Source organism: Carassius gibelio, chromosome A5 (assembly GCF_023724105.1).
Source record: "Carassius gibelio isolate Cgi1373 ecotype wild population from Czech Republic chromosome A5, carGib1.2-hapl.c, whole genome shotgun sequence".
Lineage (NCBI taxonomy): Eukaryota > Metazoa > Chordata > Actinopteri > Cypriniformes > Cyprinidae > Carassius > Carassius gibelio.
Genome location: NC_068375.1, coordinates 29,605,462 through 29,866,217, shown reverse-complemented (window position 1 = coordinate 29,866,217; position 260,756 = coordinate 29,605,462). Strand labels below are relative to the sequence as shown.

Below are 260,756 nucleotides of genomic sequence, written 5' to 3'. Positions count from 1 at the left end.
AGCAGAAGGACGGTGGGTACGAGTGGCAGCGAGAACAGATAAACACTCACCTTGCTTATGTGCTAATTGTTGTGCCTCCTTCTGTTAGCGTCCCCTTCCTTTTGTTTCTCTGCTGTCAACTCTAATCAACCATTAGATCTTCAGCAGATGGAAGAGACGAAGTGGGAGCGACAGAGAGAGACCGTGGGAATAGCTGCTCAGTTTTAGCAACGCTGCCCTCTATCTGACAATGAGAATGAGTTGGTCTTTCATAGCACCTCAAAACCTGATAGAATTAGAGAGAAGTATATATAGTTGATTGTTGTTATAATTATTGTTTTGGGTTCTCTCCCTGCTAGCTTGTGGTTTGGACTACGGTAGAACAGAAAGGCAATTATTTATTCCCATGGTGCACTGTGATTTCCATAAACACAAGCATGCAAGCATATTGGGTTCCTGCAGATCATATTTTACACTATTAATACGCCATCTGCTCCTGCTAACACACACACACATACTCACAGTCAGCAGAAGAGCTGAGAATGCACACTGAAATACAAATGATCACAGGGAGACCAAAATATGCAGATAAACTGACACAAAAACAAAATTTTGCACACTCACTTAAACAATTCAGTCCAAAAGAAAAAAGAATTAAGACAGGCATATGAGATTTTAAAGTTGGCATGAAAAGTCACCTTGTCTGTTTTATAAAGGCATTTTTGATCTTATTGTGAATGATTCATCTATGCATGTTTCATTTTTAAAATTGTGACTTCTTTCTGGTATTTTATATGCCGACTTCTCCAGTCATTTATTCAGCTTAAACTGCACCCGTTTTTTGCACTTAGCTTTAAGATTGCATTCAGATCTTCACCCAATCAATAATCCGTGGCTTGTTAAAAAAGACTGTCACTATATCTGTTAAATTGTGACTTTAAAGATTATTAATCTAAGTGAGTTGTCACTTTTAACCCCTTTAACTGTCATATTATGATATATTTTTGGCTGAAATTAGAAAAATATATGCAATAAGAAAAATTGGGAATTGGTTGGATAGCTATTTAAATAGCTGTTCAACTAACAGTTATGTACACAGAAAAGAAGGACATTCAAAGGGAAGAGAAACTTATTAAATTGTGATTACAAAGACAAACGATGCTTTTCTTTGGAATAATATAAACCAGTGAATCATTCACAATTAGACTAGGAATGTGTATTAGGAAAATAAATAGTCAATTTTGACTTCATGTTGACTTTAAAGTCTCTGGAAGGTTTTAGGGGGTTATCGGGGGTCCATCTCTCGTTTTCTGCTAGGGATAAAAATTAGAAGCAGGTCGTAAAATCCACACAACAATTGAACTGAGGTCTTGCTATTTATTTCTCAGGTCAGTCCAGAGTCTCTGTTGGATTAGAGTGGAGGTCAATGACAGGTCGGGAGATAACTGCAGGCTCACCGAGGAAACTGCTTTAATGAGAACAGCTGATCAGCTGCCATGGATTAGCATTCCTGCCGTACTGTGGGGGGCTCTGATGATGGAGGGGATTATACTAATGACTAACGCATTTAAAATGTCTATCAGTTTGTCAGCAGTGACTTCAGGAATTACCTGATTGGGGTCGAGCTGTTATAGTTTTAGGTGACTGAGGGTTTTGTATGGAGATGAAAGGCAGAGAGTAGAAAACAGGTTAGATCACCAACCTCCATGAGCCAGAAACTAGAGGAGAAAACCAGGCACTGGGAAAAAGAGAGATAGAGAGAGAGAGAGAGAGAAGGAGGAGGGGTGTTCTGGCTGGGTTGACAGCAGCCCATTCATCCTCCATGCTAGAGGAGACAAAGTGCTGGCTGGCTCAGGACAGGCCCCATAAATCACCTTCCATAAGACACACTACCTACTGCTTATTACATTCAGCATGACAAAGCCTCTCTCCCTTCCCCTTTTTCTGTTTTCTCCTCTCCACTCATTCTCTCTATTCATTCTGCCTTCTCTCCTTTTCTCTGTGCTTGTTTCCTTTTTCTATCTTCCTGTCTTTCCTGTCTCTTTAAGCTGCTCTCAAAAAAAAAAAAAAACCTTAATGAAATTAATTGTATTTAAAAATAGATATATTTTAAAGCATGTATAATCACATTAAATTAAGACTCATATCATAAACCTAATAAAAGCTTACTTATTTTACATGCTCCAACCCACCTTATTGGGGCAACATGTTGAGATCACATGACTTCTCAGTTTATACAACCCTTAGTGTTATGGGACACTTTTACTGGCATGTCTTTGAGAATGAATTAGAAAAACACCAAAAAAGTGTCATAAACTTTTTCGTCTGCTCTGTTTTGTGTCTTCTGAAGCCATAAAATAGCTTTATGTGATGAACAAACCCAATTTTAAGTCATTATTCGCTGAAAATTATACTGTCTTCAAAAAAAATGACACCTGTAGATGGAAAGTGTCAGGTTTAATAAAAATGTGCTGTGTCATGGGATGCAGCGAATCTGAATATGCAGAAGTGTAGTGAGATATAAATCATATCTAAAAGAAAGCTACACTGGAGGTACAGTATGTGAATAATGGCAACATTTTGGTTTATTTCTCAAAGTTATCATATGGCTTTAGAAGACTTGGAATATAGTTCATAAGTTCTTTTTATGATGCTTCAATAGTATTTATTTATTTGTTTGTTATAATTATTATTATTATTTGGAGGTTAAAAGCTTCATACTCAGTTTATTGTGATTGCATGTAAAAGAGAGACCAACCCAGTTTTCAGAATTTCTACTTTTATGTTCTACAGAAGTAAAATGTGATTCAGATTTGACATTAGGGTGAGTAAATGACAGAATTTTCTGGACTTTAATATCAATCATGTAAGGGCTGATAGATCACTAGTTTAAATGTGCACAGATAAATTGCCTCCATGCTTACAATATTAAGATGGAATTTCAAAATATGTCCATAGGCACTGTGCACAGGAAACATAACTTTCCAGTGCTATTTTAATGTATCATGGCCTTTACAATGACTTAACCCTGGTGAGATTTTATAAGATATTGGGAAAAGACTTTGGCCTCCATTTTTGTCTACGGTTCAAAAGAAGCCCGAACCCCTCATCAATCTCTGCCTCTACATTATAGAAACAATATTTTCATTTCCCTCTCCTTTCCATTCTGCTTGGGCATATGTGTTTTTGTGTGCTGCTTTAATGGAGGATGCATTACAGCAGGGTAATGATCTGTGTGTGTGTGTGTGTGTATTGATCAGAGTGTGATTTATTTCAGCTGTCTCGTGATTATCGGGTCGTTCATCATGCCTGAATTACCCTATCAATACTGCTGCCTACATAGACCACGAGAGGCTGCGGAGAGAGAGAGAGAGAAAGATTTGTTTTTACGAGGACAGGAGTGGAGGGAATGCATAAGGAAAGAGGAGACGGGCAGAAAAACATGGAAATATTTCCTCCCATTTGATCCTACATTTCGTAAACAACTGCCTTTTCAGCAGTTCTTTAATATGTTGAAACACCACTAAATTATTAAAATGGAAGACCAATCGGTTGAGCTCACTTTCTGATTAAAAAACTTGTGAATAAACTCAACTGACAAGGTCTTCCTGAATGGGTTCAGCTACAGCCTGCATAAGTAAGATTTCATTTACACATAAACTTAGGATCAGTTTAATGACAGACAACTGAGACTGAGAGAGAACAAGGTTTAAATATAATAATCCCTCACTATGAAAGCCAAAGGCCTTTTGGGAACTTCCTTTTTAGTAAAGAAGTGGTCCCGTAAGTAGCATTCTCTAGTCTTATGGTGAAGGAAATAATGAAAGCATGATGAGAGTCTGGAGAGATTTTTAAAATGTCTTGAGATGTGGACACATAAACACACATGCAAAGTTTAATGTTTGTGTTCGCCGCAACATCATGAGAACAAGGGCATTTTTTAGTGACCATACTGGTTTGACTACTTTGAAAAACACTTCATTTACAGCACTTTTGGCAGCTTAATTATTATTCTTTATGGTCTCTACCATAATTGCTGCCACAGATTGTCCCCTTAAGTCTTTCACTGTCACCTCCTTGTCTGCATCGAGGGATGTCTGCTTTTGCTATCTTTTTACATGGCCAACAGCACCATTTTTACAGCCTAAAGGACTATTTTGAAAGCCAGTGAACATGATTAGATGCTAACTATATGGCCCAAAGCATGTTAGCATCTTAGCAGCTAACCTCGAAACTATAACACACCACAGGCATTGGCTTTGGCGGTTAGCATGGGTGTGTCCTTAGCTCATCTGTGGCTCATTCTAGAGCTCTGGGGCTTAACATAATTGAAAAAGAGTCTGGATGACGACACTTTTGGAAGTCTGTGATGTGTAATTATTATTATTTATTTTTTTATGTATGTATTTAGACATACTGAAACAATACACTAAAATTAATAAGGGATCAGTGAGTTTTTTTATTTTTATAAAAACATATTTTTTGGCATATGACAATCTGTAGAGAGAGTCCAAAAGTACTTCCAAAAGACCTCAAACCTTTGAAAAGTTGTGCTTATATATCCACTTTTTTAGTCATATGGATTACTGCACTTTTATATAAATAAAAAAATAAAAAAATACAGGTTGAGACAAAGCAGTAACACCATATTCATCCCTGCTTTATCTCTCTAAACCCAGTAAAGTCACAATCCCAAGATATCAACTTTATGAACTCCATTTTAAGACAGGTACTCACTTTCCAATACCTTTTCATATAGTCATGCTCAATTCATTCATTCAGCCAGCTTGGAATTTTTCCAGATTGAAGCAGGACTTAAACTAATATGGGTGCTTTACATTCGGGCCTCAGAGTCTCCCCCTCTCTTTCTCTCATGCTGTTGGGAGAGATTATGCTTCTGAAAGATGAGAAACACTGTAGACAGTGTGGATGGGATAATCAATCAGCCGGTGCAGGAGAATGTGAAAGCACAGAAGCTGAGGCAAGGAGAGGGCAGCAAAATAAAATACATATACACGGTTATGAGTGCAGGCTGCATCTGCACCAGGGAATTGGAGCCATAAATCAAAAAGGCTGTCAGGGGACAGAGAGTGAGAGAGAGAAAGGCAAAGGTAGTGTGTGTGTGTGTGTGTGTGTGTGTGACACTGTCACTGACTCCTCTGCTCCCTCCTTCACTGGAATGCAATTTCCTGGAATGTCAGGCGGAGAGATGGGGAGCAGATAACGTGCCATGAGCGTGTCTGTCCTCCACCCCGTCCACAGCGGCAACACAGCTCAACCCAAATCTCATTACAGAGACATGATAGAATTTGCTCAGTGTGTAACCTCATTATTCTCACTCACAGATAAGGCCTGTAATTGGCCAGATCTACAGAATGGAGGAGAAAGAAGGACTGGCAAGGCAGGTGTGTGTGTGTGTGTGTAACTGGCCAGGACTACGCCGTGATAGACAAGAAGTGACCGACATTGCAAGATGTTTGTAAGACTGAAAGCACGTGAGAAAAGAGGAACTGTGGGAGCAGGAGATCATTGCTGTGGAAGTGGGGTTCATTGCATCATGTGGAATTAAACAGTGGTCAGACCTGTATACAGTTAGAGAGTGTGGGTGAGAGCCCTCTGGGCAAACACTGTTACGGTTTTGTTTGATTGAGTCTTGCCAAAAAAATCACAGATGATTTGAGGAATCCATATGGAAAATGCCTGAAATTGCATTATGTTTACTTTCAAGACGATTTCTGGAGAGACGTTGGATGGAAATTGGTTCAGCTCTTTGCAATTTTACTCCTATTTTGATATGGGAGAAGCACAACTTTTGTCTTAATTGTGTCAGAGAAAGATAATTGTAGTCTTTGAACTACGCAAGCATGAAATAAAGTAACTACTTGATGTTATTATTATTATTTATTATTATTATTTTTATCATTGTAGTTAATCTTGAATACCACAAATATTTCACTCTTTGACCAAATAGCAAAGAGTACAATTTTTACTTATTTATATTTTTTATCAAATAAAATGATTTTATTCTTTTATTTAATTAAAAATGTCCAGAGTAGTTCCAAGTTAACGATTTTTCTGTTTCTCTGACAAAGCTAAGACAAAACCACGAATGCACTTCTCCTAGATCAAAATAGCACAGGTAATAATATATATATATAAAAAAATAGACATAATAAAAGTTGATCTTTATGCATTTCAAAAGTTTGTAAAATATTTAAGCAATATGAAATTTTGACAGAAAAAAAATGTATTCTAATGAAATGTACTAACATTTTCCATTGCATTTGACTATATCTGTGCTCTGTAGTTATTCATAGTAGTTCAACGTGTGTGCTCAGGCTGCATACTTGCTCAAAACCACAAAAGACGGATCTGAAAGCCATAAAACCTCTGAATCCCATGTTTCTCCATCAGTGCAATTTGTCAAACAGTACATTGAGCTAGAAATCACCCAAATGAGAGAATAATAACTGTAATGTGGCAGAGACCGCTGTAACTAAATATTGTGTGTGTCTGTGTATGTTATCTGTCCCAAGGACCACCCATCAATTCGTCCACCCCAACGCCACACACACGCAAGTCTTGAGGTCACTGCAGCTTTCACTCTCACACACGGTAAGCGTACACTATCCACCGCATACCCTGCGCTGGTTCAGACGTACCGTTCCAAACCTAACATGGAAAATCACACTGTGGCTGCTGCACTGATTCAGAACGGACAAGTGTGCTTATTCTGCAGGCCTGTTTCATGTCCAATCAAGCCCACCGCAGAGAGTGTGACCAAAACATAAACATTTATTCTGTATTTAGCTCTCTTTCTGACTTATTATTTCTCATTAAGAATCACTGCATCAGACCACTGCTCAAAACCAAAACAAACAGGCTCTTTTGGGTCTTGACTCTAGATTCTCTTGAAAAGAGTTATTTTAATACGTATTAATTTCTAAGACAGTAGATTTCAGTAAGATTTTGAAATAAATTTGTACTTTTATTCATCAAGGATGCATTAAATTAATGAAACGTGACAGTGAAGACATAATTTTCTTTTTGTTCTTTTTATTCCTCACAGAATCCTGAAAAAAATGAATTGTGGTTTCCATAAAAATATTAAGCGGTTTTCAACATTGATAATAATAAGAAATGTTTCTTGAGGGACAAATCAGCAAATTAGAATGGATTTGTGAAGGATCATGTGACACTGAAGACTGGAGTAATGACCTTCACATGAATAAATTACATTTTACAATGTTTTATAAGAGGAAACAGTTATTCTAAATGGAAGTAACTATTCAAAATATCTTTGATTAAATAAATGCAGTTTCACAAACATAATAAATCTTACAGACCCCAAACTTTTGAGCAGTAGTGAATGTTCTGGGGTCCAAAAGAACACGGACAAGAAACATTGAACCTTTTTTATTTATTTATTTATTTTTATACAGATAAAAAATCACATAGGTTTGAAACAACATGAGAATTAATAGAATAATAGGTTAAGGTGTTCGTTGCTGAATATAAAAACCTCTTATTTCATCTTTCCTCCCTTCCTTAACACATCTCTTACATTCACATTCTGTTTTCCTTTGTATTTTAAGACCCTCCATCTGCTTTATTTCCTTTGTGCAGATGCACAGTCATCCCCAGTCTGGATTCAGATCCCCACTATTACACGGAAAAACCCCAGACCTGATCTCAGATCAGTGGCAGCATTTGCTCTCTGAACCACGATCAGTGCCGGAGTCTGGAGTGTGACATATTCATCTGCTGACAGGGGGGTGGAGGTGGGACGCTTTGACTACACTGGGACCTGCCAGGGCTGTCAGTACATACTGAATGGCTTTTCCCACTCACACACACACACATGCACAGGCAGCTGGTTGTCTCTCCTCCGAGGAGGCCGACATAATAACACAGAGAGAGAGTTCAGATCAAAACAGGAAAACAAAGTGAGAGGAAGACACAAACTGTAGATTTGTGAGTAAAAAAGAGCAAGAGACAGAGGGCGTATCGTTATCCCCCTTTTTTCCCCTCTCAGTGAAGGCATGTTGACATGTCGTGAAGTCAGTTCCTGCTGCGAGACGGCTCTGTGTGTGTGAAGTCAAACAGCTAGAGCGGCCCATTAGTGTCACACACACACACCTAGAAAAACACACACGGCTATCATATAAGGGGGATTATGAGTGTGAAAAGGGCAAGCAGGCCTTCTCAGAGAACAGGAAGGCGTCCCAACCTGACTGTGTGTGTGTGTGTGTGTGTGGCATCTCCTCCTCCCCTTTCAAGTGTGACAGTGATTAATGATTCTCAGCTGTCAGGTACATTACTCACATGACCTCTCCTTTTCGCTGACACATTTTCTTTCTGTCTCTCTATACCAGAGACACCACAGACAAACAGAAAGACTGGAGAATAAAAAAAAAAGAGTGGACAACATGTGTCTCCCTATGGACAGTAAGTAGGAGTGCTTTCAGCACGTGGGACAAAACCACTAATAAGGGGACAAATATTTTCACATATGCATCAGTGTGTCCTCGTGTCTTTGTCAGCTTGAAGAAACCAAGGCGTTACTCCATCTCCCTCCCTCCCTCGCTCCCTGGATGATGGATGGAGAGGAATGAAAAGTTTCCTCTTCTGGATCAGGCCGTCGTCAGCAAGCAGGCATCTGCTTTCCATCTCCGCCTTCCACCCAGCCGCAGATCCTCGAGCAGAAACGTTCCTTAACCCCGACATAGACTGTTACCGAAGGAACTGATCATAGATCAGCTCCGTCAGGCAACGACAATCCCAATCCGTCTCTCGAGGGTCAGAGAGGAGGTGTCACGGAGAGGAGAATGGGCTGGCAGAGGAGGAAAGCCTGACGAGGACAGAAAGAACAGAAAGTTCTTTAGCTCTGCAAATCAGCCAAGTTTCTGATTTATTCAACTGGCTTTTTCTTCAGATAACAAAAAGACTGTACTCAGAGCAGGTTTGTCTTCTGAGGCATAGATATATAGTAGGACTTTCAGAAGTTAGCTTGCCTCTCTTCAATGTAGAATACAAAAGAGATGATTCTCTGTGGGGGGAATAATGAAAATGGGGAATAGGAATAAAGAGCTTCAAACTTCAGTGTAATTACCCATGAGGCTCCTCCCAGCTCTCTCTCTCTTTCTCTCTCTCTGCTGGGCTGTCACAGAGTTATGGCAGGAGTGGAAAGTATGTGAATTTAAACAAACCATTTTAATCGCAGCAGCGCAAGCCTTTCTGTCACATTTGATTTATTACCAACAACAGATTAATGCGGGAGAGGTGAGGAGGTCAGCGGCTACAGAAAAGAAAGAAGAGAGAGAGAGAAAGAGATTTTTCAGGCCACACAACAAAACTGTCAGGAATGTGTAAACACGCTGTTCGTTTCCTTACAGCTGCTCCCACTTCTCAATCTTTCGTATTAGTTAGGAGGGAGAGAAAAAAGGTGTAGAAAATCTTAAAGAATTTTATTAAGCGTTTTAAGCATATTTTGCTTCATGTGATGGAGGGTTTCAGTAACTCTCTACACCTTTTAATCAATGAAAATTAAAATAGAAATTATTGGAAATAGAGACGTGGGATGCCAGAAGAATTTCCACAGCACTATTATGCAGTTGAGTTGTGATTGACAGGACTAGATGAGTATTCTCTTCCCAAAATTAATTTAGAACTTCATTATGTACAGAAAGAATGGCTGTGTCTCAATTTATATACCATCTGTCCTAAATAGTATATGACAAGTGGGAGTTCCCCAGCACTGCACATTTTGAATGTGTCCTTTATTTAACGCACCTAATTTATCAGCTCACTAGCAGAGACTCCAAGACCTAAGTCGGTGTGTCAGATAAGGGAGACCAAAATGTGCAGTGCTGGGCTCCTTCAGGACCACGGCTGAGAACCAATGATATGTCAGATTACAATAAGTCATTTTATATTTAAAATAAGATATTGTACGGCAGAGGAAGAGGACTTTTTATCTGTTCTCTATCAACATTTCTAGTTCTTCAGTTCTAAAACTGACACAGTAGTTCTTTAAAACAAGATTATTTCCTTTTTTGTGTATTTTTCCATTTATTTCCTTATTTTATTATTATTTAATTAAATAATTATTATTATTTTTTTTTTCCTGTGGTGAAAAAGCTACATTTTCAGCTGCTACTCCAGCTTTCAGTGTCACATGACCCTTAATAAATCATTTTAATATTCTGATTTGCAAGAAACATTATTATAAGTGCTGAAAACAGTTGTGCAGCTTAATATTTTTGTGGAAACCCTGATACATTTTTTTCATGATTCTATGTGAAGGAGTGGATGCCGAGTTGCCATATCCTTCATACCAGAGATGGGACCAAGTCCCCATGTCTGCTTCATACTGATATTATATTATATTATTACATGATTTCTTGTTTGACTATTAATCAAGTTATAGCAAGAGTGAAATGTGTAACCTTATGTGTGCTGTATTTCTTTTCCTCAAGATTAATGTCCACATATTATGTGTGTGTATCCAACCGTAATGATAAGACACTTGCCAGTGCTAGAAAGCCTTGAATTTTAGATAAGTTCTCTGTGTATGTGTGTTAGTATCTGTCTGTACAGGGAGAAGCTCAGACAGTCCCAGGACAAACAATCAACTGCCAGTGTCCAGCGTATCAGATCTACGTCTTTGGAGAGTTTTATCTAGGTTTTGGAACCAATCAGAATTTTGTTGACTCATGTATTGACGCAATTAGTATCCTCTGTCAGGGTATAACTGTGCTTGATTTTGTATTGTACGGGGGGCGGCCTGCGAACTCCTTCGAGAGTGTTGAAGCTGACTTCTGCTGATGAAATTGCAAACTATTTTCTTCAAGTAAAATTATTATTATTAATTGAACTCATCTCTGAGTCCTGGTCTTCATTGCGACATATCTGGTCCTTGGGTTTTAACTGTAAATTCCCCTTACAGTTAATGGTGGAGGATGCGGGCAATAGTTCTTTGTTGACATCCCTGATCAATCATCAAACCAAGGTAGGAAAGATTTTAGATTTAATATTATTGGTTAGGAACTGTCTGTAAGTGGAGGGGGTCGAGAGAAGGAGGAACGATAGACTCACTCAGACGTGAGGGGGTAGACACCAGCTCCAGGGTGGAGTAGGTAAATTGGTGTCACAATATACCTGTAAATAAGTAACCTTGTGAGTATAAGGGGTACAAGTACACATCGGTAGGTCTTGATATAAGATATTTAGAGATGTGTACAGTTACAGAGGGAACAGGTGCACACCTATAGGTCTTAGAGAGAGACGTAAAAATTTGTTTCTAGGTGTGCACAGTCCAGGGGGGGACAAAAACGCATTCTTAACAGGCATGTGAACCAGTAAAGGGCAGTGCTGGGTCAAGCACCGAGGGACAAGGGACACATAGAGCCGTAAATAGGCAGTGCTGGGTCAAGCACAGAAAGCCGAAAAGCACGAGAGGCCATAAAGGGCAGTGCATTTACGGCCAGGGTAAGCCAAAGTAGGGGTATGGGAAATCCCGAGAAGAATGTAAGACGCTAGACGGGGGTTCTAGTCGTATCTCGCTCTTCCAACTCTTGATCACCCACCATTACAGACAGGGGCGCCCCGAGCTTAGAAATAGGCCAGGTCAGTGGTTAGGGAAAAGAGTATACAAAATTAGTGTTTAAAAATAAATAGTGATAATTCATATGTGCACCTATAAAAATATAGGGATATATGCAAAGGGAAAGTATTGATTGATCTGGGATGCCTCAGGAACAACCCCAAAAGAGCTAAAATGTAGTTTTCATGACCCTGATTGGATTGGACCAGTATATGGAAATTCTGGAATATACTTTGCAATTTCATCACGCAGAAGTCAAGTGCTGTTGGTAAGATCGCCGCCTCAATATGTTTTTGGTTTATGATAGAAATATGACTGACAAATTAGGTAACCTGGTCAGCCCTGATAGAAATAATGAAACAGAAGAGAGCAAATGCTGTAAACAGTTTGGCTCTGAAGCTCTGACTTTAAAAAAATATATATATTCTCTGAATTAATTTAAAGAATGATCAGTCTGAGCTTTAATTCTGATTGTAATGTTAAAACAAAAACTTGATTGGCTTTAAACTTAGAAAGAACCTGAGAAATAAACATTTATAAATGTATGTGCCGATTTGTTAAAAATAATCCCAGAAGTAACTGAGTGATGTCTTAATCTGATTCTCTGTGCATAGAAGGTTTAAATGACAAAGAATGATATCATAAGACCTGTTCCAGTTCCTATATAATTGTTGAAAGTCCTGACAAGGAATACTGAACAGAATTCTGGGTTAGTGAAAAAAAAAAAACTGTAGGCACACAAATTGGCAGTGGCATTTTGGAAAAACTTAGAAGCTTATGTTTTGTTAAAAAAGATAAAATTACTTTGACTACAATGAAGCCGTTGTTTTATCTCATGCTGGCCCCCACCATGACTCTGGCTTAAGCTTTAAAAGTACCAGAGACATGTTCTGAGTAAAAAAAAAAAAAATGTAATTCCTATATTTACTAATGTTTGGCCAAAAGAGTAATTTTATTGTTGGATTGCAAAATTGTAGTCACGCAGCATCATAAAAAAAAGAAAAAAGAAGAGAAAAGAAAATTATTTTTTGTTTATGAGATGATAAAGTTGTAAACAAGTAACATAAACGGGGGTTTCAAAGTAACTTTGAAGACAGCATGCTAGCAAGACCCAAAGTAATATACCTGGGTCAGATAACCTCTGACAGATTTAAAACCAATGTTGAAATTCAGAAGCCATGGCCAGAATTAAGTGAATGAATAAATACAAGTTGATGTAAAAGTAATGACAATGACTGCAAAGAACTTTGAGAAACATTTGAGTTGCGAAAATAAAGTAAAAATACAAATATAAAGATGTTTATTTTTAAAATGCATATAATTTCTGACAAGTTTTGTAAAATGATAGTATGATGAAATTAGGTTAAAATGAATGAAAATGCATTGTTACGAGTCCTGAATCCCTCAGAGTTCTCTCTCTCTCTCATTCAAAGTAAGCTAAAATGCCATTATCTGAGCCTGTGTTTAAGTGATAAGATATTTATAGTACAGCACAGTGTTTCAGTCAAATCATAGGCACTGAGATGCTAAAGGACATGATAAAAAGAGTTCAGATTTAATGCATTAAGAGGGCAATTGGTAGTTAAATGTTCAACTGCCCAATGCATGTAAGAAATAAGAGATTATTAAAATAATGAATAACAATTTAGGAGCAATTGTTGAAGAGACATGAGGTCTTTAAAATCATAATACAGACCCTGAGCTATAGATGTAAATAATTTTGAATAGTTAAACAGTTGTATTGCTATTTGTTCTATGACCAGTAACTTATCTGTCTTATTTTTAGTCTTCACCATCATACAGGGCCTGATGGCTCCAGCTACAGAAGCAACAGAAAATTACAATGAATGGACGGGTGTGAAAAATAAATTCACTGAGTAATCTCAGCATGATAGTTTGGAGGTATCCAATTGAGTTTAGCGATTAAATATTAGTTTGATTAACCTTTTTCAATGTTTTAACACTAGTAGGTGCTGTCAATGGCTCTCATGGTTCTTGAGTGCACCTTTCCTAAGCTGCAGGAAATACTGGATTCTGGAAGAAGACTGTCGAGGATGTTGCAACGGGAAAAAGTGGTTACCAGTGTGCATGAGGTGATTTCTCAATGACGGGTAAGATCCTCTTCTGGCCAATAGGGGACAACCTAAGGCAGGGGGTCACCGCCACTGGGCACCTGCCCTGAAGGGAGGTGTTATATGTGAGATGGTAGTGGAGTTGAGCAGATGCTTGATAGGCCTAGAGCATCATTAAGAGGGGAACTGTATGAAGTACAGCAATCTGCCTCAAAATGTGAGCTCCTCCAGACCTGATCACCAGCAACCGCATTCCTTGACTGATTGTTGTGACAAGCGTCCACAACTTGATGCAACTATGCCAGTGGATCAAACCCTGAGGAAAAGAGGCTTATTTATAAAGAGTTAATGGCAATGGGCTGTCAAGAACCATCTGAGACCATGTGATGACAGTCATTATTTTGAGACAAAATTTCTTATGAGGCTAAAATTATATTGAACTAATATGTCTATATCATAGTCTTTACTCATGCAGGTCATTAGGCATGGCATAAGATGATTACAAGATATGGTGGTGGCTAAAAATGAAGACTGCTTCTGCTTAATCAAGAGATGGTTTAGATAACAAAGGTTAAGGGAATTAAACATGTAAGGTAAAAATAATTTTAAAGAAATTTTCCTAGCATTATGTATTTTAAACAGTTTAAACTGAGATTTGAGATATAGAAACTTTGACATTTTTAACCTATTTGAATGATTTAGGATTATATGTTGTAATGAATTTGATATTATAGTCTAAGTTAAAGTTTGGCAAAAATTGTCAAAATAAATAAATAATATTTTGCACAGTAAGAGAGAGAGAGAGTGCTTGAGTGGAGGCAGGGATGGTGCTCTTCTTCTTTTATTGGCCTGCTAAGTCAGAGTAACCAAGACAGAGCAATGATTTGAAGACCAAAACAACCAAGCTGATTTTACTCTAAATAAAAATCATTAATGAACAGGCAAACTTTGAGATTAGATAAGAGACTAGGTTCAAACTAGGTAAAATGCACAGACAATGTTTAAGTTTAAATCCGTCTGATTTAATTGCAAAAGCAAACCTTAAATATGAGCTGTTAAAATATTAATGTGTTAAGTATGTGCATGCACAAGGATGGCTACTATAAATTTTTGGGGGACAATTCTGTTCCTGTTTTGTTTCAATTGAGTTACTAACCTCTGGAAAGAGTGTTTTATCATTACAGATGTGTTGAGTGAAATTACTTTACAGAAGTCGATAATTCTGAGTGAAACTAATGAAAAGACAATGCCGAACATGGGACAAGCTTTAAGAGGATTGGTTATCCAGCTCTGTCTGCTACTGGTAATAATGACTTATTTGGTCTTTTATAATACTGATTTAAATCACTCTCTGGATTAATATGTTAAAGAGTGTTTATATGATTGGATTTGTGAAATTTAAGTTTGCCGTCCAAAATGGGTTTAAAATCCATGCCTAAATTTAAATGAGGGTCTAAATTTTAACAAGTTAACACTTTGTTGTTTGAATGGTGAAGGTAAATATTTTAGACTTGACGGCAGAAAAACAGTGACAGATTGGCCAAGTCACTAACCAAATTATCCAGAGAGCACCCTCACATAAAGAAGCCTGGTGGGAAAACAAAGGAGTGAATCCTGCTTGTGTAATATAGTGCAAAAGCTTTATGTAGTGGTTTATGTAGAACAGAGATAAGTTGAACAAAAACGTGTGGATAGCCCCTTAATGGAGCAAATCCATAACAAGAGGTTTGAATTAATTGAAATAGCACAGCAAAAAAAAAAAAATTATAATAATAAATTTTGTTTAAACAACACAATTGTAATAGGCTCTATGGAGCTGCTTATGAACACTTGTCAAGTCAAATTAATATTGTGAACACTGACAGGTCTTTTTGATAATGTATACTGTTTCAATACAGATTTACAGAAACTGAGGATGTCTCTTTAATAAATATTTGGCTGTTTAGAACTAAGTAATAGTATTGTTCATTTAGTAATAATATTGGGAAATCTGTCTGCTCTTTTTCAGTTTCTAATAATTTTGAGTAAATTAATATCACTGCCAAATGACAAACATGAACGAGGGTTTATAAGACATTGATCAAGTAGCTGACCTGTAAGCATTTATCACTGACAAAACAGTGAGAACTAAATTGACTTTATACTAAGTATTGAGGATTTGCTTCTGAATGTGTCGCTAATATAGTCTGAGTAATATGGTATGATAATTGACAAGATTTGCATTTAAAAAAAAAGGTAATAATAAGGCAATGAGTATGGTTAACAGTAATGTCATGGTATAAAATAAATACATGCATGACAATAAGTGGATAGGTTAGTTGTATTTTAAAAGTTAGACACTTCGATACTTAAAATGTAATTTTAACCAAATGTGTTAACAATGACAAGGTTAATGGTTCATGTATGTTTAAACAGCATGTGAACTATGATGACTGCAAATGGATTTGTGGTGAAAGTAAAGCTTAATAAAAGGGATATTAAGTAATAAACTAGGAACTGCTCTAGGTTTTCGAGGAAATAATGATTATGATTATTTTTATTTTTAAAGATGGCTCAATATTGATCTTACTTATTTTTGGTTTGTTTATTTTTGTGTTTTTAACACCAAGTTTGGAATGAAAGGGTAAAATGGATATTCAATCACTATAATTGTACCATTGATCGGGAAAATGATAGATTTTCATAAAATAAGAGTATCTTTACTGGGATTTAGGTTATAAGCAATGTCTGTATTTGGTATCTGTGAGGTGACTGAGGGTCTGACATATGTCAGGAATGCAATAACAGTGGTTATTCATTTAGCCCGGCTTCCAGAGAATAATATATATACGTTTATTGTAATGAGTTTATTTTACTATATGACCAAATTAACTAAAATTCATCATAGTTGTATAAGACATTTTTAAATTGGTTATAGTGTATGCGTTTTTCTTTAATGATTTGTTAAATCTGGTTAATGAATATGCAAATTTAGTCTTAAGGCTGTTGGATAAATGTTTGGTTTTAGAGGGTAAGTGTGAAGTAGCTGTAGTAGGAAGAGAGGTATTTACAAAGATATGTTGATGAAAGTGAGGACACTTTTCCAGGTAGAGGGACACACAGAATGATTCACTGGAAAAGACATTATGTGAAGAAAGACTAGTGCAAGTGCCGATATTGTGGGATTAAGTAAGTAGATTAATGTATATGGGAAATAAGAATGTATATGGGAAGTATTTTGTACAAAATAATGTGTTTATTACTAGAAATGTCAGCCAGTACCAGAGATTTTAAGTATGCACATGTTTAAGTTGACCAACAGTCTGCATTCTTAGCATGCATCACAACGACACCTGACCTCATTTATTAGACCAGATGTGGGGTATTAGACCCCACATTGATCTAAAACGGGGGACTGAAGGAGTGGATGCCGAGTTGCCATATCCTTCATACCAGAGATGGGACCAAGTCCCCATGTCTGCTTCATACTGATATTATATTATATTATTACATGATTTCTTGTTTGACTATTAATCAAGTTATAGCAAGAGTGAAATGTGTAACCTTATGTGTGCTGTATTTCTTTTCCTCAAGATTAATGTCCACATATTATGTGTGTGTATCCAACCGTAATGATAAGACACTTGCCAGTGCTAGAAAGCCTTGAATTTTAGATAAGTTCTCTGTGTATGTGTGTTAGTATCTGTCTGTACAGGGAGAAGCTCAGACAGTCCCAGGACAAACAATCAACTGCCAGTGTCCAGCGTATCAGATCTACGTCTTTGGAGAGTTTTATCTAGGTTTTGGAACCAATCAGAATTTTGTTGACTCATGTATTGACGCAATTAGTATCCTCTGTCAGGGTATAACTGTGCTTGATTTTGTATTGTACGGGGGGCGGCCTGCGAACTCCTTCGAGAGTGTTGAAGCTGACTTCTGCTGATGAAATTGCAAACTATTTTCTTCAAGTAAAATTATTATTATTAATTGAACTCATCTCTGAGTCCTGGTCTTCATTGCGACATATCTGGTCCTTGGGTTTTAACTGTAAATTCCCCTACATATGATATGGACAATTCAAAAGAATAGCATATATTTGCATATATTGCATGTTTTTTTTTTATATATATAATTGTTTTATTAGTATTGTTTCAAAAAGCATGTGCTTTACTGAAAAAAAAGCAGAGTTCATGAGGAATGTCACAAATTAACATATTTGATTAGTGACATATAAATAATGCATAATGCATAACATTTTTTTTGTTTATTCCTTGTTTAAATATATATATATATATATATATATATATATATATATATATATATATATATATATATATATATATATATAATATAGACTTTTTGATCGTACTCTATGTACTTTCCCATGACCAGTGAAGTGTATACTTACTGTGCAAGTTGAAATATGTGAATAGTGGCTTGGGCAATGCATTGAACATTATCTTACACACATATGGAAGTTGATCTGTCATATATTAATGTTTTTTGGTTCACGTGCTGTAAGAAATAAGCTGCCAGCCATGGAGAGATTGTGTGTGTTTAAGAGCTTGTGTATGTCTGAATTTTCCACCAGGACAGTTAAGTTCTTAGCAGTTTACTCAGACGCACAGATCACCTGACAGCAGGAACCGATGTCTCTGCTCTCACATGCACTGTAATCCAAAATGTCACAAACACACACACACACACGCACACATGCACTTTATCCCAGACCAGTCATTTCATCCACAGATATAAAACAGACTTCCTCCCTTTTCATAACACTCAGTGGAAAATGTGTGCCGTATTATCGCTTTGTTTGCAGACAGACATGCAGAGATGACAGGAGACAGGTGAGATCAGGATGACAGCTATGGCATGTGTCACGGCAGGTGAGCTACAGGTGGGCGTGAGCTGCCAGTCAACATCAGTTAGACTAGTGGCATCTAAACCATGCATAAACATCCACTTACACCACACACGTGCGTGCAGAAACAGCTCTATTTTGACAGAACATTGTCTCAGCATCTGCACAAACTTTTTTTTATTCAGAGTAGAGTATGTAAATAAACTGTGCAAGCCATAATTCGAGTTAATAAAACACAACAATTGCAATATAAACACAGAGCCCTTGTGTTGATCTGATATCAGCATGTTTACACAGGCAGGCATTTACATTAAGAGTCCAGCTGAGCTAGAATAGGAGTGTTAATGTGCATGTGTGTGCTTCACTATAACCTGACAAATGCAGACATATTGTAGCCATCAGAAGTGGTGTAGGAGGTCGGTGGTCCAGGGGGAGATCATCCATCATTTCCATCCTCATGGCTGTCTAACAGCATCTGACAGCCTGCTATGTCTCTATTATCCCTCCTCTCATCCCCCTCCGCTCTATTCTTCCACACTTCTCTTATTCCTTTTGTCTCTCGCTCTCATTCTGGCCCTTCGTTGACACACATGCTCAAGTTTGATACAATATGGTATTCAAAGAACATCTGGTTTTCCATTTACAAAAAAAGTTAATTGATAACATTTTGTTAAATTATTCATTGTTACTTTATGTAAAATCATATCTCTTTAATATCGTGAAATTAAATGGAGAGCAAATGGAGACTTCGACATGGGACTTCAGCTTCTCAATTTTTTTTTTTTTTTTTTTTGAGAGAAACTCTAGCTTTTTTTTAAATGAAAAGCTCCACATTTCTGCTTTGAAATCCTCCAATACTTGCCCCACTTACTTCCATGGTGTATGCCTCACTCCTTTAAGTCAAATCAAGTCAAGTTACCTTTATTTATATAGTGCTTTATATAAAACATTGTTTCAAAGCAGCATAATAATAAACAGGAAAATAACAGAATCACTGATGCAAAACTTTATCAAATATGAAAATTTCATTGTAAAGCAACATAAATAAATAATTTAATCTCAAAAAGGATGTTTATTTGATCAAAAATGCAGTAAAAAAACATTATTAACAATTTAAAATAAAGATTTTATTTTAAGATGAATTTTTGGCATTTCTCTTCAGTATCACATGATCCTTCAGAAATCATTCTGATATGCTGATTTTATGCATTTCTTATTATCATCAAATAGAAAGTTCAAAAGAACAGCATTTATTTGAAATGCATTTTATTTAACAATGGGAAAGTCTTTGTTGTCACTTTTGATTAATTATATGCATCCTTTGCTGAATAAAAGTATTTATTTAAAAAAAAAAAATTAATAAAACATCTTGCTGACCCCAACTTTTTGAGCAGTAATGTATGAAAAATCAAACTTTTAAGCAATTAAATGTTACGCTGGGTAATTTCTCCACTAGCAGAAGCATGCATTTCTGTCCTCCTACAGGGCAGTTCTTTGTTGCTATTTCTAAAACACAGGCAAAAAAATATATAAATAATTGACCTTGTAAGCTGCATTTGTTTAGAGGCGGTTTAGGATTTCATAGTCAGATATGCAAGAAATCCTTCCATCTACAAACTCACAATTTGTGTGTGTGTGTGCATGGTGTGGCATATCAATAACAGTGTGACAAGCATCTCTTTCTCTCTCAGTGTTTCACCATTTAGCTGTATATCCATCACTCTCAATCAATAGTCTTGTGGTTCAGTGAGCTGGTGAGGCAGTCACCTGACTGACAGAATCAATCGCGGTCTCTCCACAACAATGAGCTCAACCCGCATGCCAAATTCCACTTCAAACAGAAAACCAGTGAGAGGAGCGCTAGAATTCTTCTCTCTGTGGGACACATGACTCAGAGAAAAGTGAACTGGAAGACTGGAAGGAAGGAGGGTGTGAGATGCTTTGTTCAAGATTTTGCCATATTATACCCCTGGAACTGTCCCATGTTGGCATGTAGAAAGCAAACGAAATAACTCGCCCACTTAAAATTCTTTTCCACACTCTCTCGTGGTGAAATGTCAGGACCGTTTTGCCTTTAAGAAGTTTTACACAAGCAGCGCAATGGCACCTAATGGGCGAGTTTGATTGACAGGCCATTGTCATTTCTGGACAGGAATCCCCATTATCCCTCAGGCCTTCTAACACCGCTATAGGGATTAGTGTGCATTCATTACTGATCAGGGTTTGATGAATTACTTTCAGTTCCTCTGCACCTTACAACAAAAGCTGTCAGACAACTATTCAGCTCTCTAGACAAGCGGCTCAAAATCTACTGATACTTTTCCATTATCTCGTTCTCCTCCAAAGCCGGAGAGACACATACGAAGGGGCAGTGAGTCAATATTCCAGCCTCAGTGTCTTGTTAAGAGTGACAGTTTATGAATATGTATAAACATGTATAAAGGATAAAGATCTCTCTTTCCTTTCTCCTTCTCTGTCGCGCTCTCTTTCTCAGCTGTTCAAATATTGGCGCGCTATTTATACTAGTGTAGTGGAAATATTTACCTTGGGCTGCTGGAGTAAAATGATATGAATGGGCATCATTTCAGCTTGTCAAATTAGGCTGTGTGTGTTACCTTCCCATGTGTGTGTGTTTGTAGGCCTTTTGTAATTGGAGAGCTGGCAGTCCTGTCTGTCTACCGCTGGGCTGTCATGTGTGTCCCATCTTTGCAGAGATGCCACCAAAGCTAAATTTAATACATGGCTTTTATGTCAGTGTCCTGTTAGCCACGGGTTGTTTTTTTATTTTTTTATTTTTTTGGTAATACTTAATCTCATAATTGAAAGGTTGAAGAATATAGCTTTTTCCTATTTTAAGTCAATATAGGTCCTTGTCACAGTTATGTACAAATTATATCGATGCAAAACCAATTTAGAATGAACAGCACCAACTGGAATCACTACAGTTGAAACTGCATATCTCATTTGGTACAGACTGATTAAACATCATACACAATTTAAAATTTAATTAAGAGATTTCTATGGTGCAAAAAAACTGTTGTTCTTAATGATAATGGCAGCCTAAAATCAATATTTTCTCTTTTTACCGATAGAGTCCCCCCTGGTGAAGTGGCAGACAAAGAGTGAGCGAGGAAAGAGAGACAGAGATGGAAAGCAAGCAAGCATGCATTGATCTTCTGCTGGGAGAGATTGATAGAGCAATAAGGAGCTGGGGCAAGGAAGGAGGGATGGAGAGGGAGAGAGATGGAATGAGGATAAAGGAGAGGGACAGAGACAGAGTATATGTGTGAGGGGGAGAGAGGCTAAATGAAAGTGTGTGAAGACCATCTCAGGCCAATCAACTCATATGGGCTGTATTATAACCGGGGATAAGATGATGGATGGGGTGACAGTGAAAGAGAGGGACAGAGAAGACGAGAGCGAAGGGATGAAAGAACAGGTGATTCATTCTCGTCAAGAAACAAGGACTGAAGGCCCTAAGGGAAAAAAAGGTTGATGATCTCATCATATATAGAAATATGGAAGGATAGACAGATATATGAAAGGATGGATACAGATAGACAGACAGACATTTTATATTTAAATACAATATTTTTTCTTTAATATATACATGCATGTGTGTGTGTGTGTTTATACAGTATATACATAATAAATATCCACAGTACACATACAGTACACACAATTGTTTGACAGCCCTAAAGAGTGTTCCATCTCATCTATAGGATACTTCCTAGTTAGGGAGTAAAGGCAGCTCACTAGGATTTTAAATGTAAATGTAGTTTATTACTGCTTACTGCATGTGCACTCCTTCAGTTCTGTTGGCACAGGCTTTTTTTTTTTTTTTTTTCAAAAAGGCCCTGTCCCCTCTAGTTGTTATGGTTATTATATCCCTGACTAATTCACAGATAACGTCATAAGCATATCATCACCAGAATATACAGCCACATATAGATTACCTATGCATATGACTGATGACATGCATTCACACGCATACATGTCTAAAAGCTGCATCTCATGTTCAGTTTAATAAAGACATCTCCTTTCACACTGTTTCACTCTCTTGTCTTCCTGCTGTCCCCCTGCTTGTCCCCTTGGGTCAGGTGTAATTTATATTGAGCGATGTGTGTGTGTGGATGGACAGGGTCATTAAATAGAGGGCTCTAGAATGACACATGATGCATAGCAGTGCTGGAACCGTTATGCTGTGAGGTGTCTGAAACACTGTGTGTGTGTGTGTGTGTGTGTGTGTGTCCCATCACTCAGGTGCAGCCCTAATGGAAGGCCTGTGTCCGACAGGTGCTGACAGATCACCCATCCCATAATGCCGAGCTGCAACAGTCATTAGATAGCTCTGCTAATGTCTGACCTCTTTCACTGTTCTTCTCTTCTGCAGAAAGAGGGAGAGAGAGAGAAAAGGTGAGAGAGTGGAGAAGGATATGATGATGAAAGTAGAAAAACAAAACTTCAATTTCTTTTCCCGTCTAGATTAGACGTAAATCCAGATTACGTAAGTGTGGACAGTTTTAGTGGGATATTGAAGTCATATAATTATCCTGCACATAAAGGAGCACTAGATACTCCAATACTAAGTGACATCATCATGTTCCCATTACATAAAAAAGAACACACACACACACACACCTGAAAAAGAGAAACTGAACCCACATGTGTTTCAGGTCGTTGTTGGAGAGGAACATGGCTGCCATCACTTCCCATTAGGCTGTAGGCAGATGAAATGCTGAGAGACATTAAGGTAATGTTACAGCCCAATAAAGTATTTAAATACCCCCAGAGGCTCTCTCTCTTGGGGACTGAAGAACGAGTGGATAGAGTGAAAGAGAAGAATAGTCATGCTACAGGACCTTGGTTATCTCCATTTCTGTTTTATATGGTCATTCAGTTGTTCTCAATGTACAATAGTAGTATCTTAAAAAAAAATGTTGTATGATGTTGATCATCTCATCTTAAAGGGACAGTACCCCTTTGTGATTCTAAGTCTGAGTGTTGCTCAGATGTTCAGACATCCCAAGTCTCCCGGAAGTTCCGGGAGTCTCCCGCATATTGAAAGCGGCTCCCTGAGACCCGCAAATGAGTTAAAATCTCCCGGAATCTAGACCGAGCGAGCAAAAGCGCGCATGTGAAACAGATACTGTTTTTCAAACCGTATAGCGCGCGCACGGCAGAGAGGGAGAGGGAGAGGGAGCGAGAGACCTTGCGTGTGTATGCTAATGTGCGTGTTTGCGAAGCACATGTCAGACAGAGAGCATCCTGATTGGCCTGTTTCTGCAAATCAACCAATCAATTGTCAGTGTGTGCGGGCTTTTATCTCTTCTCCCGAACAAAATTAATCAGTTATGTCTATCTAGAAACAGGAGCACCATGGCAGAGGGAAAGTGCCACAAAAAAAAAAAAAAAAAGTATAAGACACATTTTACGGCAGACTACACGAAAGTGTACCCCTGTCTTATAGATGTAAAACATAATGACAGTCTTGCTCAACCATTGCCCATGGCAGGTTAAATTGCAAAAGGCATGTTGAGGTGAGTTGACAAGTTTCATTTCATCTGCATATTATTCAGGCTAGTTGCCAAGGCTACATGAAAACAACAAACTCTTTAGACCTGTTTAAAGTTGCAATGGAAAATAAATAAAAGCAGTTTACATAAATTGTATAAGCAGATTATATAAATAGTAAAAGTAATCTACATATTTAAATGTAATTAACAAATAATTACATAGGCCTTTAGCTTATAGAAATAATATTTTATGCTATATCTTTTAGGGACCACAACATGTTAGGGAGGCTAAGCGCAGGGAAGTTCTCCCATTCAGATTGACTGAGAAGTCTCACTGAGAAGGTGACTACAGCTGAGATGTATTTCCTTCCTTTTTGGGGGGGGGGGGGGGGGGGTCTTCGGGATACCTCCCTGAAATGACTTTTTGCAGGTTGGGATGTCTGGATGTTCCACTTTGGCTTCATTCGGAATTTTGTTCAAACAGACATATTAACAGCTAACATAGTGTGTAAAATGTAAATTACTCAAGATTATCTACTTGAATTAACTGTTCAAAAACTGTACAAAAGCAATATCACACACTCGCAGTCAGAATATCAACACAGCTGTTATCTATTACCTGTGGCTTACTCACTTTTTTAAGGATTTGGAACAGTGAGTAAATTACAACAGCATTTTCATTGTTGGCTGAACTATTCATTTTAGTCTGACATACTTATGATGCTAATTTATAATGCTTTTGACAAGCCTGCTATTGACAAGCAGGACATCCAAGACATAGAATAGAACCTTAAACTTGAAAATTCCAGGCACAGCCACATTAAAATGACGTGAGCACAACGATAATGATCGCAGATCCATTAGGAATGTGGTCAGACTGTCCAGGAAATAGTCTGGCTGTATTGATTTTTCACAAGCCTTTTATTGCATTGCAGCAAATAGCTAATAGCCCCCGATCTTGCTCTTTGGTGAATTATTAAACAGAGTGTTTTGTTATGTGTCAGTAACAAAGTCATTGTAGATTTATTGTAGCTGATATCCGATGCTCCCGAGGAGTCACACACCAGCAGTTCTCTGATCCACTGTCAGCGGCGATCAAGCAGAATGGAAATCAATGGTCTATAAACCTTATGGACCAACATAAAGCTAATGCGATGTGGCGAAATCTGTGTGAAGAAATCTATGCCATTTACTAGGTGTAATGGGCTAAAGACAGACGAGCCATTTCAGTCACAGGTGGAACAGAATAATCTCACATAATTTCCTATGGTGAGAAATTCAACTAAAACAGAGAGAGAGAAAAAGGATATTAAAACTAGAGAGATTACTGTAGAAACAATGACTTAGAAAGTGATAAAGCACTTGGCAATGACCTAATGTGAACAGAAGAAACAGAGAGAGAGAGGGAGAGAGGGAGGGATGATAAAAGCAGAGAGAGAGAGCGAGAGAAGTAGAGGAGTTAGTTAAGATTCAGGAGGGCTGCAGTAGGCCTATCATTACCATACATCAAGACAATAAATGAGGCTTTCAGCGGGCCGTAATAAGAGTTTGATAAATCATCAGGCGAGAATTAACTAGACGTCAAAACAATGTGCAGGGCCTGATGGATGGGAAGGGTGGGGGCCAGGACACACATTAGTCAGACTGGCCACTGACACACACTCACACACACGCTGAGGGTGGGGGCCTGCACGCACATTAGTCAGTCACTGGCACACACACACACACACACACACACACTGGAAAGGGGAGGAGAGGGAGAGAGCCAACAAGGTCACAAGAAAGTGTGTGTGTAGAAGAAGGTCAGAGGGGAGATTTTGATCAAAGAGAGAGTTGTGTGTGTTCGGTTACATGCAGTAAAGATGGAATGGAAGAGGTGTAAGATGAATACATGACATAAGGTTAAATGAATAGTTCATATTCTGTCACTATTAACTCACTTTCATGTCATTTCAAGCCAGTGTGGTTTTAATTTTATTATGGAACACAAAAGGAAAACTTTTTGAAGCATTTACATACCAAGCCAGTCAGGCAAAAAAAAAAAAAAAAAAAAAAAGATGCATGATTCAAAAATGTTGCTCAAGTTTTATAACACCAGGATTGATGTTATTGAAGGTTTCTGCATGTTTTAATTTACATTTGCTACATGAAACGATGTATCTGAATCCGTGCTATTTTAGTATAGTATTTATATGATTTAGCATTTATACATATACAGTATATATATTTATATATATATATATAAGTTTGAGTTTGTTTTAATAATTTAGTGCCATATATATATATATTGATATATATTGATATATATCAATTACTGAAAATTATTGTTAATTGTTTTAGTTTTAGATAATTATAACAATACTACTCTAAATGTAGCACAAAAGTTGTATGGACTACTTCCATGGTCCTTTTTGTTGCTACTTTTTTGAGTTAAAAAAAAAAAAAAAAAAAAGGAAATCCATCAGCATTTGTGATGAGAAAAAACCCTCAGATTTAAATGTACCAACATGTTCAGATAGTTTACTTTTTTCACTGGAATGTTGTGCCAGTTTTACTTTTATTAGTTACTTTTTGTAACTTAACAGCACTGCAAATTGTCTTTGTACATAAAAAAAAAAACCTCTGATACAAAGTATGAGGAATACAAACTCATACAATATTGGAACAAAATGAACAGGAGTAAATAATTACACAATTGTTATTTTTGGTAGAACTACTGTATCTTTTTAACAAAGAGTAGCCCTGAAGACAAACGACGAACCTGAATAAAGAGCTTAAGAAAAAAGAAAAAGTGAAAGAAAGAGATAATCTCAGAACTCTTGGTTAAAGTAGATCCAAACAAAACAAAGAAAAGCAAACAGTTTGAACATATGAACACTGTGTCTAATCTTGTAGTAATCTAGACTATATTCCATTTTCAACTCTGAGAAAGCCAAACAAACACATCCATCCTGTCCATAAGCAGCTCAAACTGAAAGAGAAAAAGTGAAAAGGTGAAAATAAAGCGAAAACAGGAGGCTAAAGATAAATGAAGGGAAAGAGGGAAAGAGATACCCCTGCAGGCCGGTGTGTGTTCTTATGATGAGCAGTGTGAGGCATTAGGGCCCTGGTGTCACAGTCAGCGCTGAGTGCCCGCGTCTTATCCTCCTCTCTCTCCAGCCCACCGCAGGGAGATTTAATTGCGTGCCGTTGACCTTTCCATGGTCGCCTTGACAACCCTGTGGGCAGCGGGGAGAGGTGACGGCTGCCCGATTACTTCTGACAAGGCCAGCAGGCACTAACGATGACGAGGAAGATGAGGACGAAGAGTGGATAATTAGAGCTCATAGTCAGCATTGGCTAGTCGCTACTGCCAAGCTCCAAGGACTCCTATGTCAAGTCTAGTCAGCCTTCAGGAACTTGAGTGAATGTGTGTGTGTGTGTATGAACCTGTCAGGCCAGGGAGCAGAGGGCTAAGCTAAAGCGACAGTTCGATTGAACAGCACGAGGCACAATTACTACGTAACACTCAGAGGATAATAATGTTCCGCAGTAACACACACACACTCACACTGCTTTCCAGTTAACCTGATGTAATATCTCTCTCGGGGCCGCTGAACGTGATTTGTCCTACAGAGTCATGGGTTGAGGCAATTTTGGCAAGTGCATTTTCGGAAGGACATCCCTAGCAATGAGACCTAGCCCCGACTTACATCACAGTGTAAGTTACACAGTGTTAACAGACAAAGTACACGTGCTAACACTAAAAGAAGCAATGAACATTAAGTGTAGAGAATGCCTTTCTTCAATCTTCATGAGACCTTCAGGCTCACCGAGGAGGACATTTGAAAATGGCTGCTGTATGTGATTGCGTGGGAAAGAGTGATGGCAAGAGAACTAATAGAAGCCATCTGTCCCAGTAATGAACACACTCATCTAAACGAGCTGTTTTTAATTAAGGCCCACTGCATTAGCCGTGATATGTTGCTTATCAGCTGTCTCCGTCATTATGCAAATATAATAAAGATCATCAAGCAGCATAGATATTAATAACTGAAGTGGCTGCCAAGTTTTGTTTAATGGATCTAGCAGAGCTTTTGTATCGCCCCACCACACGCTTGTGTCAGGGTGGTTTATGTTAAAGGGAGATTTGAGGGCAACTTTTGGACCAAGATCCAGGGGTGTACATATCAACAGGTTTTATCAAGCTTTATTTAACTGCATTTATAAACCAGTCACTGTTGTTTTAGATACAAGATGCTAACATGCTAATGCACACCAGGACAACTGGAAAAGCTATGCTAGTTCACAAGCTGCACCAGACCAGCACAAACTAGCAATTTTTTGAAAGCAGGGAAGATTTTCCAAAACCTCTGTGCACTTGGCAGATGTTTTACCCAAACTGACCTCAAGCTGTACATTTTATTTGTGTGTTGGCTTTGCTAACATCATGATAACGTCATACACATACTTTCAAACTTTACAGTGCTTCATTAAAAACTCCTGCAGTCACAAAAAGGCAAATTTTCTGTTCATATAACCAGTCAATTGACTGCAGGATGTATATTAATCCACTTAAATTCATTTCTGTAGGGGTCTGTTTATGTCCAGAGCGATCTGAGGAGAGAGAGACAGAGGGAATGATTTGAAAGCCAGAGAAAGTCCAGAGCTGGAACGAAAACCTGCCCTCAAGCTCAAAATCCGACTTAACACTGCTGAAAGTCCTGACAGCGCTGCGTAACTCAATATGCTACCATGAGTAAATGGAAAGGACATGGAAATGCAATAGAATAACCACAATACTTCCCAGGGAAAACGACGATTAATCCAGGTCTTTCTCTTTTTTTTCCTTCACACTAACCCTCTTTACTTATTTTATACTGTATATATTATTTATTTATTTTTATTTTTTGGGGGGTGCAGCACACCCTGCTTTGCTTCAAAGACAGTGTCAGTGTGAGTGTGAGTATGTGTGTGTGTGTGTGAGGTGGTGGGGGGGGGTGCAGTGGGTGCCCCTTGCTGACCCCGTGGTCATTAATCTCTCTCCTTGTCAGGGTAATGGATGATGATGGACAAGCCAGTGTTTGCTACGTATCACTGCACACATACTCTAAAAAACACTCTTGGTGCCCCACTGACAGATCCACGCACACACATACACACACACACCCCCTCAGTCATTCAGTAGTTGACAGTGTCTAAAGCAATCAGTCAGTGGGTTGATGCTAAATCTGCACTCTGTGTGTGTGTAATGTTGAAGTGTGGTGTAGAGGTGAAGTGTTAGCAGTGAGCCCCTTCTGTGATACAGCATGGCCATTGTATATAGCTCAGCTAACTCACTGTGGCATACTGTATAGGCAAACACTAATGCCTGGGCCTCAGCCACTCCCTCTGGTGGCGGAGTGAGGAACTTCAGGCAATGTTGTTCATTCATTCTATACCTCTGTGTGAGAACCTTAGTAAAAATGCCCCATTGTGCATTTGATAACGAAAAGATACTTTGAAACTTACTTAAATTACAGTCAAGCTACACTTCAAAATAGTATAAACTGTGAACAAAAAGTAGATAAACTACATTTAAAGGGTTCAAGTGGTCATGAACTGAGTAGTCTAAATTCCCTTAATCTGTTGTCATTTAATAGGTCATAGTACTATGAAAACATCCTGTAAGTTTTAGAACTCAAATATTTTTTGTTAGTCTAAAAACAGCTTATATGGAGGCCAATCTGCCAAAAAAGACAGATTGTAGAATGTGCCACTTTATGACATAATAGTGCGGCTAAACCCCGCCTCCACAGAAGAAGATTAACACCTGCTTCTACGTCACTGCTTGTTTAACTCCGCGCACCAATTTGCACATGTAGTCATGTAGTGGTTAAATACAGAGAGAGCCAAACACAGGCAGGTAAACAATTAAATATTTAGAATACAATAAATTTCAATATTAAACATATATGTGTGTGTGTGTGTGTGTGTGTGTGTGTATGTATGTATGTATGTATGTATATATGTGTGTGTGTGTGTGTGTATGTGTGAGTATATGTGTGTGTGCATATGTTATAATAGTAATATAATAATAATTATTATTTATTTAACATTAAATAATAATTAAAAATAATATTAATAATAAAAAAAAATCTGATTCACTAGAATACATGAGACTTTCCAAGAGCTTCGTTTGAAAGAGTAGACACTTTAAAATAGTGTGCTTGATTATCATTTCAATTTGATTAGCTGTAAGACTGCATGCAATACAACTTGACATTAAAAACTGTGGAGTAGCATTTTGTCATGCAATTTTATTGGGAAAAAAAGCAGTCTGTGCCCACAAAACTTGTCCAATGTGTCTGAGGTGTCACAGGGAGGTCAGAAGCACAACACTCTCACTCAAAGCCTGCTTCCCTCTATTTTTCACTCCCTCCCTTCCTCCCGCCCTCCTTCCTCTCCCTCTCTCTCTTTCTGTCCAGCCAGCACTGTTCCAGCACATTTCAAAGCAATTACTCTATGTTGATTTAGCTGTCATTGGGGGCATGTGTTTCAACATGATTTATAGACTCGCTCTCCGTGCCAGTCGACTTGCCATAAATTGCACAATATTCAGAAAGGGCTCATTTGCTTAGCGTTACATTAGTGGGGCCGATGATTGCTACACAAAGTCATGTAAATGAGTTCTGAGAGGCCCCATCACTCATGATGTCATGTAGCCAATCCTATTATTATTTATTAGCATAATTGCCCTCTGTTTCCCCAGGCCATGTAGCACTCTTGATATATGCCATGACAGCTCCACTCACTGTGACAAGAAGAGATAGATAGAAAAAGAGAGGGGGACAAATCTGCAGCCCTGAACATTATCACGTGCCTGAATGCGTTTCATACAACCTTGGTGTGAATATTATCAGAATGGCATACTATCATAGTGGGTTTGCTATTTCTGCAGTATATTGTGTGGATACTGTGTGTGTGGTATGTGCATTATGTACTAGATATGCCAAAATGTGCAGTATGCAACAGATTAATAATTTTAGAGTAATAAGTCCCATGCACTTACTTAGTAAAGGGATGGATGAACCAGAAGTATTGGCTGTGATTTCTTTTTTTGACTCATTATTTGTGTAGACTGCCAAATTATAAGTCAGTTTTTTACATGGTTTATTTTCCGAATGATAACTGGACACCACTAATTAAATTCTGAATTCAGAACAGCATACTAGGGAATATGGCAGAAATAGTGTGAGCAATTCAAAAAAGTAGTTGGTACACCATCAAAGAAAAATGTTATTTAAAGTAAACTTTTACACATACTCAGTAAACAGTAATCTAGTGTGCAATTCTAAACATTCTCAATGTCTTTTTCTCATTTTGTTGATAACAGAAATAGAGAAATAATGGAGGGGAATGAGATCAGGAGACACAGGCTCATTCTGAACTCTTGTTTCTTACATGAACACCATGGCTCAGTGTGTACTAATCGCTAGGCCGCATCTCCAACTACAGTTTTGTGTGTGTGTGATTTTTTTTCCCCCCTTGGGCTTCTATATGAGACCAAAGAATTCTCACACTAAACACTGATCTGTTGTTTCCAGCAGAGATAGACGGTTTCTTTCAGCAAATGGAGCAATAGCGGTGTATATCTGTGCGATGTTCATCTGTGAGATAATCTGCGCAATGCACCTCACACTTCACATGTGCACACTCGCACAACAAACACACACATGGCATATCACTCACAGGCACTAACAGTTTGGTATGGAGGCCGTGTTTATCTGTGAGAGGAAGGAGCCAGAGTCTGGCTGTTATCAGCTGGCATACAGCAGGAGTACAACTGATACCATCACTGCTTTCTCAGACAGTCCAAATACACATTTACTGTCATTGTCTTGTGTGTTTATAAACACTCAGACTCAAAGTGGTGGAAGTTTCACCCTTGCAGCTCAGAGTGGAAACATTGCGATTTAAAATTGCAGGTTTCTTGTAGACATGATTGAACACTAGAACTGTTCATTTTCATTTACACTTCTTTCAAAAACATACTAATTTATTTATTTTTTTACCAATCCACTGATTCATTTATACTCTGTTTATTCATTTTAAAAGTGTTGCACTTGTCCACTATTAAGCTGTTGATGAGCAGCCATTTAAATGGAAAACCCCCTTCACGACTCCCTCAGGGCCCTGTCAATGCTGATTTTACAAGCATCTGAATAAATGATTGATTCTTTTTGTTAAAGACTTTGTCTAGTCTTTCAGAGTGCAAACCATCTACAGTCTCTTCTACATTTTACTGGTTTTCACGCAGCTGGACTTACAACTAGCTTTCATCTGACCGCAACAATATTCCCTTGTCCTACAAGCATCTGATATTAAATTATTTTTAGTCTGATATAAAATTCTTTTTAATGTTGATTTAAAAAATTCAGACATACGATCAATATGAGACAATTAAAGTCCCCTTTAAACAATCCCACCCAGATCAACACCTATGTCTGATAAATACTATGAGTAAACCAGCATTTTTGAAATTCAGTCCTGTCATCAAAGCACTAACACTTTTAGTTTCCCTATCGTAGACAGAGTTGGACATGCCATAATGTTGCTGGTAGCCAGTGCAGTTGTCAAACAAGTCAGCCTGATGTATATAAGCCATAACAAAACTCTATGAGGTCTTTTATGTGTAACCTCCCCGTGTTTACCTTCCCTCGGCTGGATTGGGTGATCGGCACTGGGCTCTTTTCCTTTCCGCCGTCAACTCATGACCTCAAATAATCGCTTTTACGTTAAGGTTTTACGTTAGAGCCCTATTGGGGAAAGGTTATCAGCACTGAGCAGTGGAGACAAGAATGTTAGTGAGAGTTTGGGAGAGATAAACATGGAGAGCTGGGAGAACAAGGTTAGTTATATTTTACTGCAAACTGTTAAACAATCCTGAGAACAAAATATTTCCCTTAAAGGGACAGATAACACAAAATGAACATTCTCTCATCATTTACTCACCCTTATGTTGTTCCAAACCTGCATGACTTTCCTTATTTCTTCCTAGAAACACAAAAGGAAGTTTAGATGAATATTCACTTTGCTCTTACATTCTCCATAAAGCATATAAGTTGTCTTTATAACATTATGCTATATGCCAAGTCTACAAATAATATGATAGCAGCATTGTATGAGAAACAGAAAGAAGTACTGTTTAAAAAATTAGGGTTGGTTAGAAGGTTTTTTTTTTTGTCTCGTATGCTCACCAAGATGGCATTTATTTGAAATAAAGTAAAACAGTAATGTTCTGAAATATTATTGCATAATATATATTACATATACCCTTATTTATTCTGTCACAACCAAGCTGAATTTTCAGCAGCCATTCTGGGCAGACCTTTCTGAATAATCCAAGTTCAATTAAGTTTAATATTTTTGTAGAAACCATAATACATTTCTCAAAATTCTTTTATGAATATTTATTTTTGTGCAAATGTCTTTAATTCAACATATGATGCACTGCTGAAAAAAAAGTATGTTTTAAAAGAAAAAAAAAAACTTTTTAAATAAAATACTGACAGCCTGAGAGCTAAAACAGAGTTAAAGATTTTCAGTAAATAATGACTCAGATATTATTCTTTTTCTCACACAAAGCTATGTCTTCAGGATACTTGAAATAACAGAGAATTGTATGAAATAAATTTATGCTGTTTTTATGGCATTTTTAAAGCTTGACTGCTGTGGTCTCCATTAACTCAAACTGGGGAAAAAAAAAAACAGTTAATAATCCTAACATTGTCTTTTGTGCTCTACTCAGACAAAAAAACGATACAGATTTGGAACAACATAAGAGTGAGTAAATGATTGCAGAAGTTTCATTTTTGGGTGAACTATCGCCTGAAAGAACAGAAACTGTACAGAACAAACTGCAGGAGCGCACAAACTTGACACTGACTGTACCATCAGCTGCATAAATTCGGGAACAGGCGATTCTATGGGATACGGAGCATGACAAATCACGTCTGACTCACACTGTCAGCATATCAATTTCATGGTTCCATTATCACCTCTGTGACATCACAACACGCCTCATTTTGGTCTAGTTCATCACATCAAAGAACAAGGACACATTCCTTTTGCCTCCCTCGTTTTCTTCCGCCCATATCTCTCGCTCTGCTGTTTTTTTGTTGCCTGTTTTCTGCTCAGCCCCCTCTTCCCAGCATCGCTCCCAGAGGAGGTTTTGTTTTTTAAGGGATGAATTATTGAGTTAAACAGGGCCGATTAATCAGGGTCTAATGGGGCTACAGGGAGGAGCAGGCGGACCATGCATCACTGCAAGAGATGAGCCCTGTCACAGCACACATCCAGCACTCCTCAATCACCCCCACATTAACACCAGAGAGAGAGAGAGAAGAGGGATGGGACGAGGAGAGATTAAAAGCGAGAGAGAGAGAGAGAGAGAGATTAAGGGAGGGAGTGAGAGGGGAGACAGTGGGGAGAGATAAATTGTGATGTAGGATGAAAGTGTGTTGGGGGGTTATGAAGGATCGAGGCAGAGAAACAGGGATGAGAGACTGAGGAAAGGGAAGAAAGATTGATAGTGAAGAAAAGAATAAGGAGAGAAAGACAGATATGGGTGGAGACATGGGCTCATGGTAAGTGAACCAGAGTCGGTTAATTCAGAAAGTATGGAAGAGAGAGGGAGAGAGCGAGATAAAAGGCAGTCTCTGGCAGCTGCTGGGGCGCTGAGCAATATGTTTGATCTCTTCTGGTGGTAAATGTACACAAGCTGCCCACAATCGCACACACACACTGAAACACAGACACTGAAGACATATTATGTCTCGCACATTAGATCACACACATTAACTCATCACATCACAACATACCACATGTGTGATGTTATACACATCCAGCTGTGCATTATACCTTTATCTCCTCTTTTATATCCTTTTTTTTGGTTTTAGCCTCTTACTGTTAAGAACTATGACTTTCCATGTAATAAAATGTATCTGGTGTGTTTAAAAAAAAAAAAAAAAAACACGCAAAATAATTTTCTATATCAGACATGATTGACAGAGTTGTTGACATGTACACAAAAAAAATGGTGTAGGATGTACTTTAACCCTTTAATTGTCACACCCCATTTTTGTTTATAGCCTGTATTCAAAAGAGTTCATGAATTCTAATAATTTTTGTTTGCATAGTACACTTTCATGTACTAAGGTTGGACTCTTTTTAAAGAAGATAATCACCAAATTATTGTAGAAGTTTTATTTCAAAAGTAAGAGGAGTGTAAACTTACTGTAAAGAAAATGCACTGTACTGTTTTTTTATTGTATATAAAATATTGTTCATAACTGTTCATAATTGTTCTATAAAATTAAAGCCTTATGTCTGATTAGGTTATGTTCTAAATTTGAATTTGATATTTAAAAAAAATTGATGTTCCTGTGAGATTTTATTTAAGGCGTTTTTTACCACAAACAACCACCAAGTGACAGTATTTATTTTTTTAAAACTTTTTTTAAGTTTGTATTCTAAAAAACTATAATACATTTTGTAATATGACATTCGACCCCATCTGCTAAGGGGAACGAGACCGCCAAAAGATTTAAAGTACCATTTCCATGGTAACACAATGTCCAATATCAAAATAGTTTTCATAGGATGTATTTTGAGATTTTAAGCTTTTGAATAATATAATATTTGAGTGCCAGTTAAAGGGTTAAAACAATTTTCACTCCAAAATTGCTTATAAATCCCACAAATAATTACTACGAGATGCCATATAACAAAGCGTTACAAGTCAAATCTTAAAGTAGAATGACTGAAATAGATTTTTCTATATTATTTCCTAAAAAAAAAACATTTCTTCCTACCCTTTTAGGTATTTCTTACTGAAATATCCCACCTTTGATAGACCTCCATATCTTAGCAGTTTAGCACAGTAACAGAACATTGTTAAGATCTAGAGGAGACGTCTGTGAGATCACTGAGCCCTTTTCACACTCAGAAGCAGGAATAAACAGAGTCTCCATTTGTTCTCCATTTAAACTAATTGCAGACTAGGACAAACTACATTTATTTGTATAGCGCTTTTCAAAATACACATTGTTTCAAAGCAGCTTTATACAAAATCACAAAGTTGAATGAATGTTTATAACATTTTTATATCGTCATGCCTTATAATCACATTCAGCAGCTGGGCAATAATGTAGTTTACATTTTGCAATGATATAAGCAATCAAGCAGTTGAGATTTACTATATAGTTTACAGTATACATATGTGAGTATACTGTGTTTATGCAGATAAAGTTGGACATACTTATATATCCAGAGCTCGCCAACAATATAAAAAGATCTAAATTGAGATTTCGCTTTCCTCTGGCTAAGTGTGTTAAATAAACCCCCTAATAAATCCTGTCATGACATAACACAGAGCTCTACAGTACTCTCACAGTACTGGGTTTGTAAGTTCGGCACTGAATGATGCCATTGTAGGGCAGGAAAGGGCGTTATGACAGATATTAATAAGTTTGTGAGTGGTCAGTCTGCGCTGAAGTCTCAGATGGTGGTGTCTGAGTTCTCTTGGAGACAGCTGTCAATCACCGTGATCAGCCCACTCCATGTATTCGGCTGTGCGCCAGAGTCCTAATCCCTAACCAGACTCGGCCTGTCACAGAGGTAAAGATAAGTTTGACATGCTGCCAGTATGAAAGAGAGTCTTCCTCTCCTTCTCTCTCCGTCTCTCCCTCTTTAAGGGCCTTGAAACCAAAATTGTCAATCAGAAAGTGTCTTCAGCTCAGAAAAAAACCCTCTCCCACTCAGAAGTTCAAAGAAGGAAATCATACAGGCTTTACTGAGACGTTAATAGCTGAGACACTGCAGCTTTCTCTGAAGACATTCAGGCACAGTTTAAAAGCCGTGCCAACAAGTGAGGACTCATCTTAGAGTGTCAGACAGACAATCTTACGGTCTGTGGCTCTTTATTAGTTAAAGAGAATACCCTTGTGTCGCAGTCGGCACTGTTATGGCCACAGGCTACAGCCTAATCTCAGCCCTCCGCCAACAAAAAGAGACAGATTTTTCATGGTATGCAGTGGAGTGATCTCTGGTGATGACTCTTTCACTCACTCTCTCCCTCTGTCTATCACTTCTTTCTCATCTTCGCCTCCCTCTCTTTGTGTCTGTCAGGCTGCTGTGGGTGAAGGAGTGTTTGTGATGGGTGATGTCTGTGTTCACTGTGCTTCTCTCTCTCTCTCTCTCTCTCTCTCTCTCTTTCAGCATACCTCTTTATTCTGATATCATCTCGTTCTCACTCTGCGGTTGCAGAGGTTAGGGAATATGTGTGTTTGAATAAAATACAAACACACGCACCGATCCTTCAAGGGTTCTCTCTTGATTCTCTCTCTCTCTGTCATCACACACACACATGTAAGTGTTACAGAGGATGTCTCATAGACATGATAGATTTTGTATGAAGAAAATAATGTTTATTTTACCTTACCCCGAAACATAGCCTTTCCAGAAACTTGTTGACAGTATTAGATTTAGTCCAAAACCATGATTTGATTCAGGTAAAACATGATTAATGAGTCCTTCAAATAGTGAAAACCACTTCAAAAGTCAGTTTTCGACATGTTTCACTAAGTCATTTGAAAAAATTTGGCTTTCACAGATATAGCCAAACCTGTACAAACACAAGCAACCCCTACTCACACCTGCACTTTCGCCTGCTTGAAGTGTTACTTCTTTCTTTCATTTTGTCTTTCATCCAGTTTCTCTCTAAATATATCAGTCAGGTGTTTTAGCGGTGGACAGAGTTGTTGATTGAGCAGCCTTCTTGCAGACCACAGGCCGAGAAACAAACACACACTGACGGAACTCACTGACACTACCTCTTTAACTAATCATAGACCAGCCTGCCCTCCCTAACCTAACCATGCACTCCTAAACAAATACTATGACACCTAAGTTGAACCATGTTAGCCATACTCACAACACTGTCCAGAGAACTCCATTTGATATTTGCGTGCTGACTGAGAGACGGCTTGTTTGTGTGAGCGTGTACACAGAGACGATCTATGACAGCCCACATAGCAAACGGACTTGGCCCAAATGTGGCCTCAAGCTGGCACTGCTGACCTCCTGTCCGCAATGGCATGTACCCTTTCAGCCAGAGCTGGGCCATGTGTGGCAATGACGGCACGGCGTGGATCTGGCAAACAATATGAGGGCCAATTGTTGGTGGGAGGAGTGTGGCCCAGATCAGTTCAGTGATATGTGGCCCAAATCAGGCTATGATCTGGCAGCATATTATCCCATATAGCAAATGTCTTCTGGCCCATGAAATGTAATTTATTCCTGTAATGAAGCTGTTAATATGCTTAATATTTTTGTGGAAAAAAATATTTCTAATTCTTTTTACATTAGAATTCTTAGATGAAAAGAAAGTTCAAAACAACAGTATTTATTTAAAATAGAAATATTTTGTAACATTATGAATGTCTGATCAATTTAAAGTGTTTTTGCTGAATAAAAGTCAAAATATCTTACTAAATAAAAATATAAATATTTTACTGAATAATAAATATGTATTAACCCCTTAACTGTCACTCAAATTTTTGAACATTGACTTTGTAGTGCACAATCCAAACTTAAATTTGTATAATTCATGAACGAAAATATTTTGTAACATGATATTGATGTACCATTTTCATGGTAATGCAATGTCTGATTTTAAAATGGGTTTTAAAGGATGAATTTTGAGATTTTAAGTTTTCAGTCGATATATAATTTCTGATGATTTCTAAAATGTGATAGAGAAAAAGGCAACTAAGAAGTCTTTTTTTTAAAACAAAGGTCAAACCTCCAGTTATAATTTAGATTTTTGAGGGCGCACTCTTGTCATACATTAATCGATTACTTTTCCTACATAATTTTTAACAAAAAGTATTGGTAAAATATATATTTGGGAGTCTTAGACCTTTCCAACGATATATAGTTTGTCAAGATTAGATTAAATTTAATTGTAATATAGTGAAGTAAATATAGGCGTCCCACAGGGTGGACGGGTGACAGTAAACAGTTTAAGTATGATATAATCGTACTGACCCCAAATATTTTAACAGTAATGGACATTAAAAGTATCAAACTCTAAAATGAATGTGGATTATACACTTCAGATTATTTGGTCTTGGGTGCAGTGGATAAAACTGTTTATGATGATGTCTATGGGACAAATGTGATATTAATAGGATCTTTTTTTCTTAAGAAAAAATCTGAGCCTTTCATCTTAATTTGCTCTCCATTTAATCACATTGCTGTCTTAAGAGAAACAACAAGTGATCTCATTTGTAATTTTTTTCTCCTACAGTATCAATCCCATCATCCCCTTTCCTTCGTTTTTCTCACCCACACATATGCAGATTCTCAACACAAATTAACTTCCTTGCCTACTTCTCCTTAAACCCACTTTTACACCATCTCCATCTGCCATCATACGACCCTCTGGCACATAAGTATCCTCACTCCATCAAACATATGAACATACACACAACAACACGACTGATTGCTCGGATAACAGTTTGATTGACTGTAGGGTGCTGTGGCATCCAGTTGGTCATGTGATCCGCACTGGGCACCAGCCCACACGCTAATTCAGCACATGCCTGTTTTTCCCTACCCTCTTTCCACTCTTAACCATGTCTTATTCATTTCAGTGGTCTGTCGACTAAAATAGTGAATGTGATTTTGGTCAGAGCACAAGGGTAAAGATGTTTTCAAAGAAAGCACAAGCTGTGTGAGACTGTGAGAACAGTGTGTATGTGTCTATGTGTGGGCTCTCAGCAGGATGTAGGCACCCCTCCCAGTCCTCCTGGCAGTCAGTGTGTGTAAGTGTGTGTCTGCATGTGTGTGTGTGTAATGTCAAGTGACATGTGTAAGCGGGTGCTGTCATACCCAGGAACGTCAGTCTGAGTGGCAGTCTCTCTGAGAAACAAGGACAGCCGCACGGCCACGGAAAGAAACACTCCCACACAATCGCTTACTTCCTGGAGACATCCTTAGATGATTACAAACTCGTGTTAAATGTAAAGGGGAGGTTGTGCGCTCAGTAAAGTTGAATTGTGGGAGAAATATCGAGACACATAGGCAGGGGCGATTCTAGGATTTTTTCAACTGGGGGGCACAAGAGGGGCCACGATTAATACAGAGGGGCCAATCTTGTGTTGTTTGAACTGTATATCCAAATCATTTCAAGAGTTCAGTAACCTTTAAAATCAGTAATAAACAGTGATACCCTATTATATTTTAATAGCAGGTATTCACTGCTCTAAATTAAAAAAAAAAATCAAATACAATTTGTATTAACTTTTCACTTTACAAAAGTGAAAGAAAAACTGTAATAAATAAAATAATCCAATGTAGGAATAGTGTACAACTCACAAATAATAATAATATAATTTATTTATAATAGCCTTATATAATATATATATATAATAGCCTTATTTATATAAATGCAGAATAACATTAATAATTCATAGAAATAAATACACAATTAATTAATTAATATAACTAATATAAATTTAATATAATTTCATTATATGTTTTTGTTTATTATCCACATCCCATTCAATTTGCATAGCAGCAGTTGCAGTAAATTTGCATTGATGAATAAACAAAATCAACTTATGTCAAGGCTAATTAATCTTGAGCATATTGATTTAAAAATATCATATATCCATACTTTGTTGGAAAGCTACTTGTTCAAAAAGGTAGCTTTAATTTAACATGTAAAATATGTGGATCCTATAAAACAGTTTAGAATAGCTTAATTAGTCCAGTGTTATTTTAGTATTAGTTATTTATTTTGCTATTTAATCATGCATTAAATAATTATGTATGATTTTTTTGAGTATGTTTCTGGGTGTCATCAAATGACGTTTTGTCAATAACTTCTGTGAAGGGAGGGAGAGAGCTAGAGAGAGAGCTTTCCAGGGTGCAGACAGCAATCGCGGAGCACCATGGTGATTTAGAACGCCAACTGAATTTATTAGGAATCTACAGACGCAAATAAACTAAAGGTGTAGAAAAATAAAGACCTATATGTGTATTTTGGACTTTTTTTCACCACAAGTCTGAAAGAAGACATTTTACTGAAGACAAACAGCCCCAAATCTCAAAATTGACCAGTAAAAAAAACGATGTTTTTGCATGTGTCTCACCCATTATAGACCCATATAGAAAAAAAGTCTCAAGTGTGGAGCGTTAGATAAACATTACACGATTTGTTTTGTCACCTCACTTGAATGAAAAAAGTCGCTAATCGACTGCATGATTCAATAATGACTTTATTAGAATTGCTATTATAGTTTTTTTTAAAAACCATTGCTTTAAATTGCGTTGTTGCCTATATCGGCGCGTTCGGCCGAAAAAAAAAAAAGTAAATCGTAACGCAGTAAACCTCTTTTACATTCAGCATCAGAGGAGCATAGTAAATATAATGATTCGCATCTTGGTCTGCTCTAGGAGATAACATCGTCATCGAACCTGGTCTGTCTAACACCGAAAGACATTAACGTTAGTACCAAACACTTCTTGCACTGCAACAACTCGCTAATTGAAAAACATAAGCTATTTAAAATAGGTGCTTTTTTCGTTGGAAAAGAGCAGCTCGCTATTCTTGGTCCTCGTTGAGAAACATCGCGACGCAATCATGAGTTATTTACTAAACTGAAAGATTATAATTTGAATTTGTGAGTGACAGACAAGTAGAAGGGTGGGGGCACACTGGGGGGCCAATCAGTTTTCAGGAGGGGCCAGTGCCCCCATGGCCCCTCCCCTGGCTACGCCACTGCACATAGGCCATGTCAGAAACAAAAAATGCTGTCTTTAGGAAGGTATAGGCAAAACTGCAAGTTTGTTTATGAATCCTTTGCTACCTCTGATATCCTATAGGGAGAATGCCTAAAAATTCTAATATATATTAATTTATTAATTTTTTCTTCTACATATACTTAATTTACATTTTTTCATTTTATTCTTAGGTATATGGTACATGTTGAACATCACCTGACCAAACCGGAAACAGGTCTTATCTATTTTTATTTTATGTTATTATATATATATATATATATATATATATATATATATATATATATATATATATATATATATATATATATATTAATCTGGACGTAGTTATGCTCATCTTTGAAGGCATATTGAGTAAAACATCCATATTTAACAAAGCACACATAAAAGACCTGTTTTACTTAATGGGGAAGTTTGTTGCGTGTAGCCCCTATTACTAAAAGTTTTTGTTTTCTCCCCAACCTGTGATTGCAATTTTGCCAAGAAATATGCATTGTAGTCATATACTTTCTTGGTTATCATATTAGGTACCTTCATACAAAAAAAGCTGTCTGTTGAAGAGCTATTTCACCCAAATATGAAAATTCTGTCATTTACTCACCCTCATTTACTTTCTTTCTTCTGCTGAACACAAGAGAATATCAAGTCAAGTCTGCTTTATTGTCAATTCTTCCACACGTACAGTACATACATACAGAGAATTGAAATTGTGTTACTCTCAGACCCCCGGTGCATACAGATAACAGTAGAACCTAAAAATCTAGATCAAATATAAAATATAAGATACAACTATGGGGAGTGGGGCTCTGGCTCTCCTCAGTTTGCGGAGGAAGTAGAGATGCTGTCAAAATATATTTTGAAGAATTGGTAACTAAACGGTTGCTGGTAGCCATTGACTTCTATAGTATGGAAAAAAATATTCTGCAGAAGAAAGAAACTCATACAGGTTTGGAACAGCTTGCAGGGTGGGTGAGTAAGTAAATTATGACAGAATTGTTTTATTTTTGGGTGAAATACCCCTTTAAGTAAATGAGTGACTGATACCGAGGGTGCAAGGCAGCCGTCTTCAGGTTCGGACAGAGCCATAAGCTTCATCCAGCATTTTGGCACAACTCCTGCCACCACTTCTCTTCTATCATTCTCTCTCTGGTTCTTTACAGCCATAAAACTGTCAGCAGTCCCTCTCTTGTGGTGTTGGAGGGGAGAGCTCAAGCACAAATACCTGTCAAAGAAGATGTGTTTATTTGGCTCCATTTGCACATCTCATTTTCTACCGCAAAAGAAAAAAGTAAGGTACTTAAACAGAGCAGAACCTGCCTGGAAAGACATCTAGACTCTCAAATTTTGTCTTCCTCTTTCTGACAAGGTGAGGATGACATAATGCACATTTTGATTCGTTTGTTGAGGGGAAAAATAAGAAATAGAACAAGAGAGATTTAGCAGGACAAACTCATCTGTGGGAATTCTGGGATAGCCCCAGGCAGCCTTTGACCTACATAGGTGGACTCTGACGGAGAGTGTATGAGGACAGGTGTGTGTGAGTTATATAGGACAGGCTCAAAGGCAGACAGAATCTGTCCCCTCTCTCTCTTTCATTTCTCTGTAGTGCTGACAGGTGACTGACTGCTTGACACACCTGTCAGAGCTTAGCCTCCCTCGTGCTGACAGATACAGACATCTCTCTCTCTCCCTCTCTTCTGCTGTCTCCTCTTCCTGATCCCTGTCTCCTGCTCTTGAGCAATGGGACTAAGTGAACGTCCATATATTAAAAGGTAAAGAAAACCAGAAGCTAAACTAGATTCATCTCTGAGGTACTTAAGAGGAAACTCAGAAGTAAAGTACTTAAAGTACTAAAATTACTATCAAAAAACATTTTTATTAAACAAAATCTAATAAAACTATTTTAAAAACAAAATAACTGAAAATGAAAATAAAATGAGCTTGAATTTTAAAATTAAATAAACACTGAAATTATAAAAATAAAAGTCTGCAAAACTATAAGCACATTACATGCTTTAAATTCAGTTTGTTTTTGTTAACTGTACTCTACATTATACACATCATTCGAAACTAACGGCTCTTTTGTTTTATTTGGGCAACACTGCCATGTATATATATGATTATACACTGAATATGTATACAAGCCAAATCAGAAAGTCATCTATTTCTAAAGCACTTTCTACAATATAGATTGTTTCACAGAAGCTTCACAATAGTATCAGATTTAAATTCTGCTGTAAAGCAGCTCTACCCAGTCAATAGCGTCATTATACAGCTCAAGTCAGTTCAGTTTTGATTCATTTCAGCTGCGTGTAAAACTGTGAAAAAAAACGATGAACTGTGAAAAATTAATTGGTTGTACATACATACTGTATATACAGTGTGTATGTGGATATGCAAGTAACTCCTGTCCATTGCACACAGAACAGACAAAAGACACACGAGAGTAGTGTTTTACATTTTTTCACATCTGTGTGTAGTGTATGTGGCTAATTATTTTATGTTTGTGTGTAGTTACTACACAAAAATACGTTTTAGAAGAGTTTTGAATGTAGTGTTTGCTTTTAGTGTGAGTGTGTCTTGTGGTTTTAATATGGTTTTAATGGAGCCATAGTTAATAAATAAATTATATATACTGTATACATTTTATTAATTATTAAATTACAAACTATAAAATAACACTGAATGCTTTGATTCAGAATCATGATATTCAAATATTTACAGCATTTTCTCATGCCAGGCCTTAGATTTTAAGTCTATTTGTCCTCATAGATGCTAATACAGCAATTCTGATGCAAATTTAATTTAATTTAAATGTTATATTTAACATAAAGAAAAAGACAGTGCTGGGCTGAGATAGTAAAGATTTGTTTTAACCTGATGCTGACCGTGTGTCTGTTACAGAGTGTGTGTGTGTGTTTGTGTGTGTTTCACAGGCATCCTGCAGATGGAAAGTGTGTGTTCTACAGACAGGGCCATATGGTCTGATAAAACTGTCTTCTCTGAAGACTACTAATGAATCCTTATGCTGCACAATAAATATTACATGTATAAAACAGATATGATGATGAACAGTAAAAAATTAATCCGTGAACTGAACATGAGAGAGGTGGAAATTATGGGTTGAAGCTTTGAGTTCTGTGAAAGGTTAGAGAGAAGGGTCCGAGGAAAGTGCTTTTGGTATTCTTTGACTGACAGGCTCTTAAAAATGGCCTTAATAGTGCAATAGCATTTGACAGTAAACACGGCACATGCCGCAAATGGCCTTCAATAGTCAATACAACCTAAAGTCCAGTGTAATGCCTTGTTTCACCAGCAGAGCCCTCCAAAACGCAGGCATCAGATGATAGACTGATATTAAAGGAAAATATTGCAAAATAACATATGAAAAGGTATAGCATCATCTTTTATTTTGTATTTTTTTTATAAAAAATATTTTTATAAAATTTTTATAAAAGTGCAAAGTAGAGCAACTTTTTCTCAATAGTCAATGTGACATCCATTTTTTTTTCAGAATTCTGAATGGTAATCATTGGAGAGAAATACATTTGGGAAACAGATGGTGTAATTATGTCATCTACCAGCAGGCAACCACTCCATCTAGTTCTAAAAGATTCTGCCGGCTGCATTTTGAAAGTGAGCTTTGTTGATCATTAACAAACGTTTGCATGAGGTAACCTGTTCAATCCACATCTGTCTGCTGTGATATGTACAGTACTATTTGAGCGTAAATTATAAAAAAAGATTGTAAATACGGTCGTATAAATGCTGACTGTGTGACTCTAATGAGAGGAGCTATTTTCAAGTATCAAAGAGTTCACACTTTTTCTCTCTCTGGTTCTGGTTAGACAGTGTGCCTTAATTATAAATTAATTGTATCATTAGGAGTAAGTTGCTGCTGGCGGCTGCATTGAGTCTGTCAAGGTTAATTGCTGTAACATGTTTATTTTGTGTCAGCCTCTGCTGTGAGCTGTCACACACACGTGCACATACAGTCTTCAAACACACGGCTACATGGAGAAGAACTGCCTGGACTGCAGTTACACACACAATGGCCTCTTCATCTCTCTCTCTCTCTCTTTAATCTGCTTATTTCTGTGTACATATGGAGTGTTGGAAGAATGGTTCTTACACAAAGCTAAGACCATACAGTATGTCATGCATAAATGCATGAACAATGTGTTTGTTCGAAAGGGCAGATAAGAAGATTTTATTTATATGGATTTTTAATAATTAACTATCTCTTATCAAAATCAAAACATGTCGTTTCATTCAGTTTTATGTTTTACAAGATGTTATTTAAATGAGCTTTCTTGCCTGTGTGTCTGTATGTGTACACAGTCGTATTGCATTTGTAAACATGAATTAATAAATGTTCAAATATGTAATAGTTTACATATTTAATTGCTGTAATTATTTTTGTAATTATTATTATCTGTAATAATAAATGTCTATATAATTGACATGTGTTTGAGAAGATCATCTTTTGCTATGCAGGGATGATTCATGCTCCTAACTTTGGAATAAAATGAAAAATAATGTTTTATTTTGTGTGTGTGAAGCACAAATCACACACACAGACACATTCTTTCTGAATCCAGCAATTAAGATGCGTTGTACACAGAATTCAGCTCATTTACCTGGATAGTACAAGAGATCAGTCAAGATCTCTCATACAATTTTTCTCACTTTTGACTGGTATGATGTATTGAGCGTTTTAGAGCTGACGTTAGAGAGTGAGCGAGAGAAAGAAGATGGAGCAAGTCATGGACAGATTTGATTTATGTCAGTTCTGATCTGCTCAGTAACTCATCTGCTGACATTTTTTTTCTTCTCTCTCGCTGTCTGTTTTTAGCAGTGCTGTTGAGAGAGGAGCTGCCCTCATTTATCAGACTGTCAATCCAGCCCTCGGTTCCACACCACTGCTCTGACACACTGACTAATGATGGCTTGCACTAAAGACACCTTGTTCTTAGCAACACACACACACACAAACGTTCTCTCTTAGTCATTTACTGGTCCCATCTCTTTAACTTATCAAACATGTACATGATATTAAAATCTTATTACATTCTTTCTGACCTCAAACTATTCAAAATTATTGGAGAAAGACAGGGCCTTCTGTAGAACAAACCGACTTGCGATGGAGGCTGTGAACACATAATGAACTTCTATTGCACAGTCAACATAATTGAGGAAATACTGATTGTGGGTTTTTTTCCTTCCCATGATGCTATTGCCCATTGATTGTGTTTTCATGCTGAAGAATTCAAGAATATTTTGGATGACACCCTCAGACTGTGTGAGATTTCCATCTAGTGGCCATTTTTTTTTTTTGGTCTAAACGCTTGTGCATAAAAAAATGGATGTACTTACACTGTTATAAAAAGGGAGGGAGGTTTTAAAAAATGACTATATTATGGAAATTACATTCTTTAAACTGCAAATTAATGTTCTGCTAATTAAATGATCTTTAGGTGAATTATAAGTAGCTTGTGTCTAAATTATTGCACTCTTGGGCCACAGTTTTACATTTAGATGACTGTTAAAAATGACCCAGTTTACATTAATTCTGTAGTTTATTCTATAGTTGGGTTCCTGTACACTGCAAACTTCATACTCAATGTCCTCTAACATTTATTGTATGATTTTATAAGGGTAGTTGGTTATACTACAGCATGGTGTTAATGCACACGTCTTTCTTTTCATCTGATGCTTTGTAGACAGATTTCACTTTCATTTGACACCATGTAAAATATTTTCAAATATCTTAGCATGAGCTAGCGTCACTAAGAAGGTACTGAATTGCCGGTGCATGCGCTCTATAATCATTTCTAAAAATCTTATCTTTAATAGTTAAATAAACTTTTGTATGTTCACTCTTACTCTACATTGCAGAAGAATCAAGTCCATGACACACTGAGAAACTGAGTCAACAGTTCTCCTACTTCCTGAGCTTCAACAGGAAAACGAGGTAAGTTCTATTTCTACAAGTCTAAAAATTGCCATTTTGTGTGGCCTTAATTGAGAGCAAAGTGTCAACCAAAGCACTTCAGGTTTTTTTAACAGTGGATTATTATATATTAAACATGAATTTGAATCTTATAAGTTAAATAAAGGAGAATAATTTTAACAAGGAGAAATGTAATATTTTAAAATGTCAAAAAGGAATATAAATTAATGTCATTGGGATATCAAATGTTGTATAATCATTGGTCTTGTGACTTCAAATCCCCACCCCACTTAACCTCACCTCATTTCCCAGTTACACAAAAGCATCATGAATTACTTAATTGAACACTCAAGACAACTGAAAGTAGTTTAGAATGGTTATTATTAAGTGTTTTTACACATGGAATATATAACTGGAACAACATTAGATGGAAGCATTTAATCGGGGTGTTTCAAAATAACAGTAAACATCTCTAACTTTTTACAAATTAAAAAAAAAAATAAAAAAAATCCCAGTTAGAAAAATTCATTAAATATCTGATGATAAATTTACATGACATAGAAGAAAAAAGGAGAGAGAGAGAGAGAAAAAAAGTTGCTCATTACTTTCAATTTGATCTACTTTATCACGACTCAGTGTTGGGGCTCAGTAAGTAAAAAGAAAGAGAATGATGGTTAAAAAAAAAAAAAAAAAAAAACACCAGAGGTGTAAAGAATCTGGCCTTGTGAGCAATTTGAGAGCGTGTGGCTAAAACCCAGGAGTATCTCGTATTTCTTTACCATTCCATATTACACCAACCGCTGACATTACAATCAGCATCTCAATACAGCAAGGTAGAAGCATGCAAGATCTTGCTTAGTTTTTGTCATTGTCTTGTAAATTCAACAGTGACTTTTGAGAAAGTAGTATGGGAGGAACACTGTAAAAATCGCATCACAGGAACTCGTAATGAACACGTTTTTATGGGTTTTACAAGAGACCGTAACAAGAACAGAGCTCAGAATAATCATGCATCGTTACATTACAGATGTTAAACAAACCCTGAATTTACAAGATTTAAAGAAATAATTCACAACCTCATTTTACACAGAATTACAAAAATCTTTACAAAGAGGCTGCAGCACTGCCATTAACGCGGATTAGCCACTGTGCTGTCACGCCCTCAAATGATCTGAGAAAACATGATTTTGTAAAAAACATGAAGTGAAAAAAAAAAAAAAATTGGTTTTAAAAATTGAGCTAAAAAGAAAATTGAGCCAAAAATTCCATATTACAAAATTAAGTCTAACATTTAAATTAAACAAAAAAGGAAGCATGTTTTCTGCACCTCTGTGTTAATACAACTTGTTAAAAGCTTTAGTAATTGTCCAAAACTTCAAGAAGTTCCTGAAACCTCAAGGCCACAGAATAATCTCCTCTATAAATGCAGAATACCTTTATCACTAGACGTCATGAGATAAAATATTTTATATTCGATTAAGATATTCGATCACGCATCTCATATATTTTTTTACTTTCTTGTAAAAAAAAAAAAAAAAAAAAAGCAAAAAAAAAAAAGCATAGTCATACCGACAAAACAAAAATGAAAGATGTGAACAAATCCGTTTTAGAGACAAGAACTCTATACAAAGAGTGCAGTATATTAGACCTCAAACTTTCTACACCATTCGAGGTGTGAGCTAAATTGAGCCTGCAAATTCAACACATTGAAAAGACAATCCATCTGTTGCAAAACTAGACAATTAAAGTCCCCGAAATGCAGTAGGTTTTAAAAGAAAATCTGAAAACAAAAAAAATCCTGGGGCCTAAAAACAGCAAAAAAAGAAAAAGACAGGATTCCTTCCAAGTTAATGGTCTGCGTATAATGTACAGTGGGCTGAATGCAGCCCTTTCAACAACCCCTGAACTGGTGTAATGGTGAGTCCCATTGGGCAGATTCCACACTGAAGTGGGGTTTAATGATTGGACTGAGGGATTAGTCAGCCACATCTGTACTTATTTATATCCCTGCTGATTCCAGGCCTGCCCATAGACGCCGTAAGTGGGCATCTGCCAGCCGTTGGGCACATACTGACCCATCTGCTGACCATTGCCATATGACTGACCCCACTGTCCGTAAGGCTGGGCCGCATAGGTGGGTTTATTCTATTGTGGAAAAGGAGAAACAGTAAGACATGAGTGTGCAATAGAGCAGAGGAAAGGTTTCTGAGAGTTCAAGAACAAGGTGAAGGGTTACCTGGGGCATTTGCATCTGTTGCATGGATCTTACATCAGCCGTTTCTTTGCCCCAGTAGCACTTTACAATGTGGCCCTCAATGCAGGTCCCATTTACAGACACTATGGCATGGGCAGCACCCTCATGAGAGTCAAACCTAAAAAACAAATGTGCTTAATTTACAAGTATAAGCAAATGATTTAAAGTCATAGAGAAGCAGTATGACATACCTCACAAATGAGTAGCCTTTCTCCGGGAAAACCCTGATCTCCATTATCTGCCCGAATGGAGAGAAAGTCTGTCTCATCAGCTGATCTACAGGGAATCAGAAAACACATTTAAAATATGAATCGTTCAAAACACATTTCATCTAGCTCTGCTTGAAAGCCTTTTAATTGGATTTGACATTTATTCATTTACTGACAGGAAGCAAATCCGTTTTAAACACCGACTAGGTCTTAAAACGCCTACAATATTTAAAGAATTACATTATTTAGACAAACCTGAAAGGCCAGAAGCAATGCCACCACAATAGACGGTGCAGTTACTAGGACTCGACTGGTTCAGAACCTCCTCATAGGACAAGTGTTTGCTGCTGGCTGCTATAGATCAAAGAGAGAGAACCTTTTAGAGTAGTAGAACACAAATAGATGACATGAATAAAAAGAAATTACCCATAATAGGTGGTTCACATAATAATAATAATAATAATAATAAAAAACCTGACTACCTAAGACATGAAATGAGAGACCAAAGGAACAGTCAGATTATACTGTTTAAACTGACTTGCCTTCATTGTTTGACTTAGGAGCTGATGGCTTCCTTGTGGCCCAGTTTGTTCTGATCTGTCTGCCTCCCAGCCACTGACCATTCATTTGCTGAATAGCATTTTCTGCATCCTGTCAGTGGCATCAAAACCAAACAATAACAAAACATCAATAACAAAAGCCATAGACAGAAAAAAAAATAAATAAATTACATTCATGTTATCCTGCTCAAACAAAGTATAAGTTTGCAATCATGGCACTTAACACCAAACACTTACCCATTTATTAATAAATGAGATGAAACCATATCCTTTAGATTTTCCCGTGGCCAGATCCTTCACCACACGGGCATCACTGCACCAAACACATCAACTCAGTAAGAATCCGAATTAAGACAATCTTGCTCAGATTTGGCTTGAATCACATTTGGATTACAGGCGCATCTCAATAAATTAGAATGTTGTGGCAAAGTACCTGTATTGCTGAATACATTTAATTGTGATGATTTTGGCTCACATTTAACAAAAACCCACCAATTCACTGTCTCAACAAATTAGAATACTGAATTTTGGCCTTCTGGAAAGTATGTTCATTTACTGTGCATGTACTCAATACTTGGTAGGGAATCCTTTTGCTTTAATTACTGCCTTAATTCAGCGTGGCATGAATGTGATGGCACTGCTGAGGTGGTATTGAAGCCCAGTTTTCTTTGACAGTGGCCTTCAGCTCATTTGCATTTTTTGGTCTCTTGTTTCTCATCTTCCTCTTGACAATACTCCATAGATTCTCTCTCAGGTCCGGTGAAATTGCTGGCCAGTCAAGCACACAAACAACATGGTCATTGAACTAACTTTTGGTGTTTTTGGCAGTGTGAAAAGGTGTCAAACCCTGCTGGAAAATGAAATCAGCATCTTCAAAAATCTGGTCAGCAGAAGGAAGCATGAAGTGCTCCAAAGTTTCTTGGTAAATAGGTGCAGTGACTTTGGTTTCAAAAAACACAATGGATAAACACCAGCAGATGACATTGCACCCCAAATCATCAAAGACTGTGGAAACTTAACACTGGACTTCAAGTAACTTGGGCTATGAGCTTATCCACCCTTCCTCCAGACTCTAGGACCTTGGCTGCCAAATGAAATACAAAACTTGCTCTCATCTGAAAAGAGGACTTTGGACCACTGGGCAACCGTCCAGTTCTTCTCCTTAGTCCAGGTAAAATGCCTCACACGTTTGCCTTTACCCCAGCCTCAGTCCATTCCTTGTGAAGTTCACTCAAATTCTTGAATCGATTTTGCTTGACAATCCTAATAAGGCTGCAGTTCTCTCAGCTGGTTGTGAATCTTTTTCTTCCACACTTTTTCCTGCCACTCTTGGATGCTTGGATACAGCACTCTGTGAACAGCCAGCTTCTTTGGCAATGAATGTTTTTGGCTTACCCTCCTTGTGAAGGGTGTCAATGATCATCTTCTGTACATCTGTCAGATCAGCAGTCTTCCCCATGATTGTGTAGCCTAGTGAACCAAACTGAGAGACCATTTTGAAGGCTCAGGAAACTTTTGCAGGTGTTTTGAGTTGATTAGCATGTCACCATATTCTAATTTGTTGAGTTGCCACGCCAAACTGAGGCAGTAATTAAAGCAAAAGGAACCCCTACAAAGTACTGAGTATATCTACAGTAAATGAACATACTTTCCAGAAGGCCAACAATTCACTACATTTTTGTTAAATGTGAGCCAAAATCATAATTTAAAGAACCAAAGACTTAAACTACTTCAGTCTGTGTGCATTGAATTTATTTAACACACGAGTTACACAATTTGAGTTGAATTACTGAAATAAAGGAACTTTTCCACTAATTTCTAATTTATTGAGATGCACCTGTACACAATATTCTACTTACGATATTTTTCCAAACGGAGCAAAGGCTGCTCTGACATCATCTGTTGAGATTTCTGGGCTCAGGTCACCGACAAACACGTGGAAATGATCTATAATAATGGTATGACGAGAAATTGTTAGATATTTAATAAACCATCAAGCAAAAGATAACTTTTTTTTCTCTTTACAGTTTGACCACACATGCATCCATTAGCAACATTCAAGAGGTCACTTACTGCTTGTGTCTTTCTTCTGACTGCCCGGCATTGAGGCCCAGTTAACTTTCATATCCTGTGAAGGAAAGCAAAGCAGAGACTGGCAGTTTAAGACAAGCACCAGCATAAAACATCATCTTCATTTTACTTAACCGCATAATATGGCGAGTCTCCAAACGCAGAAGAAATAATCTGACAACAAAATAAAACCCTGGTGATCACTCAGGTTCAAAGAAAAAGGGACTATTAAAAAACTCTGGAATTATTTTCTACATAGTAAAGAGTCTAAATAGCAGACTTACAAAGAAGTGACATTATCAACTTGTATTACTCCTCAAATGGTCCTTCATTACCTGTTGAGGATAAAATATTTGCACTGAATATATTTTTGCCAAGGCTTTGCTAAATTTGAAGCCTGGTACTGGTGTAGACGATGATAAAACAAGACTAGATGTTGACATACATGGGGGCATTCATTTTGTACCCAAAAGATGATTCAAAAAGAAAAGCAACAACACATGCTTTGTGGAATTTGAAAAATTACAAATTAGGCACTTCAATAGATCAATAAAGGATTCTGTTGTACTGCAATGACTTTCTGGATAAATATTTTCTCATTTGATAATGCTTGAAACTACCAATACAACTGTAATATTTTCAGCTATATTTAAATATTACTATGTTAAAGCCATAAGCTAACACTGTTTTTACTTATGACTTGTTTACTTTGCATTGTCAGATTGCAGCTTCTTACTTTTTTCCAATATGTAAAAGCATCAACATGCCAAAGATAAGACAATGTTTTATCAAAATAAAATTATATCTTTAAACAGCATAAATAGACTAAATACTTGGTCGACATACATTAACTTGAATGTTGTAAATGGTTGATGGAATGAAGGGATTTAAAAAAGATTTGATGCACAGGTTAAAAGCAACTTACCTGTAAACACTATAAATGCACAAACTAAAGATATTCAGCATGATATCGCATTAACAAAGCTCTGACCTGACACATAAGGGGTGTAACAATTTCCATATCCATACAAACCATATCCAATCTACTTTTGAGGGTGCGTCTGCAGTATTTTACCTTTCCTAAGATCTTCCTGCCGTTCATGGCAGCCAAAGCTGCAGCCGCATGTCTGTTCTCATAGAACTCCACAAAGCAGTACGGGTCATTTCCTGCCGTCTGAAAAACACAAAATGAACTGGGTCAGAGTCAAACAATGATCTTGGTTATTTACAGGTGTCCAGGGTTCCCGCTTTAGTTGATCAATTAATTTTTCCATGCCCTTTCAAAGTCCTTTATGATTAGTGAACAAGTTTTTTTTATTTGTGCAATCATTAAGATCATAGACCATTTTGTTAACTGAAATGACAATTTGTTCAAACTGCACATTACAAATTTCAAGAACATTTTACTCTACACAAGAGCAAATACACCTGAACAGGGATGGAAATATTAACTACAGAAATGTATATGGCGTTTTGAGATTCTACTAAGTTCAATGGCTTTTCCAGGACTGAAAAACACAGCTTAAAAAATTATTTCCAGTTTTTCCATCACATAAAAATCCCTGGATTTCAGATGATCTTTGGTCAACTCACATCAATTATCATTTTACAGTTCTTGCAGGGGCCGATCTGGGAGAACACTTGCAGGATGAGGGCCTCCGTGACGTCCCTGGAGAGGTTCCCGACATACCTAAACACACAGAAGAGCACAGCACACTGAGAAACACCGTCTATGCGTCGCGTTTTTCCTCCATCTCTCAAGCCAGCCTCACATTCCGCGGGGTTTCTTTTCTGCCACGTTTTCAGCGCACGAGAGCGAACAGCTAACATGATCCAAAGCCTCTATATATGAGAGAATCCACACATAGTAAACAAGCTGTCTGATTAATGATTTTACACCGGAGTTAAGTGTAATAAAAGGGATATGATAACATTTAAGCATGTTTTTCTTTTTTTTTAGTTAGCTCATTGGGTAACGGAAACTTAGCTCTACAAACGGAACTTGTGTGCTGGCAAAAGCCCCTTCTGCGCCGTAATTGGTCATAATGTGGACAGATTAGTTCATCCATTTGTACATAACCGGATAAATTAACATATGATTAAGGGAATAACTGTATTCTCCACCGCTAAGTTACCTCTGCTAGGCTCGGTTTGGTGTTTGTGTAGCCGGTTTGTGCTGTAGGGACTGAAAACATGGACGCCCATATAAGACTTCATTTATAACATAAAGAGAGGTTAACGGACTTAATGGACTCTCGAGCTGATTATCTAAAGTTTGGCGTGCTGCGCTCGCGACCTATGGACCGCTTAACTAAACGTGTTTAGAGTTTGGCTTCGTGAAGTGGCCGACTAAACTACAGCAGCACTTACAGTGTCTTGGGCTGGTCCTCGTCCATCATCATCATCATGGTGGTGGTGAGAAAAAGGTTGACGCTTTGATTAAAAACTGCTCTGTTTTAACGTTCGAGTTGATGATGCTTCAGTGATTTTAAGTTGTTAGTTAACGCGAATTTACTGGAATAACTTCCTCTGACGTTACTCGTGAAGCGTCATCACACGACGTTGCAAGCGCTCTTCTTTAGCTCCTGTTGTTCCTGAAGAACGAAACCGATTACTGCCCCCTGTCGTCTTCTTTTTTGTGTGTATCTGTTTTTAAGAGAGGGGGTCCAGCGAAAAATCGGCAGCTGTCAGCAGGAAGTGGCTGTCACTGGCAGCAGGAAGTGGCTGCCAATAAAACCGGATGGCAGCTGTCGCTAATACCCGGAAATTGGAGGAGGCTGCCAGCCGCAACAAGACAAATAAATAATTATATACACTTACGATTATGTTTAATACTTTTTAAAATAAGTATAAATGTCAGTATTGTATATTATTTGATTTAAAATATTGATCAAATATAAACAAAGAAATAAGATCATTTTGCTAAACGTTAATTTCCAGCTGAACGTTTATGCATGCATCATTGTTTGTGTGAAATAAAACAATTTATATTTATTTATATACGAGAGTGGCACTTACTGGGTGTATGTTGTATATTTATTATAGGCTATATACACAAATTACTGAAAAGAGAGAAATCTCAGAGACCTTTATTTAAAATCATAATTTGCGGTTATATTTGTAGTATTTCAAGAAACAACTATATATATATAGTATAAAGTAGCTGTTAAATTTGTAACTGGGTTAGTAAGTTGTCAAAGTCAGTGCTTTACAATGTAAACAGTACAAAATATATCCAGTAAGCAAGCAGACTAAAATATCAATCAGAATCACTAACAACAATCCAGAGGTATTTTCAAGACTCTTAGATCAGAACGGTTGAGGTATACGGAGTTACTTCTCCAGCATCTTGCACCAATCACTGTAAAACCCAGGGTGGATGTGCATCTCCCCTCATTTTCCTCTTGCAACATGGTCAAGTCAAGCATCGTTTATTTATATAGTGCTTTAAATAATACAGATCAAAGCAAAGCAACTTTACAGTATTAAATAGAAAAATAGTGTGTCAGTCAATAATGCAGAAGGACATTAGTAAACTCAGTTTGTAGTCAGTTTAAAAGACAGTTTATCATTCAATTCAGTGATGTCATCCTTCAGCTCGGTTCAGTTTAAATAGTATCTGTGGAATCATTTGCAATCATGTCAATGATATCACTGTAAATGAAGTGACCACAACGAAGCAAGCCAGAGGCGACAAGGAACCAAAACTCCACCGGTGACAAAATGGAGAAAAAACAAGGTCTTTACAGGGGATCTGTATCTGGGGCTCTAGTTGTCCTGGTCTCCGCTGTCTTTCAGGGCAGTAGAGGTCCTTTCTAGGTGCGATCCACCATCTGGTCTGGATACGTACTCTATCCGGGTGACAGCAGTGACCTTCGAATAAGAAAGAAACAGATTAATATAATTGAAGATGTTAATATCTATACGATGTTTGATAGGGAGCCAGTACAGGGTTTACAGAACTGGGCTAATCCGGTCATACTTCCTAAACTCTAGCTGCTGCATTTTATTATTCATAAGAAAATGGTGACTTTAATACCTAAATTGCTTTATTAACAGTAGACATGCATGCACAGCCATATTAATGATTATTCCCATTGCATCTTGTCATGTACAGAGCAGTGATTACATTTTCATGCATAACTTGCAAACCTGGTAAGCAGTTGTTGTAAACCTCGTCGCAGTGTCTGCAGGGTGTACATTTTGTTGAATTCCTGACATGGCTCAGACTTGTTCTCCATTTTGTTCCACCTGTATATTGAGATTAGGAGCATGAAAACAGCATTATTACAAAGATAAACATTCAGACATGGCAACTGAGAAATGTAATGTTATGGCACCTTTTTAAACCTCTAATCAAATATGTAAAAGAAGATACTCAGTCAAGCCAGCTGGATTGTGCCCTCTTTCGAAAGGAGTCTGTATACAGTACAACAGACTTCTGAATTTGGAACAAACCAAAGACAGACTTAATAATGTAGCATCACCCCTCCTCCAGGATCACGTAAAGAAGAATTTCCAACAGGACAGCATCTGGCAACTATTGGGTATTACAAAAAAAAAAAAAGGTGTCAGTGCCATGGTTTTGTCTCAAGATGCACATCAGTAATGTTTTTTGTTTTTTTTTCTAAATGCATGTTTACAAAAGCTACTTCAATGTTCTAAATTTAACTACAGCCTAATCCTGGCTTAATCCAAGCCCTGTCTGTGAAACTAGACCTAAAAGTTATAAGGAATTATGAACTGGTCCATTATATTTTGTATAGATAATAAAAAATAAAAAAAATTGTTTTGCATTCACATGCTTACAACTTCAACTGGTACACAGAACAGTTCTGCACATGCATAGTATTAGAGAAAACACACCTCAATAGTGCAAAAAAAAAAAAAAAAACTCTTAAGTTAATGTATTTCACACTATCTCCTGAAAGACTTAACATGCAAAAATATAAGATAGTGATAGTGTTGCACATTTATCTTCTATCATTCCAGTCAAACAACATTCTTTTATATTATTCAATAGACTGTTAACACGCTAACAAACGTTAATATTTAATGGTACCTCAAACGTAATTTTAAGTTAATGGTAGGCCCCTAACGAGGTACACAAACAACGTTGCTACCACTAATTAGATTTCATTGAACAATTAAACCAAAGTAGGCACCAAGTCTACCAAGTCGTTCACCAAGATAACAATTAAAATCAAACTTACAACGCAAAAAAACATTAATTACTCCGATGACCAATTTCTGAACTTACCATTTGATCAATCGCAACCATTACTGAAGCGTTTGGGTGCAGTTATATCTGATTGGTTGCGCCCACGTTGGTCGATACTGATTGGCTCCCACCGAATGGCAGGTCCCGCCTACCATCCGGCTGTCAGTTACTGCCTTCCGGCTGTCAATGGCAGCCACTTCCTGCTGCCAGCTGCCGATTTTTTATCTGAACCCCTGCTGGTTTTTAACCAGTCTGCCCTCATCCCCCCATGGTCATACGCTGACCCCGATGACAGCACGACCGACTCATTTAGGCGAATCGGTTCTTTCGTTTCAGTGATTCTTTTACATTATGTCTTTTCACACGCCTGCTCCCCTAAATCATGTTAACTGCTCTTAACATTTCAATAAAGCCAATATGAGGGCATTTATTATTATTTAATATGCCCCAGTTTATTTTATTTAAGCCATGACTCTTCTTACAAAAATCATTAAAGCCATTCTGTGTGAAACAGGCGAGGGTTACGGCTGTCTGTAACCGGTTATGGTTACATAAGAGAAAAATGCTTTATAGAATATAAAACAAGAGGAGACTAGACATCACCAGATTGAATCTGGGTAACATGAAAGTGTTCTGCACTTGGTTTTCAGTAACTGTGTGCCTTAATCTGATTGTGTATCTCTCTGTTCACATAAAACCAAACTGCTTTTATTTTGTCTAACCTTGAGGAGGCTAGACATGATCATAGGTAATTGGGTACCATTCTGTATAAAATAGAGTAGGATAACATATTTTGGTAACCTTTTAGGCAGGAATTACTGTCTCTGTGTCTCTGAAGCTTATAGCCAGTATGTTAAAACAAACTAGTCTGACCCTCCCAACAGTTAGCAAAGTGAGCCTCTTGCTTTTCTGATTCAAGTTAGACAAATGTTTATGTGATATATATATATATATATATATATATATATATATATATATATATATATATATATATATATATATATATATATATATATCGCGAGAGCGGTTCAAAAGCATGATATGCTGTCTGCTCTCCAGTCACTCTCGCGGTACTTTGATGTCATGCAGCGCCCATGCATCTCGAAGGCCCTTTTCCAAATCTCACCCTAAACCCTCGCGGTTTTCCTCCGAGAAACTTACAAAGTTTCTGATGTAGACTAATGTCGCTTTGACTGTTGAGTAGAGGTCTGCTGTGGAACCCGCTCCAATGCCTATAATGCACTTAGTATTATACACTTGTAACAGCCGTACCCACTTTCTTTAACAACTGTTAACCATGACATAAACATTCATACAAAGTACATGCCTGTTGCTTTCACTGTTTACTGCTACACATCAGAAGCGAGATTATTTGATCTTGGCTACTAATTATGCTGTGTTGGATGTTATTTCACTAAGCCATTCAACAAATAAATTGTTCAATTCTTTCACATCTGAAGCAAATTTCAGTAAAAACGGATTCATGTTGGTCCAATCACACGTAACGTAGACACCGGTTGAGAGGCGTGTTCATCCAACAGATCCCCTGATGCTGTTCTGCGGTGAAGATGGCGGAGAGAGGAGACGGCCATCTGAAACCAATAAACGGAAAACACTTTTGATTGTATGCCGTCTTTCGTACAGCGTTTGTGTAGTTAGGTGAGTAAAATAAAATAATTTTCAGAAAGCACGCTGATAAATACTCCTGTCGACATTTAGCTGATTCACGCGTGGTTCGGTTGAGAAGGTTTGGTTGCCGCACACGGCTTCTTATTTTGGCTAGCACGGGCGAACTAATCGAGGCATAGATCAGTTTTTGCTAAACCAAACAAAATGCGCGCACATAATTTGATTAAAAACCAGTAATGAGACGCAAAATTGCACTTTTTTTTAACATCTGCGTGATGAGATGTAACCATACTGACTTATGTTTCTCCTAGCCGACCAATTAGCAAAGGCCTTCAGAGCTTATGGTCCATAATAAAATCCTACAAATACAGTGTTTATTTGCTGACCTGTTTATTTAGCAACGGCAACTCATTTTTAATTTCGACATGCAAATAAACAGTTCATCAGTTGTGTTGATACTGTTTTCTGTGGCATACATTTGTGAGTTAATAAAAGCTGAATCTGAGAAGTTTTACCATTTTAGATCCAGTTCAGTAGTGCTCTTTGTATGATTTTCCTTTTTCTCTCTCTTTCAGTGCTGATCTGGCCTCCCAGGATGGACAGTGCTTAGATGTGGGCAACGTTTAAGCTGAATGCATTGTGATTTCCAATAATTGAGACAGTGATTTCTAAAAAGCTGTCTTCATTAATGAAAAGAACAATGTAGTCAGCTTAGCATATTCAACCGTGTACATGAATATTGTTGAATAGGAGTCTTAAACTGTGTAATATTCATGCATGTGTTAGAGCTGCAATTTTTTAGCTAAATTAGGCAGACCCCTTCCCACTTGCATTCTCGCATAGTTTTTAATAGAGCTCTTTTAAAAAAATTAAGCATGGATGTCAATGAGATTTTACCTCCCCTCCCATTGGAGCCACCAGACGCAGTATTGGCGGGGAATGATTACATTAAAGCACCTCCACCACCTCCCCTGCAAACGTCCAGTGACGCAGAGGAAATGGACGTTAGCTCTGGTGGTGATGGACACCAACACACCCCAGCAGTGGACAGGGACAAACCGCTCCTCCTCAACAAGCGCACATTGTCCATTACTAGTCACCTGTCAGGTAGTCCTGACCCCATGGACACGTGCCCTAGAACCGCTCGCCATGCTCCCCCAGTTACAAAATTCTTACCTGATCTCAAACTCCTCAAAGACGTAAAGATCAGCGTCAGTTTCTCAGAGAGCAGTAAGAGCAAAGACAGGAAGGTGTTGTACACTGGTTTGGGGCAGGATAGAGATGAAGATCAGAGCCTAGAGGGCCTGAATGGTGAATTGCATGATTCTTTAGAGCAGAGGAGTGTGCCGGGATGCTCGATCATGAGCACTGGTTCCTTAAGGTTAGCTAGAAACGGCGAAGAGCTGGAGACAGAGCAGGAGAACAAGGTTGAGTTTGCCGTGTTGGATGACCTAGAAGACTTCAGCGAGAACTTTCTGGAAGCTGAAGAAGGAGAACCGAGTGGTTTCAGGTCTCAGATGATAGTTCAGCAGGAGCAAGCGCATGAGGAGGATCTGAATTACTCCTACGAGGTAAAATGCATGGTCTTGTTATGCCGCCTTTGATTTTAGTCATTTTCTTTGTTTGAATTGTAATATTACATTGTAATGTAGGCTAATTAAAGCCACCTAAACCTATAAATGACATGATACAAAACATCTCCTGAAATGTGCATCTACCACAAATAGAGTTTGTGTCCTTTATTCATCAGGAAGGATCCTGGAGTGTAACAAGGTGGTCTATTCGAAAGAAGATTTGAATTACAGCTCACAAAATGGGCTTGATTCAAATCTTGACATACATTTAGATGATGAAGTGTCAGTGGCAGCCACTTACTAACCCATCTACTCTTCCAGGAGGACTTTGACAATGATGTAGATGCCCTGCTGGAGGAAGGCATGCCTATGCCCAAGAAGAGGCGTCTGGCTGAAGACAAGTACACTGGAGACAGTGATCACCATTCAGATGGGGAGGCCGGAGTTCAGCCCATGATGACCAAAATTAAGACGGTTCTTAAGAGTGAGCCTCAGAAACTCTTGGTTTACTCCTAGAAAGTTTAATTTGAAGTTATAATGACTGTTGCTACACTGTTAAAATGTTAAGATTTAAAGATTAAGATGTCCAGAAATTACAAAACTACTCAAAGACGATGGGTGTTTTCAAATCAGTTATAGTTTTCTTTACAGGTTTGTAAAAAATGTTGTACTCTTCATGGCTTGGTCAAGAATATTGTAAATATGAATATTAAAAAAGTGAGATTTAAAATTAAAGTTATTATTTTTAATATGCCGATTTGGTGCTCACAAAAAAATTGTCAGAGTTGAACAGTTTTGTGCTGCTTAATATTTCTGTGGAAACGGATAATTTTTGTTTCCTCCCAGGGTGCTTTATTGAATAGAAAGTTAAAAGGTCCAGTACTGATTTGAAATAGAACTCTTGGAACAATGTGAAAGTCTTACCTGTCATTTTTGATTAATTTAATGTGTCCTTGATGGATACGTGATCATTTGAACAGTGTATATTCTGTATTAGACCAAGTAATTTGTGGGGATTTTTATTTTGCTTCATTTTGGTGTTTTTGGAATTTATTTGTTTCAGGTTTTCCGATTATAACTTTTTTCATTTTCGTTTTGTTAACAGTAATACTACATCAAACCATTTTTTTTTTTTATATAGGTCGTGGGCGTCCACCAACTGAGCCATTACCCGATGGGTGGATCATGACATTTCATAACTCTGGCATTCCAGTCTACCTCCACCGGGAAACCAGAGTTGTAACCTGGTCTAGACCTTACTTCCTTGGAACAGGAAGCATTAGGGTAATTGGTTTGACTCCTCTAAGATATGGGACTTTTATGATATTTGTCATATAGTATCATTTCTGCTTAAAAGTTGAATGCTTTGCATTCTCATTTACCTCATCCCTGTGTTCTACTAATTTTCCCCCTAGAAACATGACCCACCAACCAGTAGCATTCCCTGCTTACACTATAAGAAAATGAAGGATCAAGAAGAAAGGGAACAGAATGGAGAGGTGACTCCAACTGCAGAGGTGTCTCCTGTGAAAGCTGGAGATGAAGGCATAACATTGGAGAGAGCTGATGAGCCTGACTCTACTGCCACAGAAGAGCCGACAGGCAGAACAACATCAGAAGATCCAGAGCTTGACCTCATGGAGCCAGGAGGATCTTCAGAGGTGAAGGACAGCCAAGCCAATGACACTGCACAGGGAGCGCTGGGCCAGGTCAAAGCCAAGGTGGAGGTCTGCAAAGATGAGTCCATTGGTAAGAGGCTGAGGCTTCACTCTCTTGAGCATAACTGTTTAAAGTCCTCATGGTTTTTAAACCCTCTCTTCTTGTGACTTGTATCCCAGACATTGAGGAGTTTAGAAGCTACTTGGAGAAGTGCTTTGATTTTGAGCAAGTGACGGTGAAGAAGTTCCGCACATGGGCTGAGCGTAGACAGTTCAACAGGGACATGAAGAGGAAGCAGGCCGAGTCTGAGAGGCCCATTCTACCAGCCAATCAGAAGCTCATCACACTCTCTGTACAAGACGCCCCAACAAAGAAGGGTACTTGTCTGTGTCATTACACTTATGAATTTAGTACACAACAAAACGTGGTGATTTAACAAGACTGACTGTATTTATATTTCAGAGTTTGTCATCAACCCCAACGGGAAGTCAGAAGTGTGCATTTTACATGAGTATATGCAAAGAGTACTCAAAGTGCGTCCAGTTTACAACTTTTTTGAATGTGGTAAGTAGCATAATACGTATGACTAAAATTACAATTGAGAAACAGTTTGAAGCTCTGAAAAAATAGCCAATAATAAGCAAAAATTATTTTGTGCCAAGTTTGCATATGTGCAGTAGCATTTACAATTATGCTAATGAGCTCGCTTGGTGGAAAACTGGGTTGAGATTTTTATCGAGGTTTTTAAAATGTGTTAATGCTGTATGTGTTATAATTTTTTTTATAAATGTATAGAGGTCTTAATTTTTGTTTTCTTTTTGCCTAGAAAACCCAAGTGAACCCTTCGGAGCCTCAGTCATTATAGATGGTGTTACATATGGCACAGGAACAGCAAGTAGTAAAAAACTTGCCAAGAATAAAGCTGGTACCTTTTCTCCCATATATTATGATCTGTAACATTAGCAATGAGTAAATTACTCCAAAAATTTGTTTTACTGAAGAATATATGTATTTATATTGTCATTCTCTTTGTGACAGCTCGAGCAACACTGGAGATCCTCATTCCTGACTTCGTGAAGCAAACGTCTGAGGAGAAGCCTGTAGAGGGGGATGAACTGGAGGTATTGTTCTTCTGAGTAAAATGACCAATTTGATCTTTAGTCAGAGTTTCGTTCTTTGTGGTATTTATGAATGTTTATTTTCCCACAGTATTTTAATCATATCAGTATTGAAGATTCAAGGGTGTATGAGCTGACCAACAAAGCAGGTTTACTCTCACCATATCAGATCCTTCATGAGTGCCTTAAGAGGTATGTTATGGTATAGGTGGTGGCATTTGATTACACAGACAATTCAATATTACAGGAAACGCATCTGTCGTCATGATGTCGTCATGCCTGATTGAAAAGCAGCTGAAGATCTGTTGTTGTCTGTTTTATAGAAACCATGGCATGGGTGACACCAGCATCAAGTTTGAAGTTATTCCGGGAAAGAACCAAAAGAGTGAATATGTCATGACATGCGGGAAACACACTGTACGCGGCTGGTGTGAGTATCTGTGCTTGAAGTTTTATTTAGAGCACTAGAATCACACACAATAAACCTAATACTGTTGCTCTTGATGACTGCAGGTAAAAATAAGAGGGTTGGAAAGCAGCTGGCTTCACAGAAAATTCTCCAGATGCTTCATCCTCACGTCAAGAACTGGGGCTCACTGCTGCGTATGTACGGCAGAGAAAGCAACAAGATGGTTAAGAAGGTCAGCACTGTTCTGTCAAAACCCACTCTGCATTTTAATATATTTAAATATGAGGGGAATATTTTCTGTGGTTGAGAAAATCTGTAATGTTGAATTCTTGTTGTCTTCAGGAGAACTCTGATAAGAGCGTAATTGAGCTTCAGCAGTACGCCAAAAAGAACAAGCCAAATCTTCACATCCTCAACAAACTACGAGAAGAGATGATGAAGCTGGCTGGAGAAAGGGTACAGCTACAAATTTATGACCCCTTCCAGCCAAATCTTGCACTATAGATAAAGAGTTTCTATAGATTAAAGACATCCCATTTGGATGAGCTGATCCCTTCCAGTCATTTTAAAATAAATTTAGTAAATTGACAGCTTTCTAGTGCATACTCATTTGTGTTTTTATATTTATTCTAGGAGGAGGCAAGAAAGAAGCCGAAGATGACTATAATGGAGTCTGCTCAACCTGGCAGTGAACCACTGTGTACTGTTGACGTCTAGCAAACCCTTGTTCAGCATGTTGTGATGGCACATAGCACTGACCCATGGTAATAGTTCTATAACAAAAGGTCATCCTACCATTACTGACTTATGCATTACTTTGGAGTGCAAAATGGCAATACTAGTTACATTTGTATTATCAGATTTATGAGCTCTATTCCCAGTCCAGTTATTGCCCATAATGTATGGGTTCGGTAATAGTCATACATGCACTAAGGGAAGGTAGAATAAGCATTAAATACCTCCAGATGCACTTCTGCTCCTGAAAGTGCACCAATATTGACGGCTGTTCACAAATAATATGCCTACTTTAAGGTAACTCGTACAAATGAAGTATGTTAAATATTACAGAAGCTTTTAAGTTTGTGGCTTTTAGATGTTAATAAAAATGTTGCTTTTTCCCTTGTTAAACTGCACATTCATTTCATATTTACTGTTGAACTACAGATTGCACATGACTGACTGTATCTCAGTACTCATAACTGATGCGTTTGGACAGATACCCCTGTTATTTTACAAGGAATTGTTCCTTTATGTCAGCTTCTGTGGCATGAAGAGTTGTTCATTCACAGGCACGTGAACTTTTTTTTTTTTTTATCTGGGGAAAAATTGGGAAATTGGGTTCCTAGTGGCTTAAAGTGTGTGTGGGTTTTCTTCAGAGGCCATGTCTAGTTCATATTGGCATGTGAAGCATTTAAATGTTGCATTTCATGTGCACACTTCCCTTCCAACTGCTGTTAAGAAATGCACTAATGTTGGAACTATTTGCTTGTGTGAAATGAACAACCTTTTTGAGTTTTTATTTTAAATAAGGAGTGATGCATACCAATTGTTATCTTTACCCGTTGCTCTACTTATTCAGAAAGCACTGCAGAGAAAACACAAGCACAAGTGTTTGAGGTACTGTAGTTAGTTGAGGAACAAGACATCAGGGAGACAGGATGCTTTAGTTATCATCTTTGATGTTATTACATTTACATGCTCAGATATAATCTAGCTCTTGCATTAGAGACTGGTTGGCAGTCTTCAGTAGAAAAAATGGTATATGTTGCCTTAGTTTCTTCTCCTTTTATTGATGGTACCTTGTTTCTAAAGGGAAACGCCTCACTTGAGTCTGCATTTGTAATGCCGTGTTACGTATTTGCTGTGGAGTCATGCTGGCTTTCTTGCTTTGATATTTTAGGGGGAAAAAAAGCATTCTACGCATGTGCTTTTGTTGTTTGTCTTAAATTCTTCGGTATGGTTTTGTGATCATTTGTGGTGGTGGGTGATTGTGCGCTCATTTTATTCAGCTCTTATGTTGGTGTTAAATAGTTTGAACCATATTCAATATTTCACAAGGCAGTCTACCTTAAAACAAAGGCGGTAACTCCGAACCTTGAAAATCAGATCATGTCATTATATTCAATAGCTGGAAGAACAGTGTGAACCAAAGCTTTAAGTCTTATGCATTTTATAGAATATTGCTGTATAGCTATTCATTAAATATATAAACCTGTATACATCTAACAAAATATTAAATAAAAATGCAATAACTGCTGGATAAAAATATGGTCCCTGTTTAAAGAAAACCACCACTTCCCCTGAAACTGTCAGAGGAGAAAAAAAATATTCTAGCCTTAAGATATGACAGGAAGGGTCGGGTCAGGTTTTCTTGGGACAGCGACTAAAAACTGCAGTGCACTGTCATTGAATCTAGTATTTTAGTTTGTATGCTTCTGAATGTTAACTGCGTTTGTGAAGGCACTTTCCTGTTTTCCATGAGCACAAGGCTGCTGCCATACTAAGAGTGCTTAGAATATGCTTTCCCAGTAAACGTCTGGAGTGTACGAGTTGTCCTGTCAGTCTTGCCAAGTGTGTATTAGTTGTCTGAAGAAATGCGTGCTTTTTAGTTGCCATCATTGAAGGGATCATGTTGGATGAATTAGCTGCAAGTAATGCTGCCTAAAAAAAAGTCTTTTAATGTGACACAATCGCAGATACAGTACACATTGACTTGTTTATGCAAATAAATTGATGACCAGAAACCTATGTCTTGTGCTGTTTTTACTGGGTTGGTTTAATGCAAAAAAGAGGGGGGAAATGAAGCATATACAAAAAAACACTGTAATGGTTTCAGCACTTAATCAAGTCAGTTGAAATCTAAAAGCATTACCAGCACTACCATCAAAGTGTTTAAATGGAAGTGAAACAGCCACACTGGCCTGGTAGATGGTAAAGATAACATAGCATCAGGTGTCTGTGGTCTAAATGGCAGTGTTGGAGCTGTAGTCCACTCTTTCAAACAGCAGGATGGTTTCACAGTGCATGGTCTGGGGGAAGAGGTCAACAGCCATAGCTCTCATTGGTCGGAAGGGAGCTCCTCGCACACGGTTCGAAGGAGCTCTGCAGAGACTTCAAGACATAAACATAAGTTTTAGAATAACTGATACAAATGGAGGTAGGGTCTTAATGTGCTAAATGGGAATATTATATTTTCAGAGGAAAGTCAACATTGTACCAGGAGAAAAAGTTTGTCTTAATCTTTTCTCAATTTAATAAGCCTCTGATTTCTCTTTTGGGTAATGTCACAAATCTCTCATGTTTCAACCTTTTCACTCAAACGACTTCCCATTCTGATATGCAATACCCATCAAAATGCAATAATTTCAGTTCACAATAGATTGGCTGTCCCTATCTTGAAATTGATGTAAAATCAATTCACTTTAAGCAGAAAATAATGAACTTACTCAATAAAATTGTTCATAGCTGCTTTGGCATTGCAGGCGACGTAGACGAGTCTCTTAAGATGCTCTGCTCTTCTGATTGCTAGAATAACTTTGGAATCTAGTAAAAGTGAGAATATTTGGACAGAGAACTTAAAAACACCATGTCTGCAAGATAAAGGTTTAAAATACAAAGAGTACTGTACATACGTAGCCCTGCTCTTGGAGGGTCAACGATTGCAGTGACGCTGGGGGATACGACAGCATTAAGAACAGTGGGGAACACGTCTTCAGCCTTTCCACAGTGGAATTCCACATTGGTCAAGCCTTAAAATATACATTTGAAGTCTGAGTAGATCATGGGAGATGAAGAGAGTAAAACAGGACAGTGATAATGTCACTCTGGCCTACCATTTGCTTCAGTGTTAGCCTTAGCATCTTCCACTGCTTCCTGGCACAACTCTATGCCAATCACCTTCTTCACTCTCTGTTAACACACATAAGTGTTTTGTTTTGTTTTAGAAGGCTAACTGTTATTCTGTTCACAAATATTTTTGTTTATTTTTTAGAAGCAAACGCAGCACCTTTGCCAGTGAGATGCCGATAGTCCCCGTTCCACAGCACACATCCAGCACGGTGCTGTCCTGGTCCAGCTGAGCCCATTCACCCACAGCAGAGTACAGAACCTCAGCAGCAGGGGTGTTTGTCTGGAAGTATCAAAAATCAAACCAGAATATTAGACATTTTTAATAGCACTAATGCAGGACATTTAAGCTGAAAATCAGTATTAATGTCTTGTACTGAATATTCTGAATCGCCTGCATGATGGCATAAAGGAATGAGCCGCCTGATGCCTTTTAACTATCATAGTGTTTATTCTCAGGAAATGATATGATGACAGTCAAATGGTCAGGAGGTTCACCTGGAAAAATGAGTGTGGAGAGATGCGGAATTTCAGTCCGAGAAGCTCTTCGTGAATCCATTCTTCTCCAGTCACATGTTCACATGGCAGGTCCTCTGTACCTGCTGATGTCCTGGGTTGATGAAAATGAATAAATGAGTGTAAAGTCATCTAAATTCATCTTATTTTGATTTTTGAGGGTCTTACCTTTGTCCCATTCTCACAAAGTACAAAGAAGTGATGCCAATTTCCTTTCCTTCTCCTTCGGTAAAATACTGATGCAGGTTTCGTTTCAGGTCACTTATTTCTTCTTCTTGGAGTTTCTAGGTTGTTTAAAAAAAGTCATATTTCAAAAGTGAAAGTGATGTGACATACAGCCAAGTATGGTGACACATACTCGGAATTCATGCTCTGCATTTGACCCATCCAAAGTGCACACACACACAGCAGTGAACACACACACACACACACACACACCGTGAACACACACCCGGAGCAGTGGGCAGCCATTTTTGACACCCGGGGAGCAGTTGGGGGTTCGGTGCCTTGCTCAAGGGCACCTCGACCTGAGACTCGAACCCACAACCCTAGGGTTAGAGTCAAACCCTCTAACCACTAGGCCAAAATTTCCCCTTTCAAACAGCAGTCACAATAGTTCCAGTGTTTGTAATAACCAACATCTGAAGAGGACACAAAAATAACCATTGAATAAATCTCTTATTACCTGTGGATTGAAGAAAACAATGGCCATGGTTTGCTTTATCCTGGTTGTTCGTACTGTTAGCTGCCGCCAATGACCATCATAAGTCTCTGGACTGTATACGGCATACGGGGTTGTCCTGTTTATAATATCAACACACAAAACACTTCAAAATAGAAATAATTACATAAACAATGGCTGATGGGTAGTGCAAAATTATATTTTGCCTCTGGAATTAAAAAAAAAACCCTTCAAAACATGTGCATGGATTTGCATGTGTATTAGGTATAATCAGCAGTAATTAAAATAAATGATAATTCACCTGATGAACTGCTGGAAACCCTGCACAACCCTCTTGGCCTCTGAAGACACATGGGTGGTTTCTGATGGACTCACTACTGCACAGGATCCTCCTTTATACTTACCCAAACGAAAGCCCACAGTCTTATCCTCTCCATCTGCTCCCACTCCAATCACAAACTCACACTTATTCCTGTACTCTGTCTGTAAGCATAGGACAAACCACACTTAATCTTATTTCTGCAACCACAAATTCTATTAAGCGGAAGATTTCATATGCAATTATGCATCCATTTAATCCCTGAAATGTTCATTTGACCCTTTTGAAAGCCATCAAAAAATGTAAATAAAATTTGCGTAATGAATGCACTGGCAATACCACAATACTTTATAATATTTTTTGGTTAGTTACTTAAATTTTGACTGTGATTAGAATAATTTATGTGAGCAGTGAGCATAAAGATGATTTACCTGCACAGGTGATGGTCGTATGGCTTCGAGTGGGCAGCACATTTTGTTGAATTTTTCTTTTTGAACAAATAGCCAGGGAAGCATGGCTTTGTTGTTGTTGCCAATTTCTCTGAGAACAGAACAAATATCAAGGAGGCGAGTTATATTGAAGGAGACTACTGTTTACTGACCAACTCTTGTTATACTACCAGAAGCTCATGTATGAACTACAGTGACGATAGAAAATCACATCTTGTTGCTTTGCAGCCTGAAATGAAGATGGACACCGTTTTTGTTTTATTCAGCTGTATTTACTCCATACAACTTATGGCATCCAAGTGAAAGATACAACACCAACATTTCAGAAAAAAAAAAAAAAAAAATCACATTGTGTTGAAAAAAGGATCACCCCCTCCTAAAAATGTCTTGTATAATAAATCATGTGTAGCTAATCACCTTCTCTATGGCACACAAAGCCAACTGACTTTCAACTCTGACCAGCTTTGGCCATTTTGATTAGCTCAGCATGAAAAGAGCTTTCCTGGAGCATTTTTCAGTCCTTGCTAGTGCAAAACAAAGCAAACAATAAACTATGGTTCGCAAGACACAGCAAAAAGATCTCTGGGATAAAGTTGTGGACAGACACAAGTCAGAAGAAGGATACAAAATAATTCAAAAGCTCAATTATCAATGACTAGACGCAGTGAAGTCTGTTATTAAGAGGTGGAAGGTATTTGGTAGAACACAGACCCTCCCTGGATCAGGACGTCGCTACAAACTGGATGAAAGAGAAAATGAGGAAACTGATCAGAGTGGTGACCAAGAGGCCTACAACAACGCTGAAGCAGTGTCAGGAATTTATGACAAAGAGCGTGTGCATCTGACAACATCACTCCACAATGAGGCTTGTGTGGGAGGGTTGCAAGAAAAAAGGCACTCCTCAAGAAAAGCCACATGCAGACAGGCTAAGCTTAGCTGCAAATCCAAAACACACCTTGGAGATTCTGAGGCAGATGACACTAAAATTGTTGTTATTTAGCCTCAACACCAAACCATATGTCTGGTGGAAATCCAGTTCAGCTCAATATCCAAATAACAGCATTCCTCCAGTAAAGCATGGAGGTGGAAATATTCTGTGATGGGGTGTTTCTCTGGGGCAGGGACTGGAGCAATGCCAGGATAGAAGGAAAAATGGATGAGGCAAAATACTGCCGAATTCTTGCAAACTTCTGCCCAAAGTTGTCAATGGGAAGAAGGTTTACTTTCCAACATGACAATGACCCAAAGCACACAACAAAACTGAGCACACAGTGGTTGAAGGAGAAAAGGCTGAATGTCCTAGCATGGCCTATCAGAGCCAGATTTAAACCCCACTGAAAATCTGTGGAATGACTTGAAGACTGCGTCCACAAACGCTTACTATCAAATTGAACTGAACTTCAGCAGGTCTGCAAAGAAGAGTGGGCAAATATTTCAACATCTAGATGTGTAAAGTTAGTGGAGACACATCCCAACAGACTAAAGGCTGTAATTAAAGCAAATGATGGTTCAGCAAAATACTGACACAAGGGGGTGATCCTGCTTTTTTTTCTGACATGTTGGCGTTATATCTTTCACTTGGATGTTTTAAGCTGCACAGAGTAAATACAGCTGGATAAAACAAAAAAGGAGTCTGTCTTCATTTCAGGCTGCAAAGCAACAATATGTGAATATTTTAAATGGGGTGATTCTTTTCTATACCCACTGTATATGGTTGACAATGTCACATAATGTATCTATTTTTTTTTTACTATTTTACAGAAATTTAGAAGCTATTCATGCATATGCATGTCTCCAGACCCATTAGGAAATACCTGGTCAGTTTCTGAAGAACGCCTTCAACTTCTTTCTCTTTCCTTTTCAGCTGTTCTTCATAAGGTACGTTCCACAAGGGTGTCACAGCATTGGCAATCTGGATATTGAGAGGCTCTTCTTCATTCTCCTCTACCTCCTGGCTACCCGCAGCACGCTTTGTACCAGGCTGTCCACCTTCCACTTCCTCCTCTAGTTTCCTCTTCTTGAGGATGGGATCAGCTTTGGGTTTGGCCAGCCGTACACTCAGCACTTTACTCTTCCATTGCATGCCGTGCACTGCTTTCATGGCCTTGTCCCTTTCCTCCTGGTTCTTGAAAGTGACAAAGGCAAATGTCTGTTTGTTAAACAGCTTGATTTTGTGAGGATTGATCCCATGTTTGTTGAGAAACTTCTTCAGGTCATTAAAACCAATGTACTTGGGCAGGTTTTGAATCTCAACTTTAAAGATCTCTGAGGTGAAGAGATCTTCTTTGATGTAACGATACACACCACCTGCTGCACCCTCTCCTTCTTCTTCTGCTGCTGCTGGTGGATTCTCTTGGTTTTTCTCTTCTATTAGGTCATCTGGTTCCTTCTCTGTGCTGGATAATGAGCCAGCTGGATCAGTCTGGTCAACAGCAACATCTGTCATATTGCTCTGCATCAAAGGCCAAAGGAACATATTATTAAACATAAAAATATTGTTTCCATTTTGTATTCGGTTAGGTGATCTTAATTTTCAATCAGTTAAATCTGTTTCAGCAGCGTTCTGCAATGTTCCATACTGTATTTTATTTAAAACTACAACCATTATAGATTTATGACCTCATTAACTGTGAGATTCCATGAACTATTGTACTTTAATAATTAATTTCTCACACAGCAGGACCATTAAAAAACAAATGGAATAGTGACCAGATACAGCATCTAAGATCACTAATACATATGGATGTACATTTACGTTAGAAAAGTGAATTGACATGTTTATATCAAATAATGGACATTACAAGGCTCAAATAAAAATAAGAAAATACAATTTTTAGGGCAATTAAATCCCAAACGAATTGATATTCCTTAGAACGTCTGAACAAACCTGCAGTGTGAAATCTCTTTGTTCTTCACTATGAAACATTAAGGAGCTCTAAAAGCACTGTGCAGTTATGCATACATGCAAGCTGCCATCTTTAGAAACACGTGTCAACAGCAGCGCATTGTGGGAACACCGATTAAGGTCTAGTCCTCTGTTTAGTAAAATATAGTTGTGAGACTAATTTTTTTTAAATCTACGAATTAAATTTACACCTCAAATAGTAATTAACTGCACTGCATTTAAACGTTTAATTTTATTTAATTGTAGTGCAGCGTTTAATTTTATGTAGCACACAAGAGTGGGGACTTTTATTTTGAAGAGCTGGTGACTGTCCGAAGGACCAATAAGTTTTGGCTGCTGGAAAGGTTTGTGTTAGGACGAGAGAGAGAGAGACAGAGAGAGGGAGAGGGAGAAAGCAAGAGACAGAAAGCAAGAGACGAACAAGTCCTGTTAAATATTATACAAATGTCTGTGAAATTATCACTGGGGTATTAACTCACAGATAGTAGATTATTGAATGAGAGGCCAAGCACTAACGTTAATGTTAGCAGTATAAGTTAGCTCGCTGCTCTCTGGATCGAAGACAGCGCAAATTATTAAGACTTGGTTTTGTAGGACTTGAAACGAACTTTAACCAGGGATGGACAACCCAACAGTAACGTGAACTTACCGTAGATTTGGATGTGATTAGAATAACTACTAAAAGCGGTGATTTCAGTGGTCAGATGTGGCTGCTGGGACTGGAGACGGGAGACGTGTCAAGGATAAAGCGACCGAGGCTGAAGTTAAGTTATACCTCAGCGGTGACATCCATCCATTCAGCCCGATCCGCCCCACAGGTGGAGTCTATCCAGCCACTATCCCGGACCTGTAGGATTTTATTTACCCTAAACTTCACTTCCCGGTGAATTTAACATTTCTTAACCGCCTCTGGTGTTTTGTCAACATGGGTTCGTTATTTCGGAGTGAGGAGATGTGCCTGGCCCAGCTCTTTCTGCAGTCCGGGTCCGCTTATGACTGCACCAATGAGCTCGGCGAACTCGGGCTAGTGGAGTTCAGAGACGTAAGTCGGTGAACGTGTTGCTTATTTTTATTTCTTGTTTGAAAAATCGACTTGGCTTGTGCTGGACTGACAGCCTCACACCCGTTGGCTATCGGTGTGACATGAATGATTTTTGGCCCATGGGGCTCTATGGCCAAAAAAGCAAACAAACAAACAAACAAAAATAAGCTGTTGAGCTATACTCGGCGCACCAGATTTTCATAAACCACCCATATGATGCCCTAAAGCAAGTGTACACATCTTTTAATCAATAGACTGCATTCTGCATTGGAATTGACGTCATTATTTTTTTGGAATAACATAAGTCTTTGGTGCATCTCTTTAAGATACCCACATCAACTGGTGGTGTTTTTCAAAAATGCATTAATGTTTATCACTTTTCAAACCCAAAGAGATATTCTTTATCAAAGTTAAGACTCTGCCCCCCCCCCCCCCCCCCCCAATGGCCCATTCAAACACGCCCTCACGTGTCTACATCACTATGTAGAATAATGCCGTGTGTTTCTAGGTAAAAGCAAAAGCACTTTATTTGGCTTTCTGAAAGTAGATTCATTTAGGAATCTTTAAGATTAATTACAACAGAGCGAGCTTTATCACTGTGCCTGTAACGCGACTCTGTTCCTCTTTCGGGCTTGAACTGATGTTAAAACTAAGGACATTATGTGTCTTTACATTAATTTTGATGGATGAATCTCGCAAATATTTCTGACGATTGCTTGCGGTGTTCGGTCAATCACAATGCACTGGGTCGGTTGGCCAATCAGAGCAGACTGCGGTAGGAGGGACCTTGTAGAAAACAGTGTGTTTAAAGAGAGACGGGGTATCGAGAACCTACAATAATGTTCAGTATTTGAAAAATATATATTTTTTTTTTAACATAACAGCATGTCAGCATATTATGTTACACCGAATACACAAAATAATGATCTTTAAAAAAGCATCATATGACCGCTTTAAGTCATTAATAAACATAGCTTTTTACAAAGTTTAACTGTAAAAGCTGGAAATGTCATGAAACATTCATATTTCAGTTTCTTCTTTTTTTTCTTATTCTTTCTAAATGATTATTATTAACTTATATTTGAATTACATCTTTTCTTATAAAAGTTAGAGTATTTCATGTATTAGTATATAATGTTTGAAATATTCTATTTATCCTGGATCTGTTTTGAGTATTTATGTATTTTCTTTCTTTTTGTGCTTTTCAGCTTAACCCAAGTGTGAACTCTTTTCAGCGAAGGTTTGTCAGTGAAATCAAGAGATGTGAAGAGATGGAGAGGATTCTGGGTAAAAACTTTGAAGTTAAATTCTTCATCTAATAAAGGCAAAATAAAAAAAATTGATAAAGCTAAGAAAGAATCTCAATACTTTCTGAACACAAAACATGTTCATGATGGTTATAACCATAATGAAGTAGTAGTATTACTAGTAGGAAATGTGTAAAGCAAAACAAAATAAATCTTTTTTTTTTCTTTAAGATATTTATTTAAATATGACGAGTCATCATATTTTTAAGCCTTTTGCCTGTTACTGGTATATGTCACTGGGTAACATATTTGCATAATCCCTGCCTGCCCGCGAAATACAAACAGTGTGTGTGAGTGTTGTGTGCTTGTCATTTTACAGAGGACGACTTCATTAATCTTGTTTTAGGATTTTAAAAACCATATTAGTCTTTCTGAAGTCGTTCTGATAACAGACATTATAATCATAGTGAAATTGCTGTTTACTTTGCTGCACCAGCAGTTAATACAGGAGAGGTTAGGTTAGGCTGGTCCGCCTGTGAGATCGTTCTGCGTTCTGATTAAAACTTAAGGCAGAGCATCTTTTGTCTTTTGAAGTAGACATATTTTGGTTTAGAAACTGTGTTGTTTCATCAGTAAGTCATGTTAGCACTCAGCTAACGTACCAGCCATTATTGTTTTAAATGTTCACAGTTAAGCAGCTAAACTTTGACTGTGGGCACGATTTGCTTGCATAAGTGTTTTTGTATTTTATGTCATTATTATAAGAATGGATTGGAGCACTATATTGTTGTTTTATGTAAAGTTGCTTTGTCAGTGGTAGCGCTGGCTAACTGGCACAAGGTCTCCTCTCTGTGCCAATCACAACAGGCTTGGCCAGCTGACCAATCAGAGCAGAGTAGGCTTATGGAAGGGAGGGGTTTGACTCTAATATTAAATGTATATTCTGAGAAAATTACAACGTTTTCTGACTAGATGCATTTAAACCTGTTGTATGGGACTCCAGCACAATATAAGGACACTTTAAAATACCATATGACCTGCTCTTTAATGCCTGAAAATCCCCCCAAAGTAAATTAACCGAATTAACTCAAAGTGGACTTGTATAACAGGATATCTTCTGAGGGAAATTAAAAAAGAAGACATCCCTCTGCCAGAAGAGGATGTGAACCCAGCTGCACCATTGCCCAAACATGTGATGGTCATAATGGTGAGTTCAGCACTGTTTGTTTTTCATTAGCTCTTGAGATTAGTTGATCTTTCAGATGCATTAAATGTATTTTCTGGTCTGCATTCTCACTGCTAGTTGCCTAGTTTCTGCTTCTGCTTTATTTTTATTGTTTTCTTTCTTTTATGGTTGCTTAAGGCATAGGCGCCATTCAAGATAAAAATGTTTTGTTAAATAATTAAAATCTTAGCTGAGGTTCCCACCTTATTCCTTGCAAGCCTATTGTGTTTTGGCACTTCTGTTTTGGGGAACTTCTATTCCAGAAGACTGAAACGAATCATTTCAAATCACAAGCTTACCCTACAAATAAAGCTTATCCATCTGTTCCACTGAATGAGCTGTTGATTTTGCTACATGTTTTATTTTCATACATCATGAGAATATGGTGTTTTAACGTGACATGAAAAATGTGTGTGTGTGTGTGTGTGTGTGTGTGTGTATATATACATACACACACACACACACACAGTGGGTATGGAAAGTATTCAGACCCCCTTATATTTTTTACTCTTTGTTATATTGCAGCCATTTGCAAAAAAAATTTAAGTTAATTTTTTTCCTCATTAATGTACACACAGCACCCCATATTGACACAAAAACACAGAATTGTTGACATTTTTGCACATCAAAAACTGAAATAAAAAAGTAACCAAGTTTAAAAGTGTTCCATTGATTTACACTAAAAGAGTGTTTGCCATTCAAAATTAGATTTACAGCAGTGATGTCATTCAAATATTTGCTTACTGAATTGTGATTGGTCTTTTCTTAAATCTTTTTTGGATATCCATCAGTTGGTCATGCCTTTATTTAATAATTTTATCGTATCTATTGGATGTCATTTAAATCCCACTCTTTCAGGAACACTGCACTGCTTACAACATTGATATGACTGCTGAAATTTGGTTATTACTGATTCCTGTAAGTTTTGTTTAGGAGCAACTTCAGAGACTGGAACTGGAGCTGAGTGAGGTCACCAGGAACAAGGAGAAACTTCAGAAGAACCTTCTAGAACTGACTGAGTACACACACATGCTGCACATCACACGCAAATTTGTGCACCACATTGCAGAGGTAGGTCATGTGATTCCCTCTCATAGGTTTGGAACTTTTGTTGGTTCTTGTTTAAGCAAAAAAAAAAAAAATGAAATGTTCGACCTCTCTGGTGTAACTGAAAGGAATTCATCTCCAGAGAGGAGGACTGTGGGAATCACGCAGGTGATTTTCGCTTTGAGAGCAGCCAGCTGTGGCTTTACAAATAGGTTTAACTCTTGACCTCTTCTTGATCACCAAGGGGATGTGTGTGTACATGTGTGAATCTAATCTCATATTGTGTTTTTGCTTGTGTATGAGCAGAAAGAGCCATCGCGGGTCCAGTATGAAGAGTTCCCCTTCCTAGAGAAAGAACCCATGATGGACTACACCAGCATGCAAAGGCTTGGAGCCAAGCTTGGGTGAGCAGTGCTTAAAAACATAAAGCTGAAAGTATACTGCCCTTGCCCAAGTCCTGCTTTGGCTCACCAACAGTTAATGTGATGAAATTTTCATCATAAGCGCAGGTTGCAGATGTGGTTTTACTGATGGAAATACCTGTGGTAATGTCAGTTTTTGAATTCATGTTACTGTTGTCGTAAAGTAAAGCCCACATTCCTCTGTCCCTTCTGTACAGGTTCATTTCTGGGCTGATCCAGAGTGTTAAAATCGAGGCATTTGAGCGAATGCTCTGGAGAGTGTGTAAGGGTTACACAATCCTCAACTACTCTGAGGTAGACGGGCTTCTGGAGGACCCTGATACGGTGAGACTAGTTGGCATCTCCACCATGGTTTGATTTAATAAGATGTTTTTGGTTAGAAAATGTATAGTCAAATCTTATTTTCTACCTATTTGTTTCTTTTTCTGTGGTCAGTTTGAGCCGCGCTTTTACTCTAATGCTGAATGCTTGATATAATTTAAATTAGTAAATAATAATACAAATGAGTAATATTTAAGTCTTTTTTGAGATGGTCTAGTTGGTTTGTTCTCTGTGTGGTTTGTCAGGGGGAGCCAACCAGGAGTGTGGTGTTCCTCATCTCTTACTGGGGAGAGCAGATTGGACAGAAAGTTAAGAAGATTTGTGACTGGTAACTTAGCTCTTAAATCAACTTCCTACATTCTACTTGAGGTGATTCTGTTAATCTGTCTGGTTTGAATAACTTTGTGTTGCACTACTGCAAATCTGTGACAGTTAACCACCAATGTGTTAAATGACTGCACCGCAGAGACCGGCAGCTCCAGGAGCTGCTCCACTTTCATAAAGATTATAAATAGCTTGTTCAGTATTACATGTAGGAGATTCTTCATGCTTTCATTTCTTAACTTTGTTTTATTTCTTTCAGAGTGTTTTTGTTGTTAAGATAAGAAGTACTGTAGTTTTAGTTTTAAGTAAGGCTGATTTTGTTTCCATAGCTACCACTGTCACCTGTACCCGTACCCCAACAGTAATGAGGAGAGGAACGATGTGGTGGAGGGGCTCCGCACACGCATTCAGGACTTGCACATGGTGAGTCCAGGTGACCTCGGTTTCACCGTTGTCCAAGGGGGTCTGGCTACAGACTTGGACTTGCATTCTCAGACACTTGCACTTCCGCTAGTGACGTCACTTGCAGTCTTTATTTTTTATTTTGTTGAATTCATTTCTTTTTGTTTGAATTTCCCAACAGTAGCCAGGTGGCGAAGACAAGAAAAAAGAAACATAATTACAATGTCATTTGCACTTGTTACCTGCACTCTCCACTACCTGCGACACTTGCAATCGACACAAATCGTGCGTGTTGCCAATGGAGACAAGACGCTGTGGTGGTGATTAAACGATTAAACCATATTTAGTACTATAACGTACAGGGTCCTGCAAGAAAAAGACAAGACGGGCAATCCGTGGCCAAAACACCAGAATATGAACGTCAACAAAAAAATTCAGTGGACAATTGAGGTTGTCTCTAAAGAAACTTTGATGCACAAAATGTTCAAGCATCCCGTACAACCACAGTTTTGTCTTGTGTCCTGGGAAGGCTAGAAGTCAGACCTTAAACTGAAATCTACACCCTAGAAGCTGTAACCTGACAACGTTAAATTCAGTGGTATTGTGATAAGGATTTTATTGCTGCTTTTCAATAAAAGCTTAACAAAATAATATATTGTTCCAATAGTACTTGTGTAAAGTACTACTCGCACTTTCACAGGAATTCTAGAAATGTAATGTGTGAAGGTTTGTGGAGTTTTGCATCATGCACAGTTATTAATGACAGGCTTGTATTGTGGAAGGGTTTGATTGCACTCTCTGTCTTCAGAGGTGGAGAGATCTAAAGATACTTCAACTAAAAGAGCAGAATTATTATGTAATAGAATTTACATTAGAATTATTTGGATTTACGTCACTAATCTTTCCTTACCAGTTCAAGAACATCCATGCAGTAGATGAATGTAGGGGGCAGGTTAGGTTTGAGGGCATTTATGTTACGTGACTGCTCTGTAAAAGAGAAATAAAATTGTGTTAGTGGTCCGGCTCAGCACATGATGTTCATGGACAAGCTTCTCACAGAATAAGGCACCAGGGAATCCTGTGTTCAATTCTCTCAACACTCACTGTTCCTCTCAAGACCTATGAAAATAGACAGGCTCAATCATGAAAAGCAAATTGGGATGTTTCTGTGCTTAGAATATTTTACTGCACGCTCATCTGAGAACACAGTTCAGAAACCAGGGCTACAAAATACCATGTGTGTTTGAAATACACATTTATCCTGATTATTAAGTGCCCCATACAGGCTAAAATATATTTTTTCTGCTGTAATAATGACAAAACCGCTTGTTTTCTAAATCTTATCAACACAGACTGAGAGATATATTACATACATTTTGTGATTCCAGAAATTTCGAGAACAAACAAGTTGTTGAGGGGACAAAATTTAAGAAAAGAAATCTACTAGTTTACTTATTTTTAGCATTTTAATTCAGATTATTACAGATCATTAGAGTAATATATAATTTCATAATAATAAGTAAACAAATATATGAAAATAAAAGTAAATGCAACCATTTCATTCATTTTAAGTCATACTGCTGGCCCTTTTGAAGTTTGCTAAGGACCTCTGGTTAAAACACCATGTTATGTTTAAAACCTAAAATGTCTTAGGCAAAATGTTTTAGCTTGACATAATTTTGATGGTTTCTTTTTAGATTCTTCAGCGTACTGAGGATTACCTGAGGCAGGTGTTGATCAAGGCCTCAGAGTCTGTGTACATTTGGGTGATCCAAGTTAAGAAAATGAAGGCCATATATCACATCTTCAACCTCTGCAGTTTTGATGTCACAAACAAGTGCCTCATAGCTGAGGTGTGGTGTCCCGTAAATGATCTGCCCGCACTTCGGCGAGCTCTAGAGGATGGATCGGTGAGTACTTAACATCATTTCAAAGGTGCACTAATTCAGATGCATCTGATTAATAATTGTGCACGTATCTCTTAAATCTGTTGTTGTGCTCCTTCAGAGGAAGAGTGGAGCCGCAGTTCCCTCATTTGTCAATCGAATTCCAAGCAACGACACTCCACCAACCCTCATACGCACCACTAAGTTTACCTCAGGCTTTCAGAATATAGTGGACGCATACGGCGTAAGCAGCTACAGAGAGGTCAACCCAGGTGAGAGGATAGAAATGAAAAAACACTCAATTTTAAAGTTAAATTGTCTTCATGTTAGCAGGTTTAACATGCCCTCAGTGCTTCATACATATGCTTAGATGTCTAAGCTTTCTTCGTCATCACACCTTCCCACAGCTCCATATACAATCATTACCTTTCCCTTCCTGTTTGCGGTGATGTTTGGAGACCTCGGGCATGGCATCATCATGGCGTTGTTTGCTCTGTGGATGGTTCTCTACGAGAATGACCGCAAACTAAAGAAAACCAGAAATGAGGTATGTGCAGCTTGCTGTTATGACAGCGTTAACTTACTTCTGGCATTCTTTTAGAAATGGATGTTAAAAGACATTGTTTGATCAGACATTATTTAGTTTACTGTTTGTTTATTCAATTTTGTTATAGATGGATTATCATTTGGTTCATTTTTTGTTTTTAGGTCTGGAACATTTTTTTCGAGGGCCGTTACATCATCCTGTTGATGGGTATATTTTCAGTCTACACTGGATTAATATACAACGACTGCTTCTCCAAGTCAATCAACCTGTTTGGCTCGGGGTGGAACGTCCGTGCCATGTATGATCATGGAGGCTGGAAGTGAGTGTTCAAAGCACAAAATATTGTGTACTGCATCCTTAAAATACAATAATAAAAAAATACAGTACACAGTGTGCAACATTTGTTTTAAAATGTAGTATAAAAAAAATATTTTATCTGTCTTTCTTATAAATGTTTTAAAATATGGGCACAGCCTACCAAATTTCTTTGATCAGCTACTTGTACAGCCAGCTGCTGCTTGTATATCCTTACTGTTTAATCCAAATTCACAGCCAAGTAAAGTAAATTCTAACAATTGGGAGCTTAATAACACTATGTTTGAAGAGGTTTGTTAGACCGTATAGACATTTATAATGTTGCAGAAGATTTCCATTTCAAAGTAATTCTGTTCTTATTAACTTTCTATTCATTAAAGTATCCTGGAAAAATGTATGTACACGTGACACTGAAGACTGAATACTGAGCTTTTTCATCACAGGAATAAATTACATATTAGGATTTATTAGAATATAAAACGGCTATTTTAAATTATAAAATATAAAAGTTTTTTTAATGTATTTTGATCAAATAAATGCAGCCTTGGTGAGCTGGTGTGTAATCCCTGCAGTCAGTCAGCTGATTAAGTCAATAAATGGTTGAAAAAAAGTTGAAATCAGCTTTGAAATTTTAAATGTCCAAAAGTTTTCCAAAATGTTGACTGCAAAATTAATCTTTTTTATTACCTTACTGTAGGAAACAACAGGCACAGAGAATCCTCCTGTGCTGTATGTGGCTCTGATCTGATGTTCATTTTCTCTTTCTCCCAAGTGCACACATGGTCAGATCAAATAGCTTCCTTGCACTGGATCCAAATGTCAGAGGAGTCTTTAAGGGGCCATATCCTCTGGGCATTGACCCGGTAGGTCTGGGACTTTTATTTTATTGCTGTGTTATAACATGAAACTAATTACTTTACTATCACATCACGTAACTGTGGGTGGAAATCTTGGGTAAAAGGTTACATAGTTGAATATATAATTATTTTAAAATCTGTTCTGTAGATCTGGAACCTGGCTTCAAACCGTCTCACCTTCCTGAACTCCTATAAGATGAAGATGTCTGTGATCGTAGGAATAATCCACATGACTTTTGGAGTCGTCCTTGGTGTTTTCAATCACCTGTGAGACATTTCAAAAGATCTTTTTGATAGACGTTTCCAATGTTATGACTTTGGTCTTTCTAATATTTCATATGTTCATGTGTTCAGGCACTTCAGACGGACATTCAATCTGTACCTGATATTTATCCCGGAGCTGCTCTTCCTGTTGTGCCTCTTTGGCTATCTGGCCTTCATGATCGTTTATAAGTGGCTGTTTTTCACAGTCAGAGACTCTCAGACAGCTCCCAGCATTCTCATCCACTTCATCAACATGTTCCTGATGCAGGGGGACTCCAGTCAACCCCTCTACCCAGGACAGGTGGGACTCAAAGAACCATAGGTGCATCCATTCCACTTTACTTGCACATCTGTTTTTCTTGACATTTATTTTCCTTCTTTCCCATAGGCTGGGTTTCAGGTGTTCCTGGTGGTTGTGGCTGTGCTCTCTGTGCCTGTGTTATTATTGGGCAAACCTCTCTACCTCTACTGGCAACACAAGGGCAGAGACCGGCTGAGCATGTACAGGGTGAGGATCCTCTTTTTGTTTATGCGTGTGCTCCAGTTAGCTGAAGGCTTCTGGCTGATTTTTAAGTCTTTCTCTCTCTGTAGGGTTATCAGCGTGTACGGCGGAGCAGTGAAGAAAAGCTCTCTCTCATGCATGCTCATGATGTGGAGGAGGGCACCAGTGTGGACAGCCACTCCTCCAGCTCTGACAGCCAATCAGAGGAGGTGAGACCTTCAGAACCAGTTCTGTGCATCATTTGGTGTGAATAAACTACTTTCCCCATGAGCCTAACAGAGTTTCCTCTGTTCCACAGTTGGATTTTGCAGATATCTTCCTCCATCAGTCCATCCACACTATAGAGTACTGCCTGGGCTGCATCTCTAATACTGCATCTTACCTCCGCCTGTGGGCTCTCAGCCTGGCACATGCCCGTGAGTAACATACCCTTCAATGTAGTGATGGGCATAATAAAATAATAATACAAAACACACAGAAACCAAAGGTCTTCATTACAACCTGCCAAAATAAAAGTAAAATTTAAGAAATGATGACAGAGATAATATTACTATTGAACAATAGAATGCACTTTTTAAAGTAATAATTATAATGAAAACATAATTTTTTAAGGAATATCACAGTATTTTTCATCTATGAAAAAAAATATTTTCATTTAAAAATATTAGATTGTTTTATAAATTGATTTGATTACCAAAAGTATTTGGTAGTAAATTTGTATATGACATCACAATGTTTTTTTTTTATATTCTATGTACTCCTGACAGTAAAATAAACGAACTATTACATAAACTATATATAAGCTTACATAAACCATAAACTCAAGGCATGCGAAGAAAAAGTAAAGTGATATACCCTGAAACCGCCAAATTATTAAAAATAGGGTAATACACTTTTTTTTGTAATACTGCCCAGTACCATTTGAATAACAGTTCAGTCTATTTATTAAAATAACCTAACTGAAATATAATGTTACAGAAAATGTAATGATAAAAATGCAAACTAAAATGATTTTGAATGAAATGAAATTTTTGGTTAATATATTTCATATTTCTTTTAATGTGTGTTAACAAAAGAGTTTAACCCAGGCAGCTTTATAATTATTACAGCAGAAATACTGGGTGAAATGTTTAGCCTATACAGGGCCTTTAGATTATTGTTTTGGAAAATTAGAGGCCATTAAGTTAAACAAGTTGAGAACCACTGGTCTGTGTACTGTTCAAGAATACAAGTTATTAAACCAATACATACTGAAGTCCAGATTGCTCATAAAATGGTTAGAATGTAGTCCATTTAAAATAAATGAAAAGGAATGTTTTGTTGTGGTCCAGAGCTCTCTGAGGTGTTGTGGGAAATGGTGATGCATGTTGGTCTGCGTGTGGACACCAGTGTGGGCATTGTGTTCCTGGTGCCTGTTTTTGGTCTGTTTGCTGTCCTCACTGTGTCCATCCTGCTGGTCATGGAGGGACTTTCAGCCTTCCTTCATGCTCTCAGACTCCACTGGTCAGTACAATGCATCAAATACTGTATACACCACCATCACAAAACAGTGTACTATTGTAGTCCCTCATGCTCAGGAGCAATTTGGACATCCATATTTAGTCATCAGATCAAAGTTTGTAGCTGCAATCACATTATTACTTTATATTGAATGATTCAATGTGAAATGATCTTTCTCTCCTCAGGGTGGAGTTTCAGAATAAGTTCTACAGCGGTGCCGGTGTCAAGTTTGTACCGTTTGCCTTCTCTCTCTTGCACACAAGCTTTGAAAATGAGGGGCTGTTATGAGCTGCAGGATGCTAAAGACCAGACCAGAGCAGATCTGTGAGCTTCATTTGAACAGATTTACATACAGAGGTGTTGCACTACATGCCAAAGTGCTCCAGCCAAATACTCTTTGGGGATTATATGGAGATACCAGATCAGCATTGACATACTGAGCCACATCAGATGCTTGATCATTTTTGGACATGCGACCATAGCATAAACCCACTGAGATAAAGCAACAGCTCCAGACTGTAAATAGGACTCTTAAGTGCTTTTTTTTTATCTGTTGAATGTATTAACTCTTCACAGGAGTGCTGGTTGTGATGGACGTATCTTTTTTTTTCTACCATGTTGGCTGTTGGCTATGAATAGATCGATTCTCCATAGCAGAACATATTCTATGAGTGACTTTAAGGTTTAACTTTCATGTCAATTTGCTGTAGAGCAAGAATTTTTAACTGTTTGTGTAGATTCCAGCATTTTCATCCTCCACAGTGTTGAAACATGATTGTGGCTCAGGTAGGTCATTCATGGTGTTGAATCGTACTGTGCTTAGATAACAACAGATTTGGGCACAGTATTTGTCAGATGTTGGCAACAAGATGCTTAGAAAGGGCAACAATGACTTGTGTAAATTCTTAATGCTGATTAGCCCAGATCTCATTTCTGTTGGGTTGTAAAGATAGAGCTTCACGAGGCCTTTGTTTCAAATCCTGCTGCAGCTGATCATCTTTGTGTTTGAAAAATCTCAAGAACCCCTGCTTGCCCACAGGAAGCTCAGATATTTCTAAGTGCCTAACATGCTGAATGTATTCTGATGGGTGGGTGGTGGATTGATTTTTTCAGATGAAGTCATTCAGAACTTAATTAATTTGTTGAAATACGTTGCATTGTTTTTCTGTTCAGGGCAAAGCTTAAAGGCTGAGAGTTGTAAAACTCTCAATATGAAATTAATTTTCATTGTATTGTAAATTGTGATGTTTTTAGTGATTTTTAACTCCCAGATCTGTTCAGTTACTCTGTTATGCCTCTCCAGAATGAGATTGTGTTTTGTTAAGGTAATTTACATTCCACATTTTGCATATGATCTCTATATTATCATTTCACAATAAAATCAAACCTGTGAAGCTGGGGTTATAAAACATGAATAAAATGATTCTTGCTATCATTGCTATTTTTTATCTAAAGCTTTAAGATGTAAATCTTTCAATTTCAGAAAAGAAACAACTTTTATTTAATCCTAATTGAATTCAATATTTAATGTAGCACTTTTGTTTTTACCACCTCAGATCCTGAATCGTTAAAACCATTAAAAAAATGTAAGTTTTTATTTGTTTTTGTTTTTTTATAAATAATCTCAAGGAAAATGACGTTTACATGTATAGGTGGGGAAAGTGTGAACAAACGAACCATAAAATGTTGCATTGCACTTCATTCGCTGTTTTAGAGCTGGCATGGAAACAAACTAAGGATTTGCTTGCATTAACAAACTGTTTAAAAGTAGTAATACATCTCTGTGTTCAGAGGACAGAAAATCATACAGAACAACCTTGCTGGTGATGAAAAATAGTTCTTGTGGGCACATTACTTTCCAACACACTGCCTTCAGTCATTCTGCATGATTACAAAACATTCCCAACGACTGTATATAGACAAAAAGTGTCTGCCAGTATCCAAGTCCATGAGTTTTAATCAGAAATATTAACATTTATAATCATACATTGACAGCTTGTCAAAAATGAAACTTTGACTAGCTTGGTCATTTTAAATGAAAAGGTCCATTTACAAGTTAACATCTTGGTTAAAATTCAGGTTTATACCAAAACAGCATTTATTAGGATGTCATGGCATCATTACTTTAGTTTCCTTAATAATAGTAATAATTATGGTTATCACAAAATACATATGGTGATGTGAGTGCCAAATTAGATCTCCAGCCTAATTCAACATTTTTAACAGCAATCAGAAATAAAGTGAGAACTGATCTCCAGAGATGTCAGGTCTCAACCCACTGGACTTTCTCTAAACTAAATAAAGACTGTTGATATGTTTCTGTGAACGTGACTGAAGTTATACAACTTTGCAACAGGCTACAGTTTTAAAGTGCTCAGCAAAACACTGGAGGTTATAAATCAAGTATCACTCCTGAGTACTTGATTTATAACCTCCAGAATAAATTAAAAATCTGTTTCTGTTACAGGGCACTGAAATACCAGTTTTAAAAAGTACTACAATGTACTTCTCTATCGCCACATTGTAATGTAAAATATCTCCCTCATTAGGAACACTTGGGTGTTTTGATCCACTGTCTACTGCTATTAAATATAAGCAAATTATAAACACACATTATAAACTGTCAGCAAGCTGTTTTCTTGTGTTTTCAGTAGCACACTTTATATTGGGAGTGGATGATTGTTTGCCGTGTCCTCTGAGAGAGTCAAGCGGGAAACTTGTTTACTTTTATTGGTTGATCATTCATTAATTCATTACGTATCCTGATTGTACAAAAAAAATATTTGTTTACTTGCATTGATATGCATTTAACTGTGGCAGTCACAGTAACATGATATTGACCACTGGGGACTTCAGGCCAAGGCAGGAAGCAGCTCATTAATGTGCATGACAATTCATGGATTTAAAACACATTTGTGTAAGAATACCTACACTGTCAAATAAAACAGACACAAGGGTTCTTTTAATGCTAGCCTGAAGCTCATTGGCTAACTGAAGACAGGAGATTAATCCCAACTGTCATTAGTTATTTAAAGTGGGCGGAGCCAGGGAGAAAGTCTTCAGCTGTGTGTCCAATAAAAGAACCTAATTCTTTGGGATATACAAGTACAAGAACTTCCTTTGCCCAAATATGGTATTGTTGTTGATATGAAACTAAATGTAGCACACAAGCTGAACAACCTGATAATTCACAGAAATGTTGCAGCTGCATTGTGTTGAGCCGAGTCTGCTTCATATGTGTTTGTTCATGTGCTGTCCAAGCCAGCATGGGACGGGGAGGAGCGTCTTTGATATGATCTCTTTATAAACAAGACTCAGTTCAGTGTACTTCACTGTAAGAGATGCCGGGAAGAGAGGAAAGTGCATTTCTGATGGAGTTGTACTGAATAAAAAGAACCTGATTTGCTTTAGAAGATAAACTGGGGCGGCACTTGGCTAGAAGAGTTCAACTGCGCATTTCTCATCTTTGAGGTGAACATTTTACTGTTCTCCCATTTTAGTAGTCTGTTTAAGAGACAGGCAAAGATATATTTCATTGGGCTGCGAACACACAAACACACACGCTCTCTAAGAGTTCAAAAAGCACAGGTGTTCATAACCTGTCTCCACTACTTCAGCAGTCCCAAGGCCCTGATTAGTCCATGTAGAGGGTTATTCCTCTTTTGTCTATCTGCAGAGTTAGTCAATGGTTTTGTGTGTTCAGAAGATATCAGGACACGTACTCCATTCTTGTCTTTCTTTGGCCTCCCAATAACCCCCCTTATAAACGTAGATAGTCTCTCCCGTCATTTCATCTGTCCTCTGGTGAAACCACAGCGGCCTGTAACCCTCAAAGCCCTGTCCTGTAACACAAACCAACAATAAAATCACCGGGAGAACAGTCTAAGATCGGTCTATTGGGATTGTTCAAACCAAACTGTGACACAGAAGTTTTGGAATTTATATTTTCATGGTTTCCATTCACAAAAAAACTATACCAACCAAATGTCACAGAAGACCATCTTGTGTGACCTCGGACTTCCCCTCACCTTCCTCTATGTTTTTGGAGGCCTCAGCTTCTCTCCTCCTCCTTGTGGCTCTCTGTTTTTCCTCCAGCCTTTGTTTCTCTGCGTTGGCCTCGTCCCAGCGTCCCGCTTCCATCAGCCGCTGGTCTGGCCTCAGCCTGCTGTCCGTCCAACACACACCTTCCTCTTCCTCATTCAGGGTCAAAGCCAGAGAGGAGAAATAGTACATGTTCTCAGCATTCTCTCTGGAGAGATAGAGAAGAAGAGAATGAGGAAAAAAGCAAAGATAATCAGAGATTCTAACATTATAATTTGTTTTGCAAGGTCAACTTTAGTTAATTAAGTTGGTAAGTAGGAAGTTAGTTCTGTATTTAGACAGTTTTGGTCTGGTGGATATGTTGTTTGAATTGTAAGTAGTTTGGCAGGTGAGTAGTGAATATATACCAACATAACTCCCCAATTACCTGCCTACCAAACTTAACTACCCTCCCCTAGCAACACCATACCATTTTGGATGCTTTTAGATCCAAAGTGCTTGGCTTGGTGTCATTAGACCAGAGTATGGATTCTCTGTTTTGTAACTATGGGCCTTGTTATAGGATAAATGAGTTTACTGTGCTTTGGCTACAGTAGGAAGTTACATTTCACTTCTGTTCACCACATTTTACTTTGTGAGATAAAAGAGTCCCCCTGTTCATAGCTTTTGCCAACTCTGAGACCACTTCAAGGGAAATTGTACTCATTAACGCTGAATACTGTAGTTCTGTAGATGGTTTGGCAGTCTAAGTTGTTAAGTAGCTACCAATGCCAACTGCAAAATGAGTACTGAAGTTTGGTAGGTATTTAGTCTGGTTTGTAGGTAGACAGGTAACTCTGCCTATAGGGATTTAGTCTGGCAGGAAGTTTTGGTAATTTGTTTATTTGATACGTAGGGTCAGTTCGTCTGTAGTTAATATGGCATGTGGTTTGGTTGGTCAGTAGGCTGGTGGTAAGTTGATTTGATTTGGTAGGTAGGGTGGTAGTTATGTCAGTTGTTAGTTCACTTATATGGAGGTAGGCCTGTACTTTATTGATTTTTATGTGGGAAATTGAGTTGCATTCAAAGTTAGACATTAATACCAGACGTCAGTGGTGTGTCTTACGGTAGAGGGTATTTCTTCCACAGCAGTTTGGGTGTGAGCGTCTGATAGACAGTCTTCTGTTTGCCCTCAGAGCTGCTGCTTCCTCTGCTACTCTGCACAATCTTGGCGCTCTCCATCTTATCGTCCCATGTACCTGACAGGATGTAGTGGGCCTGGCCATCACCGTCCTTCACCACCCCTGCGACCTTACAGTGGAAGAACAAGGAGAACAAGGGTAACAAGCTCTGGGGTTGAACTACAGAAGCATGAAGAGACACAAAGAGGGCAGAGTAGGATAGAAAGATGGTTTAGCCATGACAAACATCCATAAAGGGGTCTTATCTGCTGTCAGTACATCTCACACACAAATCAGAGTGGGAAAGACAGGAATAAGGACAGGGACAATTTAAATCCAAAACAAACCTTTCGTGGGACTTCCCTTGAAAAGTAGCTGTACGGTGAGAACTTGAGCTGACAGGTCTCTTTAGTCCTGTGGTTGACTATATCAATATCTCCTGACTGAAACCAAGAAAATGGAAGATTCATTTATTTCCTCATTTTTTTTTTAAAGTTAAAACTTACTGCTAATACTTTTGACTGAATTGCAAAATAGTTTTTTCTCTTTTTCAGTCTTTTTTTTTTTTTTTTTTAGAAGAGGACATCAAAATTGTGTAAAACTAGGTCCTACAAACAATTTATTCTACATGCATGAACCTACAAGCCTTGATGTTTCTAGGCTTTGAATATTCGATAAACTACTAAAAAGAAAAATCTGGTAATCATAGAAAGAAGTTCAACCTGATCGATCCACAGTTTGCCCACAATGATGTTGTGCACGGTGGAGGTGACTTTTCGCCACACATAGTGGTTTCCACTTGCATGAAACTGTAGGTGGATCGCACCTGGTTAGACAGAAAGACATCTTTCTAATGATATGGCATACAAATAATGTCAAGTCAAGAGAGAAACAGAATTAATTCTCTGTGTGACAATAAAATAACTTTTAACAATGTTTATGGATTTTGTGCTACTTATGAATAAATCTTTTGTATATATGCGTACATTTGTTTGTATGAAGAACAGTGAAATAGTGAGACAGTCAAGAGAGGAGAGGAGATTCACCTAGAGGCATGATGGAGAGGTATTTGCCACGGAACTTGCTAGCGATGGTAATTTCCTGCCACAGGGTCCAGCCTCGCTGTGACATCACATGATGAGCAGCTGCCGGTGGATGATGACTGACCTGAGAAATACAGGCAAAAAATATCAGCCGAGCGCTGAATATAAAATCCACCACTAGGAGATGCTCTCTCTTTATTCATTCAGACGTTCTACACAGTCACAGTCACCTTCAACCATCATTACTCTCCATCCACTGAACCTTGCTCGCTAACAGACAGCTTTCCTCATATATTACAGACCTTTTGACTCTTAACACTGACCTGTTCACAGAGGGAACGGTAGCCGAATTCTTCCAGGCGGTCCAGTTCATAGGTCTCTCCCAGGAGAGGGTTGAAGGGCTTGGCTGTCCGGTGCACTGTGGTGGAGTATGAGGAGACGGAGAAGGCTGCGACCAGACACATCTGCTCCAGAGAGTTCTCACAACGCGCCGCCTTATCCAGCAGCTCGTGGTACTCCAAATCCTCCGTCAAGCGCTGCAGCATGGACAGGGGCTCGTTAAAGTTCACCTGGATACACAGAGAGAGGAAGAGACCATGGCTGTATCCTAATTCTTCTACTACAGATAATAGTGGTGCTGCGAAATATTTTTCTAAGAACTGTGATGCATTTGTTCAAAAGACCAGCATTTATTTAAAATAGTAATCTTTGTCTTTACTGTCATTTTTGATCAATTTACTGCATCCTTGCTGAATAAAAATATTATTTTAATAAAATTCCCACTGACCCCAAACTTTTAAATGGCAACATACATGCAAATAATATATAATCTGGGAATTTTTTTTTCTTACTGTTCTCAAAGAAAGCAATGCACTGATTCTAATCTTGCATTTAGGACCATTTTCACCATATCTGATATCACTTACAGGCATTGGGATCTTAGAGAGCTCTTTGCCAATGCAGTTCTTCATGATGCTCCACAGATTGAGCGAATAGTTGGGCTTCTCCGGTATCTGGGTCCGCCTCTTCCTGTGAGGCTGCAGGTCTTTCCCTGAAAAATCATTACTGCTCACAGAACACTAAAAAAGACAGAGATGAGAGTGTTTATATTTAAGAAAAAAAAACATATTAATTTTATGAAATGTGTTGTGCTGAAAGCCATTATTTGAGGGGCCTGAGTGCTCTTGAGGAACGTAACACAAACATTGACAGCTGCCTGAGGCTCCATCTGTCTCAGAACATGAGTCACCGAGAGAGGTAGTAAATATCATGTTAATTAAGAGTTGGTTAATTGAGATGAACAACAGCTGTGAGAGTCTGATGAACACATTGCCCAAGAAAACATTCAGTCACACAAGTCTACTGGATCTTTATGCCACATGAAATACTGTGGGGTCCTAAAGTCTGGCCACTAATGAAAATGCTTATATTTCACATCAGTTTAATTAAAAAAATTCTTCATTACAAATATGAAGTGCATTTCAGGTCCTTGTAACAATTGAATTTTAGTATTTCACAAATGCCTTGGCATTTGGTTTGTCGCTCTTTTAAATTAGATACTGAATCTGAGATTTTCACTGTTGTCTTTTGGATCCTATAGTGCATATAAACCTTTGTTTTCAGCCCTTGTTTCATGTCACACTCACATTGTCTTCCTGGTTCCAGTCACTGGGCTGTCCTCCGCTAGCACCACTGAGATTACTTTGAGAACGCCTGCACAGACAAGAAAGAGAGCGACAGTAAGAGGATGAGATGTGGGCAAATAATGGAATAAAGGTTTCAGGAGCTGCTAATGCATCATAGAGTCAACCAGTGAACAAAAGCCTCTTACTGGGACCAGATCATGTTTTTGCTCCCACCCATTCCTACATAATTTACTTACCATTTTCTTGTATTTGGTTTCTCTTGTCCTATTGCATTTGCAATAAATAGATAAATAAATAAATAGCAAGCATTATCCTATATTTATTCACACTGTTAATGAATAAATAGTGAATGCTTCAATATACTGTATTCATAAAAAACATATATAACAAATATCAAACAAAAGCATAGTAGTTTTTTCAGGGCTATTCAATCTAAATAATTATGTCAACATACGGTTGAGTTCAAATATTTAAATGCAACCAAAAAAATGTATGGTTAATTTTTTTTTTAATGGAAGTATTAAACTGTTATTTATCAAAGTTAGTGGAAAGTGACTTGAGAAATGTGTTTTGAATTAATTATTAATAAAATGGCCTCAACCACTATTTTGTGAACTCCCCTAAAAAAGGAAAATTCTGTCAATTTATTTTTCCCTAATGTTGTTGAAAAACCTGTATGACTTTCATTTTTGGGTTAAACGGGGATGGAGCTGACCTGTGTTGAGAGGGGTCTGTGGCAGTCACTGTTATAAATGCAGGTGAGTCTTCCATGGCATCAAAATACTCTGTATCCTCATCTTCACTCGCTTCCTCTTTCCTGGGCCTTGCACTCACTCCTGAACACACATAAGTAGTCAAATACAGGCACAACAGTACCATTACATCAGTCACAGTGGTTTTCCATGGTCATGTCTCATAACTGAGCTCATTCAGTTCTGGAATATTCATTTATGAATGATCACGATGCTGTAGGGGTGGTGGGGCTCCAGTGTCTCACCCGTGGTGGTGGTGGGTATTTCGGGCGTGTTGACAGCATGCGCGGGGACCTCTCTCCAGGCTCGTTCCAGGCTGTTGTGCTGCTTGGCTAGCTGCTCGATGGTCTCCTCTAGGTGGGTGCGCTGCTCTCGCTCATGCTGAAGTACTCTCTGCCACCTGCGGCTGTGGCTCTCTGCCAGATTCAAGAAATCTCGGCATGCCTGCGCAGCAAGATACAAAACAGGAACTAAACATCAACACAGATACAGAAGCTTAAAGATTCAAATCAAAGTGCTATGTAGACCAGGGGGCTTGATTCGGCTCCTAAAGTTCAATCTCTGTGCAGAGTTTTGATACAACCCAAATAGCTGAAACAATAAAGCATGGTGTTAGGTCATGGGTTTGACTCCCCAGGAGAGTGCATGATCTAACATCATATACCTTGAATGCAATTTATAAAATGGATAGTTACGGTTCTTGATACTGACTGGTTGTGCCATGTTCGAAGCTGTTGTAAATGACACTTCAAACATACAGTGTTACAGTGCTTGGCAACCACTTTGTTGGAACCACAACTGTTTCTGAGGAACTACATTGTTTGGTGGAAGAATACTGTTTTTATTTATATCATTACACTTTATTTGCTCGGTTTTTTATTCTGTGAAACCTTACTACGTATATGGAATAACCGTTTTATAAAAGCAATAAGCCCAGTTTACAGTGAATTTATAACCGCTAAGGGTGCTGGAATTTTAAGAAAAAATGCAAGCATTTTTTTTTTTTTTTTTGGTTAACTCAAACAGAAACTGCTGAAGTTTGGACTTTTTTTCTTCAGAAAGTTATACGTGGATGTTCTACACATCCAAGTAAAATTTTGTCTATTTCTAACATTCCCTAAGCAATTAACTGCCATTTATTACAATATTATTCTAGCCATTTTTCAGTGAAAAACATAAGCCTATCTATTTTATTTACTGATAATACAGACCTAAAATATCCTAAAAAGAGTATACTGGGTACAACTAAACAAATAGTCCTAATGATCTTCACAAACTAAGAAAAATTTACATAATATTATACCCAAATGGATCAATCCCTTGTTTCTCTAACTATCTCCATCACTATTATCCTGGTTCCCAATTCTCCAGGGATCTTATCAGTCCTCCTGCCCTAGGCACCAAGCACGAATTCACCTGTTTCCTCATTACTGCTCTGGTCCCCACAGAAAGAAATGATGAAAATACCTTCCTCTCTCTGGCTTCTTCTTTATCTTCCTTTCTTTTAGCTTTCTCTCCTGACTGACTTTTGTTTATTGTTCTCATTGAAATGTCTGTGAAATGCCACACAACATCTAAGAAATTATATTTGACACATCTATGACAGAAATGTTGGAAAGATGTGACGAAATTGATCATGGGTCATAGCTCTGATGGTAACACAAAGCAGAAGTGAAAAAGTAAATCTGATGGCCAGTGCACGCTCAGAAACACGCAAACATCCAGACCGTCTATAAGCTGAGTCATGCTTTTTTTAGTCCAGTCTCAGACTTGAAGTATTGAGTAATACAAGCATCTAATAGAGGTTACTCTTGGCCAATAACACAGGCATAAAACAGTCACATGCTTGCATCCACAGGAAAATGTCATTCTTCAGACGTTGCTCTTTCAAACCTCTTTTCAAACATATTTGAATTCACAATTATGGTTCTGATGTTAATTAGTTTTTTTGTTGTTGTTGTTTTTTCAGCAGAACTAAATGTCTCCATTTGCTCTGTATTCAATGTTGTTATTGAGAAATACGTGTGATTTAAAGAGGTTTTCCCTTTCTATAGTCAAGTAACATTTATTTATATAAAGCTTTATACAATACAGATCATTTTGAAGCAGCTTTCCAGTAATAAACAGAAGAAACAGCCTCAGTGCTGCAAAATCATTCAATTAGGGACAAATAAATTCAGTTCTAATGCAGAAGACAATACAGTGTTATTATTCATCTCAATTCAATAATTCAGTGTCCTCATTCGAAAAGTTTTATATTAGCACTGAAACATTAAAACCTAGCCTTCTTTCCTCCTACATATAGTGCAATGTATGACAAATAGCATGTTTCTTTCTCATTATTAATAATAATAACCCACACCACATGTTTCACTAAAAATAACCGCTGTAATATAACTCCATATCTGTGAGAGCATTTCTCTTCAGAGCTCATCAATCACATTAATAACTGAGACTACAGTACAGTCACAAAATCATTACGGCAGCTTGCCTTCCCAACCAATAATATCTTTAACAGTGTCTCTGCCACTGGGGGTCAGTGAGATCTCTTGACTGTACACTCTTCTTCATCTCTCTCTTGATCAATGATTCTTTGTCTATCTCCCTTGTCTCCTGTGGAGGCACAATGACACGACTAATCTGACTGACCCCAGTCTACTGGATTTATCAGAAACCACACAGTCAAAGATAACTGAGCTCAATTTCTAACAAAAAAAGGCATCAGTGTCCAAAATTCCCTCATGCCAATGGCAGATAAATTGAAAAAAGTTATAAGTTCCTGAAATAATGCCAAAGTCATAGGTCCAGTTCCGAGGGAATGAAAATACATATAGCTTGAATGCAGTTGCTAAGAGCATGCCAAATTTTAGTTTCTTTTATTTTCATTTGGTTGCATTAATGCATGAATTTATGTGTGAAAAAACAAACAAACAAACAAACAAAACTAAAAATATTTTAGGCCTCAGAGAAAAATGTCTGCTAGAAGATGCATGACATCTATTTTATTCAGTAGACATTTGTTTGTATATCTTCATCTATATTTTTTGTAAACATCTATATATCACATCATTTACATCAGCGAGCATCAGAATACCATTCTTAGATTTTGACATAAACTAGGTATTATGTTACAGCCCATAATCAATTTTAATAACAAGTTGAGTTCATTTTTACTCACATTTGGCACTCTGTAGGTGCTAATTTTGGACCCTATACAGAACATAGTTTAAATGCAATAGTATAGGTCTCTCCACCATTGGCATCCCACTTCCACACAATCTGTACCTTTAAAGTCCACAAACAAAGCAACAAAGCAGCACTTACCTGACTGCTTTCAGCACTAACTGTCCAGAGCTCTGCTGTTAGAGAGGATCCTAACAGTGTGACTGTGGCTTTCTTGCACATTCATGATACAGCTCCACACCTTAAACATAAGCAACACTTCCACTTTTTTTTTGCTGAGTGAGGTCCTGGGCCCCAGACTGCTCGTGAATTCAGGAAGAGTTTAGAGAAGAGAGATGTATGTGTGTTGTACATCCACATATATCTGAGATTGCCATTTAAAATAGCTGAGTGTGAGGGAGTGCCATTTTATTAATTGTGTAAAATTTATAGACGGTTCACTGAAGGCTGAGCTCCAGGGGCTTTTTCGAACGACCCAGGCCCAACGTGGCCTCGTCCTCTTGGCTGAATTTAGTGAAATTCAATGAAATTCCCTATAATATTTAAATATTTCAAGAATCTAGATAGGTTTTAACTTATATATTGACTTTTTTTTTTTGTTTAACTATTCACAAAAACATTATCTTATACACAGCAGCTCAAAAAGTATTTGGACACTTAAGTAACACTTAAAAGTGTCTGAATGTCATTACAATACAATAGATCAAATATTAAACCAAGTGTCACCAGCAAACAAATTATGCTAGATCTTTTCTCTAAACTAAGCCCTTTCAGAAAGATTAGACCTGTTTGATATTTTGTTATATAATGCAAAGAGATTCAGATTTTTTTTTTTTTATGTGGCTTAAGTGACTTTTTAGAGCCATTGTTCATCCAGATTCAGACAGCTGCATTCTCTCAGTTTCAGTGAATACAAGTAAAGTTTTTGCATTAGAAATGTATTTTAAATGTTGCAAATATAATAGCAAGCAATCAGATAGTGTCCCATTATCCCTGTATTCACCCTAATCACTTCAGTGCACTTGACTGTATTCACACTATCCTGATATATACTCCTGTTTGATAGCCTGGGGTCAGTATAAAAAACAACAACAACAACAACAACAACAAAAAAGTCATTTTTATTTGCATTAAAGTGATCAAATGTGACAGTAAAAATGTTATCAAATATTATATCCTGTGCTTTACCATCACAGAAATAAAATACATAAACATTAAAATTTTTTTTTTTACATAAAAGCAGAAAACAGTTATTTTAAACTGCAATAGTACTTCAGAAAATTATTGTCTTTACTGTCCATCTCATCTCTTTTCTTGTTTCAAATTTAGAAGCATATTATTAAATATAACATCATCTGTTTATCCATCAGACCATGCACACAGATCAGAATGGTTTTCCACATCTCATCAGCCTGTCCAAGTGCTTTAATGAGCTAAACCTCACAGTGCTGTTCAGCACTTTTCATTATGCATGTGTATTTCTATCCAGCATGCAGATCTGGTGGGTTTTCCATCACTCAAAGACTCAGGTCCTGACTACAGTCTGCAGTGCTAATGATTTAAGTTAATTTCAAGAAGTGAGGAAAAAGATGGAAACGTTACCAGCCATTAGCCAACTACTGGATTCTTATATGGGTCTTACATTTTTTTTTTTATCAAAAAATGTATAGAAATTATCAATGAACACAAATATAAAGACTGTTAATTAGGTGTACATGTTCAGATAGTTTGCTCTAGATCAGTGGTTTCCACACTTTTCAGCAGTGCAGCCACTTCTTATCTATGGCATTTGTGAAGCAATTCATCACCTTATCTCACCTAATAATGGAAATAATCACATTTTTAACATGAACTAAATGCGCGTGGAAATTTCCAATCTCACGTTGTTTATCAATAAATATTAAGACACATTTTACTTAAAAATTATAACTATTTAAGTGTGTTTCAAAAATGTGGTTGCACATTTTACATGTTGGTTTTAATGCCAATTTTTGTCGAAGAGGTCATTGCTTTGCCTAATGTCTGTCTAATGTTCTTGCCTCAACACGCAATAATCAGTTGTGAATGTACAGTTATTTTATGCGTGACTGGAACGATAAGAAAAGGACTAGATGAAGACAAGCAATCATAATTATGATGCAGTTAATGCATATTTGTTCACAATCTTTTTGTGATATCCACACAAATCTAAATAAACAGCATGAAACTACATTCACCTAAGCCTGGCACAGAGAGATGAATTGAGTTTGTCAGAGTTTAAATGGAACACACAGGACAAAATCACCTCTAATATTGATTTTTCTGACTGTGAGTAGTGATACCTATCCAACATTTGATTTAGGAAATCAACTGAGAGCTATTCCTAGACCTGTATTGATCACATCAGTGGAGACATCACTACTTTCATTGATTATATTAGACAAAAAAAGAAAAACTATCTTTGATCCAGGTATCTGCAACTTTGACTTTGACTTTACAGCCATACTGAACATAACATTTGAAAACAGAGACAGATTAGGATTTTCTCTGGAAAAGATTCAAAGTAAAGCTGCTGTTGTTTCAGAAATGGGTCTGTTTCATGAAGTATGGTTGGTTCAGAGAGCTAAACCTGGATTAGATTTCACATTGTCCATTTTGATAAATGAACTACAGTTCCTCCCATTATTTCTAAACATTACTCTTTTATATTGACCGCAGCACTAAGGACAGAGGAAAACACTGCCTAGATGATTAAAGACAATAAATACAACCAGTCCTAAATTTGAACAAAGTCAGACAATGCTCGGACTCATTGTTTCAAAAAAAAAACCAATTCCTGGTGCTCAAGAAATATTTCTTATTATTGTCAAATTATTATTCTCAAATTCAAAAGAACACCATTTGTTTGAAATATAAATATTTTGGAGCAATGTGAGTCTTAACTGTCACTTTTGATCAATTTAATGCATCCCAGCTGATTAAGATATTAGTTAGTATAGTATTAGAAATCTTTCTGACCCCAAACTTTTAAATGGTAGTAGAAATAAGATTAAGTGAAAACTAAAAAAAGTGAATAAAATAGCCATTTTATAACAAATGAAACCAGACCCAACTGAAATTGTGATAAAGTTTAATTCTACTTACATTGATCATAGCATTGGAGGTGATGCGAAAGAGGGTGGCTCTCTCATTGACAGCCTTGATTTTCTCTCCTCCCTCTAGAGGCACACGTAAGGTCTCGAGCTCACTCAGAGACCTCTGCAGCGCCGCTCCGTGCTTGGCTATCAGGTCATTGCATGTGCTCAAGTCATCCAACTTACTGGCCAGAGTCTTGAGAGTGCCCTGGATCTCACTGTGGTCTGACTGAGACGTGGGCTCCTCGTCCGCAGAGTCATCTACACAGAGAGAGACAGAATAGTGATTATAAGAGTACATTTCGTTATTGGTTGAACTATTGCTTAAAGAAAAAAAAATTATCCCAAGAACACCATGTTCGCACATTGTGTTTTCCAGCTGTTCACATTAACAAGTCAAGAGACCACAGCTTCTCCTAACTTCCCTCATTAATTAATGCTGATTTTACAGGTGGCTGTAATGGCAGGCACCCAAACAATATTACCATGGTCACTTATGCAAACAGAGCACAAACATCCAAATCAACACACACATACACTCTAGATGGAGGACTGCTTTAGGAGATAGTGACTACACACAAAATAAGAAACCTGAAAGTCTCAGATATAAATGTGCTTACAAATGGGCTCAACAGGCTAATATGTAGGGTTAGCACCCTGTAACCCTTGAAAATGTAACCCTTTTTTAACACACAATGTATGGGAATATCGATACTGAAACTATATATGCACTAAATTGATTGGTGAAGTTGATCTGAATCAAGCAAATTTAACTGAAATATTTTATCTCCATAAATTGAATTGTCTTGTGTGAAAAAAAATAGGTAGGCTACAAGTATTTTGTTCCTAAACCCCCCAAAACATGCTAGAATTTGTAAACTTCTGGTTCCATTGTCCTGAATCAATGGGTTTTTGTTTAAGTAAGTTTTCTATGACAAAAAATACATCAGTTATATCCCACCCAAGATTTTTTTTTCTTATGTGTCTTGAAAAAGACAATTGTTGCCAAGTGGATAAATGGGACTACAGAGTTTGTCAGGGGCATTAAACAGAATCACTCTGAACAGATAAACTTATCTACTCACTAGTCCACTTTCCAAACTTTCCAAATTGTAGATGTTAAATACAGATTATTGTTTCTAATCTCTAATCTCCCCACATTCCACATTCATTTCAGTAGCTGCCAGTTTAAAAAAAGAACAAGAAAAGCTTAAATAAAGTCCCTGAGCATGCCTTTACTAGTCACCAGAATCAATTGTGATGTCTAGGCTATAAACATTTGCTACTGGAAAGGACGTGCTAAAACTAAATCATAAATAATATGGATGCCTAAATGTGTTCATTTTGCATGGTTCCACAGCTGCCTTCACTAAAGTCCATTGGCATGTGTGGACACGTTCACACACACAATGGCTCCCTTCCAATGACATAAGTGGCATAAATCTAGAGCAAATAGAGAAATCATGCACATTAGAACAAAGCTGTGAGTTGAGGCCATGAAAGGGTCATGCAACATAGATGCAATAAGACCACATCACACAAATACAATGAATATAGAAAACACGTTCACAAGGAAAACACTGTCGCTCATCTCTGACAAAAGAAAAATGTATGGACATGGCAACCTCATTCACAATAGCCGAGCAGGGCAAGGATGAGATTTATTTGAATGGGTTTGTTCCTCCACAGCAGAACAGCCGTCAGCAAACTGTTCAGATTAATTTTTTTCTTGCTGAGCAGAATTTTTTCTCTTATTTGGTGGACATTTCCACCACCTGACCAAAAACATTCTTTATACTAGACCAGTACAGCACACACACAAAAAAAAGATTTATCTTTCAACTTTAATGAGCTACTTATATTTGATTTGACAATTGATGTAAATAAATAATGCACATTTTAGGTTACCTGAGAAAACACATTTACAGTGCTGAAATTATATAAAAAATAATGAAAATATAATACTAAATATAACACTAGTAAAACTAATCCAACATGTCAATTTCTACTTAGATAAGGGCACACCCATATGTACTTTGCCATAACAGACAAACAATTGATCTGTTTGTCTAAAAGAGGTTACAGAGGTAACAGGGCACCTTAAGGCATATACAGGACACAGAAGATGAGCCCTCCCATTGGAATTAGAGTGAGATGAGGGCAGTTGAAAAGCAGCGAGATTAATAGACTGATTCACAAATTTTGGTAACAAAACTTTAGGAAGAAAAGCAGGATTAGGTCGAAGAATGACCCCTGACTCCTCTGGTAACCAGTGTAAACATGACTCATTCACTGAGAAGGCATGAAACTGTTCCTGTTAGCGAAGCATCGGCTTTGATCACTTCCTGACGAGAACACACAACTCCTTGTGGCACCCCAGCCCTCAGAAATGTTAACCTTTTCCAGGGTTTCAATGTCCAGAAAACAAGCTGAAGAAAGCCCAACCATGTGATGACGATGTCTCACAGAGTCTAGTCCTAGAATGTGGCTCTATCTCTGGAGCGGTCTGAGGTGAAGCAACCCAATGGGATCACAGATGTAGCAGCAGCTAACATCCCCATTAGTTGCAGAAGGACACTGTAAAGAATTTTTGACTCCAGTCAGAAATGGGTCAGTAAGTGATGAATGCTGTCTGTCCGAGCATGTGACAGTGATTGTGAGAGAGTCGAGAGTCATGCTGATGAACGTTATCCGACTGTACTGGAACCAAATGACTCTGTATCATTCAAAGTAAGACCCAGTCTCTGAATTATGTCCCAACAAAATCCTGGTGTTCTGTAAAGCATGTTGCCATGTTGGGGCACAAAGCAACCAATCGTCTAAAAAAGTGAAGGATCCTTATGCCCTTGGGCTGCACTCATGCATCTTGCAAATACACAAGGGGCCAGAGAGAGACAGAATGGTAGAACTCGCCACACTCACAAACCAGTCTTCTTCCATCACAGACCAAAGAATGTTGACTGTTTTTGTATGAAGAGGAAGAGACTTAAGGAACCCATTTAAGTGGCGCAGATCCAGAATTGGCGGAAAACCTCCGTCCATCTTCGGACTGAAGGGAGGAACTTTTTCTATGGCTCCTCCCTTCAACAGTGAACACATTTTTAGTGACATGGCCATAGAACTGGTCGATCTTTGACAACTGTCGATAGGATTCTTGTAACATGTCAGAAAAGTGTCGGAACTGCAAAGTGTATTCCCTGCTCACAGTTGCCAGAAACCAGGGGTTGGACACTGACATTCTCCATTAATCTAGATGTTGCACTGAGAAACAACTGACTACTGGCCTAATAACTTCATGGGTTTTGGTTTCTGCCTTTAGGACCTCCGTCACTGATTGTGATGTTGTACAGAGCAAAGTCCCTGGGCCTCTTCAGCCACTCATTATCGTTGTGGTATCTGAGATAGAGAAGTATTGTTGCTGTGCATTCGTTGTTCTGCAATTGAACAGCGTGGATGAGTGGGAGCTGGTGCCATCCTAAAGAAAGGGGGTGCACGTGGGGCCTGAGTCAGCTGTCTAGTGGCTTTGGACAACTTCATTCTCTTCTCACACATTGGGGACATTGGGGCCAAAAAGATGTCCCGGCACAATTGGCTATTGCAAAGTACCTTGAAGCACAGGGTATCGCCTACACTAAAATCAAATTTATAATACGCACTTAAGTAATGAAGAAAAATAAATCTGATATATTTCTTTCCTGATGACAAAGCAGAGTGTGCACAGCTTGGGAGGGCAAATCCAAACAACTTGGTTGGCTGCACAGCGCACCACGTATACGAACAACAACCTATCACTAGTGAGAAGTGAAAAGAGGCTGGGCACCAAGCTACTGCAGTTTATATCCTTTTGGTTCGATCTTTGTCATAACGTGACCTTGTTGACATTTTTTCTCGACCTGTCTAGCTGATGCTGCAAATATCCACTAGTGCTTAGTACTGCCTCTGGTGGTCAGGAGAAATGTAAATGAGTTTTGTTACCATACTGTGCTCATCATCTGCTATTTCCACCGCTTAATCAAGCCACTGTTCCTTAAAGCATGATTTCACGTCATTATGTTTACGTTGGCTCCTGTGTTGAGCTATTTTGTCCACAACCATTAAAGTATTTGATTTCTTTAGCAACTGATCTGGTGCACATCATTCTCTTTCTATGAAACCTGTAAACCACATTCACCGGTTCTAACACAACAGTGTCACCCAACTCTATAGCAGTTTGCCTGAGCATTGCAATTATTTAGCATTTACTAGAATTCAAATTGCTTTCCCAACTAATTTTTGTGTCTGCGTTGTTGCGGCGTAAGAAGAGTGTGCACATACACAGTTTAGAGGGAACTCTGTCAGAGACTTAACACAATAACCTTCTCATGACTCAACAATAACATGCCTAGAGTGTGTCTCTTTAGGGCATTTCCGTTAGAAAGAGGTTTAGTTACACACCAACTAAATGAGAGTCTTTTATGACCTACCAGATTAAAACAATAATTATTATGCATTAAAAAGGTCTCTCCTGCTTCTGTGTTCATTGTTGTGCTGGCGGGTGCCGTATCAGCCACTGGTCTTGAGACAGTAACTGACTGTTTTAATCTAAATGGCAACAGAATGACATCTTGAGGCTCTAACACTAGCATGGGAAAAACACTCAATCAAATCGCCCATTTCTAGATCTTCTTCTTTTCTTTCTTTTTGTTAGCCACTATCACAGACACACACACACTTGCTGATTCTGCACATACATCACATATTTGTGAGGTTTGTGACTGCTGACAGAGGAATCTGTGAGTATGTTCCTAATAGCATATTACCATACTAAGTACTTTTCGTGCAGTGTATAGGCCTATATTGTGCACAGTATGCAAATTTGATTGTGTGTGAGAGGAATATCTGGATCATGGAACTACATTTGGCAAAACGTGCAGTGTCCCATAATGCAATGCAGTGAACTTGAAACATGAAATTTATATATAATTTATATATCAATCAAAAATATGATTCTTTGTATTCAAAACGTTTTTGTACTTTTTATAAACATATATAAATTGAGAATATCTATAAATACATATGTACATAAAATGTCCCATTAACGTTTGTTATTGTTGCATATTATTTCACATACTAATTATATTTGTTATATAACGCACAATATGCAGCACAATCGTGTTTCATTCAAAATATAAAATCTCTTTCCTTTTCTCTGTTTGGTTTAATCTGGAGCACACACACAGCCAGGAAAAAAAAAAAACACATAGCTTTACATTAAAAGCAGTTTTCACCCAGTTACCTTTCAGATTTATAAAGGTTTGAGGGTAATGTGCAGCTGGCATAGGGTAAATCTACTGCGTCCTGGAGATTACAGCTCATTTCCACAGCAGCTTCTCAGTCTGGGAATCCTCGACAGAAGGACATGGTGGCTTCCTATTTTATAACACTTACAGGCCTTAACCTGAATAAAAGTACTACTAAACAGTAAATGCAAGCACATACAAATCTTTCTGGCACCATCTGTCTTATTTACAATCTAAAATCATCTTAACATCAGAATATAGAATTACTATCACATGAAATGGAACTATGAAACAGAAATGGTAGTAGCATTCTGTTTCTGTAAATACCACTGCAGAAGTTTGCACTTCATATTTTCTCCAACCAACATTTTGATCATTACATTTTCCCAGAGTTCAGCTGTACACCTGAAATAGTAACATTAAACGAAGTATGATGTACGGAATATGTCAATAAGCACAACTTATCAGCCTGCAATGATTTGGTAATAAATCTAAAAAAGGAAGTGCTTCTGAATTAATAAATGTATAAGCTGGTTACATACCTCCAAATTTACTGTAATAATGTCACTGCCAGCAATACTTCATATTCACATAGAATTTAAAAACTGTTTTCAAGTTTTACTCAAGTTTTAATCAAAAGATAAAAAGATGGGATAAACTCTACTGTAAAGTTTCACTGTTATGTTGCAAACATAAGATGCCTAAAATCAGGAGAGTCTCCAAGCAAAGTTCATCCTGCAATTCATTTTTGTTTGTTTGTTGGCATTTTTGTATTTATTTCATAAGACTTCACAGTGTAAAATAGTTTACTGTTATATAATATATTTTCACTATAGAAAATGCTAGCCTCTCCAATATTTGAAAATTCTATTTTAAGTCGGTTACTTTGCCTTGTGCATGTCAAAGAAGAATTTCCTAATCACCAAACCCTTTTAGAAAGAACATCAAGTTCACAGCTTGTATGATTTGGCATTCATTACATTTATTTATATAGGCTCTATGGACACAATCTCACTAACTTTTGTCTATTTGAGTGTTAAAAGCTGCAGAAGGCAAAAGAACATCAACACCTGAACAGTCAGATCAGGTGGATGTGCTGCATATGAATATGCATATGAAAGTTTATCAGACAAATAAACTAACGTAAATCACCTTATTAAATTTAAATAACATCATATCCAAATCTATGAACTATGCCTCTCTACTGAAAATGAGCATAAAAATGACCAAAGCGAGTGTTAATTAAAACTGTTACAAGGTAATAAACAAAGACTAAGGCAATGGCATAGGTATAGGTATAATGGCATAAAGTATAATACTATGAGCCAATAACAAGTAGTAAGTGTATTTTTGGTGTATGCAAAAATGTATTCAAAATAAAAAATAATTGCAAAGTGCATAAAACTCAACCTATAATGTGAATAATTGGACAGAATAGAAACAATAGCCATGTAAGAACATTCAAAAACAGGGTTTTTGGAAATTTGGTTGCTGTAAATAAATTATAGCAGTGAAATGGATTTTTATTGATTGTGGGTAGAAGCTGACCCATAGCCATTTTGTCTGTGCTCGGCCACTCGTGTTTCTCAGTTTGTAAAGGAGAAAACAAGCAATGAATGGGATGCCTGGGGTCTTTAAATAATGACCTGGCCTTCTTAAGTCATCTATATGCATATATGTCACTGATGCTGGGTGCTCATGTCTAATGATGGACTGTGTGGTCTTCACCACCTTTTGCTGTTCCTCATTTTAAAATACAGTTTCTGTACCAGGCAAGTGATGCCGTTGTTAGGATACTCACAGTCATGCATCTGGAGAGTTTGTCAGAATCAGTGGTGACGTGCCAATCTTTGCTACATTCACTCATATTTTTCAGGGAGGCATACTGCAGTTCTTAGGTGGGTTTGTTTGTTTGATAAACTCTTGAGTGGTTGGAAAATATTGAACACTGAGTTCTGCTCATTGCATTGCTACATATATATAACTCTATTGCTTTGGATAAATCATCTGCTAAATGTATAAATGCACATTTAAATGTACTGAGAAAAACAAGTGCTGACGTGCTTTCTTCCTTGCTGCTGTTCTGCTAGCAAACTCAGCATTCCTCAGGTGGCATCAGATCCAATAAGGATAAAGAGAGAGTGACACTAGACTGTCTCAGCCATATCAAGATCGGTAAACCTGATTAAGGACTCTGAATGATCACTGAAATTTCTACTTTCAGTCACTAAACAGTTTTAATTACTGATCAGGTGCTTAATAAAACTGTACTTTTGAAATAAAATAAAAAATATATTATTATTATTATATATGAGAGCAGAATGGAAATCTTTCAGATCTTCTTATTACGTCACTCAGAACGACTGAGAATAGAGTTGATGAACTGATTCCAAAGCCTGGTATTGACTCTCATGGATTAACGGATGCAATAGATTATATAAGGCCTGGCACCACTGCTGGGGATCAACATTTTACTGCTGGAAACATTAGTTTCCCAGTAAGAGTGAGCAGTCATATAATGACAAGACAACAATTAACAAAATCACAGCTATTATCAATGTAAAATACTACGATGTGTAAACTGAGTATTAAAGGGTTAGTTCACCCAAAAATGAAAATTCTGTCATTAATTACTCACACTCATGTCATTCCAAACCCGTAAGACCTCCGTTCATCTTAGGAACACAAATTAAGATATTTTTGTTGCATTCTAACAGTTCAATAGGCAGCAAGGGTCCTTACACGATCAATAATCCATGTGACATCAGGGGTTCAACCGTAATATTACGAAGCTATGAGAATAATTATTTTCCACAAATATTATTATTTTAAGTTGTAAGTTGTAATAATATTGCATAATATTACAGTTTTTTCTGTATTTTTGATCAAATAAATGCAGGCTTGATGAACACAAGAAACTTCTTTCAAAAACATTAAAAATAGTAATGTTTCCAAACTTTTGGTCTGTACTGTATAATATACACACAGCAGACTTGCCTCTGTTCCTTGACAGTTTCCTAGCATCCCTCCACCACCCTACCACCCCACTCCAAACTCCTTTATTTGATCTATTTGTAAAGCACTTTATACATACAGATTGTACTAATGCTAACTATTCCTATCTCAAACCAGGGGTACTATGGGTTCAGGCCAAAATTCTGAGCTCGGAGCCCTCCCCTCAGACAGCATACCAAATAAGCTTAAACTTTACTCTGTTTATTATATGTACGTGTGAACTTGTTTTGTTGTCTTAAGAGGGTAAATATACATACTTTCATGTAGGCCATTGTATGAGTGGAGGAAATATATCCTTCATTTCAATGTCACTCTGACCCACAAGTCCCTCACACACACAAAATATAGAGCACAATAAATCTGTTAATGATGCAATAAGACCAGAAATGTCCAAAGAGTGAGAGAAATGTACAATTCTATACATTTTCACCACTAAAACCAGGAAATATGGCTCTGATACTGTTTTTTTTCATATCACACTCATGTCACACTTCCTCATTGAACAAAAAAAAACTGCTAAACTGTCAATTTAAAGTGAAGGTTCACTAAAGTTCAATAGTACAAATTTTTGTCTTTTGCTGAAGACAAAATAATACTTAGGCCAAGAGAGCTCAATGTGCTGCAAATTAGTAAACATCAGTTTGGCAACACGCTGCAAATACTAACAACACAACCAAATACAGAAACACACTGCATGTTCTCAAAACGCAACCAAATACTGAAACACACTGCAAGTTCTCAAAACGCAGCCAAATACAGAAACACACTGCAAGTTCTCAAAACGCAACCAAATACAGAAACGCACTGCATATTCTCAAAACGCAACCAAATACAGAAACACACTGCAAGTTCTCAAAACGCAACCAAATACAGAAACACACTGCATGTTCTCAAAACGCAACCAAATACTGAAACACACTGCATGTTCTCAAAACGCAACCAAATACAGAAACACACTGCATGTTCTCAAAACGCAACCAAATACTGAAACACACTGCAAGTTCTCAAAACGCAACCAAATACAGAAACACACTGCATGTTCTCAAAACGCAACCAAATACTGAAACACACTGCAAGTTCTCGAAACGCAACCAAATACTGAAACACACTGCAAGTTCTCAAAATGCAACCAAATACAGAAACGCACTGCATATTCTCAAAACGCAACCAAATACAGAAACACACTGCAAGTTCTCAAAACGCAACCAAATACAGAAACACACTGCATGTTCTCAAAACGCAACCAAATACAGAAACGCACTGCATGTTCTCAAAACGCAACCAAATACTGAAACACACTGCAAGTTCTCGAAACGCAACCAAATACTGAAACACACTGCAAGTTCTCAAAACGCAACCAAATACTGAAACACACTGCAAGTTCTCAAAACGCAACCAAATACAGAAACACACTGCAAGTTCTCAAAACGCAACCAAATACTGAAACACACTGCAAGTTCTCGAAACGCAACCAAATACTGAAACACACTGCAAGTTCTCAAAACGCAACCAAATACAGAAACACACTGCAAGTTCTCGAAACGCAACCAAATACTGAAACACACTGCAAGTTCTCAAAACGCAACCAAATACTGAAACACACTGCAAGTTCTCAAAACGCAACCAAATACAGAAACGCACTGCATATTCTCAAAACGCAACCAAATACAGAAACACACTGCATGTTCTCAAAACGCAACCAAATACAGAAACACACTGCATGTTCTCAAAACGCAACCAAATACTGAAACACACTGCAAGTTCTCAAAACGCAACCAAATACAGAAACACACTGCATGTTCTCAAAACGCAACCAAATACTGAAACACACTGCAAGTTCTCGAAACGCAACCAAATACTGAAACACACTGCAAGTTCTCAAAACGCAACCAAATACAGAAACGCACTGCATATTCTCAAAACGCAACCAAATACAGAAACACACTGCAAGTTCTCAAAACGCAACCAAATACAGAAACACACTGCATGTTCTCAAAACGCAACCAAATACAGAAACGCACTGCATATTCTCAAAACGCAACCAAATACTGAAACACACTGCAAGTTCTCGAAACGCAACCAAATACAGAAACACACTGCAAGTTCTCGAAACGCAACCAAATACAGAAACACACTGCAAGTTCTCAAAACGCAACCAAATACAGAAACACACTGCAAGTTCTCGAAACGCAACCAAATACAGAAACACACTGCAAGTTCTCGAAACGCAACCAAATACTGAAACACACTGCAAGTTCTCAAAACGCAACCAAATACTGAAACACACTGCAAGTTCTCAAAACGCAACCAAATACAGAAACACACTGCAAGTTCTCAAAACACAACCAAATACAGAAACACACTGCATGTTCTCGAAACGCAGCCAAATACAGAAACACACTGCAAGTTCTCGAAACGCAACCAAATACAGAAACACACTGCAAGTTCTCGAAACGCAACCAAATACAGAAATGCGCTGCAAGTTCTCAAAACACAACCAAATATAGAAACGCACTGTAAATACAGATACAGGCTGCAAATACACAAAACATATGAGGCATGACAGCATCTTTTTTTTTTTAAACGTGCAAGTCTCTTCTATCAATGTTAACTTTATTTCAAAAACTCCCAGCAAATTCACAAAGACAATTAGCCGTGTTGGCCCACAAGTTAACTTCATGACTGAATAGCTGTCCTGTACTAAAGAAGTCACAATACTGACAGCAACATTTAAATCCATGCACAAATTCAATTCAGAGAGTGATTCAGAGAAAGAGAGAAAGTCAAGCTCAACAGCAAAGTCAAGAACAAGGACGATACAGTTTGCTTGGACATGTCAATCAACCTCTGGACATGAAAATGAAGCTGGCAGAGGAAGAACTGACCCCACACTTCCTTGCAAAAATCTAAAATCACAGACACTGATTAAAGCAGAACATAGAGTTTTATGAGTCATACCATACCTCTGAGGCAGGTGAGGTTCAGGAGATGACAGAACAAAGAGGAGCGAGTCGGGGCCCGTACGAGAGCAAGAGGAGCAGGAGCATGAGATACAGACGAGCAAGTGTCATCTATTCCTCCAGCCGGAGCACACTGACCATGGCCGAAGCGGCTCAGACAGCCCGAGCTGCAAGAGGAGCGCACCATTCCCGGCTCCCAGCATGCTCCACTCTTCATTCCACCACACCACAGGCCTGCTGCTCCTCTTTCCCTCCTCTCCACTCCACTCCACTCCTCACAAGCTCGCATACACTTACGAAACCAGCCACTGCACAGGAAGTATGCCGGACCCATATATCAGCTGGCTGAGTGCAGGGGGAAGCAGTCACACTGCTGAGTCTTCTTATCCGGCATCGGACGCATCCTCACCATCATGTTGCAAAAGAGCAAACCCTTCTCTCTAGAGCCAGCACAATTATAGACCTTAATGGCCTTGATGTCACATCCTTGCTATCCCGCCTCGCTTCACCTCACGTACGCACACACTCCAATAGTGCAGCATATTGGCATTCCTCTCCTTGTGCACAGCTTAATACAGTGTAGAGTAGGACAGAGCGAGGGGAAGGAGGGAGGGATACAGTAGTCTGCAGAACACACATACACTCACACCTCTTGAAATGGCTATCCTGAGTTTAGTGATGAGAATTAGATGCCTTATGGATTGATTTTTAGTAAAAACTAATTTCAGCCTTCTCTTTTGTTCTTTTTTTTTGTTTTTGTTTTTTTACATAAAAATCACATTAGACTAGCTCTTGGAAACCTAGTTTATTTTATTTTGCTACCTAGTTTATTTATTTTGCTACTTTTTGAATGAATTACATTTTAGCATTTTCATACACTATAAGAATATGATAATTAAATTCTTAAAACTATAATAACATAAACAAAGACTGAAAAAATACTAGTGTTCATAGTGTAAAAATATAGAGTAAATAATATATGCAATTTTTACACAAATTATGACCAACCTTATGATATGAAGTCATTTCCACCAGATCAGACAATTCTATTTCCAATAAATGCTGTTTTTTTTTAACTTCTATTCATCAGATGCTATTCGATAATTATTTGATTAATTAATTAACAGAGTAAATGATAATATCCCCCACTTTTTTCACCACTGTTTTGGCTCTCTTTAACCTTATCTTTGATTACTATTTTGACTGTTTAGAATTTGTTTTTAAGTAGTACTAATGTCCAGATGGAAATTTAAATCTATTCCAGAAAGTATTGTCTGGATCTCTGATGGGAAGGAAATATGGAGACTGCATTCTTTCTGCACTCAGAAACACACACACTCAGTCCAGAAAACACTCTGTTCAGATCCAGCAGTGCTCTGTGTCCGCTGCAATGCTCTGAATGTTTAAAACAGGGCAAGGTCACTGATGTGCTGTAACAACCACACACCATTAGAATCACCTGACACTACGCAATACACCATTACTTCTGCTGCACCACAAGGTCATCTTCAGTAATGTGTGTGGGAAAACACATAGAATCACATGCAACACATATCAGAGTACACGCTAGATACATACTAACACACACAGTAACACACACACAATAACCTAAACCTAGGTAATTATAATTTAAAAACTGTCACATGTGAAAGTATTTGCGCCTGTCCTTTTTTTTTTTTTTTTTTTGACATTTTTATATACAGGGCATCAGGAGTGTTTACACACAGATTACCTGCTAGCAGAACACAACAGTGGTGAGAGAACATGTCTCAGATCCCACCAGCATTATTGTCACACCTCTTTAGGTGACAGAGTCGTCTCTCCTCTGAGTTCCTCTTACCCTTTGGCCCTGGAGACCCTGGCAGTAACCCAGCTGGCTTTTAATGGAGCACCACTGACCTCGCTAGTACACGTAGAGCCAAATGATCCAGAATACATTAGAATGCATTACTGGTACAATAACACTCGGACGCCTCTGATGTGCTGGATTATTATGATAATCGTTAAACCAAATGACAGAAAAACAGTGTGAGTCTAAATATACGAAGACTGAGTGATGTTTATGAGTTACAATGGTCCAGAGACGATAATCAGATGCAGATGATATCTTACCTAAAAGAGCCACGAGACAGCAATCCAATTACTGAAGCCCAGATCAGACTCAACTGATTATTTACAACCACTTTAAATAGAAATAAACATGTTGCTCTCTCTCTCTCTCTCTCACACACACACACACACATGCACAAACACACACACGCACGCGCGCGCGCACGCACGCACACACACACACACACACACACGCAAACACACACACACACACACACACATTCAGCTGAGGCTTTGCTGCTTTTAGTCCATGTCTGTTTGGAGGCTACTTTTTACTTACCTCATTTACTTACCTTCATGTTCCTTCATGTTACCTTACCTTCCAAATCTATGACTTATTTTATTTCGGTGAACACAAAAAGCAGATATATATATATATATATATGATAATAAATGAAATTGAAATGGATCTGTGAAACTTGCATTATATAAATGTATACAAATTATAATAGTAGTCCATTGCAAGTTGTGCATCATATTCCATGTCTCCTCAAGTCATATGGTAGATTTGTGTGGGGAACAGACCGAAACTGAATTTTTTTTTATTCACCACCATCTAAAATGGACTACAAAAGTTGCATCACTCCAGTTTTGTTATTATTAACTAAAATGTTTAAAAAACATTTTCTGTAATTGAAATAAAGCTGAAATAAAATATAAATATTAGATGAAAAAAAATGAAAGGTTGCCTTAGCAACAAACTGAAAATAACCAGGTTTTAATTTCCATAAGGTTTGAACATCAGTGATGAAGTTCTAAAATTACTGAAACTAAAACTGAGATAAAAAGAAGCTAAATAAAAAATAAATAAATGACAAAAACACATAACCAAATCACTCAAATTTAAATGAAAACTCACAAATATAAAAAAAAAAATGATTGCAAAATATTAATAATTACTTTAAAAGTATAAAAATAACAGAAATATAACACCATCAAATGGTATCAGTACCATTTGACATCTTTAACCACCAGCAAAAGCCATTGATTCTCACGTCTTCTGATCAAATGTCATTAACATTAATGATTTTCAACAAATTTTACTTGGTTCATCACATATCATAAACAAGACATAGAAGCCATTTTGCTATCATTTTGATATCGTCGTAATCATTCATTGTCATCTTCTCTGACAAAAGAGCCATACTTTAAACAAAACCACTAGGGGAAAAAAGATATTTAATTTATTCAGAAATGCTGCTGGTTTAGATCTGACGTACAGACCGCTATTCAAGCCGCTGTCTGCAGCGTGAGACAGAACCACAGGTGCACATGTATGAGCATAGCTGGATCCTGCTGTAATCAAGAGTGGATGTGGCCTACCGCAGAGACACAATTTCATATCGTAGCCCTTTCCTTCTGAAAACATTTAATATGCCATATGCTCTGCTCCTCTCTCTGTTCTTCCACATATTCCACCCACCGCTAATGTCCACATCCAAACGCAGTGTTTTCATAAAGAAAGGGTGAGATTTCACTGTTCACACTTGTTTACTAGGCACAACAGATCAGCTGAATTGAGTATTTCGCTGTTTGGGTTGAGCTCGGTCTAGTGGGAAGAGGTGGCTAGACAACAGAGCCATACTTGTGGGCCGTGATGTTACAGATCTATCCACCTCTCCGCCTGAGTGTTTCCTACACATACAGACTCTCTCCCAGCAGCTTCATCTCCATCTCTGTCTCACTTTCCCCCTCTGCACCTGCTACAGTATATTTCACACCGGGGAGTATTCAAGAGAGAAATCGCTTCTATACATAGAGCTAAATAGTTGGCGTGAGACGCCCCAGTTTCAGTGCATTTGTGCGTCAGTGTAAATGTGAGCAAAACAGAGTGGGCAGGGATTTTTGGGAAATTCTTGATGTCTAGACTGGACTGTTCTAGATGTAGGAGGTCTAGTGCTTTCAGGGTAGTCTGAAAAGGGCAAAGGCTACGATATGAAGAGATGATAGATCACAGAGGACATCTGTGCCACCTGCTCAACCATGTGGCAAGAGCAGAGGAAAAAAATAAGCACTAACTTAATAGCAAGGGAGTGGAACGGATTAAAAAGCTCTGCAATGAAACAATGTCACGGACCATACAATAAAGCAATGCATGGATAAGATTGATACAGATTTGAGAGACATCAGGGAACATAAGAGAAGGCAACATGCTAGTGTTTCCTAAAGTTTACCATTTAAAATAGATGGTTTATATTTTAATATATATTAAAATATAGTTTATTTATGTGATGGCAAATCTGAATTTTCACCAGTCATTACTTCAGTCTTCAATGTCACGTGATCCTTCAGAAAATCATTCTTATTTGCGGATTTGCTGTTCAAGAAACATTTTTAAAACAGCATCTGTTTGTCAGTAGATAACAGTGACAATTTGGCTAACATTTTATATTGTGATTTTAAAGATAAAGGGCTCTGAGATGAAGAAGTTGAGTGGGCAATCATGCTGAATATTGCTGCCCTGTCTCTTCTATGTCCAGAGAGAAGAATAATACTTCATGTAATGACCTTTAATGTTTTTAATGACTAGTAAGGGCAGAAGTCATAATGTAAAAATTCTCAAACTGCTTACTGTAGCCATTTCTTTAGCAAATTTGAAGAGGGATTGTCAAGATTTTAAAGGTGCTGACAGGAAAGATAATCACAGATTTTGAGAGGCTATGATGAAAGCAGTTTTTAGAGTTATTTATTTACTATAATATTTATTCACATTTTGAATTTTGAATGAGCCTTTATTTTTACATTTTATAGTTTCCATTTTTATTTTCATTATATATATATATATATATATATATATATATATATATATAATTGTTAACAATAACAACACTGGATGAAAAGACAAAGGGAATAAAACAGTTATAAAACACCAATCACAAAAGCCATTGAAAGCGAGAGAAAGCAGAAAAAATAAGATGAGAGGAGGACAATGAGAGACAGAGTGACAAAGGCAAGAGAAATAAAGAAATAAAAGCAAGAAGTCCACAAAAGAAAGTGTGGTAATCCCATCTGAGACTGTAGTCTGGGAGGGAATGACTGGACAGCTGGACAGATAAACAGCACGAGGATTCACATCATACACTGTAACATCACCAAAGCATGTCTCTTCATCCATTTCCCTTCTTTCTTCTCCTTTCTTATAATCAATTACAACTGTTGTAGAAACCAGGCTGAGTGTGTTTCCAAGCATACAGAGTCTCTGAACTGTACAGTTAGTCTCCCTGTGGGCTTACACACACACACACACACACACACACACACACACACAAAGACGCACACACGAAGCAAAAGGCAAAGACTAATAAACAACCACAATGTAGATCAAATTATGTACTTGAAAAAAATGGAGATTAGAGCCCACATACATGTTTCCAGTTTCTTTCTTATACACACACAAACAAACAAACCACTTTCGAATCACAATGTAATGCCCAAAGGACAGAAATTTAAAAAGAAAGGAACATAGGATAGAGGGAGGAGAGATGGATGGAGGTATGAGGAAAAGAGAGATACACCATCTGTCAGTGTGAGTAAATCAGGTCAGGCTGGAGTGTGTGAGATTATAAAACACACATACACAGACATGGCACAGCGGTGAGACATGCACCACACAAATAACAAACACACACACACACACACACACACACACACCTGTCCATTTACAAACAATGTCCATAGAAATGAAACTTGCCGTTAACAACTCAAAGTCTACTGAACCGTAGCAGAAAAATTCTTCACATATCTTAGAAGGCATCTAATTAAATATATCAGATATATCAGATATATCCAACATACATTGGGTATGACAAACTATCTAGGAAAAACCGACTAATGTAATTCACAACACAATCCTGAGCTTCTATCAGCTGGACCGGACACATGCTATGATATTACTTACACACAGGAGAGAGCCCTCCTCCTCCTTCTCCTCTCTGCTGGCATAGAGATTCACTCCTCAGTTAAGAAACCAGCCAGAGCCAAACGAAAGAACGAGAGAGAGAGAGAGAGAGTAAGGGAGCGTGACTATGAGCTCACCCTCATAAAAAAAGAAGTGGTCACTTGTGTCGGTTCTCTGCTCGGGGTCTATACTCAGAGAAAATGAATGAGCTTACAGAGAAAGAGGAGAGGTAGAATGACTGGGAGGGGGAGAGATAGCAGCCAGTAAGATAGGTGGGAAAATAAGAGCAAGGAAAGAAAGAGAGAGAGAGAGAACATCAGGGAACTGTCGCCAATTAATCGCTGACACTTTGCTCAAAGAACAGACTTCAGCACCATGGACAGAGGAATGGAGAGCGATAATGAGAATGTGAGAAATTAATATGAAGGTCTAAATGAGAATGTGCTGTCCACATGTTAGGCGTGGCGTGTTGCTGTGGGTTTGAAATGATGACAGGGATGTGTTCTTGCCTTGTGATGTGCCCGCTGAGGAATGCTGGGTAATAAGTGTACATACCAGAACTGATCATTCAGCTCCACTCACCCTGACGTGTGACAGATAGGAAGCTGAAAAACCATATCCATGTCTATAAACCTTCATTAGACTCTAAATAAGCTCAATGTTATGCTGTTAAACAGCTCATACTGAAAATAGAAGGAGAGCACAAGGAAGAAATGAAAACGGAGGATGTCTGAAAACAGAAGTGAATTAAAGGTCAATGAGCATTTTGTCCCAAAAGTGATTTGAGAACTAACCAATGTAAGCAGTTTGCCCTTACAAATCCAAATAAAGTGAACCCAGATTATTAGTTGAAAAATAACCCTTCAACCTTAATTTTCCCACATTTTCTGATCTTGAAAAACTCACCACAAAGCCAGGGTGTTGCTATGTGGTTGCTAAAGTGGTGAGTGGTTTACAAACCTGATGTAGATCAGTCTCTTTTCAGCACTGCACTCATAATCTTCCGTCTTCCGGTTTCAATTTTAACAGTGTGAAGGTAAAGTCATATGGGGGAATGTGCTGATCGTTTCTTATTGGTGCTATATGGTGTTATAGGTGGTTAACAGCATGTTGCCATGCAGTAACAAATTGTTTTGGGTGGTTGTTACTGGCCCAAGTAAAAAACAAAAAACAAAAAAAACACTTGAATAACCGCTAGTTGGTCAGACTAGTTCTTAAGACACAGTCTTAAAATAGTGACTACCAGCCCTTGGTATCTAGATAGGACTATGGTTTACAAAAAGAAAAAAAATTTGGCATCATTATTTATATCCATAGCAGGGTGGAGGAGCTATGTGCATGAGAAACCCGCTATGTGAGCAATAATAATAGGTATGCTTGCCCACTAAAGACCCATTAACTTAAATATCTAATATAGGGGTGGGCAATTCCAGTCCTAGAGGATTTTTCAAGAGTGTTTGATGAAGGACAAAGCTAAACTCTAATAGCTATTGTGGTCAAACACTTGTGGTCGGGTATGACCTGCCACCTGCTGGCTTTTTCATGATATTACACTATATACGAAATGTTTACATGAAGCAGGTGACAAACAGGTTTAGTGGGTGATGATTTATTATTCTGGCATATGCTTATATCTGAAGAAACGTACCAAGCCTTCAATCTATACATTTGTCATATGTGTTCCCTCCCTTGGGATTAAATCCCATGACCTTGGCATTGGCGAATTAGTATTTCAGTCTATGCAGGATCGCATCACCATGACTCCCCCTCCCACCACCCTGACAACCAGACACTGGATCAGCCGCTGTCAGAGTGACTCAGACTATGTGTGAAAACAAACAGAGTGAGCTGGGTCTGCTGGGACTCTAAGGCAGAGAGAGAGAGAGAGAGAGAGAGAGTGACAGACAGGTGGGGAATGCAGATAAAAATACTGGTGCAAAAATAGATACTGTTCTGAGTGGGGCTTTTAGAGCTCATGGTGTTGATCTAAAAGCTTGATATCAATTATGTGAGTCTGACCCACTTCTCTGTGTCTCTCACTTCCTTCAGGAGATCACTCTCTGACATCATCATATACCAGCACAGCTCAGGCTGACAAAGGCAACCACATTTTCCACTGAAAATCTTGTCTAGACCAAATCACACTTGAGACCCTTTGGTTCCTGTTTAGTAGTATCTAACTGAATCTTAATCTTAATTTTCACATGAGCAGTTTAGAAGGTTATCAATATGTGTGATATAATATAATAAATACAAAAACATGTGTCAACTTTGATTAACATTGACAATTCAACATTGATTAAAATAAGAAATATGTCTTAAGTGCCAAATCAGCATACAATAATGATTTCTGAAGGATCATGTGACACAGAAGATTAAAGTAATGACTGCTGAAAATTCAGCTTTGCCATTACTGTTGAAAATTACATTTTATTCCTCTATTATAAATATATTACAATAAAAATTGTTTCTTTAAATTGTAATAATATTTAGCAATTTTACTGTTTTTATTTAAGTTCTTAACAAATAAATGACAGACCCCAAACTTCTGAATGGTAGAATAACTACTTTAGTTTTCTAATATATTATGGAATTATGTTAGCTGTATGATCTATTGTAAGGGTCAATTAATTGTGAGGGCTGCCATCATACTTCTCAATGTAAATTCATTTCATTAGCTGGTGAAAGCTTGGGAGGTTTCAGAGTGATTTTACTGGACATTAATATTTAATGTTCTGAACATGATTCGTTACTGGCCATTTATGCTAATACATGGCACAGAGATAATGGGAATGAATCATTCCAGTTTAAGAGAGTTCAGGTGGACTGTCCACAAACACACACACAACATCAGCGTTCTGTCTGCCATTCAACTCCACAGAGGAATAAATCTGTCATTTATATGGACACACATAACCACTCGCATAGAGAGAACACAGAATGCAACAGCTCCACAAAAATAGAAAGCTTGGGTTTGTTTGAGTGTGAGAGGAAAGAGTGGGCAGCATCTGGAATGGAATGAAGAGAGGGGGCTGGAGCACGGCCAGGGTTTCACATGGACCAGAGTCTCACATACAAGATACATTAGAGGGAGAAATAAAAAAGAGCTCTGTAGTCATTTGAGTGCTGGCTAGGTTCTCACGAGAACTGAAATCACGTGCCAAAATGAGCACAGCTGCCCCCTTGTGGTGAACCTATTAACAGCAGAAACTTTTTTACCCCATTTTATCCCACTTATAGGATGATGAATACAAATTTTAGCTATATATCTGTGTAAAAAAAAAAAATCTTAGAAATTTGAAAAACAAAATAAAACTTTTTAAAACATAAAATATGTATTATAAAATATTTATATTTTTTTTTAACTGTCAGTTATCAATTTATAAACAGGCGAAGTACAATGGCATGTACAACACACAAACAACTGAATAAATAACTGAACAAAAAGTTAATAAATTCAACACTCATTCATGTTCATAAAATACAGCAAAACATTCTTTCAGTGTCTAAGTACATGCATGATTAAGGTCTGGTGGTATGAGTACATAAAACACAAGTTTTACCCAAAAGCAGAAGCCATCTGCTTCAGGAGCTCACAGAGCAATGACAGCTGTGTGTGTGTGTGTGTGTGTGTGTGTGTGTCACAGGAGATGAGCGCCTCGGCTCTCAAATATAGGACAGTACTGTAACATGGTGAACGTGCTGACCCACTCTGACCCCCCGAGTACTGCCAAAGAACTAACAGACAGCACACTGAGTGATTCATATAGCTTTCGATGACAACATTTAGAGCTTAGACTTAAGAGTTTAATTAAAGTATTAGGGAGCCCTGGAACAAGACTGATTATTTTCTTTGCAGATTTTTAATTAAAAGGAAGTGACCATGTATCTTTAAACACTTGCAGCAACAGCTTTACTGAGTTAATGACCAATTTCAGTTTGAAAGTAGTAAATAGCTGGAGTCTTGCAGTCCATGTAAACAAGTCCTCTAGAGGCCAGAACTGGAATCCCAAAATTTGAATAGCACTTTTACATAAACATAAGCAATAAAATCTTGCTACTTGCAGTCCTGAAACCCAGAGGTACCGTCTCATCAAGCCTGTTTCAGCATTCAGTTAATGAGAAGCATGAATAGATCTACAGTATACTGAGATTCAGGCCAAAGACTAATATCATCCATTTGACAGCACTGGACAGAGAGATTTGACCTCTCAGAAGTAATGCAGTGACCCACCGCAGTTACCGCAAACTAAAAACAAATGTCTGAGCATGTGCGGTCCAAATGAAATAATTCCAGGGCTCAACAACAAGGACCGCCTGAAAAGCCTGAGAAAGTTTCACACCAGACCTGAAATTTTATTCAAATGTCAATATTTGGGAACATTGTTAATTTCAAACATTGAACATTATTAAATTCTGATAATTTAAATACATTATCAGGATAATGTTATCCAGGTAAAGCTTAAATCTTTTTTATTCTATTGTTATGTTTTGTTTTGGAATTTAGAATCGGCTGAAAATGGCAAATCATTGTGCGCCATTGTTTCTTAAGACAACGTGCATCCATGAGTTAAGATCTGTCATGGATGCATTATAGCTGGTTATTACCACTTCTAATTGCTTAATTTCATTACATTTATTTTATTTCTTTTTTAAATAAAAATATTCCTACACTTTTTTTGTGGTGGGGCCAGTGAAAATCTAATGACAGGGCAAGTACAAATTTGATCTACTGACTGTACCAACAGGAAGAAGAAAAACAAATCTTATTGCAGAGCCCTGCATTTTCCTGCAAACTCTGAACCACACACCAACCCTGCAAACAAGAAACCCAGTCACCTTACCAGACTGATAACTATGGGGCCTTTGTCTAAAAGCACAGACATTTTCCATTCAAAACCTTGTTGTCAGTTCTAAGCAGAGAGAAAACACAGATCCAAATGAACATTTCTGTAGCATTTCAGTTACAAAGTAACACTTTCATGAGTGTCATGAGTGTTAGATGAGTGTCCTCATTTGCAACAAAAGGAACTTTAAAATGACCTATTGTTGCCAGAAAACTTCACATAAGTCTTTATTGAAGCGGACTGACGTGATATGTTAATTGCAGATGAATCAGTGTGCCAATTAATTTCATGAACAATACATTTAAAAGTCCAAAATAAAGTTTTGTCAAATCAGTGTTGCAATGATCCATTTCAGCTTAAAAGCGCAAACTCAAAAAATAAAAATAAAATAAATCTATGTTCATCAGTCTTCCCGCTCTTACCGGACTGATTGTTCATCATTCGGATAGCTTTGGCCTTGGCCAGCTCCAGTGCTGTGACCCATCTCTGCCTCTCCACCTCTGTGCTGGCTTTCAGATGGTAAGTGCGCCCCCCACTGCTCAGGACAATATTGCAGGCGTCTTCGGTGTCGATGTGTGCTGTGGCCAGGTTGATGGTGCCGCGGCACGTATGGGCCATCTCTGCCTGCGTCCTGTCAAGAGTGATGAAGACAGAAGGAGCAACCAAAACATGGAGACCAGGAAATGAGTGGGAGGAGTTAGTACATGATAATAAAAAGACATGCAAGAGAAAGAAAACAAAAATCACAGAAAGACAGACACAGGGAACAATGAGAAGAAGAGAGAGAAAGATAAGGTGATTATTAATTTTGTTAAATCACTAATTCAAATGTTCAGTTTGTCAAACCTTGACGAAAGATACCACAATGGTTAACTTTTCAGTATGACATAAGTATATACACATGATGTAAGATAGCTGTACGTCTTATCTAGAGAGAATGATGTGTGAGAGAAGGAAACACTGAGCACCTGTGAGCGTTACATTACTACACACAGATGCATACTGAGTGGGCAGAGAATGGAGGTTAACATGGCTACTGTGTGTCAGCTGGCCAAAACAACAAAACTCAAACAAATCAGCCAGTGTCACAGCCAGAGAGAGAGAGAACAGAGCATGATGTAGATCCTGACAGATCGTTTTAGAAGAGGCCTTACAGTACCCACTATCAAACAGCCAAGAAACTACTGAAGAAACTTCTGCCTATCCTTATGGAAACCTGACATTTCTCAAATAAACAAAAGAGAAATATGCAGAACAATGAATGCAAAACTAGCTGTGTTTAATTATCTCTACAAGAACCATTTTCTACAACACCCCTGAACTCATAAAGGTTTCATAAGGATCTTGTTTACTGACAAACTGATGGATCACTGGAGAAGATCAATGAGCCTACAGCATGCCATTATAAGATTGTCAGCACAGAACAAAATGTCATTCTTGTTTTTAATTCAATGAACTAGAGTAAAAAGGTAGTTTACAAATAAGATTCAGTCCATTTAAACTGACAAAAAAAATTTAAAGTACAAATATTCCTCTCTATAATAATGTCTTGATTAAAATGATCGCTTAAATACTGCATGTTTAATAATGAATTCATATTAATATAAAACAAAATTAGAAATCACATCAAAAACCTAGAGAAGAGATTGTAGAAGTATATAAACAGAGAAAGAATGATAGAATGATAGTCAAAATTATGCATAGAACGATAAATATAATAAATAAATAGAGCAATAGTTAGAGCGACAGACAGACAGAGAGATAGTAGGATAGCAGAGTCTGTAGCTCTAATGATAACAAGCCTTGAGCAGGGGCCTAACAAAAGCCTCGATCCTCACAAAACACAGCCCAAGAAAAACAGGGATAAGGAATAAAGACAGATTCCTCACTCAGCTGCTTATGAAACACTGATTCAAACTCTGTCATGCCAATGAGGTCTTGCTGACTCAACAAGAAAAAAGGAAAAAGAGTTTCAATGAAAATGTTAAAGTGATGGAAACGGGACAGTAAAAGGCATGAAGTGGCAGAGAGAAGCCAGAAAGTTGGGACACACAGAGAGCCAGAACCTTGTTTCTGTGCGTTTCTGCTATGGTTACCCAGTATATGTTGCACATTTCTAATGAAATGTCAAAGCTCTGACCTCTCAGAGAATCAGTGAGAAGCATTCCACTCATTCAGAGCCGGTCAGACATCTCTGACACAGATAACACTGTGTTTATGGGAATTAAATGGTCTCTATTTAAAGAGCCACACAGATGGGAAATCAAAAATTACCTGTATTACAGTGTATGATGTAGCTGTCCATCAGTGCAAACAATGTGCAAAGTAATTAAACCAAAAAGTACACGATTTATAAAGTTATTGGCTTCTAAAGTAAGGAGCCGACTCTGAATCGCTGAAACGAGTCATTATAGATTTCAAATCTTTTGCCCATCTCTATGTACGTCACTAGGAACACTTTGCATAATAATCTCCGCCTACCGTCTTGGGAGAAACGAATCTCTGACCTAACCCCCCACACCCCCACCCCCCCACTCAGACACTCTGGTTGGTGTGATAGCATCATGTCGAGGAGACAGTGTGTTTTTAATTGTAAAGGCAAGTTTGTTTTATTTTCACTGCCAAAGAATGAAGATCAGAAGAACCAATGGCTAAAATTCATTTTTACCACAATACCAGAGCAGTACAACAAATCCCTTTTGTTGTGTTCACAACATTTCACTGATGACTGCTTTTCTAATCTCGGTGAGTACAAGGTGGGATTTTCAAAGCGTTTGGCCATAAAAGAGGGTTCATTACAAACTTTATTTAGACCAACGAGCATCTCCGAATCACAACGCGAAGTATGATTATGAAGTTATGTGTCTGTTTTCTCCCGAGCGTCTTATCCGTATGTGTGCTGTCTGCAGCCTGTCTGCGCTGATCGTCATGTACAAACACGTCATTCAAATGAAGTGTAACTCCGTGAATACTCAACGAAGAGACATGAGAGAGATATCTATAGAAAGCTTGAAATGTCTACTTTAAAACGAAACAAGTGCTGCCGAAAACAGATATTCTGTGATAAAGTAATCCATATGAAAACAACGCGATGTCTGTTTTTCATGTCTCCCTTCGTTATATCTAATGTGACCACGCCCCCGTGCTGAACGCGCTATTCAGATTCAAACTGAAGCGCGCAGCTTGAATACACCCACACAGAAGAAAAAGCAGCGAGACTGTTCAAGTGTTTTATTTTACTGTTTGCTTCGCGATGAGATTCTTTGATGTGAAATGTGTGTGTGTGTGTGTGTTATATGGTGGAATGCTAGAAATCAATAAAATGTTAAAAATACAATCATTTCTTTCTTTCTGAACTTTTCTCATGAGCTGCACGCAAAAGAAAACATACAGCACAACCATGTTCGTCTATTTCACTAATTATTCATATAAGGTCATTATTTATAGTGAATCAAAAACATGATCAGTATTTCTCAAACCAGTTAAGCGCAAATTCACCCAGACGATTCCAAAGATTTCATTGCATTGGTATTTTCAAGCAAATATGCAATTAGCCTACACAATGCTGCAACAAATACTAACCTTTAACCTGTACCTTAACCTTAGTGTTTGGTAGCACATCTTCATAGATGGCATTACTGTTGTGACACATGAGATCTACCTTTCTGTACTTTGAACTGAATCTATTAAGTTTGAACTTTTCTTAGTTTGTGTGAGTTGAACAATGAAATTGGCTGTGGGATGGGATTTGTGCTTAAGTGGTTTGGAAAGAAACGAAAAATCGCATACAGTACATTACCAGTGCAAACCAGTTCAAGAGCAAATTACTGAGTGGCACTTTTAAGGAAAAACTCAAAAACACTCACAAGTTACCAGTTTAAATAAGTCTTTCACTGAATGAGTCTGACTGAATCAGTCTAGAGTGGTTACTGAGGTAACATCTGACTAGTGTTGAGGGTAATGCATTATGTAATGCATTAAGTAATGCAAGTTATTTGTGAAATGGTCTTTATAGCTACTAAAAATATAACTTTAGGGTTTTATGTTATTAAAATACTTAAGCAACCCCAGCTCAGGTGAAAAAAACGAATGCAAAACTAACATCATAAATTGCTTTCAATAAAAAGTAACGAAGTAATGCAATTAGTTACTTTTAAATGGGAGTAACACAATATTGTAATGCAATACTTTTAAAATTTACTTTCCCCAAAACTGCATATGACCCATTTAAACATGAGTCATCACGCCAGTGACGTCAATCTTAAAATAAAGCAAGTTTTGTGTGCTTAAAGCTTGTGAAATTTAAATCTGTATGACTACCAACTGGTTGTTCATATGAATGCAAAAACACAGTTGCTGTGTTTTGTGTTATATTATTGTCTGCAAAGTGCATGTTTAAAAACCACAATTATACATCTTCTTTTAAAAAATGAATGCAGTATATTTTAGGGCAGTTCATGGTAATACCAATTTGATTCTAAGAACATTTCTGTCAATGTTTGCAACTAGCAAGTTGTTTCCATGTAGAATAATCATTTTAGTAAAGCAGCCTACTTTGAAACTGAAAAATCTGTGTGAGAAAGGGGATTTAAAACATATCCGCGCATAATAGGAAACCTGAATAAGAAAAACTTATTTCTCTCTTTCCAGATACAGGACACTACTGTCTCTCTACCATGTGTGTGAGTGTCTGTCTGTGTTGACAGTGTAGTCCAACGTCTGCTGGCTACATTTATCAGGCTTTCTGGGGGATGATGGTCTGACATTCAAGCAAACCAAGTAATTGGCTGAATCCAAACTCAGGTGACCGAGTCACTAGGGGGAGGGAGATGTGCACATTCAGCCCAGAGACAAACCACATCACAATAACAAAAACACTAGACTGAGTTTAGATTGTAAACTCAAACCCTACAAAAGCGAGAGAGGACGGGAGAGAGAGAGAGAGAGAGAGAAAGTTGGGGGTAGGAGGTGTGGAGGGGTAAAAATCTTTAAAAAAAAAGCTTCACCCACCCTGAAGGGGACAGACTGGATACAAATGGTTCAAAGTGGGTTAGAACTGAGAACACAAAGCCATGGTAATGAACTACCATGTGGAGAAAAAAAGGGAGAGAGAGAGAGAGAGATGTCATTAAAACCTGCGGATAGAGAGATGTAGGGAAAGAGACAGAGAGAAGACTGAGAAAAAGTTATGGGAAAGTGATGCAATGACAAAAAGAAATCAGATGAGAGATGAGATGAATGAAAGAAAAATAGAAATTGAATATTCTGAGTGGTTTCTTGAGCATTGCTAGGGTTGCATGCCCCATCCTCAATTCAATGTACAGTACTGTTCAAAAGTTTTGTTTTTGCTGATTTTTTAGCAGTTGTTTACTCCTGTCTTCAGCGTCACATGATCCTGTGGAAATAATTCTAGTTTGCTGCAGAAAGATTTCTTATTTGATTATCAATGTGAAAACAGCTCAATGTTGAAAACAGTCATTCTATGAGAAATATAAAGTTCAAAAGAACAACATTTAACTTTATAAATGTTTGACTGTCACTTTTGATCAATTTGATGCATACTTACACAAAATAATTTTATTTTAAACTAATTTTACTGACCATATTCTGAGTGGCCGAAAGAGCAGCAGCTCCTACCTTTCAAGCTGTAACTTGGCTCGCTAAAGTGTCATATTTACTTGAGAGGAACACATTAGCACTATCACTTATCACTTAGAAAAGAAAATTCTTTATATCGCTACATACTATATACTACTATCCCTCTGTGTAAGTTTTTGTTGTTGTTTTCCCATTCTTAACACTATTGCGGCACACTCCCAATCTCATACTAAGCCCTGGAGACGAGCAAGAGAGGGGTTGCTCTGCAGTGCTCATAAAACATGCCTACTGTTGCAAAAACCAAGAGGGAAACAGACTCAGCAATGACTGATGATTACTCAAACTGTGAAATGTATTCAGAGTTCAGAAAGGATTGTAGGAAGTGTGCAAGTGTCAGCGAACACATCATGCAAAGAGTCTGAATGACATTCCCAAACACCCTTCTCTCAGTTAACCTCCCATGAACCCTCGAGGGACACAACCTCCTCTCAGATCATGTGACCGCATTCTTCTCAGCAGAATGGAATGTAATCACTCGTTGCTAAAGAAAGTAAAGCGTTGTCTGGGAATTAGAAATGCCCTAAAAACAGAACATTTGGCTAATATGCTAATATGAAATATAATGGGCAATTTGATTACTGATTCATTTTCATCTCATGGCCTACTCATGGTTTTTATCTCATGGCTTAAGTCAGTATAATATTGTTTTGCCAGTTTTTAAAGTTGGAATATAATGGCAAATCGCCCTAATTTACCATCTACCGGTAGTCTTTTTTTTAACAATTAATTCATATGTATCTTTTTAAAATTGTTATTATATAATCAAAATCTCATAACTCACACGTCTGACTTCTCCCTGGTGATCTATGCTGGACTTCTCCAATCATTTAGTCGACTAAAACCTGGCCGGTTTCTCAAAATTGACAGGAAGACAAGTTCACTTTAGAATCTGCCTCTGTTCAGTCAACAACCGAGTCGATTGAGTCCCATTCCAAATTTATTACTTTCTTTTTACTTGGCTGTACATCACAATATGGACATTTTTCCTTTTTTTGATAATCACTCAGATGTATGTCATGGAAGATATGGAAGAAACTATATGTCGCTACTTCCGATACATTGCAAATTTAAAGAAGAAAAAAAATCATATCCAGGCAGGTTTACTAGCTTTCCCTCTTTTACTAATACATTCTTCATTAGCTAACTAAAACAGATTACCATTGCAACTGATTGCAATAAGGGCATTAGACATTACAGACAGGAGAAAAGTTTGTTAAATAATCCAATAGGCCTATGCATAGAGGGAACCAGGCAGAGAGGATGTGTTTAAGAAGAAAAACACAGAAGGGGTAGATATGTGACTCATCCCTAGCTGGAAGAGGAGGGGGATGTGCTGTGACCAAGTGCAATTTACACAGGCCATTACACTTTAACATGTTTTAGTGCTGCAGATGACAGAACTGTGTGCGGTGATGGTGGTGGGAGTTATATTACTCTCTGTAAAACTAACACATCAGCAGAACACACATCCACGGTGTGTCCTATGAAGCCTCCTTCAGAGTGAACTGACAGCAATACAGGGAACTGAGTTCTTGAGAAGTGCACATTGATTAGTGATTGAAGAGATATTGATTAATGTGTCTCTTAGTAATAAAGTCTATATGACAGAAAGATCAGTTCGATCCAGCCCAGAGAGATGAAGAGGTGTGTATGTGAGTACAGAGTGATCAGCAGCATCATCTCAACCCAAGACCCAGGGACTTGTGTGTCAGAAACAGACTCATACACACATCAGCTCAGAGATCCTCTCTAAGAGAGATGGAAGGAGAAGTACAGGAAGCCGAGGCAAAACAGACTGAATGTTATTTGGATTGTGATAAAATAATTTCTGATATAACATTACTGTTTTACTTTTAATTAAAGTACAAATATGAACTAGCAACTGACCTGCTTAAGGAAAAAAGCATGAGCCTTGTCACAGAAGTAGAAAATCTCCTCTTTATTGAGCATAGTACAGCAGGGCATTAGCTCCCAGTATTTTCTCATCTCCCACTCAGCTTATTTTAACAACCTGCTTCTTCACTAATTGAACCACATGCAGGAAATTATATGAAGACTAATGATGCACTGAAAAAAACATTCTTGGCCAAAACCAAAAAAAGAAAACACACCAAAAATGCTAATAATAAAAGTACACTTTGTTTGGAATAAATAAAATAAGACAAAACATAATAATAATAATAATAATAATACTTGTATTCAGGAAGGGTGAATTAAATTGATCAAAAGTGTTACAGATTTATATTTTAAATAAATAATTAATAAATTATTATTTTAAATAAATTATGTTTTTAAACTTTCTATTAATCAAAGAATCCTAAAAACATTTATAACAGTTTCCATAAAGACATTATTATTGAGAAGAAGAAATGTTTCTTAATTAGAATGATTTCTGAAGGATAATGAGGCATTGAAGACTGGAGGAATCGTCGCTGAAAATTCAGCTTTGCAATCACATCAAGTTACATTTTAAAACATATTAAAATAAAAAACTGTTATTTTTCATAGCAATAATGACACAACATTCTGGTTTTACAGTATTTATGATTAAATAAATGTAGCCTTAGTAGGAGACTTCTTTCGAAAACATTTTACACATCCCACCGACCCCACATTTTATAATGGTATAGTGTACATAAATTAAACATAGGTACAAATATTGATACAGGGAACAGAAGGATTGACATGAAAAACTTTAGAATTGTGCAATATCAATATAAGATTGTATTCACTCAACTGCACAAAGTTTTAGTATGTTTTTATTTTTATAAAATGCCTGCTTGGTGACCGTTAGACTGATATCAACTGAAAATATGAAGCTGATACAGAGGCCACCAGAGAGTATGAGCCAGCTGATCTCTGTATTAAAGTGCTGAGGATGTTGTAATTGAGCATATTTAGCAGCATGAAGCATATTTGCTTAAAAGATTCCAATCTTTCCATTCACTCGACTCACTCGAATGCACTCGCCACTAATGGACTAATACAAATGTAGGCATAAAATATGCACTCTAAATACAGTAAATATAGAAAAGAATCACCCCCTGTAAAACATTCACATTTTGTTGCTTTGCAGCCTGAAATGAAGATGGACACTGTTTTTGTTTTATCCAGCTGTATTTACTCAATTTATAAGTGCAACCTATATGCAGTCACAACTAAGCTTTGCCAAAAAGCACCTTGGAGATTTTGAGGCAGTAAAATTTTATTATTTGGCCTCAACAACAAACCATATTATCTGGCGGAAATCCAGTTCAGCTCACCATCCAAATAACAGCATTCCTCCAGCAAAGCATGGAGATGTAAATATCCTGTGATGGAGTGTTTCTCTGCAGCAGGGACTGGAGCACTGTCAGGATAGAAGGAAAGATGTGTAGGGCAAAATACGTTCAAATTATTGAGGACAAATCTGCTGCCCTCAGCTAGAAATGTATCAATGTGAAGGAGGTTTACTTTCCAACATGACAATGACCCAAAGCACACAACAAAACTGAGCACACAGTGGTTGAAGGAGAAAAAGGTGAATGTCCTTGCATGGCCTGTCAGAGCCAGATTTAAACCCCACTGAAAATCTGTGGAATGACAAACGCTCACTATCAAATTGAACTGAACTTCAGCAGGTCTGCAAAGAAGAGTGGGCAAATATTTCAACATCTAGATGTGTAAAGTTAGTAGAGACACATCCCAACAGACTAAAGGCTGTAATTAAAGCAAATGGTGGTTCAGCAAAATACTGACACAAGGGGGTGATCCTGTTTCCAATTCTGTTTTTTTTTTATGTTGGTGTTATATCTTTCACTTGGATGTTATAAGTAGCAATGAGTAAATACGGCTGGATAAAACAAAAACTGTGTCCATCTTCATTTCAGGCTGCAAAGCAACAAAATATGTTTATTTCAACGAGGGGTGTTTATTTTCTATATCCACTGTACATCTCCTGTATTTGACCAGAGCTGCTGTGAAGTGTACATACTAGCCAGAGATACAGATTCACATCTAAATCACACGACAGACCATCTCATTACCCATGCGGACCAGTAAATAAGAGTCCAGAAGTCTCTCAACTACGACCTAAAAGGTCTTCCTTTCTTTTGTGGGGACACAAAGAAATATTTTTTTCATATGATAAATGATTGGTATTTCTGTCCATACTAAAACAGAGTGGCACAGAAGTCATACAGTCTGGAACAACATGAGGGTAAGTAAATGATGCCAGAAATGTAGTTTTCAGGTTAACAGTTACTTTCTCAAATCAATCCAAGGAATTATAAAGAAGCCATTCATAATCTATTGACTATTATCATACACTGGCTCTAAAACAAATTTAGACATTTACTGTTGCTCTTCATGGCTCCCCAACAGCTTATTTGGCAGGTTGATTTGGCAGACATTAGCACAGCACATTATCCAGACACTCCATTGTATTGGCTATGTGTGCAGCATGGGCAAAGCTCTCCGATAACAGCAGATCTAGCTTTACACCACTGCAATCACCTTCCACCATCATAGACTATTAATAGAGGAGAGCAGCAAGAGACATGCTTCTTCTCTTTCACAGTCAGCAGAGTTTTGGTTTCCATTCAGACTCTCCAGAGCGGGAAGAAACCCTGTGGCCCACTGTGTGAAGTGTCAGGAGGGCCGCAGGGTCTGCCCTGTAGAGATACAGATTGATGGGCATTGCTTCAGTGCTCTTACAAGAGCCTCTGCCCTTATTTCATTAGCTGCTTGACTACAGATCTACTCCATGACACTATCATGATGATCCTCGTGACCATCTGATAACAATTCGTTCTAGGTCATGGTTTGTGTACAATACAGCTCTGATAACACAAAGGCTCTCAAACACACTTTGAATTTTTTTAGTAGGCCTTGTTGCATTCAGGTTTTAGCTGGTAGGTTTAATTTTGAAGGCCGAAGACTTAATATTTCAGGATAATATTAAAGTCCCTTATGCTGACTTCCCTCTATTTCCGACTCCACTTGAAGGGCACATAAAGCAAGTCAGTTTACTCGGTGACCATATTTGTAACACCCCTGGCCAGCTATTTTCTTCATAACCTTCAAGTGAAGCTGAAAATGATCATAATTATGCATTCTAAGCAAATGAAGGACAAAGCAAAGACATATTTTGTCAGAAAACTCAGAATTCAGTAGTTGAGTTGTGACAATGGAAAGGGTGTGCCAATTTGAAACATGGAGGCAACAATGATCTATAATATAGATAATATCATACATCTAAAGTTTTATGCAAAAGTTTGGGAACCCCTTGCAGAATCTGTGAAAATGTGAATAATTTGAACAAAGTAAGAGACGTGTTATTTTTTATTTAGTACTATCCTGAGTAAGATATTTTTCATAAAAGATGTTTATATATAGTCCATAAGAAAAAACAATAGTTTAATTTATTAAAATAACCCTCTGTGTGAGAAAACTTTGTGAACCCTTGGCTCTTAATACTATGTTTTTGTTTGTGATGGTTGTTCATGAGTCCCTTGTTTGTTCTGAACTGTTAAACTGAGCACTGTTCTTCACAAAAATCCTCCATGTCCTGCAGATTGTTCAGTTGTCCAGCATCCTTTGCATATTTTAACCCTTTCCAGCAGTGACTGTATGATTTTGAGATCCATCTTTTCACACTGAGGACAACTGAGGGACTCAAACACAACTATTGAAAAAGGTTCAAACATCCACTGATGCTCCAGAAGGAAACACGATACAAGAAAACTTTTGAACAGGATGAAGATGTCCAAATTCTTCTTATTTTGTAAAAAAAAATCATAATAATAATTTAATTTATAGCTGTGCTTTGGAAGTAACGTACGATACTTGCATGTTTCCAGGAAGACAAATTAAGTACAATTTACCTTGATCTTCAAATTCCAAAAGTTGTCATCCCCTGGGTTTTCATGCATTGTGTTTCCTTCAGAAGCATCAGTTTGAACCTTCTTTAATAGTTGTGTTTGAGTCCCTCAATTGTTCTCAGTGTGAAAAGATGGATCTCAAATTCCTACAGTCACTGCTGGAAAGGGTTAAAATATGCAAAAGATTCTAAATAAAAAAATAACATGCATTTTGTATGATCACTTTTATTTTGTTCAAATTATTCACATTTTTACAGATTCTGCAAGGGGTACCCAAATTTTGCATAAAACTGTATTTTCTATATAGAGAGATCAGTGAGTGGAAAGCAAGTCTGTAGTGTATCATGGTGTTACTTACTCAACTTTCACAGTTTTACTTTACATTTAGTCAGATACCATTTATAAAAAAGTGATTGAAATAAATATTCTGAATTCTGATTTGGGTTTAAAGTTCACATTATATATATGTTTTGTTTACTTTATACTCGTTTAATCTCATGTTTCTGACTTGAATCTTCCCATCTTCAAAACTATTTGTTGAATGATGCTTCAATATTATGTTACAATTTCTTACAAATAAGCAATACAATCTGACAACAAATTTATCATGCATTCTGCTTCTTTAGCTTAATTTTTTTCAGGCTGTTCCAGCTAACACAAATGCATATTTTAGAATAAACACAGATGATGCTCTTAAAACTACAAGGGCTTTAAGGTCAGTTTTGCATTTAGAGTTAAGAGTGCGATAATGAGTAGTACGATTTCTTCCATAGATGTTTTCAGGAAGTCCATTTCCTCCTCCTTCTACTTGGAGAAAGTCCAACATGCACTTGTTGGAAACAGTGTAGATGGGCAATATTTTCAACATGCTCCGTTTTGAGCAAAAAAGTCTGCTGACAAGTTCAATGACTGATAATCTCAAGGGCACTGCTATGCAATATTTCAGATAATCACCGGCAGCAGGATACTTTATGACAATTATAATCTTTATAGCTAAAAGGAACAGATATTATAATTTTCCTATATCGTCCTATTAGTTGCATAATGAGCAACCACTTACACATTTAAATGGGCAATATTACTGCATGACTAAATCATTAAATGAACAATGAAGCTTAGGTTTGATGGCAGTTACCTCATGTGATCCACCTGTCTTCCTGACACAAAGGAAGAAATGAATTGCATGATTCATGATTACCATTTACCAAGGGCCTCTATAACAACAGGTGTTACAGACGGAGCTCACAGGTGACACATGTGAAAGAGGTTTAAATTTTAAAGAGATACTGTATCACTGCATGCATGAGCTTCACATCAGATGTCTCAACCCCTGACATTCGAGATCCTGTTACACACACACAAATATATGGGAGGTGATTGTCGTTCCTTCTTTTAAATATATTTTAAGGGAAGCTGGTTACCATGGTAAATGTCTGTCAGGGATTGTTGTATGTGAATATGGACCGGGGAAAAAAATAACTGGCTACCAAGCTCTCCAAAAAAATAAAAAATAAATAAATAATAATAATAGTAATAATAATAATAAAAAGCTACAAATATGATTAAACCATAGACTGTAGGATTAAACCTAAACTTGTAAGACACGCCCACATACACGCGCAAAAGTCTGTTGTCAGATATTAAAGTGCAACGGCTCTCTCATAAACGTCACAGCTCGCTGTATGAGAATATCAGTTGACATTAGCATGAGCGCTAGCTGACGCTATTGAAAACTGTCATTCAGTGAGCGACAATGGCTCGTAATGATATTTAACATGGTTTAAAAGAAAGGCACGGTGATAAAGTGAAGCGAGGGTTTTGAGGTGGACTGGCGTCTGTCCACACTAGAGACGCGCTCATGAAGTGCAGAGTGTCCGCATGTGTTTGACAGCTCTCATGATCTGACATGGCAGATCCCTAACACTGGTCGGCTACACAACAGTACATCAACAAAACTCAGTATAGCCCAAATTTTGCATTCTTGTAATAAATGAATGACACCGACTCAGGTGCGTGTGGAACGCGTATTATTTACCTGTAATAGGACAGCAGTCCATTGCTGAGGACGAACCATCTGCGCTGGTAACCTTTGATATAGTTAGTCCATTTAAAGAGCCAGCCTTTGTACGTGTCCGAGCCCGGGGCTGGTGTCCCGCTCGCTGGCGTGGACGCAGCACTCTTTCCCTGCTCGCTCATCCTCCTGCTGCCCCGGTCCACTGCCGCAGACTGATGATGTCGTTGCCGCCGCTGCTGCTGCTGTTTACAGGATATGCACGGAACTGCGGTGAGAAAGGACACGATCTTGCCGGGGCCGCTGCAGGGAGCGGCCACTCTCCCCATAAAACTCACCGCCGCTGCTCTGAGATGGACGGACTACCAGAGGAGGAGGTGGAGAGAGAAACAGCGCACTCTCTCTCCTCTCTTTCTCTCCCCGATGACAGACAGAAGAAGAGCAGCGAGCTGGAGAGCATGAGCGACGACCTCAGGCGCGAGAGGAGAGCGTTGCTCCAAATCACCCGCGCACTATTTACGCTCATCATTTTCATCCAGTCAATCACATTTTACTCTACACTGTTCATAAGAATTACAAACATAGGTAGTAGGATACGTATCTAGTAATACAAAACGCGCTCAGTAATAAAGAGTATTTAAAATGCTTACTGCTATAGTCACTTCTATGTTATACGGTATTCAATTCTATAATTTATTTTAAAATTATGCAAATGCAAATATAAATGTAATCAATAGCACGTGCTGTTGGACTCTATTAGCTCCACTGCTATTAATAGTGAGTAACTTGAGTTTCAGACAAAAACATTTTCCAGCAAGTTCTGACAGGGAATATAATTCTACCATCATCACTGAAAATGTATCTCTTTTGTCAGGCCTAATGATACGTGTTGGATATGTTGGTATAGTTTTATTTGGTTTTATGGGTTAAGCTGTTTATTTAAATTTTAAGTATTTTTAGCATTATGTTACTGTGAAGCACCTTGGTCAACATTCATGTTGTTTAAATGTTCTATATAAATAAAGATGGCTTTGATCTACCATCGCCAAGAAACTGGATCAAAACCTAAGTGGAGCAGATGTCTCCGCTTGAAGCCCTCTGCAATAACTCCATTGAGAGGCAGTTCACCCTTACATCTAATCTGAAGGCGAATAGTAGGCATATTTTGGCGTGCTGTCCTGGGGGAGGGGTCCGGGCCCTGAGCATAGCCAGAACCCAAATTACTCCCCCTATCCCTAATTTGGGATATATAGATTAGAAGTGAGGAGTTGGGGAGGAGGAGGGCTGCCGAAAAACTGTTGTGGGACAGGAGGTAGGAAGATTGGATATATATACACGTTTGTGTGCTAGTTAAGATGATTAGCTAAACGAGATGCACCTGTGCCAAATTGGATGATTACCTGATCGTGCTCCTCCTGAACTTTGTTAATAAAACCACATTTGTAACATTAAGTGACATCACATGTGACGCACAGATGCCATTAGATGCCGCTATGCTCAGTGATACTTCCGGTGGCACTTTAAGTTTTCAGTGCAGTGACATATGTCACTAAAACCTGATGTGACATGTCAGTGGACTGCGTCCTGTGTCAGTTGCGTGTCGCAGCTTCGGTAGTGACTGACACCTGCCGCTGGGTGTCGCTGCATAATGTTGCGTGACACACGCACTTAAAAGGTTAGAAAATCAAAATTATGTCATTAATAACTCACCCTCATGTCGTTCCAAACCAGTGAGACCTCCGTTTATCTTCAGAACACAGTTTAAGATATTTTAGATTTAGTCTGAGAACTCTCAGTCCCTCCATTGAAGCTGTGTGAACGGTATACTGTCCATGTCCAGAAAAGAAAAACATCATCAAAGTAGTCCATGTGACATCAGAGGGGCCGTTAGAATTTTTGGATTCATCGAAAATACATTTTGGTCCAAAAATAGCAAAAACTACAACTTTATTCAGCATTGTCTTTTCTTCCGTGTCTGTTGTGAGATTTCAAAACAAAGCAGTTTGTGATATCCGGTTCACGAACGAATCATTCGATGTAACCGGATCTTTTTGAACCAGTTCACCAAATCGAACTTAATCGTTTTAAACAGATTGCTTCTCCAATACGCATTAATCCAAAAATGACTTAAGCTGTTAACTTTTAATGTGGCTGACATCCCTCGGAGTTAAAACAAGCCAATTCTCAAACAGTACACCGACTGAACTGCTGTGAAGAGAGAACTGAAGATGAACGCTGAGCCAGATAATGAGTGAAACATTGACTCGTTCATGAGTCAGTTCAGTCAGTGTACTGTTTGAGTAAATGAATTAGGGATATTGGTTTGTTTTAACTCAGAGGTAGGCCTAGTGTCAGCCACATTAAAAAAGTTAACAGCTAAAGTCATTTTAAAAAAATGTTTTGTTTTAAACTCTCTCACAACAGACACCGAAGAGAAGACAATGCTGAATAAAGTCGTAGTTTTTGCTATTTTGGGACCAAAATGTATTTTCGATGCTTCAACAAATTCTAACTGACCCTCTAACGTCACATGGACTACTTTGATGATGTTTTTCTTACCTTTCTGGACATGGACAGTATACCGTACACACACTTTTAATGGAGGGACTGAGAGCTCTCGGACTAAATCTAAAATATCTTAAACTGTGTTCCGAAGATAAACGGAGGTCTCACTGGTTTGGAACGATATGAGGGTGAGTTATTAATGACATAATTTTGATTATTGGGTGATCTAACCCTTTAACGACAGAACGATATTGAATTAATTAACAGTATTGCAGTTTGACATATGATTTATTAAATCGTGGAGTTCATTTGTACAACAAATAATTACTTCCTCTATTAAGATGAAAATGAGTCTTATGCCCTTTAATGTGTATTTTCATTGTATGTTTTCAGTAGCCTGCTTTGTATCATGCATTCAAATACGTAAATACGCGGTTTTTATTTATTTATTTATTGCATAGATTTGACAGGTAAACTGTATTATTATTTTTTAATTCTAAAATAATAAAAAATATGAAGAGGCCATAACTGAAGAAAAAATAAGAAAAAAAAGAAACGCTTTATTAAAATGTGCCACCACTGATACTTGGCAATCAGGAATCAGTCTACATATAATGATGAGAAAATGCCACAAACCATTATGATGTCTCCTATTCTAACGTGCTTTCTGAAACTTAAACCAACCATTCAGAAGTGTGTTTGACCTTGATGCTTTTAATGTAGGCTAATGTAAGTATGCAATGTAATGTGAGCTAGTCTGCAACGTATATAAGACTATATTAAACAATTTTTACTTGTACTTATTAACGTGTCTGCAGAAAGTCAAATGCTTTGACAAAACATTCAGGCATCTTCAGAATAAATGCATGCTATACAGGTGCTGGTCATATAATTAGAATATCATCAAAAAGTTGATTTATTTCACTAATTCCATTCAAAAAGTGAAACTTGTATATTCATTCATTACACATAGACATATATATTTAAAATGTTTATTTCTTTTCATTTTGATGATTATAACTTACAACTAAGGAAAATCCCAATTTCAGTATCTCAGAAAATTAGAATATTTATATATTCTAATTATTATAAAGTTAATATAAGTTAATATAAAGTTTTTTCTAACTTGCTTTCCAAGACGGTTATTTTAACATATGGTAAATGTATTTGTCGGCACAAGAGCAAAATGAGGCAAATTCGGTGTTCAAACCTTTTGAGACGCCTCTCTCTGTGCGAGAGAAAATATTGTTCACCAGTTGATGGCGCCATGGTGTTTCAAATGTGACACAAAAGCAGTTGGTTTGGGATGTCAGACACAATTGATGTATAAAATATTCAACAAATGAGGGGAATAGCTAAGACATCGTTTGTAAGGGTTTATTCATTTTTCCTTGATGAAACATAACTACTAAAAAGAAAACAGATTTTTTCCATTTAAAAAGCAGGTAGCCCTTTAAAATCTAAACCAAAAAAAAATAATATGAGGAAAAAAATAATCAGACAGTCTTACCAACACAATCTATATTCAGCCTTTCTGAATGTTCAGTCTAAATCCTTTAACTTTACTAGCACAGGACATATTCTGCTACATTGTCTAGTCCTCAGTCCACAATCATAGCACTTAACAGTGTGTGGCATGCAAACAGAACCCCTTCCTGCTGTTTTATAACACTAGCCTGGCTGTTTCTCAATCGCTTAATCTTAAACTACATGCTAAGCTTATTGGACACTAACATTTATACAAAAAGACAAAAATGATGCTCAAGTATTGTTACAAAGATCTGCTTGTACTCACTCATGTAGTTATGTACAATAGGTACATCAGTGCAATTTACCCCTGAATGATTTTGGTTTTGCCAATTAAAGCATGCAGCTCCATTAAACAGAAATAGATTCTTTATGATTTAAAAAATGACCCAAGTTGCTAACTTATTTATGTTTCCTTCTGCTGACAGAAGTTCTTAGCTCTTTTGAGTCATGTAAGATGTGTACAAGTGCATAGATGGCTGTCAGAGTTGCATTTGCGAGGAATGAGGTTGAATTTCTAGCACAATTTTTAGCACACTCTGAGAATATTATGTCTTATGAACTTTTTCTGTCATGGGAAGCATTCGGGGTGGGTTTGCACCCTCTAGGACCATCAATTTTCTCAGTCTAATGAATTTCCACCTGCGTGCCAAAGCTCCACAGTTTATTACCTCAGAACAGAGTAGGAGACAGAATAGGTGTAGCAGTGCGACAGCTCCAGCTGTGAATCAAGACTTCCACACAGCCAGCCAATCAATCAATCGTGATGACTACCAGCACGTCTACAGAAGCTTCTCTATTAGTTCATTTGAAGTTTGTGCCAAATGTCACTACACTAGCAGAGAGTAACAGAAAAAAAAAAATCTCACTGCAGACACTGAAGCACTTTAACTTTAATGTATTCTGCATTCAAAAATACTCCAGAGAGGATGTGGATTGCGCTGTCATCCACTAACATGCAGACTGCAGTGCACTGCAGTAAAGGATGTAAGCCTCCTCTGCATCCTGGTTCAGCAGAAATCTTCAGGTTTAGGGAAGCCCCAGGGGACCTGTTGGCTTTATCACAACTTCTTGCAGCTTCTAGAGTGCCACTGATTGTACATGCTTGCTGAAATCTGCACAACACCTCTCTATCCTACCAGTGGAAGACATTATTTTGTGCCTCATTTCTTCAGTCATTTATATTTAGGAGGTAGGTTGTTTAACATTTTTACTAGATTTGGCATATGGTGAGAAAATTGCAATGCAATGATACTGTATATACTAGGCAGGCTGGGATATACCTATCTTGGCTAATGTGCTAAGAAGTTTGTAAATAAATAAGACAGCATGATTTATTGAAGTCCAAGATAACAGCTAAGGATCTCCAGGCATCTCTTGGCTTTGTTCATACATCCACCATTTAACAACACGTTGAGCTGGAGAGGTGTCTATGGAAGGGCAGCTCATCGGTAAGAATGCTTGTGCCTATTTTAAGGACAAATTTTCTAACTTTCATAATGCAGTCGCACAACGCCACATCTAGGACAACTCACCAGTAAATAGTTAATCTAATCACACCAAATATCAAATGTTCTCTTCAAGAAGTAACAAAGTGGCATCACTGAGTTAAAAGTTTTGTGTTTGAAAAAAACAGAGCAAATGTATAGAGAAAGGGGCAATCTATTTCACCAGTGTGTACTCTCATAGACAACAATGTGAATTGTATGTGTGTGTGTGTGTGTGGCACTTGTTGTTCAGTGTGCAACCCCCTTTAGATTATGGATAAAACCCTTTAGCTATTAAAAAAAGCTGTTCCAACCAAAAAAAAATTGTCCCAATCACATTTTTGGAATACTTACATACACTTTTGCAGTCTGTCTAAAGTGGCCCATTTAATTATTACAAATGTAATGGGAGAAAGGTGAAGTTTCTGTCTGTGGTTTATGAAGAAAAATGCTGTGGCAGGATCTTATTAATGTCCTGAAGCAGTTTTGCAAAAGGGAAATTGGCCAACGAGTAACAGGACAGGGATTTTTTTGAAGCCAGTGCTTCTGAAAGTAATCTAAAGATTAACATATTGCATGATACAGAGGAAGTTTCTAAAAATGTTTAAAAATATATGATCTCATTTGTATTTAATTGATACGATAATGTGGGGAAAGATCAGATCATATTTTAGGTCAAATTTGAGGATCACAACAGATAACTCCAACAGGTTCATAAACCTTTGCTCATCATAATTCCTGAACCCTTAGTTCATCCTTCATAAAAGCATTAAAAACCATCACACCGGAATACACACTCACTGCATCTGAGTTTAAATCTGAGCAGGAAGGGGAGACAAATTATACAATCTTATACAATCTCCATTTTTCCATTATTCACTGGAGGAAAGTGAAATTAGTAGTACCTAAGGTAATCCATCAGATGAATGCATCAGTTACATAGGCCCCTAGGTGGTAATATTCCAGCCATTTTGATTGAAAGCTGTTTGTCCCCACAGCTTCATTCTCGCGGTACAGAAAAGTTAACTTTCAGTACTGACTTAGGACCAGTTAAAATCAGATAATTATGATAAATAATTATCAATTAAAAAAAAGGCTGCATATCTGTCACATGACATTACAGCGGTTCCTGTGCAATGCCCCTTGCAGACGGAGAGAGGTGTGGTTTGGACGCAGTCCTCGGGCCACGGCTATTCCCAGGAGCTCTTTGAAGAGCAGAAGCACATGCCAGTTATACTTAGCGGAGCATTCGACATAACCACACTTCCATGTTTTCTTCACCAGTACAGACACGGCCCTGCGCTGGGTGAACCGATGCCGCTGAAGATCCCGTTTACTGCCCACCACCAGGATGGGCACTTCACAACTGCTGCCCACTCTTACGGAAAAACACAGAAAAGTGAGTGAGAAGAGCAATAAAAAAGAGGTTTAAGAGTGAATTAGCAAGCGAAACCAAGCAACCACATGAGAATCGATCTGTTTCTTACATGACATTTATTCTGGCCATAACATTGGCTCATGTTTGAACACTAATATCTTCAGCAAACATGCACAGACACACACACAAACATGAAAAGCACCTCAGCGTCTTGACACACTCGCACCGAGCTCATAATGTGTGCTGGAGAATGCATGATGTGTGTCCTTTCTCAGTGCTTGAGTGTCCTTGAAGGCCACACAGGCACATAAAGAATAAAGAATGGAAGTGTTTCATGTTCAGGGGGCTTCAAAGGCAAGTGTGTGTGTGTGTGTGTGTGTGTGTGTGTACCCACTTAACCATATTTTGGGGACAAATTTGTACCCAAAAGTAAGCTAAACCTGACAAAATCTCCAAAAACCTCCCTTTGGGGACCTCCTCATTTGTAAAACGGGTATAAAAATGTTTTTTTGTAAAAATGCATAATGTTTTCTGTTAGGGGTAGTTTTATGTGTAGGGTTGGTGTAGGGCAACAGAATATACAGTTTGTACAGTATAAAAACCATTACGCCTATGTACTGTAATGTCCCCATTTAGAATGCTAAGTAAACCTGTGTGTGTTTGTGTGTGTGTGCATTTTGCTAAACTGAAAAAAAGTGCAATGAATTTAATTGGCAATTTACTCTTGCACATGGAGCTCAAATTAAAATGCAAGGTTTCACTTATCTGCTTAGAAAAAAACTGAATCACAGCCTGGATGAATATATGTAGCTATTAATTAAACCAATTAATATAGTATTGAGTATCTTTACATAATAGTAAATTACTAAGGGTTTCATTCATACACAAAGTACACACACATATTTAAAACCTTTCATTTAACACATCATCTTTAATTGCAGACCCAAGGGAATTCCTTATTATTAATTTTTAATATAAAAAGCATATACCACTCATTAATAATCTGTTAAAAATTGAGGATTTACAAAGAAAAGAATGTGCACAGGTAATAACATCACAAAAGATGTTGATAGTCTGTCAAAGAGACCCCCATGCCATTGGGTTTAATAAGCCTACCAATCCCTCATGTCTGTGGCTGGGTGCTTGTCTCATGTTTTACACTGATTTATTCCCCTTTTATAGTTTATCTCTGCTTTCTGTCTACCCTCTTAAACCTTTCAAGCTCTTGTTAAGTCAAAGAACCTCTGTGAAATCTTCTTTTATCACACCCTCTGCATGTGAATTGAGATTCAGTATTCTACCACATCAAACATCTCCATCTGATCTTTATGTATTTAACTGAATCCCTAAAAACTACATTAAAAAAACATTAAAATCTTATTGTCTAAAAGACCGCAGTTTCACTGAGGTGTTCTCATAGCAGAGAGAATGTGAACAGCATTTGTAAAACAGAGGTGCGACACTGTGGGTGGGGAACAGGGCTAAAGGTGGAGACTGCTGATCATTTTCTGTCATTCATTCAGTTCACATAAGACTTTTATGCAAATGCACGATGCTGCACACAATCTATGGTGCACAAGACCTGCACATGCAAAAGGATTTTCTCCCTGGCATCTATTATATTCTTATCAGCTGTAGTGGACTGTGACACTGTCTATGCTCTGTAACTGTCACTCATGCATATTCTCAAATGGCACCTCATTATCTCAGCATCAGCTGGGGAAACAAGGGCCAAGTGTTATTAAAAACATCGAAACCAATCAGTAGTTTGTCGCTGCAGCTGATACAAAATCGGTTTCAATGACCACAGATGGTCCCATTTTAAGAATAATAGAAGGACAGTCAAACATATTAGATCTATCATAGCAAGATAATCATTCTTATTCTTTGAGGTGGGTCATTTCAGGTTCTGAATGAGTTCTGTTATCTTACCGGTTATCCATAATTTGCTGACGGATCATCTTGACATACTCAAAGCTCTCCACGCAGCAGATGTCATAAACCAGAATGTAGGCGTTTGCGCTGCAGACCCCTCTACATCGCTCATCCAGCCACTCCTGATAGAAGAAAAAAAAAAAACAGACAAAGCAGGCAATTACTTGTTTATCTGTGATGATAGGAGCCCAATGTACAATTAATCAAAAATAAAATACAACAATCCACAATGTTGCATTTTGGCTGTAGTTAAGTTATGCACAGAAACATTTAAGGTCAAGAAACCATGTTTGTCATAAAACAAGTGCAGCCTAGACATGGCGTGTACTTTAAATATTTAAGAAAAAAGACTACACTACAACTTTGAAAAAAATTATGTATTTGCAAACACTACATTTTTATACAACCAAAATAAAATGTGCAAATAATGTGATCATAATATTTTTCTAAGGTTTTTATATAAAAAATAAAATAAAGTGTTGCAGAAATATGGCAAAAGTTTAGTTTAGCTTTTTAAATGTATCATATAGGATCATATAAACATTTAACTAATGAAGAATTATTTCTCCAGTGGTGATCAGGGCCCATATAACTGAATGTATCATTTTAATTGCAGGAAAGACACAAACAAGTAAGGAAAATAATGCAATTTACTGTATGTGAAATCATACTTCTTTGTTACACATTTTTTTAGAGTGGGGCAGAATATAAGGTTACAGCCATTATATAGTAATGATTTACCTCCAGTAATTACCCACAATGCTGAATGGGGGACATCTGAAAGAGGCAGCCGTGACACACTGACCTCATCTGCTCTCTCTCTCTCTCTCCCTCTCTCTCTCTCTCTCCTTCCCTTCCAATCTTCTCAACAGAGCTCTTAGGATATGAACTGAATATCAATTCCAATATTCATTCCTCTTTGGATGTAGTAGATCATGTCAAACCAATACCATGACATTAGATAATTAAATTATTTGATAAATGACATAGGTAGCATAAATTATTTGATCAGAACTCTCTTTTTCAGAAAACATTTGGATGTTATGCTTCAGAGTGGTTATTGTACGAAAATAAATGTTCATTATGCTGTTTTGCTCTAATTGTCTAGTATTAAATTGTTTTACGTATATATATATATATATAAATTGTTTTTACGTGTATATATATATATATATATATAAATTGTTTTATATATATATATATATATATATATATATATATATATATATATATAAAAAGACGATATAATGAAAAATAAATAATTGGAAAAATGAGAACATGAGATCAGTAATCTTATGACATGATAACAGGCTTCTGTGCAAAAAGTTGTTCAGTCAGGAGCAGTGAGAGGTTTTTTTTCTTTGAAATGACTGAAAGCACAGATCCAATATACTGAAACACATGTGTTGTATGCGTTCACAGGACTAACCACAGCACATCCCTAATAACTAAACTCTAAAGAATCAGTGACTGAACTAGACAGAGCTTGACTGTGGTGAAATTCCAGTAGATTTGTTGTTTAATTGCCATATTGATTGTGATCTACATTTGTGTGTGTGCTGGGGACAGAAGAAAGATCGAGTCAAATTGAAGCCATTCGTCACAAGCTGATCTTGCTTGTAAAGAAAATCGATGTCTACTTTAGCAAAGACAGTGGTTGCACATTCATCTTGACAGAGGAATAATTACCTCCATCCTCTACCGATGTTAGAAAAGCAGTTGACTGCTAATATTTTACACTCAGAGATGACCACTCTGATTTCACACTGAGATTCACTTGTGCACCCTTGCACGTTAGTGTGATAATGAAAGCAATCAGGTGTGCAAAGAAATGCACTGACATATTGTAGATCATAACAGATATGGGAGGAAGGATATTTAAAGGGATAGTTCACTCAAAAATGAAATGATATCATCATTTACTGTACCTGCCCTCAAGTCATTCCAAACCTGTATCACTACCTTTCTTCTGTGGAACACAAAACAAGGTGTGAGGAATGATGGGTCTGAAACTGCAGAAGGACTTCACTTACTCTTATTATATAGACAGAAAAACACTTCTTAAGGCACATTTTTATGTGAGTGATCACTTTTTTTACTCTCACCACACTCTCCGTTTTCTGCCTGATCATCTGTAAAACCAAAAAAAAATAAATAAATAAAGGAGGAGAGGCAGTCTGTGTGTTTGGGTTTAAACCAGTCCATAGATGGTGAACAAGTCTCTGTCATTTTTTCCCATCTCTCTTTTGCTTTTGTCCTTTTTTAATTTCCTGCACATCACAAGCAGACGCCTTGCCCTCCATCTCCACTGGGGATTCTTACGGTTTTCAGACCTTATTAAGCACAAACTCAACATTCTATGAGATTTGATGGAGTTCTAGCTCAGTGATCATTGCTAGATTGAAGCAATTATCTGTACCGGGGCATTGAGCATTAACTATGGCACTAGAGCGCAAGACTAATTCCTTTCAATTAAACCTGAGCCTCAAAGATTTCTGTCTCGTCTGCTGAGCACTGTTCTTACATAAATGCTCCCTCGGTGTGCCTGTTAGATATTTTAGATGCGCTACCATCCCCAAGAAAAACTAAAAATAGAAGCTTCTCTCTCTCTTTCTCCCCTTGTCAAGCCTCAGTTCTGTTCTTCCCTGTGAGTGTGAGGTAGAGAGAGGACACATTCAGATTCACTTTCATCATAATTCAACATTTTCCTCTGAGCAAGGAAGGTATCCACTAGGAAGATGTCCACCAGAAATTGCTGAATGAGTAGCTGTGCTGCTGAAAGCTGACAAGTGAGTTTGCAAATAAATGTGATCTATTCCATGCATACAGTATGTTTGTTGTTATCCTGAAATGGACAGCTTGGACAGATACTATTGTTAGGCTAAAACAGGAGCAGCAAGGCAGGTCGATTCAGGACCACATGGAGCTCCATCAGTTTGATAATTAATTGATAGTTCTATCTATTAAACAGATTAGAATTTTTTTTATTTTAAAATAGAATAATTTTTTTAAACATATAAAATGTATGCTGCAGCGCCCAGGGAGCAGTGCCTTGCTCAAGGGCACCTAAGCCGTGATACTGCCAGCCCGGTACTCAAACCCACAACCCTAGGGTTAGGAGTCAAACTCTCTAACCACTAGGCCACAACTTCACCATATAGCAGTTGGCTGAATTTTTCTCTCTAAGCCACCTGTTTACTCATTACTGACGGCAAAACAAAATCATACTTTCAGCACAACATTCATTAATCTACAAAACAGTCAGGTGCTAGTGGTGCCAAAAAAGCACTAATTCAGATAGCATGTCTTAGTTAAATGATTACATGTCAGGCAACTAAACTGCTTGTTCACTATGCATCTTTATTTCTGGCTCAATCCCTGACAATTGATAGTATAATTACTAAACTATATTTCTTCATTTTATGCTGAGGTCCACAGCTAGATTTATTTTGTTGGTTTCTTTTTACTACTCACTGACACTGTGATGTATGACAATGCATCCTAAATTAGACAGTACAGTTTTTAGGCATAAAAAACAATAATGAGAACATCTGTCCTTGAGACATCCCAGTTGTGAACTTTTAAAGACAGATGAAATTAAAGTTGTCTCGAGAAGAGTCCCTAGAATATTTCATTCCATCTTTATGTACTGTTTTTTTGTGTGTGTGTGTGTGTGTGTGTGTGTGGAACACTTTTTGAAAGATCGGATAAAAAGCTGTGCATGAGTGAGTTTATGCAGCAAATGTGTGTGAATCTCATCTGGTTAGACAATTATCACTGATTGATAATAAGTGATAGACTGATCCGGTTATTTTGTAAATAACAAAATTATCCTTTACATAACAAATCACCATTATTCAGGGGATTGAAAGAGATGGAGTAGTTCAAAGAAAAAAACGAGGGCCATATAAAAAGAAGGAAAGAATATAAGATTCAATGTCAATGAAGAGTATTTCCAAAATGTAAGTTGGCAGTGTGACATTGGCAAAGGCATTGAGTGACAAACCAGAGCTGAATGAAAAGAGACCCTACAGCCACTGAGAATGTGTTGTGTGACTCGTGTCAGGCCACAGAGCAGGAAAATTGAAACTCAAAGTTAATATTCCTCAACTTCACTGGTAAAAGAACAACCAAAAGTGGCACGAGCACATTTTCTCCTCAGCTAGAGGTGAGAAACATAGTTCAGGAGGAAGTGCATGGCTCTGGGCAAAGTGAATTCTATCCCATTCTGAGGACCATTACATGATCAAGCAACTGCTGTAGAAGCGGGGGAACGTGTCACTGAGATCTCTGTTGTCATAACTGAGAGAGAACAAGAGCGAGAAAGAGAGAGAGGCTGGCAGTAACAGGAAATCCTGAATCATGCTGGCTTTTGATCTGCTCCATCTGCCATGGCCTCATGCGAACAAACTGCGACATTCAGTCACCAAAGTTGCCAAGCAGTCAAAGATTATTATTCACAGTTGTCTATACAATGAATATCAGTGGGTGTTCGGTGATACTATTGCATTTTGCGTTCCAGTATACAGAGATATAGGACATATTTCACTGAACCATGATGCATTAGGGGAGGACTTAGAATTTTTAGCTTACAGAACTTTTAGCATGGAATATGAAAGTATAAGTAAGCAGTGTTGAAACATTTGAAATGTTGTCTACATTCATTGTCATTGTTTTTTTATATATTTTAAGAGCAAATTGTTGTAAAAAAAAAAAAAAAAAAAAAGTAAATAAAATTTTTGGAAACGTCAAAATTTCATGTTTAATTCAATGTCACTGCCATTTTATTTTAATTAATTAATTGTGAAATTGAGTTAAAACTTGTTTTGAATGTAGCCGTAGTTACGTAGCTAGCATAAAAAATTTATATAAATTAAACTAATGTAAATTAAATAAATTACATTTACATTACATTATACATTTAATGTATTCTAATATAATTTAATATAAAATAAAATAGAATAAAATAATAAAAAAGTAATGAATATTTATATGAATTTTAGTCTAATTTTAGTCTTATATAATCTAAAAGCTTTTATTAATTTTTTATTATCTGGGTTTAAGCTAATTCAGTTGCTTTTTATATCTATGAATTTGCTAATGGTTAAAATAATTTATACTTTCATGTCTACAACTGTTTAATATTGTTTAAAACTGTTTACTTTTGACCATTTGAGTTTATTTATTTGTTGTTTATTTTTATTTCTTAAATGTCTGCATATAACACTACACTTGCACCTGTCAAAAGAAGCCCAAAGCATTTGAATACAGATGTATCCACACACACACCTCCTCTATGTGCTCCAGCCTGCCATGATCAGGCTTTTAGCTGCAGCGTGCTCAGGCTCAATTAGATTACAGTGTCTTAATGTGCTCTGAGCTCTGAAAGCAATGCCCCCTCCGTACCTCAGCACAGCATGTTCATGATTTTTACAATCCATTTTGCTGACGTGACTTCAGAACCACTAACACCTCTCTGATTCCCCATGGGGACGTCATGACACCACCATAATGAGCACTTTTTTTATTTCTCCATTCCTGACACTCGTCTCCATTCTGTCTCATTGTGTTTTCACTGGTGCCAACACTCTACTTCTTATTGGTTAATAAAGAACCCGGCAACAATCAACCGAATCATGTGTTGCCGAGACGACCTTGGTGGTCTTTTATCTTGGTGGGTCTTCAAGATGCAAAGTGGTCACGATGCAGGGAATTTACTCTGAAATACTGCCAGGGAAAATAAGTCGAGAAAATGGCTCACCATCCAACATTTTAAACAGAACAAATGATTTTACACTCTGCAAACCTCTCAGTCTTTCAGATGCTGACAAACCTAAAGGGAGTTTGGGAGAATTTAGCTGAATTTTTGTCAGCCTTAAATCTTAAAAAGGTCAAAAGTGAATTATATCCCATTCCTTCAAAGGCAGTGTTGTGGGGTTTTAGCCGTTTGCTCTGAAGAGACAACAGATCCCTCCTTGGCCATGTCTCGCAGAAATTACTTGTAAGGATTTGTAAGGATCTAGAATTGTACTACCCTGGCATAGTAGCACTACTTGGATTTATTGCTTCTGCTAGAATTAGTCTGATTTGTAAATGGCTTTGGATGAGTCAAAATGAATACCATTAAATCTAATGTGAATTTTGAGAGAGCAAATGCATTATGTTTACCTTGTTATAAAGATCATCTACCTTCCTGGAGTGTTTATTTTTTTACTCCATTGAAACCCATGAAACGGCTAATAAGCTTTTTGTGTTGGCGTGAATATTACAGACAGGTAACTACATGCAGGATAAGAACTAAACCTGTGACAGAGGTAGATCTCTGTGCAATACACTGCAAGTATTTCATGCAGCAGTTGACTAATATGTGGTTGGTTTAAACAGAAAGCTCATGTGATGCCAAAACACCTGAAGATAATTTGTTCAAATTGCTAACTAAATATGATGTGTCTTTTGCCACTTTTTTAACAAAACAGATGTTCTGGGGTCCTGGATTATTCCAGAACAATGGAAATTTGAGGATCTTCCCACAAGAATAATTGGAGGGGTACTTTAAATGCTAAGACAAATTAAGAGGAAGAGGAAGCCTAATAGTGTGTTTGTGACAGAGAGAGAGAGAGAGACAGATGAGGGGGAGATAGAGAAAAGAGAGTGAGAGGTGGGGGAGGACAGAGGGGGAGAGAAATAAATATTTGCCAGCTTTCTTATGCTCAGTTCAAGCCATGTCGCCATAGCAACTACTCCAAATCAGATCTATTTCGTAGAGGAAAGCCCCTCTCCCTCTGAAGCAATAAACTATCGTTCCTCAGGAATCTCGCTCTATTAATGGATCTGTTCAAGATTCAGTTCGATTTAGCAGTAATGAAGAAAGTTCACAAGAACAAAAGGACACTATGTTTTTACCAAGACTGGAAAAGTGTGAATTTGAATAATGACATCCCAGAGACAGCTTGGTTGTGCAAGGTCAAATTGATGGATTAAGAAATAACATTCCATTAAAATATCAGACTCCTGATAATGCCATACAATATAAGGCTACAGTGGTCACTAACATTATAAAGTGCCTTAATTTTTGACAGGAAATTTTCAATAATTAAATTAGTATTAATAAATTCAATTATGAAAAATGTTCACTGTGTCTTAACTTACATTTCCTTCATTAATACTGACAAATGTATGATGTCTGAGCAATAGTGACCTCAGACACGCTTTAATCGTTTTTAATTACAGAAGAATTGTGTGCGTGCACTCAAATCACGTGACATATTGTACGATTTTACAATCATAGAACTTCTAATGCAAGAACATTAAAATTGCTGCATTTAATAAGACAATATATTTCTTTGTAAAATGTATTATAGGAAAATATCAGGTCACCGAAGCCCGGACCTTGTTATGTTCAAAATAAAATTTGTTCTCTGAAATGAATTACTAATTTGCTGATTGAAACTATGAGTGTATTCATGTAGAACTCAATTAAGACAGTTTGCAAGAATGTTTAGCATCCGTGGCATGAAAATGATGACGAATGATGACGTGGTATGAAAACGATGAAAATGGCGCAGCGAGAAGCTGGCGGAGTGAACGAGGCTCGGGAGAGAGTTGTGAGTGAGGGCGCGGGTGCAGAGCCGGCTATTATACGCATCTTTGGACTTGTCTTTTCCACTTAGTTTGACACCTTGGAAAGTTAATAAAGTGATAAGTTGCAGTTAATTTATTTTTTTCTTTGTTTGTCATAGCTGTATATCTGGCAACACTGTGGTGCTTAAACTGGCAGCAATCAAAAAAAAAAACCAAACAAACAGGTTATTACTGAAAGGATACCACATTCGGTAAGGCAAACGCAAAAATGATCATGATATTATCTATCAGACATTATCAGTGCCATCAAGAACAGTAGCATTTAATAGTACACAGACCTGCAGAGCAATTGGGTTACAGAATGAAATGAAATATGCAAACACTAGCCATGAAGAAGTCTATGCTGTTTCATTCAGTAGGCTAAAGTCATGCTAAAAACATTCATAAGAGCACTAGATAAAGTTATCATCAACATAGCAATGGTAATTAATGAAAACAATAACAGCATTATGTATTTTTGCATGAATAAAAAACAACTGATCAAAAGATCCACCCCTTACCTATAGTTTACTTTATACAGTAAACTATATTCTTTTATCTGTTATATACATTAGAGAGTTTATTCTACATTTGATGTGCTTTAAATAACGTATCATTATTAGTAGTAGTATTATTGTACTCTGATGCATTGCTACACGAACAACATGCACGCATGAGCGCTTTACAGTTCTACTGTAGCCTACCTGACTCGGGCTTGATGGAAAGGAGGAAATTGGCGGGACATCCAAAATCTTCAGGTCGTACATAACACCGTTAAGAATGACCGAGGGTCTGTACATGTATCTAGTTTGGGTGGGGGTGTAGGTCTCGGAGAAGTCATTGTAAATGAACTGGCGGATGATAGAAGTTTTCCCGACTCCAGGCGCTCCGATGACGGCGATGCTCAGCGTCTCGACCATCCCGCGCCGATCAGGACTGACCACCGCTGCCGGTTGAGACGCTTGGAAAACTGCTCAACAAATCAAAACAATAATATGAATTGTTACCATGCGCCTTTTTGTGCTTAAATTCGCTCTGACGATGAAAACGCTCTTCGCGGATGTTTAAATAAATAAGAGTTCGTACAGAGGTCTATTGTCTTCTGATATATTTCGTTATCTCTTTTGGTGAAGTATACCGTTAGTTTTATCAGTCAATGAATGGATCAACAAACCAACTTCATTTACTGCGGCGGTTGCGCTGTCTTTTCTGCATTCCATTGGAGAACAGTCCTCGATGCTCCAGCCCACAGTATTCCGAAACCTGTCATTTTCCAACAGCATCCATCCGGCAGCTCTAGGAATAACGTGTGCTCTTGGGTCTCGAGGTTACCATTGGCCCGTTCTCCTCGTAACCTCGCATACCTTCCCACATCATCTCAGCAGTGCGTGCCGCGCGAGCGCAAGAGTGCTCGCTTCACCGTGCACCTCACCGCAAGCCAAATGCAGTCGGCGCAAAGGTCCATCGTTAAACTCCGTGAGACTGTTGGTGGCGTGTATTCGCACAGACCTCTCGTCGTCGCTGAAGCTACACATGAAGCAGTCAGTAGCCTACCCTCCTCTGTGGTACTATGCGCTGCTGCTCCGCGCGCACTAATGTGATTCAACTTGACGCGCGCGCATTGTTTATTAGGCTTGCGCCAATGTTTACTGGCTATAAACAATTACGTCATATCGAGAAATTACTTGCATCATTGGAGGTGAAAATGTAGCTTTCGACTATCTAGCTCAAACAGGAATGATGAGTGTTGCTTGTTTAGTAAAAAAAAAAAAAAAGCGCAATTGTTATTTTCTTACTAAACTGTTGTCTAACATTTGATTAAAACATATCGAGTAAAGTTTAAAGAAAAAAAGCTACAATTGTCAAGTTAATTAATATATATACGAAAAAAAAAAGAATAACTGAAAGCCGGTCTGGGACCGTGGACGGGAACTGCTTATTTGAGTGGCGCGGGGCTGAGATTTCTCATTCCATTCAAAGCGTTCTGCAATCTCTACACCGTAATTCCACTCCGGAATTTTTTTTACAATATTTTTTCAATTTCCGCCCCCTGCTCACTAGCCAGAGAAACCCGGTCCAATCCATCCTCAAGAGTTTCAAAAACTGCTTTTGAAATTCTCACAATTCCATTTATGTTTGCTAGAAAAATGCATGAATCTAGACATAAAAGAGTAGGTACATAATGTTGTGCGATTAATTTATGTTCTTATTTAATGGTCATCTGAGTGAATACAATTACAATGTCTCTAATCCAGTTTTTAATTTCTCCATGCTCATTTGGATGATAGAAGTGCATGGGTATCAAAATAGCATGGCCTGTAATCTAATGATATTTGGATTACTAACTTGGAATACATACATTATTCCAATTAGATTTACACAAGAAAGATTAATTTCTCTGGATTTTAGTCTTCTCAGTCCTCATTTAAAATGGTGATTTTTCTCCCTCGATCAGAACTTCAGGCCATTCTTAAACCTGACAAATAAGGACTGGGAGACATATCTCAGATTATCAATGCACACAACATTACAATAATATCCATTAAACATCAATAATGAGTGCTATAACATCCAAATTAAGAGGAGTTCATTAGTACTAAGAGCAATAGACTACAACTGAAGCCTCCTGTCTTCCTTGCTTAGATTGCTAGCCATAAGCTTTAAAATTGAGTTTCAATCTTGGCATATGGTTGGATGCACATGCAGCCCCAAGCTCCTTTAATATTCTACATTACCCTGTCATTTTATCACCACAGGACAGTCAATACAACAGAGAGAAAATTATGCTTAACATGATCCTGTCCATCATAGCTTCCAAAAAGAACAGGGAACAGAAGAACAGAACTACACAACCAATTATGAATATTTACCTACTGTTTTAGTGAAAAACTGGATGATGCATGGCTGCAGATCACAATAAATGGCATTTCCTGAAACCTTGCAACCCCAGTAAGGTAGCCTATTTGTTTCACTTGAGAAAATGTCATTAGATGAGAGACGGATTCATCTTGTGCCCACCAGGACTTCACATTTACAACAAAAAGGTGATATTTGGAAGTCTAGTTTAAATGAGTTCGTTTGCAGCATGCTGCCTGTTTGAGTCATACTGAATAAACCAGTATACAAGGAGTTAGGACTGTAACTGAAGCAGTTAAGAGTGGTCAATACTCAAAGTATTAAAATATAATGACTTCCATACATTTTGCGAGGGATTACACATTTCTGAAGCATTTTTGGACACTCCATGTTATTTAAGCCAAGGGTTTAATACTTTTAATTCTTTCTTGAAACCAGGATGAAATAAATACAATTTAAATCAATGGGTAATATACTTTTTTTATTTTTTTTTATTTCTTTAACAGATGATGCATTCATGACAGAATCCAACAAAAAGTAAAGCAAATTTCTTTACTGGACAGCTCCTTGTAGTCACCCCTATGTCTAAACCCACTTTATATAACACATACAGAATCAACAAACTATGATTAAAAAGAAAAACAATAATCATTGTTATTTGGGAACTTCTAAGTGTACACACACACACACACACACACACACACACACACACAGAGTCTCCCTCACAGAACCAACAGTTTATCTTGCTTGCAACAAAACACACACACACACAAACACAATAAACTGCACATAAAAGACAGTAGTAACTAAAAATAAATCCATCTTAATAGCAAAACATGACTGCAAACTTAGTCATCCCCAAATACAGAGATATTTTGAAGACAAAGAAAAAGTTTACCCAGCAATTGTGTAGTGCTTCTGGATAAACACAAAGCATTGTCTTAGAGATTTTAGGAGACTTAAATTACTGAGGAAAGACCGGAGAGAGCTTTAACAATACAGAAAAAAATAAATAAACATTTTAACCACAAGCATTCACACAACGGTTTGTGTGAATACAAAGCCAGTGACCCATTGTCCAATTATTAAGACTAAATTAAAATCAGCAGTTTTCAACTGTAGTAAACACACCCTTCCTACTACTGGATGGATGAGGAATTCAGGCTGGTCTAGAACTCTGAGGTCTTCTGCGCATGTTGCTTGACCTCATGAGGGGGAAAAAACATTTAGGATAAACTGTAGGCAATACAGTTATAATTGAGAACAACACCAGCACATGTGAAATCATAATCAAATCGTGTGTTTTTATATTTTGTTTGTTGTATTTTAGAAGAGAGACTACCCTTAACTGAGAGTAACTGTAATATTTGAAGGATTGCATGAGGGATAAAGAAGGGTGTTGGGAATGGACAAAATAATGAAGAAAAATTCCTTGGGATTCAGTCAGTCTGAGGGAAATGCAAGTCAGTGAGGGTTCTTTCTCTGACTGGTCCAATCAAGTTTCAGTCACCCAAATGATGCCTGGGAACTGCAGTTTCCCCCCACTTCAGTTCTTCAGCACCAACTCATAGCACAGGTACACAAACTGGCACACCTCTGGTGCTCTGCATCTTATTGACAGCTGCGGAAAGAAACAGAGAAATGGAGATTAGAATAAATTACAGAGACATGGGCAAATACCAAACATCAATTTCACAAAATTATTAAGAACTGAAGATTTTGAGGGCATGCTTAGAAAATTGAGAAACTACAAAGCGAAGAAAATGAATGTGAGAAAAACTAATAAATACTAGTAATGCTGAAAGTCTGCCAACACACTGATATAAATCTCCTTCCCTCTGCCAAGAGCAACCACACAAACACAAAATTACAAACACTGCCATGAAGACCAAAACAAGCTTCAACTTTATGACTACCGCTTCCAGTTTTTGCCTTATTATTAGCTGAGGAAGTCATAAGATTCATTTCAAGTCTGAAAGCACAACAGTACTTTTATCCAAGCATATATATATCGTATATATGTATCATATAAATATATAGTACACCACTGTTCAAATATTTGTGGTCAGTAAGGACAACAAGTAAAGTTACAGTAAAGGCATTTATAATGTTATAAATAATTATATTTCAAATAAATGCTGTTCTTTTGAACTTCAAAGAAACTTGCATAATGGTTTTTTGCAAAAAATATTAAGATGCACAACTGTTTACAACATTGATGTTTCTTCAGCACCTAATGAGCATATTAGAATGATTTCTGCAGGATCATGTGACACTGAAGACTGGAGTAACGTCTGTAGAAAATTCCGCTTTTCCATCACAGGAATAAATTACATTTTAAAATATGTTAAATAGTAAACAGTTTTTTTAGACTGTAACATTTCACAATATTACCGTTTTATTGTATTTCGGATCTAATAAATGCAGCCTTGGTGAGCATTAGATACTCATTTCAAAAAAATCTTCCCAACCCCAAACATTTGGATGGTGTTGAATGTTTCTGCCTTGAGCCCTTTTTGAGAAACAGTTTCAACTAACCACCTGTAGTCATTCATAAGCAGCTGTGTTTACTTGCTGCGAGCCACATAAAAAGCTGCTCCTCCTAAAAGGATCTCATATGGCACTAACAGAGTAATAGACAAATAAATGCAGACTAATGTCAGAGGAGCCACTGTGCTTGGAGAGGTCGACATGAGAGGAGACCTCTATCTACTGCAGCACCTGCTTCCTCTTTTGTCAAGTGAGCGCTGCAGCAGACTTGAGGCTTCTCACGGAGCAATCATACACAGGATAATCAGAAAGCCTGTGGGTACTGTGCAATACGACATCGTGAGTGCGAAAGGGAAAGAGAGGGAGAGGATGTATATCCAAGAGTCTTCTCTGGGCTTTTATGAGATCACCCTGCAGCTTTCCACAGCAATTGTGAGGCTCCCACAAGTCGAAAGAAAGATTTGTGTCTACACACACAGAGTTTGAGATTCCTAACACTGTCTCCGCTAAAGATGATGGAACGTTTCCAATGACAAGTATTTGAATATATTTATTTCAAGGTAGAAAAGCTTTATAATAGAATCACAGTCAATCAGACTATATTGGTGTATTCAATTAACATATACAGATTTATATGTACGTATATGAGTTACTGACCCCAGAGTTACTGAATGGTATTATGTATTAAAATGATAAAAGTTTTAAACACTTATAAAAAATAATAATATGCAATACACTGAATACAGATTTAAAAAAGCAAAGATCAATAGTGAGTTTAGGGAACAGTGTAAAGTGCTCATTAAAGATCATTTAACTCCTCACCAGTAAGATTTAGACTTATGCTGAGAACATTAAGAATGAGTTGGCATGTCCTTATCAAATGCAGGCCTACTCCACTTCAAGCTTTCATTAGTTGTTAGATTTGGAGGATTTTAGTCTTAGCTTCATGCAGAATGTGGTGGGTGCACAAACATAGACGTGATGACATTGGTGCTGACTTGCGTTGTGGCATCAGTTTCCTCTATGCAGAGGCGTTTTATTAACAGTTGCATTGTTCTATAATTTGACACGAGAGATGAAGTGAGAGATAAAGAAAGAGAGAGATACTGCACAGGTGGGTGGTGAGCATGAATGGTGTGACTCTAAGACTCTAAGAGATATAACAGTGGGTTGCAACAATGGGGCAGAATGTAATCAAAAACAGATGAGATGGTGGGATGACAGGAAGACTAGAAACAGCAGGGTGCTGCACAAAGGCTTGTGGGGAAATGCTTTAACAGATCCCTGCCATCAGAAGCTCGCAGCATTTAAAGGGGAACCGGGCCATGCCATTGGACGCCTGATTGCTATAGGGACGACGAACAGTGACAAATTGTAGAGCTTTGTAGCTAATGGAAACATTGCCAGATATTTAGAAAAAAAACAACATAACAGTTCACAGTATAGCCACATTTTTCTGTCCTTTCAGACAGATACTGTTTATATACTACAACAACAGCCAGGAACAAAACAACTATGATACATGGAGTGTGTATGCGCCTGAGTGGTGAATAACAGGACTCTTAAAGTGGCTATTACGATGTGAGCCAAGAGATGGAAGATTAACAGACCTATACAGATGTGTTGTGTGTCAGCGTTTCCTACAGAAATGGTGCCCTGTGTAGCTTATAACTTACATCTTAAGTATGCAAGTCAATTCTAGGTCCAGTACACTTGAGATCTAAGAGAAGAAATGGTTCCCTACAATTGTGTTTGAAGCATGATTCATGTGGGAAATGTGAACGGGAACATGAGGGAGAAGAAACATACACTCCAGATTAGGATGAGTGATAATGGCAAATCCCACAAACCAAACGGAGGAAGGACTGAAAGGAGGATTGACATCTTTCTTGACAATCTTCTTTCCTTATCATCACCCACACAGGATTTGCCAAACACTCTTTCTCTCTGAACACAATAGCTCGGTCTCCAACCTAGCACGCATTCAGCTTTCCCCATTGATCGGTTTCTTCTCTCACACAGGGACACAAACACACAGATCTTTCTCCAGCATGATTCATTATGAAATAACAGGAGAGCCGTTGTGTGAAACACACTCTGTCACATGTAGCAGTGTGTATGTGTGTTCGAGTGGCACTTTGTTAGTGCCTTCACATCTCTGTAAAAGCCACTACAACATCGTTCATGTCTCTTTGTTTCCATTTACCGTGTAGTTGGGGTTGCCGGTCTGTATGCGCATTTCTGCCAGCACCCAGATGCCGTTTGTGAGTTTGACAGACTGGTACAGCATGTCCTGCCCCTCCACTGTTCTCTTGGCAATGGTGAAGATATTACTGCCTTGCAGCTTGTTGCTGGCCACGTCTGTGAGAGAGAAGTTACTCATTAACAAAACTCAGACACACATTACAGTTTTTCTGAACCTGATTGAGTCTCCATGGCAACCTGCAAATTACTTACACATTGACATACGAACCATTCAGTAATTAGTCTGATTTAAAAGAAAAGTTTGCTCAAAAGACAACAAATTTAAATTCTACTATTGTCGTTCTTCCATGAATCAAAAAACTTAGGTGGAATGTCTAAGATTCACCAATTCACTGAAAAGAACCATCTCCCAACATTATTTTGTGAATCAGATTTGACTAGTCTACTACCATACAAAAGTTTGTGTTAGGTCAATTATTACATTTTTTTTTTTTAAGACTTATGTTCACCAAGGAAGCATTTGATTACTTTTTTTCAGGATTCTTTTATAATTAGAAAATTCAAAACAGCATTTATATGAAACATTTTTTGTTATGTTTGAAATGTCAAATTAATTGCTTCCTGAATAAAAAACAAACAAAAAAACTCTTACTGATGAAGTACACACAGCAAAGTTGTGTTGTGTCTTTACAGTCTATATATTATTTTGTGCTGCTCTGACTTACTTTCTCATCATATTAATTTAATTGCAAGCTCAAATCTTTGCTAACAATGAAATATTTTGCTATAGAACAGGAAATTTATATATAGGTGTTTGCTGCATTGTTATATTAAAAACCAAGCCTCGTAGAGAGAAGAGTGAATCAAAATAAGAGTACCGAAGACCGAAGACACCCACTGTGCATTCATTAGCAATATCAACAAGAGTGTGTGCGCGCGTGTTCATGCCTGTGTGATTCACTATTATTTTATGCAAACCTGCTTCGAGTTAATTACACCCAGACATGCCAACAGATCACCACTGCACTTCAGAGACAGACCTCAACAGGACAGTGTGTTCTTTTGTAAGTCTGAGAGTGTGACAGTCAATATAATCCAAAGCACTGATAAAGGTAGAGCACTTTCCTCCATCCCATCTTTGCCTATTTGCTTCATTATCTTCATTTCATTCATGCCCATCAACCTCCACACACTTTACCCAATTCACTCATGCACAGCACATATTTCCCTCTCACCTGAGTTGAGGTGGATATCTTTGATTTGGAAATGTGCCTCGTTTTCATTTGGAATGTCTTTCCAGGTGGCCAGGAACACCTGACGATCTGAGAAGCAGAGGGACGAAAGGAGTTCATGAGAGAAGACACCAGTGGGGGAAAAAAAGAAGATTGATGTTCTACTGTATCTGAAACAGAAGGTTGTCTTGCTGCTAGACAGATGTTTTTGAATAAAGGCACCCCACAACAAGGACACTTTTAGACTGGTTTTTCAAGCACCATATTGTCTTGTCTAAAGATTTACAACAACATCTCTTGTGCACATAAGTCAAAACTTCAAAAATAAAACCCTAACAACACACAAAAAATAAGAACAAAAACAAAATAAAAATAAATCAAGGATGGACGCAAGGCTTATGTCCGAGGTGAACATAAATTCACACTCACCCATCTTTCCATCCTCTACAAAGAGCAGGCTGAGGGGATACTGGCAGCTGAAGTAGAACACGTCAATGTTATTTTTCACAGCTACCTGCAACATCGAAAAAGAGAGAGGGAAACACATTAGGACTGTGATTTAAGACATTGTGGCTGAGGACAAGGCTCTCAAACCAGTTTTTTAAAAGAATGGCATACACACACACACATACACACACACACGATGATAGCAGGGAAATATGGTCCTTTGATAACCTCTTTCTTTGACCTTTTGCTTCTCACTCTCTCTCGCTCTATTCTTTTGTTTAAGATCCTCTGTGGCTTTGTAAAGGTTGGGTTCAGCTTCTGTGTGTGGAGTTCATGTTTGCATGCCAGTATGTGAACTTCAAACATGCACAAATGCCTCAAAGGCAGTGCTTCACTAAGAGGATGGACGATGCCCACTGACAGTTTGAGAAAACAGAGTGAGTGTATCTGTCTTGGATAATCAGACTCAAAAACACCCATCCTAGTGAATCAGATATATTATATATTACTGATTGTCTATATTATTGTTATTGTATAAATGTAAAAAGTTGGTTTCTTGCCCCAAAAAACAACAATTAATTTTTGCATTGGAATGAATTTTAAAAATCAGCAAGAAAAAAAAAATAAAATCCAAAAAAAGTGCTTAAAACAAATACAACCCATCATTAATAAGTTTTTCCATTTTGTGCATTTGTAAGTTTTCAGCTGAAAAAAAAAAATATTTTGTTTTCATCCGATTATGGCTGTAAATCTTTTGCGAGCATGAGGAACTGAAAAGCACCCAGGGGAGCTTTTCTGAAAGCTGACAGCATGGGCACAGCATCCATCAGAACAGAGACTACACAGCCTCAGAGAGGGACAGACAGTCCCACACACACATCCAGATGTGCTACACTCCACTTCTGAATAATTCATCCAGCCAAACTGCTCTGAGCTGCACATACCGACTTCATCCCTCCCTTACTTGTCTAACTGCAGTTAGAAATACTATATTGAACCACCAGGCAAAATAATATGAAGAAAGACTGTACTGATGAAATCAGATGTGAAAACAGAAATCAATCAAACTTTTGTGTAATTGTCAAGAATTAAACCAAAACATCATGTATTACAATCTGTACCTCTTCTGTTAAGATTTATCTACAGTATTACTGGCCTTGTGAATAATGACAATGAGTCAAGCTACAGAAGAAGAAAAAAAACTTATTTTGGTCTATGAGTAACATTCACTTCATGTGATGCCACTTCAATAAATAAATGATCTATTATTGGCAGCCACGTGTGAAATTAATAATGCCACAAGCCTCTCTGGGACTGAAAGTATCAGCTGTTGTAATCCATGCCTGCAAAAATTGGAAATGCATGGTAAGCTAAAGCACGTCCAGATCAAATGAATGTCCTGAAGATTTGAGCTGCCTGGTATCCAGACATGTAGTTACATCAGTCCTGGAAAATGGAGATAAAATTCATGTTACCTCCTGTGATTCACAGTGATTAACAATGTTCTCCCTAAGCTGCGTGCATGGGTGGATGCATGCTTCTTACAACGCAACCACACAGAAGAAAAAGTAGCAAACCACTGTCGCGTTATTGTCAATATGGAGTTAGAACAGGGTTGAAAAAAATTAAAAATAATTTTTTGGGTAACAGCACTGTAAAAAATTATTTTCACAGGAAATCTAAAATGTGCAGAATTTAGTTACACCAAGGGTAAAATAAAAAATAAATAGCACATTAAAAGTTAAAAGTTGTGCACTTTTCTGTGTGTGCGCTATACAGGTCAGGTATAAAGAATATTTTTGCTCATGTGGCTGAAATGTCCTCCCAATAGAGAAAAGTTTTTCTCAGCAAGATAAAAACAATTAGAGAAAACACTGCTGACAAATCCTAGAATTATTATCATATGGCTCTCTTAGACACTAAAACCCCTGCTGATGACTTCAACGAAAGGCACAGAAAATTAGGAGTTGAAAATGAAAGAGACACATTTATGATTAATCATTTAATCTAACATATGCATTCTGAACACAACACTCACTAATCTAATCTCTCTCCAGGAAAGCTCAATGCTCGCACTTAATTAGAAAATGCCATTAGATGAAGCCTGTAGGGCTCTATAAAACCTTAAGACTGAAGCACAATCTTCTATTAATCTCCTTTAGGGCTCTGAGAGAGAAGAAAAGAGAAAACCCTCCTTCCTATATTTTTGAATTTGCTTCACCCAAACCAAAACCCTCCCTGAAGCTCAACACAATCTTCTCCCGGTTTAATTACTACCAATTATTGATTGAACTAGTCCAGAATGCCTATGCCTTCCTATTGTAGTCTGTGGGTTTTGTGGTATATTTCCCAATGCAGTCACTGGAGAGCAACATGAATGAGTCCACTGAGAGATAATCAGGCACAACTAATTCAGACCTATTGCTGTACTGCTACAAACCTACAACCCTGATCAATAAAGGACAGAAACGGACATGGATGCAGTAGGAGGAGAGAAAGAAAGGAGGAACCACTAATGATTTAATGAATCATTGACTTTTTATTTTGTACTGTTCTCTAAGGTCGACTATCCAGAAATAGCAAATAATTTTGGCAGATTGGCTTCCATATAAGCTGTTTTTAGACTAGCAAGAAAGTTTTGAGTTCTGGAACTTACAGGATGATTTTATAGTATAGTCAAAAGAGATGACCCCTTTAACAGCACAACATTCATTTCATACTGCACATGAAATACAACGCTGCAGAAAGGCAGTGGCTATATTACCTGCAGATTGTTGAGAGGTTCCATTTTCATGACAGGGCCGCTCGTGCTGAGAGGGAGACTAACGTCAATGGTCTGATTGGGGCTCAGAGGAGTCAGAACCTGCAGAGGCCCAGCAGGGGCGAGACCAAAACTACAGAAAAACAGAGAAATGCAGGTTAAATGTAGGTAATTTAATTTGTATGCATATTCATGCCATATTCAGAGGTGAAACACCAGTCATAGTCAATTTCTTCTGCAATGAGCCACCTCTCAATATATCAGCCATACACATTTTTCATACTCTAGCATTATTTTTGGTCATGGTGATATGTGACTGATTATATTTTGATGTGCTGTGCTGCAAAAGAGACAGTCACAATCAAAATGTGTCATTAGACAAGTTTTGGTCAATGAGTTTGCCCTCCAAAATGGTTTTTGCCAAATATTTTTGGTTGCATCACCATTTAAGACATTGTAAGTCGCTTTGGATAAAAGCGTCTGCTAAATGATTAAATGTAAATGTAACCAATATTTGGCTCAGGAATTGAACATTTTTGTTTGTTCGCTTACAATCTGTACATTTAATGCAGATTTACAAACAGAGGGACCTAGGAATAAGAATATCACAGCATATCCCTTTGTGTGAGAAAGCACCGTTCTATAAATCAATACATACATAAGGATATGACCTGCTTGTTGCCCTTGTATTGTAAGATCGAAGTAGAATATTTTACAGCATTTTACTTTCAGGCTTTTCTAAACGAGAGGTAGTTTTCTATACAGAATACCTCAATTGACTTGATATTGATATTCTAAAGTCTCTTTAGAATATCAGCATGTCCTTAAATGATCCCACTGACTCACCTGTTCCTGTTGAACTGAATGGCAAAGTCAGTCATAACACTCATGGCTTTGTTGGTAAGAGACAGATCCATCTGAATGATCCCACCGCGTCGGGCAAACGTCCCAGAAATCTCCAGCCCTTTACCCTTCATTGCCAGTAACCACACCTGAACCCACAGATAAAAAGGTTGAGCGTGTGGGGTTAAGAAAGATTCTCATTCTATGCGAGTTGCATTTCTAAGCCGTTTTTTTATATATATATATAATTAAAAATGTGCTCTGCATTCTGTTGGACTCCAGAGTCCACTATTGAACACCACAGCACATTTTATGTGCACACCCACTTAAGAGTCCAGGAAACACTGCTGTTTTACAAATGGACTTAAAGCAGGGAACCTGCTTATAAAAGACTGCTGAAGACATAACCAAAGTTATTTATTAAGAGTATTGACTGATTCTATACTTACAGTTTTAGGAGCAACGTAGGATCCTGTTGGCATGCCAACACCTCCACCAAGGTCAAAAAGGTCTCCCAATCCACCTCCAACAGCAGGAGCAGCGCCGAGAGAGGCAGGCATGGCTGCTGGGGCCGCCCCCAAACCGGCACCCATCTGAGCAGAGGCAGATGAGTATTACAAGCCATTACAACTGTTACAAGACCATCATGAAAAAGACAAATGAACTAAGATAAAAACATGGAGGAGGAATTTAACAGCTCTTTGATTAATGAAGGCAAACCCCTCTGTTGATGCTAATACTCCTCCAATGAAGCACATTCATCAAAGTCTGGGTGAACTTTGTTAAGAATCTTTCTCTAACTTACCGAAGGGCTTCCGCCAATGTCTCCTCCCAGCTGGGAACAGAGAGAGGACAAAAAAAAAAAAATGAGTGTAAGGATCAGTAGGCCGGAAAGATGCAGATAATTATGAACAGGTTGATGAAGGGGGAACAAGCTCAGTGGGTGAAAACAAGTCAATCAGCTGCCAAGGAAGTTGTTAGATGTAGTATACACGGTTTCTTTAGTCTTTAAGCTCAGCCAGGGTTGGGCAATATAAAGTGTCAATCGATAAAGATTCTGCTATTATTATATTAGTGTTTAATTTTACATTTGATTATTTTTAGGGGCCAAGCACCGAAGGTGCGAAGGCACCTATTGTGTTCGTTGGCGTTATTATTAGGGGCCAAGCACCGAAGGTGCGTAGGACCCTCTTGTTTTTGTTGGCGTTCTTATTATTAGGGGCCAAGCACCGAAGGTGCGAGGCACCTATTGTTTCCGTTGGCGTTATTATTATTCTGCTTCTTCTTCTTCTTCTTCTTCTTCCGCCGCAAGTCTATGGCAGCCCATAGAACCGATTGCGGGAAAGTTGTATAATTTGGCACACTGATAGAGGACAGTCCCAACATTAACTATAGCAAATTTGAAGTCTCTATCTCCTACTCTCTAGCGCCACCACTTGTCCAAACTTTCAATGTTTGTATGCTAATAACTTTTGAACCGTAAGCCAGAAAATGGAAATTCTTTTTTCCTCTGAATCCTTGGCTCATGCCAAGTCGAATGAACCCCAAAATTCAAAAATCGCAAGGTTTAGTTTTTTCGCTATTTTCAATTATTCGAAAAACCTACTTTTTCGAACTCGTCCTAGACGGTTAGTCCGATTGCCACGAAAATTGGCTCAGATCATCTTCAGAGCATGCTGGCAAAAAGTTATGGAATTCAAGTTGATTCGTCCAACTGTTGTCGAATGACACGTAAACAAATTTGAAGAAAAGCACGCAAACATGCACGTGAGGCTATATCCCGACAACGGTTTGTCATATTGAGACCAAACTTGGCGTGTGTTATAACAAGCATAAACTGAGACTACCTGCAGTGTTTCGACACAGCGCCACCTAGTGGTCAGGAGATATGAAAAATGCATATTTTGGCTTATAACTTCTGAATGGTTTGGCCAAAAATTACAAAACTGGTCTCTGTAGATTCAGTGCGTCATGTCGAGTCGATTGATATCCAATTTTCCCGTGTCGGCCATTTTAGGCGTCGGCCATTTTGAATTATGTTTCAAAATGCTGTATTTTTTGAACGCATCATCGTATCGTTTCGCAAATAATTACAAAAATATTTGGCTCCATGCCCTGAAGATACTCAAAAAGTTTGGTGGCAGCGCCACCTTGTGGCCAATAGTTATAATGAAATATCCCATAAATGCTAATAACTTTTGAATAAATTAGACTATTAAAATTAAAATGGCCTCCCTATATTCTGTGGGTCATGCCGAGAGCATTGATACCAATTATGCGAATATTGGCCATACTTCCTGTCCGCCATTTTGATTAATGTTGAAAACCTACTTTTTCGAACTCCTCCTAGACCGTTAGTCCGATTTTCACCAAATTTGACGTGTATCATCTTCAGACCATGCTGGCAAAAAGTTATGGATTTCGTGTCGATATATGAAACGGTTCTCATTAAGCGCATCAACGAATTTGTTGGAAGGGTGCCAAAATGCATTTGAGGCTGTATCTCTGCAACGCTTTGACATATTTACACCAAACTTTGTACGTGTCATCGCTACCTCACACTGACCATGCCACATAAATTTGGTAACAGCGCCACCTATTGGTCAAGAGTAATAAACCATTCATTACCCATGAATAATTACACTTATAAAAATGCTAATAACTTTTTAATGCATTAGCCTATTGCAACGAAACTGGTCTCAAAATATTCCCTGGTTTATGCCGAAAACATAGATACCAAATATGCCAGATTAAGCTGAACTTCCGGTCCGCCATTTTGATTTATGTTGAAAACCTACTTTTTGAACTCCTCATCAGCCGTTAGTCCAATTTTCACCAAAATTTAATCAGATGATCTTCAGACTGTGCTGACAAAAAGTTATGAATTTTGTGTCGATAGACAAAACCGTTTTTGCATACCACAGCGACGAACTTGAGGCACAATGACAAAATGACACTTGAGGCTGTATCTCTGCAATGCTTTGGCATATTGACACCAAACTTTGTTTGTGTCATTGAAAAGTCACACAGAGTACACCAAATTGACTTGATAACAGCACCACCTATTGGTCAATTTTGATAAGCCAGTAAATCATGCTACTAGAGGTTGTATTTATGATTTTTTTAGCCATTTCAATTACAATAATCCTAAAATTGCTGTTATTGCTCATTAATGCATTTGGTGTGATGCTCCATGCCATGCTTAGCTCCTACATTTGCCGTTGGAGTGCTTGGCCCCGTAATTGCTGCTTGCAGCTATATTTATTATTATTCTTCTTCTTCCACCCCAAGTCTATGGTAGCCCATAGAACCGATTGCGGGAAAGTTGTATAATTTGGCACACTAATAGACGACTGTCTGAACATTAACCGTAGCAAATTTGAAGTCTCTAACTCAAACTCTCTAGCGCCACCAATTGTCTAAACTTTCAAAAACTTGATGCTAATAACTCTTGAACCGTAAGCCACAAAATGAAAATTCTTTTTTCCTGTGATTCCTTGGCTCATGCCGAGTCGAATGGACACCGAAATTCAAAAATCGCAAGGCTTAGTTTTTTCGCTATCGTCAATTGTTCGTAAAACCTACTTTTTCGAACTCGTCCTAGGCCGTTGCACCGATTGTCACGAAAATTGAATCAGATAATCTTCAGACCATGCTGACAAAAAGTTATGGAAATCAAGTTGATTTCTCAAACCGTTTCCGAATAGCTCATGAACGAATTCTTCGAAAAGCACGCAAACGTGAACGTGAGGCTATAGCTCCGCAACGGTTTGGCCTATTGAGACCAATCTTGGTGGGTCTTATAACAACCATTCCCTGGGACTACCTGCAGTGTTTCGGCGCTGTGCCCCCTAGTGGTCAGGAGATATGAAAAATGCATGTTTTTGCTCATAACTTCTGAACGGTTTTGCCAAAAATCACAAAAGTGGTGTCTTTAGATTCAGTGCATCATTCCGAGTCGAATGATACCGAATTTTCCCAATTCGGCCATTTTGGGCGTCGGCCATTTTGGATTTAGTTGTAAATTGCTGTATCTTAAGAATGAAGTTCCGTATCGTTTCGCAAATAATTACAAAAATGTCCGGCTCCATGCCCTGAATGTACACAAAAAAATTGGGGGCAGCGCCACCTTGTGGTCAATAGTTATAACGATTTTTTCGAAAAATGCTAATAACTTTTGCATACATTAGCCTATTGTAACAAAGCTGATGTTGATAGATTCCTTGGGTCATGCTGAGGACACCGATACCCCATTTGTCAATTTTGGCAAAATTTCCTGTCCGCCATTTTGATTCATGTTGAAAACCTACTTTTTCGAACTCCTCCTAGACCGTTGCTCAGATTTTCACCAAATTTGATTAGGATCATCTTCAGACCATGCTGGCAAAAAGTTATGGAATTTGTGTCGATACACGTAACCGTTTTCAATTAGCGTACCAACGAATTTGCTGGAAAGATGCCAAACTGCATCTGAGGCTGTATCTCTGCAAAGGTTGGAGATATTTACACAAAACTTAATATGTGACATTGTCACATCACATTGACCACGCCACATCATTTTGGTCACAGCGCCACCTATTGGTCAAGAGTAATAAACCAATCAATAACCGCTAATTATTACATTTCCAATAATGCTAATAACTTTTGATTGCATTAGCCTATTATCATGAAACATGTCTCAAAATGTTCCTTGGGACATGCCGACAACATACATACCAATTATGTCATATTAAGCAAAACTTCCTGTCCGCCATTTTGATTCATGTTGAAAACCTTTTTTTTTAAACTCATCCTCAACCGTTTGTCTGATTTTCACCAAAATTGAATCAGATCATCTTCAGACCGTGGTGACAAAAAGTTATGGATTTCGTGTCAATGGACGAAACCGTTTTTGTACAGCGCTGCTTCAGATGTCAGGCATCTTCACAAAATGAGTCTGAGGCTATATCTCTGCAAAGCCCATTAGTGGTCTTCCAGTGACATCTAGTGGTCGTAAATGCAATTTATCATACAAGACTGTCTCTTTAACCTTTATAACTGTTATATGTTGTCTTAATTTCATTCCAAAGAAGCATACGCAATTTATGTATAATTTCACAGTCTAGATAATAGTACTGCACTGATTTTAAATAACCTAGATATGGCTGACAGTAAAAGAATAGAACAGAATTACAGACACACACAAACATGAAATGTTTAAACTAGTATATTAATACTCAATAAGCATGCTTAAACCCACACACAGATGCACACATTTTGTTATATATATAGATAATTAAAATAAATGATGGGTGATAAAACCTATTGCAAGTCTTCTGTTTTTATGGGCTTCTATGTCATTTTTCAGGTTTCATTGCAATCATAATCTGGCATAATTATAAACATTAGATATATCTGTATGAATAAATTGGTAAACTTTGACTCAATGTGATCTGAAATGCTTGAACAGTAATATTAAATAATAGTAATATACATTTTTTCTAGATGAATGCCTCAACAAGCCCATAAACTGTAATGTTTTAGTCTTTAGTGAGCTCATTAGTGGTCTTCCGGTGACATCTAGTGGTTATAATTGCAATTTTTTATTCAACACTGGGTTTTGAAGCTTTATAAATATTACAGTGTTCTTTTTTACCTAATCTCTGTTAAATTTTGCATGATTGTTTAGAAAAAATACAGATCTAATGCATGTGTGATTATATTACCCCCCTTTTTTTTTTTTTGCAGTTTAATGCCATTCACAACAGAAATCTTTTGTTTTTTAGGCCTGTTTAAATGTTATCTAACCAAAGGACAAAATACAACATATTTTTTCAAAGTTATTGATCTAGAGAGTCCTGAGAATATTACTGCAGTGGTTTGATCAAGACTGAACAAAAAACCAGGTGACCCAAAACATTCAAATTCGCGGACCAATTTTATGAAAAAGGCTATAACTCGGGAACAAAATGAGATATCTTCACCAAACTCAGAACTCATATGCATGAACAAAAACTTTAGTCAAATTATTATTTTTTCCATATCTGCCACTTGGTGGCGCTACAGGATGAAAAAAAAACTAAAATGGCTATAACTAAGCAACCGCTGATCCAATCAACTTGAAAATTGGTATGGCCCAATGTGGCATAAGTGCTCTATGAGGAATTTCACTTATCTTAAAAAACATGGCCGCCATTGGCCAAACAACTTTAAGCATCTATTTGACAAGGTTAATGGAAGTCGATCGGAACGAAACTCGGTGGGCATTTTCGACTCATTGCCCTAAAGGTCTGTAAGTATTTTGAAAGAAATTGCCCACAACATTGTCACCTCTCACAGAACACAACAAAGCGATTTGATTACAGCGCCAACTATTTTCCAAAAATGATAATGCATCATTTTACTGGAGTTTTACTGGCTGTTTCAATTACACTCTTCCAATAATTGCTTTTCTTACTCGTTGCATTTGGTCTGATGCTCCATGCCATGCTTAGCTCCTCGCTGTGGAACTTTTATTAACGATTTTCAGCCATTTCAATTACAATCATGCAATTATTAATTTCATTATTCATTGTTGCATTTGGTCTGATGCTACATATGCTTAGCTCCTGATGTTGCCGCTGGAATGCTTGGCCCCGTGATTGCTGCTTGCAGCTATATTTATTATTATTATTATTATTCTTCCGACTGGGGGTCTATGGCAGCCCATAGAACCGAATGCGGGAAAGTTGTAATGGTTTGACATTCTGATAGAGGACAGTGCCAACATTAAGTACACCAATTTTGGTGTGTCTAAGTCAATCCCTCTAGCGCCACCAACTGTCCAAAATTTCACTTTTATTTTGTTAATAACTTTTTAACCGTAAGGCCAATCAACAAAATTATTTTTTCCTCTGATTTCTGAGCTCATGCCAATTCGATTGCACCCTATCCAGTCATTTTTCGTCATAGAAATATGGCCGCCATTTTGAATTTTTTAAAAACCTACTTTTTCGAACTCGTCCTAGACGGTTTGTCCGATTCACACGAAAATTGAACCATATCATCCTCAGGCAGTGCTGACCAAAAGTTATGCAAATCAAATTGATTCGTCAAACCGTTTTCGATAAACGCTCTAACAAATTTTACATAGTGCTTACAAAAACAGTCGTAAGGCTGTATCTCGGCAACGACTTATCCTATTCAGACCAAACTTGGTACATGTCATAACAAGCATGACCTGAGGCAACATGCTGTGTTTGGACATAGCGCCACCTACTGGTCCGGAGATATGAAAAACTGCTCTTTTTGCTTATAACTTCTGAACAGTTTGTCCAAAAATCATAACATTGGTCTTGTTAGATTCAGGGCAACATGCCGAGTCGACTGATATCCAATTTTACCAATTCGGCCATTTTGACTGTCGGCCATTTTGAATTTTGTGCTAAAATGCTGTATTTTCAGAACGCATCAACGGATTGTTACAACACTTGGTATGGGTCATCAACACAATGTCCTGAAGGAGCGTGAGAAGTTTCGAAACAGCGCCACCTAGTGGTGATCTTCTTTTTTTAAATGCTTATAACTTTGGGTGTGGTCGACTTATTTTCACCAGACTCATCAAATTGGACTCCTGAAACCTTACCGAGTCCTACGATACCAAACATGCTAGGTTTCGCCTTACGGTTTGTGTAGCGTTGTGATTTAGCGCTTAAAAAACATTTGGCTATATCTTCGAAACCGCTTGTCTGATCGAGACGAAACCACCGTCAGAAGTTCGGAAACATAGGTCGATAGCTAGACGACAATGCCCAAATGCCAAAATATTGATAGTAAGGGGTAGTAATATTCAATCAAAGTCAAGAGTCAGTCATTTTTTACATGCTTTTTCATATAAATGTCTATAACTCTGAAGTGAATTGAGATATTTTCACCAAAATTGACACACATATGTATGGGCTCACTCTGAGGACACATACAAAAAATGGTGGGACTGAGCCTCTTGGTGGCGCTATAATAGAACAAAACATGAAATTCCCATTGACTTCAATACAGTTTTATGAAATAAAATGCTATACTAAACAAATGCATTGGTGTAATATTACGAAACTCAGAATGTGCCAACAACACCATCCCCTGAAGGTACTCAAAATATTTTGAAACAGTGCCACCTAGTGGTCAAAAGTTATAAATCAATTTACATAAAGGCTAATAACTTTTGAAAAGATCTGGCTATTGACATGACGCTGATCTTAATAGATTCCTTGGGACAGGCCGAGAACATAGTTACCAAGTTTTCCTTATTTGGCTGAACTTCCTGTCCGCCATTTTGATTAATGTTGAAAACCTACTTTTTCGAACTCCTCCTAGACCGTTAGTCAGACTTTCACCAAATTTGACGTGGATCATCTTCAGATCAAGTGATCATCTTCAGATCAGGTTCTCATTTAGCGCATCAACGAATCTGCTGGAAGGGTTCCAAAATGCATTTGAGGCTGTATCTCTGCAAAGCTTTGACATATTTGCACCAAACTTTGTATGTGTCATCGTCACCTCACACTGACCATTCCAAACTAATTTGGTAACAGCGCCACCTATTGGTTACACGTGATAAGCCAATAAATCCTATTACTAGTTGTTGTGTTTATTGTTTTCAAGCCATTTTGCCTAAAATAATCTTAAAACTGTCTTGATTACTCATTCCTGCCGTTCGTCTGAAGCTTGCTTCTGTAGTGCTTGGCCCCGTTATTGCTGCTTGCAGCTATATTTAGGGGCCAAGCACCGAAGGTGCGTAGGCACCTATTGTTTTCGTTGGCGTTATTATTATTCTTCTTCTTCTTCTTCTTCTTCTTCTTCCGCCGCAAGTCTATGGCAGCCCATAGAACCGTTTGCGGGAAAGTTGTATAATTTGGCACACTGATAGAGGACAGTCCCAACATTAACTATAGCAAATTTGAAGCCTCTAACTCCTACTCTCTAGCGCCACCACTTGTCCAAACTTTCAATGTTTGTATGCTAATAACTTTTGAACCGTAAGCCAGAAAATTCTTTTTTCCTCTGAATCCTTGGCTCAGGCCAAGTCGAATGAACCCTAAAATTCAAAAATCGCAAGGTTTAGTTTTTTCGCTATTTTCAATTATTCGAAAAACCTACTTTTTCGAACTCGTCCTAGACGGTTAGTCCGATTGCCACGAAAATTGGCTCAGATCATCTTCAGACCATGCTGGCAAAAAGTTATGGAATTCAAGTTGATTCGTCCAACTGTTGTCGAATGACACGTAAACAAATTTGAAGAAAAGCACGCAAACATGCACGTGAGGCTATATCCCGGCAACGGTTTGTCATATTGAGACCAAACTTGGCGTGTGTTATAACAAGCATGAACTGAGACTACCTGCTGTGTTTCGACACAGCGCCACCTAGTGGTCAGGAGATATGAAAAATGCATATTTTGGCTTATAACTACTGAATGGTTTGGCCAAAAATCACACAACTGGTCTCTTTAGATTCAGTGAGTCATGTCGAGTCGAATGATATCCAATTTTCCTGTGTCGGCCATTTTAGGCGTCGGCCATTTTGAATTATGTTTCAAAATGCTGTATTTTTTGAACGCAGCATCGTATCGTTTCGCAAATAATTACAAAAATATTCGGCTCCATGCCCTGAAGGTACTCAAAAAGTTTGGTGGCAGCGCCACCTTGTGGCCAATAGTTATAATGAAATATCACATAAACGCTAATAACTTTTGAATAAATTAGTCTATTAAAATTAAAATGGTCTTGCTATATTCTGTGGGTCATGCCGAGAGTATTGATACCAATAATGTGAAAATTGGCCTTACTTCCTGTCCGCCATTTTGCTTAATGTTGAAAACCTACTTTTTCAAACTCCTCCTAGACCGTTAGCCCAATTTTCACCAAATTTGACGTGAATCATCTTCAGACCATGCTGGCAAAAAGTTATGGATTTTGTGTCGATATACGTAACGGTTCTCATTTAGCGCATCAACGAATTTGCTGGAAGGGTGCCAAAATGCATTTGAGGCTGTATCTCTGCAACACTTTGACATATTTGCACCAAACTTTGTATGTGTCATCGCCACCTCACACTGACCATGCCACATAAATTTGGTAACAGCGCCACCTATTGGTCAAGAGTAATAAACCATTCATTAACCATGAATAATTACACTTGTAAAAATGCTAATAACTTTTTATTGCATTAGCCCATTCGAATGGAACTGGGCTCAAAATATTCCCTGGTTTATGCCGATAACATAGATACCAAATATACCATAGTAAGCTGAACTTCCGGTCCGCCATTTTGATTTATGTTGAAAACCTACTTTGTCGAACTCCTCATCAACCGTAGGTCCGATTTTCACCAAATTCGAATCAAATGATCTTCAGACTATGCTGACTCAAAGTTATGGCTTTTGAGTCGATAGACAAAACCGTTTTCGCATACCACATCGACGAATTTGAGGCACAATGAGAAAATGACACTTGAGGCTGCATCCCTGGAATGCTTTGGCATATTGACACCAAACTTTGTGTGTGTCATTGAAAAGTCACACAGAGTACACCAAATTGATTTTATAACAGTGCCACCTATTGGTCAAGCTTGATAAGCCAAGTAATCATGCTACTAGAGGTGGTATTATAATTTTTTTTGCCATTTCAATTACAATAATTCCAAAATTGCTGTTATTGCTCATTAATGAATTTGGTGTGATGCTTCATGCGATGCTTAGCTCCTACATTTGCCGTTGGAGTGCTTGGCCCCGTAATTGCTGCTTGCAGCTATATTTATTATTATTATTCTTCCTCTTCTTCCACCCCAAGTCTATGGTAGCCCATAGAACCGATTGCGGGAAAGTTGTATAATTTGGCACACTAATAGAGGACTGTCTGAACATTAACCGTAGCAAATTTGAAGTCTCTAACTCAAACTCTCTAGCGCCACCAATTGTCTAAACTTTCAAAAACTTGATGCTAATAACTCTTGAACCGTAAGCCACAAAATGAAAATTATTTTTTCCTGTCATTCCTTGGCTCATGCCGAGTCGAATGGACACCGAAATTCAAAAATCGCAAGGCTTAGTTTTTTCGCTATCGTCAATTGTTCGTAAAACCTACTTTTTCGAACTCGTCCTAGGCCGTTGCACCGATTGTCACGAAAATTGAATCAGATAATCTTCAGACCATGCTGGCAAAAAGTTATGGAATTCAAGTTGATTTCTCAAACCGTTTCCGAATAGCTCATGAACGAATTCTTCGAAAAGCACGCAAACGTGAACGTGAGGCTATATCTCCGCAACGGTTTGGCCTATTGAGACCAATCTTGGTGGGTCTTATAACAACCATTCCCTGGGACTACCTGCAGTGTTTCGGCGCTGTGCCCCCTAGTGGTCAGGAGATATGAAAAATTCATGTTTTTGCTCATAACTTCTGAACGGTCTTGCCAAAAATCACAAAAGTGGTGTCTTTAGATTCAGTGCATCATTCCGAGTCGAATGATACCGAATTTTCCCAATTCGGCCATTTTGGGCGTCGGCCATTTTGGATTTAGTTGTAAATTGCTGTATCTTAAGAATGAAGTTCCGTATCGTTTCGCAAATAATTACAAAAATGTCCGGCTCCATGCCCTGAATGTACACAAAAAAATTGGGGGCAGCGCCACCTTGTGGTCAATAGTTATAACGATTTTTTCGAAAAATGCTAATAACTTTTGCATACATTAGCCTATTGTAACAAAGCTGATGTTGATAGATTCCTTGGGTCATGCCGAGAACACCGATACCCCATTTGTCAATTTTGGCAAAATTTCCTGTCCGCCATTTTGATTCATGTTGAAAACCTACTTTTTCGAACTCCTCCTAGACCGTTACTCAGATTTTCACCAAATTTGATTTGGATCATCTTCAGACCATGCTGGCAAAAAGTTATGGAATTTGTGTCGATACACGTAACCGTTTTCAATTAGCGTACCAACGAATTTGCTGTAAAGATGCCAAACTGCATCTGAGGCTGTATCTCTGCAAAGGTTGGAGATATTTACACAAAACTTAATATGTGACATTGTCACATCACATTGACCACGCCACATCATTTTGGTCACAGCGCCACCTATTGGTCAAGAGTAATAAACCAATCAATAACCGCTAATTATTACATTTCCAATAATGCTAATAACTTTTGATTGCATTAGCCTATTATCATGAAACATGTCTCAAAATGTTCCTTGGGACATGCCGACAACATACATACCAATTATGTCATATTAAGCAAAACTTCCTGTCCGCCATTTTGATTCATGTTGAAAACCTTTTTTTTTAAACTCATCCTCAACCGTCTGTCTGATTTTCACCAAAATTGAATCAGATCATCTTCAGACCGTGCTGACAAAAAGTTATGGATTTCGTGTCAATAGACGAAACCGTTTTTGTACAGCGCTGCTTCAGATGTCAGGCATCTTCACAAAATGAGTCTGAGGCTATATCTCTGCAAAGCCCATTAGTGGTCTTCCAGTGACATCTAGTGGTCGTAAATGCAATTTATCATACAACACTGTCTCTTTAACCTTTATAACTGTTATATGTTGTCTTAATTACATTCCAAAGAAGCATACGCAATTTATGTATAATTTCACAGTCTAGATAATAGTACTGCACTGATTTTAAATAACCTAGATATGGCTGACAGTAAAAGAATAGAACAGAATTACAGACACACACAAACATGAAATGTTTAAACTACTATATTAATACTCAATAAGCATGCTTAAACCCACACACAGATGCACACATTTTGTTATATATATAGATAATTAAAATAAATGATGGGTGATAAAACCTATTGCAAGTCTTCTGTTTTATGGGCTTCTATGTCATTTTTCAGGTTTCATTGCAATCATAATCTGGCATAATTATAAACATTAGATATATCTGTATGAATAAATTGGTAAACTTTGACTCAATGTGATCTGAAATGCTTGAACAGTAATATTAAATAATAGTAATATACATTTTTTCTAGATGAATCCCTCAACAAGCCCATAAACTGTAATGTTTTAGTCTTTAGTGAGCTCATTAGTGGTCTTCCGGTGACATCTAGTGGTTATAATTGTAATATTTATAAAGCTTCAAAACCCAGTGTTGAATAAAAAATTGCAGTGTTCTTTTTTACCTAATATCTGTTAAATTTTGCATGATTGTTTAGAAAAAATACAGATCTAATGCATGTGTGATTATATTACCCCTTTTTTTTGCACTTTAATGCCATTCACAACAGAAATCTTTAGTTTTTTAGGCCATTTTAACTGTTATAGCACCAGCTATTTTCTGATCTTAATGAAACTTTGCATGCTTGGTGGGTCATCTTTCACATGTTATAACCAAGTTTCATAAAGTTTTGAGTTTTTGTTTCAGTTTTATAGGCTTTAGGTTACATGTGGCCACGGCCCTTTCCTAAATGACCTCTTATAGCTAACCAAAGGAAAAAATGCAACATATTTTTGAAAATTATTGATCTAGAGAGTCCAGAGAATATTACTGCAGTGGTTTGATCAAGACTGAACAAAAAACCAGGTGACCCAAAACATTCAAATTCGTGGACCAATTTTATGAAAAAGGCTATAACTCGGGAACAAAATGAGATATCTTCACCAAACTCAGAACTCATATGCATGAACAAAAACTTTAGTCAAATTATTTTTTTTTCCATATCTGCCACTTGGTGGCGCTACAGGATGAAAAAAAAACTAAAATGGCTATAACTAAGCAACCGCTGATCCAATCAACTTGAAAATTGGTATGGCCCAATGTGGCATGAGTGTCTATGAGGAATTTCACTTATCTTAAAAAACATGGCCGCCATTGGCCAAACAACTTTAAGCACCTATTTGACAAGGTTAATGGAAGTCGATCGGAAACGAAACTCGGTGGGCATGTTCGACTCATTGCCCTAAAGGTCTGTAAGTATTTTGAAAGAAATTGCCCACAACATTGTCACCTCCCACAGAACACAACAAAGGGATTTGATTACAGCGCCACCTATTTTCCAAAAATGATAATGCATCATTTTACTGGAGTTTTACTGGCTGTTTCAATTACACTCTTCCAATAATTGCTTTTCTTACTCGTTGCATTTGGTCTGATGCTCCATGCCATGCTTAGCTCCTCGCTGTGGAACTTTTATTAACGATTTTCAGCCATTTCAATTACAATCATGCAATTATTAATTTCATTATTCATTGTTGCATTTGGTCTGATGCTACATATGCTTAGCTCCTGATGTTGCCGCTGGAATGCTTGGCCCCGTGATTGCTGCTTGCAGCTATATTTATTCTTCCTCTTCTTCTTCCACCCCAAGTCTATGGTAGCCCATAGAACCGATTACGGGAAAGTTGTATAATTTGGCACACTAATAGAGGACTGTCTGAACATTAACCGTAGCAAATTTGAAGTCTCTAACTCAAACTCTCTAGCGCCACCAATTGTCTAAACTTTCAAAAACTTGATGCTAATAACTCTTGAACCGTAAGCCACAAAATGAAAATTCTTTTTTCCTGTGATTCCTTGGCTCATGCCGAGTCGACTGGACACCGAAATTCAAAAATCGCAAGGCTTAGTTTTTTCGCTATCGTCAATTGTTCGTAAAACCTACTTTTTCGAACTCGTCCTAGGCCGTTGCACCGATTGTCACGAAAATTGAATCAGATAATCTTCAGACAATGCTGGCAAAAAGTTATGGAATTCAAGTTGATTTCTCAAACCGTTTCCGAATAGCTCATGAACGAATTCTTCGAAAAGCACGCAAACGTGAACGTGAGGCTATATCTCCGCAACGGTTTGGCCTATTGAGACCAATCTTGGTGGGTCTTATAACAACCATTCCCTGGGACTACCTGCAGTGTTTCGGCGCTGTGCCCCCTAGTGGTCAGGAGATATGAAAAATGCATGTTTTTGCTCATAACTTCTGAACGGTTTTGCCAAAAATCACAAAAGTGGTGTCTTTAGATTCAGTGCATCATTCCGAGTCGAATGATACCGAATTTTCCCAATTCGGCCATTTTGGGCGTCGGCCATTTTGGATTTAGTTGTAAATTGCTGTATCTTAAGAATGAAGTTCCGTATCGTTTCGCAAATAATTACAAAAATGTCCGGCTCCATGCCCTGAATGTACACAAAAAAATTGGGGGCAGCGCCACCTTGTGGTCAATAGTTATAACGATTTTTTCGAAAAATGCTAATAACTTTTGCATACATTAGCCTATTGTAACAAAGCTGATGTTGATAGATTCCTTGGGTCATGCCGAGAACACCGATACCCCATTTGTCAATTTTGGCAAAATTTCCTGTCCGCCATTTTGATTCATGTTGAAAACCTACTTTTTCGAACTCCTCCTAGACCGTTGCTCAGATTTTCACCAAATTTGATTTGGATCATCTTCAGACCATGCTGGCAAAAAGTTATGGAATTTGTGTCGATACACGTAACCGTTTTCAATTAGCGTACCAACGAATTTGCTGGAAAGATGCCAAACTGCATCTGAGGCTGTATCTCTGCAAAGGTTGGAGATATTTACACAAAACTTAATATGTGACATTGTCACATCACATTGACCACGCCACATCATTTTGGTCACAGCGCCACCTATTGGTCAAGAGTAATAAACCAATCAATAACCGCTAATAATTACATTTCCAATAATGCTAATAACTTTTGATTGCATTAGCCTATTATAATGAAACATGTCTCAAAATGTTCCTTGGGACATGCCGACAACATACATACCAATTATGTCATATTAAGCAAAACTTCCTGTCCGCCATTTTGATTCATGTTGAAAACCTTTTGTCTTAAACTCATCCTCAACCGTTTGTCTGATTTTCACCAAAATTGAATCAGATCATCTTCAGACCGTGCTGACAAAAAGTTATGGATTTCGTGTCAATAGACGAAACCGTTTTTGTACAGCGCTGCTTCAGATGTCAGGCATCTTCACAAAATGAGTCTGAGGCTATATCTCTGCAAAGCTTTGTTGTAATTAAGCCAAACTTGTGTGTGCCATTGTCTAACATGGAGAATAGGCTCACAGACACTCACACACAGAAATGAAATGGTTCAACTATTATATGAATAATCAATAAGCATGATTACACACACACACACACACACACACACACAGAGAGAAGTACATGCCCACACATTTTATTGTATGTAGATATTTGAAATAAATTTTAGGTGACACACAACTCACAGAAAGACTTCTTTTCTTACATTTCTATGTCAGGTTTCATTGCATTCATATTCTGACATAATAGTAAACATTTGATATACATGTATGAATAAATTGTTGAACTTTCACTCAATGTGATCTTAAATGCTTGAACAGTAATATTAAATAATAGTAATATATATTTTTCTAGATGAATCAATCATCGAGACAATGAACTGTAATGTTTTAGTCTTTAGTGAGCCCATTAGTGGTCTTCCAGTGACATCTAGTGGTCGTAAATGCAATTTATCATACAACACTGTCTCTTTAACCTTTATAACTGTTATATGTTGTCTTAATTTCATTCCAAAGAAGCATACGCAATTTATGTATAATTTCACAGTCTAGATAATAGTACTGCACTGATTTTAAATAACCTAGATATGGCTGACAGTAAAAGAATAGAACAGAATTACAGACACACACAAACATGAAATGTTTAAACTACTATATTAATACTCAATAAGCATGCTTAAACCCACACACAGATGCACACATTTTGTTATATATATAGATAATTAAAATAAATGATGGGTGATAAAACCTATTGCAAGTCTTCTGTTTTTATGGGCTTCTATGTCATTTTTCAGGTTTCATTGCAATCATAATCTGGCATAATTATAAACATTAGATATATCTGTATGAATAAATTGGTAAACTTTGACTCAATGTGATCTGAAATGCTTGAACAGTAATATTAAATAATAGTAATATACATTTTTTCTAGATGAATCCCTCAACAAGCCCATAAACTGTAATGTTTTAGTCTTTAGTGAGCTCATTAGTGGTCTTCCGGTGACATCTAGTGGTTATAATTGCAATTTTTTATTCAACACTGGGTTTTGAAGCTTTATAAATATTACAGTGTTCTTTTTTACCTAATCTCTGTTAAATTGTGCATGATTGTTTAGAAAAAATACAGATCTAATGCATGTGTGATTATATTACCCCTTTTTTCTTTTTGCAGTTTAATGCCATTCACAACAGAAATCTTTAGTTTTTTAGGCCATTTTAACTGTTATAGCACCAGCTATTTTCTGATCTTAATGAAACTTTGCATGCTTGGTGGGTCATCTTTCACATGTTATAACCAAGTTTCATGAAGTTTTGAGTTTTTGTTTCAGTTTTATAGGCTTTAGGTTACATTTGGCCACGGCCCTTTCCTAAATGACCCCTTATAGCTAACCAAAGGACAAAATGCAACATATTTTTGAAAATTATTGATCTAGAGAGTCCAGAGAATATTATTGCAGTGGTTTGATCAAGACTGAACATAAAACCAGGTGACCCAAAACATTCAAATTCGTGTACCAATTTTACGAAAAAGGCTATAACTCGGGAACAAAATGAGATATCTTCACCAAACTCAGAACTCATATGCATGAACAAAAACTTTAGTCAAATTATATATTTTTTTCCATATCTGCCACTTGGTGGCGCTACAGGATGAAAAAAAAATCAAATGGCTATAACTAAGCAACTGTTGATCCAATCAACTTGAAAATTGATATGGCCCAATGTGGCACAAGTGCTCTATGAGGAATTTCACTTATCTTAAAAAACATGGCCGCCATTGGCCAAACAACTTTAAGCACCTATTTGACAAGGTTAATGGAAGTCGATCGGAACGAAACTCGGTGGGCATGTTCGACTCATTGCCCTAAAGGTCTGTAAGTATTTTGAAAGAAATTGCCCACAACATTGTCACATCCCACAGAACACAACAAAGCGATTTGATTACAGCGCCACCTATTTTCCAAAAATGATAATGCATCATTTTACTGGAGTTTTACTGGCTGTTTCAATTACACTCTTCCAATAATTGCTTTTCTTACTCGTTGCATTTGGTCTGATGCTCCATGCCATGCTTAGCTCCTCACTGTGGAACTTTTATTAACGATTTTCAGCCATTTCAATTACAATCATGCAATTATTAATTTCATTATTCATTGTTGCATTTGGTCTGCTTAGCTCCTGATTTTGCCGCTGGAATGCTTGGCCCCGTGATTGCTGCTTGCAGCTATATTTTTTTATTTTTTTTATTAGTTGAATGCTATTGTTAAACAGATATAATACAACTGGAAAAAAGCTTGCTTTTAATAGCAAAGATAAAATAACAAAAATAACTTTAATGTGATATATAGAATTATTGTGGCAAAAAAAAAAAAGTTTCTTATCGCCCGCCCCTACTTTCATCATACTAAACCTTCTGTATGAGATGTGCCTACTTTTGTGTCAACAACTACTGCTACAAACTCAAACACTGAAACAAAAAGGAATAAAGGTGCTCTTATGCTGATCTAAAACTAGTTTATGTTGGGCAACAGGGACTACTCTATAAAGGGGAGAGAACACCCACACAGACCTCTCTCTCCCTATAATCAGAAGATGGTTGTGGAGACTGCACCTCTGTCCTCCCACCCGGCTGATACAGGAATGAGAAATGGATGAAAGAGGAAGAAATGAGGGGGAATGATGCTGGGGATTTCTTAAAGTCTATAAACATTCATGAACTTTACGGTTACTAAAAATATTTGACATAACTCCCAGAAAAATAACATGTGGTCGCAACAAGCCCAGGACTGTTTATACAAGAGATTTTACTGATGTCAACAACAGATGCAATGTAAATAAAAATGTTGGGGCTGTAAATGTACAAGGTAGACTGCAGTAGACAATGAGTACATCGAGTACAGAGAGTACATCCCATACACATACCAACAGATCCCCAGGTTAGAATAATAAAATGGCATGATATGAAAGTGTCTGCTTCCTCTTTCGCTTAGTTTAATTACCGTATCTGAGTCATCGCCCATCTGCAAGTGTAGCATAAGAATAAAAAAAGATAAAAAGAAAGAACCAAGAGTCAAAAAAGGGAAAGAGAAGACCAGAGGGGAAATGCAGGCAAGGAAAGTTAACTGTAATTATGCAAGACCATCTGTGATTTCTCTGACACAATAACACTGGTTAAGGGACTTTGGATGTGTTTTTAAGGAGGAGGGGGCTGATCCGGGAACAGAATCCACTTAGATTATCTCAATTTATTGAAGTAGGTCTGGATCCTTTTCAGGTCAACACGAACTCAAAATAAATATCCTACAATATGTGCAAGCAGACACACATTACCAGAAGGCATGCATGCATACCCACACACAGATTGTTAACAGAACAGATGGGTATAATCATTCTAGTAATTACACTGTTTCTATAAATTAATCTAATTTCACCACTGAGGGCTGATTATGTTTGTAGCAAAGTGAGAGGCGGCAGGAGAAAAACATACCAGACTATCCAGACCTCCTCCCAGTAGGTCCATGGCTCCCATCTGCATAGACGGCTGCACTGAAGGGACAGTGGCAGTGGGTGGGGCCAGATCCAGGTTCAGCAGGTCACCTAGGAGATCACCTTGTGATGGAATGACAGCAGGTGGAGCTTCAGAAGGTCCAGACTGGCCAACATCAGAGCTCTCGGCACTTTCCCCACTGAGAGAGAGAAATTATCAAGTTACAATAATAATAATAATAATAAAAAAAAAAGTTCTATACACAAACACAAGCATACATACACACACACACACATATATATGTAAACAGAAACTCACGAGCCAGCACGAGCCGGAATTCTCTTGTGCTGAACGCCACGGCTGCCCTCCACAAAAGCACTGGGAGGTTTGTGGTAGACTGAGGCCAGAGTACCAATGTGGCAGATAAGCTCTTCCAGCAGGGTGGGCTCAATCAGGTCCGTCTCCTCTGATATCAGAGGTTTCTCGGCCAGCACTACCTCTTTTGCCGCCACAGGGTCTGTGGAGAGCAGACGCCAGTAGATGTAGCCACGGTCACGCAAGTCAGGATTATCAGAATCCTACAAAATGTAAAAAGAGAGAAAAATACAGGAAAAGTAAGAACCCAATAGAGAACCTAAGGGATCAATACACTATTTATGATGTGAGAGTATATCATCTTGGAGGAAGAAAAAGAAATTGAGGTGAATGGTTCTATCCACAAAAACTAATCTGAAGGACAGAGTCTTGTGTAAATAATGCAAAACTCCGATAAGATCAAGTGGTATGCCAGCAACACTCAGAGCAAAACAGCGGTGAGAGAATTAGATCTTGAGGCCATAAAACGACACCTGGGATAAAGGAGGACATTTGGTATTCTGACAGAACCCTGGCGGCGAGTACAGCCTGAGACACTGAACCTCAAAGTTAATAATGACAAGATTCAATCTCTGATCCCAGTCTGACAGTACAAGCTCACAGCTTCTCTGAATATGAATGAATATTAACACAGACATATACATGCTCCCTAGCGGATGCACACAAACATTAATCTAGTCAGTAATCAACATTTTCAAGTTTCCAAAGGTACATAAAAACAAAGTAAATCATATTAAAGCAGTTTAATCCAAATCTACTGAAGAGACATGAGTGATTGCTTCACAAGACTGGGTATTGACCACTGATCTATATATATGACTGGATCGCTCATCGTTCTAAGATGCCAACAGGCAGTGAAGCCACCGGAAGTGTTCGATCCGCCATCTTACTAATCCCTACCAGCAGAGAGCACCATTGAGTTACATTTAAACCGCTGTCCTAAAATCACTCAATTTGAAGCAAATCATTCACACCGGACTCGTTTTTATGTTACGTGTATGTTAATTAATGATTACTTCAGATGTTATCTGCAGTGTTTACGGTCTTTTGCGGCAGGATAAGCGATACATTTAAACCGTTAAGCTGGGTGTGTCTGCTGCGCACTCACGACAGAGGTAACTTAACTGATCAAACACAAAAAATGGCTTATTTCTTTATCAACATAATTATTTAGGAATTATTAAACATGAACGTATTAGTATCAGAAATTGATTTGAATATATTACAATGAATAATACAATTATGTTGTTAATATTGCTCTATACACGAAAAGCTTAACTTACTATCTTGGAAATAAAGCTTTATAAAGTTTATGTCTTTAAATCCATACTGTATATAGTCAGTTATTTATCTGAATAAATTCAGATTTCAGAATGAGCAGTTTGTAGTTTGTTATAAATGTTGAGGTCGTGTCTGTCTGATGTTTATTGTGTTCATGATGCTCACTACTGTAATTAACATAGCTTTTTAATAAGTAGGAGAAATTTGCGACATTTAAAAAATAACCGTTTACATGCCTAGGGTGTTTGCATTGTAATGATGTACAGAAATATTTCAAATTTATAAATTCTGACTTGTTGGGTGATGTTTTCTAACTAAAATCATACAATTTCCTATTAATTCAATGGAACGTTTTTGCACACTAGGGATGACCAATATGGCGGCGCAGCAGCTTCACTTTAATGACGTCATGAGCAATCCAGTTCTATATTATAGATCAGTGGTATTGACACAGATTTCATGAATATATTCAATATATCAATATATCAATATATATTGAATATATTTGAATCTCAAGCTCTTGATTTGATTAAGTTTAGATTGGGTGGGGTATGTATGAGGTACAATGCATGTCAGTTTTTATAAAGGAAAATCTCTAATGTTGTAAACTATGCAGGGAACCCTGTAAGTTGGTACATTACTATAAAAATAAAGATATAAATTAACAACAGATTCCAAATTAAATGCCTATTTATTTTTAGACATAATAATAAATACTTCAATAAAATGTTTTTACACAAGGCAGTTTTGATCAACTTTTTAATGAAAAGGCCTATAATAAGGTTTCTATTCCAATTCATTAATGGATTATAATCATTTAAAGGTGCTGTAGGGAACTTTTGTAAAAAAATATTTTTACATATTTGTTAAACCTGTCATTATGTCCTGACAGTAGAATATGAGACAGATAATCTGTGAAAAAAATCAAGCTCCTCTGGCTCCTCCCAGTGGTCCTATTGCCATTTGCAGAAAGTCATGCGCTCCCGGTAAAAAACAACCAATCAGAGCTGCGGTCCGTAACTTTGTTTGTGTTCAAAATGTAGAAAAGTGAACATAATAAGTGAGTACACCATGAATCCATTTTCCAAACCGTGTTTTTAGCTTGTACTGAATCATTAGGGTGCACTTATAATAAGTGTTTATATTCGGACTATTTTAGATTGCTTCGGAGGTAACGCGGCGGAGTAACCCAGTACCTTTGTGATTCTTCATAGACATAAACAGAGAGAAGTAGTTCCGGCTACAATGTTCTTCCGCAAGACGCAAGCAGTTCTGTTCGTTAACCGCTAGAGCGTCAAAAGTTCCCTACTGCAGCTTTAAAACTGTGGCTTTAGATTTATTCAAACATACAATAAATGAGACATCACTAACAGTCTAAGTATTTTTTTTTTTTAGTGGACATTCGAGCTATGACGATTGAACGGCTTTCCTGATTTAAAGGCAACATTATGTGACATTGTTTACAAGTTGTTTATTGACATCTTTCTTCAGTTGAAACACTGAATGGATGATTACATGAGACATATTTCCATACGCTGTACTCTTTCAACATTTGATGTTCACGTATGTTAATGTTTATTTTAATGCTATAACTAGTAGTAAAGAGGAAAAGATGATCGTTCACATGTGCTCCGCGCTGCCACTTGAACTAAGGTGGATACAGTGATCTGTCAAGCCACATTAAAGAGCATCAAATCAGTATTCATTGTTTGGATTTTGTGATAAAACGTACAAAATTTGAAAGATGATACTTTCACATTAAAAGTAACAAAGCACAAAGCTCATTGCAGTTATTGGATGGAGTAGAATTAAAAAACAATGTTTAGTGAAGCTTTGTTCACACATCAAAAGAAAACGGAAAAAAAGGAAATTTTTGAATTTAAGTACTGATATTGCTTCATTAAAATGGAGATGAAATTTAAAAAAAACTTAATAGCAATTAAATTCTTAAAAGGCACAGAAGAAGAAAGCTTCCATTAACAAAATATAAATGTTTAATAAATATAAACCTGTCATAAACCTGCTATTTGATCTGGTGCAGGGTTTCAAAACTGGCACACAAGCTTGAACCCAAATTGTTGGGGACCATCAGAATGCTTTACTATTTATATTTCATTGTGCCACAAATATGTACATATGCACATATATAATATAATAAAACAAAGCAGGTAATGTAGTCTAATAGACTCAGAGGAGCAGGACACTAATCACTCGAACTCCTGAAGCTTTTATAATCATCATCTTTTGCTTCCTGTTCACTTGACACTCATTTGATATATTTTTACTAATTAGAAGTATTCCATTTTTTGTGGTTCATTTATCCTCGTATCATCTGCCTGCAGTTACAAAAAGCAATTACAGCATTATGCAAAAAAGAATAAGCATAACAGGGTGTTGAGTAACGCATTTTTTGAATATCTCATTATCTTTGGAGTGAATCATAAAGCCAAACGGTCTGGATTTAGAGATCTGCTTTTTTAATGGCAACACCTCCAGAAAGTTCCTTGAAGGTGTGAGCAAGTATAGGTCCAGTGTCATTTCTGACTGAAATGTGTGCTTTGATACTCTCGTGTGGATATCTCACCTCTTTGTAGGGGTGGGTAAAAAAAATAAATAGATTTTTCGATTAATCATTTTTTTAAATGTGGTCAATTCAAAATCGATAGGCCACAAATCGTTATTTTTTTTTCATATTTATTTCCGAACCATGAACGTTAGATTAACGTTAATCTAATTATTAGTCTTCTCCACTAGATGTCACCCTCTTATTTGCCTTGCGCAATGTTACCAAGGAGCAAGAGGCAAACTTGTCAGTCATTCATTCATCCTTTCTTTTATGGTCTATGATTCATTCAGTGCTTAAAATGGCAGTTGCTTTGTCGACGTTGATGCCACCTTCACATAAAAAGTCAGAGGTATGGAAGCATTTTAGATTTCGCAAGCAAGACGACAACGATACTGTTGTAGACAAGAACAAAGATGTTTGTGTGACTTGTAATGCAGAGGTGAAATGCTGTAGTAATACTACAAATCTGCGGATCCATTTGATGAGACATCACCCAGACGTTACAACACCCCCACAGTCGAGCACACAACCGAAGATTTCAAATGCATTCATAAGCAAAATTCCTCAATTCACCTCGTGCACAAAAGATCACTGAATCGATTGCATTTTTTATTTGCAAAAACATAAGGCCATACAGTGTGGTCGAAAATGACGGATTCCGTTACATGTTGAATGTGCTGGAACCTCTTTATTGTATTCCTAGTCGCAAACAGATGAGCGAAGAGATTATCCCAAGACTGTACAATGAAGTGAAGCAAAACATTACTCTGTCCCTACAGTCAGTGGATAGAGTGGCCCTCACATGTGACGGTTGGACGTCAAGACATCAAGACACCTATGTCACAATTATCTGCCACTATTTAGATGACTGGGTTCTCATTTCAAATGTGTTGCAGACCAGAGCTATGCAGAATAGTCACACAGGGGCAAATATATGTGCATTGCTTTCAGATGCGTTGGGGCGGCAGTGGTTCAGTGGTTCATGTAAGTTGTCTACAAACAAGAAGGTTGGTGGTTCAATCCACAGCTCCACCTGACCAAGTGTCGAGGTGTCCTTGAGCAAGACACCTAACCCCAGCTGCTCCCGACGAGCTGGATGGCGCCACGAATGGCTGACACTGCAGTCGGTGTATGAATGAGTGTGTGAATGGCTGAATGTGAGGCAATTGTAAAGCGCTTTGGATGGCCATGTTGTCTGTTGAAAGTGTTATATAAATGCAGTCCATTTACCATTTACCATGAGTGGGGTCTTACTGAGAAAGACCCGATCATTGTGACCGACAATGCTACCAATATTTTGGAGCAGCAACCGGCAATCTCAGCCGCACTTCTTTCTCCTGAAGTCCGTTGGAGCGAAAAGCACCTTTGCACTCTGACAGAGGCTGATATAACTGTGGCCGAAGACATCGTGAAAGCTCTTCGGTCAATGAAGAGTGCAACTCTGGTGATGTCTGGGAAGAACTCCGCTACCCTCTCTATTATTGCACCATTGCACGCACAGCTCCTTGATGCGATGCGCTCGACTGCCAGTGATTCGACTGTCATTAAAGAACTCAAATCTGCCGCGCATAACAGCTTGAGGTTTAGGTATGTTTACAAAAACAGCTAGTACTATGTATAAAATGTGAACATTTGTATGAATGTTACAGATTACATTATGTAAGATGCCATAAGGTAATTTTAATGTGATTGCCTATTCTTTAAAGATATGCAAATATAAAGGAGAAGCTGTATGTTGCATCTGCCCTGGACCCTCGTTTCAAACCTCTTCCTTTCATCTCTGAAGGGGAACGCTAGGACACATTCACAACATGGATCAGTGAGATTATCACTCTTGAGCATGCTAAGGTAGGCTACAAGTTTTATAAAGTTTTAAAACTTTATGTAAACAAATATATTTTTCAACTGCATATAAATATAATGAGTTAAAGTAAAATAATAAAATGGGCAACATTTAAATTCAAATGTAATTTTAATTAACATTTTTCTTTTTTCTAAGTATCAGCAGCAAGGATCTGATAGTGCTGGTAATGGAGGTAGTGCACCTGTACAGGAGCAAAAATCCCTTGGTGAAGCGGACCCCTCCCCTAACCCCACCAAAGAGGTCAAAAGAATCCTGTGCGCTGCTGGATCTGCTTGGGGCAGCCTATGCATCAGTGGCTACAGTAGTCTGTGCTACTGCTGCAGACAGGGCACGGGAAGAAGTTGGCAAATACAGAGAAGTTACACCTATACGTCTCTCAGAAGATCCACTTAAGTGGTGGTGTAAGCTTGAAGGAGTGTACCCACTTTTGTCTCAAAATGACTATTTATTTTTTCTAAATCTTCTTTTTTCTTTTTTGTTCAGCAGAAGAAAAAAATGATTAAACATGATGAATAATACATACAGAAATTACATAATTTTTTATTTTTGGGTGAACTATCACCAATAAGCCAGTATTAGTTGTCTTACATTGTTCATAGGCTTGTAGCCTCAATGTTACAGCAAATTTAGTAAAATTGTATGATTATTTTATCTTAAAAATGAAATAACTCGATCCTGTTTGTTCTTGGAATGCGACTGTTCCGACTTTTTTCAGCATACATTTTTTCATCTTGCATCAATTTTATTATATTTATTTAACATAACTGTATGCATTTAAAAATTAGAGATGGTTGTGTTTTAATGTACCCAAGTGTACATAAAATAAAAAAGGTTTGTGGCTCTTAATTTCTTTTTATTAATTACCCACTTGTAAAATTATGTTCAATGTTCTTTTTTTATAAATATAGTATTTGTATTAAATCTATATTCATTGAGTTGAATCAAGAATCGAGAATAGAAAATCGAATCGATCTGAGAGCTTGTGAATCGAAATCGAATCGATCTGGAACATCTGAATGGATACCCAGCCCTACCTGTGTGGCGAGACTGAGCACTTGTTGGACGAGCTCCTGGGTCTCAGTGGGTTTCTTCAGGAACAACTTCACAATAGCTGTCAGCAACTGCAGTTGCACCTGAAAGAGAGGCGTGAAAAAAAACTTTAACACTGGGACAAAACCTGTAACATGATTTTCCAAGAGACAAGTTCATGTGTGTTTATTCCATTATTCACAAGGTTAGTATCGTATTATTGTAATGATATCAACATTTCAGTAGTTCAGTAAAGAAACCAATTTCGATATCACCGCAAAAAGTCATCCTATTACACAGTTATGTTTTTTTTTTTTATGTAAATGGAAGCAAGTTAATACACTGCATGAATAAGGCAAGTCTGCTTACTTATTTCACAAAGAGGGTTTTACTAAAGCAATCTGAAAGGCACTTCACCTGTGTGCTCTCATCATGGAAGCCTTCCAGGAAGCTCTCCAGCAGCTCATCTGCATTGTCGATCCTCTCTGCGTACTCTCCCACAATCCAGATCATGGCTGCGCGTGCCTCGGGCTCATCAAGAGAGTCCAGGTTCTCACACAGAGTGGCAATCACGCTCTCATACCTGAGAATACAAGAAAAAAACAACAGTGAATCAACACAAAGAGAAAAATGGCAGTCGGGGGAAAGGTTGGGTTCAGGGTATCTTTATTGAATTCTTCTTCAATACATTCAATATGAAAGGCATTGTTGAACAGAGGCTGTGTCAGGACAGTGAATCTCAATGAACCTTAGTCAAACAGAAATAGGATGCAGTTTAGAGAGAGAAGGAGAGAAGCAGCTTTAGTGACAATGGGAAATTGTACAATACACACAGAGAAACCTACTTGTTGGGGTACTTGCGGAAGATGTCCTTGATGACCACAATGGCTTCCTGCACCACATAATTGACCTTGGTCTGAATGAGGTCAAGCAGTGTGCTGACACAACGCTCTGCTGATTGCTGGAACAGAGACAGGAGAGACAGAAGAGAGATCAGCTGATCTGCTTAAGTATAAATGGCATCATCCAGAAATCAGTTCACCAAATAAGAAGTTAGCTTTTGTTTCACATCAGGTTGAACCATTTCATTGGGAGCGCTGAACTTAACAATTAAAATGAACACTCGTCAAACTGCCAGTGTTAATTAAGTTAATAATAATGTTATCCTAATCAAGGTCAGGCCAGCTCACCTCTACTTTAATTGCACAGCGGCCAATGGCTCGTACAGCTTTACGCACAAAGTCCACGTCCACTTCAGTGGCATATTCCTTCAGCTCAGCCAGCACCTACAAACCCAAACACAGAAATTTAGCACAACTCTCATAAGCATTCATGACAAATGTTAATGTGATACACAGTGGGGTCCAAAAGTTAGTGATGTTAACATAGCACAGACAAAAATTTAACATTCAATAAATACAAATTTTATGTACAAAATATAAAAAGAGTGAATTATACTTCATAAAAAAGTCCCTCATTGTCACATTGTCTCATGACATTAAAAATAAGGCAGACCATAAATATATTTTGCTACTGTCATTAATGCAAAAGAAGAACAAACCAAATACTCAGCCGTTCTCAAATTCATGCCGATTTATTATTATCACAGACGTATTTTCACTAGTAGTCTCAGACTTTTGGACCCAACTGTATGCTGGGTAGTGTAACAGAAAAATGTATGAACATAAATGATCATGCAGAGATCTGGTTTCACATTAGTCAAGGGTAGTTGTACTGTATATGTGGCGTTTCATTCACCTGAGCAATGTTGGCCTGAGATGCCAGGCGGATCATGATATCCAGCTTCTCCAGCTTGACATAGATTGGGTCATTATATTTCACAAAGAAAACCTTCATCTCATGCTTCAGAATTTCAGGGCTGGTAAAAATGCAGTATAAAAATTAAATGTTTGTGTTTGTATGTAGTTTATTCACAAAAAAACATACATTTGTGCATACATTTTCTGAGAAAACCAAACCGTCATCACTTAATATTAACAAATCGATTAACCTTAGCTCTGCACCTACCGTTTCTGTACGATGAGGTTAATGTTTCTCAGGGCAACATACTGCAGTTCAGGTTCAGCTGAGAGCAGCGTTACCAACGGAGGAGCAAGTTTCTTCAGAAGAGTGCCATAATAGTCTAGATCTTTTGGAAGCATCTCCATGAACTTCATCAGAACCTTCACAGCAGACAGAACCACGGCAGAGTTAGCGTGGGACAGCCGTGGAGTTACACGCTCACAGATACTGCGGGAGGAGAGAGAAACATTCAACAGGGCAGAGGGAAAAATCTTAAAGGGCGAAGACAGGCTGTGTAGTTTAACATTAGCTAAATTAGGGCTGTTAAAAAAAATATATAATTATATATATACACAATTTCAATCTACCTTTGAACAATCCTATGTTGTTTCTTGAAATCCCAAACTGAATCAACAGTGATTCAAAAGCCAACTCTGATTTAATTAAACTCAGTTCAAGTAATCAATGTAAACAGTAAGTCCTACACTAGATTAGCTAATGTCAATGTCTTATGTAGACTTCACTAGAGAAACCATTTAGAGTGCACCACACAGGAATAATGAAATAACGTTGCCCTCTGACCTCTGTGACTCACGATCGTCACGGGGCATGTAGTTGGCCAGGCAGTCGAGGATGAAGATCTGGCCCCACTCAGTGCATTCATTAAGGGCTGTCAGGAGCTTATTGATTGTCTGAGGGTTCAGGTCCAGAAGGTTGCTGTTAGGATGAGACTCTGCTATCTCGGACAGAGCAGCTACTGCATTTGCTACCACCTAATGGAGAAAAAGAAAAGAGGCGTTAAACTCAATACAGTGGTATTGTGTGTGAATGGTCTCGAGTTTCGCACAACAATAGCATGTTATTACACACCATGGAGGCTAGGAGAGAGCTAAATCGCACTAGCAAGCTCACAGATGCCCTTAAAACAAACCTAAGTGCATGTGCAGTGAATTAGTGTAAGAACTAAATGCACTCAGGGATATTTATCTAAGTTCAGAGAGTATTCTTTAGAATATTGCCAGCATCTAACCAGGACTTAGATTTTATATTCTATGTTAGTTTATGTTTGACTAGTTTGGGTTATGATGCCTCACCATGGGGTTGGAGTCAGAGATCAGGTCTTTCAGGGTGTCCAGGAAGCCCTGATCTTCCACCAGCTGGGCGTTAATGTCATGCAGCTTGGCGACACAAACTGCAGCGGTCTTCCTTACGTAAGGGTCTTCGTCTTTCAGACACTTCCTTAGAGGTTCACACAGGTACTCAGTGATCTTGTCCACTCGGATGCAGCCCATGGTGCGCACAGCCAGTGCACGGATCAGAGGGTTTGGGTCCTCACAGTCCTGCAGGAAAGAACACGTCAACAACACACATTAGCATTAAAATATAGGCATTTTCAAAAGTTTGGGGTCAGTAAGATTTTTTAAAATACAACAGAAACATTTCTTATTATTACAGTTGAAAACTTGTGCCATCATGCACTTTGATCAGAGTCAGTCTCCTCTTACTGTCATTTCTTTATACTGTAAAAGCGTCTGACATTTATGTTCAGACAATTACACGCTGCTGTCCCTTCACAATTCCTACTCTCATAAATTACTCACACTGCATGTTGACTTTTAAACCTAAATATAAATGTTAAACAACCGATATTTCAGCACAATGAAAGTTTTTGCGCTGAATATTAACTCCTTCGCCTCTCCTTTCTATATAATACTCTTTCAGCAAAGATTTCAACTTAACACAGAATGTCAGCGTGGGCCTTTATGCAAAAAAGGAAAGGCTTGCGTGAATTTGTGACATTTACAGATAAGGATATGACTGTTAACTGAAAGTGTAAAAGCACCTGACAGGCAAGCCATTACACTAATGCATCAGCTTGAAGCTTGAAATAAAGATTTATCATGTTTTGGGCAGCTTGGATCACATATTTTTCCTGCAGGAGCTCATTCTGTTTCCTCTAATATTTTTAGATGCATTTTTTCCATAGAAATGCATTATTCAGAGCTGTAATTTAATGCGACCTGCTGCAGTTTTACCAGTCTATGAGTTGTACTTGCACTGGGCAGAACCGACTAATCAATAATGAGAATCATTGTCTGTGATTTTCATTATAGATAATAAACGATTTTATCGAAAAGACCCTATCACTTTTAATTGGAAAGTAAATGAATATCCAATAATCTTTATCTGTTGTCTGTGCAAGTTGTGTGATAAAATATTAAAAATACAAAAAAAAGTCTTACAATAAAGCTATGTGTCTGAACTCTACCTTCACAAAGGTGTTGACTGCCATAATGGCCATGTCTGGCTGGCTCTTGGCATAATTCATCAAGTACAGATAGACCAGCTTCTTCAGCTCAAGATTATCCGTCTGCATGCAGTTCACAACATCGGGAAACAGAGCACTGGGAACAAAAATATTAATCAGAACTCCACAAATGAAAATATACTGTACATTAGCGTATAAAAGAGTGAGCCATTCACACAAATGCTGTATGCTTAACTGTGAAAAACCATCACGATGAAAATGGCTGGTCTTACCTGACATCTTTTCCCACTGTCATAGACGCAATGACCTTCTTCACCGCCTCCTTCTTCTTCTCTTTCTTATCACTGTTGAGCTCTGCCTTCAGCTCAAAGATCTCCCCTGAAGGGTCCCACACACAACAATTCATGACTTGTAGATCCCAAAACTAGAGTGTGAAAATAATGTGCTTCCAGAAAAACAGTGCATGTCTAGACAGCCAGTATTAGAGGTGATGTTTGCCTCATGTAATAAAAGACAAAACAACAATTCGGTCATAATTCTGTGTAAAGGGTTTTTCTTAGCTTTGACCAAGTAATGTGTGCAGCTCCATTTGCAGGTAAAATTCTCTGTTCTGGCACAATCATGTGTCTGCTCTGCAAGTGCCTTATCCAAATGATTATTATTAGACTCCATTAGTGTACTGTGTTCTTAAGTAAACGGAGCAGGAATATGTAGCAAAGTGCTGATCGATTTAACAGTATTTTAAAGTGTAATGGTGCAGTGCACTTGATGATCTGCACTGGCCAGAACAGAACAGACACAGTCAATGTCTAAATCTCTTTGACATGAAGTGATATACTAATCCCAAAAAAGCTGTATCTTAGAAAAAAAGAAAAAAAAAAAAGACAGAAAGAAAGGAATCCGTCAGACCTTTCTTGGTCGTGGTGAAATATTTGGAGTCTGTCATTTTGGATCCCAAGCCTCGGTTCTCCTGTAGAAGAAAGAGAGATTCCTAAGCCCATAAGAAAAGTGTAGAAGGTACCTTCCTGCTGATACCTTCCCTGATGTTTCTTACAGATTGTGGAGTGGGGAAAACATTTTTGAAAGTGCCTATCAAGGATCCATGTATTAGGTAAAAAACAGTAAAACCATAATATTGTAAAATATTATTTCAATTTATAAAATTGTCTTCCATGCTGAATATCCCGTAATAAAATTGCAACGTTGAAAAAACAGTGCTGCTTAATATTTCTATTGAAATATATTAGACACTTTTTTGATTAATAGGAAATTCTGAAGAACAGTATTAAATTGAAATATTATGCAACAGTGTTTAAGTCTTTACTGTTACTTTTGATAAATCATTGCTGAATAAAAGTGTTATATACAAAAAAATAAAAATAATTATTATTTTTATTATTGACCACAAACCTTTTAAAAAGGTATGCGTGCATATGTGTGTGTGTGTGTATTTATTTATAGTACTTTTATTTATAGGGTCAATTCAGAGGGCTAACATGTTAAGATCTTGACCAGTTGAATACTACTGACTTTATCATGTTAACTCCGCATTATTGGACACTTTTGCTTACATTCACCCACTATTTGTCGAAGTCCAAGAAAAATACTAGGGATGCACCGAAATTTCGGCCACCGAAAATTTTCGGCCGAAAATGGCCTTTTCGGTTTTCGGCCGATAGACTTTTATCACCGAAACAACTCGGCCGAAATGTTGTGATGACGTAACAGAAACCGCGACCTGCACGTGCACCTGCATAGCAAAGACCACGAGCTCCCCGCGACATTCACTTAACACCAGTGAGAACATTCTCTCTCTTCGTATCACTGATCTATAATATAGATCAGTGCTTCGTATTCCTTTATTCGCAGCACTAAAACGTCTCCTAACAAAGAGATTAAGACGGACCACGAAGTAAAAACAAAGAAAAGTACAGTCTTATAGAGTCTGTTAGCACACGTCTCACAGATCTTTTCGGATCCTCTGCACTTCATCGCGAATGTGCTTGATCCGCGTTATAAAACCATTACTTGGATGCGGAAATAAGGCAGCGCGCACGAGAAATGATCCAGGCCGCGCTGGATGCGGAGAGCCCGCGTGGAGACGGAGAAGCGCCAAGCGCAGGAGACAGATCAGAGCGCAGACAAAAAGACTGGTCTCTGCACCAGATGAGTGGCATGCACCCTCGTTGTCTGATATGTTCAGTGGAATTCTGCAAGAAAGTGCCTCAAATAATAATAACACGTTGGCTATTTTGTTCTTAGGCTACTGTATATAATATATATATATATATATATATATACACACACACACACAAACATATATACATACATAATATCAGATTGTAGCCATATTTATGCTAGATTTTCTGCTAGATTTCTGCTTTAATTTGATAAAAATGTTTATTTATGCCCTGGCCCTATTTAAATACACTCTCTCAAATATTTCTCAAATGTCAGGCAGATGACAAGCTCAACAGCTAGATGGTTATCTGTCTGAAGTCCCCATCCCCAGAAGTGATAACAGTCTTGCTAACTGGAGAAGTAATGCACTTTCTAGTCCTACAGAGAAAAATTTCAAATGCACTTCACCTAAATGCACTTTGTTTTTATGAGAGAACTGTTCATTTTAAAACCTTTCTGCAGGCCAGTAGTCCTGTACATTATTATTAAATATACACATGAGTGGGATAAATTTTTAGTTTGAATTTTATTTTATACTGTGCATTGTTGCAATGTGCTTAATAAATATTTGCATAATTTATAATTATGTATTCTTATGTTTTTTTTTTAAATAAGTTATGTAATTGTAATTATCTTTGAAACTTTAATATTAATTTATGCAATTGCAATGTCTTAATTTTAGTAAACTTAGTACACGGTCATAGCAATAAATGCAATGGTACTAATAATTGGCATAATTTCTTTCGGTGTTTCGGTTTCGGTTTTCGGCCTTGGTTTTCTCTTTTTCGGTTTTCGGTTTCGGCCAAGAATTTTCATTTCGGTGCATCCCTAAAAAATACCATATTGGCAATATTAAAAAATAAATAAATAAACAGCGTGACAGTGCTACTTTACCTAATTTCACACTTCAATTAAAATCAACAAAATTATATATATAGAGAATTAAGATTAAGAGGACAAAAACAGACATGTGCAATTTCTTCTTCTCCTTTCTTCTTCCCTTATTACATAAAAAGGAATTTTCATTCTGACAGCTACTATAAAGAAGCTGGAGAATTGTGATCTGTGTGCCTGAATGAATTGTGTATCCCTGTTGAGCATTTCCAAACAAATTATTATCATCCAAGAAACAGCACTTGTCTATGTTCACACCTGTCTAAAAGACCCTTGAATAATGTCTAACACAACTTACACACAGTAATTTAGTAAGGCAACATTACCAGTCCAGGGTCTCTCCACATGCATAAATAATTGATCAAGGTCTGCTTGTTGTATGTCATTAACAAACATACTAAAATCACTACAATATCATTACACCCCTTCGAAAAAAATGCAACATGTTAACTACACTGCTTGCTAATAATAATTAGTAATTTATTGAGTCAATAACAAACTCTCTCTCTCTCTCTCTACATATCTATTTCAAATAAATACGATTCATTTGAACGTTCCATTCACCAAAGAATTCTGAAAAAAAAATGCATCATGGTTTCCACCGTATTATTTAGCCAAAATTTTGAAAGGATGATATGACACTGAAGCCTGGAGTGTGTGTGTGTATATACAGATTAGTAATTTTTGTAACAAATATTTACAACGCTTAGCAGTGGTAGACTAAATCCAAAGGTTTAAAACTGATAACGTTGGCAGGGGACCGTATTAAAGTAATAAACAAAAATATATGGAACAGTGCACATCTTTATCTGCACATAAAAAAAATACATACATCCATTTCAACCGGTTCATTTTTTTTACGAGAATAATCATCTATCTCGTCAACCTGAAAGGCGGCGTCCCAGCTAACATTAGCGCAGTAACGTACAGATAAAGTTAGCTGTCAACTGTCAGACTCAACCGAACGACTGTTAGCGTGATGCAGCGTTTGATCTTAAATGGTTACCGACAACCCTAACATCACAAATAGGTTAAATCTATACGTGGCGCAGCGGTGACTGCAGCAGGTGACAGTAATACTTGCCACAGCCGCTTCAATGTAACGTTAGGTTACCCAGAGTTACTTAGCAAAACACATTAATTGCGCCCCGAATCCGACATTTTTAAACAACATTTATCTACAGGTCATTCTTCTAATCCTGAGAGCGAACTGGCCCTTCACTCACACAGAGCTGACTTGCCCACTCCATTTTTGGCGGATGAATGAACCTGCTCGCTGAGATGTAGATAGTCAATGGTGTGTTAGCTGAATGCTAACGGCTCGCGAGCTAAAGCTTCATGACCTTCTTAATCAGGGTTTATGGGAGCGCACAGTTAAGCCTTTAATCTAGCGGACTGCATTACCGTCCAACCGTGCAGCGCACAAAGCCATAGATAAATAGAAACGAGGCACCGTACCTCACGTAAACCGAGAAATGCTACTTACCGAAGTGAAGAGTGAGTGTGTACAAGTCGGCCTTCTTCTTTCCCTCCCACCTTACGTGATTTGTCATCATATGATTCACACTTCCGTCTTCCGCCTTACACGCAGTTGAGTGCAATAAGGTTACAGTAAAATCTTCATTGTTTTTCGGTTTGAATTCATTTAAACATACGACTCAGATGTAATGATATAGTTATGTTAGCATAAATTACAGGATAACCTACAAATTTCGCGTTTAATATGGAAAAAGCAAAACTTCCTATAGGTCTTATTATGTTATATCCTCAAATAACAATATCACGACAAAACAACAATTAATGTCTTATATGATTTTCTATAAATTATTTTGATATTTTTTTAATACTAGGTCATTGTATTCATCATATGTTTGTCTACATTCCACACCAATGAAGAATTACAAAGCCTTTCATCCAAAACATCTTTTATTACAATAATTAAATTAACAGCAATTGGTTTTCAAGGAACAGTGGAATGTTGGTCTTGCGATATTGCTATTCAACAAAGACAATTCCACAATGTCAAGACCTTACATTTCACTGTCAACGTTAAAGAAAAAACAATCCGCCAAACAAACTGCAGACATTTAAAGTAAATTAATACACATTCAGATTTCAAATCATCCAACAGCCTTTTCATTTACTGAAACCAGAGCATGACATAGATTCAACATGCATTTTGTAGATCACATCTGAACATCATATTTGCATAATGCAAATCAGATGGGTTTGCTCAAGTAAATAAAACATGTGAATCTACATGCTTGTAGTTCTGATGTCAATAATCAATAAAAAACATAACCCATCCATGCAATAAATAATTTTAAATGTATAAATGTGATTAGAAATGCGTAATGAGAAAAGAAACATTTTCTTTTTTTTGAAAGCAGGACAGAATAAATATGACTTGAGCTCAAAATGAGTTAACTGTACAAATGTATGGCAGTTCAATAGATACTGTAATGATAAGTGAATGTGTAGTGTGTGAACATGTGTTTGACTAAAGAGAATTAGGCACAGCAACCATTCATTCATTAGTTTGAACGACCGCAGAAAGCTCTACTTTGTCCTTTTTTATACATATGCAAGAAATTTAACAATGTCCTAAAGGTTCACAACAGATGTTTAAATGGCAATGAACATAGAAGCAATGAGTAGTGATCCATTGTATTGCAGTTTTTATACAAGAGGTGCTGTAGAGTGTTGATTGCCATGCTAACAGTAATAATCCTATGGTTGCAGTCCTTGAGGCAAAAAAAGAACAATGAAATCTATTTCCATAAAGTCTCCCTCACTTTTTCTGACTCTTTTTTTTTTATTCACTAAAATATCTCTCAATAAAACACTTGAGTTCATAGATACATGACAGTTCTGTATAAAGCCTCCAAAAGAGAACATACCAAAAGTAAACATTTCATCCATTCATTTAGAAACATACAACATTGTCCCTTTATGATAAAACAGTTCATCCACAAGTAATTACCAAGGCCTAATGGCTTACTCATTTAATATAAATAATCAATCAAATGCCAAACCAATGTGTAGTGTCAAGTAGAGTCAACATTTTCCCATATTTTATGCAATGGTCAATTAGATGTGTCTGGAAAAAAACTAAAACTAAAATAAAAACAAAAACAATTCATAATCATATTCAACCACTTGGTGGCGCCATAATAAAACTTGAAATGCAACGTCTACGGTGTTGATGACGATGACAACGACAGTGGAGAATGTGACTACTTTATAAACATTTTTGGAATCAATATGGCTTTCACAATAAACAGGCCTGATTTCCTGAATGATTTCCATATCTATACATAGTATGTAGTGATTTCCATATTGTGAAGAAACACCCTATTGGTGTTTAATATGGCACGATCTTATGTCCTTCATTTCTCACTTGTAGATAAAATCAAGCAATTTACTTTAAACAGAGGAATGCTGATAAAGCAGGATCTTGTCGTTACCGTGACCTTAAAAATGTGCGATTGTCTCAGAGTTGACAAAACACAGGATCCATCAAGTATATCAAACATTCCCTACCTCACACACACACACACACACACACACACACACACACACACACACACACACAATTTCTTCATCTCTACTTGACAAACACAACTTCCATACTTTAAGGCAAGAAAATTTATCAAGGCAACATTCAATAGCAACATTGCATAGCTAAGGCAGAATTACCATACTGAAATAAACAGCATACCTTTTGTACATTCATATTAAAGTCAATTAATAAGAATGATATATACATTACACTACCGCACATTTAAGAAAATCAACACATTTTACATATAAACCTATACATTAACCAGAAAATAAACAAATACAACATTTTTATCTCTGCCAATGTGATATTAAGCAGATGATGTGTGAATTATGTCTTCTCATAAATGTTTCTGAGAAGATTCCTTGAACAGATTGATATGCTGTCCTATTTATTCTGGGCTTAAACAACAGTACAGTCACTTAATTGCATTTCCAATTTCGATCATTTGGATTTCACAAGTATGGTCAAAACGTCATTTAGGCGTCTTGTACATAAAATGACACCAAAATAAGTCAAGCATCTTTTTCGCTTTACTGATTCTACCGCTCTTATTTTCCAGTACACAGTATACTCTGTAAATTACAATTCCCTGAATAAAATAAGACTTTGACACTTCGTTCCAGCCTTAACAAATTAATACTTTACTAAACCAGCTAAAATTTGTCCTCATGGAATAAATTCAAAAACAGGTCATGTGGATATTAATAAAGAGCATTACAACCTATAAATCTCTCAAGGGAAATGCAGTAATTTACTTTTAACAGAAAAAAAGATGACTCAAACTAAATTAAACCGCTCAGATGGTGCATGTACAGTAGCTCTAAGATTTAATTCACAACAGGCCATGTTGTTCCAAGATGTAAAGAATGGCGCTTTATGCTCTTAGCCTCTTTAGGACACATTTATGTCTCCAGTGAAATGACAGTAAGGATTCCAGCCTCCTGCTAAATGTTGTACACGTCTTACAAATGTCCTTTTTTTTCACCACTCCTTTCCCTAATCTGACTATAAAGCTGTGTAGGCTGAGCAAATGAATACAGGCCAAGTCAGTTGCCTGTGTACATTATCATTTACTACATCCAGGCCTCATTGTCTAGGCTGGACTGTGAAGAATAGGCACACTCTCTAGACCCCAGAGCAAAGGCCTGATGCAGAGCTTTGTGTGATGGTTGGTGATTGTTTAAATGTGGGGACTGAGGTGGGGTCTGGAGGGGAGACGAATCGACAGGAGACTGCTGACAATGATTTCTGTATCGTACAGGTGTAGGGATGCGCGACGGACTGTTCTCAGGTCTGTTGTCAGTGCGGGGTCTTATCCGTGACTGCAACTTGTGCTTGGAGATGGAGGGTACCTTCTGACCTTTCTTGGCACGGAGGGCGACTGTGTCATCCATATCCCCATTGGCCAGCGATAGAGGAGGAGTGCAGGACCCTTCAGATGGAGGCTCACTCAGACTCAAGCACATGGAGGAGCTCTCGCTGGAAGAGTCCTGGTAAGAACAGTCATCTAGAGGTGGAGGAGGGGAGGGAAATGTCTCAGGAAGTGGCAGTTCAGCATTGTCATATAGCAGATCCGGGTGATGTTCGGTAATTTGTTGCAGGTCTCTCTCCACCCCAGCCCATTCCACCAGGTCCTGCTGGCTCTCCATCAGCACCTCCTGTTGGCTCCCGTTGATGTTTTTGGGATTTGAGGCCTCTCCTTCCTCTGTGGAGCTGGAGATGGCAGGGAGCTTACGAAGACCTCCTCCTTTACCTCCCCATCGCTCTCCCTCCAAAAGCCCTCCATTGGGGAGACTTCCACGAATCTGGCTGTGGAGCAGTGCAGGAGGGTCCTCGAGTGCACAGGTGCGAGGATTAGTCCATTTAGACTCTCGCAAATCCGGCAGGATTCCCCCCTTACCCCTGAGATTAAGAGAAGATGTTGATGAGTTAGAAGAAGAGTAAGCCGAGTCTGTAACATTAGTGTCACACGAAGAGGTTGGGAGCACCCTTGAACCTTGTTGGGAGCCAGGGGGCTGTAGCGACCTCATTTCACTTCCAGTGAATGCTTTACCCTGCACAGATTTGGTTTGTTGCGTGTTGGCCAGAAACTCCGCTTCAAAGCTACGATATAGGTCTTGCTCCTTTTGAGGGTCCAGACTTGGCAGCAGGTGTAAACTAAAAATACCACTGTCTTCCTGGCTCTCCTGTTGCTGGTTGTAGGGATTTGCCAAACCGTTTTGGTCTCTCCCTGTGGGTCGAGAATTGTGTGCAGATCGAGGGGAACGTGGTGGGTGGTGATGACTTGATCGTGAGGAAGAATGCGGAGAGCGGCGCCCTGGTTGTGTGACAGGAGGAAGCAGCTTTCGACTGCCAGTGGAAGGCGACAAAGGCGCAGGGGGGTGCGGCGCTACCATCCCCTTTTTCGCAGGACTACTGCTGGCAAAGCTTTTCACTGGTGAGTTAGAAGCAGAGGAAGATGCTTGACTTCTGGGCAAACTTCCATTTGTTTTTGAGGATGCTGCGGGCATGTGCCTGGGTCTTAGTTCCTCTCTCCGATCTACTGAAAGAGAATGAGGGTCTCTGCGGCGAGGGAATGATCCAGGGCTGGCGTCACCCAACCGGCCTCTAGGAGTCTTGCCATGGCTGAGAGAGCGTGGAGCCAGCAGCTTCCTAGGACCTTCGGGTCCCAGTGATCTGCCTCTCTCTGTGCGAGGATTTCGATGTACCTCTGTTGGGACCTGTGGTAGAGTAGGTTTCAAAACTGAGGTGGACTGTGGTGCAGGGCGCTCTCTGGAAGCACTACGGGCACGGGTCTGAGGGGTTCTCAGGGCTGGACTCTGTGCTCTCGCGCCAGGACGCTCAATAATGTGTTTCCCTTCCTTACGGTTCACCAGTAGAACCACGTCGTCTCTATGAGCATGCCGTGTACCCAGAGAGATGCGACCTCCTCCTGGGCTTCCTCCTCCACCTTTAGACGAGGCTGTAGAAGAGTCACTATCTCCTGATAGCCTGCGAGTCCGAAGAAGTGATTCCTTATTCCTGTGCGTAAGAGAAAAGAGAGAACAATTAAGATTAAGATGGATTTTGGGATGTATGTGATTACACACACACACACAAACATCTTATTTTTATGATATTTTTGAATGTGCCACCTTAAAGGCCTTTAATTTTTTTCTTGGTATTCTTGGTTAGAATTACTAATCCACACAGCTATATTTTATGTGATACTTGTCACTTTTACCAAGCATGCGGGGAAATGCATGCAAGGCTGTATTCTCAGCAGCCATTTTTTGGGATTAAAGAAAACCATCAAAAAAGAAGGAAGAGAGAGAGGGATTATCAAACACATACACACAGACACTTTCTTACATACACTACCTCTTAAGTTATTAAGAATGAAACTGACACCGTCCTTCTTTCCTTTAACCTTAAACTGGCTTGTGTAAACTAGAGACAAAGCTAATGAATGAGTGTGCTAATGAATAAAAACACTGCAATAAAATCATTTCTTAAACTTAGAACTTCCAGATCTTAAGATACACTTGAAAGTGAAAGTGCTAGCCTATTCTGCCCTCATTTGGTTTTATTCAAATAAACACTCTTATTTATACAAGAAAGTGAAAAACACACACCATGACACCCCGGTTCTATAATAGGACCTGCGTTAACCCTGTTCTGACCTGTTTCTTCAGTGACAGACTTGGGGACTGAGATTATCCTAATCTTCAGTAAGCCAGTCTGCTTCACCTGCAGCTCTGGGAGTGCAAGTGTTAAAGAGTGCTGCTCTGACGCTTGGCCTTCATCATTAGTTAGCCTATGGAAACCGAGGCACACAGCCAAGGTAAAGCAGCGAGCTGTTCATGGTCCAGTTATACAATGTCCTGGCTGCACACACGGACATGTAAATATACCATGTGATGGAAATAATGAAGCACCTTTTGAAACTTCAGGATGTTTAGGAGTAATTTCTTCATTGCTCTATGTGTGCAGTGATGCATGAAGTGTTTATACAGTCATGTTTCAATATTTATTTCAGGACGTTGTAAAAGAAAGAAAGAAACAAATATATAATTGAATGTCCATTTGCTCAGGAAATTCTGACTAAAAAAAACATATCCAAATAAATGTATCCAAAACATGTTATCACTTGCATAATTAGGCAGTGAGAACACAGACTCCTTGTAAAATGTTATATTTTTTTCTAACACAAGGGGGAGTCACTAACTGGACAAGAAGAGGATAAATGTCAGGACAATGTCACCTGTGATTAGTTCAAATCTGCTTGCAATAATCTGTGTGTGTGTGTGTTCATGTGCACTGTTGCCTTAAGATGCAGCTCATTGTGGAGGTACAGTGCACAAGCAGAGTGCTATAATTTGTGTTGAGTTAACTAGGTCAATGTGAGCAAATGGCAGACACCCTGAAGGATCTATACAGACAAAACAACTGTACATACACTGCATGTGTCCCAGTCATAACGCTTCAAGCTTTAGTTCTTCACGTACAAAGAGTGCACCCTTTTCATATACAGTGATTCTGTGAATTACATATTTTCTTTGTTTTATTTATTTCCTCTCTTATCATCACTATTCATGTTTTTGTATGGTGAAGGTATTGGCTATGGTTTGGCAATAAAAACAAAACCATAATGAAATGAAAGTCCCTTCTTAAAATGTATATTTAGAAATTATTAATGTTTTATGTAGTGTTTACGAGATTAGTTATGTTTACACTTCTTACATCCAAAGACATTTTTTTTTTTTAAATAAAAAGTGGTTTTTAAAAAAACATTTACATTCACTTTTTTTTATTCCAGTGAGACTTTCAGGTACTTCTGTTTTGGGTAATTTAGATGCCTTCCAAAGAGCTCTAAACGCACACACACACGCTGCTAAACACCCAAACACACCTTCACTGACCTGAGAGGATTCAAGTGGCGTGGTTCTGATCTGTCCCGTGGCGGTCGAGGCAGCAGTGTCGTGGGTCGCCCTGTGTTGGTCTCCATCTCTACAGGTACAGCTGCATGGTGCGACCTGCCAGGCCGTGATGGAGAGGAATGTGCTGTGGAGCCCAACACAGGCTCCAAAGAGCGCCTATCGGGGGTTTTGTAGGGTGCCATGCTCTCATTGCGCCAGTGAGGTCCTGGGCTTGTGGAGCGGGACGAGTGAGCGCTGGAGCTCTTACTGTGAGGACCCTGGCCACTCGCTTTGGCCTGCTGATACCGGTGACCTGTTGAGGTCAAAAAAGGCATCAGACAGCTTTTTTAATATTCACAAGAAAAAAAAGATGAGAAACTTCATTAGTGTTTTTAAACCTAATGTACAATGGTTATGGTAAGACTGCTTGCTTATGAAAATGCATTTTATGTGTAATATATTACCAAATGTTTGGAGCTAGTAAATTTTTTTTTTTTTGAAATTAATAACCACAAAACACTAGAATAATAATAACCACAAAAACTAAAAACAAAAACTTGCATAACTTGTTTTTTTATTGTAACAATGTAGTAGTGTTGAAAAATTCCAAGAAGTCTCATAGTTCAGAAACAGGAAATGACACAAGTGGTGATCTCACCGAAAGCGGCGCAGCGACATGGATCATGTTTGTCGAGGTAATGCTCAAGTGTGTCCCAACCTCCACCCACGCGCACCATCACATGAGTCCGTAACACCTACACAGAGAATGATGTTAACACCTTTCCAACATTCAATAACATGCACAACCAGAATAGTGGGCATATAATAACCCAAATTGTGTTAGAAACCTTTTATACAGCTGATCAAATAATTTTAGAAAATCAAAAATGTATAGTCAGGACTGTAGCCCTGAATACCAAACAGCCAGATAAAAGATCCAGCCTGAAGACTGATTATTCAGCGGTAGATAACAGAAGTTTTGCCAAATGGAAAAGTACAAAACAGATTATGATGTAGTAAAAGATTGAGTCTCAGAGCTCTGAAACAAAAACATCACAGCGTACACTTTTAAGGTATGATATTATTTGTTGTTCAGTACAATGAAAGAATCAGTAGAGGTAAGATCTCCAAGGAACTATATGAAAATCAAACTGATCAATTTATCAATTTATTTTGTCTATTTGTAAATGTGACACATGCAGAGCTGTGAAACAAGCTAACAAATTTGATTTTTCTGAAGAATAATTCAGCAATGCTTGCCTATGCAAAAGTCACTTCCACAAAGAGTATTCCATTGTGAGTGGTCACTAAAGTGATGCTAGTTTATGGCTAGGGAGTTATGGGTGATTTCTCACTGGCTCATGCCAAAGTAAGCCCACCCCGAAGGCTGATGATACATGGGGTAGCTTTTTGAGCAATGTTGCTTGGGCACTTTCACATTGAGCAGGGTAACAAATTTCTATCTGGATACTTTAGATCAGTTGTGGACCCTGTGTCTCACTCTTATCTTCAAACACCACTAATAATACAGGTGGAAAACCATGTCAGTCAGTTAAATATTTTTATCTCAACCCCCTTGTCTTATAACGCTATTTAACAGAGCTGCCCACCAGCACTTCCTCCATCCACCTCACTGCAGCCTCCATTCGCCTTCATTATCATGACAACACACTATGACTGAGAGCTGGAGAGAGAACAAAAAGACATCACGCACTGACACACTCTTTTCATTCAACCCCCTCTATTCAGAGAGAGGGGAATAGAGAAGATTTAGCATCGAAAACAGCTCTACATTTGCTTCAAGGCCTGTCTCTTTAGCTCTTCTCTGATGAACAGAGAGAAATGTAGGATAAGAGACTGCTACTGATTCCTTTATCAAAAACGCTCAGTCAGGAAAACGCTATCTTTCATATGTACTCCGAACCTGTTGCAGCAAAGCTCTTTAAAGTTCCATCATTGCTAAACTCCATCTGCTGAGCACATGGTAAGCAATAATCATATGGTGAGTATTTGTGTGCTGTTGCCATGAAAAGCGAGCACATCTGCTGGCTGGCACTATGCCCACCTTCACAAACTTACATAAGGTCTCCTTTTCAACCTAAAACTCAACTGCATCTAAGCCTGTAATTCTTCTGCACAGTTCTCTGCTTGTTTTGTATGTCTTTCCTACATAAGGATGACAGGAAGTAGCAATACACAATGGCTACCTGCCCCCTGAAGCGTATTAAAACTCTCCAATGAGGAATTTACCTATCATTGGTTAAATTCAATCTTGAAGTATCACCTAAACACAACGTTCCACAAGACAGCAGTCAGCCTACACCTCTGCTAATACAACACACCTAGCCAAACCACACTTACTAAAAGAAGGCAGCACAAAATCGGTAAGGAGCTTAACAATCTCAAGAGTGGAACAGAATGCAGGGGTCTTGAGGGTCAAGATGCATTTATCAAAGCTAAGTCTTGAACAAATTGACCAGTGTGATTGCAAAATGTATTGCATATGGGCTGTACCTTTTTATTCAGCTCCTAGAGCTTTTTTTAATATTGTTTTTTAATGGCTGCTAAAAATTCAACTTTGTCATCATAGGAATAAATATCATTTTCAAATATATCAAAATAAAAAGAGTTTATTTAAAAATCATAATAATATTTCACAATATCACAGAACAGACTTTTTTTTAACAACCCCTCATTTTTACATGGTACAATGCCTTTGAATTATTATCATTTGAGGGATTTTCTCTGCAAATATTGTTATGTGTTACTATTTTTAACAGCTCAAATATGTATTTAGATAAATATGACTGCAGCATAAATTTAGTAGTTGCACTAGGCCTTAATGTAACACTTGACTTTGATTGTACCTCTACGCTGGCCAATGGGAATGCTGCACTCTTTGGCAGCTTAACTCAGCTGCCCTTTAAAAAGCACTTGGGATTCAGCCCATGCATTGCTATGGAAACATGCTGAAACCATAATTATAATGAACAGTAAACAAAGCGAATGTTCTTTTGTGCCATGGTCTTCATCGACAGGGATTTTAGCAATTTTGTGAGGTTCTCTTTCAGTTTACCAACATCAAAATGAGCACTGAGCATCTAAACAAAGTGTCTGTCCAGAAGATGACAGATTACATTTTCTTTGCTTATCACCTTACTAGCTCCTTCACCTCACGCTGTGTCTTTTAGTGTTAATTTGTGCTGGGGAAGGACGATGGGTCTATGTATAATTATAGTCTCTGTAAATAAAAAGGTTCAATCTAGCAGCACCAGTTAAGTTGCACCCACGTCTTGCAAAAAAAGCATGCACACACACACACACACACACACACACACACACACACACAAACACAAACACACACAGCCGATAGGAAAAAAACATCATATACAGGAAAAACTGAGCAAATCAAGACAGATGAAGACAGAGAAAGAGAGGGATATAAGGTTGCAGTGAATGCGGAGGAGAGTGAGGCTAAATCCAGTTTAATTGATTCAGCCCTGCTGCACTGGATGAAGATACAATTTCATCGAAAATTTCCTCCAGCTGAGAGTGAAAATATGTTGACCCAACACCCTATTAAAAAGACACAGATGCATGCATAAAGTGCATGTAAATACCTATACACCAGCCCACACACACACACACACACACACACAGATATATCCAGAGTGCTCGGTAGAGGACAGGAAATGACATAAGTCTCCATTTCTGTCTGCAGGATGAATGGGGTGTGGGTGCCTGAATAGGTTAGCCTGGCAACTGTGTAAACACCATTCAAACCTTGGGATCACTTATTTTGGAGCTATAATTATTATAGTTTGGCCTCTATACGCAACTTGCATCACCAAATGAAATGGAAAAAATAACAATTGTTTTCACAGTGATTGGCACTGATTGAGTCAACTTATAGCTAATTTAGCACATTAAGCTCAGAGAAAGCATTTAACGCATTTTAAAGCATTCTTTTTATAGGAAAAAAGACAAACTACAGCTTTAAGTGATAAAGAAAGAAAGAAAAAGACAGTGCCTATTGCTGCCTAATGTTTGACAGAATAGACAGGGGAATGAGTAACCGGTGAGTCAATTAAAGATGTACCCTGATGAAGATGAGTGCGCTGGAGTCTCCGACTTTGTACTTCCCTTCTGAGACTTTGGTCATGGGGAACTGTGATGGACAGGAGCAATGGCCCAGAATCTCCCGAACCTACAAAACACAATACAAAATCTTATTAAACACTATGATACAATATGTAGACAATCATGGTTAAAAGTTTGCGATGCTGAATCAAACAAACATTTCATCACATAACAAATGGGCAACAAAGATGCCAATAGTATATTTGTATATTCAGTGATATTAGGAGGCCAAATACATAGTATGATGCTTGCAAAAGATAAACACAGGCCTGTATGAATAATAACTACTTTAACCAATATAGCTATCACACAAAAAAAGTATATAAAAAAGCAATTATCTATTATATCATCTATTATAAGGGGAAAAGTATGTAAAGAAACATCATATTTTCCAAGTATTTTTATTAACAATATAACTGTGTTGGATTAAACCCACAGAAAAAGGTTTGCAATTAACACTGCATTAACAAAGGATTTTTGGCCATGGTACCATGGTCCTTGAAAAAAAAAACTTGTTGATACCTTATCTTCAAAACATATATTATTCTGGAACTAACATGGAATGTTGTATGCTACTATTCCTTATCATGTTAAAGATACCATACTTAGAAAATATTTTTACTGATTATACCTGTAAATTTAATCATAGAAAAAAAAATGGTCCAATGGATAAATGTAGATATTCTGAATTTGATGAAAGAAAGGGATCATGCTTCAAAAATGTCACTTAAAACTAAATTGAGTAATGATAGATATCGATTTACTATGGTAAGGAACTCTGTGGTAAAGAAATTATGAAAAGCTAAAACAGATTTTTTTTCATTACTATGTTTGAAAAAGCAAGAGGCAATCCTGGAATCATTTGTGAATCATTAAAAAAAAATTACAAGAAAACAAAATAAAGATAAGAAAATTCTAGAACTTAAAGTAAAAGGAAAATCAATAAACAATCAATCTGCGGTGGTAGAGATTTTTAAATCATCATTTTAGAATCATGGTAAAAACAATTACTCATTGTTTTCAGCCTGCATATACTAATGTCTGCCATTACAACAGTGGAGCCTGTTTTTAGAATAAAACCTGTTAGTGATTCTGATGTTATGTGAACAATAGATCTCTTAAATCATCTAGAGCAAAAGAATATGGTACGGATGTTCTTATGCTCAAAGAGTGGAAATCCCCTTTATATTGATAATTATATGCCAATTAGTATCTTACCCACTGTTTATAAGGTTATTAGCAGTTACTTGAGCAGTACTTCATTTTCATTGCATCCAATGAGGTTTGGTTTTAGAGCAAAATACTCAACAGAAACTACAAAATGCTTTTTATAGAAAATATTAAAACTTTTTTAGATAAAGGTGGTGTAGTTGGAGCAGTGTTCCTTGATTTAAAGAAAGCCTTTGACACCGTTAATCATATCCTTAAGTCTAAGTTATCTTGTTTTAATTTCTTATTACATAAATTTAACTGGATAAGAGTAATATCTATCAGATATTTCAGATGTCAGTGTGTTAGAGTACAAAATCACTAATCCAATGATTTAGGTACACCAACTGGTGTTCTGCAAGGATCTATCTTGGGTCCGTTGCTTTTTGCTATATATATATATATATATATATATATATATATATATATATATATATATATATATATATATATATATATAAAATATATAATATAATGAGGTAATAGTCTAGCACAAGTTGCAAATGAACTCATGAATTCAATGGTTAATGTGTCAGCATGGCTAAGAGAAAATTCCTTACAAATAAATGTGTCCAAGACCGTGTGTATGTTTTTCTCTAAGAGTAGCAGTAGTATTAAAGAGCCGGATGTTTACGTGTCAGGGGTGAGGCTGCAGTTAGTGCCTCTATATAAATATCTGAGAATACTGACTGATTCTAACTTACATTTAAAGTTCAAGTTCAAAAGGTTTGTAAGCAGGTTAAATCTAATCTCTATAATTTTAAGATTACTATAGAGATTACATGTCATTAGAGGCAGCTAAGATGTATATGTAGTCTATGGTTATTCCTCACATTACTTACTGTTTAATCACCTGGCCTCATGTGAGTTAAATGTCTCTTAAACCATTTGAGTCCTTGTACAAACGTACATTTAAAGTCTTCAATAAGAAAACGGTGCATTAACATAATTGTCTAAAACTGAAAAAAATAGAATTTGTTAAATGCTTGGTGTATAACATTATTTATGGTTTATCTTCTCGCCCTCTTGGTCAGTTAGTAAGTATTAGAACATCTGATTATCCTTCTGCAAGAGGTGCATTAAGAGGAGACTGTATCATACTGCTTAGACAAAGTAGCCTAATTTTAGTCAGTCTACTTTTTCTGTCAAAGCTGCACGAGAATGGAATTCTATTCTGACAACTATAAGAGATTTAGACACATATGCTTTATCTAGGATTCAAATGAAAAATGCATTAATTAGTACATAGATTTGTGAACATTTGAATTTTATATTTGCTAGTTTACCTATTATCCTATTAGTGATTGTATCTTGTTTGAATTGTCTTTATTTGATCCAATTGGTGTTGTCAAAAGACCCGGTACTTCGGTACCAAGTCAGTACTAAAAAAATGAAAATGTCTCGGTACCAGGTTTCTTTAAGTACAGAGTACCAGGTCAACCCGGTTCTTGACGCATACAGTGCTATGATTTCTACGAAGCAGAAAACGCGGACGGAATCTAAAAATCCAGTCATGAAAATGAAACTTACATTTAAATATGGACAGTCAAGTAATTTGTCAAAGTTGTCCTATTATTTTTTAATGCAAATACTATAATTTGTACTATGTTATTATAAAATTTTCTAGTATGTATTTTTTATTTAATTTTCTTTTAGGGAGACTTGTAACATCTTGTCCAGGGACTACGAATGTAAAATAGCCTTTCGCTAATTCTGGTAGATTTACAGGAATGTTTTAATAATGTACAATTTCCCTGTCAACCACATTTTTTTTGTTTATATTTATGCACATATCTCTTCCATATAGGAGGTGTTAGAGGAGATGTATTCACAAACACTCATTCTTTAGTATTCAGCTGTTAACTGGCTCACTGCAGACTATAAAAAAAGACATTTGTGACCATGGACCACGAAATCAGTCTTAAGTGTCAATTTTTCGGAATTGAGATTTATACATCACATGAAAGCGGAATAAATAAGCTTTCCATTGATGTATGGTTTATTAGGATAGGACAATATTTGGCCAAGATATAGCTATTGGAAAATCTGGAATCTGAGCATGCAAAAAAATTAAAAAATAAATACTGAGAAAATAGAAAAGTTGTCCAAATGAATTCTTAGTAATGCATATTACAAATTAAAAAATGTTGATATTTACGGTATGAAATTTACAAAACATCTTCATGGAACATTTTTACTTAATATCATAATGATTTTTGACATAAAAGAAAAACTGATAATTTTTACCCATACAATGTTTTTTTGGCTATTGCTAAAAATATACCCAGGCGACTTATACACACACAAAGACAAATGTTCCACTGAATGTCTAGCAGCACCTGATCAGAAGCAGTTTCCTGTGAGAAACACTGAGTCACATCCCTTACCTCGCTTCAACTATACATAAGAGGTTGGGAGCCTCTATAAGCATTTGAAATGGATAGAAAATAACTCATATATGCATTTACGCATCATAGGATGGCCTGTTATTGACTGCTGAGGTGACTGACTCACCGAAAGAGCCCAACCTTTCCAATTCTTGTTAATTGAATCACTCCCTAGGGAAAATAAAAAGTCTCTCTTCCTTTCTTTATCCATCTCTCACTCACTTTCTCTAAAGCACAAACAGTGAAACAAAGAGCCATTCCCTGAAGTTGCGTCATATCATGATGAGATCTGGGACTTGCCCAATGATTAACTCAAAGGCACATGCGCATTAAACATAATTACTGAAGATAGTTACGTAACGGTATGGCAGCATGCGTGTTTTTTAATTTAGAGTGGTCAGCCTGTAAAAGTGCACTATTGGGTGGGGTGATCATGCACTGGTGCAGGCTCATTCTCTCTAGTTCATTCTGATGTTGTTCTTTTCTGTTTGCGGTCTTTGAAAAGTCTCTCCTAAATGAGTGTGGCACCATGACTAAAAACAGGGCAAAAGTCCAGAAGATCAATCAAGATCAGACGAGAGAGCAACAATGTTGAGAGTTGAAAATCGTACAGCAAGGTAAAATGTTGTCTCCAACACACATTTTGACAAACTTCAGCCATTTTAAAAAGGATGAATAAGACACTTATTCAGTAACAAAAGTAATAATTAACGCAAATAAAACTCCAATGTGTGTGGGTGTGGATCTTATAAAGATTGTCTGTCTTTTTGTATTGCAGGCCAAAATAAAAAGAAATTATATATATATATATATATATATATATATATATATATATATATATATATATATATATATATATATATAAAAGACTTGTGCTTAAAATGTATTTGTTATTTAATGCAACAATATTTTATTTATTATTTACATTATGTAATGCAAATTTATATAGTATGTATATTTTTACATACTTCAAATGTTATTTGCCAGATTCACCTGCATACAGTCTAAAATGCTATTTCTTCAGTGTTACAAGTGTGGGGAAGTTAGACTGACTGTACGCTTTGCTATTCCATTGGACTGCTTGTGCAAACACATGGGAAACTCATCCTTATTTCCTACACAGACAAATTCAGTTGTGTTTCCACAGATGAGAGACAGGAGCCAGCAGACTACTGGCATGATGGAGATGATGTATTGCCACACAAACAGTGAGTGAGACTTGATTGACCGTAGTTGAACTTGGAGGCTCTAGAATTGCCCATGAATAATTTTAATTTTCCACATCATTGGACTGTTTGGAAGATTAGAGGGTTAAAACTGGAATATTCTATAATTAGTCCCATCGTCATGACTATTAAGTTAGCATGTGTTTGACAATTACCACAGAACCAGAATGAGCTGTAATACATTCTCACTCTCTCTGCCGTTCTCTCTAAAGTAATCAGGGGCTCTCTTGCTGTGTTTTGCCTCTCTCTCTCATGCTTCACTCTCTTTCTCTAGACATCTGTTCTGGAAAGTCTGCAAGCAGTGACCACCTTAAAGATTTTTCTGGCAACTGTTAGGTCAAAGCTATTTTCCCCCTCTCGAGATCTTTATGATTTTTTTCCATTACATCATATCTATACCACAAACAAATGACGTGACAAAACCAAAATGCTTCCATTAAAGTCATCAACACTGCGCACAAGTTTTTTTACTCGTTTAAAATGTGTTGAGTGTTTAGCCAATCTTAACAGAGACATTTACATATCAAAATCTTAAAGCTATATAGCAGCAAAAACAGCCTAAAATCTTACACAAGCAAACTCATGTTGTACCTTTACAAAGCAGTTTTGCTGAGTGGAAATGTGGCTCTGTGCAGAAAATAAATGGCTTACTACTATGCTGAGTGTTTCTTTTAGCAACATTTTTAAATAGCTGTCAGACACTAAGAATTACTAGAAACTTTGAAATTTTAAATGGGCTTCGATTAAATGCTACAGAAGTATACAATATGGACCCTTAATGCTAATTGCACAGTATAAAGTCTTCATCCATCAGACTGAAGGCGAATCAAGATTTAATGGAGCTCTGCCATTCAGTGCAGCTGAACCGAAGCAGACAGACTCCCTGTAACGTTCTTACAGTATTTCTGTGCTGATTTTAGCTGAGGAACCACCCTTACCAAATGTGAGACATGGAGATGTTGTTTAAATGTCTCACCAGCTATGCCTACTGTCTACAGCATATACTGTATGCAAACAGAGCAGACAATGAGATGTATCTGTGATACGATCAACTCAGAGACTGGGAGAATGCTGGTTCTGCATTGCTCTGGAAACAGCGATAAGAGACAAGAGAAGGATGCACCGAATGTCAGACAAACATCTTTCCAAATTCGTAATAAGAATCATTTATAAATCTGCATGCTGCTGTCAACAAAAAGAAGCACTGAGATCTTCCTGCGGGGTTCTGCCAAAATAAAAGCTGAGAAAAAGCAACAACTCCGTCAACATTCATAAATGCTAGTATTGTAATTTTACTGTTGTTATGTAAAATAAAATTAAAAAAGTAGGACGATAATAATGATAATTACCCTACAACAGCTCTATTAATTAGTATAATGTCTTCTAGAATGTAAAAAAAAAATTCACTGTTAAGTAAATATTTTTAAATTGTTGTTTTTTAATTGATTTTTTACTTGAAAAGCAGGACAAAACCGTAAAAAGCACATTTTGGCTATTTCATTTATGCAATGGTGAAGAAAAAAATAAGGGCAAACTAGGCCTACATGCGGGTGTTCGGTATTCGGCCTTCAGCCCAGTGTTTCATTTTGTTCAACTCCGGCCAAGAATGTTCATTTCGGTGCATCCCTAGACAAGAGTCATATGACTGCAGTTATCAGACCTCTCTCTGTGTTATGGATGCAGGCATCTCATGGGAAAAAATACTGGCAGACAGAAAGAGTTGAACACCTGACGGAGGGGAAGGAGTGAGACGGCAGGAGAGGAGACACCAGCTGGGAGTGAATAAATATGATAATGAACAGGGCTCACAAAGCTGACACATTAACTTAAGTGACAAATTAAATTAACACTGTTAACATATTTATCTAATCTGACATTAAATCTGGTTCATACTGTTCAATGTGTTTTCTAAAAGAAACAATAGTTCTAAAACTGGTTTTGAATCAGTGATTCATGGATTGAATCGATTCATTGTCAACTGAAACTAAAAAAAAAGCTACATAAAAGAAATAATTTGATTCTGCACTACAGTCGTTAAAAGCAAAAAGGATATTCTAAATGTTAAAACATTCTGAAATTTCTATTTCAAATTTCATGTTTTTCAACGCAACTTTTCACTTATTTTTGTGCTGATTTCATAATTTATAATAGATTGGAAATCTGAATTTTTTTTTTTACAGTGTCAGACATTTTTTCTTTTCCACCCCACTTATTTAAATGTAACTTATTATGTTATGATGTATTATGTAGATGAAACTATGGCTAACCCTACATTTTTTGACTTTGAATGAGGTAATTGAGGTATTAATGTTGGGACCAAGTGATTTGTTTGACTCCTGTGATTTGGACCTCTGAGATCTAACTTCACTTGTGCTAAAAACATAGGCTTTTGCTTTGACTAAAGACTCAAGTTTGATAAACAAATTAATGCTGTGGTTAAATCATGCTTTTTTCATTTACAACGCCTTGCAAAATTTAAACCTCTACTGTCTCTGAGGAGCTTTGAAAGAGTAATTTATACCTTTATTTCATCATGCCCAGATTACTGTAATTAACTCTTTATTAATGATTTAGCTCTCTGACATGCTACGTCCTTACAAGCCATCGAGATCACTTAGGTCCAGGGATCCTAGATTCCTCACTATACTTGCAATAGCAGGCCCTAAACTTCTGAAAACCTACCATCATCTATTATAACTGCAACATCTCTTTTTGTTTTTAAATTTAAGCTTAAAACTTATTTACTTACTGTGGCTTTTAGTACTGAAGTTTTTGTCTTCTCTTTCGATTATACTGCCCTATACAGCACTCTGGTCAACCTTGGGTTGTTTTTAAATGTGCTTTCTAATTGGGACAAGCCTAATAAATAAGTTCTGAATGAACACTAAAAGAGAGGGTGTTGTTTTTAAGGAATTGCAACATGAACTCTACTTGTGGTTTCAAATTTCATCTTTGTTGTGATTTCATCTTTTGTTTCCAACAGCAGATCATCCCGGGTGCTGACATCTGTGCTAATTTTTTGCCTGAGCATATGTCTGGAGGGAAAACTCTGTTTATCACCCTGCTTCCTTTACCAGCAACACAGCAGCACTAAGGGACTGTGAGAGCCAGCGCCAAAGATACAGCGCCGGCGGCGGTCAGCCTGGAGATGGAGACCGGGAAATGGAGCATCTGAGAGATAGTGAGCTGTATCTGGGTCTCTGATAACTGCAGGCTATCTGATACACATACAAACACTCACACATGCTTTGACAGAGGTGACATGGCATGCAGAAGGTCAGATGGGTAAGAAGTGAGTGTCTCTTCCGGGTTCAGATAAAAAGGCCATGGGTGTGGATTGTTTTGCAATAGCTGATTCGTTTCTCAGTAATTGCGTGACTAAGTATCTCAGAAGAGATCCATGAAAACAGACAGACTCTCAAATGGTGAAAAATAGTGGTAGACATGTGTTCAGACTTAAAAATGCTGCCAGATTAAAAGATCTTTTTTTATAAAACAGTGATGACTGATACCAATACATTTTGGCGAAATATCCATGTGTCCCATGGCAAATTGTCATTAAGGGCAGGAGTTTCTCAAAATGTCTTAGATCACATTCTGTAGATAAATTGTACTGAATAATAATCATATTTAAACAGTATAGTACTGTTGGAGCACAGAAAAAAAAGAAAATCCTTTTCAGAAAAAAGATTGTTGTTTCAGTTGGACAAGTATAAAATATCTGTTTGCTGAGAGGTTTATATCTGATTCCATCAGGAGATAGATACTGGGTGGGTTCCAGCCTAAAAACAATCATGGCTTGTATTTAACACACTGCTTCAGCGGGTATCTGGCACAGCAGAAACATCTCCAATGGGGGTGAATTAAGCTCAACTGAGCTGTATCAGCTGAAACCAACCTAAGATCAACATCACACACACATAACAAAACAACGAAAAAAGATCATTCCATTCAACGTCATTCCATAATCTGGGTCACTTACAGGTCGAAAACATTCTAGACAACCAGAAGAAGAGACTTCATTTCACTTAAAGGCATGGTTTACACAAAAAGAAAATTCTAAAAGAAAATTCAATGGGGTCCAATGGAACCCCATTGATTTCATTTTTGTATGCATAAAATGGAAACAATAAGACATATTTCAAAATATATATTTTGTTACTGAAGAAAGATCATACAGTCAGTCATACAGGTTTGGAAGGACTACAGAAAAAAAAGAAGGATTTTTAACTACAGAAAAAAAAGAAGGATTTTTAACAAGGACAAGCGAGCAGTGATCTGTGATTGGGTGATTGTATCACAAAAGAATAACATCTACAGAGAGAGGGGAAAGCATGTGGGAATGCGCACATAGCCAACATTCTCACAGATCTGTCATCTCTTATCTAATTTGTCATCCTTAAGGACCACCGCTCTACCATCAAAAATCACAACACCAATGAAATTTCCACACACACACACATGAACAGAGAGACCTAACCAGACAAACCAGCTGCTAAGAATAACTGGGCAATAGGGCTTAAGATAAACTTAAGATAAATGAAAAGACTAAGTTACCATGACAGGACTGTTTCCTTTTAGTCAAGTAAGCCATTTTGTAAACTGGTGAAATCTGAAGGTTAGTCTCCAGTGCACTATAAAGGCTTGTTGTGGCTTGTGCCCATGGAAATAAATGCTAAAATAGTGTCCTGTCAGGAGAACTAAAGACTGAAAGCTCTCCTCACAGGTTTCAGCATAAGACTATCACACGCTTGTCCTTTTGTTTGAGGCCTTATTATGATAAAACTGACGCTTAGGGAGATAAACTGAGCTATAACTTTATATAAGTACTGGATACATCAGGTGACCTTCTGGTACATAATTGTTATAAAAATTCACATGACCTAAACTGTACCTGGCATAAAATCTCTCCAGCTGCAGTATATAACTTTTGACACGTTCTTCCTCTCTCTTTTGTCCCACAATCTACTGCACAGATTATGTAATACATTTTCATATCTCAGCCATAATAAAATTGGGTCATGGAAAAACCATATCTGGCCATGAGGGACAAAAACATATAGAGGTCATTGAGTTATTTAAATCTTTAACTCAACTGTAGTGTCAATTTCAGTGGAAAATCAGTGGCTGTTTTATTAATTCAGCGTGTGAGTAAACAACAAGACCAAGAGGACAAAAGAGACTTTAACATTTTGCATCAAATTCTTAGAAGACTAAATTATCCAAGCAATGCTATTCACATTAATAACTATAACTATTAATAATTATAACTCTTTATTCTCTAAGAAAAAAAATCTAATTTCTGTTTATATTTATTTATATTGGAAAAAATATATTTTGAGACAAAAGGTACCAAAATGAAGTATAACAAAAAAAAATGACACCACTGTTGATGACTTCCCTTCAGTTCCAAAGACATTTTTAAAGTAATTTCTATATTTTAAGCATTTCTTTCACTTTGACAGGCATTTTACACATCACGGCCCTGTTTACACTAATGCGTGTAAAACAGCGTTATAAAATAAAACCGATCCTTATCTACACTTGCGTTTTCACTGTATTTCAGAAGCAATCTCCATCTTCACTGCACAACTGAAAACACATGTCACATGACCATTCTTGCAGGTACAACATTGAGCATGATGATACTGTTTACACTGTCATCAAGGATACATTGAGCACATGTGGGCAGCCATTGTTTTCAAAAGTCTCAGTTTTGGTCTGTTTACACTGAAACGCAACCCCGGAGTTTCGTGTTTTCGAAAGTCTCAGTTTACAAGAGTCAAAAACACTGGGGAAGTGTAAATGACAAGTGTAACCGTAGCAATAGTTGTAAAATGAAAATGCAAATGTGTGTGTGTGGTGTGTGCTTATAATATATATATATATATATATATATATATATATATATATATATACATATATACATATATACATATATATATATATATATATATATATATATATATATATATATATATATATATATATAGTTAAAATGTATACAAAATAATGTATGCATTAGCATAGTATTTGTTTAGAACACAACAGTTCGTATCACCATACTTGCAGGTAATTCAAATGCATAATGTCATAGGAACGGCATCCATGTGATTCCATCAGCCACCAACAGAGCTTTATTTTTAAGTTAAAACGAGGGTAACACTCATTTTACATACAGCACACAGAAAAACTGCATTAATATGACAGTGGTCAAATGCATAAAGCAAAGCATAATTTGAAATCACTAGTTTCAAGTTTAGAGCATTCAGTTCACACGGCCGACTGTCACACAGTGATCATGCAGGATAGAAATGCACACTTCATAAGTTTGCAAGGTTTGTGAAATTAAATATTTATAAGTCATTCAAAGATTTGTTTAAATGAAATAAATGCATATTTACTTAATGCTGACGGCAAACAAGAAACTATAATGTTTGCACTTCTATTACTAATAATATAAAAGCTATCGTTAAAATACTTTTTGTATAGATTTTAATACCTTTGTTTGACCGTTCTATCTGATTATTAGACAGACTTCTATCCGTATTAGACAGAATTACTAACAATAACAACTGTGAACCCAGGGGCAGATGGTTTTTAGCATCATCAAAATAAAAGGCCGGTGCACCGTCAAAATGAAATACATCAGCCGAGCAGAAAAACGTATCGTCCAATGCAGGTATATGAAAACTGTCAAATATATGAGTTGCCCACTAGTGCACAAAAGCTGAGCATAGACAGGTGCTGTATGAAATGGCATATACGGCCTACTCCGCTAGTTCTGTTAATAGATGAGTACTGCAGCCTACCACAGAAAGATACATGACCTATGGCAGCCAAAATATAAAATTACCAAGACCATAAAAAGAGAAAAGACTAAAGATAAGTTCATATGGGAAATACTTTCATGTAGGAGTGAGAGAAAGAGTTAGTGAGAGACTTTCTTTCGTAGCAAAGCCTCAGCTGTGATTCTGACCCAGCACAAACTGCCATGACCTACTTTTCCATGTCTCTCCCTCTCTCTCTCGCTCTCTCTGGTGTAAAATCCATTAAAGGCAGGTCCAGCAGTCTGTACAGTACAGGCACTTCTGGCTAACTGTCTCCTGTTCTTTTTTGAATACATGTAGTGAAGCATAAGGCAGGGTTATTGCCGTAAACGCAAACTAAGTCACAGGGTGAAGCTTGGTTTGATAGTGAAAGTTAGAAGGCTTGAGCGGGCTTTATTTTGCTAAAGCTAATTTCTAACAAATAATATGATAGCCAAAGAACACAATTGATGCAAGTACACGAAAAGCTAAAAACAGTGGTTAAAACGCTTCCTGAAATAAAACACAAAAATAGCTGTAATAGCCATCAAACCCTCTTCACATGCTGGAATAACCTGACCTGTGCGGGAGTAAGGTTACTGATACAGATATCAGAGATGGAACCGCAATGACTGGTAGAAAATAGCAGAGGACTCTTCATTCTCTTACAAATGTACTTTTTGTGCAATGTGCAGCAATGACTGTGGTTCCTATTTAAATGCAGATTGTCCTTCCTTCCCTGTCAGTTGCTATATTTATTATAGTTTGCTGAATATAATTTCTCAAAAGGAGACTAAGCCGAGACTATATATACACAGAAAGAAAGAAATTAACACTTTTATTCAGCAAAGATGGATTAATGCTTTTATTTCACACTGTCTATTCATCCTGAAAAAGTGTGTACAAAGATTTTAAGAAAATGTAAAAAAAAATTTGAAACTAGACTGTGAAATGAATCTGAAAAGAGTTTGTAAAGAAAGCTAATTTGAAAAAAGCACAATGATAACAACCTTGCCATTTGGCTCTTTCCGCTGCTCTCTTTATTTTCCATCCATCTTGTTCTGGTTATTCTGTCCTCAGCTCACCTCTGTTCAGTTCTCTCTCTGCTCCTATTTCTTCTTTTCTTTCGCTCTCACCCCCACACATCTTTCATTTACTCTCTCTATTGAACTCTGCATTTTTCAATTTTTTTTCAATCTTTTGCTGCAAAGCTTTCTGTTTTCCCCCGAGCCCACCTCTCTTTGATTTCAGCCTCCCTCTCGCTATCACTGTCCTTGGATTCACCTCTACCTCACAGGCTATGTCTCCCTCCCTCCCTCTCTCCCTGTCCTCATGTTCCCTTCAGCCTTTAGGGGATTGCAGTTACCTCCATAAATCTCTCAATTTTGACCCATGAGCTCAACAAGCGTGAGACAGCATATGTGTGGTTAAAACCCTGAGAGCAGCTCCAGCAGGATTATATTTTTACATTTTCTGCAAAACACCACTGTAGTGCTTGCAATACTAGGGTATTGCTGGTTGCTAAGATGATCTGAGTGGTTGCTAGGTGGTTTCCTCGGTGGTTGCTTAGTGGTACAAGTCAAAAGAGCCCACAAACATGTCATATTCTTATATTCTGGTTCTTAGACATGGCCCAGGTCGCTCCTTTAAAGTAACTCAATGGGGAAATTTCCCTGTTTTACTGACCACTAGGCTACAGCCAATGTAACAGCACACTTCCCAACAAACCACATGATTTGAGCTATTATTCATGTCTGGATCTATAATGAGAAGGGCAACATTACTGCACTGCACCCTCAAGCAGTGTGTTCTCTCTCTTTCCTTTTCTCTTTAGCTCTGGGCAGGGGCTGTGTGTATGTGTACTGTACACATGCACATGCGTGTCTGAGGAACAAAGAGAGAGAGAAAGAGAGAATATTGGGGCTGTGCATTATTGACAAAACCATGAAGCAGAAGTCGAGGCCTCGGGGTGTAGGAGAGAGAGAGGGGGAGAAAGGAAGAGAACAGAGAGCCCGTTATTAGATATAACGGCACTGATGACTTAGAAATTGTAGAGGATCCTTCTGGTCATGTGCCTTGATGTCATTTTTTCGGTAAAACAACAGCAGCATTTTGATTGAACTGAATAACTTCTGAAGGAAAACATTATTAAAAATAAAAAAAATACAATACTTTTTCATTATTTGTATATTTGTCCATTTATTTTGGTCAAATAAATGCAGTGGTGAGCAGCAGAGACTTTTTCAAATAAAAATCCTACGAGCCCCTAACTTTTGAACAGTAGTGTGTATGTTATATTGCATTTCCATTTAAAGCATTCTGAGCAGCCAAGAGTATGTGCAACTACATGATTAGTGATGTAATGCATAGTGAGACAGTGTGTCAAAAACAGACATTACACAAACAAATCACAAATGAGCTGAGATAACCGACAGAGCAAAACTCTCTCTCTCTCTCATCTTTCTATTGGGTTCTACAGCATTAAAGTTGCTATTCAAATAAATGTTTTGCAACCAGACATTTTTGCAGAAATAGACTGTACTAAATAACATTACACAGGGGGAAGAAGCTCCTCTGTCTCCCCCCATGCAGTCCAACAGTGGAAAATCCCAGCCAAACCTACCAGAGAGGAGTAAGGCGGAATTAGAGCGAGAGGTGCAGACAGAGGAGTATTTGTGTACATCAGTGTTTCTGTAACTAAGAAAATCAAGAGGAACTATAGCGGTGTAATTCAAATACACTCATCTCAGGGACACTTCTGCTTTTCCTCATGCTGCGTGAATGTTATTTCAGAATATTTAACCCTCTTGTGATGAAGGATATGTGTGTGTGTCTGTCTGAGTATGTGTGAGGAGCTAATAGAAGGTGAGGATCAAAACTATCCTTTCATATCCCACAGGGATGAATAGGATTACCAATACTAAATCCAACCACATCCGCAAAAGTCTTCTATCCTGTCTCCATAGAAATCTCTTTAAGAAATACAAGATCAAAGCAGAACAATCCACATGGTCATTGTTTTACTTCACAATCATGAATCTTTCATTTGTACAGTGACTTTGATGTTTGTGTGTATTAGTATGAAAATCTAAAGTGACCAAGTGACCAAGCTAAAATCCTCAAACTAAATCCAAAAGATACAAATGAGGAGACTGGATTACACCACGCATTTATAATTCCCATGGACAGCACTCACAAAACTAGATTTGTATATCTGTGAAAAAATAACTTCATCAAGGCAAAATAGATTATGAATTATAGACCGTAATGTGAGTTGCCAATGTCAGACAGATTCGTTATATTAAATAATAGTATTAAAAGAATAGTTCACCCAAAATTTAAATGGACTCACTTGCTAAAGATTACATTTATCAAAAGTGTAATTAAATATTTACTTGAAGTAAGTCTTGCATGACATCAAATCGTAATCCAAATGTAAAAACTAGTGAAAAGGAGCATGCACTATTAAATATCAAATACTGCCTGTGATAAATTTCCAATATGGACTTATACATAAATAAATTACATCATCAGCTAATTCAAACACTACTGATATAGTAAGCAGCATCCTTATGTGTTATTGTGTAAATCAAGAAAGCGCGAAAGCAAATCTCATGATGAAAAGCAAAAAAAAAAAAACAAGAAAAAAAGAAACACAAAGAACGTCCACATTATATATATTAGAGGAAGTCTGAATGTATTTGTGTGGAAGTGTACTTTACCCACAAATCAGTCATAAGTGGCTGCATGACACATTTCTCAAATGTGGCAACTAGGTGAACTGGAAATGAATCAAAAAGATTTGTCTGAACTTGCCTGTCAGAGACCAAAGGCTGTGAGAAATCGCATAATTACAGAGTTAATCTAACAGGGCAAAACTTTAAAGTAGACAAGACGAGAGAGAGCGTTTGATTAGACAGATTCTGCTGTGTGCTCCTGTATGTCCTGAAGCTTCAGAGGGAACTAATGTTTGGACTTGTTGCCTGTCACTGAATCCACCGTCTCTGCAGGACAAAGCCAGCTGCTCGGTTCTGCAACACTGCTTGTGAGATAAGATGAGCAGCTGTGTTAGATGATCCAGACAGCCTCAAAGTGTCTACTGCGCCAGTTAAACCACTGTCAGTATACTTTAACATTAGGCTTACATTCAGTAACAAATTCTAACAACCTGAATGGAATGAATTCCTGATATATAGTTTCTTCACCCTACCTGAACTCTAGCTGATGCTAGCAGTTCTCACTCAGGAAAAAAAGGTGCTTACACACCCATAAGGGCTGACTACTGTTGACAGTTTGGCGGTTTTAAGTAGTGAAATTTCCATTGCTGATCAGAGCATACACTGTAAAAAATATTTCCGCAATTTAGTTATTTCAACTTGTTTTTTTGTGTAGAGATAACTAGATTGTCCAGACAACAAGAAATTTTAAGTTTTCTTGTCCTCAACTAGACTGAAAGTTGAATGAACAAGTAAAATGGTTATTTTAACTCAAAAATGTATGTTTAAACAACTGCAATAGACTTTCTGTTGAATTAACAAGTATAATTGTTATTTTAATTTATAAATGTAAGTTGAAACAACTGCACAAAATTTTCTGCAGGTTTTACTTCAATTCTAATGCTTTAATAGCAGTAAACTAAACAATTTACTGTGTAAACTAAACTTAATTTATCTATCTATCTTGCTGTCTGGTAGATTGCATTGTCTTAAACCCTGAACTTCAAGCTTTTAAAACCGCTTTAAACATAAATCTTCAAACTTAACGACATTAAATCTATTTCAAACTTTCTGCTCAGGTTTTCTCAAGCCAATGTCAATGGTTGTCTTGTAGTTATCACTACTGTGGTATATATAAATTAATTACAGTGTATTTTATTTTAGTGTGTACATTAAAAATAGTTGTTTACAATTATGAGCACAGATTAATTAAATTACACCAAAAATTTGTCAAGCTGCTTCAGTTTTTATTCATGGTCAGATTCCAATTCATCATGGGCGGAATTGGGCGATTCATGAACAATGAACCGCTCAAGATGATTCGCTGAATCATTTTTTTTCCTCTGAGAATTTTCGAGAGAAGCCAGCGGAAACTGGATGATTTTCCATGTTGGACAACACGTGTCTTCAGAAGAAATTGAGTGATACAGAGTAAGTGTGACATTTTATATTGTGAACGTGGATTGTTGCAAGTTTTTATTTCGTAATAAGCGTTTTATAGTATTGTGTTATCGAATAATATAGGCCTATTAAGGATTTGTAAAGCAATTAAATGTTTGTTATAGTCGCAGTGTAAATATTGTCCACAAATCCGTCATTTCTGAAATCATACATTAAATTCATAAGTGCAAATGACCATTATTAAAAGCAGATTTTCAGAATTATATTATCCATTTCGAGTCAGAGTGTTTTGCAAATAGAAGATTCGCTCATTGTAACGTACTTCTTCGTGTTGACTCACAGGTTCAGTCAAGTTGATTAAAAGCTGCTCGTTCACCAACTGGACCAAACCGGATTTTTACCTCAGTCACTTCATCAGATGCAGAGCGCCAGATATAGGTAAGTTTTCATCACAGTCTTTGAATTAAAAAAGTAACTGTCAAATTGAATCGATGGGTGATGGAAATAACAATTAATATGTCTGTGGTTTGAAATGTCACGGTTTTTCATTATTACTATTCAGAGTTTGGATTTTGCGCGGCCTTGAGCCATTTCGTCGCGCTTTCGTTCTTGTTTTAAGAAATCTAAATAATAGGGAGAATTACACACAATGTTGTCACGAATGTAAGATTATAACGTTATATGTGTATAGAAGATTCGTTCATTGTACTTCTTCGTGTTGACTCACAGGTTCAGTCAAGTTGATTAAAAGCTGCTCGTTCACCAACTGGACCAAACCGGATTTTTACCTCAGTCACTTCATCAGATGCAGAGCGCCAGATATAGGTAAGTTTTCACCACAATCTTTAAGTGACTGTCAAATTGAATCGATATGGGTTATAGAAATAACAATTAATATGTTTGTGGTTTGAAATGTCACGGTTTTCATTATTACTATTCGGAGTTTGGATTCTGCGCGGCCTTGAGCCATTTCGTCGCGCTTTTGTTCTTGTTTTAAGAAATCTGAATAAAATGGGGAATATCACACAATGTTGTCACGAATGTACGATTATTGAGTGTATTTCTGCAAATAGAAGATTCGCTCATTGTAACGTACTTCTTCGTGTTGACTCACAGGTTCAGTCAAGTTGATTAAAAGCTGCTCGTTCACCAACTGGACCAAACCGGATTTTTACCTCAGTCACTTCATCAGATGCAGAGCGCCAGATAACGTATAGGTAAGTTTTCATCACAGTCTTTGAATTAAAAAAGTAACTGTCAAATTGAATCGATGGGTGATAGAAATGACAATTAATATGTCTGTGGTTTGAAATGTCACGGTTTTTCATTATTACTATTCAGAGTTTGGATTTTGCGCGGCCTTGAGCCATTTCGTCGCGCTTTCGTTCTTGTTTTAAGAAATCTAAATAATAGGGAGAATTACACACAATGTTGTCACGAATGTAAGATTATAACGTTATATGTGTATAGAAGATTCGCTCATTGTACTACTTCGTGTTGACTCACAGGTTCAGTCAAGTTGATTAAAAGCTGCTCGTTCACCAACTGGACCAAACCGGACTTTTACCTCAGTCACTTCATCAGATGCAGAGCGCCAGATATAGGTAAGTTTTCACCACAGTCTTTAAGTGACTGTCAAATTGAATCGATATGGGTGATAGAAATAACAATTAATATGTTTGTGGTTTGAAATGTCACGGTTTTCATTATTACTATTCGGAGTTTGGATTCTGCGCGGCCTTGAGCCATTTCGTCGCGCTTTTGTTCTTGTTTTAAGAAATCTGAATAAAATGGGGAATATCACACAATGTTGTCACGAATGTACGATTATTGAGTGTATTTCTGCAAATAGAAGATTCGCTCATTGTAACGTACTTTTTCGTGTTGACTCACAGGTTCAGTCAAGTTGATTAAAAGCTGCTCGTTCACCAACTGGACCAAACCGGATTTTTACCTCAGTCACTTCATCAGATGCAGAGCGCCAGATATAGGTAAGTTTTCATCACAGTCTTTGAATTAAAAAAGTAACTGTCAAATTGAATCTATGGGTGATAGAAATGACAATTAATATGTCTGTGGTTTGAAATGTCACGGTTTTTCATTATTACTATTCAGAGTTTGGATTCTGTGTGGCCTTGAGCCATTTCGTCGCGCTTTTGTTCTTGTTTTAAGAAATCTTAATAATAGGGAGAATTACACGCGATGTTGTCACGAATGTACGATTATTGAGTGTATTTCTGCACATAGAAGATTAGCTCATTGTACTTTCTCATGTTGACTCACAGGTTCTGTCAAGTTGACTAAAAGCTTGTTCACCAACCAGATTTTTTTTACCTCAGTCACTTCACTTCATCTCAGTTGCAGAGCACCAGATACAGGTGAGTTTTCACAGAAATCTTTGGAAATTCTTAAAATTAACTATCAATTTGTGATGCGGGTAACTTAAAGGGATGGTTCGGACTAAATTCAACCTAGGGTCATTTGCACCATGACCTCCAGCCAAACACCTCCCCAAAAGCTTTTTTTTCCCTTGGTCGAACATTATTAAAGTTAGAGCTTTTTTAGCGCGATCAGCCAGAGGGCTTAGTGCAGGCGCTAATTGACACACTGCATGTTTCAGTGATGCCTGTTTGTGTCATTTGTTATTTGAGAACACATTTCAACAATCTTCCTAATTTCATCATGTGAATCATTTATAAACCTGTTGTCTGAAGTTTCAGGGTCTCCCTGCATTTGAAAGCAAAAAATAATAAGGCAGTAATTAAAGATAATAATAGGGATGTATGATTAATTTTTGGCTTCCAACGATGAAAACAAGATAAACGAGGTAGAACGGTCATTGCATTACTTCGCTGTTGCATTACTTCGAGCACACCTTCAATTCCTTCAGAGTTGTGCTTTCGTTTCTCCCTAAAACCCCAAACTTAAAGTGACAGCAGCTAAACTGCTGTCTGTCAGTGATGAAAATCAAACAAATGACATAGCAAAATCACTCAAAGATTTTGACTGTTTAATCTGTGCTTAAATAAGGATTAATCTATATTTAATCTATGCAATATGTAATGTCAGTGTTTGCACACTGACTGAATGGGCACTTCATGCAGCACACATAAATTCATATTCACTTATTCTTGATTTAAATTTTTAAATTGGCAAGGCTTAAAAACATGCGCAAATGAGTTTAGTTTAAACACTGATAGCAATGTGTGCTGTTCAAGTCTCACTCATATTAGAGCATATGACACTCACATTTAACAAAGTTTGCAAAGAGTGACTGTTTTGTCCACTTTTTTTTGATCATTGCTGTTGTAATATATTGGAAAGTTAGAATGTGTATCCGACATACATTTGATGTCATACATCCAGAAACATTCATTAGCAGAACTCTGTCTATTTAATGCATTATTTTCAACAAACCATATTATCGATAAATTGTCAGATTTGAGATGAACCAGGACGCAAGTGCATGCCAAACTGTGGGTGGAGAATGTAATGGTTCGAAATATATATATATATTTTTTTAAACCGAGAACTGTTATGCCCCTACTATGTACAATAGAGCTTTATCACACTTCCCTTTTCCAGTAAGTGAAGCAGTGAATCGCTACTTCCGGTACTATCGCAGCACAATCAAAACTAATGGCTGAATGTTTGCATTGTTTTTGTTTTTTGTTTTACTCTTTTTATATTTTTCTGTACACCATAATCATCAGAATATCTCTTCTCCTGTCTCTGAAATTGTCCAGATTTTGAAATCATTCTGCGGATGCTCATTTTAAGAGGTGTTTAGTCAACTATGTGTTAACAGCACATTAAAAATATACATAACAGGAAGAATCAATACACTGCTTTGGCAAGCACTTCCGGTAATCTATTTCACTGTGATAAAGGTCTATTGTATGGTGTGGTTTCCAGCAGCCTGTCATATGATCGCAACTTTGTTTCATGCCAACTTTAAGCCTGAGAGACTTGACTAAGGGTGTTATTGGGTGTTATTTTTTTTTAAATAAACTGTCTTTTTTTATTGTAGGTATGTTGGTGTTAATGTGAAGATGAAGTGGACTTGTAAGTACTGCATTTTTGACAGTACAAAAAGAAAAATTATCATTCAGCATTACAAATTAAAACATGGACATCATGGGAGGACCTGTCCTTTGCCATGTATTTACCAAGATTGTGTCTGCTCCTTTAGAACTCAGGCAACACTGATAAGACATTTGCATACGCATCATGCAAAATCTGTCGATCACGTGAATTCCCGGGTGAAGTGTAACCTCTGCAGTTTCTCAGAGGCCTGCAATTTGAAGCAGTACTTCTCCCACCTGGGCATTCACTTGAAAAACAATGAAAATGTCCAGTGCCCATTTGAAGACTGCAGTTTTCAAACTTGTGTGTTCTCTACATTTGCGGCTCACAGAAGTAAAAGACACCATTCCCAAAATACTGGACATTTTAAAGCAGAGTTAATTTCATGTCAAATCGAAGAGGTTGAGGAAAGGTTTGAACATACAGATAATCAACCTGCGGACAGCCTACCAGCCGAAGGGTGTTGGCACCCAGTCCAGTCCAGTCCATTGCATTCCAATCCAGATCTTCCTGTTGAGGGCTTGATTCAACATAAGTTGGCTTCACTGTTTTTACGCATGGAAGCCATTTTACATGTCTCAAAGACAGCCATTCAAGAAATAGTTGAAGAACTTGGAAGCATTGGTAGTAATGTTGGAGAGCTTGCTGAGATGTCAGTTAAACAGGTCTTAAACAAACACAACTGTTCATTGGATTCCTCAGTTATTGCTGCCATTACCGAAACGGTCTTGGAAACAAATCCTTTAGCCTTTTTGTCCAAAAGGGGTCCTCTTAGCTCTATTTACAAAAGAACAACATACTACAAAGATAATTTCACTGTGATAGAACCTGTAGAATACACTCTTGATGCTTCTCGGAAAAACACATTTGTTTATGTACCAATTTTAAAAGTTTTAACTGCGCTGTTGAATCGAAGTGACGTCCTTGACAAGGTTTTACAGTCAGACCAAGCAGATACATGGAAACATCCTGAAACAATTAAAACATTTAGGGATGGGCTGTATTTTAAGGACAACAAGATCCTTTTTTCAGATGAATTGCGCATAGCCCTTGGACTTTACATTGACGATTTTGAAGTGTGTAACCCTTTGGGCACTTCAAGGAAAAAGCACAAACTTTGTGCCATTTACTGGTTAATTGCAAATCTTCCAGGAAGAGACCGGTCCACTTTATCATCCATCTACCTTGCAACATTATGTAAGACCAAGGATGTCAAAGAGTATGGATACGACAAAATTCTTGAACCGCTTCTTTCAGACGTTGAAGTACTTGAACAACATGGAGTGTTTGTTCAGACACTGGGTGCAAGTATAAGAGGAACAATACTCTATGTGTCTGCAGACAATTTAGGCGCACACTCGCTTGCTGGATTTCAAGAAAGTTTTTCAACAAACAAGTTCTGCAGATTTTGTTTGGCAGCACGTGATGAGATTCAGACACATGAAGTTAGAGAGAGGAGGTTCCCAAAGAGAACGGAGGAGTTGCATGAGCAGACTCTTTGTGAAATTCAGAAGAACAAGGATTCACACGCAGTAGTAGATGGTGTTAAGAGGGACTGTCCTCTTAACAGACTTGCACATTTCTCCACCATGAAAGGCTTTCCCCCTGACTTTCTCCACGACGTCTTTGAAGGTGTTGTACCCCTGGAGCTAAGTCTTTGTTTGAAGAAACTGATTCAGAAGAAATATTTCACATTGGACGAGTTGAATGCCGCAATTCAGTCCTTCCCATATAGATTTTCTGACAAAACAAACCGACCACAGCAGATCTTAAAATCATTCCAACTGAAAGGTTCTTTAGGAGGCAACGGACATGAAAACTGGAGCCTTCTGCGGTTATTACCTTTGATTATTGGTTCAAAAGTTCCAGAAAATGATGCAACCTGGAGTTTAATTCTTGAACTGAAGGACATTGTTGAGATTTTAGCCTCATCTCAGTTTTCCACAGAGAGTTTGGACTACCTTGATTCAAAAATATCAGATCACCGGAAATTGTTGCAAGACGAATTTCCAGACTTCAGACTCCGTCCAAAGCACCATTTTATCGAGCACTATCCAGAACTAATCAAATGTTTTGGACCAGTGATTGATTTCTGGACCATACGATTTGAAGCAAAACACAGCTTTTTTAAAAAAGCTGTGCATGACTCTGGAAACTTTAAAAATGTAATGCTTACATTAGCCCAGCGACATCAGCTGACACTTGCTTACCACCTTGACATGCCAACTCTTTTCAAGCCATATTTAGTGGTTGATCATGTTTCAGTTCTGTCCACTGAGTGCCTGGATCTTTCATTTAAGCTGGCAGTTAAATCCAAATATTCCAATGTTACATCGATATCTGTTGCATCCAGTGCATGCATATATGGCACCAGGTACTCTGAGGGAATGTTTCTTTCTGTGGGATACACCAGTGGGCTTCCAGACTTTGGCAGACTTGTCAAAATATTGATTGTTATGAACAAACCTGCCTTTCTCATTGAACCGTATTCAGCATGGTACAGTGAGCATTTCAGATGCTTTGAACTAACTAAGTATACCACTTGTGAGTTGAGAGTTGTTGATCCAGATGAATTGAATGATTATCATCCCTTGTCCTCATATGCAGTGCTTGATAAGAAGCTGATGATTTCACCGAAGACATTCCTCCTTAACTAAATGCATTTACTGTTGCCTTTTCTTCTTAGAAACCTGCAACAAAATGATTCTTCGTGTGATTTTGTCCCCTGAGGATATTAGGAAAGTTTACATTGATCGGCCACAATCCATAGAATCTCTTCTGTCAACACTGAAAAGCAAGCTGAACATACAAAGTGATTTTACACTTCAGTATGAGGATCCTGAATTTGACCATGAGTTGTGCAACCTAACGACTATCACTGAACTTCCTCCTGAAAAGGCAACCCTTAAAGTTAATTGTAGAGCACCACCCTCTGACTCTAGCCAGTCAGATGTGACATTAGACACAGCGGTTATGTCATCATCGTCTGACTCGAGTATCAAGAATGGAAATCCTGGATCAATAACTGCAAGTAGTCGCTCACAGCAATGGCCTGTTTCTTTTCCCATTCCAAGCTTTTCATATGATGTAGAATTACGTTTGAAACGTGGAAATGAGCAATATGCTAAAGATGGCTCACTGCTCAGCCTATCCAAGGATGTTAAATCTGAGATTCTTGACAAACTTGCCACTGCAATCTATTCTTACAAGGCGTATCCATCCAATGAGGAGTTCGAGTCTGTTTCAAGGGCTCTCACAGAGACACATCCATGCCTTAAAGAACCGGGATCGGCCACAGGGTGGTATGGATGGAAAATAAGCCTTAAATTCAAAATGGGAAACTTCCGAAGTAAACTTCGTGATGCTGGATGTCCAGAGCTTACTGTTACTAGTGAAAAATGCCATGCTTCAGATAGAAAAAAATACAAAGTCAAGAAACCCCGAAGATCGGAGACCAATTTTCTACCGGACTTACCTGCTGGATCAAGTTATACTGCTTTGGAGACTGAAAGGAAAGATATACAGTGTGAGATGACAAAAAAAAATCCAGACTGGCATGTAATTGATGCAGCTATGGAGAAAACTTTCTGTGCCAGAAGAAAGGAGATTGTAGAAGATGAGCCCACAGTATCAGAAATAAGGAGGAGATGGCCTGCACTTTTCACTCAAAGACAAGTAAGTGTAGAAAGATGTAATATACCGTATTTTTCGGACTATAAGTCGCACCTGAGTATAAGTCGCATCAGTCCAAAAATACGTCATGATGAGGAAAAAAACATATACAAGTCGCACTGGACTATAAGTCGCATTTATTTAGAACCAAGAACCAAGAGAAAACATTACCGTTTACAGCCGCGAGAGGGCGCTCTGTGCTGCTCAGTGCTCCTGTCACCTATCAGATCGGCTGCATATTTACTACCTGCAGAATACGATTTTCTTTTTGGGGGCATTTTGTTTGCATTCAGTCTTTTTCAGTTGTCTTTAAGTTAATATTTCAGTTAACAGTTTTCAGTTAATATTTTCAGGGGTATGCTACAGGAGCACTGAGCAGCATAGAGTGCCCTCTCGCGGCTGTAGACGGTAATGTTTTCTCTTGGTTAATTTCTCTTGGTTCATGTCAAATTAATTTTGATAAATAAGTCGCACTTGACTATAAGTCGCAGGACCAGCCAAACTATGAAAAAAAGTGCGACTTATAGTCCGGAAAATACGGTAAGTCTCGGGTGTCACCAGAATGTGTCTGTGAAGTTTTAGCTCCAAAAAACACCTCTTTTTGGGTGGGAGAAAAAAAAGTGATGTTTTTTGTGTGCATCTCTTTAAATGCAAATGAGTTCCTGCTCCCCGCCTCTTGCCAGTAGAGGGCTGTCTGCTAGAACTCGCTATTCAATACACTGACATAAACAATACAGGAGAAGCTCACACAGCAAATATAACTCTCAAAATTGATCATTACAAACGGTTCGTGATGCAACATATCCAGATGTATGGCATATATTTTTTTTTAATTTTACCGATTTTCTTGGACACATTCCCTTCAATAAAATTACACCACTGCAACCTTAGTGGCTCAGATGTGGAGAGTTAATGGAGACTAGGGATGTATGAGACTAGTCAATTAAACAATACTGCTGCTGTTAGTCGACTTAGAAAATATTAGTCGTTTACAAATTAATTTTTTTTGCACTTTTTTCACATTTTGCTTTGTTTTTACAAAGACATTTAAATTACCGTCATGTTAATGTTACATCTTGAAATTAATGCAGTATTTTGAAAATATATCTGGAGCGGCAAATAAAATCATTTAATTTTACATTCGGTTTTTGCATGTTCAAACCAGGACTGGTTGCCGTGGTAGCGAACAACAATACCTTAACGTGCTGACTTGTGTCAGAGTCCCTATATATATATATATATATATATATATATATATATATATATATATATATATATATATATATATATATATATATATATGGTTTGAACTCATTAGTCCTTTGCTGCTGATTCAGTTGATCTTAATATATGTGTCTAAAATGGCTAACATTGCTTAAGTGAACGTTCAATATACAACAATGATAAATCAAGGCAAGCACATCGCATGCATGATATCTGACCTATTTTTAGCTGCATTCAGTATAGGATTTGATTGTTCATAGATTAAGTGTTCTTGCAAATGGATCACATATACACTGTCTCCGGAGGTCAGACTAGTTGGTTGCAAAATTTCAGTTTAAAAGGTTACAAAATTAGTTGTTGCGCACATCCCTAATGGAGACTCTTATGTTCATTATTACAGGCATCAACAAATCAGTTATAATGTTTACATACTATAGCTGAGACATACCACAAGTTCACAGATGGTCGATCTTGAGTGCTGCTGTCATGCAGAGTTTAGCTCATGATCCAACTCACTTTCCTTTGCATAGCTGTAGTTATTCTTAAGATATTCAGGTGTGTTTGACTAGGGTTGGAGCTAAACTGTGCAGGACAGATGTACTCCAATACCGATGTCTGTCTATCCCTGCACTGCTCCAGTGACAATATAACAATGGCAGACTGCTAATAGGGTAGAGATTGTCACCAGTGGGCGGGGCTTTTCCCTACGATGACGTCAACATAGAGAGAAATCTGGAATCACTTGTTTTGAGAGACTGATTTATGGGGATTCTAAAAAAAAAAAGGGGGTGGGTGGATTTTACCATTATAGGCTGGTTGTTTACACACTGTGGACACACATCTGTGTTTAAATGCCTTATTAAAGTGAATTTTGCATAATAGGTCCCCTTTAATGTTTAGTTTATGTGCGTGGGATTTTTTTAAAGTCTTTTTCTTTTTTTTGTTTCAACAGGTTGCTCTTGAATTCTGTAGGCTTGTCTCCATTGATTTAAAAAGAACATTCTTCGAAGGGCTTGACAAGCATCTACCCAGGCTCCTGCAATTATACACCAAGCGAAGCAATGAAGTTCCAGAACTTCTGAATGTGTTGAAGTGTCTGGATGAACAGGCAAGTCAAATTTAATTTATACAGCAAAACTAATTTGTTATTAGCTTTCAAAGAAATTTGCATCAGGAAAATTCTATTATTTGCTAGTGTTGCACAAAATCCCACTGGTAAAAACGATTTGAGGTCTCATTTTGTTAGTAGGACCCTATGATTTCTGTGATGCGCAAAACACAGATGGAATCATCTATTAAAATTTTTTTTTTTTTTTTTTACTGTATTGCATGGAATGTCACAGAATTCGTCAATATTTGGATAAATAAATCAAAAGTAGGTCAGTCACTTAAATCAAAACCGCAAAAAGACTCTTTAAATATGAATCCTGCATGTTCTGTGTGAATGAATGGCGCAGACATGCAGTTTTGTTTACTACACATACTGAAGTACGTGTGACACTTGCAGTGTTTTTTCAGCCTCTGCCGTCTCACATTAGGGGCTTTCGCACCGGAGGAACCTTTTCATAGTTCCTAGAACTATTGGCGGAAGTTCCCGGATTTTGGCGGTTTTGCACCGCGGGATCTAGGAACGATTTTAATTCTAGGAACTCCTTTTGGGGGAACTAATTTAGCTCCTACTTCAGAGTAGGGTCTAACCCAGCATAGGGATGCAGTGATTAACCAGTTTTACAATTAACCGCGGTTTAAAACATCATGGTTAATTAATCATAAAGGATCGGCTAAACACCTTAAACAAAACAAATACAAAGTTACACTAGTGGTACACCAGCTTAAAATGCTGTGCTTATCAGAGACTAGGAGACCACCCTGGTGGCTTCTAGAACTACCCGGTGCAAAATCCCTTTATATGAGGACAATTAACACATGAACTTCATCTCCAGAGCTGCTGTCAGAGTCACTACATGAGCATTTTACCTTTTCTTTTGAGAAAATTATCGTCATATCATATTCACACAGAAACTTCAAGGTATTCACGAAAACCCATCCAAACAAGTTTGTTGTAACTTATGACAGAAATATATGACTCTATATAACTTTTGAACAGTATAAGTTTTTAACAGTATATATATATTATATAGCTTTACATACATTAACAGTTTTTATGGAATGCATTTTCTGTCAAATTTAAATAAATCAATTAAATTATAATATTTTGGATTATCATATATCATTATCATATTTTTGATTATACAACTAAAATGGAATTTGAGCTGCTCAATAAACCCCACTTTGTCTAACTGTGTAAACACTAAATAATGTTGCAAGCTTCAAGTTACTTCTGTGGCACTATTAATTGCTTATTTAAATAACTTAGTTGTTCACAGCAAGTCACAGTTCTCATGCAATATGATGAAGAATGATCTTTCCGAAGATGATTACGGATGGGTATCCTTTAAGTTTTAATGGTATTACTATTAGTAATTATCGATCCAGTACTTTTAACAGTAGACTTTAATTCTTTTTGTTCTATTAAAAAGAAAAAAAATGATCATTGACTTATAATCTGTAATGTAAAATAAATGGTTAATAAAGGAAAACAAACCGCAATGTTTGAACAAAACAAATTCATATAAAACATCTATTTGTTGAATGCACCAGTGTGCAGCCATTTTTTTTATTTATATATATATATATATATATATATATATATATATACACACACACAGTACAGGTCAAAAGTTTGGAAACATTGCTATTTTTAATGTTTTTGAAAGAAGTTTCTTCTGCTCATCAAGCCTGCATTTATTTGATCAAAAATACAGAAAAAAAATGTAATATTGTGATATATTATTACAATTTAAAATAATTGATTTTCAATTTATTATACTTTAAATTATCATTTATTTCTGTGATGCAAAGCTGAATTTTTAGGATCATTATCACATGATCCTTTAGAAATCATTCTAATATGATGATTCATTATCAAAGTTGGAAACAGTTCTGCTGCTTAATATTTTTTCATAACGTGATACTTTTTTAGGATACTTTGATGAATAAAAAGTAAAAAAAAAAAAAAAAAAAAAGAAGCTATGTTTTTAAAATATAAATATTTTGTAACAACAATATACACTACTGGTCAGTAATTTGGGGTCAGTAATTTTTTTTATTTTATTTTTTAATAAAATCAATACTTTTATTCAGCAAGGATGTGTTAAATTGATAAAAAGTGATAGTAAAGAAGATTTATATTATTAGAAAATATATATATTTTCTTTTCTTTTTTTTTTGAATAAATGCAGTTCTTTTTAACCTTTTATTCATCAAATATATTAGACAGCAGAACTGTTTCCAACACTCATAATAAATCAGAATATTAGAATGATTTCTAAAGGATCATGTGATAGACTGGATGTCACATGTGACACTGAAGACTGGAGTAATGATGCTGAAAATTCAGCTTTGCATCACAGGAATAAATTATTTTTTAAAGTATATTCAAATAGAAAACTATTATTTTAAGTTGTAATAATATTTCACAATATTACTGTTTTTTCTGTATTTTTGATCAAATAAATGCAGGCTTGATGAGCAGAAGAGACTTCTTTCAAAAACATTAAAAATAGTAATGTTTCCAAACTTTTGACTTGTACTGTATATACAAACAAAACACTTCCGTCAAGTGAACACATTTTTTTGGCAGAGTTGTAACCAGAAGAAGAGGGGAGCAGTTATTTTGGGCCTTCCATACTACATGAGGGAGAAACCAGAAAACGTCTTCAAAGTTTGTGAGGTAAACATTTTAGTATTTTTTCCCATTAAAACTGGAATAAGGATGCACCAATATCACTTTAGTATGATAGTGATGCTTTTATTTGGTACTTTTTATATTTTGGTGATACAGATTATAGATACCTGTATTTTCATTGAAACCATAAGAATATGAATCATTATTTGGCTTTCCTTCAGTTATGTTATGCTTAATTATGCCTTTTAAAATGTATTGTATTGCTATATCATATTTTATCTTTCAAGTAGAGGTGGTCGCGTGATATAGCAAAAATATCAGAGCACGATTATTTTCAGGAATATCACGATTATTTTTCATGTTGGTTTTACTATTTTTCATGTGACTGATCAGTACATCCAAACTCATTTCACAATATTAAAAACGCAAAATGCAGAATCGAATCATTAATTGTGAATCATCAGTTTTAATTGTGTATTGTTGAATTTTTCTGAATTTGCAAAAATTACTATTGAATCAAATCATTTCGCTGTAAATGAAGACAAAAAAAGTACCAAGCAAACTGGATCTTATTCAACAAGTATGTGTACAAATGAATTTGCATATGAAATCTGCATACTAACATTTTCACAAACAAATAATCCTTTATCAATAACTTCTATTCTAAAACTTAGGGGCTGTTTACATGAAAACTGAAGTGAGCACTGAACATGAAGTTTCAAAGCACAAGGTTTCGAAAATGATACTGTTACCGTCTTTATGTAAACAACAAAAACATGAATCTGAAAACGGTAACATATTGCGCGTATGTGTTTTTTGATGAAGTGACATCGCCAACTACTGACGTTTTCGCAGATCCGTGTGAACAGGGATCATTTTGACAATGTTGTTGTCTGTTTTTAATACATCATTGTCATGTAAACATACCCTTATTCTGAATTTAAAAACACAGCTGATTGTGCATAGTGCACACCTCCTTTTGACATTTTTCTGTGATTTTTATTTTATAAAAAGTAGAAGAATATTCATCAGATTACTTGAATAGCTCTATTTGGAAAATCATTCTAGAAAAATTTGATTTGCATAGACAAACATTTTATTGGCATAGACAGAAAAAAAAATACACTACTAAAATGTAAACCGGCATTTACGGCATTTAAAATGTATGTTTAATGTGGTAATGAAAGTTCTAGTCTACCGCTAAATCTTTAATCTCTCTCTCTCTTTTTTTTCAGCCGACTGACAATGAGGTCGATGTTGTTCAGAGTGTTAAGGTGGGCATCTTGTCAGTGAGCGAGGACACCAGACAAGATTGTGCCTTCCCAGACGACGTCGTGAATATGGCTGTGATACTGGAGGGGGAGATTGTCATTGTGGATCTCCAAGACATTCCAAATGCCTTTGTCACATTGTTTGGACTGCTTTACGCTTTAAACATCAGCTATCCCAAAGAGCTGCGATACACCTTTGAGGTGATCCAGCGGATCTTTATGAACATTGATGGGGAAAGCTGCTCCGCTAAAGTTCATGGACTGAAAAACCAACTAATGCGGTGAAGTGCCTGCAACCTTTGCTATGTCCTTTTTTTTTTTCCTCTCTTTTTTTTTTTTTTTTTTTTTTTTTTAAGAGTAATGTTCAATTTAATTGATGAATTTGTTAAAGCATCAGCTAAGTTGAGATTAAGGAGGTATGAAACCAATTCATACGTCTTTTAATGTGTTAATGCTTTTCAGAGTTTCTTTTTGAAAGGAATGTTGTGAACAGGATGTTTCTATATTGTATGTTGTGGGAGTGGCATTTTAAAGTGTTTAGTTTAATTGATGAATTTGTTGAAGCTTGAGAGCATAAAAAATTGATAACCTAGTTTATATTAAAATGGCATTTAAGCCAATTCATAAGTCTATAATGTGTTTAACAATGTTTTAACATTTTCTTTTGGAACAAAGGATATTTCTATATTGAATGCTGTGGGGTGATCTTGTTTAATGTTATGTAACAGATTAATCCACAAGACTTGCATTGAGACAGGTGTAAAACACCTTTCAATTAGTTTTTTTCTGGTGTTTTTAGGAGTTAATTGCAATAAACTTTGTACTGAAAATTGTATTAGTGATTGTTAATTTGCCATACATTTTTGTTTAAATCAAATGTAGCTTACAAATTAATGTTCAAGTAGTAATTCATTATTTGGTTCTGCTGCAGGTTTTAAAGTTTCAAAACACCACTTTAGTTGGCTGAACTTATTGGATGTAGTTTAGATAACTTAACTTTAGTTGGCTGAACTTATTGGATGTAGTTCAGATAACTTAACTTTAGTTGGCTGAACTTATTGGATGTAGTTTAGATAACTTAACTTTAGTTGGCTGAACTTATTAGATGTAGTTTAGATAACTTAACTTTAGTTGGCTGAACTTATTGGATGTAGTTTAGATAACTTAACTTTAGTTGGCTGAACTTATTAGATGTAGTTTAGATAACTTAACTTTAGTTGGCTGAACTTATTGGATGTAGTTTAGATAACTTAACTTTAGTTGGCTGAACTTATTGGATGTAGTTTAGATAACTTAACTTTAGTTGGCTGAACTTATTGGATGTAGTTTAGATAACTTAACTTTAGTTGGCTGAACTTATTGGATGTAGTTTAGATAACTTAACTTTAGTTGGCTGAACTTAAGTTCGAAGTTTAATTAACTAAATTAAATCAGTTCATTGTACTTTATAACTTGTCAGGTAAACCTTTCCAAATTTGTCAGGTACACTTTTCCAAATAAGTTAGTTTAACTCAAAAAAACCCATGCAAAAAGATAACAAAAAATAATGAGTTAAGTCAACAAAAGATTTTTTTACAGTGTAAATGGAGTGAAGAGAGGGAAATAATAATAACCACATCAGCCCAGCGGCACACAGTAACTGGGACGCAGTCAAATTAAGTCCCTGTGCACCAGTCAGTGCTTGTGGGAGATTGCAAATTCCCCCCTGATGTTCCCAAGTATTTGTAACTTCAACATATTTATAATGTCAACATAATTGGATGAGAGCAGATTATCAAGACTGGCAATAGCACAATGCAAACTGAAGAAGCATCTTGGAAAACTGCAATATTTGTGCTTCCGGCTGTGGCAAAGAAGCTTAATCAAATAAGAAGGACGTGTCCATCAGTCACTCTGTATTTAAATACTCAACCGTCTCACTAACTTACTAACACAGACCAGGATCCAATATTTCTGATCCTAAAAGAACAACCTTTCACCCTCGAGGACACACATGTGAGATATGCCATGGACAGTCAGCATTACACATGACCAGGGTAAAAGAAAATGAGCAGACTCTGATGTCACACACTTTCTGACCTTTCATCCTGTACACACACAAAGATCCACTCACAAGACCAGATAATGTCAAGCACTTGAATCACTGGGACAAAACAGGCTACAAAATTGAACAAATAAAAGCTATCTATTTTGTACAGGGTCAGAGGCACGTCTGGATAAAACTTCCTACGTTTTCTCACAAAAGATGTTAACACGCAATATGAGTCAAACCCATGAGAAAATCAAAATTATAAATATTTACAAATCTGGCATTGACGTCAATGAATGAATTCAGATGTTTCAAACTAATTTCCCTCATAATTTATTGACACATGGTTATAATATAAGTTACAATTACTTGAAAAACAATAAAACATGCCTGGGTATCTTTAATCAACTCATGGCAAGTGAAATATTGAAAAAAGAAACCTAACAGTGAAGGACGGTTTTTATTTTATTTTTATTTTTTTTAATGAATTTGTAATCTATTCTTATATTATAGAATAACTGTAGAATTATCTATATCAAATGAGAAGAAAATGGAAATAGATAGATTGGTTTTCACTGCACTGGTATTCTAGTGTTCCAAGTGAAATTTTCCAATTTAACAAACTAGATGAAGTTGTCAAAATATGCTTTGTCCCATGTTTTAAAAATGAGTTCAGTGAGGTTATTCTTCCTAAGCTCTTCATTTGGGATGTAGAGCATCTAAGGTAAAAGTTGAATTCAGTGCAAGTCAAAATTTGACTTATATCTGCAGTACATAGAAGCACTGGAAGAGTGCTAAAGAAGCAAGCTGCGATAACCTACATGTAATATCTGGTCCATATAAACACACAGTTTAACACAACAAACTAACCACTGACACCAGATATCAACATCAATCCAGCACTTTGCACAACACATCCATGTATGGAGTTTTAACATGTAGGATGTTGAAATGCAACATGTCGAATACTATCAATCTGTAGTGTGTATTACCAGATTACGAATTAACCCACTGATTGCTCCTATAATAATAACCCACTGATTGCTACTATAATGAACCCGAGTGAGTGTGCTGACAGCTGTCAAACTCACCAGCTCGTCCAGGTTGCGCATATCCAGCAGGACTCTCTTCTGCTGCTGGTGCCAGCGGGCCAGCAGCTCTGGGTCGGGCTCGCCGATGCTCTCCTTGCGGCTGTACGTCCTGCTCGGCGGGCTCTGCGACTCCCCCAGAGCCTCCGACAGGTTCTCCTGGTCCCGTATCTCCTCCTCGATCTCCTCCTCGAGTTGAATCAACATGGGGGCCAGCATGCCAAATTTGGCCCCCCGGCGAGCCACCTCCAGCAGGCACAGCACGAAGTTCTTCTCGTTACACCTCTCCACCAGGTCGTTGGTCTCGAACATGAGCACATCTTTGATCCAGAGCTCCTGCCTGCACCAGCCGATGAAGTTCGATACGTTGTCTCTGGCCAAAAACGATCCCGGTATGACGTTCCTCGACTGGAAGACCACGTCCTTGCTGGGTATCTGCAACAAAAGCGCCGCATCTGGATACTTCGTCTTGAAGTCGTGGGCGGCGCGATTCACGTTGTTGGCATGCCGGCAGAGCGCGCAGCCGGTCTCCAGACCCTCCATAAAAGTGTCCGCCGTGATGTCCAGGTCGTACAGCGTGTTCAGCCATTCAGCCAGATCCTCCTTCATGGCATACAGGTATTCCTCGCTGGACTTGAACGGCCTGATGCTTTTGGAGGCGGCGGATTGAATGTTGCTCTGATCGGCCATATTATAGGAAAACGTGTATCAATCAAGGCACGAAATGACGCACGACTGTCTCGTACAGTAATCCTCCATAAACAGCGTTAGGAATGGCATAACGACGCGCGGTAGGAGCTCCTAAAGCGGGCCGCTTTGACTCGCCAGCGCGCCGCGGTACAGCTGTGGGATTCCGCGATGGATTCCGGATGTCTGTGAGATACCCGCCTCCTTCAATGACCACATAGCAATTGCTCATCCCCCCGTGGAGGTCCGGACCGAAACAGAAACAGGACAATTATCAGAACATGACAGCTCGGCGACATACTATCCGTCTCGCTATCGTTGTGTATGAGGAACATCCGCCCTGACTAACAGCGCTCCGCGATGCCTCGTTTATTCATTCGTTCACACCAGTTGGGAGGACGCATGGCCGATTGAGGCAGGAAGGCAGCCCCGGTCTACTGGGACACTTTAATATAATCTTCGTCAGTTGGAAATGATCCGACCGTCCTATGCGCCGCCTCCGTCATAACTCGTTGAGCTGCAGTGGCATTGAGTTACATCTCATTACAGGATCAACGGCAACGTTATCCCTGTGCATGCCATTTCTTTCAAACGCCCAAAGTCGCTGCCAATGGACAAACCGTTCGAATTTGCATCTGACATTCGGCTGATACCGATCATGTTTATTTAAACTAATTTTTTGTTTTGCAGTCGAGCGAAAATAGAAACGAGGATGTTGATTTTGTTATCATATCCAATTTGCATGTTGGGAAAAGGCAGCCCGTGATTGCTTCCCGCTTGTAAAAATAAAATAAAAATAAAAAATATGGATCATGTAATACGTTTGCTCGGAGAGAAACTGTTTTGGGTTAAATAAGTGTACCGGTGATACAACCGGTTCTTGACTCGAGAACTGCTCCAGCAGTGGGCGTGTGCGCTCGGTATTCGGCTCGCTGCACATGCTGCTCTGCTCGTGTTCATCTTTAGTTTTCTTCACGGCAGTTCAGTCAGTGTACTGTTTGAGTAATTACTCCGGGATATTGGTTTATTTCGAATCGGAGTGTCAGCCACGGTAAAAATAAAAAAAGTCAATCATTTAAATATTTTTTGGATTTGGTAACTCGAACCGTTTCAAACGATTCAGTCCGTTTTGGTGAACCGGTTCAACCGGTTCACTAACAAGCGGTCAAATCGAACGATTCGTTTGCGAACCGGACATCGTTAAAAATTATTTTGCCAAACATCAATTATGACTGTCAAATTAAATTAATATGGTTATCCAACAAGCACTGTTCCTGTTAGGGCTCCAAACCTTTAGTTAAGGCTCATTCACACTACTTTGTCAATGGTCTTGGTCATCAGCAAATGAAAGGGTCCATTCTGAATAGACAAAAGACACACATGCAGACATCATCATGATGTTAATCAGCACTCATTTGTCTCCTTAAAACAACCAGTTCAGTGGCTGTAGGACAACTGATGGTCTGTCTTCAGAAACTCAACTCTTAATCTTCAATGCCACAGTAAGAAGACAAAAGCTTAGAGGAAAAGGACTCGAAATATGAGTATTTAGACGTCATGGTTTAATATAATCCTTCCGAATGTGTCTTCCTAAAGTGTTGTAATAGCAGATCAGAAATTATCCATATGACACAGGATCAAGTGTCCATAAATTCCATCACCAGAGTCATCCGATTTTAAATCACTTTTGGCTGGAAGTTTTTTTTTACAGTGCGTCACCAAACAAGATTTAAATCACTCCCACTCTCTTCTAAATATAACATCAGACCAACTATAACATTGCAATTGTGCATTGTTGAGCCTTCATCACACTTTCTTGTCTGCATGATCCCATAACATGAGATCTGAGAGTATAAGTGGACATTTTTCTATTTCCTGCTCTTGTTGCTTAACGTCAGGCAGTGTGCTCTTCAATAGCTTTTCCAGGACTGCAGCACTGTGTGATTTCAACAGCAGCCATGCAGCCAAAGGGAGGCCCTTACTTTGATTTGAAAAGTGTCCATTGTTTCTTTAAGAGAGCTAGTTGGAGGGGAGGACTCGCGTTAAGAGAAGCAATGAGATCATTCTTTGAGGCCTGGATGAATCAGCTTTTCTGTAAAGTGTGAACACATGCACAAAAGCCAGTTCATTCCACAGCTCTCTAGCAAATGAGCATTTGGCTCCTAGATGTCAGATAAAAAGGCATCAATGAAGTTGAAATGAAACCCTATGCCATTCTATGCACTGAAATATTCTTGACAGAACTGTGGTTTATTCAAATGATATGCCATTAAATTAGATAAAAACTTTAGATGGTTTTTGAAAGGCTTCAAAGCTGGTGCAAGCATCATCCTGCCAGTTCCTGACAACACTTCAATTAATAGCAACGATTCAACATTAGGCTCTTGGTGAACACGTACCAGATGCTTTGCAATATGAAGTAAAATGTTGATAACTGTTTCCAGTTTCACACCAATCCACTGTTTCAACTCAAGCTGAACATCAGATCAGAAAATAAACATTCTACACAGCTAGATTGAACAGCTTTACATTGGAATAATGAATTCTTGAAAATGAAAAAAAAAAAAAACACACTAAAAATTCAGACAATTCAGTGTTCATTAAGGTGCGAACGGAGGCTTAGTAATGCTCTGATAACAGAGTTGGCATCCTTTTACTTTGTACGCAGCAGATAAATCTGCTCATTCATGCACATGGTAGTGATGGAAACTAAAACAAATGAGACACCTAATGGCTAAAGATCTGAATTGCAGCCATTTAAATGGGTTGGGCATGTTTTAAACAAATGTTACATTACTGTTTTGAAACGTCCTATATAACCCCATTAACTAATTTAAAGACATTAGACAGCATGTATAAATTAATAATTGCTGCCAGCTACAGAAAGCTATAAACACATGACAAGTATACAAAAAAAAAAAAAACCTAAACAATGGAGGTGGAAAAGTTTATTCTTTTTTTTAAAAAAAGTTCAAAAGTACAGTTACATAGAGAGACACAAGACGGACATCCCCAAAAACGCTGACTACAGGGCAGAGTATCTTAAAAGGAAAAAAAGACCATTACTGCATACAAAAAAAAAAAAACCTAAAGGTTCAACTAAAACCACAAAGTGTTACTGAAATTAAAAACAAAGCAAAAAAAAAAAAAAAAAAAAGATCTCCATGTATAAATATGGAATCATAAATAAAAATGACTTTAAAATTTCTCTGTAAATTTCCTTTTGCTTGATGCACCATCTCAGTAGGGTCTGTCTCTGCGCTCCTGACGATGATCCCTGTTAAATAAAAGAAAATATGCATCAAGCACATGAAACAGCACAGACAAAAGCGGTTTACATTTATCCTGTTATACTCACAGTAAGTGACGCTCACCTCATATCCATCTTGCCTGGGGGTCCCATGCCTCTCCTGCCCCCTCTGTCCATAGGAGGACCACCCCTACCTCCTCTGAATCCACCCCGGTCCATACCACCACGGCCTCCTCTAAAGCCACCGCGATCCCCTCCCCAGCCTCCACGCATGCCCCCCGGACCACCACGATCCATTCCCCTGCCGCCCCTCATTCCACCCCTGCCACGATCACCACCTGAATATACAGTTAAAACAAATCATGCTTTTTCTATTACACAACATAAATCTCAGTCACAGACACTTAGAGATCAGCTGATGAGAGAAAACGGTTAATCTGCGTGTACCTCCAGGAGGGAAGGACGGACCTCCAAGGCCTTCAGGTTTTGGAGCTTTACATTGGTTACACTCCGTTCTCCAGGAGAAGTTCTGATTTCCACATCCACTGTAATGAAATTTGAGGTAGACAGCCAGAAAAATACATTAATCTTTCATGCTTATTCAACCGGTCTCACGTATTGCAAAATAGAGGCCTCAAATTGTTTGCTTAAACAGTTAAGCATCACTCACGGACTGGGACACTCCCAGTCTCCAGCTCTCTTCTGTGTGTTGCCTCCAGGAGGCCCATTCCAACCCATTCCACCTCGAGGGCCTCCACGGGGGGGGAAACCACCTCTCTCTCCTCCTCTTCCCATTCCTGGTGGCATATAAAACAAAACCCCTATTACAATACAGAAAGACCCTCTACTTGAAGGATTCCCGCTGGTTTGAGGATGCAACATACCTCCACGGTCCATCCCAGGGCCACCTCTCATTGGCATTCCTCCTCTCATACCTCCCATCATAGGTTTCCTGCGAGCCATAGCCACCTTGATCCTCCGGCCTTGGAATTCTTTACCTGGTGTATGAGCAGCAGGTAAATGATCGAGAACGCATTTAAAAGTGAAAATTATATCTTGATTGAAACGGGCAGAATAATGTTAACCAACTGACAGCTCAAGGAAATAATCTGAATGTGACCATTCCAAGTTAATGTAACAAGTTAACAGATTTATTTTAAGAAATTAACCATCAAAGTATTCGACAGCGGCTTTGGCAATGGCAGGCTCCTCATAGGACAGTGTGGCATCTCCCTTTGGTTTGCCAGAATCTTTATCGGTATAGATGTTTATGGCTGGTTGGTTCAAACGCCGATTTATCTGAAAAATAATAAGGGTCAAGAAAATTGTCAGCTATCACAATAGCTGAATTCTGATAAAAGACTGCTGTTATTTAGAATTAATCTAGTTATTTGGCTTCTCACCCGTATGGCTCCACAGTGTTTGAAGAAGTCTGCCATCTCTGGTAGAGTTGCATTCTCAGTGAGGCCTGTGATGTAGATGGTGCTGTTCTCAGAGTCCTGCTCTCCTGGACGTCCTGTTGTAATGGGAGAGAAACAAGTTTAACGGTTTCATATACATTCAACTTGATGGTTTAAAAAAAAAAAAAAAAGACTTTAAAGAATCCTCCCACTCTACTACAACGATGCGTTTTACTTGATCATATATAGTAAGAATGGCAATATTTGAAATTACATTTGAAAATACCAGTTTTCCATTTTAACCTTTCAAAAATAAAAATGTATCATTGTAATGGCAAAGCTGAACTTTCAGAAGCCATTACTACAGTCTCAGTGTCAAATGAGCCTTCAGAATTCATTTTAATATGCTGATTGTGTTCAAGAAACATTAAAGTTGAATAGTAATTGCTGCTGCTTAACCACACCGTAACAAATGTGAAGTCTTTGTCACTTTTGTACAAGTGACTGCATCCTTGATTAATTCAGTTATTTTTTTTAAATACCAAAATTGTCATAAATGTACAAATATTAAATGGGGGAAGAGTAATTTACAACACATACCCATGTCACGATCCATTCCACCCCTCATGCCTTCTGGGTTTCCATGGATCAAAGAAGAGAAAGACAAGAAACACTATTAGGCCATGACATCACATCTTAAAAGCAAATCTGCCCATCTGTCAAGACAAAAAAACCTGCGAGCAGTATTAAGTACATTGAAAAGATGACCATTTTCAGGATTACCCTTGACCACAATAGATTCAATGAAATGAAAACAAAATGCAGAATTAAAAGATGCTTCTGTCAAAAGGACACATCTCAATTTTTGAAGAAATCCAAATATAAACCATAAGGACACTTTTTTTTTTTTTTTGGTTAAAAAAAGTGGCACACCAAATGGAATCTCTTAAGGACACATAGGCGTGAATGGCCTCTAAATTAACACGAGTGGACTAGCCAATGGAATACGCTTTAGGAACTTACCACCAGGCTTATTGAAGCCCCCTCTGTCTCCAGCGATGCTAAACATGAAGATATGAAGGCGATATTCCTTTTAGTCTCCAACCATAGGACTTGAGTAGGAAATGAACACAATATTTCCCCCTAACTTTGCAAATGCCCCATGTGAAAAATGTACAGTGTATTTCAGTAACTAACTGGGCTGCTTCATGACTTCTATAACAGTTTATAAAAAGGTATTTAACAGTTTGATCGCACCAATTTAAAAAAAGACATCACATAGGACCAGAAATACATTCCCTTTTGTAAACCTTTTTTAAAATGGGAAGAATTGTCAAGTCAGCTTGGTGCCTCATGCTTTGGGCTACACCCAATATAAAATGAATGTTGAAGAAAATTTAAATACAGCAATCCTGTTGTGGAAAAAATCCCTTTAACTACCAGCAAAATATCAGCACTGAACAAAAGTACACAAAATTATATAGTACAAAATGACAAATATTTACAAAAGGTTGATAAGTATATCAGAAAAAAAAAAAAAAAAAAAAAAAAATCACAAAGGCTGTAAAAGAAAATATGATCCAAACATTAGCTAAATAAAAACAAAAGAAAATTCCCCATGGTTCTTTGAGCTGTCGCCTTTGAAATGGAAAAAGGTACTTAAAGAATAAGTACTGCTGTTCTTACATCGATCTCTGAAACCTGCAGCGTATAAATGTGACAAAGAATGTTAAAACAAGACCTTTGAAATAAGAAAACAGTTCACAAATGCAATATTTTAAGTACATGAAATTGTATAAAATGTAAATATCAGAAATGTTTAATTGCATGCTCACCGTCCCTTGAAACATGAATTCAGTTGGACCAGAAAAAACTTGATTTTCCGTTTTCATTTGGAGTCAGTGATTTCTTACTAATTTAATGGGTTAATAAAACCAACCTACTGAGAAGTGTTTGAAAAACGGTTTATGCATAACTAAACTCATATCTCTGATTACCAACAAAGCATTTAAATGTTTGCGTGTCCATTAAATATTCAAGGATTCGGTTTAAAGTTACTCCAACCATTTTATTTAAAAGAACAACTTTCTTTCAATGTCAAACCAACCCTTCTGCTTACATTCACCATTTTGAAACTGGATAACTTTCGGCATATTCAATTGACAAAAGTTCCATTCAGAATTTAAAACACAGTAAATAAGAACAACTTAAATGCCCATGATTGTGTGCCACCGTCTGCTGCTATAAAATTACACCGTAAACTACTCATTTTTCCAAGAATGATGCGTTTGCGCTAATTTTTCCTTCCCCCCCCCCATTCAAACTCTACAGCAGTAGAGATCCTCATAAAGCATTTGAAAAACCAAAAGGTTTTAAATTTGGTAGGCAGCTTACTGCATCGAAAGAAATAAGTTTAAAATAAGAGACCTTGACACCAAACAAAACCTCAAAACGTTGACACCACCACACTTGAAATAAGTATAATAAAGAAAAGGCAAAGACCAGTAAGCTGAGCTTTGCAAGAACAAAAACGAATTTCTCAGTCTTAGAATAAAGCATAAAAGCATTAAAGGCCCCTCCAAAAATGTAATCGTACCAATAACGTTTTGTAATATGCAAGACCAAACAAAATATCCCTGCAACAATACCTTTGAGGTATTATGGAACCCCCTACAAATTAAATACAAGGTTGAATGAACCACATAACTCCACTCTTCGTAGACTTCCATTCATATAAACCCTGCTTGTGCTGAGTGATTCCGCTCAGTGAAAATAGTGAGCGGGAGAGCAAAGAACAGTTAGTTATATTAAAGTCTAAACTTACCCCATGCCTCCGCGGCCCATACCCCCACGCCCACGAGGACCTCCACGATCATAACCACCTCTGCCAGAATCTCCTGGGTATCCACCCCGCTGCTGTGACCCTGGGTAGCCTCCGCTCACACCACCCTGACTGTAACTGTCTACAGAAAAGATCAAACATTAAGCATATGGCCTTAATTCAATAAGAAACTTACTAGAAAAAAAAAAATATTACATTTAGAAACAATTAAAAAGCACCCTTACTATAAGCACTTTGCTGGTTGTATTCATTTTGTGATGCACTCTGCTGGCCGTATGGTGGTTGACCATAAGAACTGTTCCCCTGAGGAGGGTAGGCAGCAGTTGGGCCTTGCTGGTGCTGCTGAGGTGGCTGTCCCTGGCCATAGCTGCTCTGCTGCTGTTGCCCATAGCCCGGCTGCTGAGCCTGGTACCCACCCTGAGACTGAGAATAAGCTCCAGGCTGGGAATAGGCACCTTGGTTGTAGGCCGGCTGGCCACTTGCACTATAGCTGCAAAATAAAAGGCACACACAACATACGGTTTAAAAGGACACATTATATTGATAAAAACAGACAGTAAAGACTTTGTTACAAAACTGTTACTAAATGCGGTCCTTTAGAACTTCATATTCAAAACCGCACAATGGTTTTCAACATTAATAATATTAAGAAATCTTTCTTCAGCATCAAGTTAGAATATTAGAAATATCAGTATTTTAACAACCTCTTTGAACTTATACACTTACTACCGAAAGAAACAAATGGGATTTGCATGGGAACGCTTCAATTAAAATGGCCTTTAGGCTCAGGAAGTAAGAAATAACATATGGAAATACTGTGGGAGCCTCCATAGGAACATCCTGTTGATGTGATGCTCTAGGAGACGGTCCAGTTACCTCTGAGGAGCAGAGGCAGCAGGCTGCTGGCTGTAGCCAGAATAGGCCGCCTGGGTGGAGTATCCGGGCTGGGAGCCATAGGAGGCCTGGGCAGCAGGGGCCGCAGTGGAGGTGCTGTAGCTGCTGGCCCCGTAATTCTGTGCAGGCTGACTATAAGCTCCTGGCTGTGCAGTTCCATACGCAGCTGAAAGGAAGAATAATGATTTAACAGTTATGAGAACACGGCATGATGTGAAAAGGTTCACTTAAGGAGGAAGGAATTTCTAAGCCTAACAAAAGGCGTGGGAAGTATTAAAGCCACAATTGTCAACAATTTTCAATAAATATTTGCAATAAATCTACTTTTTCAGATCATTTTAACCAATACACCGAAACACTTTGCAGTGCTTGCAAATTTCCTCCAAGCTTCTTGGTCTTTGCATTTCTCTGAGAATCAAACCGAAATCACAATGAAGTGTAGAAAAATTGTGCAATAAGAGGAATAGTGCACCTCCAAAAAAAAAAAAAAAAAAAAAAAAATTAACTGAATATTTACTTATCCCATCCAAGATGTAGAGGATGTTTTTCCCCTCTAGTAAAACAGATTGAGAAATGTAACAATTACATTAACCAGTGGATCCTCTGCACTGAATAAGGTGCCATCAGAATGAGTTTTTTTTTTAAACACCTGATATAAAAAAAAAAAAAAAATCCAAACATATTCAGCCCATTAAATAATGTTCTTGTGAAGTGAAATTATGCATGTTTTTAAATTCCATCAAAATATTCTTAACCTCAAACTAGGGCTGGGTGGTATGGCACAAAATAAAATAGCTTTTTTTATTCTTTTGACTGATTTGATTTGACTAGTTAAGCCAAATGTTATTTCAATAGACAACAGAACCAATAGATTTAAAGGACTTGAACAACCCCCAAAAAACCGAGCCATGCTGTACTGAGCTGTGCAAAGCAGTGGAAAAGCGCCATTACATTGAAAAATGAAGGGCCTATAATTTATGGTAGGTTTAACTGATAGGACCGAATACAAAAAAAAAAAAAAAAAACGTTAGAGATTGATTTGCATTTCAGTGAGTGAAATGATCAAGCAAAACATGACTTAGTACTTGGTGCAGAAACCCTTGTTGGCAAGAACAGAGGAAAGACTTCTTGTAGTTGGTCACCAGGTCTGCACACATCTCAGGAAAGATTTTGATCCACTCCTCTTTACAGAGCCTTTCTAAATCCTTAGAGGAACACTCCACTTTTTAGAAAATAGGCTCATTTTTCAACTCCCCTGGAGCTACATTTGAGTTCTACCGTTTTCAAATCCATTCAGCCAATCTCTGGCCTGGCAGTAGCACTTTCAGCTTAGCATTGAATCCGATTAAACAGTTAGCATCTCACACAAAAATGACCAAAGAATTTCTATATTTTTTTCCTCATTTAAAACTTTACTCTTCTATAGTTATATCATGTACTCAGACCGACGGAAAGTGAAGAGTCACAATTTCTAGGCCGATATGGCTAGGAACTATACTCTCATTCAGGTGTAATAAATCAAGGAACTTAGCCATGCCATGGATAGCAGCAGACACAGTGATATTACACAGAACCTGAAAATAGCCCCCAGCTAGTGTGTGTAGTTGCAGCTAGATACTAGTACAAAAACAAGTTAGTTTTTCTGAGATTTTAGCAGAGGTGTTTGTTGCACATCATAGAAGAAAATGTTAGCACCTGATAATTTTAACTGTTGGAGAAAACTGGTCAATTTTAAGCTTTTTTTGCACCATTTTCATCATCCGGGTTTAAAATCTACATTGTGTTGACGTCATGACTTGTGACGTGTTAATGGACTATAGTACATTGATGCGTCAGTGTCTATTAATTAATTGAGACCGCTTTTCCTGTGTCGATTTGCTATTACAGACGTTTCAGACTGTGAGATGACATTGTGCACATTAACAAAAACGTTCTTGGATCGAAGAGTTTGTTTTTCCTTTGTAATAATAGTTCAGCACAAGCGCGATTCATTCACTTGGTGAGCAGAGCCGTTTTTACAGCTCTGTAACACAACCGATCATAAGGCTTATATAAAAGCCACAGAATAAGCCTTAATTTGTCAAGGTCTAACACATTTAAATAAACGTTTTCGATACAGAATGCAAATTGGTGTGAATGTGTTTTATAACTCTGAAAGCGAAATGAAACTGTCTGAACATGAAGCTGTGTGTGCCATCTCCCTCTTCCGCTCAGAACCACACCCACTTTTTTGGCATCATTTAAAACTAACCAGTACTAAAAAGAGTGTGTGGGGGGGGGGGGGGGGTCATTACCTCTTTTAAGGGAACAGATACGAGTTAGGATAAAATACTTCAATATCTTCTCTTGCAATTTTATCATTGGGTAATAATACTGTATATAAACTGCAGGCACCAGGGAGCAGTTAATAATATGCAAGGCATTTAGATAGATTTAAAAAGCATGCATGTTATTTTCCTTTTCAAGAGTCACTATCACACATACGGAGCACCAAGCCACACCTCTAACACAGGCAGGGGTGTTTGTGGTCCACACAAAATACTCATTTGACATTGTCCCAAGTTACTGTAACTGTTATATGCTACAAGTCTTTTTTTTTTTGACAAACACCTTGACAATGGATTTTTTCTTATAAACATGCACTCTGTGCTTCAAGACATAAATCGATGGACTTGAGTCGAATGGATTACTTCTGGGTTGTCTATCAGCCATTTAAACTCATTCTGACAGCACCCACTCACTGCAGAGGATTATTTGTTGATCAAGTGGTGTAAAGTTACGTTTCTCAGTCTGTTCAGATTAAGAAAAATTTCCCTACATCTTGGGAGTAAACTTTAAGCAGTTTTTCATTTTTGGGTGAACTACTGCTTTAGTTCTGGAGCATTTCAAAGTTGTGCAGTCATGCTATATCACTATGACTAACAGGGAAATACTGGCGTTAAAGTGAATAAGATTTGCCTGCAGACCTGGCGCCGCGGCTGCTGCTGCTGCAGTTGTTGCTGCTTGTGCATATGAGGATGCATACTGCTGTTGTGCATACGCTCCAGCAGAGGGCGCTGCCTGACTGTAAGTGGAATCAGTTGCAGCAGCGGGTTGAGCATACGAGGCATAATCTTGCTGAGAATAACCCTGTCAAAAAAAAATTGTTGAATTACATGTCACTTTTCTTTTACACAAAATCATTAGATATGACAACATGGATTGCTACACTAGTTGAACTGTAAAGTGTTAGGCCTACCTGTGCAGTCTGTGCATAGCCCTGAGGAGGAGGGGTGGTGTATGCTGTGCCATACCTGTGTGACATTTTACGTATTATTGTTTTTATTTATTGTTTTAATAAATGACAAGCAAGCATTGTGTTAAGAAATACATTATGTTTATGGAGGTGGACTTACGACTGCTGTGCACCAGCCTGGTTGTAGCTGCTATAATCTACAGGAAAGTAAATTGCATAAAAGTTAGAATTACAGCAAACACTCTTAAAGCTGTATAATATCAGGAAAAAAGGTGCACACTGACTGCACATCAAGGGTTTCATTATAGCCTAAAAACGATGGGAGACGCAAGCATGACTTGGGCAAACACCTCAACACAGACAATGAATAACGTTACAGCCCCTGCTGAATCCCAGCCATTCAGTTGGAACAAAGCTTAAATCAGCAAAACAGTATTAGTTGTTTAAAGTGTTTAAGCAATCACAAGAAACAGGGGTCCGTGATATTAAACCAACACTAACATTTAAGTTAGGGAAATATGATACGTTTAAGAAAACCATGCATTTTAACGTTTACGATTCCGCGTTACTTTAACTAAAAACTGACGACGAAATGCCATCAAAACAAGACTTGCAAGAAATATCAGGTGCACGTTTATTTTGCAAAGCTCAACAAAGCAAGAGTGAACACTAAACACTAAACCGTGTCCGTCGCGGTGGCTGCGCTCTCTATCCCGCTGTTTTTAAACCACGCCTGCTAACGTTAGCTAATGTTTACGTAAGTGCGAAACAACGAGCTTTGGTTTTAGGCACTTAATGAACGAATAAACTTTTTTTAGAATAAAAGTTATTTCCTGGTGTTGGGATTTTTTTGCTCTTAGTGTACTATAAAATGAGTTTTAAAACCGGTGGGGTCGAGTTAACGATTCGTTAGCTTCAACCGAACACTGACCTAAAAACACAAACCGAGGCCGCGTGCTCGATGACTGTTGGGTTATACAAAAGCTCCCAAATTCTTAAGATTATTTAACATTTATATCATATGCAGTAATTTCTAGCAATTGCAAAGTACTGAAATTCAAAACAAAACGTAAATAACAAACTAAGGAAGAAAAAAAAAAACCTTACTCGTGACTGACGCCATTTTTCCGTTGGAGAACGTACGCAGTGTGCTCGACTGTGAGTCGCGCAGGCGTGAAATCAATATGGAACGTACCAACACACCAAGTGTACAGGGGCGGATTTAAGTTTCTGCTTGTTATTGTTAAAATGTTATTTGCCTGGTTATCTATACAATTGTTTCGATCAATTGATAATTAGAATAAAACAGTGTTATATAGTTGAGCAAATCCATAAATATAAATGTATTACATTTTATAAAACATATTCGAGTAACGTTAACCACCCCACCATTGCGCTTGCCCGTAAGAGGAAGTTATTCGCTGTCAAAATAAAAGTATGAGCAAATATGATTATTGGTGAAGCTATAAAATAAATTGGATATTTTTGTACCTTATAGTAAGCACACTCATCGTTTGTTGAAGTGTCTGTTAAACTATATGCTAGCATCGTAAGCTGGCAATGAGGTGAAACTAAAAACATGAATACATACATAATGATACTTATACCCAGTATCTAGACATTTACTTGTAATGATAGCAACCCAGAAAGTGATGCTTTCTTCAGTTTTCTGGCAATGCTTGACCATCTCTTTTCGGCATGGATATGGTTTGGCTTAACATTTTTAATAGTAATATTCATTTTTTGACTTGGCTCTGTTGTATTCATGCCAGTCTAAATTTAGCAACAGACTGGGATTTTCCTAGATTTTTTGGTAAGCAATGCATAGGACTATGATTCTAGATTCTAAACATTCAGTTCCTGATGTTCCTTGTGTATTGCAGATTTCATGTTCTACGCCTTCAGTAATGAAGAGATAACCTCATTTTTCTACAACTTTACACTGCTGCTGTGGATTGGGCCCTGTCAGAAGAGAAGATGGGGCACTTTTCTTTCTAACCCTCTCTTTTATCTCCACTGCGCTCCTTCCTCCTATTTATGCCCTCTTTCTCTTTATTACCGGGGATGAAGCCAGCAGGGTCAGTGGATACTCAGCTACCCACCTTGCCCTGCTCACAGCTCAGTCAGCAGGTGAAGCAGAGAAGAGTCCTGTGCTTTGTTCCTGTCTGGTTCTTGCCTTGGCTCCTCTTGATCCTCAACCTCTTCCTTCTTCTCAGTGCTCCCTTGCCTACTGCACTTTTAAGCCATTTGCCTGGGACTCAACTGTATCTTTTCTAAACTTTTTTGACTCAAAGGCTCCTTGATGTCCATTCATTATTCAACGCTATTTTCAATATATTTCAAGGTTTTTTTTTTTATATATACATTCTTATTAACAGAAATTGTGGTTAAAGGTAAAGTCCACCCAAAAATGAAGAATGTTCTTCGATTGACTTTTCATTGTGGTATATATATATATATATATATATATATATATATATATATATGTGTGTGTGTGTGTGTGTGTGTGTGTGTGTGTGTGTGTGTGTGTGTGTGTGTCAAATACAAGTCAGTGGGAACTGAAACTATTTAGTTGCTAACATTTCACAAAAGAAAGCAATTTGCTCACCAATGGAACCTCTGCAATGAATGGGTGCCGTCAGAATGAGAATCCAAACAGCTGATAAAAACATCACTTGGCATCCACGTAATTCCAGTCCAACAATTAACATCTTTGTGAAGCTACATGTTTTCAAAAATTTGCTTTTCGTTTCACAAGACATTAAATTGTATGGATTCCTGTTTTATTTGAACTCATTCACTCCACTATTTGAGCAAGTAATGTTACGCTAAATTTCTCCAAAACTGTTCCAAAGAAGAAACAGACTCCTTTAGATCTTAGACAACTTAAGGGAGAGTACATTTCAGTACATTTGATTTTTTTGGTGAACTATTACTTTCAAAAAGGCATAAATCTTCTTGGCGAACTGATGCAGTGTATTTAAAAATCAAGTGGA

General features: G+C 37.6%; 11 protein-coding genes and 1 long non-coding RNA gene across 52 annotated transcripts in view; 3 read left to right on the top strand and 9 right to left on the bottom strand.

The window, feature by feature from the left end:
- Window positions 1-48,740: 48,740 nt before the first annotated feature.
- On the bottom strand, window positions 48,741-55,523 carry LOC128011228 (cytotoxic granule associated RNA binding protein TIA1-like). Of its 2 annotated transcripts, none has more exons than XM_052593423.1 (11): window positions 55,261-55,523; window positions 54,484-54,580; window positions 53,966-54,064; window positions 52,894-52,948; window positions 52,680-52,767; window positions 51,058-51,133; window positions 50,799-50,911; window positions 50,516-50,607; window positions 50,243-50,327; window positions 50,034-50,169; window positions 48,741-49,942 (listed from the first exon to the last, which is right to left on the bottom strand). In XM_052593423.1, exons 1-11 carry the CDS (start codon window positions 55,296-55,298, stop codon window positions 49,793-49,795), a joined length of 1,029 nt encoding a protein of 342 aa, XP_052449383.1. In that variant the 5' UTR covers window positions 55,299-55,523; the 3' UTR covers window positions 48,741-49,792. The 2 variants fall into 2 exon arrangements, with proteins under 2 accessions (XP_052449383.1, XP_052449374.1); XM_052593414.1 differs by having other exon boundaries at window positions 50,516-50,614; window positions 50,803-50,911; window positions 55,261-55,520.
- Window positions 55,524-56,027: 504 nt separating this feature from the next.
- Window positions 56,028-58,348, bottom strand: LOC128011223 (uncharacterized). Its single transcript, XR_008182509.1, has 4 exons — window positions 58,151-58,348; window positions 57,231-57,430; window positions 57,043-57,141; window positions 56,028-56,763 (listed from the first exon to the last, which is right to left on the bottom strand). It is a non-coding gene; the product is annotated as an uncharacterized LOC128011223 (long non-coding RNA).
- Window positions 58,349-59,289: 941 nt separating this feature from the next.
- Window positions 59,290-65,628, top strand: LOC128011198 (microprocessor complex subunit DGCR8-like). 2 transcript variants are annotated; one of them, XM_052593365.1, is made up of 14 exons: window positions 59,290-59,770; window positions 60,316-61,311; window positions 61,636-61,798; window positions 62,456-62,598; window positions 62,730-63,063; window positions 63,153-63,350; window positions 63,436-63,537; window positions 63,800-63,898; window positions 64,012-64,094; window positions 64,183-64,283; window positions 64,415-64,521; window positions 64,605-64,732; window positions 64,843-64,956; window positions 65,134-65,628. In XM_052593365.1, the coding sequence occupies exons 2-14, from the start codon at window positions 60,616-60,618 to the stop codon at window positions 65,215-65,217; spliced, it is 2,352 nt and encodes a 783-aa protein (XP_052449325.1). In that variant the 5' UTR covers window positions 59,290-59,770; window positions 60,316-60,615; the 3' UTR covers window positions 65,218-65,628. The 2 variants fall into 2 exon arrangements, with proteins under 2 accessions (XP_052449325.1, XP_052449335.1); XM_052593375.1 differs by lacking the exon at window positions 59,290-59,770 and adding an exon at window positions 59,842-59,858.
- A 1,530-nt stretch (window positions 65,629-67,158) lies between these two features.
- Window positions 67,159-74,009, bottom strand: LOC128011207 (tRNA (uracil-5-)-methyltransferase homolog A). 2 transcript variants are annotated; one of them, XM_052593396.1, is made up of 12 exons: window positions 73,867-74,009; window positions 72,127-72,764; window positions 70,295-70,403; window positions 69,846-70,027; window positions 69,548-69,662; window positions 69,031-69,146; window positions 68,845-68,956; window positions 68,507-68,629; window positions 68,334-68,409; window positions 68,133-68,249; window positions 67,947-68,043; window positions 67,159-67,611 (listed from the first exon to the last, which is right to left on the bottom strand). In XM_052593396.1, exons 2-12 carry the CDS (start codon window positions 72,756-72,758, stop codon window positions 67,464-67,466), a joined length of 1,827 nt encoding a protein of 608 aa, XP_052449356.1. In that variant the 5' UTR covers window positions 72,759-72,764; window positions 73,867-74,009; the 3' UTR covers window positions 67,159-67,463. The 2 variants fall into 2 exon arrangements, with proteins under 2 accessions (XP_052449356.1, XP_052449347.1); XM_052593387.1 differs by lacking the exon at window positions 73,867-74,009 and adding an exon at window positions 73,200-73,341.
- A 7-nt stretch (window positions 74,010-74,016) lies between these two features.
- On the top strand, window positions 74,017-86,553 carry LOC128011179 (V-type proton ATPase 116 kDa subunit a 2). 2 transcript variants are annotated; one of them, XM_052593327.1, is made up of 20 exons: window positions 74,017-74,259; window positions 75,468-75,546; window positions 76,616-76,713; window positions 77,665-77,802; window positions 78,085-78,182; window positions 78,398-78,524; window positions 78,767-78,849; window positions 79,175-79,268; window positions 80,945-81,157; window positions 81,255-81,405; window positions 81,541-81,680; window positions 81,842-81,999; window positions 82,768-82,858; window positions 83,001-83,119; window positions 83,207-83,417; window positions 83,505-83,624; window positions 83,708-83,827; window positions 83,917-84,034; window positions 84,950-85,121; window positions 85,304-86,553. In XM_052593327.1, the coding sequence occupies exons 1-20, from the start codon at window positions 74,143-74,145 to the stop codon at window positions 85,404-85,406; spliced, it is 2,550 nt and encodes an 849-aa protein (XP_052449287.1). In that variant the 5' UTR covers window positions 74,017-74,142; the 3' UTR covers window positions 85,407-86,553. The 2 variants fall into 2 exon arrangements, with proteins under 2 accessions (XP_052449287.1, XP_052449295.1); XM_052593335.1 differs by lacking the exon at window positions 84,950-85,121.
- A 504-nt stretch (window positions 86,554-87,057) lies between these two features.
- On the bottom strand, window positions 87,058-136,108 carry LOC128011187 (oxysterol-binding protein 2-like). 2 transcript variants are annotated; one of them, XM_052593347.1, is made up of 14 exons: window positions 135,719-136,108; window positions 122,587-122,795; window positions 100,067-100,317; window positions 94,006-94,204; window positions 93,724-93,844; window positions 93,009-93,075; window positions 92,289-92,441; window positions 91,686-91,931; window positions 91,366-91,486; window positions 91,042-91,145; window positions 90,667-90,762; window positions 90,265-90,449; window positions 89,147-89,367; window positions 87,058-88,960 (listed from the first exon to the last, which is right to left on the bottom strand). In XM_052593347.1, exons 1-14 carry the CDS (start codon window positions 136,021-136,023, stop codon window positions 88,818-88,820), a joined length of 2,421 nt encoding a protein of 806 aa, XP_052449307.1. In that variant the 5' UTR covers window positions 136,024-136,108; the 3' UTR covers window positions 87,058-88,817. The 2 variants fall into 2 exon arrangements, with proteins under 2 accessions (XP_052449307.1, XP_052449317.1); XM_052593357.1 differs by lacking the exon at window positions 122,587-122,795 and having other exon boundaries at window positions 135,719-135,880.
- Window positions 136,109-139,562: 3,454 nt separating this feature from the next.
- On the bottom strand, window positions 139,563-153,726 carry LOC128011170 (ras-like protein family member 10B). Its single transcript, XM_052593315.1, has 3 exons — window positions 152,851-153,726; window positions 144,524-144,648; window positions 139,563-142,591 (listed from the first exon to the last, which is right to left on the bottom strand). The coding sequence occupies exons 1-3, from the start codon at window positions 153,064-153,066 to the stop codon at window positions 142,321-142,323; spliced, it is 612 nt and encodes a 203-aa protein (XP_052449275.1). The 5' UTR covers window positions 153,067-153,726; the 3' UTR covers window positions 139,563-142,320.
- Window positions 153,727-155,462: 1,736 nt separating this feature from the next.
- Window positions 155,463-200,561, bottom strand: LOC128011149 (AP-1 complex subunit beta-1-like). Of its 4 annotated transcripts, XM_052593307.1 has the most exons (24): window positions 200,210-200,409; window positions 196,818-196,878; window positions 196,181-196,286; window positions 195,909-196,044; window positions 194,734-194,979; window positions 194,222-194,412; window positions 193,646-193,867; window positions 193,376-193,496; window positions 192,808-192,903; window positions 192,463-192,578; window positions 192,035-192,200; window positions 191,623-191,721; window positions 184,821-185,080; window positions 184,503-184,701; window positions 184,015-184,035; window positions 183,585-183,644; window positions 165,786-165,815; window positions 165,430-165,573; window positions 164,984-165,129; window positions 164,141-164,270; window positions 161,359-161,443; window positions 160,933-161,019; window positions 159,699-159,853; window positions 155,463-156,623 (listed from the first exon to the last, which is right to left on the bottom strand). In XM_052593307.1, the coding sequence occupies exons 1-24, from the start codon at window positions 200,231-200,233 to the stop codon at window positions 156,549-156,551; spliced, it is 2,976 nt and encodes a 991-aa protein (XP_052449267.1). In that variant the 5' UTR covers window positions 200,234-200,409; the 3' UTR covers window positions 155,463-156,548. The 4 variants fall into 4 exon arrangements, with proteins under 4 accessions (XP_052449267.1, XP_052449261.1, XP_052449252.1 ...); XM_052593301.1 differs by lacking the exons at window positions 183,585-183,644; window positions 200,210-200,409 and adding an exon at window positions 200,470-200,561; XM_052593292.1 differs by lacking the exon at window positions 183,585-183,644 and having other exon boundaries at window positions 200,210-200,408.
- Window positions 200,562-200,891: 330 nt separating this feature from the next.
- LOC128010972 (GAS2-like protein 2) lies at window positions 200,892-247,180 on the bottom strand. Its single transcript, XM_052593053.1, has 5 exons — window positions 245,456-247,180; window positions 211,546-211,653; window positions 208,105-208,201; window positions 207,450-207,759; window positions 200,892-205,569 (listed from the first exon to the last, which is right to left on the bottom strand). Exons 1-5 carry the CDS (start codon window positions 246,140-246,142, stop codon window positions 203,622-203,624), a joined length of 3,150 nt encoding a protein of 1,049 aa, XP_052449013.1. The 5' UTR covers window positions 246,143-247,180; the 3' UTR covers window positions 200,892-203,621.
- Window positions 227,562-243,170, top strand: LOC128010988 (sterile alpha motif domain-containing protein 3-like). Of its 31 annotated transcripts, XM_052593207.1 has the most exons (12): window positions 227,562-228,364; window positions 228,677-228,772; window positions 229,064-229,159; window positions 229,451-229,551; window positions 229,843-229,938; window positions 230,230-230,325; window positions 230,620-230,712; window positions 232,365-232,399; window positions 235,107-236,095; window positions 238,269-238,424; window positions 241,020-241,109; window positions 242,300-243,170. In XM_052593207.1, the coding sequence occupies exons 9-12, from the start codon at window positions 235,121-235,123 to the stop codon at window positions 242,618-242,620; spliced, it is 1,542 nt and encodes a 513-aa protein (XP_052449167.1). In that variant the 5' UTR covers window positions 227,562-228,364; window positions 228,677-228,772; window positions 229,064-229,159; window positions 229,451-229,551; window positions 229,843-229,938; window positions 230,230-230,325; window positions 230,620-230,712; window positions 232,365-232,399; window positions 235,107-235,120; the 3' UTR covers window positions 242,621-243,170. The 31 variants fall into 31 exon arrangements, with proteins under 31 accessions (XP_052449167.1, XP_052449185.1, XP_052449176.1 ...); XM_052593225.1 differs by lacking the exon at window positions 230,230-230,325; XM_052593216.1 differs by lacking the exon at window positions 232,365-232,399.
- Window positions 247,181-249,072: 1,892 nt separating the features above from the next.
- On the bottom strand, window positions 249,073-258,964 carry LOC128011140 (RNA-binding protein EWS). Of its 2 annotated transcripts, XM_052593280.1 has the most exons (16): window positions 258,868-258,964; window positions 257,921-257,957; window positions 257,764-257,818; window positions 257,492-257,654; window positions 254,508-254,691; window positions 253,856-254,121; window positions 253,614-253,752; window positions 251,813-251,850; window positions 251,390-251,422; window positions 250,793-250,905; window positions 250,559-250,688; window positions 250,274-250,387; window positions 250,060-250,186; window positions 249,837-249,934; window positions 249,514-249,727; window positions 249,073-249,416 (listed from the first exon to the last, which is right to left on the bottom strand). In XM_052593280.1, the coding sequence occupies exons 1-16, from the start codon at window positions 258,881-258,883 to the stop codon at window positions 249,380-249,382; spliced, it is 1,764 nt and encodes a 587-aa protein (XP_052449240.1). In that variant the 5' UTR covers window positions 258,884-258,964; the 3' UTR covers window positions 249,073-249,379. The 2 variants fall into 2 exon arrangements, with proteins under 2 accessions (XP_052449240.1, XP_052449230.1); XM_052593270.1 differs by having other exon boundaries at window positions 250,060-250,387; window positions 258,868-258,944.
- Window positions 258,965-260,526: 1,562 nt separating this feature from the next.
- LOC128010936 (EMI domain-containing protein 1-like) overlaps window positions 260,527-260,756 on the bottom strand; it is a 54,403-nt gene continuing 54,173 nt past the window's right edge. For both annotated transcript variants that reach the window (XM_052593051.1, XM_052593050.1), the window contains exon 16: window positions 260,527-260,756. This exon is cut by the window's right edge and continues 1,644 nt beyond it. The gene's annotated coding sequence lies outside the window, so the exon portion shown is untranslated.

Bases quoted from the DNA above. Each gene is read 5' to 3' on its own strand.
- LOC128011228 (XM_052593414.1), bottom strand. From the start codon at position 55,298: ATGATGATGATGATGGACGAGGACCAGCCCAAGACACT. The intron at 54,065-54,483 runs GTGAGTTGACCA...TGTGTTTTTCAG, and splicing joins ACTGTAAAATGATAATTGAT to ACGGCAGGAAATGACCCGTA. The intron at 50,170-50,242 runs GTATGTCATACT...TTTGTTTTTTAG, and splicing joins AAAGGCTACTCATTTGTGAG to GTTTGACTCTCATGAGGGTG.
- LOC128011198 (XM_052593365.1), top strand. From the start codon at position 60,616: ATGGATGTCAATGAGATTTTACCTCCCCTCCCATTGGAGCCACCAGAC. The intron at 62,599-62,729 runs GTAATTGGTTTG...TTTTCCCCCTAG, and splicing joins TTGGAACAGGAAGCATTAGG to AAACATGACCCACCAACCAG. The intron at 64,284-64,414 runs GTATGTTATGGT...TCTGTTTTATAG, and splicing joins CTTCATGAGTGCCTTAAGAG to AAACCATGGCATGGGTGACA.
- LOC128011207 (XM_052593387.1), bottom strand. From the start codon at position 73,238: ATGTTTCATAGTGAAGAACAAAGAGATTTCACACTGCAG. The intron at 72,765-73,199 runs GTTTGTTCAGAC...CCTTTGATGCAG, and splicing joins AAAGAGATTTCACACTGCAG to AGCAATATGACAGATGTTGC. The intron at 68,630-68,844 runs GTGAACCTCCTG...TGATACTTCCAG, and splicing joins CTCCACACTCATTTTTCCAG to ACAAACACCCCTGCTGCTGA.
- LOC128011179 (XM_052593327.1), top strand. From the start codon at position 74,143: ATGGGTTCGTTATTTCGGAGTGAGGAGATGTGCCTGGCCCAGCTCTTT. The intron at 81,158-81,254 runs GTGAGTACTTAA...GTGCTCCTTCAG, and splicing joins GAGCTCTAGAGGATGGATCG to AGGAAGAGTGGAGCCGCAGT. The intron at 82,000-82,767 runs GTGAGTGTTCAA...CTTTCTCCCAAG, and splicing joins TATGATCATGGAGGCTGGAA to TGCACACATGGTCAGATCAA.
- LOC128011187 (XM_052593347.1), bottom strand. From the start codon at position 136,023: ATGGGGAGAGTGGCCGCTCCCTGCAGCGGCCCCGGCAAGATCGTGTCC. The intron at 91,487-91,685 runs GTCAGTGTTAAG...TGTATTTCTCAG, and splicing joins ACCGTTCCCTCTGTGAACAG to GTCAGTCATCATCCACCGGC. The intron at 90,450-90,666 runs GTTTGTTTTGGA...TTCCACTGTAAG, and splicing joins CAAGGGAAGTCCCACGAAAG to GTCGCAGGGGTGGTGAAGGA.
- LOC128011170 (XM_052593315.1), bottom strand. From the start codon at position 153,066: ATGGTCGAGACGCTGAGCATCGCCGTCATCGGAGCGCCTGGAGTCGGG. The intron at 144,649-152,850 runs GTAGGCTACAGT...TTCTTCTATCAG, and splicing joins TTCCATCAAGCCCGAGTCAG to GAGTGGCTGGATGAGCGATG. The intron at 142,592-144,523 runs GTAAGATAACAG...TTTTTCCGTAAG, and splicing joins CAGCAAATTATGGATAACCG to AGTGGGCAGCAGTTGTGAAG.
- LOC128011149 (XM_052593307.1), bottom strand. From the start codon at position 200,233: ATGGAGTGGGCAAGTCAGCTCTGT. The intron at 193,868-194,221 runs GTCAGAGGGCAA...CTCCTCCCGCAG, and splicing joins GACGATCGTGAGTCACAGAG to TATCTGTGAGCGTGTAACTC. The intron at 192,579-192,807 runs GTGAGCTGGCCT...TCTCTGTTCCAG, and splicing joins GCTGTGCAATTAAAGTAGAG to CAATCAGCAGAGCGTTGTGT.
- LOC128010988 (XM_052593196.1), top strand. From the start codon at position 232,387: ATGAAGTGGACTTGTAAGTACTGCATTTTTGACAGTACAAAAAGAAAA.
- LOC128010972 (XM_052593053.1), bottom strand. From the start codon at position 246,142: ATGGCCGATCAGAGCAACATTCAATCCGCCGCCTCCAAAAGCATCAGG. The intron at 208,202-211,545 runs GTACATCTTTAA...TTCTCTGTGTAG, and splicing joins GCGCACTCATCTTCATCAGG to GTGTTACGGACTCATGTGAT. The intron at 205,570-207,449 runs GTCAGTGAAGGT...TCTTACGCACAG, and splicing joins CGCCACTTGAATCCTCTCAG to GAATAAGGAATCACTTCTTC.
- LOC128011140 (XM_052593270.1), bottom strand. The intron at 251,423-251,812 runs GTAAGTTCCTAA...ATGGAAACCCAG, and splicing joins GGGCTTCAATAAGCCTGGTG to AAGGCATGAGGGGTGGAATG. The intron at 250,388-250,558 runs GTTAATTTCTTA...CTCATACACCAG, and splicing joins CGCTGTCGAATACTTTGATG to GTAAAGAATTCCAAGGCCGG.